The sequence below is a fragment of the Lissotriton vulgaris genome, chromosome 4_1, assembly GCF_964263255.1.
Source record: "Lissotriton vulgaris chromosome 4_1, aLisVul1.2, whole genome shotgun sequence".
Taxonomy (NCBI): domain Eukaryota; kingdom Metazoa; phylum Chordata; class Amphibia; order Caudata; family Salamandridae; genus Lissotriton; species Lissotriton vulgaris.
In genome coordinates, this window is record NC_141691.1 from 1,302,322,999 (window position 1) to 1,302,536,148 (window position 213,150).

The 213,150-nt window shown below is 35.7% G+C and overlaps 89 non-coding genes across 89 annotated transcripts; all 89 read right to left on the reverse strand.

The window, feature by feature from the left end:
- Window positions 1–2,507: 2,507 nt before the first annotated feature.
- TRNAI-AAU (transfer RNA isoleucine (anticodon AAU)) lies at window positions 2,508–2,581 on the reverse strand. The gene has a single exon. It is a non-coding gene; the product is annotated as a tRNA-Ile (tRNA).
- Window positions 2,582–4,233: 1,652 nt separating this feature from the next.
- On the reverse strand, window positions 4,234–4,307 carry TRNAI-AAU (transfer RNA isoleucine (anticodon AAU)). Its single transcript has one exon. It is a non-coding gene; the product is annotated as a tRNA-Ile (tRNA).
- A 3,847-nt stretch (window positions 4,308–8,154) lies between these two features.
- Window positions 8,155–8,228, reverse strand: TRNAI-AAU (transfer RNA isoleucine (anticodon AAU)). The gene has a single exon. It is a non-coding gene; the product is annotated as a tRNA-Ile (tRNA).
- Window positions 8,229–9,019: 791 nt separating this feature from the next.
- On the reverse strand, window positions 9,020–9,093 carry TRNAI-AAU (transfer RNA isoleucine (anticodon AAU)). Its single transcript has one exon. It is a non-coding gene; the product is annotated as a tRNA-Ile (tRNA).
- A 1,652-nt stretch (window positions 9,094–10,745) lies between these two features.
- TRNAI-AAU (transfer RNA isoleucine (anticodon AAU)) lies at window positions 10,746–10,819 on the reverse strand. Its single transcript has one exon. It is a non-coding gene; the product is annotated as a tRNA-Ile (tRNA).
- Window positions 10,820–12,471: 1,652 nt separating this feature from the next.
- On the reverse strand, window positions 12,472–12,545 carry TRNAI-AAU (transfer RNA isoleucine (anticodon AAU)). The gene has a single exon. It is a non-coding gene; the product is annotated as a tRNA-Ile (tRNA).
- Window positions 12,546–13,334: 789 nt separating this feature from the next.
- TRNAI-AAU (transfer RNA isoleucine (anticodon AAU)) lies at window positions 13,335–13,408 on the reverse strand. The gene has a single exon. It is a non-coding gene; the product is annotated as a tRNA-Ile (tRNA).
- A 1,652-nt stretch (window positions 13,409–15,060) lies between these two features.
- TRNAI-AAU (transfer RNA isoleucine (anticodon AAU)) lies at window positions 15,061–15,134 on the reverse strand. Its single transcript has one exon. It is a non-coding gene; the product is annotated as a tRNA-Ile (tRNA).
- Window positions 15,135–15,923: 789 nt separating this feature from the next.
- On the reverse strand, window positions 15,924–15,997 carry TRNAI-AAU (transfer RNA isoleucine (anticodon AAU)). The gene has a single exon. It is a non-coding gene; the product is annotated as a tRNA-Ile (tRNA).
- A 1,652-nt stretch (window positions 15,998–17,649) lies between these two features.
- Window positions 17,650–17,723, reverse strand: TRNAI-AAU (transfer RNA isoleucine (anticodon AAU)). The gene has a single exon. It is a non-coding gene; the product is annotated as a tRNA-Ile (tRNA).
- A 1,652-nt stretch (window positions 17,724–19,375) lies between these two features.
- Window positions 19,376–19,449, reverse strand: TRNAI-AAU (transfer RNA isoleucine (anticodon AAU)). The gene has a single exon. It is a non-coding gene; the product is annotated as a tRNA-Ile (tRNA).
- Window positions 19,450–20,238: 789 nt separating this feature from the next.
- On the reverse strand, window positions 20,239–20,312 carry TRNAI-AAU (transfer RNA isoleucine (anticodon AAU)). The gene has a single exon. It is a non-coding gene; the product is annotated as a tRNA-Ile (tRNA).
- A 1,652-nt stretch (window positions 20,313–21,964) lies between these two features.
- Window positions 21,965–22,038, reverse strand: TRNAI-AAU (transfer RNA isoleucine (anticodon AAU)). Its single transcript has one exon. It is a non-coding gene; the product is annotated as a tRNA-Ile (tRNA).
- A 3,378-nt stretch (window positions 22,039–25,416) lies between these two features.
- TRNAI-AAU (transfer RNA isoleucine (anticodon AAU)) lies at window positions 25,417–25,490 on the reverse strand. The gene has a single exon. It is a non-coding gene; the product is annotated as a tRNA-Ile (tRNA).
- Window positions 25,491–26,279: 789 nt separating this feature from the next.
- Window positions 26,280–26,353, reverse strand: TRNAI-AAU (transfer RNA isoleucine (anticodon AAU)). Its single transcript has one exon. It is a non-coding gene; the product is annotated as a tRNA-Ile (tRNA).
- Window positions 26,354–29,731: 3,378 nt separating this feature from the next.
- TRNAI-AAU (transfer RNA isoleucine (anticodon AAU)) lies at window positions 29,732–29,805 on the reverse strand. The gene has a single exon. It is a non-coding gene; the product is annotated as a tRNA-Ile (tRNA).
- Window positions 29,806–31,457: 1,652 nt separating this feature from the next.
- TRNAI-AAU (transfer RNA isoleucine (anticodon AAU)) lies at window positions 31,458–31,531 on the reverse strand. The gene has a single exon. It is a non-coding gene; the product is annotated as a tRNA-Ile (tRNA).
- A 3,378-nt stretch (window positions 31,532–34,909) lies between these two features.
- Window positions 34,910–34,983, reverse strand: TRNAI-AAU (transfer RNA isoleucine (anticodon AAU)). Its single transcript has one exon. It is a non-coding gene; the product is annotated as a tRNA-Ile (tRNA).
- A 1,652-nt stretch (window positions 34,984–36,635) lies between these two features.
- TRNAI-AAU (transfer RNA isoleucine (anticodon AAU)) lies at window positions 36,636–36,709 on the reverse strand. Its single transcript has one exon. It is a non-coding gene; the product is annotated as a tRNA-Ile (tRNA).
- An 11,623-nt stretch (window positions 36,710–48,332) lies between these two features.
- On the reverse strand, window positions 48,333–48,406 carry TRNAI-AAU (transfer RNA isoleucine (anticodon AAU)). The gene has a single exon. It is a non-coding gene; the product is annotated as a tRNA-Ile (tRNA).
- Window positions 48,407–58,541: 10,135 nt separating this feature from the next.
- On the reverse strand, window positions 58,542–58,615 carry TRNAI-AAU (transfer RNA isoleucine (anticodon AAU)). The gene has a single exon. It is a non-coding gene; the product is annotated as a tRNA-Ile (tRNA).
- Window positions 58,616–59,348: 733 nt separating this feature from the next.
- TRNAI-AAU (transfer RNA isoleucine (anticodon AAU)) lies at window positions 59,349–59,422 on the reverse strand. Its single transcript has one exon. It is a non-coding gene; the product is annotated as a tRNA-Ile (tRNA).
- A 1,042-nt stretch (window positions 59,423–60,464) lies between these two features.
- On the reverse strand, window positions 60,465–60,538 carry TRNAI-AAU (transfer RNA isoleucine (anticodon AAU)). The gene has a single exon. It is a non-coding gene; the product is annotated as a tRNA-Ile (tRNA).
- Window positions 60,539–63,859: 3,321 nt separating this feature from the next.
- On the reverse strand, window positions 63,860–63,933 carry TRNAI-AAU (transfer RNA isoleucine (anticodon AAU)). The gene has a single exon. It is a non-coding gene; the product is annotated as a tRNA-Ile (tRNA).
- A 3,207-nt stretch (window positions 63,934–67,140) lies between these two features.
- Window positions 67,141–67,214, reverse strand: TRNAI-AAU (transfer RNA isoleucine (anticodon AAU)). Its single transcript has one exon. It is a non-coding gene; the product is annotated as a tRNA-Ile (tRNA).
- Window positions 67,215–68,808: 1,594 nt separating this feature from the next.
- On the reverse strand, window positions 68,809–68,882 carry TRNAI-AAU (transfer RNA isoleucine (anticodon AAU)). Its single transcript has one exon. It is a non-coding gene; the product is annotated as a tRNA-Ile (tRNA).
- A 1,042-nt stretch (window positions 68,883–69,924) lies between these two features.
- Window positions 69,925–69,998, reverse strand: TRNAI-AAU (transfer RNA isoleucine (anticodon AAU)). The gene has a single exon. It is a non-coding gene; the product is annotated as a tRNA-Ile (tRNA).
- A 5,044-nt stretch (window positions 69,999–75,042) lies between these two features.
- Window positions 75,043–75,116, reverse strand: TRNAI-AAU (transfer RNA isoleucine (anticodon AAU)). Its single transcript has one exon. It is a non-coding gene; the product is annotated as a tRNA-Ile (tRNA).
- Window positions 75,117–75,905: 789 nt separating this feature from the next.
- On the reverse strand, window positions 75,906–75,979 carry TRNAI-AAU (transfer RNA isoleucine (anticodon AAU)). The gene has a single exon. It is a non-coding gene; the product is annotated as a tRNA-Ile (tRNA).
- A 789-nt stretch (window positions 75,980–76,768) lies between these two features.
- Window positions 76,769–76,842, reverse strand: TRNAI-AAU (transfer RNA isoleucine (anticodon AAU)). Its single transcript has one exon. It is a non-coding gene; the product is annotated as a tRNA-Ile (tRNA).
- Window positions 76,843–77,631: 789 nt separating this feature from the next.
- On the reverse strand, window positions 77,632–77,705 carry TRNAI-AAU (transfer RNA isoleucine (anticodon AAU)). Its single transcript has one exon. It is a non-coding gene; the product is annotated as a tRNA-Ile (tRNA).
- A 787-nt stretch (window positions 77,706–78,492) lies between these two features.
- Window positions 78,493–78,566, reverse strand: TRNAI-AAU (transfer RNA isoleucine (anticodon AAU)). Its single transcript has one exon. It is a non-coding gene; the product is annotated as a tRNA-Ile (tRNA).
- Window positions 78,567–79,355: 789 nt separating this feature from the next.
- On the reverse strand, window positions 79,356–79,429 carry TRNAI-AAU (transfer RNA isoleucine (anticodon AAU)). The gene has a single exon. It is a non-coding gene; the product is annotated as a tRNA-Ile (tRNA).
- Window positions 79,430–81,944: 2,515 nt separating this feature from the next.
- On the reverse strand, window positions 81,945–82,018 carry TRNAI-AAU (transfer RNA isoleucine (anticodon AAU)). Its single transcript has one exon. It is a non-coding gene; the product is annotated as a tRNA-Ile (tRNA).
- A 789-nt stretch (window positions 82,019–82,807) lies between these two features.
- On the reverse strand, window positions 82,808–82,881 carry TRNAI-AAU (transfer RNA isoleucine (anticodon AAU)). Its single transcript has one exon. It is a non-coding gene; the product is annotated as a tRNA-Ile (tRNA).
- Window positions 82,882–87,984: 5,103 nt separating this feature from the next.
- Window positions 87,985–88,058, reverse strand: TRNAI-AAU (transfer RNA isoleucine (anticodon AAU)). The gene has a single exon. It is a non-coding gene; the product is annotated as a tRNA-Ile (tRNA).
- Window positions 88,059–88,847: 789 nt separating this feature from the next.
- TRNAI-AAU (transfer RNA isoleucine (anticodon AAU)) lies at window positions 88,848–88,921 on the reverse strand. Its single transcript has one exon. It is a non-coding gene; the product is annotated as a tRNA-Ile (tRNA).
- A 1,041-nt stretch (window positions 88,922–89,962) lies between these two features.
- TRNAN-AUU (transfer RNA asparagine (anticodon AUU)) lies at window positions 89,963–90,036 on the reverse strand. Its single transcript has one exon. It is a non-coding gene; the product is annotated as a tRNA-Asn (tRNA).
- A 732-nt stretch (window positions 90,037–90,768) lies between these two features.
- TRNAI-AAU (transfer RNA isoleucine (anticodon AAU)) lies at window positions 90,769–90,842 on the reverse strand. The gene has a single exon. It is a non-coding gene; the product is annotated as a tRNA-Ile (tRNA).
- Window positions 90,843–93,357: 2,515 nt separating this feature from the next.
- TRNAI-AAU (transfer RNA isoleucine (anticodon AAU)) lies at window positions 93,358–93,431 on the reverse strand. Its single transcript has one exon. It is a non-coding gene; the product is annotated as a tRNA-Ile (tRNA).
- Window positions 93,432–94,220: 789 nt separating this feature from the next.
- TRNAI-AAU (transfer RNA isoleucine (anticodon AAU)) lies at window positions 94,221–94,294 on the reverse strand. The gene has a single exon. It is a non-coding gene; the product is annotated as a tRNA-Ile (tRNA).
- Window positions 94,295–96,807: 2,513 nt separating this feature from the next.
- On the reverse strand, window positions 96,808–96,881 carry TRNAI-AAU (transfer RNA isoleucine (anticodon AAU)). The gene has a single exon. It is a non-coding gene; the product is annotated as a tRNA-Ile (tRNA).
- A 2,514-nt stretch (window positions 96,882–99,395) lies between these two features.
- On the reverse strand, window positions 99,396–99,469 carry TRNAI-AAU (transfer RNA isoleucine (anticodon AAU)). Its single transcript has one exon. It is a non-coding gene; the product is annotated as a tRNA-Ile (tRNA).
- A 2,515-nt stretch (window positions 99,470–101,984) lies between these two features.
- TRNAI-AAU (transfer RNA isoleucine (anticodon AAU)) lies at window positions 101,985–102,058 on the reverse strand. The gene has a single exon. It is a non-coding gene; the product is annotated as a tRNA-Ile (tRNA).
- Window positions 102,059–102,847: 789 nt separating this feature from the next.
- Window positions 102,848–102,921, reverse strand: TRNAI-AAU (transfer RNA isoleucine (anticodon AAU)). Its single transcript has one exon. It is a non-coding gene; the product is annotated as a tRNA-Ile (tRNA).
- Window positions 102,922–103,710: 789 nt separating this feature from the next.
- TRNAI-AAU (transfer RNA isoleucine (anticodon AAU)) lies at window positions 103,711–103,784 on the reverse strand. Its single transcript has one exon. It is a non-coding gene; the product is annotated as a tRNA-Ile (tRNA).
- Window positions 103,785–106,299: 2,515 nt separating this feature from the next.
- Window positions 106,300–106,373, reverse strand: TRNAI-AAU (transfer RNA isoleucine (anticodon AAU)). Its single transcript has one exon. It is a non-coding gene; the product is annotated as a tRNA-Ile (tRNA).
- A 789-nt stretch (window positions 106,374–107,162) lies between these two features.
- On the reverse strand, window positions 107,163–107,236 carry TRNAI-AAU (transfer RNA isoleucine (anticodon AAU)). The gene has a single exon. It is a non-coding gene; the product is annotated as a tRNA-Ile (tRNA).
- Window positions 107,237–109,750: 2,514 nt separating this feature from the next.
- On the reverse strand, window positions 109,751–109,824 carry TRNAI-AAU (transfer RNA isoleucine (anticodon AAU)). Its single transcript has one exon. It is a non-coding gene; the product is annotated as a tRNA-Ile (tRNA).
- A 1,904-nt stretch (window positions 109,825–111,728) lies between these two features.
- TRNAI-AAU (transfer RNA isoleucine (anticodon AAU)) lies at window positions 111,729–111,802 on the reverse strand. Its single transcript has one exon. It is a non-coding gene; the product is annotated as a tRNA-Ile (tRNA).
- A 3,322-nt stretch (window positions 111,803–115,124) lies between these two features.
- Window positions 115,125–115,198, reverse strand: TRNAI-AAU (transfer RNA isoleucine (anticodon AAU)). Its single transcript has one exon. It is a non-coding gene; the product is annotated as a tRNA-Ile (tRNA).
- Window positions 115,199–115,987: 789 nt separating this feature from the next.
- TRNAI-AAU (transfer RNA isoleucine (anticodon AAU)) lies at window positions 115,988–116,061 on the reverse strand. Its single transcript has one exon. It is a non-coding gene; the product is annotated as a tRNA-Ile (tRNA).
- A 1,905-nt stretch (window positions 116,062–117,966) lies between these two features.
- TRNAF-AAA (transfer RNA phenylalanine (anticodon AAA)) lies at window positions 117,967–118,040 on the reverse strand. The gene has a single exon. It is a non-coding gene; the product is annotated as a tRNA-Phe (tRNA).
- Window positions 118,041–118,829: 789 nt separating this feature from the next.
- TRNAI-AAU (transfer RNA isoleucine (anticodon AAU)) lies at window positions 118,830–118,903 on the reverse strand. The gene has a single exon. It is a non-coding gene; the product is annotated as a tRNA-Ile (tRNA).
- Window positions 118,904–120,808: 1,905 nt separating this feature from the next.
- Window positions 120,809–120,882, reverse strand: TRNAI-AAU (transfer RNA isoleucine (anticodon AAU)). Its single transcript has one exon. It is a non-coding gene; the product is annotated as a tRNA-Ile (tRNA).
- Window positions 120,883–122,788: 1,906 nt separating this feature from the next.
- On the reverse strand, window positions 122,789–122,862 carry TRNAI-AAU (transfer RNA isoleucine (anticodon AAU)). Its single transcript has one exon. It is a non-coding gene; the product is annotated as a tRNA-Ile (tRNA).
- Window positions 122,863–124,458: 1,596 nt separating this feature from the next.
- Window positions 124,459–124,532, reverse strand: TRNAI-AAU (transfer RNA isoleucine (anticodon AAU)). Its single transcript has one exon. It is a non-coding gene; the product is annotated as a tRNA-Ile (tRNA).
- A 3,885-nt stretch (window positions 124,533–128,417) lies between these two features.
- On the reverse strand, window positions 128,418–128,491 carry TRNAI-AAU (transfer RNA isoleucine (anticodon AAU)). The gene has a single exon. It is a non-coding gene; the product is annotated as a tRNA-Ile (tRNA).
- Window positions 128,492–130,086: 1,595 nt separating this feature from the next.
- On the reverse strand, window positions 130,087–130,160 carry TRNAI-AAU (transfer RNA isoleucine (anticodon AAU)). Its single transcript has one exon. It is a non-coding gene; the product is annotated as a tRNA-Ile (tRNA).
- A 789-nt stretch (window positions 130,161–130,949) lies between these two features.
- On the reverse strand, window positions 130,950–131,023 carry TRNAI-AAU (transfer RNA isoleucine (anticodon AAU)). The gene has a single exon. It is a non-coding gene; the product is annotated as a tRNA-Ile (tRNA).
- A 1,043-nt stretch (window positions 131,024–132,066) lies between these two features.
- TRNAI-AAU (transfer RNA isoleucine (anticodon AAU)) lies at window positions 132,067–132,140 on the reverse strand. The gene has a single exon. It is a non-coding gene; the product is annotated as a tRNA-Ile (tRNA).
- A 1,595-nt stretch (window positions 132,141–133,735) lies between these two features.
- Window positions 133,736–133,809, reverse strand: TRNAI-AAU (transfer RNA isoleucine (anticodon AAU)). The gene has a single exon. It is a non-coding gene; the product is annotated as a tRNA-Ile (tRNA).
- A 789-nt stretch (window positions 133,810–134,598) lies between these two features.
- Window positions 134,599–134,672, reverse strand: TRNAI-AAU (transfer RNA isoleucine (anticodon AAU)). Its single transcript has one exon. It is a non-coding gene; the product is annotated as a tRNA-Ile (tRNA).
- Window positions 134,673–136,577: 1,905 nt separating this feature from the next.
- On the reverse strand, window positions 136,578–136,651 carry TRNAF-AAA (transfer RNA phenylalanine (anticodon AAA)). Its single transcript has one exon. It is a non-coding gene; the product is annotated as a tRNA-Phe (tRNA).
- Window positions 136,652–138,302: 1,651 nt separating this feature from the next.
- TRNAF-AAA (transfer RNA phenylalanine (anticodon AAA)) lies at window positions 138,303–138,376 on the reverse strand. The gene has a single exon. It is a non-coding gene; the product is annotated as a tRNA-Phe (tRNA).
- Window positions 138,377–139,165: 789 nt separating this feature from the next.
- On the reverse strand, window positions 139,166–139,239 carry TRNAI-AAU (transfer RNA isoleucine (anticodon AAU)). The gene has a single exon. It is a non-coding gene; the product is annotated as a tRNA-Ile (tRNA).
- A 1,905-nt stretch (window positions 139,240–141,144) lies between these two features.
- Window positions 141,145–141,218, reverse strand: TRNAI-AAU (transfer RNA isoleucine (anticodon AAU)). The gene has a single exon. It is a non-coding gene; the product is annotated as a tRNA-Ile (tRNA).
- Window positions 141,219–143,124: 1,906 nt separating this feature from the next.
- Window positions 143,125–143,198, reverse strand: TRNAI-AAU (transfer RNA isoleucine (anticodon AAU)). The gene has a single exon. It is a non-coding gene; the product is annotated as a tRNA-Ile (tRNA).
- A 733-nt stretch (window positions 143,199–143,931) lies between these two features.
- On the reverse strand, window positions 143,932–144,005 carry TRNAI-AAU (transfer RNA isoleucine (anticodon AAU)). The gene has a single exon. It is a non-coding gene; the product is annotated as a tRNA-Ile (tRNA).
- A 788-nt stretch (window positions 144,006–144,793) lies between these two features.
- On the reverse strand, window positions 144,794–144,867 carry TRNAI-AAU (transfer RNA isoleucine (anticodon AAU)). The gene has a single exon. It is a non-coding gene; the product is annotated as a tRNA-Ile (tRNA).
- A 789-nt stretch (window positions 144,868–145,656) lies between these two features.
- TRNAI-AAU (transfer RNA isoleucine (anticodon AAU)) lies at window positions 145,657–145,730 on the reverse strand. Its single transcript has one exon. It is a non-coding gene; the product is annotated as a tRNA-Ile (tRNA).
- Window positions 145,731–147,383: 1,653 nt separating this feature from the next.
- On the reverse strand, window positions 147,384–147,457 carry TRNAI-AAU (transfer RNA isoleucine (anticodon AAU)). Its single transcript has one exon. It is a non-coding gene; the product is annotated as a tRNA-Ile (tRNA).
- Window positions 147,458–159,903: 12,446 nt separating this feature from the next.
- TRNAI-AAU (transfer RNA isoleucine (anticodon AAU)) lies at window positions 159,904–159,977 on the reverse strand. Its single transcript has one exon. It is a non-coding gene; the product is annotated as a tRNA-Ile (tRNA).
- Window positions 159,978–160,767: 790 nt separating this feature from the next.
- Window positions 160,768–160,841, reverse strand: TRNAI-AAU (transfer RNA isoleucine (anticodon AAU)). Its single transcript has one exon. It is a non-coding gene; the product is annotated as a tRNA-Ile (tRNA).
- Window positions 160,842–161,630: 789 nt separating this feature from the next.
- Window positions 161,631–161,704, reverse strand: TRNAI-AAU (transfer RNA isoleucine (anticodon AAU)). Its single transcript has one exon. It is a non-coding gene; the product is annotated as a tRNA-Ile (tRNA).
- A 3,378-nt stretch (window positions 161,705–165,082) lies between these two features.
- On the reverse strand, window positions 165,083–165,156 carry TRNAI-AAU (transfer RNA isoleucine (anticodon AAU)). Its single transcript has one exon. It is a non-coding gene; the product is annotated as a tRNA-Ile (tRNA).
- Window positions 165,157–167,670: 2,514 nt separating this feature from the next.
- Window positions 167,671–167,744, reverse strand: TRNAI-AAU (transfer RNA isoleucine (anticodon AAU)). Its single transcript has one exon. It is a non-coding gene; the product is annotated as a tRNA-Ile (tRNA).
- Window positions 167,745–175,323: 7,579 nt separating this feature from the next.
- TRNAI-AAU (transfer RNA isoleucine (anticodon AAU)) lies at window positions 175,324–175,397 on the reverse strand. The gene has a single exon. It is a non-coding gene; the product is annotated as a tRNA-Ile (tRNA).
- A 3,379-nt stretch (window positions 175,398–178,776) lies between these two features.
- On the reverse strand, window positions 178,777–178,850 carry TRNAI-AAU (transfer RNA isoleucine (anticodon AAU)). Its single transcript has one exon. It is a non-coding gene; the product is annotated as a tRNA-Ile (tRNA).
- Window positions 178,851–183,954: 5,104 nt separating this feature from the next.
- On the reverse strand, window positions 183,955–184,028 carry TRNAI-AAU (transfer RNA isoleucine (anticodon AAU)). The gene has a single exon. It is a non-coding gene; the product is annotated as a tRNA-Ile (tRNA).
- Window positions 184,029–186,543: 2,515 nt separating this feature from the next.
- Window positions 186,544–186,617, reverse strand: TRNAI-AAU (transfer RNA isoleucine (anticodon AAU)). Its single transcript has one exon. It is a non-coding gene; the product is annotated as a tRNA-Ile (tRNA).
- Window positions 186,618–188,269: 1,652 nt separating this feature from the next.
- Window positions 188,270–188,343, reverse strand: TRNAI-AAU (transfer RNA isoleucine (anticodon AAU)). Its single transcript has one exon. It is a non-coding gene; the product is annotated as a tRNA-Ile (tRNA).
- A 1,652-nt stretch (window positions 188,344–189,995) lies between these two features.
- On the reverse strand, window positions 189,996–190,069 carry TRNAI-AAU (transfer RNA isoleucine (anticodon AAU)). Its single transcript has one exon. It is a non-coding gene; the product is annotated as a tRNA-Ile (tRNA).
- Window positions 190,070–192,585: 2,516 nt separating this feature from the next.
- Window positions 192,586–192,659, reverse strand: TRNAI-AAU (transfer RNA isoleucine (anticodon AAU)). Its single transcript has one exon. It is a non-coding gene; the product is annotated as a tRNA-Ile (tRNA).
- Window positions 192,660–195,175: 2,516 nt separating this feature from the next.
- On the reverse strand, window positions 195,176–195,249 carry TRNAI-AAU (transfer RNA isoleucine (anticodon AAU)). The gene has a single exon. It is a non-coding gene; the product is annotated as a tRNA-Ile (tRNA).
- Window positions 195,250–198,627: 3,378 nt separating this feature from the next.
- TRNAI-AAU (transfer RNA isoleucine (anticodon AAU)) lies at window positions 198,628–198,701 on the reverse strand. Its single transcript has one exon. It is a non-coding gene; the product is annotated as a tRNA-Ile (tRNA).
- A 1,651-nt stretch (window positions 198,702–200,352) lies between these two features.
- TRNAI-AAU (transfer RNA isoleucine (anticodon AAU)) lies at window positions 200,353–200,426 on the reverse strand. Its single transcript has one exon. It is a non-coding gene; the product is annotated as a tRNA-Ile (tRNA).
- Window positions 200,427–208,975: 8,549 nt separating this feature from the next.
- Window positions 208,976–209,049, reverse strand: TRNAI-AAU (transfer RNA isoleucine (anticodon AAU)). Its single transcript has one exon. It is a non-coding gene; the product is annotated as a tRNA-Ile (tRNA).
- Window positions 209,050–211,564: 2,515 nt separating this feature from the next.
- TRNAI-AAU (transfer RNA isoleucine (anticodon AAU)) lies at window positions 211,565–211,638 on the reverse strand. Its single transcript has one exon. It is a non-coding gene; the product is annotated as a tRNA-Ile (tRNA).
- Between the last annotated feature and the right edge of the window lie 1,512 nt (window positions 211,639–213,150).

Here is a 213,150-nt window from a genome sequence, read left to right on the forward strand (position 1 = left end):
GGCCAACGGCATTGCAAAGTACCCGGGAAGGGCTCCACGGGTCCCGGGCAGACCTCCCCCGGGCGTCCGGGGCACCCATCTCCAGGAGGCCAATGGCATTGCAAAGTACCCGGGAAGGGCTCCACGGGTCCCGGGCAGACCTCCCCCGGGCGTCCGGGGCACCCATCTCCAGGAGGCCAACGGCATTGCAAAGTACCCGGGAAGGGCTCCACGGGTCCCGGGCAGACCTCCCCCGGGCGTCCGGGACACCCATCTCCAGGAGGCCAACGGCATTGCAAAGTACCCGGGAAGGGCTCCACGGGTCCCAGGCAGACCTCCCCCGGGCGTCCGGGGCACCCATCTCCAGGAGGCCAACGGCATTGCAAAGTACCCGGGAAGGGCTCCACGGGTCCCGGGCAGACCTCCCCCGGGCGTCCGGGGCACCCATCTCCAGGAGGCCAACGGCATTGCAAAGTACCCGGGAAGGGCTCCACGGGTCCCGGGCAGACCTCCCCCGGGCGTCCGGGGCACCCATCTCCAGGAGGCCAACGGCATTGCAAAGTACCCGGGAAGGGCTCCACGGGTCCCGGGCAGACCTCCCCCGGGCGTCCGGGGCACCCATCTCCAGGACGCCAACGGCATTGCAAAGTACCCTGGAAGGGCTCCACGGGTCCCGGGCAGACCTCCCGCGGGCGTCCGGGGCACCCATCTCCAGGAGGCCAACGGCATTGCAAAGTACCCGGGAAGGGCTCCACGGGTCCCGGGCAGACCTCCCCCGGGCGTCCGGGGCACCCATCTCCAGGAGGCCAACGGCATTACAAAGTACCCGGGAAGGGCTCCACGGGTCCCGGGCAGACCTCCCCCGGGCGTCCGGGGCACCCATCTCCAGGAGGCCAACGGCATTGCAAAGTACCCGGGAAGGGCTCCACGGGTCCCGGGCAGACCTCCTCCGGGCGACCGGGGCACCCATCTCCAGGAGGCCAACGGCATTGCAAAGTACCCGGGAAGGGCTCCACGGGTCCCGGGCAGACCTCCCCCGGGCGTCCGGGGCACCCATCTCCAGGAGGCCAACGGCACTCCAAAGTACCCGGGAAGGGCTCCACGGGTCCCGGGCAGACCTCCCCCGGGCGTACGTGGTCGTCTGACAGATTCGGGCGGATGTGCTTTTACGAACCGGATCGGAATCGGGCCAAATAATAATAATAATAATAATAATAATAATCCAAATTTGTAAAGCGGACAATCACCCGTAAGGGTCGCTAGGGGCCGTCAGGAAGATTAAGCAAGCTATTGCCCAGAGTCACATGGTGCTGGGCTAATCTGCCGCCGGTGCCGGGGATCGATCCGTGATCTCCAGATTTCAGAGTCAGCCGCCCTAGCCGCGGCGTCAGCTATTCCTCAGAGTCACATGGTGCTGGGCTTTTCTGCCGCCGGCTCCGGGGATCGAACCGTGATCTCCAGATTTCCGAGTCATCCGCCCTAGCCGCGGCGTCAGCTATTCCTCAGAGTCACATGGTGCTGGGCTTTTCTGCTGCCGGCTCCGGGGATCGAACCGTGATCTCCAGATTTCCGAGTCAGCCGCCCTAGCCGCGGCGTCAGCTATTCCTCAGAGTCACATGGTGCTGGGCTTTTCTGCCGCCGGCGCCGGGGATCGAACCGTGATCTCCAGATTTCCGAGTCAGCCGCCCTAGCCGCGGCGTCAGCTATTTCTCAAAGTCACATGGTGCTGGGCTTTTCTGCCGCCGGGGATCGAACCGTGAGCTCCAGATTTCGGAGTCAGCCGCCCTAGCCGCGGCGTCAACTATTCCTCAGAGTCACATGGTGCTGGGCTTTTCTGCCGCCGGCGCCGGGGATCGAACCGTGATTCCCAGACATTCGGTCGGATGTGCTATGTACTGGATCGGAATCGGCCCCAATGTATTAGAACTTAGAACCATTAATGTTTTTTCCATGTGTTTTAGCAATAAATAACAATTCATCACCTATATGCAATTGATTCATCTAAACATTCTATCAGCTTCCCCTCAAAGGAAATATAGACATACACATTATACAGAAGAAAATACATCTATTTTCAACATTAAAGGAGCATCAAGTATTGGCTTGGAGACTGATTGAAAGTATGTCCTTAGCATTTTTAACTTTATGCTCTACAGACTAAACTAATAGGCTCAATAAATACATAGCATACTATTGAAGAAATAGCAGATGATGAAGTGCTACCGATTGTTAACCCGGGATAGTTGGAAAGCTTATATTCAGCTGTTTACATTCATACTATCTTTATATTTCATCAACAAGACAAAACAAAAATGACCTCAATAAATTGCAATAAATAAGAGATTTAGTTACTTGGCGTTAGAACTTAGAACCATTAATAGATATTTCAGGAGCTTTCAGAATAATAATTAATTCTACAACTATATCAAATGTATTCGTCCAATCCTTCAAGCAGCGTTTGATCCAAGGTGATAAACAGTCAAAAATGAGACACAAGAAACATTTATCTTTTTACAAACAATTAAACTTGGCCTGTACAGGGATCGAACCTGTGACCTTGGCGTTATTAGCACCACGCTCTAACCATCTGAGCTAACAGGCCATTTTGCACAAATTACTGGAAGTCCAGCATATGAAGAAGTGCTAATGATAGTTAACCCGGGAGATTTGGAAAGCTTAATTTCAGAGGTTTACCATGAAGTTATAAATATATAATATCAACATGAAGAAACTTATATGACTTTAAAAAAATTACAATACAAAAGAGATTTTCATACTTAGTGTTAGAACTTAGAACCATTAATGTTTTTTCCATGTGTTTTAGCAATAAATAACAATTCATCACCTATATGCAATTGATTCATTTAATCATTCTATCAGCTTCCCCTCAAAGGAAATATAGAGATACACATGATACAGAAGAAAATACATCTATTTTCAACATTAAAGGAGCATCAAGTATTGGCTTGGAGACGGATTGAAAGTATGTCCTTGGCATTTTTAACTTTATGCTCTAAAGACTAAACTAATAGGCTCACTAAATATATAGCATACTATTGAAGAAATAGCAGATGATGAAGTGCTACTGATTGTTAACCCGGGATAGTTGGAAATCTTATATTCAGCTGTTTACATTCATACTATTTTTATATTTCATCAACAAGACAAAACAAAAATGACCTCAATAAATTGCAATAAATAAGAGATTTAGTTACTTGGTGTTAGAACTTAGAACCATTAATAGATATTCCAGGAGCTTTCAGAATAATAATTAATTCTACAACTATATCAAATGTATTCATCCAATCCTTCAAGCATCGTTTGATCCAAGGTGATAAACAGTCAAAAATGAGACACAAGAAAAATTAATCTTTTTTCAAACAATTAAACTTGGCCTGTACAGGGATCGAACCTGTGACCTTGGCGTTATTAGCACAGCGCTCTAACCATCTGAGCTAACAGGCCGGTGTGCACAAATTCCTGGAAGTCCAGCATATGAAGAAGTGCTAATGATAGTTAACCCGGGAGATTTGGAAAGCTTAATTTCGGAGGTTTACCATGAAGTTATAAATATATAATATCAACATGAAGAAACTAATATGACTTTAGAAAAATTACAATACAAAAGAGATTTTCATACTTAGTGTTAGAACTTAGAGCCATTAATGTTTTTTCCATGTGTTTTAGCAATAAATAACAATTCATCACCTATATGCAATTGATTCATCTAATCATTGTGTCAGCTTCCCCTCAAAGGAAATATAGACATACAAATGATACTGAAGAAAATACATCTATTTTCAACATTAAAGGAGCATCAAGTATTGGCTTAGAGACTGATTGAAAGTATGTTCTTGGCATTGTTAACTTTATGCTCTAAAGACTAAACTAATAGGCTCAATAAATATATAGCATACTATTGAAGAAATAGCAGATGATGAAGTGCTACCGATTGTTAACCCGGGATAGTTGGAAAGCTTATATTCAGCTGTTTACATTCATACTATCTTTATATTTCATCAACACGACAAAACAAAAATGACCTCAATAAATTGCAATAAATAAGAGATTTAGTTACTTGGCGTTAGAACTTAGAACCATTAATAGATATTTCAGGAGCTTTCAGAATAATAATTAATTCTACAACTATATCAAATGTATTCATCCAATCCTTCAAGCAGCGTTTGATCCAAGGTGATAAACAGTCAAAAATGAGACACAAGAAACATTTATCTTTTTACAAACAATTAAACTTGGCCTGTACAGGGATCGAACCTGTGACCTTGGCGTTATTAGCACCACGCTCTAACCATCTGAGCTAACAGGCCATTTTGCACAAATTACTGGAAGTCCAGCATATGAAGAAGTGATAATGATAGTTAACCCGGGAGATTTGGAAAGCTTAATTTCAGAGGTTTACCATGAAGTTATAAATATATAATATCAACATGAAGAAACTTATATGACTTTAAAAAAATTACAATACAAAAGAGATTTTCATACTTAGTGTTAGAACTTAGAACCATTAATGTTTTTTCCATGTGTTTTAGCAATAAATAACAATTCATCACCTATGTTATGTTATGTTAAATTAACTTATTGAGCGCGCTAACACCATTAGGTTTCTTGGCGCTATACAGAGGGAGCAGGGAGGAGAGACAGAAGATAACATAACACAGAATGACGGCTAGTAATAAGCTACAGTGAAAAGGTGAGTTTTGAGGGAGGATCTGAATGTGGTGTAGGGGGAGGGCAACCTAAGAGAAAGAGGTAAGGTGTTCCAAAAAGACGGGGCTAAGAAAGAAAACCTGAGGCCACCGTGTTTCTTCCGCTTGAATCTGGGGACAGAAAGTAAGGCCAATTGAGATGACCGAAGAGTGCGGGAGGGAACATAAGGATGAAGCAAAGAAGAAATGAAGGAGGGACCATGACCAGTGAGGGATTTAAAAATGATGCAACCAAGCTTAAAGTTGCAGCGGCCAGAAACCGGAAGCCAGTGGAGACTTTTTAGGAGAGGTTGGACGTGCTGATCTCTAGGTTGATGATAGATCAAGCGGGCAGCTTGATTTTGGATCAGCTGGAGTCTCCTAAGTTGGTATGCAGGAATGCCTACGTAAAGTGCATTTGCGTAGTCAAGCCTAGACATGACTAACGCAAGCAGGGCCAAAGTGAGGGCATCGGTGGTAAGTAGGCGGGAGATTTTGCGTATTTTCCTGAGCTGGAAATGGCTGGAGGAGACTACAGCGCTGATCTGGGGTGTCATAGAAAGGTCGTTGCTTATGACAACTCCCAGACTTTTTGCTGAGTTGACAGGGCAAGGGGGGCTGCCCAGACTGGCAGGCCAAAAGGAAGAGTGCCAGGGATTAGAGGGCCCCCCGACAAGCACCAGCTCAGTCTTGTCGGGGTTAAGTTTCAGATGGTTTGTGCCCATCCAATCGCTGATGAAGCAGAGGGTGTTTTGGAAAGTGGAGATGGATTGGTCACTGGAGTCGATAGTGAAGACCAGTTGAATGTCATCGGCGTAGTTGAACGCGGAGACATTGAATTGGCGGAGGGAACGGATAAGCGGGGCTAGGTATAAATTAAAAAGGAGAGGGGATAAGGAGGATCCCTGCGGGACACCACAGGTCAGCTCGACTTGAGAGGCAGAAAACTGGGACAGTCTGACAGCTTGATGGCGGTGAGTCAGAAAAGAGCGCACCCAATCCAGGGCAGTGCCCTGGATGCCAGCCTCTCTGACACGGTCGACCAAAATATCGTGGTCGACCGTGTCAAAGGCGGCTGACAGGTCTAGAAGAACCAGGGCCTGACAGGTGTTAGAGTCAGCGCCCCTGCGTAGTTCGTCCATCACAGAGAGGATGACTGCTTCTGTGGAATGCGCAGGTCTGAACCCAGCCTGCTGGGGGTCCAAAACACAAGAGTCCTCAATAAAAGAAGTAAGGGTTTGAGTGACATGGGACTCCAGGACTTTGCTAAGGAAGGGAAGGAGGGAGATAGGGCGATAGTTGCTCATGGTGGACGGGTCAGCCGTGGGTTTTTTCAGGATGGCGACCACCTCTGCCTGTTTGAAGGAACCCGGGACCACCCCCGAGGTTAAAGAGTTGTTTAAGAGGGCTAAAGGGGGGTCCGGGCAGGAAGTAAAAGCTTCTCGCAGGGCAGAGGGGGGGCAACAGTCGCTAGGGGAGCCAGAAGAAACTTTGAGCAAAAGGGAGAGAAACATCTCTTTTGGAATGAGGGGGAGCTGGGATAGGGTGTGGGTGATGGGGTGAAAGGAAGTGCTGGGGGGGAAAGAAGTGGATGAAACGTGAGCAGAAATGCTGGTTTTGATTTTAACAATTTTGTCCACGAAGAACTGATTCAGGGAGTCACACAGAGGCTGGGAGGGAAGCGGGGCAATGGTGACTCTCGCCGGGTTAGATAATTCCTCAACAATAGAAAAAATGTCTTTAGATTTGTTAGTAGAGTTCAAAATCTTATTGGAGAAATAGCTGGATTTAGCCCGGGCTATAGCAGACTTGTATTCCCTCAGCTGAGAAGAGAAGACAGCTTTTGTCTCGGGAGTATATCCTCAACGCCAGCGTCTTTCGGCCTGGCGGAGACTAAGTTTCAGTGCCTTGAGTTCCTCGGTGAACCACCTATGGGCGTCGTGACTGCGCCGCATCTTAACAGGTTTTAGAGGTGCCACCGAGTCAGCGGCGGAGACAAGCCATTGGATAAGATTATCAGACTGAGAGTCAATGGAAGTCGGGGGTCCCGTAGTAGAAGGGGCTGATGAGCTCAGGAGGGAAGTGAATTTGTTGAGGTCGGCCTTGCTCCAATTACGTGCCAGGAAATTAGATTCTCGGGTAATATTGGTCGGGGGAGGCTTAGCAAGGGAGAAAGTGATAAGTAGATGATCTGACCAGGGGCACGGGAGGACAAGGGGAGTGGAGATGTCTAAAGAAGAAGTCCATACCTGGTCCAAAATATGACCTTTAGCATGTGTGGGTGTGTGTATGTGTTGAATACAATTGAGGCCAAGCATAAGGTCGGAAAAGGGGAGAGAACCCGGGGTTTCGTGAGGGTCCGATGGCCAATAATTGAAGTCGCCGAGAACCAAAACATTAGTGTTGTTGATAGTCAGCTGGGAGATGAGCTCCCCAAACTGAACTGAGAAGTTTGGCATGGGTTGAGGGGGACGGTAAACTAGGACACATACAAGAGAGGACCCAGGTTGCTCCAGCCTGAGAGCAAGACAGTCGGTCATAGGAATGCTGGGGATAGGTATAGGGGAAAACCTGATTGAGTGGCTAATGATGGCTGCGACCCCGCTGCCCACTTTGCCAGAGGGGCGATTGGCTTGCAGTATGTAATATCCTGGGGGGATGGCCGCCAGGATATCAGGGGAGGAATCATCTGTGAGCCAGGTCTCGGACAGGAACAAGATGTCAGGCTGTTCCGATCCTAAGAGATAGAAGATGTCAGTTTTATGGCTGACCAGAGACCGAGTGTTCAGGTACATCACAGATAGGGGGGAATTAGGGGCAGGTACCGAGGTAGAAGAGCGAGGTTTGCCTGCCAGGGCCGGGGGCCTGTGAATAGGGGGTGAAAGAATGAGCTCAGGAAAGGATTTCCTCGATACGGGCAAACCTATATGCAATTGATTCATTTAATCATTCTATCAGCTTCCTCTCAAAGGCAATATAGAGATACACATGATACAGAAGAAAATACATCTATTTTCAACATTAAAGGAGCATCAAGTATTGGCTTGGAGACGGATTGAAAGTATGTCCTTGGCATTTTTAACTTTATGCTCTGAAGACTAAACTAATAGGCTCACTAAATATATAGCATACTATTGAAGAAATAGCAGATGATGAAGTGCTACTGATTGTTAACCCGGGATAGTTGGAAAGCTTATATTCAGCTGTTTAGATTCATACTATTTTTATATTTCATCAACAAGACAAAACAAAAATGACCTCAATAAATTGCAATAAATAAGAGATTTAGTTACTTGGTGTTAGAACTTAGAACCATTAATAGATATTCCAGGAGCTTTCAGAATAATAATTAATTATACAACTATATCAAATGTATTCATCCAATCCTTCAAGCATCGTTTGATCCAAGGTGATAAACAGTCAAAAATGAGACACAAGAAAAATTAATCTTTTTTCAAACAATTAAACTTGGCCTGTACAGGGATCGAACCTGTGACCTTGGCGTTATTAGCACCACGCTCTAACCATCTGAGCTAACAGGCCGGTCTGCACAAATTTCTGGAAGTCCAGCATATGAAGAAGTGCTAATGATAGTTAACCCGGGAGATTTGGAAAGCTTAATTTCGGAGGTTTACCATGAAGTTATAAATATATAATATCAACATGAAGAAACTAATGTGACTTTAGAAAAATTACAATACAAAAGAGATTTTCATACTTAGTGTTAGAACTTAGAGCCATTAATGTTTTTTCCATGTGTTTTAGCAATAAATAACAATTCATCACCTATATGCAATTGATTCATCTAATCATTGTGTCAGCTTCCCCTCGAAGGAAATATAGACATACAAATGATACTGAAGAAAATACATCTATTTTCAACATTAAAGGAGCATCAAGTATTGGCTTAGAGACTGATTGAAAGTATGTTCTTGGCATTGTTAACTTTATGCTCTAAAGACTAAACTAATAGGCTCAATAAATATATAGCATACTATTGAAGAAATAGCAGATGATGAAGTGCTACCGATTGTTAACCCGGGATAGTTGGAAAGCTTATATTCAGCTGTTTACATTCATACTATCTTTATATTTCATCAACAAGACAAAACCAAAAAATGACCTCAATAAATTGCAATAAATAAGAGATTTAGTTACTTGGCGTTAGAACTTAGAACCATTAATAGATATTCCAGGAGCTTTCAGAATAATAATTAATTCTACAACTATATCAAATGCATTCATCCAATCCTTCAAGCAGCGTTTGATCCAAGGTGATAAACAGTCAAAAATGAGACACAAGAAAAATTAATCTTTTTTCAAACAATTAAACTTGGCCTGTACAGGGATCGAACCTGTGACCTTGGCGTTATTAGCACCACGCTCTAACCATCTGAGCTAACAGGCCATTTTGCACAAAGTCCTGGAAGTCCAGCATATGAAGAAGTGCTAATGATAGTTAACCCGGGAGATTTGGAAAGCTTAATTTCGGAGGTGTACCATGAAGTTATAAATATAAATTATCAACATGAAGAAACTAATATGACTTTAGAAAAATCACAATACAAAAGAGATTTTCATACTTAGTGTTAGAACTTAGAACCATTAATGTTTTTTCCATGTGTTTTAGCAATAAATAACAATTCATCACCTATATGCAATTGATTCATCTAATCATTCTATCAGCTTCCCCTCAAAGGAAATATAGACATACACATTATACAGAAGAAAATACATCTATTTTCAACATTAAAGGAGCATCACTTATTGGCTTGGAGACTGATTGAAAGTATGTCCTTGGCATTTTTAACTTTATGCTCTAAAGACTAAACTAATAGGCTCACTAAATATATAGCATACTATTGAAGAAATAGCAGATGATGAAGTGCTACTGATTGTTAACCCGGGATAGTTGGAAAGCTTATATTCAGCTGTTTACATTCATACTATCTTTATATTTCATCAACAAGACAAAACAAAAATGACCTCAATAAATTGCAATAAATAAGAGATTTAGTTACTTGGCGTTAGAACTTAGAACCAATTATAGATATTCCAGGAGCTTTCAGAATGATAATTAATTCTACAACTATATCAAATGTATTCATCCAATCCTTCAAGTAGCTTTTGATCCAAGGTGATAAACAGTCAAAAATGAGACACAAGAAAAATGTATCTTTTTACAAACAATTAAACTTGGCCGGTACAGGGATCGGACCTGTGACCTTGGCGTTATTAGCACCACGCTCTAACCATCTGAGCTAACAGGCCATTTTGCACAAATTCCTGGAAGTCCAGCATATGAAGAAGTGCTAATGATAGTTAACCCGGGAGATTTGGAAAGCTTAATTTCAGAGGTGTACCATGAAGTTATAAATATAAATTATCAACATGAAGAAACTAATATGACTTTAGAAAAATTACAATACAAAAGAGATTTTCATACTTAGTGTTAGAACTTAGAACCATTAATGTTTTTTCCATGTGTTTTAGCAATAAATAACAATTCATCACCTATATGCAATTGATTCATCTAAACATTCTATCAGCTTCCCCTCAAAGGAAATATAGACATACACATTATACAGAAGAAAATACATCTATTTTCAACATTAAAGGAGCATCAAGTATTGGCTTGGAGACTGATTGAAAGTATGTCCTTGGCATTTTTAACTTTATGCTCTACAGACTAAACTAATAGGCTCAATAAATACATAGCATACTATTGAAGAAATAGCAGATGATGAAGTGCTACCGATTGTTAACCCGGGATAGTTGGAAAGCTTATATTCAGCTGTTTACATTCATACTATCTTTATATTTCATCAACAAGACAAAACAAAAATGACCTCAATAAATTGCAATAAATAAGAGATTTAGTTACTTGGCGTTAGAACTTAGAACCATTAATAGATATTTCAGGAGCTTTCAGAATAATAATTAATTCTACAACTATATCAAATGTATTCATCCAATCCTTCAAGCAGCATTTGATCCAAGGTGATAAACAGTCAAAAATGAGACACAAGAAACATTTATCTTTTTACAAACAATTAAACTTGGCCTGTACAGGGATCGAACCTGTGACCTTGGCGTTATTAGCACCACGCTCTAACCATCTGAGCTAACAGGCCATTTTGCACAAATTACTGGAAGTCCAGCATATGAAGAAGTGCTAATGATAGTTAACCCGGGAGATTTGGAAAGCTTAACTTCAGAGGTTTACCATGAAGTTATAAATATATAATATCAACATGAAGAAACTTATATGACTTTAAAAAAATTACAATACAAAAAAGATTTTCATACTTAGTGTTGTAACTTAGAGCCATTAATGTTTTTTCCATGTGTTTTAGCAATAAATAACAATTCATCACCTATATGCAATTGATTCATCTAATCATTCTATCAGCTTCCCCTCAAAGGAAATATAGACATACACATTATACAGAAGAAAATACATCTATTTTCAACATTAAAGGAGCATCACTTATTGGCTTGGAGACTGATTGAAAGTATGTCCTTGGCATTTTTAACTTTATGCTCTAAAGACTAAACTAATAGGCTCACTAAATATATAGCATACTATTGAAGAAATAGCAGATGATGAAGTGCTACTGATTGTTAACCCGGGATAGTTGGAAAGCTTATATTCAGCTGTTTACATTCATACTATCTTTATATTTCATCAACAAGACAAAACAAAAATGACCTCAATAAATTGCAATAAATAAGAGATTTAGTTACTTGGCGTTAGAACTTAGAACCAATTATAGATATTCCAGGAGCTTTCAGAATGATAATTAATTCTACAACTATATCAAATGTATTCATCCAATCCTTCAAGTAGCTTTTGATCCAAGGTGATAAACAGTCAAAAATGAGACACAAGAAAAATGTATCTTTTTACAAACAATTAAACTTGGCCTGTACAGGGATCGGACCTGTGACCTTGGCATTATTAGCACCACGCTCTAACCATCTGAGCTAACAGGCCATTTTGCACAAATTCCTGGAAGTCCAGCATATGAAGAAGTGCTAATGATAGTTAACCCGGGAGATTTGGAAAGCTTAATTTCAGAGGTGTACCATGAAGTTATAAATATAAATTATCAACATGAAGAAACTAATATGACTTTAGAAAAATTACAATACAAAAGAGATTTTCATACTTAGTGTTAGAACTTAGAACCATTAATGTTTTTTCCATGTGTTTTAGCAATAAATAACAATTCATCACCTATATGCAATTGATTCATCTAAACATTCTATCAGCTTCCCCTCAAAGGAAATATAGACATACACATTATACAGAAGAAAATACATCTATTTTCAACATTAAAGGAGCATCAAGTATTGGCTTGGAGACTGATTGAAAGTATGTCCTTGGCATTTTTAACTTTATGCTCTACAGACTAAACTAATAGGCTCAATAAATACATAGCATACTATTGAAGAAATAGCAGATGATGAAGTGCTACCGATTGTTAACCCGGGATAGTTGGAAAGCTTATATTCAGCTGTTTACATTCATACTATCTTTATATTTCATCAACAAGACAAAACAAAAATGACCTCAATAAATTGCAATAAATAAGAGATTTAGTTACTTGGCGTTAGAACTTAGAACCATTAATAGATATTTCAGGAGCTTTCGGAATAATAATTAATTCTACAACTATATCAAATGTATTCATCCAATCCTTCAAGCAGCATTTGATCCAAGGTGATAAACAGTCAAAAATGAGACACAAGAAACATTTATCTTTTTACAAACAATTAAACTTGGCCTGTACAGGGATCGAACCTGTGACCTTGGCGTTATTAGCACCACGCTCTAACCATCTGAGCTAACAGGCCATTTTGCACAAATTACTGGAAGTCCAGCATATGAAGAAGTGCTAATGATAGTTAACCCGGGAGATTTGGAAAGCTTAACTTCAGAGGTTTACCATGAAGTTATAAATATATAATATCAACATGAAGAAACTTATATGACTTTAAAAAAATTACAATACAAAAGAGATTTTCATACTTAGTGTTAGAACTTAGAACCATTAATGTTTTTTCCATGTGTTTTAGCAATAAATAACAATTCATCACCTATATGCAATTGATTCATTTAATCATTCTATCAGCTTCCCCTCAAAGGAAATATAGAGATACACATGATACAGAAGAAAATACATCTATTTTCAACATTAAAGGAGCATCAAGTATTGGCTTGGAGATGGATCGAAAGTATGTACTTGGCATTTTTAACTTTATGCTCTGAAGACTAAACTAATAGGCTCACTAAATATATAGCATACTATTGAAGAAATAGCAGATGATGAAGTGCTACTGATTGTTAACCCGGGATAGTTGGAAAGCTTATATTCAGCTGTTTACATTCATACTATTTTTATATTTCATCAACAAGACAAAACAAAAATGACCTCAATAAATTGCAATAAATAAGAGATTTAGTTACTTGGTGTTAGAACTTAGAACCATTAATAGATATTCCAGGAGCTTTCAGAATAATAATTAATTCTACAACTATATCAAATGTATTCATCCAATCCTTCAAGCATCGTTTGATCCAAGGTGATAAACAGTCAAAAATGAGACACAAGAAATTTTTTTTTTTTTTCAAACAATTAAACTTGGCCTGTACAGGGATCGAACCTGTGACCTTGGCGTTATTAGCACCACGCTCTAACCATCTGAGCTAACAGGCCGGTCTGCACAAATTCCTGGAAGTCCAGCACATGAAGAAGTGCTAATGATAGTTAACCCGGGAGATTTGGAAAGCTTAATTTTGGAGGTTTACCATGAAGTTATAAATATATAATATCAACATGAAGAAACTAATATGACTTTAGAAAAATTACAATACAAACGAGATTTTCATACTTAGTGTTAGAACTTAGAGCCATTAATGTTTTTTCCATGTGTTTTAGCAATAAATAACAATTCATCACCTATATGCAATTGATTCATCTAATCATTGTGTCAGCTTCTCCTCGAAGGAAATATAGACATACAAATGATACTGAAGAAAATGCATCTATTTTCAACATTAAAGGAGCATCAAGTATTGGCTTAGAGACTGATTGAAAGTATGTTCTTGGCATTGTTAACTTTATGCTCTAAAGACTAAACTAATAGGCTCAATAAATATATAGCATACTATTGAAGAAATAGCAGATGATGAAGTGCTACCGATTGTTAACCCGGGATAGTTGGAAAGCTTATATTCAGCTGTTTACATTCATACTATCTTTATATTTCATCAACAAGACAAAACAAAAATGACCTCAATAAATTTCAATAAATAAGAGATTTAGTTACTTGGCGTTAGAACTTAGAACCATTAATAGATATTCCAGGAGCTTTCAGAATAATAATTAATTCTACAACTATATCAAATGCATTCATCCAATCATTCAAGCAGCTTTTGATCCAAGGTGATAAACAGTCAAAAATGAGATAAAAGAAAAATTATTCTTTTTTCAAACAATTAAACTTGGCCTTTACAGGGATCGAACCTGTGACTTTGGCGTTATTAGCACCACGCTCTAACCATCTGAGCTAACAGGCCATTTTGCACAAGTTCCTGGAAGTCCAGCATATGAAGAAGTGCTAATGATAGTTAACCCGGGAGATTTGGAAAGCTTAATTTCGGAGGTGTACCATGAAGTTATAAATATATAATATCAACATGAAGAAACTAATATGACTTTAGAAAAATTACAATACAAAAGAGATTTTCATACTTAGTGTTAGAACTTAGAGCCATTAATGTTTTTTCCATGTGTTTTAGCAATAAATAACAATTCATCACCTATATGCAATTGATTTATCTAATCATTGTGTCAGCTTCCCCTCGAAGGAAATATAGACATACAAATGATACTGAAGAAAATACATCTATTTTCAACATTAAAGGAGCATCAAGTATTGGCTTAGAGACTGATTGAAAGTATGTTCTTGGCATTGTTAACTTTATGCTCTAAAGACTAAACTAATAGGCTCAATAAATATATAGCATACTATTGAAGAAATAGCAGATGATGAAGTGCTACCGATTGTTAACCCGGGATAGTTGGAAAGCTTATATTCAGCTGTTTACATTCATACTATCTTTATATTTCATCAACAAGACAAAACAAAAATGACCTCAATAAATTGCAATAAATAAGAGATTTAGTTACTTGGCGTTAGAACTTAGAACCATTAATAGATATTTCAGGAGCTTTCAGAATAATAATTAATTCTACAACTATATCAAATGTATTCATCCAATCCTTCAAGCAGCATTTGATCCAAGGTGATAAACAGTCAAAAATGAGACACAAGAAACATTTATCTTTTTACAAACAATTAAACTTGGCCTGTACAGGGATCGAACCTGTGACCTTGGCGTTATTAGCACCACGCTCTAACCATCTGAGCTAACAGGCCATTTTGCACAAATTACTGGAAGTCCAGCATATGAAGAAGTGCTAATGATAGTTAACCCGGGAGATTTGGAAAGCTTAACTTTAGAGGTTTACCATGAAGTTATAAATATATAATATCAACATGAAGAAACTTATATGACTTAAAAAAAATTACAATACAAAAGAGATTTTCATACTTAGTGTTAGAACTTAGAACCATTAATGTTTTTTCCATGTGTTTTAGCAATAAATAACAATTCATCACCTATATGCAATTGATTCATTTAATCATTATATCAGCTTCCCCTCAAAGGAAATATAGAGATACACATGATACAGAAGAAAATACATCTATTTTCAACATTAAAGGAGCATCAAGTATTGGCTTGGAGACGGATTGAAAGTATGTCCTTGGCATTTTTAACTTTATGCTCTACAGACTAAACTAATAGGCTCAATAAATACATAGCATACTATTGAAGAAATAGCAGATGATGAAGTGCTACCGATTGTTTACCCGGGATAGTTGGAAAGCTTATATTCAGCTGTTTACATTCATACTATCTTTATATTTCATCAACAAGACAAAACAAAAATGACCTCAATAAATTGCAATAAATAAGAGATTTAGTTACTTGGCGTTAGAACTTAGAACCATTAATAGATATTTCAGGAGCTTTCAGAATAATAATTAATTCTACAACTATATCAAATGTATTCATCCAATCCTTCAAGCAGCATTTGATCCAAGGTGATAAACAGTCAAAAATGAGACACAAGAAACATTTATCTTTTTACAAACAATTAAACTTGGCCTGTACAGGGATCGAACCTGTGACCTTGGCGTTATTAGCACCACGCTCTAACCATCTGAGCTAACAGGCCATTTTGCACAAATTATTGGAAGTCCAGCATATGAAGAAGTGCTAATGATAGTTAACCCGGGAGATTTGGAAAGCTTAACTTCAGAGGTTTACCATGAAGTTATAAATATATAATATCAACATGAAGAAACTTATATGACTTTAAAAAAATTACAATACAAAAAAGATTTTCATACTTAGTGTTAGAACTTAGAGCCATTAATGTTTTTTCCATGTGTTTTAGCAATAAATAACAATTCATCACCTATATGCAATTGATTCATCTAATCATTCTATCAGCTTCCCATCAAAGGAAATATAGACATACACATTATACAAAAGAAAATACATCTATTTTCAACATTAAAGGAGCATCACTTATTGGCTTGGAGACTGATTGAAAGTATGTCCTTGGCATTTTTAACTTTATGCTCTAAAGACTAAACTAATAGGCTCACTAAATATATAGCATACTATTGAAGAAATAGCAGATGATGAAGTGCTACTGATTGTTAACCCGGGATAGTTGGAAAGCTTATATTCAGCTGTTTACATTCATACTATCTTTATATTTCATCAACAAGACAAAACAAAAATGACCTCAATAAATTGCAATAAATAAGAGATTTAGTTACTTGGCGTTAGAACTTAGAACCATTAATAGATATTTCAGGAGCTTTCAGAATAATAATTAATTCTACAACTATATCAAATGTATTCATCCAATCCTTCAAGCAGCATTTGATCCAAGGTGATAAACAGTCAAAAATGAGACACAAGAAACATTTATCTTTTTACAAACAATTAAACTAGGCCTGTACAGGGATCGAACCTGTGACCTTGGCGTTATTAGCACCACGCTCTAACCATCTGAGCTAACAGGCCATTTTGCACAACTTACTGGAAGTCCAGCATATGAAGAAGTGCTAATGATAGTTAACCCGGGAGATTTGGAAAGCTTAACTTCAGAGGATTACCATGAAGTTATAAATATATAATATCAACATGAAGAAACTTATATGACTTTAAAAAAATTACAATACAAAAGAGATTTTCATACTTAGTGTTAGAACTTAGAACCATTAATGTTTTTTCCATGTGTTTTAGCAATAAATAACAATTCATCACCTATATGCAATTGATTCATTTAATCATTCTATCAGCTTCCCCTCAAAGGAAATATAGAGATACACATGATACAGAAGAAAATACATCTATTTTCAACATTAAAGGAGCATCAAGTATTGGCTTGGAGACGGATTGAAAGTATGTACTTGGCATTTTTAACTTTATGCTCTGAAGACTAAACTAATAGGCTCACTAAATATATAGCATACTATTGAAGAAATAGCAGATGATGAAGTGCTACTGATTGTTAACCCGGGATAGTTGGAAAGCTTATATTCAGCTGTTTACATTCATACTATTTTTATATTTCATCAACAAGACAAAACAAAAATGACCTCAATAAATTGCAATAAATAAGAGATTTAGTTACTTGGTGTTAGAACTTAGAACCATTAATAGATATTCCAGGAGCTTTCAGAATAATAATTAATTCTACAACTATATCAAATGTATTCATCCAATCCTTCAAGCATCGATTGATCCAAGGTGATAAACAGTCAAAAATGAGACACAAGAAAAATTAATCTTTTTTCAAACAATTAAACTTGGCCTGTACAGGGATCGAACCTGTGACCTTGGCGTTATTAGCACCACGCTCTAACCATCTGAGCTAACAGGCCAGTCTGCACAAATTCCTGGAAGTCCAGCATATGAAGAAGTGCTAATGATAGTTAACCCGGGAGATTTGGAAAGCTTAATTTCGGAGGTTTACCATGAAGTTATAAATATATAATATCAACATGAAGAAACTAATATGACTTTAGAAAAATTACAATACAAAAAAGATTTTCATTCTTAGTGTTAGAACTTAGAGCCATTAATGTTTTTTCCATGTGTTTTAGCAATAAATAACAATTCATCACCTATATGCAATTGATTCATCTAATCATTGTGTCAGCTTCTCCTCGAAGGAAATATAATCATACAAATGATACTGAAGAAAATACATCTATTTTCAACATTAAAGGAGCATCAAGTATTGGCTTAGAGACTGATTGAAAGTATGTTCTTGGCATTGTTAACTTTATGCTCTAAAGACTAAACTAATAGGCTCAATAAATATATAGCATACTATTGAAGAAATAGCAGATGATGAAGTGATACCGATTGTTAACCCGGGATAGTTGGAAAGCTTATATTCAGCTGTTTACATTCATACTATCTTTATATTTCATCAACAAAACAAAACAAAAATGACCTCAATAAATTTCAATAAATAAGAGATTTAGTTACTTGGCGTTAGAACTTAGAACCATTATTAGATATTCCACGAGCTTTCAGAATAATAATTAATTCTACAACTATATCAAATGCATTCATCCAATCCTTCAATCAGCTTTTGATCCAAGGTGATAAACAGTCAAAAATGAGACACAAGAAAAATTAATCTTTTTTCAAACAATTAAACTTGGCCTTTACAGGGATCGAACCTGTGACTTTGGCGTTATTAGCACCACGCTCTAACCATCTGAGCTAACAGGCCATTTTGCACAAGTTCCTGGAAGTCCAGCATATGAAGAAGTGCTAATGATAGTTAACCCGGGAGATTTGGAAAGCTTAATTTCGGAGGTGTACCATGAAGTTATAAATATATAATATCAACATGAAGAAACTAATATGACTTTAGAAAAATTACAATACAAAAGAGATTTTCATACTTAGTGTTAGAACTTAGAGCTATTAATGTTTTTTCCATGTGTTTTAGCAATAAATAACAATTCATCACCTATATGCAATTGATTCATCTAATCATTGTGTCAGCTTCCCCTCAAAGGAAATATAGACATACAAATGATACTGAAGAAAATACATCTATTTTCAACATTAAAGGAGCATCAAGTATTGGCTTAGAGACTGATTGAAAGTATGTTCTTGGCATTGTTAACTTTATGCTCTAAAGACTAAACTAATAGGCTCAATAAATATATAGCATACTATTGAAGAAATAGCAGATGATGAAGTGCTACCGATTGTTAACCCGGGATAGTTGGAAAGCTTATATTCAGCTGTTTACATTCATACTATCTTTATATTTCATCAACAAGACAAAACAAAAATGACCTCAATAAATTGCAATCAATAAGAGATTTAGTTACTTGGTGTTAGAACTTAGAACCATTAATAGATATTTCAGGAGCTTTCAGAATAATAATTAATTCTACAACTATATCAAATGTATTCATCCAATCCTTCAAGCAGCATTTGATCCAAGGTGATAAACAGTCAAAAATGAGACACAAGAAACATTTATCTTTTTACAAACAATTAAACTTGGCCTGTACAGGGATCGAACCTGTGACCTTGGCGTTATTAGCACCACGCTCTAACCATCTGAGCTAACAGGCCATTTTGCACAAATTACTGGAAGTCCAGCATATGAAGAAGTGCTAATGATAGTTAACCCGGGAGATTTGGAAAGCTTAACTTCAGAGGTTTACCATGAAGTTATAAATATATAATATCAACATGAAGAAACTTATATGACTTTAAAAAAATTACAATACAAAAGAGATTTTCATACTTAGTGTTAGAACTTAGAACCATTAATGTTTTTTCCATGTGTTTTAGCAATAAATAACAATTCATCACCTATATGCAATTGATTCATTTAATCATTCTATCAGCTTCCCCTCAAAGGAAATATAGAGATACACATGATACAGAAGAAAATACATCTATTTTCAACATTAAAGGAGCATCAAGTATTGGCTTGGAGACGGATTGAAAGTATGTCCTTGGCATTTTTAACTTTATGCTCTACAGACTAAACTAATAGGCTCAATAAATACATAGCATACTATTGAAGAAATAGCAGATGATGAAGTGCTACCGATTGTTTACCCGGGATAGTTGGAAAGCTTATATTCAGCTGTTTACATTCATACTATCTTTATATTTCATCAACAAGACAAAACAAAAATGACCTCAATAAATTGCAATAAATAAGAGATTTAGTTACTTGGCGTTAGAACTTAGAACCATTAATAGATATTTCAGGAGCTTTCAGAATAATAATTAATTCTACAACTATATCAAATGTATTCATCCAATCCTTCAAGCAGCATTTGATCCAAGGTGATAAACAGTCAAAAATGAGACACAAGAAACATTTATCTTTTTACAAACAATTAAACTTGGCCTGTACAGGGATCGAACCTGTGACCTTGGCGTTATTAGCACCACGCTCTAACCATCTGAGCTAACAGGCCATTTAGCACAAATTATTGGAAGTCCAGCATATGAAGAAGTGCTAATGATAGTTAACCCGGGAGATTTGGAAAGCTTAACTTCAGAGGTTTACCATGAAGTTATAAATATATAATATCAACATGAAGAAACTTATATGACTTTAAAAAAATTACAATACAAAAAAGATTTTCATACTTAGTGTTAGAACTTAGAGCCATTAATGTTTTTTCCATGTGTTTTAGCAATAAATAACAATTCATCACCTATATGCAATTGATTCATCTAATCATTCTATCAGCTTCCCCTCAAAGGAAATATAGACATACACATTATACAGAAGAAAATACATCTATTTTCAACATTAAAGGAGCATCACTTATTGGCTTGGAGACTGATTGAAAGTATGTCCTTGGCATTTTTAACTTTATGCTCTAAAGACTAAACTAATAGGCTCACTAAATATATAGCATACTATTGAAGAAATAGCAGATGATGAAGTGCTACTGATTGTTAACCCGGGATAGTTGGAAAGCTTATATTCAGCTGTTTACATTCATACTATCTTTATATTTCATCAACAAGACAAAACAAAAATGACCTCAATAAATTGCAATAAATAAGAGATTTAGTTACTTGGCGTTAGAACTTAGAACCAATTATAGATATTCCAGGAGCTTTCAGAATGATAATTAATTCTACAACTATATCAAATGTATTCATCCAATCCTTCAAGTAGCTTTTGATCCAAGGTGATAAACAGTCAAAAATGAGACACAAGAAAAATGTATCTTTTTACAAACAATTAAACTTGGCCTGTACAGGGATCGGACCTGTGACCTTGGCGTTATTAGCACCACGCTCTAACCATCTGAGCTAACAGGCCATTTTGCACAACTTCCTGGAAGTCCAGCATATGAAGAAGTGCTAATGATAGTTAACCCGGGAGATTTGGAAAGCTTAATTTCAGAGGTGTACCATGAAGTTATAAATATAAATTATCAACATGAAGAAACTAATATGACTTTAGAAAAATTACAATACAAAAGAGATTTTCATACTTAGTGTTAGAACTTAGAACCATTAATGTTTTTTCCATGTGTTTTAGCAATAAATAACAATTCATCACCTATATGCAATTGATTCATCTAAACATTCTATCAGCTTCCCCTCAAAGGAAATATAGACATACACATTATACAGAAGAAAATACATCTATTTTCAACATTAAAGGAGCATCAAGTATTGGCTTGGAGACTGATTGAAAGTATGTCCTTGGCATTTTTAACTTTATGCTCTACAGACTAAACTAATAGGCTCAATAAATACATAGCATACTATTGAAGAAATAGCAGATGATGAAGTGCTACCGATTGTTAACCCGGGATAGTTGGAAAGCTTATATTCAGCTGTTTACATTCATACTATTTTTATATTTCATCAACAAGACAAAACAAAAATGACCTCAATAAATTGCAATAAATAAGAGATTTAGTTACTTGGTGTTAGAACTTAGAACCATTAATAGATATTCCAGGAGCTTTCAGAATAATAATTAATTCTACAACTATATCAAATGTATTCATCCAATCCTTCAAGCATCGATTGATCCAAGGTGATAAACAGTCAAAAATGAGACACAAGAAAAATTAATCTTTTTTCAAACAATTAAACTTGGCCTGTACAGGGATCGAACCTGTGACCTTGGCGTTATTAGCACCACGCTCTAACCATCTGAGCTAACAGGCCGGTCTGCACAAATTCCTGGAAGTCCAGCATATGAAGAAGTGCTAATGATAGTTAACCCGGGAGATTTGGAAAGCTTAATTTCGGAGGTTTACCATGAAGTTATAAATATATAATATCAACATGAAGAAACTAATATGACTTTAGAAAAATTACAATACAAAAAAGATTTTCATTCTTAGTGTTAGAACTTAGAGCCATTAATGTTTTTTCCATGTGTTTTAGCAATAAATAACAATTCATCACCTATATGCAATTGATTCATCTAATCATTGTGTCAGCTTCTCCTCGAAGGAAATATAATCATACAAATGATACTGAAGAAAATACATCTATTTCCAACATTAAAGGAGCATCAAGTATTGGCTTAGAGACTGATTGAAAGTATGTTCTTGGCATTGTTAACTTTATGCTCTAAAGACTAAACTAATAGGCTCAATAAATATATAGCATACTATTGAAGAAATAGCAGATGATGAAGTGATACCGATTGTTAACCCGGGATAGTTGGAAAGCTTATATTCAGCTGTTTACATTCATACTATCTTTATATTTCATCAACAAGACAAAACAAAAATGACCTCAATAAATTTCAATAAATAAGAGATTTAGTTACTTGCCGTTAGAACTTAGAACCATTAATAGATATTCCACGAGCTTTCAGAATAATAATTAATTCTACAACTATATCAAATGCATTCATCCAATCCTTCAATCAGCTTTTGATCCAAGGTGATAAACAGTCAAAAATGAGACACAAGAAAAATTAATCTTTTTTCAAACAATTAAACTTGGCCTTTACAGGGATCGAACCTGTGACTTTGGCGTTATTAGCACCACGCTCTAACCATCTGAGCTAACAGGCCATTTTGCACAAGTTTCTGGAAGTCCAGCATATGAAGAAGTGCTAATGATAGTTAACCCGGGAGATTTGGAAAGCTTAATTTCGGAGGTGTACCATGAAGTTATAAATATATAATATCAACATGAAGAAACTAATATGACTTTAGAAAAATTACAATACAAAAGAGATTTTCATACTTAGTGTTAGAACTTAGAGCCATTAATGTTTTTTCCATGTGTTTTAGCAATAAATAACAATTCATCACCTATATGCAATTGATTCATCTAATCATTGTGTCAGCTTCCCCTCGAAGGAAATATAGACATACAAATGATACTGAAGAAAATACATCTATTTTCAACATTAAAGGAGCATCAAGTATTGGCTTAGAGACTGATTGAAAGTATGTTCTTGGCATTGTTAACTTTATGCTCTAAAGACTAAACTAATAGGCTCAATAAATATATAGCATACTATTGAAGAAATAGCAGATGATGAAGTGCTACCGATTGTTAACCCGGGATAGTTGGAAAGCTTATATTCAGCTGTTTACATTCATACTATCTTTATATTTCATCAACAAGACAAAACAAAAATGACCTCAATAAATTGCAATAAATAAGAGATTTAGTTACTTGGCGTTAGAACTTAGAACCATTAATAGATATTTCAGGAGCTTTCAGAATAATAATTAATTCTACAACTATATCAAATGTATTCATCCAATCCTTCAAGCAGCATTTGATCCAAGGTGATAAACAGTCAAAAATGAGACACAAGAAACATTTATCTTTTTACAAACAATTAAACTTGGCCTGTACTGGGATCGAACCTGTGACCTTGGCGTTATTAGCACCACGCTCTAACCATCTGAGCTAACAGGCCATTTTGCACAAATTACTGGAAGTCCAGCATATGAAGAAGTGCTAATGATAGTTAACCCGGGAGATTTGGAAAGCTTAACTTCAGAGGTTTACCATGAAGTTATAAATATATAATATCAACATGAAGAAACTTATATGACTTTAAAAAAATTACAATACAAAAAAGATTTTCATACTTAGTGTTGTAACTTAGAGCCATTAATGTTTTTTCCATGTGTTTTAGCAATAAATAACAATTCATCACCTATATGCAATTGATTCATCTAATCATTCTATCAGCTTCCCCTCAAAGGAAATATAGACATACACATTATACAGAAGAAAATACATCTATTTTCAACATTAAAGGAGCATCACTTATTGGCTTGGAGACTGATTGAAAGTATGTCCTTGGCATTTTTAACTTTATGCTCTAAAGACTAAACTAATAGGCTCACTAAATATATAGCATACTATTGAAGAAATAGCAGATGATGAAGTGCTACTGATTGTTAACCCGGGATAGTTGGAAAGCTTATATTCAGCTGTTTACATTCATACTATCTTTATATTTCATCAACAAGACAAAACAAAAATGACCTCAATAAATTGCAATAAATAAGAGATTTAGTTACTTGGCGTTAGAACTTAGAACCAATTATAGATATTCCAGGAGCTTTCAGAATGATAATTAATTCTACAACTATATCAAATGTATTCATCCAATCCTTCAAGTAGCTTTTGATCCAAGGTGATAAACAGTCAAAAATGAGACACAAGAAAAATGTATCTTTTTACAAACAATTAAACTTGGCCTGTACAGGGATCGGACCTGTGACCTTGGCGTTATTAGCACCACGCTCTAACCATCTGAGCTAACAGGCCATTTTGCACAAATTCCTGGAAGTCCAGCATATGAAGAAGTGCTAATGATAGTTAACCCGGGAGATTTGGAAAGCTTAATTTCAGAGGTGTACCATGAAGTTATAAATATAAATTATCAACATGAAGAAACTAATATGACTTTAGAAAAATTACAATACAAAAGAGATTTTCATACTTAGTGTTAGAACTTAGAACCATTAATGTTTTTTCCATGTGTTTTAGCAATAAATAACAATTCATCACCTATATGCAATTGATTCATCTAAACATTCTATCAGCTTCCCCTCAAAGGAAATATAGACATACACATTATACAGAAGAAAATACATCTATTTTCAACATTAAAGGAGCATCAAGTATTGGCTTGGAGACTGATTGAAAGTATGTCCTTGGCATTTTTAACTTTATGCTCTACAGACTAAACTAATAGGCTCAATAAATACATAGCATACTATTGAAGAAATAGCAGATGATGAAGTGCTACCGATTGTTAACCCGGGATAGTTGGAAAGCTTATATTCAGCTGTTTACATTCATACTATCTTTATATTTCATCAACAAGACAAAACAAAAATGACCTCAATAAATTGCAATAAATAAGAGATTTAGTTACTTGGCGTTAGAACTTAGAACCATTAATAGATATTTCAGGAGCTTTCGGAATAATAATTAATTCTACAACTATATCAAATGTATTCATCCAATCCTTCAAGCAGCATTTGATCCAAGGTGATAAACAGTCAAAAATGAGACACAAGAAACATTTATCTTTTTACAAACAATTAAACTTGGCCTGTACAGGGATCGAACCTGTGACCTTGGCGTTATTAGCACCACGCTCTAACCATCTGAGCTAACAGGCCATTTTGCACAAATTACTGGAAGTCCAGCATATGAAGAAGTGCTAATGATAGTTAACCCGGGAGATTTGGAAAGCTTAACTTCAGAGGTTTACCATGAAGTTATAAATATATAATATCAACATGAAGAAACTTATATGACTTTAAAAAAATTACAATACAAAAGAGATTTTCATACTTAGTGTTAGAACTTAGAACCATTAATGTTTTTTCCATGTGTTTTAGCAATAAATAACAATTCATCACCTATATGCAATTGATTCATTTAATCATTCTATCAGCTTCCCCTCAAAGGAAATATAGAGATACACATGATACAGAAGAAAATACATCTATTTTCAACATTAAAGGAGCATCAAGTATTGGCTTGGAGATGGATCGAAAGTATGTACTTGGCATTTTTAACTTTATGCTCTGAAGACTAAACTAATAGGCTCACTAAATATATAGCATACTATTGAAGAAATAGCAGATGATGAAGTGCTACTGATTGTTAACCCGGGATAGTTGGAAAGCTTATATTCAGCTGTTTACATTCATACTATTTTTATATTTCATCAACAAGACAAAACAAAAATGACCTCAATAAATTGCAATAAATAAGAGATTTAGTTACTTGGTGTTAGAACTTAGAACCATTAATAGATATTCCAGGAGCTTTCAGAATAATAATTAATTCTACAACTATATCAAATGTATTCATCCAATCCTTCAAGCATCGTTTGATCCAAGGTGATAAACAGTCAAAAATGAGACACAAGAAAAATTTTTTTTTTTTCAAACAATTAAACTTGGCCTGTACAGGGATCGAACCTGTGACCTTGGCGTTATTAGCACCACGCTCTAACCATCTGAGCTAACAGGCCGGTCTGCACAAATTCCTGGAAGTCCAGCACATGAAGAAGTGCTAATGATAGTTAACCCGGGAGATTTGGAAAGCTTAATTTCGGAGGTTTACCATGAAGTTATAAATATATAATATCAACATGAAGAAACTAATATGACTTTAGAAAAATTACAATACAAACGAGATTTTCATACTTAGTGTTAGAACTTAGAGCCATTAATGTTTTTTCCATGTGTTTTAGCAATAAATAACAATTCATCACCTATATGCAATTGATTCATCTAATCATTGTGTCAGCTTCTCCTCGAAGGAAATATAGACATACAAATGATACTGAAGAAAATGCATCTATTTTCAACATTAAAGGAGCATCAAGTATTGGCTTAGAGACTGATTGAAAGTATGTTCTTGGCATTGTTAACTTTATGCTCTAAAGACTAAACTAATAGGCTCAATAAATATATAGCATACTATTGAAGAAATAGCAGATGATGAAGTGCTACCGATTGTTAACCCGGGATAGTTGGAAAGCTTATATTCAGCTGTTTACATTCATACTATCTTTATATTTCATCAACAAGACAAAACAAAAATGACCTCAATAAATTTCAATAAATAAGAGATTTAGTTACTTGGCGTTAGAACTTAGAACCATTAATAGATATTCCAGGAGCTTTCAGAATAATAATTAATTCTACAACTATATCAAATGCATTCATCCAATCATTCAAGCAGCTTTTGATCCAAGGTGATAAACAGTCAAAAATGAGATAAAAGAAAAATTAATCTTTTTTCAAACAATTAAACTTGGCCTTTACAGGGATCGAACCTGTGACTTTGGCGTTATTAGCACCACGCTCTAACCATCTGAGCTAACAGGCCGGTCTGCACAAATTCCTGGAAGTCCAGCATATGAAGAAGTGCTAATGATAGTTAACCCGGGAGATTTGGAAAGCTTAATTTCGGAGGTTTACCATGAAGTTATAAATATATAATATCAACATGAAGAAACTAATATGACTTTAGAAAAATTACAATACAAAAAAGATTTTCATTCTTAGTGTTAGAACTTAGAGCCATTAATGTTTTTTCCATGTGTTTTAGCAATAAATAACAATTCATCACCTATATGCAATTGATTCATCTAATCATTGTGTCAGCTTCTCCTCGAAGGAAATATAATCATACAAATGATACTGAAGAAAATACATCTATTTTCAACATTAAAGGAGCATCAAGTATTGGCTTAGAGACTGATTGAAAGTATGTTCTTGGCATTGTTAACTTTATGCTCTAAAGACTAAACTAATAGGCTCAATAAATATATAGCATACTATTGAAGAAATAGCAGATGATGAAGTGATACCGATTGTTAACCCGGGATAGTTGGAAAGCTTATATTCAGCTGTTTACATTCATACTATCTTTATATTTCATCAACAAGACAAAACAAAAATGACCTCAATAAATTTCAATAAATAAGAGATTTAGTTACTTGGCGTTAGAACTTAGAACCATTATTAGATATTCCACGAGCTTTCAGAATAATAATTAATTCTACAACTATATCAAATGCATTCATCCAATCCTTCAATCAGCTTTTGATCCAAGGTGATAAACAGTCAAAAATGAGACACAAGAAAAATTAATCTTTTTTCAAACAATTAAACTTGGCCTTTACAGGGATCGAACCTGTGACTTTGGCGTTATTAGCACCACGCTCTAACCATCTGAGCTAACAGGCCATTTTGCACAAGTTCCTGGAAGTCCAGCATATGAAGAAGTGCTAATGATAGTTAACCCGGGAGATTTGGAAAGCTTAATTTCGGAGGTGTACCATGAAGTTATAAATATATAATATCAACATGAAGAAACTAATATGACTTTAGAAAAATTACAATACAAAAGAGATTTTCATACTTAGTGTTAGAACTTAGAGCTATTAATGTTTTTTCCATGTGTTTTAGCAATAAATAACAATTCATCACCTATATGCAATTGATTCATCTAATCATTGTGTCAGCTTCCCCTCAAAGGAAATATAGACATACAAATGATACTGAAGAAAATACATCTATTTTCAACATTAAAGGAGCATCAAGTATTGGCTTAGAGACTGATTGAAAGTATGTTCTTGGCATTGTTAACTTTATGCTCTAAAGACTAAACTAATAGGCTCAATAAATATATAGCATACTATTGAAGAAATAGCAGATGATGAAGTGCTACCGATTGTTAACCCGGGATAGTTGGAAAGCTTATATTCAGCTGTTTACATTCATACTATCTTTATATTTCATTAACAAGACAAAACAAAAATGACCTCAATAAATTGCAATCAATAAGAGATTTAGTTACTTGGTGTTAGAACTTAGAACCATTAATAGATATTTCAGGAGCTTTCAGAATAATAATTAATTCTACAACTATATCAAATGTATTCATCCAATCCTTCAAGCAGCATTTGATCCAAGGTGATAAACAGTCAAAAATGAGACACAAGAAACATTTATCTTTTTACAAACAATTAAACTTGGCCTGTACAGGGATCGAACCTGTGACCTTGGCGTTATTAGCACCACACTCTAACCATCTGAGCTAACAGGCCATTTTGCACAAATTACTGGAAGTCCAGCATATGAAGAAGTGCTAATGATAGTTAACCCGGGAGATTTGGAAAGCTTAACTTCAGAGGTTTACCATGAAGTTATAAATATATAATATCAACATGAAGAAACTTATATGACTTTAAAAAAATTACAATACAAAAGAGATTTTCATACTTAGTGTTAGAACTTAGAACCATTAATGTTTTTTCCATGTGTTTTAGCAATAAATAACAATTCATCACCTATATGCAATTGATTCATTTAATCATTCTATCAGCTTCCCCTCAAAGGAAATATAGAGATACACATGATACAGAAGAAAATACATCTATTTTCAACATTAAAGGAGCATCAAGTATTGGCTTGGAGACGGATTGAAAGTATGTCCTTGGCATTTTTAACTTTATGCTCTACAGACTAAACTAATAGGCTCAATAAATACATAGCATACTATTGAAGAAATAGCAGATGATGAAGTGCTACCGATTGTTTACCCGGGATAGTTGGAAAGCTTATATTCAGCTGTTTACATTCATACTATCTTTATATTTCATCAACAAGACAAAACAAAAATGACCTCAATAAATTGCAATAAAGAAGAGATTTAGTTACTTGGCGTTAGAACTTAGAACCATTAATAGATATTTCAGGAGCTTTCAGAATAATAATTAATTCTACAACTATATCAAATGTATTCATCCAATCCTTCAAGCAGCATTTGATCCAAGGTGATAAACAGTCAAAAATGAGACACAAGAAACATTTATCTTTTTACAAACAATTAAACTTGGCCTGTACAGGGATCGAACCTGTGACCTTGGCGTTATTAGCACCACGCTCTAACCATCTGAGCTAACAGGCCATTTTGCACAAATTATTGGAAGTCCAGCATATGAAGAAGTGCTAATGATAGTTAACCCGGGAGATTTGGAAAGCTTAACTTCAGAGGTTTACCATGAAGTTATAAATATATAATATCAACATGAAGAAACTTATATGACTTTAAAAAAATTACAATACAAAAAAGATTTTCATACTTAGTGTTAGAACTTAGAGCCATTAATGTTTTTTCCATGTGTTTTAGCAATAAATAACAATTCATCACCTATATGCAATTGATTCATCTAATCATTCTATCAGCTTCCCCTCAAAGGAAATATAGACATACACATTATACAGAAGAAAATACATCTATTTTCAACATTAAAGGAGCATCACTTATTGGCTTGGAGACTGATTGAAAGTATGTCCTTGGCATTTTTAACTTTATGCTCTAAAGACTAAACTAATAGGCTCACTAAATATATAGCATACTATTGAAGAAATAGCAGATGATGAAGTGCTACTGATTGTTAACCCGGGATAGTTGGAAAGCTTATATTCAGCTGTTTACATTCATACTATCTTTATATTTCATCAACAAGACAAAACAAAAATGACCTCAATAAATTGCAATAAATAAGAGATTTAGTTACTTGGCGTTAGAACTTAGAACCAATTATAGATATTCCAGGAGCTTTCAGAATGATAATTAATTCTACAACTATATCAAATGTATTCATCCAATCCTTCAAGTAGCTTTTGATCCAAGGTGATAAACAGTCAAAAATGAGACACAAGAAAAATGTATCTTTTTACAAACAATTAAACTTGGCCTGTACAGGGATCGGACCTGTGACCTTGGCGTTATTAGCACCACGCTCTAACCATCTGAGCTAACAGGCCATTTTGCACAACTTCCTGGAAGTCCAGCATATGAAGAAGTGCTAATGATAGTTAACCCGGGAGATTTGGAAAGCTTAATTTCAGAGGTGTACCATGAAGTTATAAATATAAATTATCAACATGAAGAAACTAATATGACTTTAGAAAAATTACAATACAAAAGAGATTTTCATACTTAGTGTTAGAACTTAGAACCATTAATGTTTTTTCCATGTGTTTTAGCAATAAATAACAATTCATCACCTATATGCAATTGATTCTTCTAAACATTCTATCAGCTTCCCCTCAAAGGAAATATAGACATACACATTATACAGAAGAAAATACATCTATTTTCAACATTAAAGGAGCATCAAGTATTGGCTTGGAGACTGATTGAAAGTATGTCCTTGGCATTTTTAACTTTATGCTCTACAGACTAAACTAATAGGCTCAATAAATACATAGCATACTATTGAAGAAATAGCAGATGATGAAGTGCTACCGATTGTTAACCCGGGATAGTTGGAAAGCTTATATTCAGCTGTTTACATTCATACTATTTTTATATTTCATCAACAAGACAAAACAAAAATGACCTCAATAAATTGCAATAAATAAGAGATTTAGTTACTTGGTGTTAGAACTTAGAACCATTAATAGATATTCCAGGAGCTTTCAGAATAATAATTAATTCTACAACTATATCAAATGTATTCATCCAATCCTTCAAGCATCGATTGATCCAAGGTGATAAACAGTCAAAAATGAGACACAAGAAAAATTAATCTTTTTTCAAACAATTAAACTTGGCCTGTACAGGGATCGAACCTGTGACCTTGGCGTTATTAGCACCACGCTCTAACCATCTGAGCTAACAGGCCGGTCTGCACAAATTCCTGGAAGTCCAGCATATGAAGAAGTGCTAATGATAGTTAACCCGGGAGATTTGGAAAGCTTAATTTCGGAGGTTTACCATGAAGTTATAAATATATAATATCAACATGAAGAAACTAATATGACTTTAGAAAAATTACAATACAAAAAAGATTTTCATTCTTAGTGTTAGAACTTAGAGCCATTAATGTTTTTTCCATGTGTTTTAGCAATAAATAACAATTCATCACCTATATGCAATTGATTCATCTAATCATTGTGTCAGCTTCTCCTCGAAGGAAATATAATCATACAAATGATACTGAAGAAAATACATCTATTTCCAACATTAAAGGAGCATCAAGTATTGGCTTAGAGACTGATTGAAAGTATGTTCTTGGCATTGTTAACTTTATGCTCTAAAGACTAAACTAATAGGCTCAATAAATATATAGCATACTATTGAAGAAATAGCAGATGATGAAGTGATACCGATTGTTAACCCGGGATAGTTGGAAAGCTTATATTCAGCTGTTTACATTCATACTATCTTTATATTTCATCAACAAGACAAAACAAAAATGACCTCAATAAATTTCAATAAATAAGAGATTTAGTTACTTGCCGTTAGAACTTAGAACCATTAATAGATATTCCACGAGCTTTCAGAATAATAATTAATTCTACAACTATATCAAATGCATTCATCCAATCCTTCAATCAGCTTTTGATCCAAGGTGATAAACAGTCAAAAATGAGACACAAGAAAAATTAATCTTTTTTCAAACAATTAAACTTGGCCTTTACAGGGATCGAACCTGTGACTTTGGCGTTATTAGCACCACGCTCTAACCATCTGAGCTAACAGGCCATTTTGCACAAGTTTCTGGAAGTCCAGCATATGAAGAAGTGCTAATGATAGTTAACCCGGGAGATTTGGAAAGCTTAATTTCGGAGGTGTACCATGAAGTTATAAATATATAATATCAACATGAAGAAACTAATATGACTTTAGAAAAATTACAATACAAAAGAGATTTTCATACTTAGTGTTAGAACTTAGAGCCATTAATGTTTTTTCCATGTGTTTTAGCAATAAATAACAATTCATCACCTATATGCAATTGATTCATCTAATCATTGTGTCAGCTTCCCCTCGAAGGAAATATAGACATACAAATGATACTGAAGAAAATACATCTATTTTCAACATTAAAGGAGCATCAAGTATTGGCTTAGAGACTGATTGAAAGTATGTTCTTGGCATTGTTAACTTTATGCTCTAAAGACTAAACTAATAGGCTCAATAAATATATAGCATACTATTGAAGAAATAGCAGATGATGAAGTGCTACCGATTGTTAACCCGGGATAGTTGGAAAGCTTATATTCAGCTGTTTACATTCATACTATCTTTATATTTCATCAACAAGACAAAACAAAAATGACCTCAATAAATTGCAATAAATAAGAGATTTAGTTACTTGGCGTTAGAACTTAGAACCATTAATAGATATTTCAGGAGCTTTCAGAATAATAATTAATTCTACAACTATATCAAATGTATTCATCCAATCCTTCAAGCAGCATTTGATCCAAGGTGATAAACAGTCAAAAATGAGACACAAGAAACATTTATCTTTTTACAAACAATTAAACTTGGCCTGTACTGGGATCGAACCTGTGACCTTGGCGTTATTAGCACCACGCTCTAACCATCTGAGCTAACAGGCCATTTTGCACAAATTACTGGAAGTCCAGCATATGAAGAAGTGCTAATGATAGTTAACCCGGGAGATTTGGAAAGCTTAACTTCAGAGGTTTACCATGAAGTTATAAATATATAATATCAACATGAAGAAACTTATATGACTTTAAAAAAATTACAATACAAAAAAGATTTTCATACTTAGTGTTAGAACTTAAAACCATTAATGTTTTTTCCATGTGTTTTAGCAATAAATAACAATTCATCACCTATATGCAATTGATTCATCTAATCATTCTATCAGCTTCCCCTCAAAGGAAATATAGACATACACATTATACAGAAGAAAATACATCTATTTTCAACATTAAAGGAGCATCACTTATTGGCTTGGAGACTGATTGAAAGTATGTCCTTGGCATTTTTAACTTTATGCTCTAAAGACTAAACTAATAGGCTCACTAAATATATAGCATACTATTGAAGAAATAGCAGATGATGAAGTGCTACTGATTGTTAACCCGGGATAGTTGGAAAGCTTATATTCAGCTGTTTACATTCATACTATCTTTATATTTCATCAACAAGACAAAACAAAAATGACCTCAATAAATTGCAATAAATAAGAGATTTAGTTACTTGGCGTTAGAACTTAGAACCAATTATAGATATTCCAGGAGCTTTCAGAATGATAATTAATTCTACAACTATATCAAATGTATTCATCCAATCCTTCAAGTAGCTTTTGATCCAAGGTGATAAACAGTCAAAAATGAGACACAAGAAAAATGTATCTTTTTACAAACAATTAAACTTGGCCTGTACAGGGATCGGACCTGTGACCTTGGTGTTATTAGCACCACGCTCTAACCATCTGAGCTAACAGGCCATTTTGCACAAATTCCTGGAAGTCCAGCATATGAAGAAGTGCTAATGATAGTTAACCCGGGAGATTTGGAAAGCTTAATTTCAGAGGTGTACCATGAAGTTATAAATATAAATTATCAACATGAAGAAACTAATATGACTTTAGAAAAATTACAATACAAAAGATATTTTCATACTTAGTGTTAGAACTTAGAACCATTAATGTTTTTTCCATGTGTTTTAGCAATAAATAACAATTCATCACCTATATGCAATTGATTCATCTAAACATTCTATCAGCTTCCCCTCAAAGGAAATATAGACATACACATTATACAGAAGAAAATACATCTATTTTCAACATTAAAGGAGCATCAAGTATTGGCTTGGAGACTGATTGAAAGTATGTCCTTGGCATTTTTAACTTTATGCTCTACAGACTAAACTAATAGGCTCAATAAATACATAGCATACTATTGAAGAAATAGCAGATGATGAAGTGCTACCGATTGTTAACCCGGGATAGTTGGAAAGCTTATATTCAGCTGTTTACATTCATACTATCTTTATATTTCATCAACAAGACAAAACAAAAATGACCTCAATAAATTGCAATAAATAAGAGATTTAGTTACTTGGCGTTAGAACTTAGAACCATTAATAGATATTTCAGGAGCTTTCAGAATAATAATTAATTCTACAACTATATCAAATGTATTCATCCAATCCTTCAAGCAGCATTTGATCCAAGGTGATAAACAGTCAAAAATGAGACACAAGAAACATTTATCTTTTTACAAACAATTAAACTTGGCCTGTACAGGGATCGAACCTGTGACCTTGGCGTTATTAGCACCACGCTCTAACCATCTGAGCTAACAGGCCATTTTGCACAAATTACTGGAAGTCCAGCATATGAAGAAGTGCTAATGATAGTTTACCCGGGAGATTTGGAAAGCTTAACTTCAGAGGTTTACCATGAAGTTATAAATATATAATATCAACATGAAGAAACTTATATGACTTTAAAAAAATTACAATACAAAAGAGATTTTCATACTTAGTGTTAGAACTTAGAACCATTAATGTTTTTTCCATGTGTTTTAGCAATAAATAACAATTCATCACCTATATGCAATTGATTCATTTAATCATTCTATCAGCTTCCCCTCAAAGGAAATATAGAGATACACATGATACAGAAGAAAATACATCTATTTTCAACATTAAAGGAGCATCAAGTATTGGCTTGGAGACGGATTGAAAGTATGTACTTGGCATTTTTAACTTTATGCTCTGAAGACTAAACTAATAGGCTCACTAAATATATAGCATACTATTGAAGAAATAGCAGATGATGAAGTGCTACTGATTGTTAACCCGGGATAGTTGGAAAGCTTATATTCAGCTGTTTACATTCATACTATTTTTATATTTCATCAACAAGACAAAACAAAAATGACCTCAATAAATTGCAATAAATAAGAGATTTAGTTACTTGGTGTTAGAACTTAGAACCATTAATAGATATTCCAGGAGCTTTCAGAATAATAATTAATTCTACAACTATATCAAATGTATTCATCCAATCCTTCAAGCATCGTTTGATCCAAGGTGATAAACAGTCAAAAATGAGACACAAGAAAAATTAATCTTTTTTCAAACAATTAAACTTGGCCTGTGCAGGGATCGAACCTGTGACCTTGGTGTTATTAGCACCACGCTCTAACCATCTGAGCTAATAGGCCGGTCTGCACAAACTCCTGGAAGTCCAGCATATGAAGAAGTGCTAATGATAGTTAACCCGGGAGATTTGGAAAGCTTAATTTCGGAGGTTTACCATGAAGTTATAAATATATAATATCAACATGAAGAAACTAATATGACTTTAGAAAAATTACAATACAAACGAGATTTTCATACTTAGTGTTAGAACTTAGAGCCATTAATGTTTTTTCCATGTGTTTTAGCAATAAATAACAATTCATCACCTATATGCAATTGATTCATCTAATCATTGTGTCAGCTTCCCCTCGAAGGAAATATAGACATACAAATGATACTGAAGAAAATACATCTATTTTCAACATTAAAGGAGCATCAAGTATTGGCTTAGAGACTGATTGAAAGTATGTTCTTGGCATTGTTAACTTTATGCTCTAAAGACTAAACTAATAGGCTCAATAAATATATAGCATACTATTGAAGAAATAGCAGATGATGAAGTGCTACCGATTGTTAACCCGGGATAGTTGGAAAGCTTATATTCAGCTGTTTACATTCATACTATCTTTATATTTCATCAACAAGACAAAACAAAAATGACCTCAATAAATTGCAATAAATAAGAGATTTAGTTACTTGGCGTTAGAACTTAGAACCATTAATAGATATTTCAGGAGCTTTCAGAATAATAATTAATTCTACAACTATATCAAATGTATTCATCCAATCCTTCAAGCAGCATTTGATCCAAGGTGATAAACAGTCAAAAATGAGACACAAGAAACATTTATCTTTTTACAAACAATTAAACTTGGCCTGTACAGGGATCGAACCTGTGACCTTGGCGTTATTAGCACCACGCTCTAACCATCTGAGCTAACAGGCCATTTTGCACAAATTACTGGAAGTCCAGCATATGAAGAAGTGCTAATGATAGTTAACCCGGGAGATTTGGAAAGCTTAACTTCAGAGGTTTACCATGAAGTTATAAATATATAATATCAACATGAAGAAACTTATATGACTTTAAAAAAATTACAATACAAAAGAGATTTTCATACTTAGTGTTAGAACTTAGAACCATTAATGTTTTTTCCATGTGTTTTAGCAATAAATAACAATTCATCACTGTAGGAGAGTAGGGTCTGCTATCCTATGGTCACCCCAAATTTTTGCTTTTTGCTTCACTGGTTTCTGACTTAATGTGGCTGTGGGCCTGCTAATCAGACCCACAGCCTGCTGTTCTCTCTCTAAATTGATGCCAATGCACTCTAGGTGCATTACGAATTGGAACTGGTTCACCTTATGAGCCCCTGTAATAGTGCACCCTAGGTGCCCAGGGCATAGGTGTATCCAAGGCCTACCAGGGGCTGCAGCACGTATTGTGCCACCCCTGGCCTGGCCTCCATCTTTGACACAACTGGCTGAACACTCAGCTGGGGTAAGTCGGTGTAACCACCTCTTACTTAGGTACAGTATGCCTGTGCCTAACCCTAAACTGGACACATATGTTCCTATCAGCCACTCCTATGGAAGGCCTCATCAATCCTGGAGGCAGAGTGCTTGGAAATATGTGAGATGGTGCTCTAGCATGAGCTGAGCCTGTCTGCAGCTGTCGGGAACCACTCCCTAAGCTGTTCCGGGATATTGCCATACCATATACTCTTAAGTGCATTATAATCCTCGCGGTTAAATGCTATCTTTGGTTTGGCTTTATCAAAACATGTCGAGTAAGGTGTCATACGAATTGGAATACTATCCCCTCGCCAGTTCTGGCGACGGGGATAGCATTCCACCCTTCTAGAGGGACACGACATGTGTGTAGCCTTAACCCCGGTTAAAGTTAAACAGAGCCTCAGCTCCACAAAATGGACGCTGCCACCACAGACACAAGTCTGGCCTCCTGCTGCTGACCGAAACTCGGCAGATGGTGGCCTGGACAAAGGGTTTCCTGCCTTGGGAGGTGCGAGCACCACCCCAGACAGGATTTTGTGTATTAGGTAGGACAGGGCTGAAAAGAATCAGACATGCCCGGGGCACACAAGGTGTCCCCGTGCATAGGCCAGCCCAAACCGGTTCTGGGGCCTTCCAGCCCCAGTCCTGGCGCGGAGCTGGACAAAGGAAAGGGGGTGTAACCGCCCCCCTTCCTGGTTCCTCCCAGAGGAGGGACCTAGTAGGTGATCCACCCCCTAGATTGGAATAAGAGGGGGAGCAGTGCCATTGCACAGCAGATCATCCCGAAATCAACTTAAACTAAGAAGAAGACTGGACTTCGACATTCTGCTGCACAGAAGACTGAAGAAGAATCTCCCTTGTGGCCAAGGAGTGACCACCCTGTGAACACAGGTACCAACCAGCAACTCGACGTCTGCTTTGCCGCCGCCTCCCGCCGGAGCCCGAGCCCAGAGCCCGACAAGAACCAGATTCCCAGACCTCTCAGAGCCCGATCCACAGTCCCTGCAAAGAAGGGACCCGTGGAGGCACCGAGTGACGTGGGACCGGACCTCTTGGAAGACACTCGTAAAGCTGACTGCGCAGCTTCTGAGGCATCCTCGACGTTGTGCTTTGGGGATTGAGAACCCCCACCACCGAGCAGCCCTTGCACCGAAGATCAGCCCCCCAGCATCTCCACGATCTGCGTGGGGCCCTTTTGCACTGTGCCACTCGACGCGCCATCCCGGCCACTAGCCACGCGGCCAGCGGCCATCTTGGCGACGAACCCGAAGATTTAAACAGCAGGTCTGGTTGCTCCAGACCTACCCAAGCTCCTGTGAAAAGGAGCACCCGCTCTGACCTTGCTGGTCCGAGTGAACAGCATCTTTCAACTCCTGCGTGGCTTGCATTTGCCAAGGCCTGTTTGCTCCGATCAGGTCGCCGACACCGCCAACAGCGAGAGGCCTACGTGGGACAGCTCGTGACCGACTCCTGGACGTCCTCGACCCCGGGTATCCACGTGGCTGCAGAAAGAAGCTACCCGACAACGCCTGTTTGCACCCGACATCACCTGGTTCCACTCTGGTTCCACGGCAGTCACTGGCTAGTGACTTTGAACACTGTCCCCTCTGCTTTCAGGTCTTCACATCTACAGATCCACCCTTGGATCCACCGGAACTCTTCTCATCGAGCCGCCTGCAGCATCTCCAGCTCCAAGCACCATCGACCAGCGTGACGAAACCCGACACATCTTCGACCCTGTGCACCCGCTTCCTGTGGGTGAGGTAACTCAGCTCCGCCGGTGCTCCTGCACTGGTACACATCCCAAGGGCCTGTGTTTTAAGTTTCAGCTCCGTAGGTCACTCGGAAGGTTCCTAACTTTCTAACTTTGTGCTTTTTACGCACCATAGACTTTGTATTGAGAAGTGCGTGCACTTTGAACACTGCACCCGAGTCCCGTGGGCCTTTCCCGACTTAGTTAACTCCAGTCTCGAATAGCTCCAGCGATTCCCAAGGCCCTAGGCCTCTTCACTTTCCTCCTGGTATCTCTTATACCACTTATTTAGTATATGGTTTAAGTGGCCCCTAGGGCTCATCCATATTGTGCAACTTTTGTGTATTTTAAACTGTCTTGTGATTTTACGCTTGTGCTTCTGTGCTCATAAAGAGTCCAGGGGATTTTAATAGTTAATAAATCAACATATATTTTCAATATATATCTGTGTGGTGTCCCTTTCATTTGGTATTCAAGGGGGTTGTGTATGGTATAACAGCTGGCTTCACATGCCTTTCAGAGTTTAGCCTAAGACTGCTTTGTCCACGTTACCACTAGGATAACTGGTCTACAAGGTTGAATTACAACCATCATCATAAGGGTTGCTTGGCATGGTACAAAGTGATCACTAGAACTAGTGAGCATTATATACCAGGCCAACTTCTCACATTGGTGAGCAGCGGATTGGGATCTGAGCTTGCTGTTGTTTTACCATTGCAATCTTTGAGATTATCATCTGAAAGATCACACAGGTACCTGCTAGGTACATATAAAACAAGACTAGTATACTTAAGTTCTACTGAACTTAGTTGTTGTAGAGCAAAGGGAGTAGCACACCCTAGCTACAACTACTAGATAGGTTTAGTAGGTAAACACCAGTGTAGGTAGATTGCAACACATCCACCCACACTAGAGCAATGTCTGGAACAGAGGGGTCCAGTGGACTTACTCCTGTTGAGAGTGACCCTCCAAGGGCACCATCCCAGTTTGCTATTTTTCCTTTTAAGGAATTAAGACAGCTTTGTGTCTTAAGGGGTCTGAAGACAGGGCCTACCCCTACTACAGACCACCTAAGAGAGCTCTTGGATCAGTCTGAGGCTCTAAAGACCTCTAAAGCAAACCCCACAGGGAATGCTGAAGGAGGCCATCCTTCAGAGGATGACACTGTAGACACCCCTACCCCTATCATCCTAGTAGATGAGGAAGCCTCCACCACTGGAGCTCCTCAGGTAGATGAAGAGGAAGAAGAAGAAGAGGAGGAGGAGGTGGAAAGCAGTGAGTCAGATGATGACAGAGATAGTCAGGTGCTGGTCAGTAGACTGAACCAGGCTAACTTAAGTCAACTTGGGAATGAATCAGGTAACAACCCATTCAGACCCCCAGGTGGACTTAACCAGGGCCATAGGAGGAGAAGGCATCACTCAGGTGAATCCAACACCTCCCATGTCTCTAGAGGCTCTCATGGTCACTCCAGAAAGGAGATGACTAGCCCTCAGAGAAGGGAACATGAGGCCAAGATGAGAGAGGCTGAGCTTAGGATCCAGAGGCAAGAGTTAGAGGTTGCCCTGGCTAAGGAGAAACTTGCTAGAGCAAGACAGCCTAGAGAGAGTGGGGTAATAGAACCCACTGGTGGCAGCAATATCCACAAGGATAAAGACAGGTCTTTTGATAATAGAAACCTGAGTAAGATTGTGCCCCCCTACAAAGCTGGGGATGACATCCATAAATGGATTACTGCAATGGAGAGAGCCTGCAGAGTACAGCAGATCCCTCAGGAGCAGTGGGCAGCAATCTTGTGGCTCTCCTTTGAAGGTAGAGGCCGAGACAGACTCCTCACAGTTAGTGATGGGGATTCTAGAAACTACCTGGTCCTGAAGAGTGCTCTGATTGATGGGTTAGGCTTAACCACTGAACAGTACAGGTTAATGTTCAGAGATACCCAGAAGACACAGACTCAGGACTGGTCTGAATTTGTTGAGTGTGCCACTAAGGCTCTGGAGGGATGGTTGCTGGGAAGCAAGGTTACAGACTATGAAGGATTGTACAATTTGCTGATGAGAGAACAAATTTTAAATAATTGTCAGAACCAGCAGTTGCATCAACATTTGGTTGACTCAGATTTGACCTCTCCCCAAGAATTGGGAAAGAGGGCAGATAAATGGGTAAGAACCAGAGTTAAGCAAAAGAACCAGAACCAGAACCAGGGTGGTGACCAGAAGAAAACAGACCAGAAGGGTGGGGAGCAGAAAGCTAAAGACCAGAAGTCTTCAACAGGGCCCCAAACTGAGACAGAGGGTGGGTCCCAAACTTCCAAGAAGAAGAAGAAAGAAGGTCAGAAGAAACCCTGGTGTAAAACTTGTAAGAACACCTCTCACTGGACAAGTGAGTGTAAAAAGGGTGGAGCCCCCAACACTGCAGCCCCTAAGGCACCTGCACCCACTAGTACAGTTAGCAGTGTTGGTCCTCAAGCCAAGGGTTTAGTGGGAATCACTTTGGGAACTGAAGGAGATTCTGACCTAGTCAGAACCCTTACACAGGCTGTTCTGGTTTGTGAAGGGGACATAGATTTGACCCCTGACATAAGTCCCAGTAACCTGGGCAAATACAGACAGACACCTTTGATTAACAACAAAGTGGCTCAAGCTTACAGGGACACATGTGCCAGTGTCACTATGGTGACACCTAACTTTGTGGACCCTGGACAATACATGCCAGGCGATGATTACCTGGTGACCAATGCCAGCAATGTCACTACTACACATAGTGTGGCACTTGTTAACTTTTCCTGGGGAGGGGTAACTGGCCTAAAGAAAGTTGTGGTTAGTGCTGATCTCCCAGTAGAATGTTTGTTGGGCAATGACCTGGAGAACTCTCTATGGTCAGAAGTTGAGTACAGGACTCATGCAGAGATGTTAGGGATATCATCACATGTCCTTGCTGTGACCAGGTCACAGGCCAAAAAGTGCCTCTCTGAACCTCAGGTCTTGGATCCTGGAACAATGGACCAAGTACCTCCCAAGAAGAAGAACAGGAGGGTTAAGGCTGTGCCTTCCCAACTGCCTACAAGTGAGGATCAGGCTTCACAGGAAACTGATCTAGAGACCCCTGAAGGAACTGTCCCTGAAGAACTTGAACCTGATCAGGTTGAGTTTCTGGGGACAGGGGGACCTTCTAGGGCAGACTTGGGGCAGGCTCAGTTAACCTGTCCTTCTCTTGAACCCCTCAGACAGCAGGCTGCTGCTGAGGCTGCTGGGAATGCTCAAGGTGCCCATAAAGTATATTGGGACGATGGACTCCTTTATTCAGAGGCTAGAGACCCCAAGCCTGGTGCTACCAGGAGGTTGGTTATACCTCTGCAATTTAGGGGCTTCCTACTCACCTTGGCCCATGATATTCCTTTAGCAGGACACCTAGGCCAGAACAAGACTTGGGACAGGCTTGTCCCTCACTTTCACTGGCCTCACATGTCTGAAGACACCAAGGAGTTTTGTCGCTCCTGTGAAACCTGCCAAGCCAGTGGTAAAGCAGGTGGAACAACAAAGGCCCCCCTGATACCACTACCTGTGGTGGGGGTTCCCTTTGAGAGAGTGGGGATTGATATTGTTGGTCCAATGGATCCCCCTACAGCATCTGGGCACAGATTCATACTGGTGGTAGTGGATCATGCCACCAGGTACCCAGAGGCAATTCCCCTTAGGACCACAACAGCTCCTGTTGTGGCCAGGGCCTTACTTGGAGTTTTCTCCAGAGTGGGGTTTCCTAAGGAGGTAATATCAGATAGAGGTACCAACTTCATGTCTGGATATTTGACAGCTATGTGGAAGGAATGTGGTGTAAACTACAAGTTCACCACTCCTTATCACCCACAATGCAATGGGCTTGTTGAGAGATTTAACAAGACCCTAAAGGGCATGATTAAAGGATTACCTGAAAAGCTCAGGCGAAGATGGGACATCCTTCTGCCCTGCCTTTTGTTCGCTTACAGAGAGGTCCCTCAAAAGGGGGTTGGCTTCAGCCCCTTTGAATTGTTGTTTGGGCACCCTGTAAGAGGACCCCTGTGTCTTGTGAAGGAAGGATGGGAGTTACCTCTCAAAAAGCCTAAACAGGACATAGTGGACTATGTACTTGGTCTCCGCTCCAGGATGGCAGAGTACATGGAAAAGGCATCCAAAAACCTTGAGGCTAGCCAAGAATTACAAAAAGCTTGGCATGACCAAAAGGCTGTCCTTGTTGAATTTCAGCCTGGACAGAAGGTATGGGTGTTGGAGCCAGTGGCCCCAGCAGCACTCCAAGACAAATGGTCTGGACCCCATACAATTCTGGAAAAGAAGGGAGAGGTTACCTACTTGGTGGACCTAGGAACTCCCAGGAGCCCCCACAGGGTGCTCCATGTGAACAGATTGAAGGCATATGTCAGCAGGGCAGACATGGGCTTGCTCATGGCTACAGATGAGGGACAGGAGGAAGAGAGTGACCCTCTCCCAGACCTGCTCACTCAGAACCCTGAGGATGGCTCAGTTGATGGTGTGGCCTTAGGTGGCAGCCTCACTGAACATCAGCAACATGACTGCAGACAAGTTCTACAGGCATACAGGCATATGTTCTCATTGACACCCAGTCAGACTAACTGGTGTACACATGTGGTGGACACTGGTGACAGTCTTCCTGTAAAGAGCAAAATTTACAGGCAACCTGACCACGTCAGGGACTGTATAAAGACTGAGGTGCAAAAGATGCTGGAATTAGGTGTCATTGAGCCTTCAGAGAGCCCCTGGGCTAGCCCAGTGGTTCTGGTCCCCAAACCTCACACCAAAGATGGCAAGAGAGAGATGAGGTTCTGTGTGGATTACAGAGGACTCAATGCTGTCACCAGGACAGATGCACACCCTATTCCAAGGGCAGATGAGCTCATTGACAAGTTGGCTTCTGCCAAATATTTGAGCACATTTGACTTGACAGCTGGCTACTGGCAAATCAGGTTAGCTGAGGAGTCTAAAGCCAAGACAGCATTTTCTACCCCTAGTGGGCATTATCAGTTTGTGGTGATGCCCTTTGGTTTGAAAAATGCACCTGCCACCTTCCAAAGGTTGGTGAACCAAGTCCTCACTGGGTTGGATGACTTTTGTGCAGCTTATCTGGACGATATTGCTGTCTTTAGCTCCACCTGGGAGGATCACCTGATCCACCTGAAGGAAGTGCTTGAGGCTCTGCAGAAGGCAGGCCTCACTATCAAGGCAACAAAGTGCCAGATAGGGCAGAGCAAGGTTGTATACCTGGGCCACCTTGTAGGTGGAGGCCAAGTTCAACCACTGGAGAGTAAGATCCAGACCATCAAGGACTGGTCCCCTCCAACTACCCAGACTCAGGTCAGAGCTTTCTTGGGCCTGACTGGGTACTACAGGAAGTTTGTTAAGAACTATGGGTCCATTGTGACTCCTCTTAATGATCTGACATCCAAGAAGATGCCCAAAAAGGTTCAGTGGACAGAAATCTGTCAAAAGGCATTTGATGACCTGAAGAAGGCCATGTGCTCTGCACCTATCCTGAAGAGTCCTGACTACTCAAGAGAGTTCATTGTCCAAACAGATGCTTCTGAGTTGGGAGTGGGAGCAGTGCTTTCACAGCTTAATGTAGATGGCCAGGACCAGCCCATTGCTTTCATTAGCAGAAGGCTGACCCCCAGAGAGAAACGTTGGTCAGCTATAGAGAGGGAGGCCTTTGCTGTGGTGTGGGCCCTGAAGAAGTTGAGACCATACTTATTTGGCACTCACTTCAAGATTCAGACCGACCATAAGCCCCTCCTATGGCTTAATCAGATGAAGGGTGAAAACCCCAAACTACTCAGGTGGTCCATTTCCCTACAGGGGATGGACTTTACAGTGGAGCACCGCCCAGGGACTGACCATGGCAACGCAGATGGTCTCTCCAGGTACTTCCACTTAGAACATGAAGACACAACTGGTCAAGGTTAGTCTAATGTCCCTGCGTTTGGGGGGGGGTTATGTAGGAGAGTAGGGTCTGCTATCCTATGGTCACCCCAAATTTTTGCTTTTTGCTTCACTGGTTTCTGACTTAATGTGGCTGTGGGCCTGCTAATCAGACCCACAGCCTGCTGTTCTCTCTCTAAATTGATGCCAATGCACTCTAGGTGCATTACGAATTGGAACTGGTTCACCTTATGAGCCCCTGTAATAGTGCACCCTAGGTGCCCAGGGCATAGGTGTATCCAAGGCCTACCAGGGGCTGCAGCACGTATTGTGCCACCCCTGGCCTGGCCTCCATCTTTGACACAACTGGCTGAACACTCAGCTGGGGTAAGTCGGTGTAACCACCTCTTACTTAGGTACAGTATGCCTGTGCCTAACCCTAAACTGGACACATATGTTCCTATCAGCCACTCCTATGGAAGGCCTCATCAATCCTGGAGGCAGAGTGCTTGGAAATATGTGAGATGGTGCTCTAGCATGAGCTGAGCCTGTCTGCAGCTGTCGGGAACCACTCCCTAAGCTGTTCCGGGATATTGCCATACCATATACTCTTAAGTGCATTATAATCCTCGCGGTTAAATGCTATCTTTGGTTTGGCTTTATCAAAACATGTCGAGTAAGGTGTCATACGAATTGGAATACTATCCCCTCGCCAGTTCTGGCGACGGGGATAGCATTCCACCCTTCTAGAGGGACACGACATGTGTGTAGCCTTAACCCCGGTTAAAGTTAAACAGAGCCTCAGCTCCACAAAATGGACGCTGCCACCACAGACACAAGTCTGGCCTCCTGCTGCTGACCGAAACTCGGCAGATGGTGGCCTGGACAAAGGGTTTCCTGCCTTGGGAGGTGCGAGCACCACCCCAGACAGGATTTTGTGTATTAGGTAGGACAGGGCTGAAAAGAATCAGACATGCCCGGGGCACACAAGGTGTCCCCGTGCATAGGCCAGCCCAAACCGGTTCTGGGGCCTTCCAGCCCCAGTCCTGGCGCGGAGCTGGACAAAGGAAAGGGGGTGTAACCGCCCCCCTTCCTGGTTCCTCCCAGAGGAGGGACCTAGTAGGTGATCCACCCCCTAGATTGGAATAAGAGGGGGAGCAGTGCCATTGCACAGCAGATCATCCCGAAATCAACTTAAACTAAGAAGAAGACTGGACTTCGACATTCTGCTGCACAGAAGACTGAAGAAGAATCTCCCTTGTGGCCAAGGAGTGACCACCCTGTGAACACAGGTACCAACCAGCAACTCGACGTCTGCTTTGCCGCCGCCTCCCGCCGGAGCCCGAGCCCAGAGCCCGACAAGAACCAGATTCCCAGACCTCTCAGAGCCCGATCCACAGTCCCTGCAAAGAAGGGACCCGTGGAGGCACCGAGTGACGTGGGACCGGACCTCTTGGAAGACACTCGTAAAGCTGACTGCGCAGCTTCTGAGGCATCCTCGACGTTGTGCTTTGGGGATTGAGAACCCCCACCACCGAGCAGCCCTTGCACCGAAGATCAGCCCCCCAGCATCTCCACGATCTGCGTGGGGCCCTTTTGCACTGTGCCACTCGACGCGCCATCCCGGCCACTAGCCACGCGGCCAGCGGCCATCTTGGCGACGAACCCGAAGATTTAAACAGCAGGTCTGGTTGCTCCAGACCTACCCAAGCTCCTGTGAAAAGGAGCACCCGCTCTGACCTTGCTGGTCCGAGTGAACAGCATCTTTCAACTCCTGCGTGGCTTGCATTTGCCAAGGCCTGTTTGCTCCGATCAGGTCGCCGACACCGCCAACAGCGAGAGGCCTACGTGGGACAGCTCGTGACCGACTCCTGGACGTCCTCGACCCCGGGTATCCACGTGGCTGCAGAAAGAAGCTACCCGACAACGCCTGTTTGCACCCGACATCACCTGGTTCCACTCTGGTTCCACGGCAGTCACTGGCTAGTGACTTTGAACACTGTCCCCTCTGCTTTCAGGTCTTCACATCTACAGATCCACCCTTGGATCCACCGGAACTCTTCTCATCGAGCCGCCTGCAGCATCTCCAGCTCCAAGCACCATCGACCAGCGTGACGAAACCCGACACATCTTCGACCCTGTGCACCCGCTTCCTGTGGGTGAGGTAACTCAGCTCCGCCGGTGCTCCTGCACTGGTACACATCCCAAGGGCCTGTGTTTTAAGTTTCAGCTCCGTAGGTCACTCGGAAGGTTCCTAACTTTCTAACTTTGTGCTTTTTACGCACCATAGACTTTGTATTGAGAAGTGCGTGCACTTTGAACACTGCACCCGAGTCCCGTGGGCCTTTCCCGACTTAGTTAACTCCAGTCTCGAATAGCTCCAGCGATTCCCAAGGCCCTAGGCCTCTTCACTTTCCTCCTGGTATCTCTTATACCACTTATTTAGTATATGGTTTAAGTGGCCCCTAGGGCTCATCCATATTGTGCAACTTTTGTGTATTTTAAACTGTCTTGTGATTTTACGCTTGTGCTTCTGTGCTCATAAAGAGTCCAGGGGATTTTAATAGTTAATAAATCAACATATATTTTCAATATATATCTGTGTGGTGTCCCTTTCATTTGGTATTCAAGGGGGTTGTGTATGGTATAACAGCTGGCTTCACATGCCTTTCAGAGTTTAGCCTAAGACTGCTTTGTCCACGTTACCACTAGGATAACTGGTCTACAAGGTTGAATTACAACCATCATCATAAGGGTTGCTTGGCATGGTACAAAGTGATCACTAGAACTAGTGAGCATTATATACCAGGCCAACTTCTCACAATCACCTATATGCAATTGATTCATTTAATCATTCTATCAGCTTCCCCTCAAAGGAAATATAGAGATACACATGATACAGAAGAAAATACATCTATTTTCAACATTAAAGGAGCATCAAGTATTGGCTTGGAGACGGATTGAAAGTATGTCCTTGGCATTTTTAACTTTATGCTCTACAGACTAAACTAATAGGCTCAATAAATACATAGCATACTATTGAAGAAATAGCAGATGATGAAGTGCTACCAATTGTTTACCCGGGATAGTTGGAAAGCTTATATTCAGCTGTTTACATTCATACTATCTTTATATTTCATCAACAAGACAAAACAAAAATGACCTCAATAAATTGCAATAAATAAGAGATTTAGTTACCTGGCGTTAGAACTTAGAACCATTAATAGATATTTCAGGAGCTTTCAGAATAATAATTAATTCTACAACTATATCAAATGTATTCATCCAATCCTTCAAGCAGCATTTGATCCAAGGTGATAAACAGTCAAAAATGAGACACAAGAAACATTTATCTTTTTACAAACAATTAAACTTGGCCTGTACAGGGATCGAACCTGTGACCTTGGCGTTATTAGCACCACGCTCTAACCATCTGAGCTAACAGGCCATTTTGCATGGAAAGGGGCGACCACTCGGTCCCCCCGAACGTATGGCGGAGTACCACGATCCCCCCGGGAAGCCATCTTGGGCGGGAGGCGAGTCTCGGCTGGTATGCCCGAAGCGGCGTAGCCGGGGCGCGCCTTTTCCCGCCCTAGAGTGGGTTGGCCTAGACACTGACGCGGCTGGCCACGCCCTAGGGGCAGGCAGGGGCGGGTTTACGCCCGCCCTGAAGACGGATAAAAGGAGAAGCAAGATCCGAAGGCATCCTCTTGTTCCTGTGCTCTGAAGCTGCACCTCCTCGCTGCACGTGAGCTCGAGACGGAACGAAGAGCCAATTTTGAGCGTTGTAATCGTTCTTGTTTGTTTTTCAGATACTCTGTTGGAGAATGCCGAAGAAGGCGGGAAAGCGCATGACTACTGACCAGATGCTGCGCGTTCTCATGAAGGAGGTGACCGACCTAAAGAGGCGAATGGATAAAGACGAGGAAGGGGGGCCGAAACGTCCTTTGGCGGGAGCAGCCCCGGGAGGGAAAAACAAGAGGCCCAGGAGGGGAGCAGCTGGGGGAGACAACCCGGGTCCCAGTACCCCGCTCGAGGCACCAACTCCCGTGCCGGAGGAAGGGAATCCGATTCCCGTTGTGGTCACCCCCGTGTCCGGGGAAGATATGCCGCCCGAGCTGGCAGCACAATTAGCAGCGTGGTTGGGAAAAGGTAGCGAGGGCGCCACGGCTGTCGACGCACAGGAGCTAATGAAGCAACTGCGTGAGTCACGGGAAGCAGCGAAGGTGTCCACGCCGGCTGCCGCTGTAGAGAAGCCACAGGGGACGGGTGCAGTAGCAGAGGCAACGTCCGGTGCAGGTAAGCGGCCATTGCCGATTGCGAGGGATGAGTCAGCACCCTCTCGTAGGGAAAAGTTGGGTCAGCATGTTCCTTTGGCTATTAAAGAGAAGATATGGGCAGGGGAGTACGTAAACATCTTCTCGTTGCTTACTGATCACTATGAGATGGAGCATGTTAAGGGCCAGAAGGAGCTCATGCATCCGAGTGTTTGGCGCGCAAAAATGGCCGCCTTTAAGGTAAATGAAAACATTGGCAATTGGGGCCAAGCGTGGGGGGTTTTTACATCGATCTTGGGGGAACGAAGGCCCGATCTGTTACCCGAATTGCCGATTTATCAGTCACGAATCATGGGGTACTCGGTATCACACGAGGGTAATCATTGGTTCTGCTATGATAACCTGTTTAGAAAGGCTAAGGAACATGATAAAAACTTAACGTGGGATTGTTATGATTCTGTGTCATGGTCCAAAATGAAGGAGACTGGTATGTTAAAATTGCCATTAGTAGGGAGTATCGTTGGCGAATCCTCCCGCCAGTATGCGGGGACGCCCTTTCGGTCAGGTGCGGGTACCGACAATTACTCGAAGTCTGCCGGCAATACAGGAAAAAGGGGGGTTTGTTGGAACTTCAACAGGGGTAAATGTACTAGGCCCCAGGGATCGTGCAAATTTAGACACGAATGTAGTGGGTGTGGGCAATCATCCCATCCTGAGTCCACGTGCAGAGCCAAAACGGGTGATAACGGGGGTAGAGGAGGCGCCAAACAGGTCTAACATAGTCCGAGGGGCGCCTTTACCTACCCCGATTGATACCTTGGCAATGATTCCTTGGCTCAGTGAATACCCGGATCGTACTTCTGCTGGGGTGTTGCGGAACGGGTTTTCTTATGGTTTCCGCATCCCAGTGGGGGACTTTCAAGGTGCAGCGAAATGTAAAAATCAGCTATCGGTCTTTCAGCATACGACCGTGGTACAGGATAAGATCAGGAAGGAGGTTACTCGAGGTCGAGTCGCCGGTCCGTTTAGTGTACCACCGGTTCCTAACTTTGTTTGTTCCCCTTTAGGTGTGGTCCCAAAGAAGGACCCGGGTGAGTTTCGGCTGATACATAATTTATCAGCCCCACGTGGTCTTTCCGTAAACGAAGCGATAGACCCGGAAGTGTGTTCGGTGCGGTACGCTTCCTTCGATGAGGCCGTAGCCATTTTGAATCGCCTGGGGCCCGGGGCGCTGATGGCAAAATCTGATATCGAGTCAGCGTTCCGGTTGCTCCCGGTACATCCAGACGATCAGCGTCTCTTAGGTTTCATGTTTCAGGGTCATTATTACATGGATAGGTGTATGCCGATGGGGTGCTCTATATCTTGTGCCTATTTCGAAAAATTCAGTAGTTTTCTACAATGGGTCTTCACAAGGAAGACGGGTTTCCAAAATGTGATGCATTACCTTGATGATTTTTTGTTCCTGAGGGCAGCCGGGGATCCGGAATGTGGGCAGGCTTTGGCGCAGTTTTGTGTCTTGATGAATCAGTTTGGCGTGCCATTGGCACCAGGTAAGACTGTGGGGCCTTCCACTTGCCTCGAGTTTCTGGGGATCGAGTTAGACTCCGCAGAAGGTTGTTTTCGTTTACCAGCTGACAAAGTGTCAAAGTTCAGGACATCCCTGCAAATGTGTATAAGTGGACCTAAGGTTAAGCTGCATCAATTACAGCAGTTAGTTGGCCAGTTGAATTTTGCCCTGAGGGTTATACCAATGGCCCGCCCCTTTTCCCGTTCGATCGCTCAAGCCATGGTCGGCCTGAAGGAGTGCCATCATCGCACAAGGCTCTCGGCAGAGGTCCGCCAGGACATGCGCATTTGGTTGGCATTTCTGGCGGATTTCAATGGTCGAGTCGTCTGGAACAAACCAGCCGTGTCCTCTGAGGAGCTGGGGCTGTGGACAGATTCGGCAGGGAGCATAGGTTTCGGTGCCATCTTCGGCACAAGATGGTCTGCACAAAAGTGGCCGACATGGTGGCATGACAGTGGACTGACAGGTAACATTGCTTTCCTGGAACTTTTCCCCATTTTAGTGGCCCTGAGAACTTGGCCCGAAGGGTTCAAAGATCACTCTGTGGTATTTTGGTCTGACAATATGACCGTGGTCGAGTGTATCAATAGTCAGGCAGCACGATGCAAATGGATTTTGAGACTGCTCAAGGAAATTGTTTTACTGTATATGCAATTGAATGTGCTATTCAGAGCAAGACATGTCCCAGGGGTAATGAACCAGGCGGCTGATGCACTGTCTCGTTTTCGTATGCAGGCTTTCTGGGGTTTCCTTCCCACAGCGGACCCGGAGCCGGCACCCTTTCCCGAAGCTCTCTGGTCTCTCGGTGCCCCGAACTTCGTAACCTCGTGGGAGAGAGTTTAGCACCCAGGACGAGGAAGGCATATGAAGGGGCGTTCCGGTCCTATTTGGCCTTTTTGGGGACTGATAGAGAGGAGCTTTGGGGCCAGGAAGAGTGGGTGGTGAATTTTCTGATGTCCTTACATCGGGTCGGGAAATCGGTGGCCACGGCTCAGAGGCATCGGGCTGCCATTTCCTTTGTTGCTAGGGCTCACGGGATCCATGACCCGACAGCGTCTTTCGTTGTACAGAAAGCGCTACGGGGGTGGCAACGCCTTGAGGGTCGCAGAGGAGATGAGAGGCGCCCGATAGGTTTGGATAGGCTGGCCCAGTTATTATCCAGACTCCCTGCTACGTGTTCATCTCAGTTTGAGACAGTGTTATTCCGAGCCGCTTTTACGCTGGCATTCCATGGGGCTATGCGGGTAAGCGAACTAGTGGCGAGGAACAAGCAGGATGTGACAGGAGGATTGTGCCAGGAGCACGTCCAGATCAGAGGGGAGACGATGACGGTCTCATTTGTCAGGTCCAAGACCGATCAAAGTGGGATGGGTGACTGCGTAATCATACGCAGGATTCCCGGGTCCTCCATGTGCCCGGTAAGGTGTCTAGAAGATTATTTAGCACGAAGGGTGGCATCGTGGGGGGGGACCTTGTTGAAACACGCTGACGCCACCCCACTGACAAAGTTTCAGTTTCAGCGGGTGCTTGCGATGTCGATTGCCGCTGCGGGCTTGAACCCGGGCGAGTTTGGGACCCATTCCTTTCGGATAGGGGCTGCTACAGAAGCTACAGCCAGGGGTCTGGATGTTGAACAAGTTAAACGGGTGGGGCGTTGGTCCTCCAATTGTTATAAAAGGTATGTGCGGTTGCACATGTTGTGAAGCTGTAACAATGTACTCACGCTTCTTGTTTTTGTTTGGTTTTCAGTTGCGCAAGCCTACGAGGCGGGGCGGACTTTGCAGTCGACCCAACACCGGGCCAGCGGTCAGACATCACCGGCTGTGAAAAAGGAGGTGTGGGTTGTGGGCCACTCATACGTGAGACGTGCCGCAGACGTATTCAAGGCAGGTGATATGATTCACGTAGCTGGGGAATACGGGTACAGTGTGTCCTTCTACGGAAGAGGCGGTCTCTGTATTGACCAGTTTCAATCATATTTTGAGGGTTTGCTAGGGCGGACGAGGTCACCGCCGTCTGTAGTCATAGTACATCTTGGGGGTAATGATTTGGTCACCACTGGTAGACGACTTCTTCTTGAGGCGATGCTTTCCACTGTAAGTTGGTTAGCGAGGAGAGTTCCAGGGTGCACAATTGCGTGGTCCCATATGATCCCACGAAAAGTGTGGCGGGGGGCTATTTCGGTTCCTGCCTTAAATCATTCTGTTAGGAAGCTTAATAACAAAGTGAGTAGGTTGTTCCGTTCCAAGACACTGCATTCTATTTCACATGGGTGTATTAATGATGACAGTATGTATTTGGGGGATGGAGTGCATTTGTCTCGGGTGGGGAATGAGTTACTCATAGGAGACTTCTTAGCATGGCTAAAAACGTTACACCATGACCTTTAGGTAGGAGTGTTGTGGGGGGTCCGGATAGCCGGTCAACTATCCGGCCTGTGGCGGTAAGGTCATAATCGGTGAGCACTAATTGGAAGATCCCTATGAGTGGGCGTCACCCAGCACGGATGGGAGCGCTCGGGGGAGGTGGCCATTGGCCCCTCAACGGGGAGGCGGTCCCTTCTAAGGATGGGTCGCCGAAAGAAAAGGAAAGGCGGTCAAGGCCCCTTCCTGGGTAGGAGGGGTTACAGCCCCCTCCTGGGGAATTTCCCGGGGCCAGGACGTCTGCGACGGCAGATGTGGTAAGTTGTGTGGGGTTTGGGGGGGGGTCTACGCTACCTTCTAGATACCTCACACGAGTCCTCGTACGACCTCTAAGTGGCGTCAAGTTTTATTGGGGCCCCCGTCAAGTCAAGGGAAATTGGTAATTGCACTTGAGGTACGCCTCTGGGCCGCCCCTCACAAGTGAGGGCGATATTTCTGGGTTAGGGATCTTGACACCGGTTACGACCTTGCCGTTGGCCCTTAAACGTTAGGATGTACAATTTCAAAATTTCAAGTAAATGTTTTGTAGGATGTTAGTTCGGCTAGGAGAACCTTTGTATTAGAGAATCTGTTAAGGTTAGCCAAACATCGCAATGTGGTAATGAAATTGTACATAATATGAAACTGTTTATTTAATGTTTTAATTTTGTTTCATATTTTAATAAATATGGCCGGGAGGGTTACTCCCTCCCGTCTTCCAAAGACTTCAGAACTGTTTCCGGTTTCCCATCCTTGGGGATTGTGTTGAGAGGGGGTGGCGGGTATCTCAGCCATATGGAAAGGGGCGACCACTCGGTCCCCCCGAACGTATGGCGGAGTACCACGATCCCCCCGGGAAGCCATCTTGGGCGGGAGGCGAGTCTCGGCTGGTATGCCCGAAGCGGCGTAGCCGGGGCGCGCCTTTTCCCGCCCTAGAGTGGGTTGGCCTAGACACTGACGCGGCTGGCCACGCCCTAGGGGCAGGCAGGGGCGGGTTTACGCCCGCCCTGAAGACGGATAAAAGGAGAAGCAAGATCCGAAGGCATCCTCTTGTTCCTGTGCTCTGAAGCTGCACCTCCTCGCTGCACGTGAGCTCGAGACGGAACGAAGAGCCAATTTTGACCCACCCACCAGCCCCTGAGGACAGCAAGTAGTTTTTGAATAAAGTTGATGGATAACTCTGATTTTCGTTTACAGGTTGTGGTATTATCGTGATGATTTTGAGTATGTAATAAAGAATGGTCGATTTGTGTTACGTTTCGCAAATAAAGAAATTCTGCTTTAGTGTTCATTGGTAAGCATGCTTTTAATAAAAGTGTAGTTGCTACTGTCTTTTTAGTTTAGTCATTTAGTTAGCATTGTCGTATTTATTTTGGTCGGGCGGTAAGGTCATGATCGGTGAGCACTAATTGGAAGATCCCTATGAGTGGGCGTCACCCAGCACGGATGGGAGCGCTCGGGGGAGGTGGCCATTGGCCCCTCAACGGGGAGGCGGTCCCTTCTAAGGATGGGTCGCCGAAAGAAAAGGAAAGGCGGTCAAGGCCCCTTCCTGGGTAGGAGGGGTTACAGCCCCCTCCTGGGGAATTTCCCGGGGCCAGGACGTCTGCGACGGCAGATGTGGTAAGTTGTGTGGGGTTTGGGGGGGTCTACGCTACCTTCTAGATACCTCACACGAGTCCTCGTACGACCTCTAAGTGGCATCGAGTTTTATTGGGGCCCCCATCAAGTCAAGGGAAATTGGTAATTGCACTTGAGGTACGCCTCCGGGCCGCCCCTCACAAGTGAGGGCGATATTTCTGGGTTAGGGATCTTGACACCGGTTACGACCTTGCCGTTGGCCCTTAAACGTTAGGATGTACAATTTCAAAATTTCAAGTAAATGTTTTGTAGGATGTTAGTTCAGATAGGAGAACCTTTGTATTAGAGAATCTGTTAAGGTTAGCCAAACATCGCAATGTGGTAATGAAATTGTACATAATATAAAACTGTTTATTTAATGTTTTAATTTTGTTTCATATTTTAATAAATACGGCCGGGAGGGTTACTCCCTCCCGTCTTCCAAAGACTTCAGAACTGTTTCCGGTTTCCCATCCTTGGGGATTGTGTTGAGAGGGGGTGGCGGGTATCTCAGCCATACAAATTATTGGAAGTCCAGCATATGAAGAAGTGCTAATGATAGTTAACCCGGGAGATTTGGAAAGCTTAACTTCAGAGGTTTACCATGAAGTTATAAATATATAATATCAACATGAAGAAACTTATATGACTTTAAAAAAATTACAATACAAAAAAGATTTTCATACTTAGTGTTAGAACTTAGAGCCATTAATGTTTTTTCCATGTGTTTTAGCAATAAATAACAATTCATCACCTATATGCAATTGATTCATCTAATCATTCTATCAGCTTCCCCTCAAAGGAAATATAGACATACACATTATACAGAAGAAAATACATCTATTTTCAACATTAAAGGAGCATCACTTATTGGCTTGGAGACTGATTGAAAGTATGTCCTTGGCATTTTTAACTTTATGCTCTAAAGACTAAACTAATAGGCTCACTAAATATATAGCATACTATTGAAGAAATAGCAGATGATGAAGTGCTACTGATTGTTAACCCGGGATAGTTGGAAAGCTTATATTCAGCTGTTTACATTCATACTATCTTTATATTTCATCAACAAGACAAAACAAAAATGACCTCAATAAATTGCAATAAATAAGAGATTTAGTTACTTGGCGTTAGAACTTAGAACCAATTATAGATATTCCAGGAGCTTTCAGAATGATAATTAATTCTACAACTATATCAAATGTATTCATCCAATCCTTCAAGTAGCTTTTGATCCAAGGTGATAAACAGTCAAAAATGAGACACAAGAAAAATGTATCTTTTTACAAACAATTAAACTTGGCCTGTACAGGGATCGGACCTGTGACCTTGGCGTTATTAGCACCACGCTCTAACCATCTGAGCTAACAGGCCATTTTGCACAAATTCCTGGAAGTCCAGCATATGAAGAAGTGCTAATGATAGTTAACCCGGGAGATTTGGAAAGCTTAATTTCGGAGGTGTACCATGAAGTTATAAATATAAATTATCAACATGAAGAAACTAATATGACTTTAGAAAAATTACAATACAAAAGAGATTTTCATACTTAGTGTTAGAACTTAGAACCATTAATGTTTTTTCATGTGTTTTAGCAATAAATAACAATTCATCACCTATATGCAATTGATTCATTTAATCATTCTATCAGCTTCCCCTCAAAGGAAATATAGAGATACACATTATACAGAAGAAAATACATCTATTTTCAACATTAAAGGAGCATCACTTATTGGCTTGGAGACTGATTGAAAGTATGTCCTTGGCATTTTTAACTTTATGCTCTAAAGACTAAACTAATAGGCTCACTAAATATATAGCATACTATTGAAGAAATAGCAGATGATGAAGTGCTACTGATTGTTAACCCGGGATAGTTGGAAAGCTTATATTCAGCTGTTTACATTCATACTATCTTTATATTTCATCAACAAGACAAAACAAAAATGACCTCAATAAATTGCAATAAATAAGAGATTTAGTTACTTGGCGTTAGAACTTAGAACCATTAATAGATATTTCAGGAGCTTTCAGAATAATAATTAATTCTACAACTATATCAAATGTATTCATCCAATCCTTCAAGCAGCATTTGATCCAAGGTGATAAACAGTCAAAAATGAGACACAAGAAACATTTATCTTTTTACAAACAATTAAACTTGGCCTGTACAGGGATCGAACCTGTGACCTTGGCGTTATTAGCAACACGCTCTAACCATCTGAGCTAACAGGCCATTTTGCCCGAATTACTGGAAGTCCAGCATATGAAGAAGTGCTAATGATAGTTAACCCGGGAGATTTGGAAAGCTTAACTTCAGAGGTTTACCATGAAGTTATAAATATATAATATAAACATGAAGAAACTTATAAGACTTTAAAAAAATTACAATACAAAAGAGATTTTCATACTTAGTGTTAGAACTTAGAACCATTAATGTTTTTTCCATGTGTTTTAGCAATAAATAACAATTCATCACCTATATGCAATTGATTCATCTAATCATTGTGTCAGCTTCCCCTCGAAGGAAATATAGACATACAAATGATACTGAAGAAAATACATCTATTTTCAACATTAAAGGAGCATCAAGTATTGGCTTAGAGACTGATTGAAAGTATGTTCTTGGCATTGTTAACTTTATGCTCTAAAGACTAAACTAATAGGCTCGATAAATATATAGCATACTATTGAAGAAATAGCAGATGATGAAGTGCTACCGATTGTTAACCCGGGATAGTTGGAAAGCTTATATTCAGCTGTTTACATTCATACTATCTTTATATTTCATCAACAAGACAAAACAAAAATGACCTCAATAAATTTCAATAAATAAGAGATTTAGTTACTTGGCGTTAGAACTTAGAACCATTAATGTTTCTTCCATGTGTTTTAGCAATAAATAACAACCATCTGAGCTAACAGGCCATTTTGCACAAATACCTGGAAGTCGAGCATATGAAGAAGTGCTAATGATAGTTAACCTGGGAGATTTGGAAAGCTTAATTTCAGAGGTGTACCATGAAGTTATAAATATAAATTATCAACATGAAGAAACTAATATGACTTTAGAAAAATTACAATACAAAAGAGATTTTCATACTTAGTGTTAGAACTTAGAACCATTAATGTTTTTTCCATGTGTTTTAGCAATAAATAACAATTCATCACCTATATGCAATTGATTCATTTAATCATTCTATCAGCTTCCCCTCAAAGGAAATATAGAGATACACATGATACAGAAGAAAATACATCTATTTTCAACATTACAGGAGCATCAAGTATTGGCTTGGAGACTGATTGAAAGTATGTCCTTGGCATTTTTAACATTATGCTCTAAAGACTAAACTAATAGGCTCACTAAATATATAGCATACTATTGAAGAAATAGCAGATGATGAAGTGCTACTGATTGTTAACCCGGGATAGTTGGAAAGCTTATATTCAGCTGTTTACATTCATACTATCTTTATATTTCATCAACAAGACAAAACAGAAATGACCTCAATAAATTGCAATAAATAAGAGATTTAGTTACTTGGCGTTAGAACTTAGAACCAATTATAGATATTCCAGGAGCTTTTAGAATGATAATTAATTCTACAACTATATCAAATGTATTCATCCAATCCTTCAAGTAGCTTTTGATCCAAGGTGATAAACAGTCAAAAATGAGACAAAAGAAAAATGTATCTTTTTACAAACAATTAAACTTGGCCTGTACAGGGATCGAACCTGTGACCTTGGCGTTATTAGCACCACGCTCTAACCATCTGAGCTAACAGGCCGTTTTGCACAAAATCCTGGAAGTCCAGCATATGAATATGAAAGTTATAAATATATAATATCAACATGAAGAAACTAATATGACTTTAGAAAAATTACAATACAAAAGAGATTTTCATACTTAGTGTTAGAACTTAGAACCATTAATGTTTTTTCCATGTGTTTTAGCAATAAATAACAATTCATCACCTATATGCAATTGATTCATCTAAACATTCTATCAGCTTCCCCTCAAAGGAAATATAGACATACACAGTATACAGAAGAAAATACATCTATTTTCAACATTAAAGGAGCATCAAGTATTGGCTTAGAGACTGATTGAAAGTAGGTTCTTGGCATTGTTAACTTTATGCTCTAAAGACTAAACTAATAGGCTCAATAAATATATAGCATACTATTGAAGAAATAGCAGATGATGAAGTGCTACCGATTGTTAACCCGGGATAGTTGGAAAGCTTATATTCAGCTGTTTACATTCATACTATCTTTATATTTCATCAACAAGACAAAACAAAAATGACCTCAATAAATTGCAATAAATAAGAGATTTAGTTACTTGGCGTTAGAACTTAGAACCAATTATAGATATTCCAGGAGCTTTCAGAATAATAATTAATTCTACAACTATATCAAATGTATTCATCCAATCCTTCAAGTAGCTTTTGATCCATGGTGATAAACAGTCAAAAATGAGACACAAGAAAAATTAATCTTTTTACAAACAATTAAACTTGGCCTGTACAGGGATCGAACCTGTGACCTTGGCGTTATTAGCACCACGCTCTAACCATCTGAGCTAACAGGCCGTTTTGCACAAATTCCTGGAAGTCCAGCATATGAAGAAGTGCTAATGATAGTTAACCCGGGAGATTTGGAAAGCTTAATTTCAGAGGTTTACCATGAAGTTATACTTATATAATATCAACATGAAGAAACTAATATGACTTTAAAAAATTACAATACAAAAGAGATTTTCATACTTAGTGTTAGAACTTAGAACCATTAATGTTTCTTCCATGTGTTTTAGCAATAAATAACAACCATCTGACCTAACAGGCCATTTTGCACAAATACCTGGAAGTCGAGCATATGAAGAAGTGCTAATGATAGTTAACCCGGGAGATTTGGAAAGCTTAATTTCAGAGGTGTACCATGAAGTTATAAATATAAATTATCAACATGAAGAAACTAATATGACTTTAGAAAAATTACAATACAAAAGAGATTTTCAAACTTAGTGTTAGAACTTAGAACCATTAATGTTTTTTCCATGTGTTTTAGCAATAAATAACAATTCATCACCTATATGCAATTGATTCATTTAATCATTCTATCAGCTTCCCCTCAAAGGAAATATAGAGATACACATGATACAGAAGAAAATACATCTATTTTCAACATTACAGGAGCATCAAGTATTGGCTTGGAGACTGATTGAAAGTATGTCCTTGGCATTTTTAACTTTATGCTCTAAAGACTAAACTAATAGGCTCACTAAATATATAGCATACAATTGAAGAAATAGCAGATGATGAAGTGCTACTGATTGTTAACCCGGGATAGTTGGAAAGCTTATATTCAGCTGTTTACATTCATACTATCTTTATATTTCATCAACAAGACAAAACAAAAATGACCTCAATAAATTGCAATAAATAAGAGATTTAGTCACTTGGCGTTAGAACTTAGAACCAATTATAGATATTCCAGGAGTTTTTAGAATGATAATTAATTCTACAACTATATCAAATGTATTCATCCAATCCTTCAAGTAGCTTTTGATCCAAGGTGATAAACAGTCAAAAATGAGACACAAGAAAAATGTATCTTTTTACAAACAATTAAACTTGGCCTGTACAGGGATCGAACCTGTGACCTTGGCGTTATTAGCACCATGCTCTAACCATCTGAGCTAACAGGCCTTTTTGCACAAAATCCTGGAAGTCCAGCATATGAATATGAAAGTTATAAATATATAATATCAACATGAAGAAACTTATATGACTTTAAAAAAATTACAATACAAAAGAGATTTTCATACTTAGTGTTAGAACTTAGAACCATTAATGTTTTTTCCATGTGTTTTAGCAATAAATAACAATTCATCACCTATATGCAATTGATTCATTTAATCATTCTATCAGCTTCCCCTCAAAGGAAATATAGAGATACACATGATACAGAAGAAAATACATCTATTTTCAACATTAAAGGAGCATCAAGTATTGGCTTGGAGACGGATTGAAAGTATGTCCTTGGCATTTTTAACTTTATGCTCTGAAGACTAAACTAATAGGCTCACTAAATATATAGCATACTATTGAAGAAATAGCAGATGATGAAGTGCTACTGATTGTTAACCCGGGATAGTTGGAAAGCTTATATTCAGCTGTTTACATTCATACTATTTTTATATTTCATCAACAAGACAAAACAAAAATGACCTCAATAAATTGCAATAAATAAGAGATTTAGTTACTTGGCGTTAGAACTTAGAACCATTAATAGATATTTCAGGAGCTTTCAGAATAATAATTAATTCTACAACTATATCAAATGTATTCATCCAATCCTTCAAGCATCGTTTGATCCAAGGTGATAAACAGTCAAAGATGAGACACAAGAAAAATTAATCTTTTTTCAAACAATTAAACTTGGCCTGTACAGGGATCGAACCTGTGACCTGGGCGTTATTAGCACCACGCTTTAACCATCTGAGCTAACAGGCCTGTCTGCACAAATTCCTGGAAGTCCAGCATATGAAGAAGTGCTAATGACAGTTAACCCGGGAGATTTGGAAAGCTTGATTTCGGAGGTTTACCATGAAGTTATAAATATATAATATCAACATGAAGAAACTAATATGACTTTAGAAAAATTACAATACAAAAGAGATTTTCATACTTAGTGTTAGAACTTAGAGCCATTAATGTTTTTTCCATGTGTTTTAGCAATAAATAACAATTCATCACCTATATGCAATTGATTCATCTAATCATTGTGTCAGCTTCCCCTCGAAGGAAATATAGACATACAAATGATACTGAAGAAAATACATCTATTTTCAACATTAAAGGAGCATCAAGTATTGGCTTAGAGACTGATTGAAAGTATGTTCTTGGCATTGTTAACTTTATGCTCTAAAGACTAAACTAATAGGCTCAATAAATATATAGCATACTATTGAAGAAATAGCAGATGATGAAGTGCTACTGATTGTTAACCCGGGATAGTTGGAAAGCTTATATTCAGCTGTTTACATTCATACTATTTTAATATTTCATCAACAAGACAAAACAAAAATGACCTCAATAAATTGCAATAAATAAGAGATTTAGTTACTTGGTGTTAGAACTTAGAACCATTAATAGATATTCCAGGAGATTTCAGAATAATCATTAATTCTACAACTATATCAAATGTATTCATCCAATCCTTCAAGCATCGTTTGATCCAAGGTGATAAACAGTCAAAAATGAGACACAAGAAAAATTAATCTTTTTTCAAACAATTAACCTTGGCCTGTACAGGGATCGAACTTGTGACCTTGGCGTTATTAGCACCACGCTCTAACCATCTGAGCTAACAGGCCGGTCTGCACAAATTCCTGGAAGTCCAGCATATGAAGAAGTGCTAATGATAGTTAACCTGGGAGATTTGGAAAGCTTAATTTCGGAGGTTTACCATGAAGTTATAAATATATAATATCAACATGAAGAAACTAATATGACTTTAGAAAAATTACAATACAAAAGAGATTTTCATACTTAGTGTTAGAACTTAGAACCATTAATGTTTTTCCATGTGTTTTAGCAATAAATAACAATTCATCACCTATATGCAATTGATTCATCTAATCATTCTATCAGCTTCCCCTCAAAGGAAATATAGACATACACATTATACAGAAGAAAATACATCTATTTTCAACATTAAAGGAGCATCAAGTATTGGCTTGGAGACTGATTGAAAGTATGTCCTTGGCATTTTTAACTTTATGCTCTACAGACTAAACTAATAGGCTCAATAAATACATAGCATACTATTGAAGAAATAGCAGATGATGAAGTGCTGCCGATTGTTAACCCGGGATAGTTGGAAAGCTTATATTCAGCTGTTTACATTCATACTATCTTTATATTTCATCAACAAGACAAAACAAAAATGACCTCAATAAATTGCAATAAATAAGAGATTTAGTTACTTGGCGTTAGAACTTAGAGCCATTAATAGATATTTCAGGAGCTTTCAGAATAATAATTAATTCTACAACTATATCAAATGTATTCATCCAATCCTTCAAGCAGCGTTTGATCCAAGGTGATAAACAGTCAAAAATGAGACACAAGAAAAATTTATCTTTTTACAAACAATTAAACTTGGCCTGTACAGGGATTGAACCTGTGACCTTGGCGTTATTAGCACCATGCTCTAACCATCTGAGCTAACAGGCCATTTTGCACAAATTACTGGAAGTCCAGCATATGAAGAAGTGCTAATGATAGTTAACCCGGGAGATTTGGAAAGCTTAATTTCAGAGGTTTACCATGAAGTTATAAATATATAATATCAACATGAAGAAACTTATATGACTTTAAAAAAATTAGAATACAAAAGAGATTTTCATACTTAGTGTTAGAACTTAGAACCATTAATGTTTTTTCCATGTGTTTTAGCAATAAATAACAATTCATCACCTATATGCAATTGATTCATTTAATCATTCTATCAGCTTCCCCTCAAAGGAAATATAGAGATACACATGATACAGAAGAAAATACATCTATTTTCAACATTAAAGGAGCATCAAGTATTGGCTTGGAGACGGATTGAAAGTATGTCCTTGGCATTTTTAACTTTATGCTCTGAAGACTAAACTAATAGGCTCACTAAATATATAGCATACTATTGAAGAAATAGCAGATGATGAAGTGCTACTGATTGTTAACCCGGGATAGTTGGAAAGCTTATATTCAGCTGTTTACATTCATACTATTTTTATATTTCATCAACAATACAAAACAAAAATGACCTCAATAAATTGCAATAAATAAAAGATTTAGTTACTTGGCGTTAGAACTTAGAACCATTAATAGATATTCCAGGAGCTTTCAGAATAATAATTAATTCTACAACTATATCAAATGCATTCATCCAATCCTTCAAGCAGCGTTTGATCCAAGGTGATAAACAGTCAAAAATGAGACACAAGAAAAATTAATCTTTTTTCAAACAATTAAACTTGGCCTGTACAGGGATCGAACCTGTGACCTTGGCGTTATTAGCACCACGCTCTAACCATCTGAGCTAACAGGCCGTTTTGCACAAATTCCTGGAAGTCCAGCATATGAAGAAGTGCTAATGATAGTTAACCCGGGAGATTTGGAAAGCTTAATTTCGGAGGTGTACCATGAAGTTATAAATATAAATTATCAACATGAAGAAACTAATATGACTTTAGAAAAATTACAATACAAAAGAGATTTTCATACTTAGTGTTAGAACTTAGAACCATTAATGTTTTTTCCATGTGTTTTAGCAATAAATAACAATTCATCACCTATATGCAATTGATTCATCTAATCATTCTATCAGCTTCTCCTCAAAGGAAATATAGACATACACATTATACAGAAGAAAATACATCTATTTTCAACATTAAAGGAGCATCACTTATTGGCTTGGAGACTGATTGAAAGTATGTCCTTGGCATTTTTAACTTTATGCTCTAAAGACTAAACTAATAGGCTCACTAAATATATAGCATACTATTGAAGAAATAGCAGATGATGAAGTGCTACTGATTGTTAACCCGGGATAGTTGGAAAGCTTATATTCAGCTGTTTACATTCATACTATCTTTATATTTCATCAACAAGACAAAACAAAAATGACCTCAATAAATTGCAATAAATAAGAGATTTAGTTACTTGGCGTTAGAACTTAGAACCAATTATAGATATTCCAGGAGCTTTCAGAATGATAATTAATTCTACAACTATATCAAATGTATTCATCCAATCCTTCAAGTAGCTTTTGATCCAAGGTGATAAACAGTCAAAAATGAGACACAAGAAAAATGTATCTTTTTACAAACAATTAAACTTGGCCTGTACAGGGATCGGACCTGTGACCTTGGCGTTATTAGCACCACGCTCTAACCATCTGAGCTAACAGGCCATTTTGCACAAATTCCTGGAAGTCCAGCATATGAAGAAGTGCTAATGATTGTTAACCCGGGAGATTTGGAAAGCTTAATTTCAGAGGTGTACCATGAAGTTATAAATATAAATTATCAACATGAAGAAACTAATATGACTTTAGAAAAATTACAATACAAAAGAGATTTTCATACTTAGTGTTAGAACTTAGAACCATTAATGTTTTTTCCATGTGTTTTAGCAATAAATAACAATTCATCACCTATATGCAATTGATTCATCTAAACATTCTATCAGCTTCCCCTCAAAGGAAATATAGACATACACATTATACAGAAGAAAATACATCTATTTTCAACATTAAAGGAGCATCAAGTATTGGCTTGGAGACTGATTGAAAGTATGTCCTTGGCATTTTTAACTTTATGCTCTACAGACTAAACTAATAGGCTCAATAAATACATAGCATACTATTGAAGAAATAGCAGATGATGAAGTGCTACCGATTGTTAACCCGGGATAGTTGGAAAGCTTATATTCAGCTGTTTACATTCATACTATCTTTATATTTCATCAACAAGACAAAACAAAAATGACCTCAATAAATTGCAATAAATAAGAGATTTAGTTACTTGGCGTTAGAACTTAGAACCATTAATAGATATTTCAGGAGCTTTCAGAATAATAATTAATTCTACAACTATATCAAATGTATTCATCCAATCCTTCAAGCAGCATTTGATCCAAGGTGATAAACAGTCAAAAATGAGACACAAGAAACATTTATCTTTTTACAAACAATTAAACTTGGCCTGTACAGGGATCGAACCTGTGACCTTGGCGTTATTAGCAACACGCTCTAACCATCTGAGCTAACAGGCCATTTTGCCCGAATTACTGGAAGTCCAGCATATGAAGAAGTGCTAATGATAGTTAACCCGGGAGATTTGGAAAGCTTAACTTCAGAGGTTTACCATGAAGTTATAAATATATAATATAAACATGAAGAAACTTATAAGACTTTAAAAAAATTACAATACAAAAGAGATTTTCATACTTAGTGTTAGAACTTAGAACCATTAATGTTTTTTCCATGTGTTTTAGCAATAAATAACAATTCATCACCTATATGCAATTGATTCATCTAATCATTGTGTCAGCTTCCCCTCGAAGGAAATATAGACATACAAATGATACTGAAGAAAATACATCTATTTTCAACATTAAAGGAGCATCAAGTATTGGCTTAGAGACTGATTGAAAGTATGTTCTTGGCATTGTTAACTTTATGCTCTAAAGACTAAACTAATAGGCTCGATAAATATATAGCATACTATTGAAGAAATAGCAGATGATGAAGTGCTACCGATTGTTAACCCGGGATAGTTGGAAAGCTTATATTCAGCTGTTTACATTCATACTATCTTTATATTTCATCAACAAGACAAAACAAAAATGACCTCAATAAATTTCAATAAATAAGAGATTTAGTTACTTGGCGTTAGAACTTAGAACCATTAATGTTTCTTCCATGTGTTTTAGCAATAAATAACAACCATCTGAGCTAACAGGCCATTTTGCACAAATACCTGGAAGTCGAGCATATGAAGAAGTGCTAATGATAGTTAACCTGGGAGATTTGGAAAGCTTAATTTCAGAGGTGTACCATGAAGTTATAAATATAAATTATCAACATGAAGAAACTAATATGACTTTAGAAAAATTACAATACAAAAGAGATTTTCATACTTAGTGTTAGAACTTAGAACCATTAATGTTTTTTCCATGTGTTTTAGCAATAAATAACAATTCATCACCTATATGCAATTGATTCATTTAATCATTCTATCAGCTTCCCCTCAAAGGAAATATAGAGATACACATGATACAGAAGAAAATACATCTATTTTCAACATTACAGGAGCATCAAGTATTGGCTTGGAGACTGATTGAAAGTATGTCCTTGGCATTTTTAACATTATGCTCTAAAGACTAAACTAATAGGCTCACTAAATATATAGCATACTATTGAAGAAATAGCAGATGATGAAGTGCTACTGATTGTTAACCCGGGATAGTTGGAAAGCTTATATTCAGCTGTTTACATTCATACTATCTTTATATTTCATCAACAAGACAAAACAGAAATGACCTCAATAAATTGCAATAAATAAGAGATTTAGTTACTTGGCGTTAGAACTTAGAACCAATTATAGATATTCCAGGAGCTTTTAGAATGATAATTAATTCTACAACTATATCAAATGTATTCATCCAATCCTTCAAGTAGCTTTTGATCCAAGGTGATAAACAGTCAAAAATGAGACAAAAGAAAAATGTATCTTTTTACAAACAATTAAACTTGGCCTGTACAGGGATCGAACCTGTGACCTTGGCGTTATTAGCACCACGCTCTAACCATCTGAGCTAACAGGCCGTTTTGCACAAAATCCTGGAAGTCCAGCATATGAATATGAAAGTTATAAATATATAATATCAACATGAAGAAACTAATATGACTTTAGAAAAATTACAATACAAAAGAGATTTTCATACTTAGTGTTAGAACTTAGAACCATTAATGTTTTTTCCATGTGTTTTAGCAATAAATAACAATTCATCACCTATATGCAATTGATTGATCTAATCATTCTATCAGCTTCTCCTCAAAGGAAATATAGACATACACATTATACAGAAGAAAATACATCTATTTTCAACATTAAAGGAGCATCACTTATTGGCTTGGAGACTGATTGAAAGTATGTCCTTGGCATTTTTAACTTTATGCTCTAAAGACTAAACTAATAGGCTCACTAAATATATAGCATACTATTGAAGAAATAGCAGATGATGAAGTGCTACTGATTGTTAACCCGGGATAGTTGGAAAGCTTATATTCAGCTGTTTACATTCATACTATTTTTATATTTCATCAACAAGACAAAAAAAATGACCTCAATAAATTGCAATAAATAAGAGATTTAGTTACTTGGCGTTAGAACTTAGAACCAATTATAGATATTCCAGGAGCTTTCAGAATGATAATTAATTCTACAACTATATCAAATGTATTCATCCAATCCTTCAAGTAGCTTTTGATCCAAGGTGATAAACAGTCAAAAATGAGACACAAGAAAAATGTATCTTTTTACAAACAATTAAACTTGGCCTGTACAGGGATCGGACCTGTGACCTTGGCGTTATTAGCACCACGCTCTAACCATCTGAGCTAACAGGCCATTTTGCACAAATTCCTGGAAGTCCAGCATATGAAGAAGTGCTAATGATAGTTAACCCGGGAGATTTGGAAAGCTTAATTTCAGAGGTGTACCATGAAGTTATAAATATAAATTATCAACATGAAGAAACTAATATGACTTTAGAAAAATTACAATACAAAAGAGATTTTCATACTTAGTGTTAGAACTTAGAACCATTAATGTTTTTTCCATGTGTTTTAGCAATAAATAACAATTCATCACCTATATGCAATTGATTCATCTAAACATTCTATCAGCTTCCCCTCAAAGGAAATATAGACATACACAGTATACAGAAGAAAATACATCTATTTTCAACATTAAAGGAGCATCAAGTATTGGCTTAGAGACTGATTGAAAGTAGGTTCTTGGCATTGTTAACTTTATGCTCTAAAGACTAAACTAATAGGCTCAATAAATATATAGCATACTATTGAAGAAATAGCAGATGATGAAGTGCTACCGATTGTTAACCCGGGATAGTTGGAAAGCTTATATTCAGCTGTTTACATTCATACTATCTTTATATTTCATCAACAAGACAAAACAAAAATGACCTCAATAAATTGCAATAAATAAGAGATTTAGTTACTTGGCGTTAGAACTTAGAACCAATTATAGATATTCCAGGAGCTTTCAGAATAATAATTAATTCTACAACTATATCAAATGTATTCATCCAATCCTTCAAGTAGCTTTTGATCCATGGTGATAAACAGTCAAAAATGAGACACAAGAAAAATTAATCTTTTTACAAACAATTAAACTTGGCCTGTACAGGGATCGAACCTGTGACCTTGGCGTTATTAGCACCACGCTCTAACCATCTGAGCTAACAGGCCGTTTTGCACAAATTCCTGGAAGTCCAGCATATGAAGAAGTGCTAATGATAGTTAACCCGGGAGATTTGGAAAGCTTAATTTCAGAGGTTTACCATGAAGTTATACTTATATAATATCAACATGAAGAAACTAATATGACTTTAAAAAATTACAATACAAAAGAGATTTTCATACTTAGTGTTAGAACTTAGAACCATTAATGTTTCTTCCATGTGTTTTAGCAATAAATAACAACCATCTGACCTAACAGGCCATTTTGCACAAATACCTGGAAGTCGAGCATATGAAGAAGTGCTAATGATAGTTAACCCGGGAGATTTGGAAAGCTTAATTTCAGAGGTGTACCATGAAGTTATAAATATAAATTATCAACATGAAGAAACTAATATGACTTTAGAAAAATTACAATACAAAAGAGATTTTCAAACTTAGTGTTAGAACTTAGAACCATTAATGTTTTTTCCATGTGTTTTAGCAATAAATAACAATTCATCACCTATATGCAATTGATTCATTTAATCATTCTATCAGCTTCCCCTCAAAGGAAATATAGAGATACACATGATACAGAAGAAAATACATCTATTTTCAACATTACAGGAGCATCAAGTATTGGCTTGGAGACTGATTGAAAGTATGTCCTTGGCATTTTTAACTTTATGCTCTAAAGACTAAACTAATAGGCTCACTAAATATATAGCATACAATTGAAGAAATAGCAGATGATGAAGTGCTACTGATTGTTAACCCGGGATAGTTGGAAAGCTTATATTCAGCTGTTTACATTCATACTATCTTTATATTTCATCAACAAGACAAAACAAAAATGACCTCAATAAATTGCAATAAATAAGAGATTTAGTCACTTGGCGTTAGAACTTAGAACCAATTATAGATATTCCAGGAGTTTTTAGAATGATAATTAATTCTACAACTATATCAAATGTATTCATCCAATCCTTCAAGTAGCTTTTGATCCAAGGTGATAAACAGTCAAAAATGAGACACAAGAAAAATGTATCTTTTTACAAACAATTAAACTTGGCCTGTACAGGGATCGAACCTGTGACCTTGGCGTTATTAGCACCATGCTCTAACCATCTGAGCTAACAGGCCTTTTTGCACAAAATCCTGGAAGTCCAGCATATGAATATGAAAGTTATAAATATATAATATCAACATGAAGAAACTTATATGACTTTAAAAAAATTACAATACAAAAGAGATTTTCATACTTAGTGTTAGAACTTAGAACCATTAATGTTTTTTCCATGTGTTTTAGCAATAAATAACAATTCATCACCTATATGCAATTGATTCATTTAATCATTCTATCAGCTTCCCCTCAAAGGAAATATAGAGATACACATGATACAGAAGAAAATACATCTATTTTCAACATTAAAGGAGCATCAAGTATTGGCTTGGAGACGGATTGAAAGTATGTCCTTGGCATTTTTAACTTTATGCTCTGAAGACTAAACTAATAGGCTCACTAAATATATAGCATACTATTGAAGAAATAGCAGATGATGAAGTGCTACTGATTGTTAACCCGGGATAGTTGGAAAGCTTATATTCAGCTGTTTACATTCATACTATTTTTATATTTCATCAACAAGACAAAACAAAAATGACCTCAATAAATTGCAATAAATAAGAGATTTAGTTACTTGGCGTTAGAACTTAGAACCATTAATAGATATTTCAGGAGCTTTCAGAATAATAATTAATTCTACAACTATATCAAATGTATTCATCCAATCCTTCAAGCATCGTTTGATCCAAGGTGATAAACAGTCAAAGATGAGACACAAGAAAAATTAATCTTTTTTCAAACAATTAAACTTGGCCTGTACAGGGATCGAACCTGTGACCTGGGCGTTATTAGCACCACGCTTTAACCATCTGAGCTAACAGGCCTGTCTGCACAAATTCCTGGAAGTCCAGCATATGAAGAAGTGCTAATGACAGTGAACCCGGGAGATTTGGAAAGCTTGATTTCGGAGGTTTACCATGAAGTTATAAATATATAATATCAACATGAAGAAACTAATATGACTTTAGAAAAATTACAATACAAAAGAGATTTTCATACTTAGTGTTAGAACTTAGAGCCATTAATGTTTTTTCCATGTGTTTTAGCAATAAATAACAATTCATCACCTATATGCAATTGATTCATCTAATCATTGTGTCAGCTTCCCCTCGAAGGAAATATAGACATACAAATGATACTGAAGAAAATACATCTATTTTCAACATTAAAGGAGCATCAAGTATTGGCTTAGAGACTGATTGAAAGTATGTTCTTGGCATTGTTAACTTTATGCTCTAAAGACTAAACTAATAGGCTCAATAAATATATAGCATACTATTGAAGAAATAGCAGATGATGAAGTGCTACTGATTGTTAACCCGGGATAGTTGGAAAGCTTATATTCAGCTGTTTACATTCATACTATTTTAATATTTCATCAACAAGACAAAACAAAAATGACCTCAATAAATTGCAATAAATAAGAGATTTAGTTACTTGGTGTTAGAACTTAGAACCATTAATAGATATTCCAGGAGATTTCAGAATAATCATTAATTCTACAACTATATCAAATGTATTCATCCAATCCTTCAAGCATCGTTTGATCCAAGGTGATAAACAGTCAAAAATGAGACACAAGAAAAATTAATCTTTTTTCAAACAATTAACCTTGGCCTGTACAGGGATCGAACTTGTGACCTTGGCGTTATTAGCACCACGCTCTAACCATCTGAGCTAACAGGCCGGTCTGCACAAATTCCTGGAAGTCCAGCATATGAAGAAGTGCTAATGATAGTTAACCTGGGAGATTTGGAAAGCTTAATTTCGGAGGTTTACCATGAAGTTATAAATATATAATATCAACATGAAGAAACTAATATGACTTTAGAAAAATTACAATACAAAAGAGATTTTCATACTTAGTGTTAGAACTTAGAACCATTAATGTTTTTCCATGTGTTTTAGCAATAAATAACAATTCATCACCTATATGCAATTGATTCATCTAATCATTCTATCAGCTTCCCCTCAAAGGAAATATAGACATACACATTATACAGAAGAAAATACATCTATTTTCAACATTAAAGGAGCATCAAGTATTGGCTTGGAGACTGATTGAAAGTATGTCCTTGGCATTTTTAACTTTATGCTCTACAGACTAAACTAATAGGCTCAATAAATACATAGCATACTATTGAAGAAATAGCAGATGATGAAGTGCTGCCGATTGTTAACCCGGGATAGTTGGAAAGCTTATATTCAGCTGTTTACATTCATACTATCTTTATATTTCATCAACAAGACAAAACAAAAATGACCTCAATAAATTGCAATAAATAAGAGATTTAGTTACTTGGCGTTAGAACTTAGAGCCATTAATAGATATTTCAGGAGCTTTCAGAATAATAATTAATTCTACAACTATATCAAATGTATTCATCCAATCCTTCAAGCAGCGTTTGATCCAAGGTGATAAACAGTCAAAAATGAGACACAAGAAAAATTTATCTTTTTACAAACAATTAAACTTGGCCTGTACAGGGATTGAACCTGTGACCTTGGCGTTATTAGCACCATGCTCTAACCATCTGAGCTAACAGGCCATTTTGCACAAATTACTGGAAGTCCAGCATATGAAGAAGTGCTAATGATAGTTAACCCGGGAGATTTGGAAAGCTTAATTTCAGAGGTTTACCATGAAGTTATAAATATATAATATCAACATGAAGAAACTTATATGACTTTAAAAAAATTAGAATACAAAAGAGATTTTCATACTTAGTGTTAGAACTTAGAACCATTAATGTTTTTTCCATGTGTTTTAGCAATAAATAACAATTCATCACCTATATGCAATTGATTCATTTAATCATTCTATCAGCTTCCCCTCAAAGGAAATATAGAGATACACATGATACAGAAGAAAATACATCTATTTTCAACATTAAAGGAGCATCAAGTATTGGCTTGGAGACGGATTGAAAGTATGTCCTTGGCATTTTTAACTTTATGCTCTGAAGACTAAACTAATAGGCTCACTAAATATATAGCATACTATTGAAGAAATAGCAGATGATGAAGTGCTACTGATTGTTAACCCGGGATAGTTGGAAAGCTTATATTCAGCTGTTTACATTCATACTATTTTTATATTTCATCAACAAGACAAAACAAAAATTACCTCTATAAATTGCAATAAATAAGAGATTTAGTTACTTGGTGTTAGAACTTAGAACCATTAATAGATATTCCAGGAGCTTTCAGAATAATAATTAATTCTACAACTATATCAAATGTATTCATCCAATCCTTCAAGCAGCATTTGATCCAAGGTGATAAACAGTCAAAAATGAGACACAAGAAAAATTAATCTTTTTTCAAACAATTAAACTTGGCCTGTACAGGGATCGAACCTGTGACCTTGGCGTTATTAGCACCACGCTCTAAACATCTGAGCTAACAGGCCGGTCTGCACAAATTCCTGGAAGTCCAGCATATGAAGAAGTGCTAATGATAGTTAACCCGGGAGATTTGGAAAGCTTAATTTCGGAGGTTTACCATGAAGTTATAAATATATAATATCAACATGAAGAAACTAATATGACTTTAGAAAAATTACAATACAAAAGAGATTTTCATACTTAGTGTTAGAACTTAGAGCCATTAATGTTTTTTCCATGTGTTTTAGAAATAAATAACAATTCATCACCTATATGCAATTGATTCATCTAATCATTGTGTCAGCTTCCCCTCGAAGGAAATATAGACATACAAATGATACTGAAGAAAATACATCTATTTTCAACATTAAAGGAGCATCAAGTATTGGCTTAGAGACTGATTGAAAGTATGTTCTTGGCATTGTTAACTTTATGCTCTAAAGACTAAACTAATAGGCTCAATAAATATATAGCATACTATTGAAGAAATAGCAGATGATGAAGTGCTACCGATTGTTAACCCGGGATAGTTGGAAAGCTTATATTCAGCTGTTTACATTCATACTATCTTTATATTTCATCAACAAGACAAAACAAAAATGACCTCAATAAATTGCAATAAATAAGAGATTTAGTTACTTGGCGTTAGAACTTAGAACCATTAATAGATATTCCAGGAGCTTTCAGAATAATAATTAATTCTACATCTATATTAAATGCATTCATCCAATCCTTCAAGCAGCGTTTGATCCAAGGTGATAAACAGTCAAAAATGAGACACAAGAAAAATTAATCTTTTTTCAAACAATTAAACTTGGCCCGTACAGGGATCGAACCTGTGACCTTGGCGTTATTAGCACCACGCTCTAACCATCTGAGCTAACAGGCCATTTTGCACAAATTCCTGGAAGTCCAGCATATGAAGAAGTGCTAATGATAGTTAACCCGGGAGATTTGGAAAGCTTAATTTCGGAGGTGTACCATGAAGTTATAAATATAAATTATCAACATGAAGAAACTAATATGACTTTAGAAAATTACAATACAAGAGATTTTCATACTTAGTGTTAGAACTTAGAACCATTAATGTTTTTTCCATGTGTTTTAGCAATAAATAACAATTCATCACCTATATGCAATTGATTCATCTAATCATTCTATCAGCTTCCCCTCAAAGGAAATATAGACATACACATTATACAGAAGAAAATACATCTATTTTCAAAATTAAAGGAGCATCACTTATTGGCTTGGAGACTGATTGAAAGTATGTCCCTGGCATTTTTTACTTTATGCTCTAAAGACTAAACTAATAGGCTCACTAAATATATAGCATACTATTGAAGAAATAGCAGATGATGAAGTGCTACTGAGTGTTAACCCGGGATAGTTGGAAAGCTTATATTCAGCTGTTTACATTCATACTATCTTTATATTTCATCAACAAGACAAAACAAAAATGACCTCAATAAATTGCAATAAATAAGAGATTTAGTTACTTGGCGTACGAACTTAGAACCATTAATAGATATTTCAGGAGCTTTCAGAATAATAATTAATTCTACAACTATCTCAAATGTATTCATCCAATCCTTCAAGCAGCGTTTCATCCACGGTGATAAACAGTCAAAAATGAGACACAAGAAACATTTATCTTTTTACAATCAATTAAACTTGGCCTGTACAGGGATCGAACCTGTGACCTTGGCGTTATTAGCACCACGCTCTAACCATCTGAGCTAACAGGCCATTCTGCACAAATTACTGGCAGTCCAGCTTATGAAGAAGTGCTAATGATAGTTAACCCGGGAGATTTGGAAAGCTTAATTTCAGAGGTTTACCATGAAGTTATAAAAATATAATATCAACATGAAGAAACTTATATGACTTTAAAAAAATTACAATACAAAAGAGATTTTCATACTTAGTGTTAGAACTTAGAACCATTAATGTTTTTTCCATGTGTTTTAGCAATAAATAACAATTCATCACCTATATGCAATTGATTCATTTAATCATTCTATCAGCTTCCCCTCAAAGGAAATATAGAGATACACATGATACAGAAGAAAATACATCTATTTTCAACATTAAAGGAGCATCAAGTATTGGCTTGGAGACGGATTGAAAGTATGTCCTTGGCATTTTTAACTTTATGCTCTGAAGACTAAACTAATAGGCTCACTAAATATATAGCATACTATTGAAGAAATAGCAGATGATGAAGTGCTACTGATTGTTAACCCGGGATAGTTGGAAAGCTTATATTCAGCTGTTTACATTCATACTATTTTTATATTTCATCAACAAGACAAAACAAAAATGACCTCAATAAATTGCAATAAATAAGAGATTTAGTTACTTGGCGTTAGAACTTAGAACCATTAATAGATATTTCAGGAGCTTTCAGAATAATAATTAATTCTACAACTATATCAAATGTATTCATCCAATCCTTCAAGCATCGTTTGATCCAAGGTGATAAACAGTCAAAAATGAGACACAAGAAAAATTAATCTTTTTTCAAACAATTAAACTTGGCCTGTACAGGGATCGAACCTGTGACCTTGGCGTTATTAGCACCACGCTCTAACCATCTGAGCTAACAGGCCATTTTGCACAAATTCCTGGAAGTCCAGCATATGAAGAAGCGCTAATGATAGTTAACCCGGGAGATTTGGAAAGCTTAATTTCGGAGGTGTACCATGAAGTTATAAATATAAATTATCAACATGAAGAAACTAATATGACTTTAGAAAAATTACAATACAAAAGAGATTTTCATACTTAGTGTTAGAACTTAGAACCATTAATGTTTTTTCCATGTGTTTTAGCAATAAATAACAATTCATCACCTATATGCAATTGATTCATCTAATCATTCTATCAGCTTCCCCTCAAAGGAAATATAGACATACACATTATACAGAAGAAAATACATCTATTTTCAAAATTAAAGGAGCATCACTTATTGGCTTGGAGACTGATTGAAAGTATGTACCTGGCATTTTTAACTTTATGCTCTAAAGACTAAACTAATAGGCTCACTAAATATATAGCATACTATTGAAAAAATAGCAGATGATGAAGTGCTACTGATTGTTAACCCGGGATAGTTGGAAAGCTTATATTCAGCTGTTTACATTCATACTATCTTTATATTTCATCAACAAGAAAAAACAAAAATGACCTCAATAAATTGCAATAAATAAGAGATTTAGTTACTTGGCGTACGAACTTAGAACCATTAATAGATATTTCAGGAGCTTTCAGAATAATAATTAATTCTACAACTATATCAAATGTATTCATCCAATCCTTCAAGCAGCGTTTCATCCAAGGTGATAAACAGTCAAAAATGAGACACAAGAGACATTTATCTTTTTACAATCAATTAAACTTGGCCTGTACAGGGATCGAACCTGTGACCTTGGCGTTATTAGCACCACGCTCTAACCATCTGAGCTAACAGGCCATTCTGCACAAATTACTGGAAGTCCAGCATATGAAGAAGTGCTAATGATAGTTAACCCGGGAGATTTGGAAAGCTTAATTTCAGAGGTTTACCATGAAGTTATAAAAATATAATATCAACATGAAGAAACTTATATGACTTTAAAAAAATTACAATACAAAAGAGATTTTCATACTTAGTGTTAGAACTTAGAACCATTAATGTTTTTTCCATGTGTTTTAGCAATAAATAACAATTCATCACCTATATGCAATTGATTCATCTAATCATTGTGTCAGCTTCCCCTCGAAGGAAATATAGACATACAAATGATACTGAAGAAAATACATCTATTTTCAACATTAAAGGAGCATCGAGTATTGGCTTAGAGACTGATTGAAAGTATGTTCTTGGCATTGTTAACTTTATGCTCTAAAGACTAAACTAATAGGCTCAATAAATATATAGCATACTATTGAAGAAATAGCAGATGATGAAGTGCTACCGATTGTTAACCCGGGATAGTTGGAAAGCTTATATTCAGCTGTTTACATTCATACTATCTTTATATTTCATCAACAAGACAAAACAAAAATGACCTCAATAAATTGCAATAAATAAGAGATTTAGTTACTTGGTGTTAGAACTTAGAACCATTAATAGATATTCCAGGAGCTTTCAGAATAATAATTAATTCTACAACTATATCAAATGTATTCATCCAATCCTTCAAGCATCGTTTGATCCAAGGTGATAAACAGTCAAAAATGAGACACAAGAAACATTTATCTTTTTACAATCAATTAAACTTGGCCTGTACAGGGATCGAACCTGTGACCTTGGCGTTATTAGCACCACGCTCTAACCATCTGAGCTAACAGGCCATTCTGCACAAATTACTGGCAGTCCAGCTTATGAAGAAGTGCTAATGATAGTTAACCCGGGAGATTTGGAAAGCTTAATTTCAGAGGTTTACCATGAAGTTATAAAAATATAATATCAACATGAAGAAACTTATATGACTAAAAAAATTACAATACAAAAGAGATTTTCATACTTAGTGTTAGAACTTAGAACCATTAATGTTTTTTCCATGTGTTTTAGCAATAAATAACAATTCATCACCTATATGCAATTGATTCATTTAATCATTCTATCAGCTTCCCCTCAAAGGAAATATAGAGATACACATGATACAGAAGAAAATACATCTATTTTCAACATTAAAGGAGCATCAAGTATTGGCTTGGAGACGGATTGAAAGTATGTCCTTGGCATTTTTAACTTTATGCTCTGAAGACTAAACTAATAGGCTCACTAAATATATAGCATACTATTGAAGAAATAGCAGATGATGAAGTGCTACTGATTGTTAACCCGGGATAGTTGGAAAGCTTATATTCAGCTGTTTACATTCATACTATTTTTATATTTCATCAACAAGACAAAACAAAAATGACCTCAATAAATTGCAATAAATAAGAGATTTAGTTACTTGGCGTTAGAACTTAGAACCATTAATAGATATTTCAGGAGCTTTCAGAATAATAATTAATTCTACAACTATATCAAATGTATTCATCCAATCCTTCAAGCATCGTTTGATCCAAGGTGATAAACAGTCAAAAATGAGACACAAGAAAAATTAATCTTTTTTCAAACAATTAAACTTGGCCTGTACAGGGATCGAACCTGTGACCTTGGCGTTATTAGCACCACGCTCTAACCATCTGAGCTAACAGGCCTGTCTGCACAAATTCCTGGAAGTCCAGCATATGAAGAAGTGCTAATGACAGTTAACCCGGGAGATTTGGAAAGCTTGATTTCGGAGGTTTACCATGAAGTTATAAATATATAATATCAACATGAAGAAACTAATATGACTTTAGAAAAATTACAATACAAAAGAGATTTTCATACTTAGTGTTAGAACTTAGAGCCATTAATGTTTTTTCCATGTGTTTTAGCAATAAATAACAATTCATCACCTATATGCAATTGATTCATCTAATCATTGTGTCAGCTTCCCCTCGAAGGAAATATAGACATACAAATGATACTGAAGAAAATACATCTATTTTCAACATTAAAGGAGCATCAAGTATTGGCTTAGAGACTGATTGAAAGTATGTTCTTGGCATTGTTAACTTTATGCTCTAAAGACTAAACTAATAGGCTCAATAAATATATAGCATACTATTGAAGAAATAGCAGATGATGAAGTGCTACTGATTGTTAACCCGGGATAGTTGGAAAGCTTATATTCAGCTGTTTACATTCATACTATTTTAATATTTCATCAACAAGACAAAACAAAAATGACCTCAATAAATTGCAATAAATAAGAGATTTAGTTACTTGGTGTTAGAACTTAGAACCATTAATAGATATTCCAGGAGCTTTCAGAATAATAATTAATTCTACAACTATATCAAATGTATTCATCCAATCCTTCAAGCAGCGTTTGATCCAAGGTGATAAACAGTCAAAAATGAGACACAAGAAAAATTTATCTTTTTACAAACAATTAAACTTGGCCTGTACAGGGATCGAACCTGTGACCTTGGCGTTATTAGCACCATGCTCTAACCATCTGAGCTAACAGGCCATTTTGCACAAATTACTGGAAGTCCAGCATATGAAGAAGTGCTAATGATAGTTAACCCGGGAGATTTGGAAAGCTTAATTTCAGAGGTTTACCATGAAGTTATAAATATATAATATCAACATGAAGAAACTTATATGACTTTAAAAAAATTAGAATTCAAAAGAGATTTTCATACTTAGTGTTAGAACTTAGAACCATTAATGTTTTTTCCATGTGTTTTAGCAATAAATAACAATTCATCACCTATATGCAATTGATTCATTTAATCATTCTATCAGCTTCCCCTCAAAGGAAATATAGAGATACACATGATACAGAAGAAAATACATCTATTTTCAACATTAAAGGAGCATCAAGTATTGGCTTGGAGACGAATTGAAAGTATGTCCTTGGCATTTTTAACTTTATGCTCTGAAGACTAAACTAATAGGCTCACTAAATATATAGACTACTATTGAAGAAATAGCAGATGATGAAGTGCTACTGATTGTTAACCCGGGATAGTTGGAAAGCTTATATTCAGCTGTTTACATTCATACTATTTTTATATTTCATCAACAAGACAAAACAAAAATGACCTCAATAAATTGCAATAAATAAGAGATTTAGTTACTTGGCGTTAGAACTTTGAACCATTAATAGATATTCCAGGAGCTTTCAGAATAATAATTAATTCTACAACTATATCAAATGTATTCATCCAATCCTTCAAGCAGCATTTGATCCAAGGTGATAAACAGTCAAAAATGAGACACAAGAAAAATTAATCTTTTTTCAAACAATTAAACTTGGCCTGTACAGGGATCGAACCTGTGACCTTGGCGTTATTAGCACCACGCTCTAAACATCTGAGCTAACAGGCCGGTCTGCACAAATTCCTGGAAGTCCAGCATATGAAGAAGTGCTAATGATAGTTAACCCGGGAGATTTGGAAAGCTTAATTTCGGAGGTTTACCATGAAGTTATAAATATATAATATCAACATGAAGAAACTAATATGACTTTAGAAAAATTACAATACAAAAGAGATTTTCATACTTAGTGTTAGAACTTAGAGCCATTAATGTTTTTTCCATGTGTTTTAGCAATAAATAACAATTCATCACCTATATGCAATTGATTCATCTAATCATTGTGTCAGCTTCCCCTCGAAGGAAATATAGACATACAAATGATACTGAAGAAAATACATCTATTTTCAACATTAAAGGAGCATCAAGTATTGGCTTAGAGACTGATTGAAAGTATGTTCTTGGCATTGTTAACTTTATGCTCTAAAGACTAAACTAATAGGCTCAATAAATATATAGCATACTATTGAAGAAATAGCAGATGATGAAGTGCTACCGATTGTTAACCCGGGATAGTTGGAAAGCTTATATTCAGCTGTTTACATTCATACTATCTTTATATTTCATCAACAAGACTAAACAAAAATGACCTCAATAAATTGCAATAAATAAGAGATTTAGTTACTTGGCGTTAGAACTTAGAGCCATTAATAGATATTTCAGGAGCTTTCAGAATAATAATTGATTCTACAACTATATCAAATGTATTCATCCAATCCTTCAAGCAGCGTTTGATCCAAGGTGATAAACAGTCAAAAATGAGACACAAGAAAAATTAATCTTTTTTCAAACAATTAAACTTGGCCCGTACAGGGATCGAACCTGTGACCTTGGCGTTATTAGCACCACGCTCTAACCATCTGAGCTAACAGGCCATTTTGCACAAATTCCTGGAAGTCCAGCATATGAAGAAGCGCTAATGATAGTTAACCCGGGAGATTTGGAAAGCTTAATTTCGGAGGTGTACCATGAAGTTATAAATATAAATTATCAACATGAAGAAACTAATATGACTTTAGAAAAATTACAATACAAAAGAGATTTTCATACTTAGTGTTAGAACTTAGAACCATTAATGTTTTTTCCATGTGTTTTAGCAATAAATAACAATTCATCACCTATATGCAATTGATTCATCTAATCATTCTATCAGCTTCCCCTCAAAGGAAATATAGACATACACATTATACAGAAGAAAATACATCTATTTTCAAAATTAAAGGAGCATCACTTATTGGCTTGGAGACTGATTGAAAGTATGTACCTGGCATTTTTAACTTTATGCTCTAAAGACTAAACTAATAGGCTCACTAAATATATAGCATACTATTGAAAAAATAGCAGATGATGAAGTGCTACTGATTGTTAACCCGGGATAGTTGGAAAGCTTATATTCAGCTGTTTACATTCATACTATCTTTATATTTCATCAACAAGAAAAAACAAAAATGACCTCAATAAATTGCAATAAATAAGAGATTTAGTTACTTGGCGTACGAACTTAGAACCATTAATAGATATTTCAGGAGCTTTCAGAATAATAATTAATTCTACAACTATATCAAATGTATTCATCCAATCCTTCAAGCAGCGTTTCATCCAAGGTGATAAACAGTCAAAAATGAGACACAAGAGACATTTATCTTTTTACAATCAATTAAACTTGGCCTGTACAGGGATCGAACCTGTGACCTTGGCGTTATTAGCACCACGCTCTAACCATCTGAGCTAACAGGCCATTCTGCACAAATTACTGGAAGTCCAGCATATGAAGAAGTGCTAATGATAGTTAACCCGGGAGATTTGGAAAGCTTAATTTCAGAGGTTTACCATGAAGTTATAAAAATATAATATCAACATGAAGAAACTTATATGACTTTAAAAAAATTACAATACAAAAGGGATTTTCATACTTAGTGTTAGAACTTAGAACCATTAATGTTTTTTCCATGTGTTTTAGCAATAAATAACAATTCATCACCTATATGCAATTGATTCATCTAATCATTGTGTCAGCTTCCCCTCGAAGGAAATATAGACATACAAATGATACTAAAGAAAATACATCTATTTTCAACATTAAAGGAGCATCGAGTATTGGCTTAGAGACTGATTGAAAGTATGTTCTTGGCATTGTTAACTTTATGCTCTAAAGACTAAACTAATAGGCTCAATAAATATATAGCATACTATTGAAGAAATAGCAGATGATGAAGTGCTACCGATTGTTAACCCGGGATAGTTGGAAAGCTTATATTCAGCTGTTTACATTCATACTATCTTTATATTTCATCAACAAGACAAAACAAAAATGACCTCAATAAATTGCAATAAATAAGAGATTTAGTTACTTGGTGTTAGAACTTAGAACCATTAATAGATATTCCAGGAGCTTTCAGAATAATAATTAATTCTACAACTATATCAAATGTATTCATCCAATCCTTCAAGCATCGTTTGATCCAAGGTGATAAACAGTCAAAAATGAGACACAAGAAAAATTAATCTTTTTTCAAACAATTAAACTTGGCCTGTACAGGGATCGAACCTGTGACCTTGGCGTTATTAGCACCACGCTCTAACCATCTGAGCTAACAGGCCGGTCTGCACAAATTCCTGGAAGTCCAGCATATGAAGAAGTGCTAATGATAGTTAACCCGGGAGATTTGGAAAGCTTAATTTCGGAGGTTTACCATGAAGTTATAAATATATAATATCAACATGAAGAAACTAATATGACTTTAGAAAAATTACAATACAAAAGAGATTTTCATACTTAGTGTTAGAACTTAGAGCCATTAATGTTTTTTCCATGTGTTTTAGCAATAAATAACAATTCATCACCTATATGCAATTGATTCATCTAATCATTGTGTCAGCTTCCCCTCGAAGGAAATATAGACATACAAATGATACTGAAGAAAATACATCTATTTTCAACATTAAAGGAGCATCAAGTATTGGCTTAGAGACTGATTGAAAGTATGTTCTTGGCATTGGTAACTTTATGCTCTAAAGACTAAACTAATAGGCTCAATAAATATATAGCATACTATTGAAGAAATAGCAGATGATGAAGTGCTACCGATTGTTAACCCGGGATAGTTGGAAAGCTTATATTCAGCTGTTTACATTCATACTATCTTTATATTTCATCAACAAGACAAAACAAAAATGACCTCAATAAATTTCAATAATTAAGAGATTTAGTTACTTGGCGTTAGAACTTAGAACCATTAATAGATATTCCAGGAGCTTTCAGAATAATAATTAATTCTACAACTATATCAAATGCATTCATCCAATCCTTCAAGCAGCGTTTGATCCACGGTGATAAACAGTCAAAAATGAGACACAAGAAAAATTAATCTTTTTTCAAACAATTAAACTTGGCCTTTACAGGGATCGAACCTGTGACCTTGGCGTTATTAGCACCACGCTCTAACCATCTGAGCTAACAGGCCATTTTGCACAAATTCCTGGAAGTCCAGCATATGAAGAAGTGCTAATGATAGTTAACCCGGGAGATTTGGAAAGCTTAATTTCGGAGGTGTACCATGAAGTTATAAATATAAATTATCAACATGAAGAAACTAATATGACTTTAGAAAAATTACAATACAAAAGAGATTTTCATACTTAGTGTTAGAACTTAGAGCCATTAATGTTTTTTCCATGTGTTTTAGCAATAAATAACAATTCATCACCTATATGCAATTGATTCATCTAATCATTGTGTCAGCTTCCCCTCGAAGGAAATATAGACATACAAATGATACTGAAGAAAATACATCTATTTTCAACATTAAAGGAGCATCAAGTATTGGCTTAGAGACTGATTGAAAGTATGTTCTTGGCATTGTTAACTTTATGCTCTAAAGACTAAACTAATAGGCTCAATAAATATATAGCATACTATTGAAGAAATTGCAGATGATGAAGTGCTACCGATTGTTAACCCGGGATAGTTGGAAAGCTTATATTCAGCTGTTTACATTCATACTATCTTTATATTTCATCAACAAGACAAAACAAAAATGACCTCAATAAATTTCAATAAATAAGAGATTTAGTTACTTGGCGTTAGAACTTAGAACCATTAATAGATATTCCAGGAGCTTTCAGAATAATAATTAATTCTACAACTATATCAAATGCATTCATCCAATCCTTCAAGCAGCGTTTGATCCAAGGTGATAAACAGTCAAAAATGAGACACAAGAAAAATTAATCTTTTTTCAAACAATTAAACTTGGCCTTTACAGGGATCGAACCTGTGACCTTGGCGTTATTAGCACCACGCTCTAACCATCTGAGCTAACAGGCCATTTTGCACAAGTTCCTGGAAGTCCAGCATATGAAGAAGTGCTAATGATAGTTAACCCGGGAGATTTGGAAAGCTTAATTTCGGAGGTTTACCATGAAGTTATAAATATATAATATCAACATGAAGAAACTAATATGACTTTAGAAAAATTACAATACAAAAGAGATTTTCATACTTAGTGTTAGAACTTAGAGCCATTAATGTTTTTTCCATGTGTTTTAGCAATAAATAACAATTCATCACCTATATGCAATTGATTCATCTAATCATTGTGTCAGCTTCCCCTCGAAGGAAATATAGACATACAAATGATACTGAAGAAAATACATCTATTTTCAACATTAAAGGAGCATCAAGTATTGGCTTAGAGACTGATTGAAAGTATGTTCTTGGCATTGTTAACTTTATGCTCTAAAGACTAAACTAATAGGCTCAATAAATATATAGCATACTATTGAAGAAATAGCAGATGATGAAGTGCTACCGATTGTTAACCCGGGATAGTTGGAAAGCTTATATTCAGCTGTTTACATTCATACTATCTTTATATTTCATCAACAAGACAAAACAAAAATGACCTCAATAAATTTCAATAAATAAGAGATTTAGTTACTTGGCGTTAGAACTTAGAACCATTAATAGATATTCCAGGAGCTTTCAGAATAATAATTAATTCTACAACTATATCAAATGCATTCATCCAATCCTTCAAGCAGCGTTTGATCCAAGGTGATAAACAGTCAAAAATGAGACACAAGAAAAATTATTCTTTTTTCAAACAATTAAACTTGGCCTTTACAGGGATCGAACCTGTGACCTTGGCGTTATTAGCACCACGCTCTAACCATCTGAGCTAACAGGCCGGTCTGCACAAATTCCTGGAAGTCCAGCATATGAAGAAGTGCTAATGATAGTTAACCCGGGAGATTTGGAAAGCTTAATTTCGGAGGTTTACCATGAAGTTATAAATATATAATATCAACATGAAGAAACTAATATGACTTTAGAAAAATTACAATACAAAAGAGATTTTCATACTTAGTGTTAGAACTTAGAGCCATTAATGTTTTTTCCATGTGTTTTAGCAATAAATAACAATTCATCACCTATATGCAATTGATTCATCTAATCATTGTGTCAGCTTCCCCTCGAAGGAAATATAGACATACAAATGATACTGAAGAAAATACATCTATTTTCAACATTAAAGGAGCATCAAGTATTGGCTTAGAGACTGATTGAAAGTATGTTCTTGGCATTGTTAACTTTATGCTCTAAAGACTAAACTAATAGGCTCAATAAATATATAGCATACTATTGAAGAAATAGCAGATGATGAAGTGCTACCGATTGTTAACCCGGGATAGTTGGAAAGCTTATATTCAGCTGTTTACATTCATACTATCTTTATATTTCATCAACAAGACAAAACAAAAATGACCTCAATAAATTTCAATAATTAAGAGATTTAGTTACTTGGCGTTAGAACTTAGAACCATTAATAGATATTCCAGGAGCTTTCAGAATAATAATTAATTCTACAACTATATCAAATGCATTCATCCAATCCTTCAAGCAGCGTTTGATCCACGGTGATAAACAGTCAAAAATGAGACACAAGAAAAATTAATCTTTTTTCAAACAATTAAACTTGGCCTTTACAGGGATCGAACCTGTGACCTTGGCGTTATTAGCACCACGCTCTAACCATCTGAGCTAACAGGCCATTTTGCACAAATTCCTGGAAGTCCAGCATATGAAGAAGTGCTAATGATAGTTAACCCGGGAGATTTGGAAAGCTTAATTTCGGAGGTGTACCATGAAGTTATAAATATAAATTATCAACATGAAGAAACTAATATGACTTTAGAAAAATTACAATACAAAAGAGATTTTCATACTTAGTGTTAGAACTTAGAACCATTAATGTTTTTTCCATGTGTTTTAGCAATAAATAACAATTCATCACCTATATGCAATTGATTCATCTAATCATTCTATCAGCTTCCCCTCAAAGGAAATATAGACATACACATTATACAGAAGAAAATACATCTATTTTCAACATTAAAGGAGCATCACTTATTGGCTTGGAGACTGATTGAAAGTATGTCCTTGGCATTTTTAACTTTATGCTCTAAAGACTAAACTAATAGGCTCACTAAATATATAGCATACTATTGAAGAAATAGCAGATGATGAAGTGCTACTGATTGTTAACCCGGGATAGTTGGAAAGCTTATATTCAGCTGTTTACATTCATACTATCTTTATATTTCATCAACAAGACAAAACAAAAATGACCTCAATAAATTGCAATAAATAAGAGATTTAGTTACTTGGCGTTAGAACTTAGAACCAATTATAGATATTCCAGGAGCTTTCAGAATGATAATTAATTCTACAACTATATCAAATGTATTCATCCAATCCTTCAAGTAGCTTTTGATCCAAGGTGATAAACAGTCAAAAATGAGACACAAGAAAAATGTATCTTTTTACAAACAATTAAACTTGGCCTGTACAGGGATCGAACCTGTGACCTTGGCGTTATTAGGACCACGCTCTAACCATCTGAGCTAACAGGCCGGTCTTCACAAATTCCTGGAAGTCCAGCATATGAAGAAGTGCTAATGATAGTTAACCCGGGAGATTTGGAAAGCTTAATTTCGGAGGTTTACCATGAAGTTATAAATATATGATATCAACATAAAGAAACTAATATGACTTTAGAAAAATTACAATACAAAAGAGATTTTCATACTTAGTGTTAGAACTTAGAGCCATTAATGTTTTTCCATGTGTTTTAGCAATAAATAACAATTCATCACCTATATGCAATTGATTCATCTAATCATTGTGTCAGCTTCCCCTCGAAGGAAATATAGACATACAAATGATACTGAAGAAAATACATCTATTTTCAACATTAAAGGAGCATCAAGTATTGGCTTAGAGACTGACTGAAAGAATGTTCTTGGCATTGTTAACTTTATGCTCTAAAGACTAAACTAATAGGCTCAATAAATATATAGCATACTATTGAAGAAATAGCAGATGATGAAGTGCTACCGATTGTTAACCCGGGATAGTTGGAAAGCTTATATTCAGCTGTTTACATTCATACTATCTTTATATTTCATCAACAAGACAAAACAAAAATGACCTCAATAAATTGCAATAAATAAGAGATTTAGTTACTTGGCGTTAGAACTTAGAACCATTAATAGATATTCCAGGAGCTTTCAGAATAATAATTAATTCTACAACTATATCAAATGCATTCATCCAATCCTTCAAGCAGCGTTTGATCCAAGGTGATAAACAGTCAAAAATGAGACACAAGAAAAATTAATCTTTTTTCAAACAATTAAACTTGGCCTGTACAGGGATCGAACCTGTGACCTTGGCGTTATTAGCACCACGCTCTAACCATCTGAGCTAACAGGCCATTTTGCACAAATTCCTGGAAGTCCAGCATATGAAGAAGTGCTAATGATAGTTAACCCGGGAGATTTGGAAAGCTTAATTTCAGAGGTGTACCATGAAGTTATAAATATAAATTATCAACATGAAGAAACTAATATGACTTTAGAAAAATTACAATACAAAAGAGATTTTCATACTTAGTGTTAGAACTTAGAACCATTAATGTTTTTTCCATGTGTTTTAGCAATAAATAACAATTCATCACCTATATGCAATTGATTCATCTAAACATTCTATCAGCTTCCCCTCAAAGGAAATATAGACATACACATTATACAGAAGAAAAGACATCTATTTTCAACAATAAAGGAGCATCAAGTATTGGCTTGGAGACTGATTGAAAGTATGTCCTTGGCATTTTGAACTTTATGTTCTACAGACTAAACTAATAGGCTCAATAAATACATAGCATACTATTGAAGAAATAGCAGATGATGAAGTGCTACCGATTGTTAACCCGGGATAGTTGGAAAGCTTATATTCAGCTGTTTACATTCATACTATCTTTATATTTCATCAACAAGACAAAACAAAAATGACCTCAATAAATTGCAATAAATAAGAGATTTAGTTACTTGGCGTTAGAACTTAGAACCAATTATAGATATTCCAGGAGCTTTCAGAATAATAATTAATTCTACAACTATATCAAATGTATTCATCCAATCCTTCAAGTAGCTTTTGATCCATGGTGATAAACAGTCAAAAATGAGACACAAGAAAAATTAATCTTTTTACAAACAATTAAACTTGGCCTGTACAGGGATCGAACCTGTGACCTTGGCGTTATTAGCACCACGCTCTAACCATCTGAGCTAACAGGCCGTTTTGCACAAATTCCTGGAAGTCCAGCATATGAAGAAGTGCTAATGATAGTTAACCCGGGAGATTTGGAAAGCTTAATTTCAGAGGTTTACCATGAAGTTATACTTATATAATATCAACATGAAGAAACTAATATGACTTTAAAAAATTACAATACAAAAGAGATTTTCATACTTAGTGTTAGAACTTAGAACCATTAATGTTTCTTCCATGTGTTTTAGCAATAAATAACAACCATCTGAGCTAACAGGCCATTTTGCACAAATACCTGGAAGTCGAGCATATGAAGAAGTGCTAATGATAGTTAACCCGGGAGATTTGGAAAGCTTAATTTCAGAGGTGTACCATGAAGTTATAAATATAAATTATCAACATGAAGAAACTAATATGACTTTAGAAAAATTACAATACAAAAGAGATTTTCATACTTAGTGTTAGAACTTAGAACCATTAATGTTTTTCCATGTGTTTTAGCAATAAATAACAATTCATTACCTATATGCAATTGATTCATTTAATCATTCTATCAGCTTCCCCTCAAAGGAAATATAGAGATACACATGATACAGAAGAAAATACATCTATTTTCAACATTACAGGAGCATCAAGTATTGGCTTGGAGACTGATTGAAAGTATGTCCTTGGCATTTTTAACTTTATGCTCTAAAGACTAAACTAATAGGCTCACTAAATATATAGCATACTATTGAAGAAATAGCAGATGATGAAGTGCTACTGATTGTTAACCCGGGATAGTTGGAAAGCTTATATTCAGCTGTTTACATTCATACTATCTTTATATTTCATCAACAAGACAAAACAAAAATGACCTCAATAAATTGCAATAAATAAGAGATTTAGTTACTTGGCGTTAGAACTTAGAAACAATTATAGATATTCCAGGAGCTTTCAGAATGATAATTAATTCTACAACTATATCAAATGTATTCATCCAATCCTTCAAGTAGCTTTTGATCCAAGGTGATAAACAGTCAAAAATGAGACACAAGAAAAATGTATCTTTTTACAAACAATTAAACTTGGCCTGTACAGGGATCGAACCTGTGACCTTGGCGTTAATAGCACCACGCTCTAACCATCTGAGCTAACAGGCCGTTTTGCACATAATCCTGGAAGTCCAGCATATGAATATTAAAGTTATGAATATATAATATCAACATGAAGAAACTTATATGACTTTAAAAAATTACAATACAAAAGAGATTTTCATACTTAGTGTTAGAACTTAGAACCATTAATGTTTTTTCCATGTGTTTTAGCAATAAATACCAATTCATCACCTATATGCAATTGATTTATTTAATCATTCTATCAGCTTCCCCTCAAAGGAAATATAGAGATACACATGATACAGAAGAAAATACATCTATTTTCAACATTAAAGGAGCATCAAGTATTGGCTTGGAGACGGATTGAAAGTATGTCCTTGGCATTTTTAACTTTATGCTCTGAAGACTAAACTAATAGGCTCACTAAATATATAGCATACTATTGAAGAAATAGCAGATGATGAAGTGCTACTGATTGTTAACCCGGGATAGTTGGAAAGCTTATATTCAGCTGTTTACATTCATACTATTTTTATATTTCATCAACAAGACAAAACAAAAATGACCTCAATAAATTGCAATAAATAAGAGATTTAGTTACTTGGTGTAAGAATTTAGAACCATTAATAGATATTCCAGGAGCTTTCAGAATAATAATTAATTCTACAACTATATCAAATGTATTCATCCAATCCTTCAAGCATCGTTTGATCCAAGGTGATAAACAGTCAAAAATGAGACACAAGAAAAATTAATCTTTTTTCAAACAATTAAACTTGGCCTGTACAGGGATCGAACCTGTGACCTTGGCGTTATTAGCACCACGCTCTAACCATCTGAGCTAACAGGCCGGTCTGCACAAATTCCTGGAAGTCCAGCATATGAAGAAGTGCTAATGATAGTTAACCTGGGAGATTTGGAAAGCTTAATTTCGGAGGTTTAGCATGAAGTTATAAATATATAATATCAACATGAAGAAACTAATATGACTTTAGAAAAATTACAATACAAAAGAGATTTTCATACTTAGTGTTAGAACTTAGAGCCAATTAATGTTTTTTCCATGTGTTTTAGCAATAAATAACAATTCATCATCTATATGCAATTGATTCATCTAATCATTGTGTCAGCTTCCCCTCGAAGGAAATATAGACATACAAATGATACTGAAGAAAATACATCTATTTTCAACATTAAAGGAGCATCAAGTATTGGCTTAGAGACTGATTGAAAGTATGTTCTTGGCATTGTTAACTTTATGCTCTAAAGACTAAACTAATAGGCTGAATAAATATATAGCATACTATTGAAGAAATAGCAGATGATGAAGTGCTACCGATTGTTAACCCGGGATAGTTGGAAAGCTTATATTCAGCTGTTTACATTCATACTATCTTTATATTTCATCAACAAGACAAAACAAAAATGACCTCAATAAATTGCAATAAATAAGAGATTTAGTTACTTGGCGTTAGAACTTAGAACCATTAATAAATATTCCAGGAGCTTTCAGAATAATAATTAATTCTACAACTATATCAAATGTATTCATCCAATCCTTCAAGCAGCATTTGATCCAAGGTGATAAACAGTCAAATATGAGACACAAGAAAAATTAATCTATTTACAAACAATTAAACTTGGCCTGTACAGGGATCAAACCTGTGACCTTGGCGTTATTAGCACCACGCTCTAACCATCTGAGCTAACAGGCCGTTTTGCACAAACTCCTGGAAGTCCAGCATATGAAGAAGTGTTAATGATAGTTAACCCGGGAGATTTGGAAGGCTTAATTTCAGAGGTGTACCATGAAGTTATAAATATAAATTATCAACATGAAGAAACTAATATGACTTTAGAAAAATTACAATACAAAAGAGATTTTCATACTTAGTGTTAGAACTTAGAACCATTAATGTTTTTTCCATGTGTTTTAGCAATAAATAACAATTCATCACCTATATGCAATTGATTCATTTAATCATTCTATCAGCTTCCCCTCAAAGGAAATATAGAGATACACATGACACAGAAGAAAATACATCTATTTTCAACATTAAAGGAGCATCAAGTATTGGCTTGGAGACTGATTGAAAGTATGTCCCTGGCATTTTTAACTTTATGCTCTAAAGACTAAACTAATAGGCTCACTAAATATATAGCATACTATTGAAGAAATAGCAGATGATGAAGTGCTACTGATTGTTAACCCGGGATAGTTGGAAAGCTTATATTCAGCTGTTTACATTCATACTATCTTTATATTTCATCAACAAGACAAAACAAAAATGACCTCAATAAATTGCAATAAATAAGAGATTTAGTTACTTGGCGTTAGAACTTAGAACCAATTATAGATATTCCAGGAGCTTTCAGAATGATAATTAATTCTACAACTATATCAAATGTATTAATCCAATCCTTCAAGTAGCTTTTGATCCAAGGTGATAAACAGTCAAAAATGAGACACAAGAAAAATGTATCTTTTTACAAACAATTAAACTTGGCCTGTACAGGGATCGAACCTGTGACCTTGGCGTTATTAGCACCTCGCTCTAACCATCTGAGCTAACAGGCCGTTTTGCACATAATCCTGGAAGTCCAGCATATGAAGAAGTGCTAATGATAGTTAACCCGGGAGATTTGGAAAGCTTAATTTCAGAGGTTTACCATGAAGTTATAAATATACAATATCAACATGAAGAAACTAATATGACTTTAAAAAAATTACAATACAAAAGACATTTTCATACTTAGTGTTAGAACTTAGAACCATTAATGTTTTTCCATGTGTTTTAGCAATAAATAACAATTCATCACCTATATGCAATTGAATCATCTAATCATTCTATCAGCTTCCCCTCAAAGGAAATATAGACATACACATGATACAGAAGAAAATACATCTATTTTCAACATTAAAGGAGCATCAAGTATTGGCTTGGAGACTGTTTGAAAGTATGTCCTTGGCATTTTTAACATTATGCTCTAAAGACTAAACTAATAGGCTCAATAAATATATAGCATACTATTGAAGAAATAGCAGATGATGAAGTTCTACCGATTGTTAACCCGGGATAGTTGGAAAGCTTATATTCAGCTGTTTACATTCATACTATCTTTATATTTCATCAACAAGACAAAACAAAAATGACCTCAATGAATTGCAATAAATAAGAGATTTAGTTACTTGGCGTTAGAACTTAGAACCATTAATAGATATTTCAGGAGCTTTCAGAATAATAATTAATTCTACAACTATATCAAATGTATTCATCCAATCCTTCAAGAAGCGTTTGATCCAAGGTGATAAACAGTCAAAAATGAGACACAAGAAAAATGTATCTTTTTACAAATAATTAAACTTGGCCTGTACAGGGATCGAACCTGTGACCTTGGCGTTATTAGCACCATGCTCTAACCATCTGAGCTAACAGGCCATTTTGCACAATTTACTGGAAGTCCAGCATATGAAGAAGTGCTAATGATAGTTAACCCGGGAGATTTGGAAAGCTTAATTTCAGAGGTTTACCATGAAGTTATAAATATATAATATCAACATGAAGAAACTTATATGACTTTAAAAAAATTACAATACAAAAGAGATTTTCATACTTAGTGTTAGAACTTAGAACCATTAATGTTTTTTCCATGTGTTTTAGCAATAAATAACAATTCATCACCTATATGCAATTGATTCATTTAATCATTCTATCAGCTTCCCCTCAAAGGAAATATAGAGATACACATGATACAGAAGAAAATACATCTATTTTCAACATTAAAGGAGCATCAAGTATTGGCTTGGAGACGGATTGAAAGTATGTCCTTGGCATTTTTAACTTTATGCTCTGAAGACTAAACTAATAGGCTCACTAAATATATAGCATACTATTGAAGAAATAGCAGATGATGAAGTGCTACTGATTGTTAACCCGGGATAGTTGGAAAGCTTATATTCAGCTGTTTACATTCATACTATTTTAATATTTCATCAACAAGACAAAACAAAAATGACCTCAATAAATTGCAATAAATAAGAGATTTAGTTACTTGGTGTTAGAACTTAGAACCATTAATAGATATTCCAGGAGCTTTCAGAATAATAATTAATTCTACAACTATATCAAATGTATTCATCCAATCCTTCAAGCAGCGTTTGATCCAAGGTGATAAACAGTCAAAAATGAGACACAAGAAAAATTTATCTTTTTACAAACAATTAAACTTGGCCTGTACAGGGATCGAACCTGTGACCTTGGCGTTATTAGCACCATGCTCTAACCATCTGAGCTAACAGGCCATTTTGCACAAATTACTGGAAGTCCAGCATATGAAGAAGTGCTAATGATAGTTAACCCGGGAGATTTGGAAAGCTTAATTTCAGAGGTTTACCATGAAGTTATAAATATATAATATCAACATGAAGAAACTTATATGACTTTAAAAAAATTAGAATACAAAAGAGATTTTCATACTTAGTGTTAGAACTTAGAACCATTAATGTTTTTTCCATGTGTTTTAGCAATAAATAACAATTCATCACCTATATGCAATTGATTCATTTAATCATTCTATCAGCTTCCCCTCAAAGGAAATATAGAGATACACATGATACAGAAGAAAATACATCTATTTTCAACATTAAAGGAGCATCAAGTATTGGCTTGGAGACGAATTGAAAGTATGTCCTTGGCATTTTTAACTTTATGCTCTGAAGACTAAACTAATAGGCTCACTAAATATATAGAATACTATTGAAGAAATAGCAGATGATGAAGTGCTACTGATTGTTAACCCGGGATAGTTGGAAAGCTTATATTCAGCTGTTTACATTCATACTATTTTTATATTTCATCAACAAGACAAAACAAAAATGACCTCAATAAATTGCAATAAATAAGAGATTTAGTTACTTGGCGTTAGAACTTTGAACCATTAATAGATATTCCAGGAGCTTTCAGAATAATAATTAATTCTACAACTATATCAAATGTATTCATCCAATCCTTCAAGCAGCATTTGATCCAAGGTGATAAACAGTCAAAAATGAGACACAAGAAAAATTAATCTTTTTTCAAACAATTAAACTTGGCCTGTACAGGGATCGAACCTGTGACCTTGGCGTTATTAGCACCACGCTCTAAACATCTGAGCTAACAGGCCGGTCTGCACAAATTCCTGGAAGTCCAGCATATGAAGAAGTGCTAATGATAGTTAACCCGGGAGATTTGGAAAGCTTAATTTCGGAGGTTTACCATGAAGTTATAAATATATAATATCAACATGAAGAAACTAATATGACTTTAGAAAAATTACAATACAAAAGAGATTTTCATACTTAGTGTTAGAACTTAGAGCCATTAATGTTTTTTCCATGTGTTTTAGCAATAAATAACAATTCATCACCTATATGCAATTGATTCATCTAATCATTGTGTCAGCTTCCCCTCGAAGGAAATATAGACATACAAATGATACTGAAGAAAATACATCTATTTTCAACATTAAAGGAGCATCAAGTATTGGCTTAGAGACTGATTGAAAGTATGTTCTTGGCATTGTTAACTTTATGCTCTAAAGACTAAACTAATAGGCTCAATAAATATATAGCATACTATTGAAGAAATAGCAGATGATGAAGTGCTACCGATTGTTAACCCGGGATAGTTGGAAAGCTTATATTCAGCTGTTTACATTCATACTATCTTTATATTTCATCAACAAGACTAAACAAAAATGACCTCAATAAATTGCAATAAATAAGAGATTTAGTTACTTGGCGTTAGAACTTAGAGCCATTAATAGATATTTCAGGAGCTTTCAGAATAATAATTGATTCTACAACTATATCAAATGTATTCATCCAATCCTTCAAGCAGCGTTTGATCCAAGGTGATAAACAGTCAAAAATGAGACACAAGAAAAATTAATCTTTTTTCAAACAATTAAACTTGGCCCGTACAGGGATCGAACCTGTGACCTTGGCGTTATTAGCACCACGCTCTAACCATCTGAGCTAACAGGCCATTTTGCACAAATTCCTGGAAGTCCAGCATATGAAGAAGCGCTAATGATAGTTAACCCGAGAGATTTGGAAAGCTTAATTTCGGAGGTGTACCATGAAGTTATAAATATAAATTATCAACATGAAGAAACTAATATGACTTTAGAAAAATTACAATACAAAAGAGATTTTCATACTTAGTGTTAGAACTTAGAACCATTAATGTTTTTTCCATGTGTTTTAGCAATAAATAACAATTCATCACCTATATGCAATTGATTCATCTAATCATTCTATCAGCTTCCCCTCAAAGGAAATATAGACATACACATTATACAGAAGAAAATACATCTATTTTCAAAATTAAAGGAGCATCACTTATTGGCTTGGAGACTGATTGAAAGTATGTACCTGGCATTTTTAACTTTATGCTCTAAAGACTAAACTAATAGGCTCACTAAATATATAGCATACTATTGAAAATAGCAGATGATGAAGTGCTACTGATTGTTAACCCGGGATAGTTGGAAAGCTTATATTCAGCTGTTTACATTCATACTATCTTTATATTTCATCAACAAGAAAAAACAAAAATGACCTCAATAAATTGCAATAAATAAGAGATTTAGTTACTTGGCGTACGAACTTAGAACCATTAATAGATATTTCAGGAGCTTTCAGAATAATAATTAATTCTACAACTATATCAAATGTATTCATCCAATCCTTCAAGCAGCGTTTCATCCAAGGTGATAAACAGTCAAAAATGAGACACAAGAGACATTTATCTTTTTACAATCAATTAAACTTGGCCTGTACAGGGATCGAACCTGTGACCTTGGCGTTATTAGCACCACGCTCTAACCATCTGAGCTAACAGGCCATTCTGCACAAATTACTGGAAGTCCAGCATATGAAGAAGTGCTAATGATAGTTAACCCGGGAGATTTGGAAAGCTTAATTTCAGAGGTTTACCATGAAGTTATAAATATATAATATCAACATGAAGCAACTTATATGACTTTAAAAAAATTACAATACAAAAGGGATTTTCATACTTAGTGTTAGAACTTAGAACCATTAATGTTTTTTCCATGTGTTTTAGCAATAAATAACAATTCATCACCTATATGCAATTGATTCATCTAATCATTGTGTCAGCTTCCCCTCGAAGGAAATATAGACATACAAATGATACTGAAGAAAATACATCTATTTTCAACATTAAAGGAGCATCAAGTATTGGCTTAGAGACTGATTGAAAGTATGTTCTTGGCATTGTTAACTTTATGCTCTAAAGACTAAACTAATAGGCTCAATAAATATATAGCATACTATTGAAGAAATAGCAGATGATGAAGTGCTACCGATTGTTAACCCGGGATAGTTGGAAAGCTTATATTCAGCTGTTTACATTCATACTATCTTTATATTTCATCAACAAGACAAAACAAAAATGACCTCAATAAATTTCAATAATTAAGAGATTTAGTTACTTGGCGTTAGAACTTAGAACCATTAATAGATATTCCAGGAGCTTTCAGAATAATAATTAATTCTACAACTATATCAAATGCATTCATCCAATCTTTCAAGCAGCGTTTGATCCACGGTGATAAACAGTCAAAAATGAGACACAAGAAAAATTAATCTTTTTTCAAACAATTAAACTTGGCCTTTACAGGGATCGAACCTGTGACCTTGGCGTTATTAGCACCACGCTCTAACCATCTGAGCTAACAGGCCATTTTGCACAAATTCCTGGAAGTCCAGCATATGAAGAAGTGCTAATGATAGTTAACCCGGGAGATTTGGAAAGCTTAATTTCGGAGGTGTACCATGAAGTTATAAATATAAATTATCAACATGAAGAAACTAATATGACTTTAGAAAAATTACAATACAAAAGAGATTTTCATACTTAGTGTTAGAACTTAGAACCATTAATGTTTTTTCCATGTGTTTTAGCAATAAATAACAATTCATCACCTATATGCAATTGATTCATCTAATCATTCTATCAGCTTCCCCTCAAAGGAAATATAGACATACACATTATACAGAAGAAAATACATCTATTTTCAACATTAAAGGAGCATCACTTATTGGCTTGGAGACTGATTGAAAGTATGTCCTTGGCATTTTTAACTTTATGCTCTAAAGACTAAACTAATAGGCTCACTAAATATATAGCATACTATTGAAGAAATAGCAGATGATGAAGTGCTACTGATTGTTAACCCGGGATAGTTGGAAAGCTTATATTCAGCTGTTTACATTCATACTATCTTTATATTTCATCAACAAGACAAAACAAAAATGACCTCAATAAATTGCAATAAATAAGAGATTTAGTTACTTGGCGTTAGAACTTAGAACCAATTATAGATATTCCAGGAGCTTTCAGAATGATAATTAATTCTACAACTATATCAAATGTATTCATCCAATCCTTCAAGTAGCTTTTGATCCAAGGTGATAAACAGTCAAAAATGAGACACAAGAAAAATGTATCTTTTTACAAACAATTAAACTTGGCCTGTACAGGGATCGAACCTGTGACCTTGGCGTTATTAGGACCACGCTCTAACCATCTGAGCTAACAGGCCGGTCTTCACAAATTCCTGGAAGTCCAGCATATGAAGAAGTGCTAATGATAGTTAACCCGGGAGATTTGGAAAGCTTAATTTCGGAGGTTTACCATGAAGTTATAAATATATGATATCAACATGAAGAAACTAATATGACTTTAGAAAAATTACAATACAAAAGAGATTTTCATACTTAGTGTTAGAACTTAGAGCCATTAATGTTTTTCCATGTGTTTTAGCAATAAATAACAATTCATCACCTATATGCAATTGATTCATCTAATCATTGTGTCAGCTTCCCCTCGAAGGAAATATAGACATACAAATGATACTGAAGAAAATACATCTATTTTCAACATTAAAGGAGCATCAAGTATTGGCTTAGAGACTGACTGAAAGTATGTTCTTGGCATTGTTAACTTTATGCTCTAAAGACTAAACTAATAGGCTCAATAAATATATAGCATACTATTGAAGAAATAGCAGATGATGAAGTGCTACCGATTGTTAACCCGGGATAGTTGGAAAGCTTATATTCAGCTGTTTACATTCATACTATTTTTATATTTCATCAACAAGACAAAACAAAAATGACCTCAATAAATTGCAATAAATAAGAGATTTAGTTACTTGGTGTTAGAATTTAGAACCATTAATAGATATTCCAGGAGCTTTCAGAATAATAATTAATTCTACAACTATATCAAATGTATTCATCCAATCCTTCAAGCATCGTTTGATCCAAGGTGATAAACAGTCAAAAATGAGACACAAGAAAAATTAATCTTTTTTCAAACAATTAAACTTGGCCTGTACAGGGATCGAACCTGTGACCTTGGCGTTATTAGCACCACGCTCTAACCATCTGAGCTAACAGGCCGGTCTGCACAAATTCCTGGAAGTCCAGCATATGAAGAAGTGCTAATGATAGTTAACCTGGGAGATTTGGAAAGCTTAATTTCGGAGGTTTAGCATGAAGTTATAAATATATAATATCAACATGAAGAAACTAATATGACTTTAGAAAAATTACAATACAAAAGAGATTTTCATACTTAGTGTTAGAACTTAGAGCCAATTAATGTTTTTTCCATGTGTTTTAGCAATAAATAACAATTCATCATCTATATGCAATTGATTCATCTAATCATTGTGTCAGCTTCCCCTCGAAGGAAATATAGACATACAAATGATACTGAAGAAAATACATCTATTTTCAACATTAAAGGAGCATCAAGTATTGGCTTAGAGACTGATTGAAAGTATGTTCTTGGCATTGTTAACTTTATGCTCTAAAGACTAAACTAATAGGCTGAATAAATATATAGCATACTATTGAAGAAATAGCAGATGATGAAGTGCTACCGATTGTTAACCCGGGATAGTTGGAAAGCTTATATTCAGCTGTTTACATTCATACTATCTTTATATTTCATCAACAAGACAAAACAAAAATGACCTCAATAAATTGCAATAAATAAGAGATTTAGTTACTTGGCGTTAGAACTTAGAACCATTAATAAATATTCCAGGAGCTTTCAGAATAATAATTAATTCTACAACTATATCAAATGTATTCATCCAATCCTTCAAGCAGCATTTGATCCAAGGTGATAAACAGTCAAATATGAGACACAAGAAAAATTAATCTATTTACAAACAATTAAACTTGGCCTGTACAGGGATCAAACCTGTGACCTTGGCGTTATTAGCACCACGCTCTAACCATCTGAGCTAACAGGCCGTTTTGCACAAACTCCTGGAAGTCCAGCATATGAAGAAGTGTTAATGATAGTTAACCCGGGAGATTTGGAAAGCTTAATTTCAGAGGTGTACCATGAAGTTATAAATATAAATTATCAACATGAAGAAACTAATATGACTTTAGAAAAATTACAATACAAAAGAGATTTTCATACTTAGTGTTAGAACTTAGAACCATTAATGTTTTTTCCATGTGTTTTAGCAATAAATAACAATTCATCACCTATATGCAATTGATTCATTTAATCATTCTATCAGCTTCCCCTCAAAGGAAATATAGAGATACACATGACACAGAAGAAAATACATCTATTTTCAACATTAAAGGAGCATCAAGTATTGGCTTGGAGACTGATTGAAAGTATGTCCCTGGCATTTTTAACTTTATGCTCTAAAGACTAAACTAATAGGCTCACTAAATATATAGCATACTATTGAAGAAATAGCAGATGATGAAGTGCTACTGATTGTTAACCCGGGATAGTTGGAAAGCTTATATTCAGCTGTTTACATTCATACTATCTTTATATTTCATCAACAAGACAAAACAAAAATGACCTCAATAAATTGCAATAAATAAGAGATTTAGTTACTTGGCGTTAGAACTTAGAACCAATTATAGATATTCCAGGAGCTTTCAGAATGATAATTAATTCTACAACTATATCAAATGTATTAATCCAATCCTTCAAGTAGCTTTTGATCCAAGGTGATAAACAGTCAAAAATGAGACACAAGAAAAATGTATCTTTTTACAAACAATTAAACTTGGCCTGTACAGGGATCGAACCTGTGACCTTGGCGTTATTAGCACCTCGCTCTAACCATCTGAGCTAACAGGCCGTTTTGCACATAATCCTGGAAGTCCAGCATATGAAGAAGTGCTAATGATAGTTAACCCGGGAGATTTGGAATGCTTAATTTCAGAGGTTTACCATGAAGTTATAAATATACAATATCAACATGAAGAAACTAATATGACTTTAAAAAAATTACAATACAAAAGACATTTTCATACTTAGTGTTAGAACTTAGAACCATTAATGTTTTTCCATGTGTTTTAGCAATAAATAACAATTCATCACCTATATGCAATTGAATCATCTAATCATTCTATCAGCTTCCCCTCAAAGGAAATATAGACATACACATGATACAGAAGAAAATACATCTATTTTCAACATTAAAGGAGCATCAAGTATTGGCTTGGAGACTGATTGAAAGTATGTCCTTGGCATTTTTAACATTATGCTCTAAAGACTAAACTAATAGGCTCAATAAATATATAGCATACTATTGAAGAAATAGCAGATGATGAAGTTCTACCGATTGTTAACCCGGGATAGTTGGAAAGCTTATATTCAGCTGTTTACATTCATACTATCTTTATATTTCATCAACAAGACAAAACAAAAATGACCTCAATGAATTGCAATAAATAAGAGATTTAGTTACTTGGCGTTAGAACTTAGAACCATTAATAGATATTTCAGGAGCTTTCAGAATAATAATTAATTCTACAACTATATCAAATGTATTCATCCAATCCTTCAAGAAGCGTTTGATCCAAGGTGATAAACAGTCAAAAATGAGACACAAGAAAAATGTATCTTTTTACAAATAATTAAACTTGGCCTGTACAGGGATCGAACCTGTGACCTTGGCGTTATTAGCACCACGCTCTAACCATCTGAGCTAACAGGCCATTTTGCACAATTTACTGGAAGTCCAGCATATGAAGAAGTGCTAATGATAGTTAACCCGGGAGATTTGGAAAGCTTAATTTCAGAGGTTTACCATGAAGTTATAAATATATAATATCAACATGAAGAAACTTATATGACTTTAAAAAAATTACAATACAAAAGAGATTTTCATACTTAGTGTTAGAACTTAGAACCATTAATGTTTTTTCCATGTGTTTTAGCAATAAATAACAATTCATCACCTATATGCAATTGATTCATTTAATCATTCTATCAGCTTCCCCTCAAAGGAAATATAGAGATACACATGATACAGAAGAAAATACATCTATTTTCAACATTAAAGGAGCATCAAGTATTGGCTTGGAGACGGATTGAAAGTATGTCCTTGGCATTTTTAACTTTATGCTCTGAAGACTAAACTAATAGGCTCACTAAATATATAGCATACTATTGAAGAAATAGCAGATGATGAAGTGCTACTGATTGTTAACCCGGGATAGTTGGAAAGCTTATATTCAGCTGTTTACATTCATACTATTTTTATATTTCATCAACAAGACAAAACAAAAATGACCTCAATAAATTGCAATAAATAAGAGATTTAGTTACTTGGCGTTAGAACTTAGAACCATTAATAGATATTTCAGGAGCTTTCAGAATAATAATTAATTCTACAACTATATCAAATGTATTCATCCAATCCTTCAAGCATCGTTTGATCCAAGGTGATAAACAGTCAAAAATGAGACACAAGAAAAATTAATCTTTTTTCAAACAATTAAACTTGGCCTGTACAGGGATCGAACCTGTGACCTTGGCGTTATTAGCACCACGCTCTAACCATCTGAGCTAACAGGCCTGTCTGCACAAATTCCTGGAAGTCCAGCATATGAAGAAGTGCTAATGACAGTTAACCCGGGAGATTTGGAAAGCTTGATTTCGGAGGTTTACCATGAAGTTATAAATATATAATATCAACATGAAGAAACTAATATGACTTTAGAAAAATTACAATACAAAAGAGATTTTCATACTTAGTGTTAGAACTTAGAGCCATTAATGTTTTTTCCATGTGTTTTAGCAATAAATAACAATTCATCACCTATATGCAATTGATTCATCTAATCATTGTGTCAGCTTCCCCTCGAAGGAAATATAGACATACAAATGATACTGAAGAAAATACATCTATTTTCAACATTAAAGGAGCATCAAGTATTGGCTTAGAGACTGATTGAAAGTATGTTCTTGGCATTGTTAACTTTATGCTCTAAAGACTAAACTAATAGGCTCAATAAATATATAGCATACTATTGAAGAAATAGCAGATGATGAAGTGCTACTGATTGTTAACCCGGGATAGTTGGAAAGCTTATATTCAGCTGTTTACATTCATACTATTTTAATATTTCATCAACAAGACAAAACAAAAATGACCTCAATAAATTGCAATAAATAATAGATTTAGTTACTTGGTGTTAGAACTTAGAACCATTAATAGATATTCCAGGAGCTTTCAGAATAATAATTAATTCTACAACTATATCAAATGTATTCATCCAATCCTTCAAGCAGCGTTTGATCCAAGGTGATAAACAGTCAAAAATGAGACACAAGAAAAATTTATCTTTTTACAAACAATTAAACTTGGCCTGTACAGGGATCGAACCTGTGACCTTGGCGTTATTAGCACCATGCTCTAACCATCTGAGCTAACAGGCCATTTTGCACAAATTACTGGAAGTCCAGCATATGAAGAAGTGCTAATGATAGTTAACCCGGGAGATTTGGAAAGCTTAATTTCAGAGGTTTACCATGAAGTTATAAATATATAATATCAACATGAAGAAACTTATATGACTTTAAAAAAATTAGAATACAAAAGAGATTTTCATACTTAGTGTTAGAACTTAGAACCATTAATGTTTTTTCCATGTGTTTTAGCAATAAATAACAATTCATCACCTATATGCAATTGATTCATTTAATCATTCTATCAGCTTCCCCTCAAAGGAAATATAGAGATACACATGATACAGAAGAAAATACATCTATTTTCAACATTAAAGGAGCATCAAGTATTGGCTTGGAGACGAATTGAAAGTATGTCCTTGGCATTTTTAACTTTATGCTCTGAAGACTAAACTAATAGGCTCACTAAATATATAGAATACTATTGAAGAAATAGCAGATGATGAAGTGCTACTGATTGTTAACCCGGGATAGTTGGAAAGCTTATATTCAGCTGTTTACATTCATACTATTTTTATATTTCATCAACAAGACAAAACAAAAATGACCTCAATAAATTGCAATAAATAAGAGATTTAGTTACTTGGCGTTAGAACTTTGAACCATTAATAGATATTCCAGGAGCTTTCAGAATAATAATTAATTCTACAACTATATCAAATGTATTCATCCAATCCTTCAAGCAGCATTTGATCCAAGGTGATAAACAGTCAAAAATGAGACACAAGAAAAATTAATCTTTTTTCAAACAATTAAACTTGGCCTGTACAGGGATCGAACCTGTGACCTTGGCGTTATTAGCACCACGCTCTAAACATCTGAGCTAACAGGCCGGTCTGCACAAATTCCTGGAAGTCCAGCATATGAAGAAGTGCTAATGATAGTTAACCCGGGAGATTTGGAAAGCTTAATTTCGGAGGTTTACCATGAAGTTATAAATATATAATATCAACATGAAGAAACTAATATGACTTTAGAAAAATTACAATACAAAAGAGATTTTCATACTTAGTGTTAGAACTTAGAGCCATTAATGTTTTTTCCATGTGTTTTAGCAATAAATAACAATTCATCACCTATATGCAATTGATTCATCTAATCATTGTGTCAGCTTCCCCTCGAAGGAAATATAGACATACAAATGATACTGAAGAAAATACATCTATTTTCAACATTAAAGGAGCATCAAGTATTGGCTTAGAGACTGATTGAAAGTATGTTCTTGGCATTGTTAACTTTATGCTCTAAAGACTAAACTAATAGGCTCAATAAATATATAGCATACTATTGAAGAAATAGCAGATGATGAAGTGCTACCGATTGTTAACCCGGGATAGTTGGAAAGCTTATATTCAGCTGTTTACATTCATACTATCTTTATATTTCATCAACAAGACTAAACAAAAATGACCTCAATAAATTGCAATAAATAAGAGATTTAGTTACTTGGCGTTAGAACTTAGAGCCATTAATAGATATTTCAGGAGCTTTCAGAATAATAATTGATTCTACAACTATATCAAATGTATTCATCCAATCCTTCAAGCAGCGTTTGATCCAAGGTGATAAACAGTCAAAAATGAGACACAAGAAAAATTAATCTTTTTTCAAACAATTAAACTTGGCCCGTACAGGGATCGAACCTGTGACCTTGGCGTTATTAGCACCACGCTCTAACCATCTGAGCTAACAGGCCATTTTGCACAAATTCCTGGAAGTCCAGCATATGAAGAAGCGCTAATGATAGTTAACCCGGGAGATTTGGAAAGCTTAATTTCGGAGGTGTACCATGAAGTTATAAATATAAATTATCAACATGAAGAAACTAATATGACTTTAGAAAAATTACAATACAAAAGAGATTTTCATACTTAGTGTTAGAACTTAGAACCATTAATGTTTTTTCCATGTGTTTTAGCAATAAATAACAATTCATCACCTATATGCAATTGATTCATCTAATCATTCTATCAGCTTCCCCTCAAAGGAAATATAGACATACACATTATACAGAAGAAAATACATCTATTTTCAAAATTAAAGGAGCATCACTTATTGGCTTGGAGACTGATTGAAAGTATGTACCTGGCATTTTTAACTTTATGCTCTAAAGACTAAACTAATAGGCTCACTAAATATATAGCATACTATTGAAAAAATAGCAGATGATGAAGTGCTACTGATTGTTAACCCGGGATAGTTGGAAAGCTTATATTCAGCTGTTTACATTCATACTATCTTTATATTTCATCAACAAGAAAAAACAAAAATGACCTCAATAAATTGCAATAAATAAGAGATTTAGTTACTTGGCGTACGAACTTAGAACCATTAATAGATATTTCAGGAGCTTTCAGAATAATAATTAATTCTACAACTATATCAAATGTATTCATCCAATCCTTCAAGCAGCGTTTCATCCAAGGTGATAAACAGTCAAAAATGAGACACAAGAGACATTTATCTTTTTACAATCAATTAAACTTGGCCTGTACAGGGATCGAACCTGTGACCTTGGCGTTATTAGCACCACGCTCTAACCATCTGAGCTAACAGGCCATTCTGCACAAATTACTGGAAGTCCAGCATATGAAGAAGTGCTAATGATAGTTAACCCGGGAGATTTGGAAAGCTTAATTTCAGAGGTTTACCATGAAGTTATAAATATATAATATCAACATGAAGCAACTTATATGACTTTAAAAAAATTACAATACAAAAGGGATTTTCATACTTAGTGTTAGAACTTAGAACCATTAATGTTTTTTCCATGTGTTTTAGCAATAAATAACAATTCATCACCTATATGCAATTGATTCATCTAATCATTGTGTCAGCTTCCCCTCGAAGGAAATATAGACATACAAATGATACTGAAGAAAATACATCTATTTTCAACATTAAAGGAGCATCGAGTATTGGCTTAGAGACTGATTGAAAGTATGTTCTTGGCATTGTTAACTTTATGCTCTAAAGACTAAACTAATAGGCTCAATAAATATATAGCATACTATTGAAGAAATAGCAGATGATGAAGTGCTACCGATTGTTAACCCGGGATAGTTGGAAAGCTTATATTCAGCTGTTTACATTCATACTATCTTTATATTTCATCAACAAGACAAAACAAAAATGACCTCAATAAATTGCAATAAATAAGAGATTTAGTTACTTGGTGTTAGAACTTAGAACCATTAATAGATATTCCAGGAGCTTTCAGAATAATAATTAATTCTACAACTATATCAAATGTATTCATCCAATCCTTCAAGCATCGTTTGATCCAAGGTGATAAACAGTCAAAAATGAGACACAAGAAAAATTAATCTTTTTTCAAACAATTAAACTTGGCCTGTACAGGGATCGAACCTGTGACCTTGGCGTTATTAGCACCACGCTCTAACCATCTGAGCTAACAGGCCGGTCTGCACAAATTCCTGGAAGTCCAGCATATGAAGAAGTGCTAATGATAGTTAACCCGGGAGATTTGGAAAGCTTAATTTCGGAGGTTTACCATGAAGTTATAAATATATAATATCAACATGAAGAAACTAATATGACTTTAGAAAAATTACAATACAAAAGAGATTTTCATACTTAGTGTTAGAACTTAGAGCCATTAATGTTTTTTCCATGTGTTTTAGCAATAAATAACAATTCATCACCTATATGCAATTGATTCATCTAATCATTGTGTCAGCTTCCCCTCGAAGGAAATATAGACATACAAATGATACTGAAGAAAATACATCTATTTTCAACATTAAAGGAGCATCAAGTATTGGCTTAGAGACTGATTGAAAGTATGTTCTTGGCATTGTTAACTTTATGCTCTAAAGACTAAACTAATAGGCTCAATAAATATATAGCATACTATTGAAGAAATAGCAGATGATGAAGTGCTACCGATTGTTAACCCGGGATAGTTGGAAAGCTTATATTCAGCTGTTTACATTCATACTATCTTTATATTTCATCAACAAGACAAAACAAAAATGACCTCAATAAATTTCAATAATTAAGAGATTTAGTTACTTGGCGTTAGAACTTAGAACCATTAATAGATATTCCAGGAGCTTTCAGAATAATAATTAATTCTACAACTATATCAAATGCATTCATCCAATCCTTCAAGCAGCGTTTGATCCACGGTGATAAACAGTCAAAAATGAGACACAAGAAAAATTAATCTTTTTTCAAACAATTAAACTTGGCCTTTACAGGGATCGAACCTGTGACCTTGGCGTTATTAGCACCACGCTCTAACCATCTGAGCTAACAGGCCATTTTGCACAAATTCCTGGAAGTCCAGCATATGAAGAAGTGCTAATGATAGTTAACCCGGGAGATTTGGAAAGCTTAATTTCGGAGGTGTACCATGAAGTTATAAATATAAATTATCAACATGAAGAAACTAATATGACTTTAGAAAAATTACAATACAAAAGAGATTTTCATACTTAGTGTTAGAACTTAGAACCATTAATGTTTTTTCCATGTGTTTTAGCAATAAATAACAATTCATCACCTATATGCAATTGATTCATCTAATCATTCTATCAGCTTCCCCTCAAAGGAAATATAGACATACACATTATACAGAAGAAAATACATCTATTTTCAACATTAAAGGAGCATCACTTATTGGCTTGGAGACTGATTGAAAGTATGTCCTTGGCATTTTTAACTTTATGCTCTAAAGACTAAACTAATAGGCTCACTAAATATATAGCATACTATTGAAGAAATAGCAGATGATGAAGTGCTACTGATTGTTAACCCGGGATAGTTGGAAAGCTTATATTCAGCTGTTTACATTCATACTATCTTTATATTTCATCAACAAGACAAAACAAAAATGACCTCAATAAATTGCAATAAATAAGAGATTTAGTTACTTGGCGTTAGAACTTAGAACCAATTATAGATATTCCAGGAGCTTTCAGAATGATAATTAATTCTACAACTATATCAAATGTATTCATCCAATCCTTCAAGTAGCTTTTGATCCAAGGTGATAAACAGTCAAAAATGAGACACAAGAAAAATGTATCTTTTTACAAACAATTAAACTTGGCCTGTACAGGGATCGAACCTGTGACCTTGGCGTTATTAGGACCACGCTCTAACCATCTGAGCTAACAGGCCGGTCTTCACAAATTCCTGGAAGTCCAGCATATGAAGAAGTGCTAATGATAGTTAACCCGGGAGATTTGGAAAGCTTAATTTCGGAGGTTTACCATGAAGTTATAAATATATGATATCAACATGAAGAAACTAATATGACTTTAGAAAAATTACAATACAAAAGAGATTTTCATACTTAGTGTTAGAACTTAGAGCCATTAATGTTTTTCCATGTGTTTTAGCAATAAATAACAATTCATCACCTATATGCAATTGATTCATCTAATCATTGTGTCAGCTTCCCCTCGAAGGAAATATAGACATACAAATGATACTGAAGAAAATACATCTATTTTCAACATTAAAGGAGCATCAAGTGTTGGCTTAGAGACTGACTGAAAGTATGTTCTTGGCATTGTTAACTTTATGCTCTAAAGACTAAACTAATAGGCTCAATAAATATATAGCATACTATTGAAGAAATAGCAGATGATGAAGTGCTACCGATTGTTAACCCGGGATAGTTGGAAAGCTTATATTCAGCTGTTTACATTCATACTATCTTTATATTTCATCAACAAGACAAAACAAAAATGACCTCAATAAATTGCAATAAATAAGAGATTTAGTTACTTGGCGTTAGAACTTAGAACCATTAATAGATATTCCAGGAGCTTTCAGAATAATAATTAATTCTACAACTATATCAAATGCATTCATCCAATCCTTCAAGCAGCGTTTGATCCAAGGTGATAAACAGTCAAAAATGAGACACAAGAAAAATTAATCTTTTTTCAAACAATTAAACTTGGCCTGTACAGGGATCGAACCTGTGACCTTGGCGTTATTAGCACCACGCTCTAACCATCTGAGCTAACAGGCCATTTTGCACAAATTCCTGGAAGTCCAGCATATGAAGAAGTGCTAATGATAGTTAACCCGGGAGATTTGGAAAGCTTAATTTCGGAGGTGTACCATGAAGTTATAAATATAAATTATCAACATGAAGAAACTAATATGACTTTAGAAAAATTACAATACAAAAGAGATTTTCATACTTAGTGTTAGAACTTAGAACCATTAATGTTTTTTCCATGTGTTTTATCAATAAATAACAATTCATCACCTATATGCAATTGATTCATCTAAACATTCTATCAGCTTCCCCTCAAAGGAAATATAGACATACACATTATACAGAAGAAAAGACATCTATTTTCAACAATAAAGGAGCATCAAGTATTGGCTTGGAGACTGATTGAAAGTATGTCCTTGGCATTTTGAACTTTATGTTCTACAGACTAAACTAATAGGCTCAATAAATACATAGCATACTATTGAAGAAATAGCAGATGATGAAGTGCTACCGATTGTTAACCCGGGATAGTTGGAAAGCTTATATTCAGCTGTTTACATTCATACTATCTTTATATTTCATCAACAAGACAAAACAAAAATGACCTCAATAAATTGCAATAAATAAGAGATTTAGTTACTTGGCGTTAGAACTTAGAACCAATTATAGATATTCCAGGAGCTTTCAGAATAATAATTAATTCTACAACTATATCAAATGTATTCATCCAATCCTTCAAGTAGCTTTTGATCCATGGTGATAAACAGTCAAAAATGAGACACAAGAAAAATTAATCTTTTTACAAACAATTAAACTTGGCCTGTACAGGGATCGAACCTGTGACCTTGGCGTTATTAGCACCACGCTGTAACCATCTGAGCTAACAGGCCGTTTTGCACAAATTCCTGGAAGTCCAGCATATGAAGAAGTGCTAATGATAGTTAACCCGGGAGATTTGGAAAGCTTAATTTCAGAGGTTTACCATGAAGTTATACTTATATAATATCAACATGAAGAAACTAATATGACTTTAAAAAATTACAATACAAAAGAGATTTTCATACTTAGTGTTAGAACTTAGAACCATTAATGTTTCTTCCATGTGTTTTAGCAATAAATAACAACCATCTGAGCTAACAGGCCATTTTGCACAAATACCTGGAAGTCGAGCATATGAAGAAGTGCTAATGATAGTTAACCCGGGAGATTTGGAAAGCTTAATTTCAGAGGTGTACCATGAAGTTATAAATATAAATTATCAACATGAAGAAACTAATATGACTTTAGAAAAATTACAATACAAAAGAGATTTTCATACTTAGTGTTAGAACTTAGAACCATTAATGTTTTTCCATGTGTTTTAGCAATAAATAACAATTCATCACCTATATGCAATTGATTCATTTAATCATTCTATCAGCTTCCCCTCAAAGGAAATATAGAGATACACATGATACAGAAGAAAATACATCTATTTTCAACATTACAGGAGCATCAAGTATTGGCTTGGAGACTGATTGAAAGTATGTCCTTGGCATTTTTAACTTTATGCTCTAAAGACTAAACTAATAGGCTCACTAAATATATAGCATACTATTGAAGAAATAGCAGATGATGAAGTGCTACTGATTGTTAACCCGGGATAGTTGGAAAGCTTATATTCAGCTGTTTACATTCATACTATCTTTATATTTCATCAACAAGACAAAACAAAAATGACCTCAATAAATTGCAATAAATAAGAGATTTAGTTACTTGGCGTTAGAACTTAGAAACAATTATAGATATTCCAGGAGCTTTCAGAATGATAATTAATTCTACAACTATATCAAATGTATTCATCCAATCCTTCAAGTAGCTTTTGATCCAAGGTGATAAACAGTCAAAAATGAGACACAAGAAAAATGTATCTTTTTACAAACAATTAAACTTGGCCTGTACAGGGATCGAACCTGTGACCTTGGCGTTATTAGCACCACGCTCTAACCATCTGAGCTAACAGGCCGTTTTGCACATAATCCTGGAAGTCCAGCATATGAATATTAAAGTTATGAATATATAATATCAACATGAAGAAACTTATATGACTTTAAAAAAATTACAATACAAAAGAGATTTTCATACTTAGTGTTAGAACTTAGAACCATTAATGTTTTTTCCATGTGTTTTAGCAATAAATACCAATTCATCACCTATATGCAATTGATTTATTTAATCATTCTATCAGCTTCCCCTCAAAGGAAATATAGAGATACACATGATACAGAAGAAAATACATCTATTTTCAACATTAAAGGAGCATCAAGTATTGGCTTGGAGACGGATTGAAAGTATGTCCTTGGCATTTTTAACTTTATGCTCTGAAGACTAAACTAATAGGCTCACTAAATATATAGCATACTATTGAAGAAATAGCAGATGATGAAGTGCTACTGATTGTTAACCCGGGATAGTTGGAAAGCTTATATTCAGCTGTTTACATTCATACTATTTTTATATTTCATCAACAAGACAAAACAAAAATGACCTCAATAAATTGCAATAAATAAGAGATTTAGTTACTTGGTGTTAGAATTTAGAACCATTAATAGATATTCCAGGAGCTTTCAGAATAATAATTAATTCTACAACTATATCAAATGTATTCATCCAATCCTTCAAGCATCGTTTGATCCAAGGTGATAAACAGTCAAAAATGAGACACAAGAAAAATTAATCTTTTTTCAAACAATTAAACTTAGCCTGTACAGGGATCGAACCTGTGACCTTGGCGTTATTAGCACCACGCTCTAACCATCTGAGCTAACAGGCCGGTCTGCACAAATTCCTGGAAGTCCAGCATATGAAGAAGTGCTAATGATAGTTAACCTGGGAGATTTGGAAAGCTTAATTTCGGAGGTTTAGCATGAAGTTATAAATATATAATATCAACATGAAGAAACTAATATGACTTTAGAAAAATTACAATACAAAAGAGATTTTCATACTTAGTGTTAGAACTTAGAGCCAATTAATGTTTTTTCCATGTGTTTTAGCAATAAATAACAATTCATCATCTATATGCAATTGATTCATCTAATCATTGTGTCAGCTTCCCCTCGAAGGAAATATAGACATACAAATGATACTGAAGAAAATACATCTATTTTCAACATTAAAGGAGCATCAAGTATTGGCTTAGAGACTGATTGAAAGTATGTTCTTGGCATTGTTAACTTTATGCTCTAAAGACTAAACTAATAGGCTGAATAAATATATAGCATACTATTGAAGAAATAGCAGATGATGAAGTGCTACCGATTGTTAACCCGGGATAGTTGGAAAGCTTATATTCAGCTGTTTACATTCATACTATCTTTATATTTCATCAACAAGACAAAACAAAAATGACCTCAATAAATTGCAATAAATAAGAGATTTAGTTACTTGGCGTTAGAACTTAGAACAATTAATAAATATTCCAGGAGCTTTCAGAATAATAATTAATTCTACAACTATATCAAATGTATTCATCCAATCCTTCAAGCAGCATTTGATCCAAGGTGATAAACAGTCAAATATGAGACACAAGAAAAATTAATCTATTTACAAACAATTAAACTTGGCCTGTACAGGGATCAAACCTGTGACCTTGGCGTTATTAGCACCACGCTCTAACCATCTGAGCTAACAGGCCGTTTTGCACAAACTCCTGGAAGTCCAGCATATGAAGAAGTGTTAATGATAGTTAACCCGGGAGATTTGGAAAGCTTAATTTCAGAGGTGTACCATGAAGTTATAAATATAAATTATCAACATGAAGAAACTAATATGACTTTAGAAAAATTACAATACAAAAGAGATTTTCATACTTAGTGTTAGAACTTAGAACCATTAATGTTTTTTCCATGTGTTTTAGCAATAAATAACAATTCATCACCTATATGCAATTGATTCATTTAATCATTCTATCAGCTTCCCCTCAAAGGAAATATAGAGATACACATGACACAGAAGAAAATACATCTATTTTCAACATTAAAGGAGCATCAAGTATTGGCTTGGAGACTGATTGAAAGTATGTCCCTGGCATTTTTAACTTTATGCTCTAAAGACTAAACTAATAGGCTCACTAAATATATAGCATACTATTGAAGAAATAGCAGATGATGAAGTGCTACTGATTGTTAACCCGGGATAGTTGGAAAGCTTATATTCAGCTGTTTACATTCATACTATCTTTATATTTCATCAACAAGACAAAACAAAAATGACCTCAATAAATTGCAATAAATAAGAGATTTAGTTACTTGGCGTTAGAACTTAGAACCAATTATAGATATTCCAGGAGCTTTCAGAATGATAATTAATTCTACAACTATATCAAATGTATTAATCCAATCCTTCAAGTAGCTTTTGATCCAAGGTGATAAACAGTCAAAAATGAGACACAAGAAAAATGTATCTTTTTACAAACAATTAAACTTGGCCTGTACAGGGATCGAACCTGTGACCTTGGCGTTATTAGCACCTCGCTCTAACCATCTGAGCTAACAGGCCGTTTTGCACATAATCCTGGAAGTCCAGCATATGAAGAAGTGCTAATGATAGTTAACCCGGGAGATTTGGAAAGCTTAATTTCAGAGGTTTACCATGAAGTTATAAATATACAATATCAACATGAAGAAACTAATATGACTTTAAAAAAATTACAATACAAAAGACATTTTCATACTTAGTGTTAGAACTTAGAACCATTAATGTTTTTCCATGTGTTTTAGCAATAAATAACAATTCATCACCTATATGCAATTGAATCATCTAATCATTCTATCAGCTTCCCCTCAAAGGAAATATAGACATACACATGATACAGAAGAAAATACATCTATTTTCAACATTAAAGGAGCATCAAGTATTGGCTTGGAGACTGATTGAAAGTATGTCCTTGGCATTTTTAACATTATGCTCTAAAGACTAAACTAATAGGCTCAATAAATATATAGCATACTATTGAAGAAATAGCAGATGATGAAGTTCTACCGATTGTTAACCCGGGATAGTTGGAAAGCTTATATTCAGCTGTTTACATTCATACTATCTTTATATTTCATCAACAAGACAAAACAAAAATGACCTCAATGAATTGCAATAAATAAGAGATTTAGTTACTTGGCGTTAGAACTTAGAACCATTAATAGATATTTCAGGAGCTTTCAGAATAATAATTAATTCTACAACTATATCAAATGTATTCATCCAATCCTTCAAGAAGCGTTTGATCCAAGGTGATAAACAGTCAAAAATGAGACACAAGAAAAATGTATCTTTTTACAAATAATTAAACTTGGCCTGTACAGGGATCGAACCTGTGACCTTGGCGTTATTAGCACCACGCTCTAACCATCTGAGCTAACAGGCCATTTTGCACAATTTACTGGAAGTCCAGCATATGAAGAAGTGCTAATGATAGTTAACCCGGGAGATTTGGAAAGCTTAATTTCAGAGGTTTACCATGAAGTTATAAATATATAATATCAACATGAAGAAACTTATATGACTTTAAAAAAATTACAATACAAAAGAGATTTTCATACTTAGTGTTAGAACTTAGAACCATTAATGTTTTTTCCATGTGTTTTAGCAATAAATAACAATTCATCACCTATATGCAATTGATTCATTTAATCATTCTATCAGCTTCCCCTCAAAGGAAATATAGAGATACACATGATACAGAAGAAAATACATCTATTTTCAACATTAAAGGAGCATCAAGTATTGGCTTGGAGATTGATTGAAAGTATGTCCTTGGCATTTTTAACTTTATGCTCTACAGACTAAACTAATAGGCTCAATAAATACATAGCATACTATTGAAGAAATAGCAGATGATGAAGTGCTACCGATTGTTAACCCGGGATAGTTGGAAAGCTTATATTCAGCTGTTTACATTCATACTATCTTTATATTTCATCAACAAGACAAAACAAAAATGACCTCAATAAATTGCAATAAATAAGAGATTTAGTTACTTGGCGTTAGAACTTAGAGTCATTAATAGATATTTCAGGAGCTTTCAGAATAATAATTAATTCTACAACTATATCAAATGTATTCATCCAATCCTTCAAGCAGCGTTTGATCCAAGGTGATAAACAGTCAAAAATGAGACACAAGAAAAATTTATCTTTTTACAAACAATTAAACTTGGCCTGTACAGGGATCGAACCTGTGACCTTGGCGTTATTAGCACCACGCTCTAACCATCTGAGCTAACAGGCCGGTCTGCACAAGTTCCTGGAAGTCCAGCATATGAAGAAGTGCTAATGATAGTTAACCCGGGAGATTTGGAAAGCTTAATTTCGGAGGTTTACCATGAAGTTATAAATATATAATATCAACATGAAGAAACTAATATGACTTTAGAAAAATTACAATACAAAAGAGATTTTCATACTTAGTGTTAGAACTTAGAGCCATTAATGTTTTTTCCATGTGTTTTAGCAATAAATAACAACCATCTGAGCTAACAGGCCATTTTGCACAAATACCTGGAAGTCGAGCATATGAAGAAGTGCTAATGATAGTTAACCCGGGAGATTTGGAAAGCTTAATTTCAGAGGTGTACCATGAAGTTATAAATATAAATTATCAACATGAAGAAACTTATATGACTTTAGAAAAATTACAATACAAAAGAGATTTTCATACTTAGTGTTAGAACTTAGAACCATTAATGTTTTTTCCATGTGTTTTAGCAATAAATAACAATTCATCGCCTATATGCAATTGATTCATTTAATCATTCTATCAGCTTCCCCTCAAAGGAAATATAGAGATACACATGACACAGAAGAAAATACATCTATTTTCAACATTAAAGGAGCATCAAGTATTGGCTTGGAGACTGATTGAAAGTATGTCCCTGGCATTTTTAACTTTATGCTCTAAAGACTAAACTAATAGGCTCACTAAATATATAGCATACTATTGAAGAAATAGCAGATGATGAAGTGCTACTGATTGTTAACCCGGGATAGTTGGAAAGCTTATATTCAGCTGTTTACATTCATACTATCTTTATATTTCATCAACAAGACAAAACAAAAATGACCTCAATAAATTGCAATAAATAAGAGATTTAGTTACTTGGCGTTAGAACTTAGAACCAATTATAGATATTCCAGGAGCTTTCAGAATGATAATTAATTCTACAACTATATCAAATGTATTTATCCAATCCTTCAAGTAGCTTTTGATCCAAGGTGATAAACAGTCAAAAATGAGACACAAGAAAAATATATCTTTTTACAAACAATTAAACTTGGCCTGTACAGGGATCGAACCTGTGACCTTGGCGTTATTAGCACCTCGCTCTAACCATCTGAGCTAACAGGCCGTTTTGCACATAATCCTGGAAGTCCAGCATATGAAGAAGTGCTAATGATAGTTAACCCGGGAGATTTGGAAAGCTTAATTTCAGAGGTTTACCATGAAGTTATAAATATACAATATCAACATGAAGAAACTAATATGACTTTAAAAAAATTACAATACAAAAGACATTTTCATACTTAGTGTTAGAACTTAGAACCATTAATGTTTTTCCATGTGTTTTAGCAATAAATAACAATTCATCACCTATATGCAATTGAATCATCTAATCATTCTATCAGCTTCCCCTCAAAGGAAATATAGACATACACATGATACAGAAGAAAATACATCTATTTTCAACATTAAAGGAGCATCAAGTATTGGCTTGGAGACTGATTGAAAGTATGTCCTTGGCATTTTTAACATTATGCTCTAAAGACTAAACTAATAGGCTCAATAAATATATAGCATACTATTGAAGAAATAGCAGATGATGAAGTTCTACCGATTGTTAACCCGGGATAGTTGGAAAGCTTATATTCAGCTGTTTACATTCATACTATCTTTATATTTCATCAACAAGACAAAACAAAAATGACCTCAATGAATTGCAATAAATAAGAGATTTAGTTACTTGGCGTTAGAACTTAGAACCATTAATAGATATTTCAGGAGCTTTCAGAATAATAATTAATTCTACAACTATATCAAATGTATTCATCCAATCCTTCAAGCAGCTTTTGATCCAAGGTGATAAACAGTCAAAAATGAGACACAAGAAAAATGTATCTTTTTACAAATAATTAAACTTGGCCTGTACAGGGATCGAACCTGTGACCTTGGCGTTTTTAGCACCACGCTCTAACCATCTGAGCTAACAGGCCATTTTGCACAATTTACTGGAAGTCCAGCATATGAAGAAGTGCTAATGATAGTTAACCCGGGAGATTTGGAAAGCTTAATTTCAGAGGTTTACCATGAAGTTATAAATATATAATATCAACATGAAGAAACTTATATGACTTTAAAAAAATTACAATACAAAAGAGATTTTCATACTTAGTGTTAGAACTTAGAACCATTAATGTTTTTTCCATGTGTTTTAGCAATAAATAACAATTCATCACCTATATGCAATTGATTCATTTAATCATTCTATCAGCTTCCCCTCAAAGGAAATATAGAGATACACATGATACAGAAGAAAATACATCTATTTTCAACATTAAAGGAGCATCAAGTATTGGCTTGGAGACTGATTGAAAGTATGTCCTTGGCATTTTTAACTTTATGCTCTACAGACTAAACTAATAGGCTCAATAAATACATAGCATACTATTGAAGAAATAGCAGATGATGAAGTGCTACCGATTGTTAACCCGGGATAGTTGGAAAGCTTATATTCAGCTGTTTACATTCATACTATCTTTATATTTCATCAACAAGACAAAACAAAAATGACCTCAATAAATTGCAATAAATAAGAGATTTAGTTACTTGGCGTTAGAACTTAGAGTCATTAATAGATATTTCAGGAGCTTTCAGAATAATAATTAATTCTACAACTATATCAAATGTATTCATCCAATCCTTCAAGCAGCGTTTGATCCAAGGTGATAAACAGTCAAAAATGAGACACAAGAAAAATGTATCTTTTTACAAACAATTAAACTTGGCCTGTACAGGGATCGAACCTGTGCCCTTGGCGTTATTAGCACCACGCTCTAACCATCTGAGCTAACAGGCCGGTCTGCACAAATTCCTGGAAGTCCAGCATATGAAGAAGTGCTAATGATAGTTAACCCGGGAGATTTGGAAAGCTTAATTTCGGAGGTTTACCATGAAGTTATAAATATATAATATCAACATGAAGAAACTAATATGACTTTAGAAAAATTACAATACAAAAGAGATTTTCATACTTAGTGTTAGAACTTAGAGCCATTAATGTTTTTTCCATGTGTTTTAGCAATAAATAACAACCATCTGAGCTAACAGGCCATTTTGCACAAATACCTGGAAGTCGAGCATATGAAGAAGTGCTAATGATAGTTAACCCGGGAGATTTGGAAAGCTTAATTTCAGAGGTGTACCATGAAGTTATAAATATAAATTATCAACATGAAGAAACTTATATGACTTTAGAAAAATTACAATACAAAAGAGATTTTCATACTTAGTGTTAGAACTTAGAACCATTAATGTTTTTTCCATGTGTTTTAGCAATAAATAACAATTCATCACCTATATGCAATTGATTCATTTAATCATTCTATCAGCTTCCCCTCAAAGGAAATATAGAGATACACATGACACAGAAGAAAATACATCTATTTTCAACATTAAAGGAGCATCAAGTATTGGCTTGGAGACTGATTGAAAGTATGTCCCTGGCATTTTTAACTTTATGCTCTAAAGACTAAACTAATAGGCTCACTAAATATATAGCATACTATTGAAGAAATAGCAGATGATGAAGTGCTACTGATTGTTAACCCGGGATAGTTGGAAAGCTTATATTCAGCTGTTTACATTCATACTATCTTTATATTTCATCAACAAGACAAAACAAAAATGACCTCAATAAATTGCAATAAATAAGAGATTTAGTTACTTGGCGTTAGAACTTAGAACCAATTATAGATATTCCAGGAGCTTTCAGAATGATAATTAATTCTACAACTATATCAAATGTATTTATCCAATCCTTCAAGTAGCTTTTGATCCAAGGTGATAAACAGTCAAAAATGAGACACAAGAAAAATGTATCTTTTTACAAACAATTAAACTTGGCCTGTACAGGGATCGAACCTGTGACCTTGGCGTTATTAGCACCTCGCTCTAACCATCTGAGCTAACAGGCCGTTTTGCACATAATCCTGGAAGTCCAGCATATGAAGAAGTGCTAATGATAGTTAACCCGGGAGATTTGGAAAGCTTAATTTCAGAGGTTTACCATGAAGTTATAAATATACAATATCAACATGAAGAAACTAATATGACTTTAAAAAAATTACAATACAAAAGACATTTTCATACTTAGTGTTAGAACTTAGAACCATTAATGTTTTTCCATGTGTTTTAGCAATAAATAACAATTCATCACCTATATGCAATTGAATCATCTAATCATTCTATCAGCTTCCCCTCAAAGGAAATATAGACATACACATGATACAGAAGAAAATACATCTATTTTCAACATTAAAGGAGCATCAAGTATTGGCTTGGAGACTGATTGAAAGTATGTCCTTGGCATTTTTAACATTATGCTCTAAAGACTAAACTAATAGGCTCAATAAATATATAGCATACTATTGAAGAAATAGCAGATGATGAAGTTCTACCGATTGTTAACCCGGGATAGTTGGAAAGCTTATATTCAGCTGTTTACATTCATACTATCTTTATATTTCATCAACAAGACAAAACAAAAATTACCTCAATGAATTGCAATAAATAAGAGATTTAGTTACTTGGCGTTAGAACTTAGAACCATTAATAGATATTTCAGGAGCTTTCAGAATAATAATTAATTCTACAACTATATCAAATGTATTCATCCAATCCTTCAAGCAGCGTTTGATCCAAGGTGATAAACAGTCAAAAATGAGACACAAGAAAAATGTATCTTTTTACAAATAATTAAACTTGGCCTGTACAGGGATCGAACCTGTGACCTTGGCGTTATTAGCACCACGCTCTAACCATCTGAGCTAACAGGCCATTTTGCACAATTTACTGGAAGTCCAGCATATGAAGAAGTGCTAATGATAGTTAACCCGGGAGATTTGGAAAGCTTAATTTCAGAGGTTCACCATGAAGTTATAAATATATAATATCAACATGAAGAAACTTATATGACTTTAAAAAAATTACAATACAAAAGAGATTTTCATACTTAGTGTTAGAACTTAGAACCATTAATGTTTTTTCTATGTGTTTTAGCAATAAATAACAATTCATCACCTATATGCAATTGATTCATTTAATCATTCTATCAGCTTCCCCTCAAAGGAAATATAGAGATACACATGATACAGAAGAAAATACATCTATTTTCAACATTAAAGGAGCATCAAGTATTGGCTTGGAGACTGATTGAAAGTATGTCCTTGGCATTTTTAACTTTATGCTCTACAGACTAAACTAATAGGCTCAATAAATACATAGCATACTATTGAAGAAATAGCAGATGATGAAGTGCTACCGATTGTTAACCCGGGATAGTTGGAAAGCTTATATTCAGCTGTTTACATTCATACTATCTTTATATTTCATCAACAAGACAAAACAAAAATGACCTCAATAAATTGCAATAAATAAGAGATTTAGTTACTTGGTGTTAGAACTTAGAGTCATTAATAGATATTTCAGGAGCTTTCAGAATAATAATTAATTCTACAACTATATCAAATGTATTCATCCAATCCTTCAAGCAGCGTTTGATCCAAGGTGATAAACAGTCAAAAATGAGACACAAGAATAATTTATCTTTTTACAAACAATTAAACTTGGCCTGTACAGGGATCGCACCTGTGACCTTGGCGTTATTAGCACCACGCTCTAACCATCTGAGCTAACAGGCCGGTCTGCACAAATTCCTGGAAGTCCAGCATATGAAGAAGTGCTAATGATAGTTAACCCGGGAGATTTGGAAAGCTTAATTTCGGAGGTTTACCATGAAGTTATAAATATATAATATCAACATGAAGAAACTAATATGACTTTAGAAAAATTACAATACAAAAGAGATTTTCATACTTAGTGTTAGAACTTAGAGCCATTAATGTTTTTTCCATGTGTTTTAGCAATAAATAACAACCATCTGAGCTAACAGGCCATTTTGCACAAATATCTGGAAGTCGAGCATATGAAGAAGTGCTAATGATAGTTAACCCGGGAGATTTGGAAAGCTTAATTTCAGAGGTGTACCCTGAAGTTATAAATATAAATTATCAACATGAAGAAACTTATATGACTTTAGAAAAATTACAATACAAAAGAGATTTTCATACTTAGTGTTAGAACTTAGAACCATTAATGTTTTTTCCATGTGTTTTAGCAATAAATAACAATTCATCACCTATATGCAATTGATTCATTTAATCATTCTATCAGCTTCCCCTCAAAGGAAATATAGAGATACACATGATACAGAAGAAAATACATCTATTTTCAACATTACAGGAGCATCAAGTATTGGCTTGGAGACTAATTGAAAGTATGTCCTTGGCATTTTTAACTTTATGCTCTAAAGACTAAACTAATAGGCTCACTAAATATATAGCATACTATTGAAGAAATAGCAGATGATGAAGTGCTACTGATTGTTAACCCGGGATAGTTGGAAAGCTTATATTCAGCTGTTTACATTCATACTATCTTTATATTTCATCAACAAGACAAAACAAAAATGACCTCAATAAATTGCAATAAATAAGAGATTTAGTTACTTGGCGTTAGAACTTAGAACCAATTATAGATATTCCAGGAGCTTTCAGAATGATAATTAATTCTACAACTATATCAAATGTATTTATCCAATCCTTCAAGTAGCTTTTGATCCAAGGTGATAAACAGTCAAAAATGAGACACAAGAAAAATGTATCTTTTTACAAACAATTAAACTTGGCCTGTACAGGGATCGAACCTGTGACCTTGGCGTTATTAGCACCACGCTCTAACCATCTGAGCTAACAGGCCGTTTTGCACAAAATCCTGGAAGTCCAGCATATGAATATGAAAGTTATAAATATATAATATCAACATGAAGAAACTTATATGACTTTAAAAAAATTACTATACAAAAGAGATTTTCATACTTAGTGTTAGAACTTAGAACCATTAATGTTTTTTCCATGTGCTTTAGCAATAAATAACAATTCATCACCTATATGCAATTGATTCATTTAATCATTCTATCAGCTTCCCCTCAAAGGAAATATAGAGATACACATGATACAGAAGAAAATACATCTATTTTCAACATTAAAGGAGCATCAAGTATTGGCTTGGAGACTAATTGAAAGTATGTCCTTGGCATTTTTAACTTTATGCTCTAAAGACTAAACTAATAGGCTCACTAAATATATAGCATACTATTGAAGAAATAGCAGATGATGAAGTGCTACTGATTGTTAACCCGGGATAGTTGGAAAGCTTATATTCAGCTGTTTACATTCATACTATCTTTATATTTCATCAACAAGACAAAACAAAAATGACCTCAATAAATTGCAATAAATAAGAGATTTAGTTACTTGGCGTTAGAACTTAGAACCAATTATAGATATTACAGGAGCTTTCAGAATGATAATTAATTCTACAACTATACCAAATGTATTAATCCAATCCTTCAAGTAGCTTTTGATCCAAGGTGATAAACAGTCAAAAATGAGACACAAGAAAAATGTATCTTTTTACAAACAATTAAACTTGGCCTGTACAGGGATCGAACCTGTGACCTTGGCGTTATTAGCACCTCGCTCTAACCATCTGAGCTAACAGGCCGTTTTGCACATAATCCTGGAAGTCCAGCATATGAAGAAGTGCTAATGATAGTTAACCCGGGAGATTTGGAAAGCTTAATTTCAGAGGTTTACCATGAAGTTATAAATATATAATATCAACATGAAGAAACTTATATGACTTTAAAAAAATTACAATACAAAAGAGATTTTCATACTTAGTGTTAGAACTTAGAACCATTAATGTTTTTTCCATGTGTTTTAGCAATAAATAACAATTCATCACCTATATGCAATTGATTCATTTAATCATTCTATCAGCTTCCCCTCAAAGGAAATATAGAGATACACATGATACAGAAGAAAATACATCTATTTTCAACATTAAAGGAGCATCAAGTATTGGCTTGGAGACTGATTGAAAGTATGTCCTTGGCATTTTTAACTTTATGCTCTACAGACTAAACTAATAGGCTCAATAAATACATAGCATACTATTGAAGAAATAGCAGATGATGAAGTGCTACCGATTGTTAACCCGGGATAGTTGGAAAGCTTATATTCAGCTGTTTACATTCATACTATCTTTATATTTCATCAACAAGACAAAACAAAAATGACCTCAATAAATTGCAATAAATAAGAGATTTAGTTACTTGGCGTTAGAACTTAGAGTCATTAATAGATATTTCAGGAGCTTTCAGAATAATAATTAATTCTACAACTATATCAAATGTATTCATCCAATCCTTCAAGCAGCGTTTGATCCAAGGTGATAAACAGTCAAAAATGAGACACAAGAAAAATTTATCTTTTTACAAACAATTAAACTTGGCCTGTACAGGGATCGAACCTGTGCCCTTGGCGTTATTAGCACCACGCTCTAACCATCTGAGCTAACAGGCCGGTCTGCACAAATTCCTGGAAGTCCAGCATATGAAGAAGTGCTAATGATAGTTAACCCGGGAGATTTGGAAAGCTTAATTTCGGAGGTTTACCATGAAGTTATAAATATATAATATCAACATGAAGAAACTAATATGACTTTAGAAAAATTACAATACAAAAGAGATTTTCATACTTAGTGTTAGAACTTAGAGCCATTAATGTTTTTTCCATGTGTTTTAGCAATAAATAACAACCATCTGAGCTAACAGGCCATTTTGCACAAATACCTGGAAGTCGAGCATATGAAGAAGTGCTAATGATAGTTAACCCGGGAGATTTGGAAAGCTTAATTTCAGAGGTGTACCATGAAGTTATAAATATAAATTATCAACATGAAGAAACTTATATGACTTTAGAAAAATTACAATACAAAAGAGATTTTCATACTTAGTGTTAGAACTTAGAACCATTAATGTTTTTTCCATGTGTTTTAGCAATAAATAACAATTCATCACCTATATGCAATTGATTCATTTAATCATTCTATCAGCTTCCCCTCAAAGGAAATATAGAGATACACATGACACAGAAGAAAATACATCTATTTTCAACATTAAAGGAGCATCAAGTATTGGCTTGGAGACTGATTGAAAGTATGTCCCTGGCATTTTTAACTTTATGCTCTAAAGACTAAACTAATAGGCTCACTAAATATATAGCATACTATTGAAGAAATAGCAGATGATGAAGTGCTACTGATTGTTAACCCGGGATAGTTGGAAAGCTTATATTCAGCTGTTTACATTCATACTATCTTTATATTTCATCAACAAGACAAAACAAAAATGACCTCAATAAATTGCAATAAATAAGAGATTTAGTTACTTGGCGTTAGAACTTAGAACCAATTATAGATATTCCAGGAGCTTTCAGAATGATAATTAATTCTACAACTATATCAAATGTATTTATCCAATCCTTCAAGTAGCTTTTGATCCAAGGTGATAAACAGTCAAAAATGAGACACAAGAAAAATGTATCTTTTTACAAACAATTAAACTTGGCCTGTACAGGGATCGAACCTGTGACCTTGGCGTTATTAGCACCTCGCTCTAACCATCTGAGCTAACAGGCCGTTTTGCACATAATCCTGGAAGTCCAGCATATGAAGAAGTGCTAATGATAGTTAACCCGGGAGATTTGGAAAGCTTAATTTCAGAGGTTTACCATGAAGTTATAAATATACAATATCAACATGAAGAAACTAATATGACTTTAAAAAAATTACAATACAAAAGACATTTTCATACTTAGTGTTAGAACTTAGAACCATTAATGTTTTTCCATGTGTTTTAGCAATAAATAACAATTCATCACCTATATGCAATTGAATCATCTAATCATTCTATCAGCTTCCCCTCAAAGGAAATATAGACATACACATGATACAGAAGAAAATACATCTATTTTCAACATTAAAGGAGCATCAAGTATTGGCTTGGAGACTGATTGAAAGTATGTCCTTGGCATTTTTAACATTATGCTCTAAAGACTAAACTAATAGGCTCAATAAATATATAGCATACTATTGAAGAAATAGCAGATGATGAAGTTCTACCGATTGTTAACCCGGGATAGTTGGAAAGCTTATATTCAGCTGTTTACATTCATACTATCTTTATATTTCATCAACAAGACAAAACAAAAATTACCTCAATGAATTGCAATAAATAAGAGATTTAGTTACTTGGCGTTAGAACTTAGAACCATTAATAGATATTTCAGGAGCTTTCAGAATAATAATTAATTCTACAACTATATCAAATGTATTCATCCAATCCTTCAAGCAGCGTTTGATCCAAGGTGATAAACAGTCAAAAATGAGACACAAGAAAAATGTATCTTTTTACAAATAATTAAACTTGGCCTGTACAGGGATCGAACCTGTGACCTTGGCGTTATTAGCACCACGCTCTAACCATCTGACCTAACAGGCCATTTTGCACAATTTACTGGAAGTCCAGCATATGAAGAAGTGCTAATGATAGTTAACCCGGGAGATTTGGAAAGCTTAATTTCAGAGGTTCACCATGAAGTTATAAATATATAATATCAACATGAAGAAACTTATATGACTTTAAAAAAATTACAATACAAAAGAGATTTTCATACTTAGTGTTAGAACTTAGAACCATTAATGTTTTTTCTATGTGTTTTAGCAATAAATAACAATTCATCACCTATATGCAATTGATTCATTTAATCATTCTATCAGCTTCCCCTCAAAGGAAATATAGAGATACACATGATACAGAAGAAAATACATCTATTTTCAACATTAAAGGAGCATCAAGTATTGGCTTGGAGACTGATTGAAAGTATGTCCTTGGCATTTTTAACTTTATGCTCTACAGACTAAACTAATAGGCTCAATAAATACATAGCATACTATTGAAGAAATAGCAGATGATGAAGTGCTACCGATTGTTAACCCGGGATAGTTGGAAAGCTTATATTCAGCTGTTTACATTCATACTATCTTTATATTTCATCAACAAGACAAAACAAAAATGACCTCAATAAATTGCAATAAATAAGAGATTTAGTTACTTGGTGTTAGAACTTAGAGTCATTAATAGATATTTCAGGAGCTTTCAGAATAATAATTAATTCTACAACTATATCAAATGTATTCATCCAATCCTTCAAGCAGCGTTTGATCCAAGGTGATAAACAGTCAAAAATGAGACACAAGAATAATTTATCTTTTTACAAACAATTAAACTTGGCCTGTACAGGGATCGCACCTGTGACCTTGGCGTTATTAGCACCACGCTCTAACCATCTGAGCTAACAGGCCGGTCTGCACAAATTCCTGGAAGTCCAGCATATGAAGAAGTGCTAATGATAGTTAACCCGGGAGATTTGGAAAGCTTAATTTCGGAGGTTTACCATGAAGTTATAAATATATAATATCAACATGAAGAAACTAATATGACTTTAGAAAAATTACAATACAAAAGAGATTTTCATACTTAGTGTTAGAACTTAGAGCCATTAATGTTTTTTCCATGTGTTTTAGCAATAAATAACAACCATATGAGCTAACAGGCCATTTTGCACAAATATCTGGAAGTCGAGCATATGAAGAAGTGCTAATGATAGTTAACCCGGGAGATTTGGAAAGCTTAATTTCAGAGGTGTACCATGAAGTTATAAATATAAATTATCAACATGAAGAAACTTATATGACTTTAGAAAAATTACAATACAAAAGAGATTTTCATACTTAGTGTTAGAACTTAGAACCATTAATGTTTTTTCCATGTGTTTTAGCAATAAATAACAATTCATCACCTATATGCAATTGATTCATTTAATCATTCTATCAGCTTCCCCTCAAAGGAAATATAGAGATACACATGATACAGAAGAAAATACATCTATTTTCAACATTACAGGAGCATCAAGTATTGGCTTGGAGACTAATTGAAAGTATGTCCTTGGCATTTTTAACTTTATGCTCTAAAGACTAAACTAATAGGCTCACTAAATATATAGCATACTATTGAAGAAATAGCAGATGATGAAGTGCTACTGATTGTTAACCCGGGATAGTTGGAAAGCTTATATTCAGCTGTTTACATTCATACTATCTTTATATTTCATCAACAAGACAAAACAAAAATGACCTCAATAAATTGCAATAAATAAGAGATTTAGTTACTTGGCGTTAGAACTTAGAACCAATTATAGATATTCCAGGAGCTTTCAGAATGATAATTAATTCTACAACTATATCAAATGTATTTATCCAATCCTTCAAGTAGCTTTTGATCCAAGGTGATAAACAGTCAAAAATGAGACACAAGAAAAATGTATCTTTTTACAAACAATTAAACTTGGCCTGTACAGGGATCGAACCTGTGACCTTGGCGTTATTAGCACCACGCTCTAACCATCTGAGCTAACAGGCCGTTTTGCACAAAACCCTGGAAGTCCAGCATATGAATATGAAAGTTATAAATATATAATATCAACATGAAGAAACTTATATGACTTTAAAAAAATTACTATACAAAAGAGATTTTCATACTTAGTGTTAGAACTTAGAACCATTAATGTTTTTTCCATGTGCTTTAGCAATAAATAACAATTCATCACCTATATGCAATTGATTCATTTAATCATTCTATCAGCTTCCCCTCAAAGGAAATATAGAGATACACATGATACAGAAGAAAATACATCTATTTTCAACATTAAAGGAGCATCAAGTATTGGCTTGGAGACTAATTGAAAGTATGTCCTTGGCATTTTTAACTTTATGCTCTAAAGACTAAACTAATAGGCTCACTAAATATATAGCATACTATTGAAGAAATAGCAGATGATGAAGTGCTACTGATTGTTAACCCGGGATAGTTGGAAAGCTTATATTCAGCTGTTTACATTCATACTATCTTTATATTTCATCAACAAGACAAAACAAAAATGACCTCAATAAATTGCAATAAATAAGAGATTTAGTTACTTGGCGTTAGAACTTAGAACCAATTATAGATATTACAGGAGCTTTCAGAATGATAATTAATTCTACAACTATACCAAATGTATTAATCCAATCCTTCAAGTAGCTTTTGATCCAAGGTGATAAACAGTCAAAAATGAGACACAAGAAAAATGTATCTTTTTACAAACAATTAAACTTGGCCTGTACAGGGATCGAACCTGTGACCTTGGCGTTATTAGCACCTCGCTCTAACCATCTGAGCTAACAGGCCGTTTTGCACATAATCCTGGAAGTCCAGCATATGAAGAAGTGCTAATGATAGTTAACCCGGGAGATTTGGAAAGCTTAATTTCAGAGGTTTACCATGAAGTTATAAATATACAATATCAACATGAAGAAACTAATATGACTTTAAAAAAATTACAATACAAAAGACATTTTAATACTTAGTGTTAGAACTTAGAACCATTAATGTTTTTCCATGTGTTTTAGCAATAAATAACAATTCATCACCTATATGCAATTGAATCATCTAATCATTCTATCAGCTTCCCCTCAAAGGAAATATAGACATACACATGATACAGAAGAAAATACATCTATTTTCAACATTAAAGGAGCATCAAGTATTGGCTTGGAGACTGATTGAAAGTATGTCCTTGGCATTTTTAACATTATGCTCTAAAGACTAAACTAATAGGCTCAATAAATATATAGCATACTATTGAAGAAATAGCAGATGATGAAGTTCTACCGATTGTTAACCCGGGATAGTTGGAAAGCTTATATTCAGCTGTTTACATTCATACTATCTTTATATTTCATCAACAAGACAAAACAAAAATGACCTCAATGAATTGCAATAAATAAGAGATTTAGTTACTTGGCGTTAGAACTTAGAACCATTAATAGATATTTCAGGAGCTTTCAGAATAATAATTAATTCTACAACTATATCAAATGTATTCATCCAATCCTTCAAGCAGCGTTTGATCCAAGGTGATAAACAGTCAAAAATGAGACACAAGAAAAATGTATCTTTTTACAAATAATTAAACTTGGCCTGTACAGGGATCGAACCTGTGACCTTGGCGTTATTAGCACCACGCTCTAACCATCTGAGCTAACAGGCCATTTTGCACAATTTACTGGAAGTCCAGCATATGAAGAAGTGCTAATGATAGTTAACCCGGGAGATTTGGAAAGCTTAATTTCAGAGGTTTACCATGAAGTTATAAATATATAATATCAACATGAAGAAACTTATATGACTTTAAAAAAATTACAATACAAAAGAGATTTTCATACTTAGTGTTAGAACTTAGAACCATTAATGTTTTTTCCATGTGTTTTAGCAATAAATAACAATTCATCACCTATATGCAATTGATTCATTTAATCATTCTATCAGCTTCCCCTCAAAGGAAATATAGAGATACACATGATACAGAAGAAAATACATCTATTTTCAACATTAAAGGAGCATCAAGTATTGGCTTGGAGACTGATTGAAAGTATGTCCTTGGCATTTTTAACTTAATGCTCTACAGACTAAACTAATAGGCTCAATAAATACATAGCATACTATTGAAGAAATAGCAGATGATGAAGTGCTACCGATTGTTAACCCGGGATAGTTGGAAAGCTTATATTCAGCTGTTTACATTCATACTATCTTTATATTTCATCAACAAGACAAAACAAAAATGACCTCAATAAATTGCAATAAATAAGAGATTTAGTTACTTGGCGTTAGAACTTAGAGTCATTAATAGATATTTCAGGAGCTTTCAGAATAATAATTAATTCTACAACTATATCAAATGTATTCATCCAATCCTTCAAGCAGCGTTTGATCCAAGGTGATAAACAGTCAAAAATGAGACACAAGAAAAATTTATCTTTTTACAAACAATTAAACTTGGCCTGTACAGGGATCGAACCTGTGACCTTGGCGTTATTAGCACCACGCTCTAACCATCTGAGCTAACAGGCCGGTCTGCACAAATTCCTGGAAGTCCAGCATATGAAGAAGTGCTAATGATAGTTAACCCGGGAGATTTGGAAAGCTTAATTTCGGAGGTTTACCATGAAGTTATAAATATATAATATCAACATGAAGAAACTAATATGACTTTAGAAAAATTACAATACAAAAGAGATTTTCATACTTAGTGTTAGAACTTAGAGCCATTAATGTTTTTTCCATGTGTTTTAGCAATAAATAACAACCATCTGAGCTAACAGGCCATTTTGCACAAATACCTGGAAGTCGAGCATATGAAGAAGTGCTAATGATAGTTAACCCGGGAGATTTGGAAAGCTTAATTTCAGAGGTGTACCATGAAGTTATAAATATAAATTATCAACATGAAGAAACTTATATGACTTTAGAAAAATTACAATACAAAAGAGATTTTCATACTTAGTGTTAGAACTTAGAACCATTAATGTTTTTTCCATGTGTTTTAGCAATAAATAACAATTCATCACCTATATGCAATTGATTCATTTAATCATTCTATCAGCTTCCCCTCAAAGGAAATATAGAGATACACATGATACAGAAGAAAATACATCTATTTTCAACATTACAGGAGCATCAAGTATTGGCTTGGAGACTAATTGAAAGTATGTCCTTGGCATTTTTAACTTTATGCTCTAAAGACTAAACTAATAGGCTCACTAAATATATAGCATACTATTGAAGAAATAGCAGATGATGAAGTGCTACTGATTGTTAACCCGGGATAGTTGGAAAGCTTATATTCAGCTGTTTACATTCATACTATCTTTATATTTCATCAACAAGACAAAACAAAAATGACCTCAATAAATTGCAATAAATAAGAGATTTAGTTACTTGGCGTTAGAACTTAGAACCAATTATAGATATTCCAGGAGCTTTCAGAATGATAATTAATTCTACAACTATATCAAATGTATTTATCCAATCCTTCAAGTAGCTTTTGATCCAAGGTGATAAACAGTCAAAAATGAGACACAAGAAAAATGTATCTTTTTACAAACAATTAAACTTGGCCTGTACAGGGATCGAACCTGTGACCTTGGCGTTATTAGCACCACGCTCTAACCATCTGAGCTAACAGGCCGTTTTGCACAAAATCCTGGAAGTCCAGCATATGAATATGAAAGTTATAAATATATAATATCAACATGAAGAAACTTATATGACTTTAAAAAAATTACTATACAAAAGAGATTTTCATACTTAGTGTTAGAACTTAGAACCATTAATGTTTTTTCCATGTGCTTTAGCAATAAATAACAATTCATCACCTATATGCAATTGATTCATTTAATCATTCTATCAGCTTCCCCTCAAAGGAAATATAGAGATACACATGATACAGAAGAAAATACATCTATTTTCAACATTAAAGGAGCATCAAGTATTGGCTTGGAGACTAATTGAAAGTATGTCCTTGGCATTTTTAACTTTATGCTCTAAAGACTAAACTAATAGGCTCACTAAATATATAGCATACTATTGAAGAAATAGCAGATGATGAAGTGCTACTGATTGTTAACCCGGGATAGTTGGAAAGCTTATATTCAGCTGTTTACATTCATACTATCTTTATATTTCATCAACAAGACAAAACAAAAATGACCTCAATAAATTGCAATAAATAAGAGATTTAGTTACTTGGCGTTAGAACTTAGAACCAATTATAGATATTACAGGAGCTTTCAGAATGATAATTAATTCTACAACTATACCAAATGTATTAATCCAATCCTTCAAGTAGCTTTTGATCCAAGGTGATAAACAGTCAAAAATGAGACACAAGAAAAATGTATCTTTTTACAAACAATTAAACTTGGCCTGTACAGGGATCGAACCTGTGACCTTGGCGTTATTAGCACCTCGCTCTAACCATCTGAGCTAACAGGCCGTTTTGCACATAATCCTGGAAGTCCAGCATATGAAGAAGTGCTAATGATAGTTAACCCGGGAGATTTGGAAAGCTTAATTTCAGAGGTTTACCATGAAGTTATAAATATACAATATCAACATGAAGAAACTAATATGACTTTAAAAAAATTACAATACAAAAGACATTTTAATACTTAGTGTTAGAACTTAGAACCATTAATGTTTTTCCATGTGTTTTAGCAATAAATAACAATTCATCACCTATATGCAATTGAATCATCTAATCATTCTATCAGCTTCCCCTCAAAGGAAATATAGACATACACATGATACAGAAGAAAATACATCTATTTTCAACATTAAAGGAGCATCAAGTATTGGCTTGGAGACTGATTGAAAGTATGTCCTTGGCATTTTTAACATTATGCTCTAAAGACTAAACTAATAGGCTCAATAAATATATAGCATACTATTGAAGAAATAGCAGATGATGAAGTTCTACCGATTGTTAACCCGGGATAGTTGGAAAGCTTATATTCAGCTGTTTACATTCATACTATCTTTATATTTCATCAACAAGACAAAACAAAAATGACCTCAATGAATTGCAATAAATAAGAGATTTAGTTACTTGGCGTTAGAACTTAGAACCATTAATAGATATTTCAGGAGCTTTCAGAATAATAATTAATTCTACAACTATATCAAATGTATTCATCCAATCCTTCAAGCAGCGTTTGATCCAAGGTGATAAACAGTCAAAAATGAGACACAAGAAAAATGTATCTTTTTACAAATAATTAAACTTGGCCTGTACAGGGATCGAACCTGTGACCTTGGCGTTATTAGCACCACGCTCTAACCATCTGAGCTAACAGGCCATTTTGCACAATTTACTGGAAGTCCAGCATATGAAGAAGTGCTAATGATAGTTAACCCGGGAGATTTGGAAAGCTTAATTTCAGAGGTTTACCATGAAGTTATAAATATATAATATCAACATGAAGAAACTTATATGACTTTAAAAAAATTACAATACAAAAGAGATTTTCATACTTAGTGTTAGAACTTAGAACCATTAATGTTTTTTCCATGTGTTTTAGCAATAAATAACAATTCATCACCTATATGCAATTGATTCATTTAATCATTCTATCAGCTTCCCCTCAAAGGAAATATAGAGATACACATGATACAGAAGAAAATACATCTATTTTCAACATTAAAGGAGCATCAAGTATTGGCTTGGAGACTGATTGAAAGTATGTCCTTGGCATTTTTAACTTTATGCTCTACAGACTAAACTAATAGGCTCAATAAATACATAGCATACTATTGAAGAAATAGCAGATGATGAAGTGCTACCGATTGTTAACCCGGGATAGTTGGAAAGCTTATATTCAGCTGTTTACATTCATACTATCTTTATATTTCATCAACAAGACAAAACAAAAATGACCTCAATAAATTGCAATAAATAAGAGATTTAGTTACTTGGCGTTAGAACTTAGAGTCATTAATAGATATTTCAGGAGCTTTCAGAATAATAATTAATTCTACAACTATATCAAATGTATTCATCCAATCCTTCAAGCAGCGTTTGATCCAAGGTGATAAACAGTCAAAAATGAGACACAAGAAAAATTTATCTTTTTACAAACAATTAAACTTGGCCTGTACAGGGATCGAACCTGTGACCTTGGCGTTATTAGCACCACGCTCTAACCATCTGAGCTAACAGGCCGGTCTGCACAAATTCCTGGAAGTCCAGCATATGAAGAAGTGCTAATGATAGTTAACCCGGGAGATTTGGAAAGCTTAATTTCGGAGGTTTACCATGAAGTTATAAATATATAATATCAACATGAAGAAACTAATATGACTTTAGAAAAATTACAATACAAAAGAGATTTTCATACTTAGTGTTAGAACTTAGAGCCATTAATGTTTTTTCCATGTGTTTTAGCAATAAATAACAACCATCTGAGCTAACAGGCCATTTTGCACAAATACCTGGAAGTCGAGCATATGAAGAAGTGCTAATGATAGTTAACCCGGGAGATTTGGAAAGCTTAATTTCAGAGGTGTACCATGAAGTTATAAATATAAATTATCAACATGAAGAAACTTATATGACTTTAGAAAAATTACAATACAAAAGAGATTTTCATACTTAGTGTTAGAACTTAGAACCATTAATGTTTTTTCCATGTGTTTTAGCAATAAATAACAATTCATCGCCTATATGCAATTGATTCATTTAATCATTCTATCAGCTTCCCCTCAAAGGAAATATAGAGATACACATGACACAGAAGAAAATACATCTATTTTCAACATTAAAGGAGCATCAAGTATTGGCTTGGAGACTGATTGAAAGTATGTCCCTGGCATTTTTAACTTTATGCTCTAAAGACTAAACTAATAGGCTCACTAAATATATAGCATACTATTGAAGAAATAGCAGATGATGAAGTGCTACTGATTGTTAACCCGGGATAGTTGGAAAGCTTATATTCAGCTGTTTACATTCATACTATCTTTATATTTCATCAACAAGACAAAACAAAAATGACCTCAATAAATTGCAATAAATAAGAGATTTAGTTACTTGGCGTTAGAACTTAGAACCAATTATAGATATTCCAGGAGCTTTCAGAATGATAATTAATTCTACAACTATATCAAATGTATTTATTCAATCCTTCAAGTAGCTTTTGATCCAAGGTGATAAACAGTCAAAAATGAGACACAAGAAAAATGTATCTTTTTACAAACAATTAAACTTGGCCTGTACAGGGATCGAACCTGTGACCTTGGCGTTATTAGCACCTCGCTCTAGCCATCTGAGCTAACAGGCCGTTTTGCACATAATCCTGGAAGTCCAGCATATGAAGAAGTGCTAATGATAGTTAACCCGGGAGATTTGGAAAGCTTAATTTCAGAGGTTTACCATGAAGTTATAAATATACAATATCAACATGAAGAAACTAATATGACTTTAAAAAAATTACAATACAAAAGACATTTTCATACTTAGTGTTAGAACTTAGAACCATTAATGTTTTTCCATGTGTTTTAGCAATAAATAACAATTCATCACCTATATGCAATTGAATCATCTAATCATTCTATCAGCTTCCCCTCAAAGGAAATATAGACATACACATGATACAGAAGAAAATACATCTATTTTCAACATTAAAGGAGCATCAAGTATTGGCTTGGAGACTGATTGAAAGTATGTCCTTGGCATTTTTAACATTATGCTCTAAAGACTAAACTAATAGGCTCAATAAATATATAGCATACTATTGAAGAAATAGCAGATGATGAAGTTCTACCGATTGTTAACCCGGGATAGTTGGAAAGCTTATATTCAGCTGTTTACATTCATACTATCTTTATATTTCATCAACAAGACAAAACAAAAATGACCTCAATGAATTGCAATAAATAAGAGATTTAGTTACTTGGCGTTAGAACTTAGAACCATTAATAGATATTTCAGGAGCTTTCAGAATAATAATTAATTCTACAACTATATCAAATGTATTCATCCAATCCTTCAAGCAGCTTTTGATCCAAGGTGATAAACAGTCAAAAATGAGACACAAGAAAAATGTATCTTTTTACAAATAATTAAACTTGGCCTGTACAGGGATCGAACCTGTGACCTTGGCGTTTTTAGCACCACGCTCTAACCATCTGAGCTAACAGGCCATTTTGCTCAATTTACTGGAAGTCCAGCATATGAAGAAGTGCTAATGATAGTTAACCCGGGAGATTTGGAAAGCTTAATTTCAGAGGTTTACCATGAAGTTATAAATATATAATATCAACATGAAGAAACTTATATGACTTTAAAAAAATTACAATACAAAAGAGATTTTCATACTTAGTGTTAGAACTTAGAACCATTAATGTTTTTTCCATGTGTTTTAGCAATAAATAACAATTCATCACCTATATGCAATTGATTCATTTAATCATTCTATCAGCTTCCCCTCAAAGGAAATATAGAGATACACATGATACAGAAGAAAATACATCTATTTTCAACATTAAAGGAGTATCAAGTATTGGCTTGGAGACTGATTGAAAGTATGTCCTTGGCATTTTTAACTTTATGCTCTACAGACTAAACTAATAGGCTCAATAAATACATAGCATACTATTGAAGAAATAGCAGATGATGAAGTGCTACCGATTGTTAACCCGGGATAGTTGGAAAGCTTATATTCAGCTGTTTACATTCATACTATCTTTATATTTCATCAACAAGACAAAACAAAAATGACCTCAATAAATTGCAATAAATAAGAGATTTAGTTACTTGGCGTTAGAACTTAGAACCAATTATAGATATTCCAGGAGCTTTCAGAATGATAATTAATTCTACAACTATATCAAATGTATTTATCCAATCCTTCAAGTAGCTTTTGATCCAAGGTGATAAACAGTCAAAAATGAGACACAAGAAAAATGTATCTTTTTACAAACAATTAAACTTGGCCTGTACAGGGATCGAACCTGTGACCTTGGCGTTATTAGCACCTCGCTCTAACCATCTGAGCTAACAGGCCATTTTGCACATAATCCTGGAAGTCCAGCATATGAAGAAGTGCTAATGATAGTTAACCCGGGAGATTTGGAAAGCTTAATTTCAGAGGTTTACCATGAAGTTATAAATATACAATATCAACATGAAGAAACTAATATGACTTTAAAAAAATTACAATACAAAAGACATTTTCATACTTAGTGTTAGAACTTAGAACCATTAATGTTTTTCCATGTGTTTTAGCAAAAAATAACAATTCATCACCTATATGCAATTGAATCATCTAATCATTCTATCAGCTTCCCCTCAAAGGAAATATAGACATACACATGATACAGAAGAAAATACATCTATTTTCAACATTAAAGGAGCATCAAGTATTGGCTTGGAGACTGATTGAAAGTATGTCCTTGGCATTTTTAACATTATGCTCTAAAGACTAAACTAATAGGCTCAATAAATATATAGCATACTATTGAAGAAATAGCAGATGATAAAGTTCTACCGATTGTTAACCCGGGATAGTTGGAAAGCTTATATTCAGCTGTTTACATTCATACTATCTTTATATTTCATCAACAAGACAAAACAAAAATGACCTCAATGAATTGCAATAAATAAGAGATTTAGTTACTTGGCGTTAGAACTTAGAACCATTAATAGATATTTCAGGAGCTTTCAGAATAATAATTAATTCTACAACTATATCAAATGTATTCATCCAATCCTTCAAGCAGCTTTTGATCCAAGGTGATAAACAGTCAAAAATGAGACACAAGAAAAATGTATCTTTTTACAAATAATTAAACTTGGCCTGTACAGGGATCGAACCTGTGACCTTGGCGTTTTTAGCACCACGCTCTAACCATCTGAGCTAACAGGCCATTTTGCACAATTTACTGGAAGTCCAGCATATGAAGAAGTGCTAATGATAGTTAACCCGGGAGATTTGGAAAGCTTAATTTCAGAGGTTTACCATGAAGTTATAAATATATAATATCAACATGAAGAAACTTATATGACTTTAAAAAAATTACAATACAAAAGAGATTTTCATACTTAGTGTTAGAACTTAGAACCATTAATGTTTTTTCCATGTGTTTTAGCAATAAATAACAATTCATCACCTATATGCAATTGATTCATTTAATCATTCTATCAGCTTCCCCTCAAAGGAAATATAGAGATACACATGATACAGAAGAAAATACATCTATTTTCAACATTAAAGGAGCATCAAGTATTGGCTTGGAGACTGATTGAAAGTATGTCCTTGGCATTTTTAACTTTATGCTCTACAGACTAAACTAATAGGCTCAATAAATACATAGCATACTATTGAAGAAATAGCAGATGATGAAGTGCTACCGATTGTTAACCCGGGATAGTTGGAAAGCTTATATTCAGCTGTTTACATTCATACTATCTTTATATTTCATCAACAAGACAAAACAAAAATGACCTCAATAAATTGCAATAAATAAGAGATTTAGTTACTTGGCGTTAGAACTTAGAGTCATTAATAGATATTTCAGGAGCTTTCAGAATAATAATTAATTCTACAACTATATCAAATGTATTCATCCAATCCTTCAAGCAGCGTTTGATCCAAGGTGATAAACAGTCAAAAATGAGACACAAGAAAAATTTATCTTTTTACAAACAATTAAACTTGGCCTGTACAGGGATCGAACCTGTGACCTTGGCGTTATTAGCACCATGCTCTAACCATCTGAGCTAACAGGCCGGTCTGCACAAATTCCTGGAAGTCCAGCATATGAAGAAGTGCTAATGATAGTTAACCCGGGCGATTTGGAAAGCTTAATTTCGGAGGTTTACCATGAAGTTATAAATATATAATATCAACATGAAGAAACTAATATGACTTTAGAAAAATTACAATACAAAAGAGATTTTCATACTTAGTGTTAGAACTTAGAGCCATTAATGTTTTTTCCATGTGTTTTAGCAATAAATAACAACCATCTGAGCTAACAGGCCATTTTGCACAAATACCTGGAAGTCGAGCATATGAAGAAGTGCTAATGATAGTTAACCCGGGAGATTTGGAAAGCTTAATTTCAGAGGTGTACCATGAAGTTATAAATATAAATTATCAACATGAAGAAACTTATATGACTTTAGAAAAATTACAATACAAAAGAGATTTTCATACTTAGTGTTAGAACTTAGAACCATTAATGTTTTTTCCATGTGTTTTAGCAATAAATAACAATTCATCGCCTATATGCAATTGATTCATTTAATCATTCTATCAGCTTCCCCTCAAAGGAAATATAGAGATACACATGACACAGAAGAAAATACATCTATTTTCAACATTAAAGGAGCATCAAGTATTGGCTTGGAGACTGATTGAAAGTATGTCCCTGGCATTTTTAACTTTATGCTCTAAAGACTAAACTAATAGGCTCACTAAATATATAGCATACTATTGAAGAAATAGCAGATGATGAAGTGCTACTGATTGTTAACCCGGGATAGTTGGAAAGCTTATATTCAGCTGTTTACATTCATACTATCTTTATATTTCATCAACAAGACAAAACAAAAATGACCTCAATAAATTGCAATAAATAAGAGATTTAGTTACTTGGCGTTAGAACTTAGAACCAATTATAGATATTCCAGGAGCTTTCAGAATGATAATTAATTCTACAACTATATCAAATGTATTTATTCAATCCTTCAAGTAGCTTTTGATCCAAGGTGATAAACAGTCAAAAATGAGACACAAGAAAAATGTATCTTTTTACAAACAATTAAACTTGGCCTGTACAGGGATCGAACCTGTGACCTTGGCGTTATTAGCACCTCGCTCTAACCATCTGAGCTAACAGGCCGTTTTGCACATAATCCTGGAAGTCCAGCATATGAAGAAGTGCTAATGATAGTTAACCCGGGAGATTTGGAAAGCTTAATTTCAGAGGTTTACCATGAAGTTATAAATATACAATATCAACATGAAGAAACTAATATGACTTTAAAAAAATTACAATACAAAAGACATTTTCATACTTAGTGTTAGAACTTAGAACCATTAATGTTTTTCCATGTGTTTTAGCAATAAATAACAATTCATCACCTATATGCAATTGAATCATCTAATCATTCTATCAGCTTCCCCTCAAAGGAAATATAGACATACACATGATACAGAAGAAAATACATCTATTTTCAACATTAAAGGAGCATCAAGTATTGGCTTGGAGACTGATTGAAAGTATGTCCTTGGCATTTTTAACATTATGCTCTAAAGACTAAACTAATAGGCTCAATAAATATATAGCATACTATTGAAGAAATAGCAGATGATGAAGTTCTACCGATTGTTAACCCGGGATAGTTGGAAAGCTTATATTCAGCTGTTTACATTCATACTATCTTTATATTTCATCAACAAGACAAAACAAAAATGACCTCAATGAATTGCAATAAATAAGAGATTTAGTTACTTGGCGTTAGAACTTAGAACCATTAATAGATATTTCAGGAGCTTTCAGAATAATAATTAATTCTACAACTATATCAAATGTATTCATCCAATCCTTCAAGCAGCGTTTGATCCAAGGTGATAAACAGTCAAAAATGAGACACAAGAAAAATGTATCTTTTTACAAATAATTAAACTTGGCCTGTACAGGGATCGAACCTGTGACCTTGGCGTTATTAGCACCACGCTCTAACCATCTGAGCTAACAGGCCATATTGCACAATTTACTGGAAGTCCAGCATATGAAGAAGTGCTAATGATAGTTAACCCGGGAGATTTGGAAAGCTTAATTTCAGAGGTTCACCATGAAGTTATAAATATATAATATCAACATGAAGAAACTTATATGACTTTAAAAAAATTACAATACAAAAGAGATTTTCATACTTAGTGTTAGAACTTAGAACCATTAATGTTTTTTCCATGTGTTTTAGCAATAAATAACAATTCATCACCTATATGCAATTGATTCATTTAATCATTCTATCAGCTTCCCCTCAAAGGAAATATAGAGATACACATGATACAGAAGAAAATACATCTATTTTCAACATTAAAGGAGCATCAAGTATTGGCTTGGAGACTGATTGAAAGTATGTCCTTGGCATTTTTAACTTTATGCTCTACAGACTAAACTAATAGGCTCAATAAATACATAGCATACTATTGAAGAAATAGCAGATGATGAAGTGCTACCGATTGTTAACCCGGGATAGTTGGAAAGCTTATATTCAGCTGTTTACATTCATACTATCTTTATATTTCATCAACAAGACAAAACAAAAATGACCTCAATAAATTGCAATAAATAAGAGATTTAGTTACTTGGTGTTAGAACTTAGAGTCATTAATAGATATTTCAGGAGCTTTCAGAATAATAATTAATTCTACAACTATATCAAATGTATTCATCCAATCCTTCAAGCAGCGTTTGATCCAAGGTGATAAACAGTCAAAAATGAGACACAAGAAAAATTTATCTTTTTACAAACAATTAAACTTGGCCTGTACAGGGATCGCACCTGTGACCTTGGCGTTATTAGCACCACGCTCTAACCATCTGAGCTAACAGGCCGGTCTGCACAAATTCCTGGAAGTCCAGCATATGAAGAAGTGCTAATGATAGTTAACCCGGGAGATTTGGAAAGCTTAATTTCGGAGGTTTACCATGAAGTTATAAATATATAATATCAACATGAAGAAACTAATATGACTTTAGAAAAATTACAATACAAAAGAGATTTTCATACTTAGTGTTAGAACTTAGAGCCATTAATGTTTTTTCCATGTGTTTTAGCAATAAATAACAACCATCTGAGCTAACAGGCCATTTTGCACAAATACCTGGAAGTCGAGCATATGAAGAAGTGCTAATGATAGTTAACCCGGGAGATTTGGAAAGCTTAATTTCAGAGGTGTACCATGAAGTTATAAATATAAATTATCAACATGAAGAAACTTATATGACTTTAGAAAAATTACAATACAAAAGAGATTTTCATACTTAGTGTTAGAACTTAGAACCATTAATGTTTCTTCCATGTGTTTTAGCAATAAATAACAATTCATCACCTATATGCAATTGATTCATTTAATCATTCTATCAGCTTCCCCTCAAAGGAAATATAGAGATACACATGATACAGAAGAAAATACATCTATTTTCAACATTACAGGAGCATCAAGTATTGGCTTGGAGACTAATTGAAAGTATGTCCTTGGCATTTTTAACTTTATGCTCTAAAGACTAAACTAATAGGCTCACTAAATATATAGCATACTATTGAAGAAATAGCAGATGATGAAGTGCTACTGATTGTTAACCCGGGATAGTTGGAAAGCCTATATTCAGCTGTTTACATTCATACTATCTTTATATTTCATCAACAAGACAAAACAAAAATGACCTCAATAAATTGCAATAAATAAGAGATTTAGTTACTTGGCGTTAGAACTTAGAACCAATTATAGATATTCCAGGAGCTTTCAGAATGATAATTAATTCTACAACTATATCAAATGTATTTATCCAATCCTTCAAGTAGCTTTTGATCCAAGGTGATAAACAGTCAAAAATGAGACACAAGAAAAATGTATCTTTTTACAAACAATTAAACTTGGCCTGTACAGGGATCGAACCTGTGACCTTGGCGTTATTAGCACCACGCTCTAACCATCTGAGCTAACAGGCCGTTTTGCACAAAATCCTGGAAGTCCAGCATATGAATATGAAAGTTATAAATATATAATATCAACATGAAGAAACTTATATGACTTTAAAAAAATTACTATACAAAAGAGATTTTCATACTTAGTGTTAGAACTTAGAACCATTAATGTTTTTTCCATGTGCTTTAGCAATAAATAACAATTCATCACCTATATGCAATTGATTCATTTAATCATTCTATCAGCTTCCCCTCAAAGGAAATATAGAGATACACATGATACAGAAGAAAATACATCTATTTTCAACATTAAAGGAGCATCAAGTATTGGCTTGGAGACGGATTGAAAGTATGTCCTTGGCATTTTTAACTTTATGCTCTGAAGACTAAACTAATAGGCTCACTAAATATATAGCATACTATTGAAGAAATAGCAGATGATGAAGTGCTACTGATTGTTAACCCGGGATAGTTGGAAAGCTTATATTCAGCTGTTTACATTCATACTATTTTTATATTTCATCAACAAGACAAAACAAAAATGACCTCAATAAATTGCAATAAATAAGAGATTTAGTTACTTGGTGTTAGAACTTAGAACCATTAATAGATATTCCAGGAGCTTTCAGAATAATAATTAATTCTACAACTATATCAAATGTATTCATCCAATCCTTCAAGCATCGTTTGATCCAAGGTGATAAACAGTCAAAAATGAGACACAAGAAACATTTATCTTTTTTCAAACAATTAAACTTGGCCTGTACAGGGATCGAACCTGTGACCTTGGCGTTATTAGCACCACGCTCTAACCATCTGAGCTAACAGGCCGGTCTGCACAAATTCCTGGAAGTCCAGCATATGAAGAAGTGCTAATGATAGTTAACCTGGGAGATTTGGAAAGCTTAATTTCGGAGGTTTACCATGAAGTTATAAATATATAATATCAACATGAAGAAACTAATATGACTTTAGAAAAATTACAATACAAAAGAGATTTTCATACTTAGTGTTAGAACTTAGAGCCATTAATGTTTTTCCATGTGTTTTAGCAATAAATAACAATTCATCACCTATATGCAATTGATTCATCTAATCATTGTGTCAGCTTCCCCTCGAAGGAAATATAGACATACAAATGATACTGAAGAAAATACATCTATTTTCAACATTAAAGGAGCATCAAGTATTGGCTTAGAGACTGATTGAAAGTATGTTCTTGGCATTTTTAACTTTATGCTCTAAAGACTAAACTAATAGGCTCAATAAATATATAGCATACTATTGAAGAAATAGCAGATGATGAAGTGCTACCGATTGTTAACCCGGGATAGTTGGAAAGCCTATATTCAGCTGTTTACATTCATACTATCTTTATATTTCATCAACAAGACAAAACAAAAATGACCTCAATAAATTGCAATAAATAAGAGATTTAGTTACTTGGCGTTAGAACTTAGAACCATTAACAGACATTCCAGGAGCTTTCAGAATAATAATTAATTCTACAACTATATCAAATGTATTCATCCAATCCTTCAAGCAGCATTTGATCCAAGGTGATAAACAGTCAAAAATGAGACACAAGAAAAATTAATCTTTTTACAAACAATTAAACTTGGCCTGTACAGGGATCGAACCTGTGACCTTGGCGTTATTAGCACCATGCTCTAACCATCTGAGCTAACAGGCCATTTTGCACAAGCTCCTGGAAGTGCAGCATATGAAGAAGTGCTAATGATAGTTAACCCGGGAGATTTGGAAAGCTTAATTTCAGAGGTGTACCATGAAGTTATAAATATAAATTATCAACATGAAGAAACTAATATGACTTTAGAAAAATTACAATACAAAAGAGATTTTCATACTTAGTGTTAGAACTTAGAACCATTAATGTTTTTTCCATGTGTTTTAGCAATAAATAACAATTCATCACCTATATGCAATTGATTCATCTAATCATTCTATCAGCTTCCCCTCAAAGGAAATATAGACATACACATTATACAGAAGAAAATACATCTATTTTCAACATTAAAGGAGCATCAAGTATTGGCTTGGAGACTGATTGAAAGTATGTCCTTGGCATTTTTAACTTTATGCTCTACAGACTAAACTAATAGGCTCAATAAATACATAGCATACTATTGCAGAAATAGCATATGATGAAGTTCTACCGATTGTTAACCCAGGATAGTTGGAAAGCTTATATTCAGCTGTTTACATTCATACTATCTTTATATTTCATCAACAAGACAAAACAAAAATGACCTCAATAAATTGCAATAAATAAGAGATTTAGTTACTTGGCGTTAGAACTTAGAACCATTGATAGATATTTCAGGAGCTTTCAGAATAATAATTAATTCTACAACTATATCAAATGTATTCATCCAATCCTTCAAGCAGCGTTTGATCCAAGGTGATAAACAGTCAAAAATAAGACACAAGAAAAAATTATCTTTTTACTAACAATTAAACTTGGCCTGTACAGGGATCGAACCTGTGACCTTGGCGTTATTAGCACCACGCTCTAACCATCTGAGCTAACAGGCCATTTTGCACAAATTACTGGAAGTCCAGCATATGAAGAAGTGCTAATGATAGTTAACCCGGGAGATTTGGAAAGCTTAATTTCAGAGGTTTACCATGAAGTTATAAATATATAATATAAACATGAAGAAACTTATATGACTTTAAAAAAACTTACAATACAAAAGATATTTTCATACTTAGTGTTAGAACTTAGAACCATTAATGTTTTTTCCATGTGTTTTAGCAATAAATAACAATTCATCACCTATAAGCAATTGATTCATTTAATCATTCTATCAGCTTCCCCTCAAAGGAAATATAGAGATACACAAGATACAGAAGAAAATACATCTATTTTCAACATTAAAGGAGCATCAAGTATTGGCTTGGAGACGGATTGAAAGTATGTCCTTGTTTTTTTTAACTTTATGCTCTGAAGACTAAACTAATAGGCTCACTAAATATATGGCATACTATTGAAGAAATAGCAGATGATGAAGTGCTACTGATTGTTAACCCGGGATAGTTGGAAAGCTTATATTCAGCTGTTTACATTCATACTATTTTTATATTTCATCAACAAGACAAAACAAAAATGACCTCAATAAATTGCAATAAATAAGAGATTTAGTAACTTGGTGTTAGAACTTAGAACCATTAATAGATATTCCAGGAGCTTTCAGAATAATAATTAATTCTACAACTATATCAAATGTATTCATCCAATCCTTCAAGCATCGTTTGATCCAAGGTGATAAACAGTCAAAAAAGAGACACAAGAAAAATTAATCTTTTTTCAAACAATTAAACTTGGCCTGTACAGGGATCGAACCTGTGACCTTGGCATTATTAGCACCACACTCTAACCATCTGAGCTAACAGGCCGGTCTGCACAAATCCCTGGAAGTCCAGCATATGAAGAAGTGCTAATGATAGTTAACCCGGGAGATTTGAAAGCTTAATTTCGGAGGTTTACCATGAAGTTATAAATATATAATATCAACATGAAGAAACTAATATGACTTTAGAAAAATTACAATACAAAAGAGATTTTCATACTTAGTGTTAGAACTTAGAGCCATTAATGTTTTTTCCATGTGTTTTAGCAATAAATAACAATTCATCGCCTATATGCAATTGATTCATCTAATCATTGTGTCAGCTTCCCCCCCGAAGGAAATATAGACATACAAATGATACTGAAGAAAATACATCTATTTTCAACATTAAAGGAGCATCAAGTATTGGCTTAGAGACTGATTGAAAGTATGTTCTTGGCATTGTTAACTTTATGCTCTAAAGACTAAACTAATAGGCTCAATAAATATATAGCATACTATTGAAGAAATAGCAGATGATGAAGTGCTACCGATTGTTAACCCGGGATAGTTGGAAAGCTTATATTCAGCTGTTTACATTCATACTATATTTATATTTCATCAACAAGACAAAACAGAAATGACCTCAATAAATTGCAATAAATAAGAGATTTAGTTACTTGGCGTTAGAACTTAGAACCATTAATAGATATTTCAGGAGCTTTCAGAATAATAATTAATTCTACAACTATATCAAATGTATTCATCCAATCCTTCAAGCAGCGTTTGATCCAAGGTGATAAACAGTCAAAGATGAGACACAAGAAACATTTATCTTTTTTCAAACAATTAAACTTGGCCTGTACAGGGATCGAACCTGTGACCTTGGCGTTATTAGCACCATGCTCTAACCATCTGAGCTAACAGGCCATTTTGCACAAATTCCTAGAAGTCCAGCATATGAAGAAGTGCTAATGATAGTTAACCAGGAAGATTTGGAAAGCTTAACTTCAGAGGTTTACCATGAAGTTATAAATATATAATATCAACATGAAGAAACTTATATGACTTTAAAAAAATTACAATACAAAAGAGATTTTCATACTTAGTGTTAGAACTTAGAACCATTAATGTTTTTTCCATGTGTTTTAGCAATAAATAACAATTCATCACCTATATGCAATTGATTCATTTAATCATTCTATCAGCTTCCCCTCAAAGGAAATATAGAGATACACATGATACAGAAGAAAATACATCTATTTTCAACATTAAAGTAGCATCAAGTATTGGCTTGGAGACGGATTGAAAGTATGTCCTTGGCATTTTTAACTTTATGCTCTGAAGACTAAACTAATAGGCTCACTAAATATATAGCATACTATTGAAGAAATAGCAGATGATGAAGTGCTACTGATTGTTAACCCGGGATAGTTGGAAAGCTTATATTCAGCTGTTTACATTCATACTATTTTTATATTTCATCAACAAGACAAAACAAAAATGACCTCAATAAATTGCAATAAATAAGAGATTTAGTTACTTGGTATTAGAACTTAGAACCATTAATAGATATTCCAGGAGCTTTCAGAATAATAATTAATTCTACAACTATATCAAATGTATTCATCCAATCCTTCAAGCATCGTTTGATCCAAGGTGATAAACAGTCAAAAATGAGACACAAGAAAAATTAATCTTTTTTCAAACAATTAAACTTGGCCTGGACAGGGATCGAACCTGTGACCTTGGCGTTATTAGCACCACGCTCTAACCATCTGAGCTAACAGGCCAGTCTGCACAAATTCCTGGAAGTCCAGCATATGAAGAAGTGCTAATGATAGTTAACCCGGGAGATTTGGAAAGCTTAATTTCGGAGGTTTACCATGAAGTTATAAATATATAATATCAACATGAAGAAACTAATATGACTTTAGAAAAATTACAATACAAAAGAGATTTTCATACTTAGTGTTAGAACTTAGAGCCATTAATGTTTTTTCCATGTGTTTTAGCAATAAATAACAATTCATCACCTATATGCAATTGATTCATTTAATCATTCTATCAGCTTCCCCTCAAAGGAAATATAGAGATACACATGATACAGAAGAAAATACATCTATTTTCAACATTAAAGGAGCATCAAGTATTGGCTTAGAGACTGATGGAAAGGGGCGACCACTCGGTCCCCCCGCACGTATGGCAGAGTACCACGATCCCCCCGGGAAGCCATCTTGGGCGGGAGGCGTGTCTCGGCTGGTATGCCCGAAGCGGCGCAGCCGGGGCGCGCTTTCTCCCGCCCTAGAGTGGGCTGGCCTAGACACTGACGCGGCTGGCCACGCCCTCGGGGCAGGCAGGGGCGGGTTTACGCCCGCCCTGAAGACGGATAAAAGGGGACGCAAAACCGGAAGGCATCCTCTTGTTCCTGTGCTCTGAAGCAGCACCTCCTCGCTGCACGTGAGCTCGAGACGGAACGAAGAGCCAATTTTGAGCGTTGTAATCCTTCTTTTTGTCTTACAGATATTCTGTCGGAGAAATGCCCAAGAAAGGCGGAAAGAGAATGACGACTGAACAGATGCTTCGGGTCCTCATGAAGGAGATGACCGAGCTGAAGAAGCGGGTGGCGGAGAGAGAGGGGGAAGGGGGGCCGGAACGTCCTTCGGCGGGAGCAGCCCCAGGAGGGAGAGCCAAGAGGTCAAGGAGGGGGCCAGCTGGGGGAGACGTCCCGGTTCCCCGTACCCCGCTTGAAGCGCCAACCCCAGTACCCGTGGAGGGGAATCCGATTCCTGTGGTGGTCACCCCGGTGTCCAATGAGGATATGCCGCCCGAGCTGGCAGCACAACTTGCAGCGTGGTTGGGCGAAGGTATTGAGGGCGCCACGGCTGTCGACGCGCAGGCGTTGATGAAGCAACTGCGTGAGAAACGGGAGGCAGCCAAGGTGTCCGCGCCGGCTGCAGTAGTTGACGAGCCACAAGGGACGATTACGACCGCAGAGGCAGCGTCCGGTGCAGGTAAGCGGCCATTGCCGATTGTGAGGGATGAGTCAGCACCCTCTCGTAGAGAAAGGTTGGGTCAACATGTGCCTTTGGCAATTAAAGAGAAGATTTGGGCGGGGGAATATGTGAACATCTTCTCGTTGCTTGTTGATCATTATGAGGTGGAGCATGTTAAGGGCCAGAAAGACCTCATGCATCCGAGTGTTTGGCGCGCGAAAATGGCCGCCTTTAAAGTGAATGAGAATATTGGCAATTGGGGCAAAGCTTGGGGTATTTTTACGTCGATCTTAGGGGAACGTAGGCCCGAGTTACTTTCCGAGTTGCCGACCTATCAGTCGCGAATCATGGGGTACTCGACATCACACCAGGGTAACCATTGGTTCTGCTACGATAATCTTTTTAGAAAGGCTAAAGAGCATAATAAAAACTTAACCTGGGATTGTTACGATTCTTTGACATGGGATAAAATGAAGGAGACAGGTATGTTGAAAATGCCATTGGTAGGGGGTAATGTTGGCGAATCCTCCCGGCAATATGCGGGGACGCCCTTTCGATCAGGTACGGGTACCGACGATCACTCGAGACCTGCCAGCAATACAGGGAAAAGGGGGTTCTGCTGGAATTTCAACAGAGGTAAATGTACTAGGCCCCAGGGATCGTGTAAATTTAGACATGAATGTAGTGGGTGCGGGTCGTCCCATCCTGAGTCCACGTGCAGAGCCAAAACGGGTGATAACGGGGGTAGAGGAGGCGCCAAACAGGTCTAACATAGTCCGAGGGGCGCCTTTACCTACCCCGATTGATACCTTGGTGATGATTCCCTGGCTCAGTGAATACCCGGATCGTACTTCTGCTGGGGTGCTGCGGAACGGGTTCTCGTATGGTTTCCGCATCCCAGTAGGGGACTTTCAGGGTGTGGAGAAGTGTAAAAATCAACTTTCGGTCCTACAGCATACGACCGTGGTACAGGAGAAAATCCGGAAAGAGGTTACTCGAGGTCGGGTTGCCGGCCCGTTTAGTGTACCCCCGGTGCAGAGTTTGGTTTGTTCTCCTTTAGGGGTGGTCCCCAAGAAGGACCCGGGTGAGTTCCGACTGATTCATAATTTATCAGCTCCACGTGGTCTTTCTGTAAACGATGCAATAGACCCAGAATTGTGTTCGGTGCGGTACGCATCTTTCGATGAGGCCGTAGCCATTTTGAATCGCCTGGGGCCCGGGGCGCTGATGGCGAAGTCGGATATCGAGTCAGCGTTCCGGTTGCTCCCGGTACACCCAGACGATCAGCCTCTCCTAGGTTTCACGTTTCAGGGTCATTATTACATGGATAGGTGTATGCCGATGGGGTGCTCTATATCTTGTGCCTATTTCGAGAAATTCAGTAGTTTTCTACAATGGGTCTTCACAAAGAGGACGGGTTTCCAACATGTAATGCATTACCTTGATGACTTTTGAAGTGAAGAAGTCGAGATCCAGGAGTTGGTAAAGGTGAGTTTATTCAACAGGTAAAGCAGTACAAGTATTCACCATCCTGCCTCAGCAACCGCCAGGATCAGAATGGAGAATATGGAACCATAGAGGTAAGAGAGAACATGGAATACATGCTGGCATAACACTCCAAACAGAGATAACATTGAGATGATAGGCACAACATATCTCCTCCCCTTAAAGGAAACAAAAAACAAAAAACAAAAAAAAAAACAGTAAAATAAAAAGAGAAAAATTAATATCTGACAAATCCATCAAATTTCTTAGGAACTCGAAGAGTCCTTCCATGGGAGGTGCGACTCAAACTAGAGGACATTCCTTGTGCAGACTGAGGAGCAGAAAGAAACTCCTTGGAACAGGTGGGAGTAACAGGGAAAGAGTCTGGGACGTGACATGTGCCCTGAGAAGGACCTGAAACAACTTGGGAATCCTTGAGGAGAGGATCACCCTTCAAGGACACATCTCTGGAAGATTGCTCAACCACTTTCTCATCAGGAACCTGCTTCTTGGCATACAAGGCAATCCTGCGAAAATTCCAATTTTGCCCATTCTCTAGCACAACATGCCATTTGTGTACTTCCTTGACCCTCACGGGATCGGAAAACTTATTCATGCCAAACTCCCTACGCCCTAACTTGATTTTAACCAAGTCGCCCACTTCAACTCTACCCACCTTTCCAGGAACCACCTTAGAAGCAACATTACCTTCCCACAGCCACTGCGGAACCAGCTTAGTTCTGGGAGTCCTCCCACGCATGCACTCAAACGGAACCAAATCAGTCACTCCATGGGCTGTGGTATTGTAAGACCACACCATATCTTCTACCGCCCTGCGTACATCCTTCTGTCCTTGTACAGACAACTGTATGGTACCCTTAATCAAACGGTTCATTCGTTCCACCAATCCATTGCCCTGGGGGTTGTAAAGGGAAGTGCAAACGTGTTGAATGCCATGATTGATTAAGAAAGAATGCATAGAGGACGAAGTGAGTTGGGTGCCATTATCAGTAACGAGGATTTTCGGAAAGCTCTCCTTAAGGAAAAGGGATCTCAACTGTTTTATGACAGCATCTGTGGTGATATTCCTCATAAACTCTACACACAACCACCTAGAGGATACATCAACAAGAACTAAAGCAAACCTACAATCAGCAGGTAAGGAGTCCATGGGACCAATGAAATCCAAACATAACTTATCCCAAGGCAAAACGCAAGAGCTGACAATGGAACCCTGCGGAGGAGAGGAGATCTTCAATCTCTTTTCACTCTCCTTACACAGAAGACAAGATTCAACCCACCTACGCACATCATCGTCAACTCCAGGCCACCAAAAGTCTTTTTTAACCCTTTTAAGAGTCATGTTTTGCCCGAGATGTCCTTCATGCGCTAAACAAAAGATTTTCCTCCTAAGAGAGGATGGCGGGACAAACCTCTCACCACGTAACACCAGATCATCAGAAGCACCCAAACTCAGCTCTTCTTGTAGTTTGACAAATGAACGCAGAGAAGGTTTAACATTCCCTTCCCTTCTCCATCCAAAACGTATAGCATCAACCAACTCAGCAAAATCAGCATCTTCTAGGACAGCCTGATGCCACTCTTCTCTAGAGATAGAATGGAATTCAGAAGAGCAAGCATCCTCAAAGGCAGCAATTAAACAGACACTCTCATCCTCCAAATCCACACCAACATCCTCTGAAACAACAGGGAGACGTGACAAGCAATCCGCTTGTGTATTCCTCCAACCGGAAATATGCTCTAATCTGTAAGTGTAGTCTTGTAACTTGGCAGCAAACTTCATTAGGCGGGGAGAACCATTATTGGCTCCGCCCGGTGACAGGATTTTGAGAAGGGGTTTGTGGTCAGTTCTTAGACAAAATACCATACCCCATAGGTAGATACGAAAGTGCGAAACGCCCCAAACAGCAGCTAGGGCCTCACGCTCGATGACAGCGTAGTTGCGCTCAGAGGAATTGAGGCAGCGAGAAGCAAACGCCACAGTTTTCTCACTTCCTCCAGACCTCTGAGACAACACCGCGCCAATACCGTATGCACTTGCATCAACTGTAACGTAAGTATCCCTACCAGGTTCAAAGGTTGTCAAAATGCCAGCATTAATGATATCACTTTTAACCAGTTCAAAAGCTTGCGACTGTAAAGTTCCCCACTCGAAGTGCACACCTTTCCTAAGTAACATTCGTAACGGTTCAGTCTTATGTGAAAAACTAGGGACAAATTTGGAGTAGTACTCCACTAAACCAAGAAACGATTTGAGTTGGTCTTTGTCAGTGGGAATAGGAGCACATCTGATAGCTTTTAGGAGATCTTCCTTTGGCTTAATACCATTCTGAGAAATAGTGTACCCCAGATAGTCGATTTCAGTTAACAAACACTGACATTTGTCTTTTCTCAAAGTAAGACCAGCAGTAGAAAGAATTTGTAAAACTTTCGACAAATTAGCATTGTGCTCAAGCTCATCTATACCAGTAATTAAGATGTCATCTTGGAAGAAGTGGATATGCTTTAAGTCTTTGAAAAGAGAATGCATCATGCGTTGAAAAACGCTTGCCGCAGAGGCAAGGCCAAAAGGCAACCTTTTAAATTGAAACACCCCTTCAATGGTAACAAAGGCAGTAAACTTTTTGGAGTCAGGGTGTAATACAACTTGATGGTAGGCGGACCGTAGGTCCAGTTTACTAAAGAATTTAACCTTGTCCATTAGTAAGACCATTTCAGAAATGTTGGGCAAAGGAAATTTGTCGACAATAATGTTCTGGTTAAGAGAACGAAGGTCAACACAAAAGCGGAGCTTACCGTCCTTTTTCTGTGTGACTACAACTGGCGAAAGCCACTCAGAAGCTTCCACCGGTTCAATTATGTCCTGCTTTTGCATGTCGTCAAGCATTTCCTTTACCTCCTTCCTAACAGCAATGGGAATTCTTCTTAAAGCATGTCTAACAGGGGAAGCATTTTCCTTAACCTTGATTTCATGTAAGTAACCTTTCAATTTGCCCAATGTAGGACGGAAAACATCAGAGAATTTAGAAAGGACATTTTCAACATTGTAAAAATCATCAACAGCAAGTACCACATCATCAGACCTTGGGTCAAGAATAATATGTAAGTCGTACTGTTGTAACCACCCAAGAATTGCTGGGCCTTCTTCGGAAATGAAAACCTTGCCTGAAGCAGATCTGTCTTTAAATTGAAAAGAAGTATCCATGACTCCCTTCAATTTAATTACCTTCCCTGTATAACCTTTCGGCATGAAATCACTGTGTAGAAGTGGTACAGATGGCCAATGTTCCTTATACATACTAAAAGGTATAATGGAAAACATCGAGCCTGGATCAACCATAAGGGTAACAGAAACATCGTTGAGAATAAAAGAAGCTCTTGGCTTCTGCAAGACAAAATGAGCATTGTCAACATCAGTATCACCATCCACACATAAGAACAATTCTTGAGAAGAAGCATCATCTTCAACAAAACTAACTCTATTAAATGCAGGAGATTTGCACACTTTGCTGATGTGACCCCGCTTACCACATTTACGGCAATTTTTGTCTCGGGCAAAACAACCTTGAAAATCAGCAGCATGAGACATATCCCCACAACGAAAACATCCCACAAATTTCACCTTCCCACCAGGATTATTATAAACAGACCTAGATTTGGGAAGAAAAGTTTTAGGTTTAGTGTTAAATTTATCAACATTAGGTGGTTCTTTATCAGCTTTGGAGACAACGTTGACAGTCTCTTCCTTCTTTAACTCAAGAAGACGCATCTCGTCCATGCATTTGTCAGATTCCTCGACGACTTTTGCGATTGTGATGGCTTCCAGTAATGTAGGGTTTTTAGCTGCCCATAGTTTTTGCTGCATGCGCTTGTTTTTGCATTGTACTATAAGTTGATCACGAATCATCTGATCCGCCATAGCTCCAAAGTCACATTTCAGGGATAATTCTCGTAATCGAGCAACCATTTGATCAACCGTTTCTTTGCCCTTTTGCGGAACAGTATAGAATTTGTGCCTTTGCATGACGATATTAATTTGTTTTCCAAAGTATTTTTCTAATCTTAATTTTGCCTCATTGTAGGGGTTATCAATAGGCTCACCATCATCATTTAAGAGTTCTGGTAGAAATTTGAAGACATGTTGTCCTGCCTTGCCTAAGGAATTCAATAATATAGCTTTCTTCCTGGTCGCAGGAAATCTAAGGCCATCTATGGCCTCCAGATAATTTTCGAAGAATCCTAGCCATTCTTCCCATTCCGTGGTGGGAATCTCCCCTTCAATAAGAAAAGCCGGTGGTGGAGAAATTGTATGGTTGGCAGTGGTAGCCATGTAATTTGTATTTTTGCAAGTTTATAATTTTAAAATTTCGCGGATTAAAGCTGAGGCAGGTGAAGAGAAACGTAATGTAAAGTATCTTGCTTGTATTGGATTAGGCAAACTGTATTAAAGCAGTATTTGATAGAAAAAAATTGTTTTGCCGGTTGAAATTGAACGTGGTTGGCAAAACGGCAATGTAAATGAAGGGGTTTTATGCGTGGTTGGCAAAAGCTCTCAAAATGGCCGCCAGACGCAGTGCGCGATGACGTCAGCGCGCATGGAGCGTCAGACACAAGTAGCGTCTCCTGGCAACTGAGAGAAACAAAGGAGAGTTCTCGCGCTAGCACGGAGAAATGGCGCTTGGAACGTTGGAATCACTCGCGCTGTCTTGCGCTGTGTGCTCGAGCGCACAGGGACGCGGAGAACGGCCCAAACAACCCAAAAAGAAAGAGACAGTACCTCGGGTTGCCGCTTTTCAGGAGCACAGGAGCGGAAAGCGCCGTGAGGGAACAGCGCCAAGCGAGAGTCCACAGGAAGCGCCAACCTGAAGAGAGGAACGAAGTGTAGGAAAACAGCTCTCCAGGAACACCAGAGACTCCTCAAAGACGTGGTAGACCGGAGCGTCGCCAAAATGAAGTGAAGAAGTCGAGATCCAGGAGTTGGTAAAGGTGAGTTTATTCAACAGGTAAAGCAGTACAAGTATTCACCATCCTGCCTCAGCAACCGCCAGGATCAGAATGGAGAATATGGAACCATAGAGGTAAGAGAGAACATGGAATACATGCTGGCATAACACTCCAAACAGAGATAACATTGAGATGATAGGCACAACAACTTTCTGTTCCTTGGGGCAGCCGGGGATCTCGAATGTGGCCAGGCCTTGGCCGAATTTTGTGTATTAATGAAGCAGTTTGGTGTGCCATTGGCACCGGGTAAGACGGTGGGTCCTGCGACTTGCCTCGAGTTTCTGGGGATCGAGTTAGACTCCAGTGAGGGTTGTTTTCGTTTACCAGCTGACAAAGTGGGGAAGTTCAGGGCAGCCCTGCAAATGTGTATAAATGGATCTAAAGTTACGCTGCATCAGTTACAGCAGTTGGTGGGACAGTTGAACTTTGCCCTGAGGGTTATACCGATGGCCCGCCCCTTTTCCCGTTCAATTGCCCAAGCTATGGTCGGCCTAAAGGAGGGTCATCATCGCACGAGACTATCGGCTGAGGTCCGCCAGGACATGCGCATTTGGTTAGCATTCCTGGCGGATTTTAATGGTCGAGTAGTCTGGAACAAACCGGCCGTGTCCTCTGAAGAGCTGGGGCTATGGACAGATTCGGCAGGTAGCATAGGTTTTGGTGCTATCTTCGGCACAAAATGGTCGGCACAAAGATGGCCGGCATGGTGGCATGACAATGGACTGACAAGTAATATTGCTTTCTTGGAACTTTTCCCCATTTTGATGGCCCTAAGAACCTGGCCCGAAGGGTTCAAAGATCACTCTGTGGTATTTTGGTCTGACAATATGACCGTGGTCGAGTGCATCAATAGCCAGGCAGCACAATGTAAACTGATTTTAAGACTGCTCAAAGAAATTGTTTTACTGTGTATGCAACTGAATGTGCTATTCAGAGCTAAACATGTCCCGGGGGTACTGAATCAGGCAGCTGATGCACTGTCTCGTTTTCATATGCAGGCTTTCTCGGGTTTCCTTCCCACAGCGGACCCAGAGCCGGCACCCTTTCCCGAAGCTCTCTGGTCTCTCGGTGCCCCGAACTTCGTCACCTCGTGGGAGAGAGCCTAGCACCAAGGACAAGGAAGGCATATGAAGGGGCGTTTCGGTCCTATTTGGCCTTTTTGGGGACTGATGGAGAGGGGCTTTGGGGCCACGAGGAATGGGTAGTGAATTTTCTGATGTCCTTACGTAGGGCTGGGAAATCGGTGGCTACGGCCCAGAGGCATCGTGCTGCCATTTCCTTTGTTGCCAGGGCTCATGGTATCCAGGACCCGACAGCGTCTTTCGTTGTACAGAAAGCGCTGCGTGGGTGGCAACGCCTTGAGGGTCGCAGAGTAGATGAGAGGCGCCCGATAGGTTTGGATAGGTTGGCCCAATTGTTGGCCACACTCCCTGCCACATGTTCATCTCAGTTTGAGACGGTGTTGTTCCGAGCCGCTTTTACGCTGGCATTTCATGGAGCGATGCGGGTAGGCGAACTGGTGGCGAGGAACAAACGGGATGTGACAGGGGGTTTGTGCCGGGAACACGTTCAGGTCAGAGGAGAGACAATGACTGTCTCCTTTGTCAGGTCCAAGACCGATCAAGATGGGATGGGTGACTGCATAATCATACCCAGGATTCCCGGGTCCTCCATGTGTCCAGTAAAGTGTTTAGAGAACTACCTAGCACGAAGGGTGGCATCATGGGGGGGGACCTTGTTGAGACACGCGGACGCCACCCCACTGACGAGATTTCAGTTTCAGCGGGTGCTTGCGATGTCAATTGCCGCTGCGGGCTTGAACCCGGGCGAGTTTGGGACCCACTCCTTTCGGATAGGGGCTGCTACGGAAGCTACAGCCAGGGGTCTTAATGTTGAACAAGTGAAACGAGTGGGGCGTTGGTCCTCCAAGTGTTATAAGAGGTATGTGCGGTTGCACATGTTGTGAAGCTGTAATGATGTACTCACGCTTCTTGTCTTTGTTTGGTTTTCAGTTGCGCAAGCCTACGAGGCGGGGCGGACTATGCAATCGACCCAACACCGGGCCAGCGGTCAGACATCACCGGCTGTGAAGAAGGAGATGTGGGTCGTGGGCCACTCATACGTGAGGCGTGCCGCGGACGTATTCAAAGCAGGTGACATGATTCACGTAGCTGGGGAATACGGGTACAGGGTGTCCTTCTACGGAAGAGGCGGGCTCTGTATTGACCAGTTTCAAGCATTTTTCGAGGGTTTGTTAGGGCGGACGAGGTCACCGCCGTCTATAATCATAGTGCATCTAGGGGGCAACGATTTGGTCACCACCGGTAGACGACTTCTCCTGGAGGCAATGCTTTCCACTGTAAGTTGGTTGGCGAGGAGAGTTCCGGGGTGCACAATTGCGTGGTCGCATATGATCCCACGAAAGGTTTGGCGAGGGGCTATTTCTGTTCCTGCTTTGAATCACTCTGTGAGGAAGCTTAATAACAAAGTGAGTAGGTTGTTCCGTTCCAGGACATTGCATTCTATTTCGCATGGCTGTATTAATGATGACAGTATGTATTTGGGGGATGGTGTGCATTTGTCTCGGGTGGGGAATGAGTTACTCATAGGAGACTTCTTAGCATGGTTAAAAACGTTAAAACATGACCTTTAGGTAGGAGCTTTGTGGGGGGTCCGTATAGCCGGTCAACTATCCGGCCTGTGGCGGTAAGGTCATGATCGGTGAGCACTAATTGGAAGATCCCTATGAGTGGGCGTCACCCAACACGGATGGGAGCGCTCGGGAGAGGTGGCCATTGGCCCCTCAACGGGGAGGCGGTCCCTTCTAAGGATGGGTCGCCGAAAGAAAAGGAAAGGCGGTCAAGGCCCCTTCCTGTGTAGGAGGGGTTACAGCCCCCTCCTGGGGAATTTCCCGGGGCCAGTGACGTCTGCGACGGCAGATGTGGTAAGTTGTGCGGGGTTTGGGGGGGTCTACGCTACCTTCTAGATACCTCACACGAGTCCTCGAACGACCTTTAAGTGGCGTCGAGTTTTATTGGTGCCCCCGTCAAGTCAAAGGGAAATTGGTAGTTGCACTTGAGGTACGCCTCAGTGCTGTCGCCCCTCACAAGTGGGGGGGGGTATTTCTGGTTAGGGATCTTGACACCGGTTACGACCTTGCCGTTGGCCCTTAAACGTTAGGATGTACAATTTCATAATTTCAAGTAAATGTGTGTAGGATGTTAGTTCGGCTAGGAGAACCTCTGTATTAGAGAATCTGTTAAGGTTAGCCAAACATCGCAATGTGGTAATGAAATTGTACATAATATAAAATGTTGATTTAATGTTTTAATTTTGTTTTAATAAATACGGCCGGGAGGGTTACTCCCTCCCTCTTCCAAAAAACTTCAAGAACTGTTTCCGGTTTCCCTCCTTTGGGGATTGTGTTGAGAGGGGGTGGCGGGTATCTCAGCCATATTGAAAGTATGTTCTTGGCATTGTTAACTTTATGCTCTAAACACTAAACTAATAGGCTCAATAAATATATAGCATACTATTGAAGAAATAGCAGATGATGAAGTGCTACCGATTGTTAACCCGGGATAGTTGGAAAGCTTATATTCAGCGGTTTACATTCATACTATCTTTATATTTCATCAACAAGACAAAACAAAAATGACCTCAATAAATTGCAATAAATAAGAGATTTAGTTACTTGGCGTTAGAACTTAGAACCATTAATAGATATTCCAGGAGCTTTCAGAATAATAATTAATTCTACAACTATATCACATGCATTCATCCAATCCTTCAAGCAGTGTTTGATCCAAGGTGATAAACAGTCAAAAATGAGACACAAGAAAAATTAATCTTTTTTCAAACAATTAAACTTGGCCTGTACAGGGATCGAACCTGTGACCTTGGCGTTATTAGCACCACGCTCTAACCATCTGAGCTAACAGGCCATTTTGCACAAATTCCTGGAAGTCCAGCATATGAAGAAGTGCTAATGATAGTTAACCCGGGAGATTTGGAAAGCTTAATTTCGGAGGTGTACCATGAAGTTATAAATATAAATTATCAACATGAAGAAACTAATATGACTTTAGAAAAATTACAATACAAAAGAGATTTTCATACTTAGTGTTAGAACTTAGAACCATTAATGTTTTTTCCATGTGTTTTAGCAATAAATAACAATTCATCACCTATATGCAATTGATTCATCTAATCATTCTATCAGCTTCCCCTCAAAGGAAATATAGACATACACATTATACAGAAGAAAATACATCTATTTTCAACATTAAAGGAGCATCACTTATTGGCTTGGAGACTGATTGAAAGTATGTCCTTGGCATTTTTAACTTTATGCTCTAAAGACTAAACTAATAGGCTCACTAAATATATAGCATACTAGTGAAGAAATAGCAGATGATGAAGTGCTACTGATTGTTAACCCGGGATAGTTGGAAAGCTTATATTCAGCTGTTTAAATTCATACTATCTTTATATTTCATCAACAAGACAAAACAAAAAATGACCTCAATAAATTGCAATAAATAAGAGATTTAGTTACTTGGCGTTAGAACTTAGAACCAATTATAGATATTCCAGGAGCTTTCAGAATGATAATTAATTCTACAACTATATCAAATGTATTCATCCAATCCTTCAAGTAGCTTTTGATCCAAGGTGATAAACAGTCAAAAATGAGACACAAGAAAAATGTATCTTTTTTCAAACAATTAAACTTGGCCTGTACAGGGATCGAACCTGTGACCTTGGCGTTATTAGCACCACGCTCTAACCATCTGAGCTAACAGGCCGGTCTGTACAAATTCCTGGAAGTCCAGCATATGAAGAAGTGCTAATGATAGTTAACCTGGGAGATTTGGAAAGCTTAATTTCGGAGGTTTACCATGAAGTTATAAATATATAATATCAACATGAAGAAACTAATATGACTTTCGAAAAATTAAAATACAAAAGAGATTTTCATACTTAGTGTTAGAACTTAGAGCCATTAATGTTTTTTCCATGTGTTTTAGCAATAAATAACAATTCATCACCTATATGCAATTGATTCATCTAATCATTGTGTCAGCTTCCCCTCGAAGGAAATATAGACATACAAATGATACTGAAGAAAATACATCTATTTTCAACATTAAAGGAGCATCAAGTATTGGCTTAGAGACTGATTGAAAGTATGTTCTTGGCATTGTTAACTTTATGCTCTAAAGACTAAACTAATAGGCTCAATAAATATATAGCATACTATTGAAGAAATAGCAGAGGATGAAGTGCTACCGATTGTTAACCCGGGATAGTTGGAAAGCTTATATTCAGCTGTTTACATTCATACTATCTTTATATTTCATCAACAAGACAAAACAAAAATGACCTCAATAAATTGCAATAAATAAGAGATTTAGTTACTTGGCGTTAGAACTTAGAACCATTAATAGATATTCCAGGAGCTTTCAGAATAATAATTAATTCTACAACTATATCAAATGCATTCATCCAATCCTTCAAGCAGCATTTGATCCAAGGTGATAAACAGTCAAAAATGAGACACAAGAAAAATTAATCTTTTTACAAACAATTAAACTTGGCCTGTACAGGGATCGAACCTGTGACCTTGGCGTTATTAGCACCACGCTCTAACCATCTGAGCTAACAGGCCGTTTTGCGCACACTCCTGGAAGTCCAGCATATGAAGAAGTGCTAATGATAGTTAACCCGGGATATTTGGAAAGCTTAATTTCAGAGGTTTACCATGAAGTTATAAATATAAATTATCAACACGAAGAAACTAATATGACTTTAGAAAAATTACAATACAAAAGAGATTTTCATACTTAGTGTTAGAACTTAGAACCATTAATGTTTTTTCCATGTGTTTTAGCAATAAATAACAATTCATCACCTATATGCAATTGATTCATCTAATCATTCTATCAGCTTCCCCTCAAAGGAAATATAGACATACACATTATACAGAAGAAAATACATCTATTTTCAACATTAAAGGAGCATCAAGTATTGGCTTGGAGACTGATTGAAAGTATGTCCTTGGCATTTTTAACTTTATGCTCTACAGACTAAACTAATAGGCTCAATAAATACATAGCATACTATTGAAGAAATAGCATATGATGAAGTTCTACCGATTGTTAACCCAGGATAGTTGGAAAGCTTATATTCAGCTGTTTACATTCATACTATCTTTATATTTCATCAACAAGACAAAACAAAAATGACCTCAATAAATTGCAATAAATAAGAGATTTAGTTACTTGGCGTTAGAACTTAGAACCATTAATAGATATTTCAGGAGCTTTCAGAATAATAATTAATTCTACAACTATATCAAATGTATTCATCCAATCCTTCAAGCATCGTTTGATCCAAGGTGATAAACAGTCAAAAAAGAGACACAAGAAAAATTAATCTTTTTTCAAACAATTAAACTTGGCCTGTACAGGGATCGAACCTGTGACCCTGGCGTTATTAGCACCACGCTCTAACCATCTGAGCTAACAGGCCGGTCTGCACAAATCCCTGGAAGTCCAGCATATGAAGAAGTGCTAATGATAGTTAACCCGGGAGATTTGAAAGCTTAATTTCGAAGGTTTACCATGAAGGTATAAATATATAATATCAACATGAAGAAACTAATATGACTTTAGAAAAATTACAATACAAAAGAGATTTTCATACTTAGTGTTAGAACTTAGAGCCATTAATGTTTTTTCCATGTGTTTTAGCAATAAATAACAATTCATCACCTATATGCAATTGATTCATCTAATCATTGTGTCAGCTTCCCCCCCCGAAGGAAATATAGACATACAAATGATACTGAAGAAAATACATCTATTTTCAACATTAAAGGAGCATCAAGTATTGGCTTAGAGACTGATTGAAAGTATGTTCTTGGCATTGTTAACTTTATGCTCTAAAGACTAAACTAATAGGCTCAATAAATATATAGCATACTATTGAAGAAATAGCAGATGATGAAGTGCTACCGATTGTTAACCCGGGATAGTTGGAAAGCTTATATTCAGCTGTTTACATTCATACTATATTTATATTTCATCAACAAGACAAAACAAAAATGACCTCAATAAATTGCAATAAATAAGAGATTTAGTTACTTGGCGTTAGAACTTAGAACCATTAATAGATATTTCAGGAGCTTTCAGAATAATAATTAATTCTACAACTATATCAAATGTATTCATCCAATCCTTCAAGCATCGTTTGATCCAAGGTGATAAACAGTCAAAAAAGAGACACAAGAAAAATTAATCTTTTTTCAAACAATTAAACTTGGCCTGTACAGGGATCGAACCTGTGACCCTGGCGTTATTAGCACCACGCTCTAACCATCTGAGCTAACAGGCCGGTCTGCACAAATCCCTGGAAGTCCAGCATATGAAGAAGTGCTAATGATAGTTAACCCGGGAGATTTGGAAAGCTTAATTTCGGAGGTGTACCATGAAGTTATAAATATAAATTATCAACATGAAGAAACTAATATGACTTTAGAAAAATTACAATACAAAAGAGATTTTCATACTTAGTGTTAGAACTTAGAACCATTAATGTTTTTTCCATGTGTTTTAGCAATAAATAACAATTCATCACCTATATGCAATTGATTCATCTAATCATTCTATCAGCTTCCCCTCAAAGGAAATATAGACATACACATTATACAGAAGAAAATACATCTATTTTCAACATTAAAGGAGCATCACTTATTGGCTTGGAGACTGATTGAAAGTATGTCCTTGGCATTTTTAACTTTATGCTCTAAAGACTAAACTAATAGGCTCACTAAATATATAGCATAGTATTGAAGAAATAGCAGATGATGAAGTGCTACTGATTGTTAACCCGGGATAGTTGGAAAGCTTATATTCAGCTGTTTACATTCATACTATCTTTATATTTCATCAACAAGACAAAACAAAAATGACCTCAATAAATTGCAATAAATAAGAGATTTAGTTACTTGGCGTTAGAACTTAGAACCAATTATAGATATTCCAGGAGCTTTCAGAATGATAATTAATTCTACAACTATATCAAATGTATTCATCCAATCCTCAAGTAGCTTTTGATCCAAGGTGATAAACAGTCAAAAATGAGACACAAGAAAAATGTATCTTTTTACAAACAATTAAACTTGGCCTGTACAGGGATCGGACCTGTGACCTTGGCGTTATTAGCATCACGCTCTAACAATCTGAGCTAACAGGCCATTTTGCACAAACTCCTGGAAGTCCAGCATATGAAGAAGTGCTAATGATAGTTACCCCGGGAGATTTGGAAAGCTTAATTTCAGAGGTGTACCATGAAGTTATAAATATAAAGTATCAACATGAAGAAACTAATATGACTTTAGAAAAATTACAATACAAAAGAGATTTTCATACTTAGTGTTAGAACTTAGAACCATTAATGTTTTTTCCATGTGTTTTAGCAATAAATAACAATTCATCACCTATATGCAATTGATTCATCTAAACATTCTATCAGCTTCCCCTCAAATGAAATATAGACATACACATTATACAGAAGAAAATACATCTATTTTCAACATTAAAGGAGCATCAAGTATTGGCTTGGAGACTGATTGAAAGTATGTCCTTGGCATTTTTAACTTTATGCTCTATAGACTAAACTAATAGGCTCAATAAATACATAGCATACTATTGAAGAAATAGCAGATGATGAAGTGCTACCGATTGTTAACCCGGGATAGTTGGAAAGCCTATATTCAGCTGTTTACATTCATACTATCTTTATATTTCATCAACAAGACAAAACAAAAATGACCTCAATAAATTGCAATAAATAAGAGATTTAGTTACTTGGCGTTAGAACTTAGAACCAATTATAGATATTCCAGGAGCTTTCAGAATGATAATTAATTCTACAACTATATCAAATGTATTCATCCAATCCTTCAAGCAGCATTTGATCCAAGGTGATAAACAGTCAAAAATGAGACACAAGAAACATTTATCTTTTTACAAACAATTAAACTTGGCCTGTACAGGGATCGAACCTGTGACCTTGGCGTTATTAGCACCACGCTCTAACCATCTGAGCTAACAGGCCATTTTGCACAAACTACTGGAAGTCCAGCATATGAAGAAGTGCTAATGATAGTTAACCCGGGAGATTTGGAAAGCTTAACTTCAGAGGTTTACCATGAAGTTATAAATATATAATATCAACATGAAGAAACTTATATGACTTCAAAAAAATTACAATACAAAAGAGATTTTCATACTTAGTGTTAGAACTTAGAACCATTAATGTTTTTTCCATGTGTTTTAGCAATAAATAACAATTCATCACCTATATGCAATTGATTCATTTAATCATTCTATCAGCTTCCCCTCAAAGGAAATATAGAGATACACATGATACAGAAGAAAATACATCTATTTTCAACATTAAAGGAGCATCAAGTATTGGCTTGGAGACGGATTGAAAGTATGTCCTTGGCATTTTTAACTTTATGCTCTGAAGACAAAACTAATAGGCTCACTAAATATATAGCATACTATTGAAGAAATAGCAGATGATGAAGTGCTACTGATTGTTAACCCGGGATAGTTGGAAAGCTTATATTCAGCTGTTTACATTCATACTATTTTTATATTTCATCAACAAGACAAAACAAAAATGACCTCAATAAATTGCAATAAATAAGAGATTTAGTTACTTGGTGTTAGAACTTAGAACCATTAATAGATATTCCAGGAGCTTTCAGAATAATAATTAATTCTACAACTATATCAAATGTATTCATCCAATCCTTCAAGCATCGTTTGATCCAAGGTGATAAACAGTCAAAAATGAGACACAAGAAAAATTTATCTTTTTTCAAACAATTAAACTTGGCCTGTACAGGGATCGAACCTGTGACCTTGGCGTTATTAGCCCCACGCTCTAACCATCTGAGCTAACAGGCCAGTCTGCACAAATTCCTGGAAGTCCAGCATATGAAGAAGTGCTAATGATAGTTAACCCGGGAGATTTGGAAAGCTTAATTTCGGAGGTTTACCATGAAGTTATAAATATATAATATCAACATGAAGAAACTAATATGACTTTAGAAAAATTACAATACATAAGAGATTTTCATACTTAGTGTTAGAACTTAGAGCCATTAATGTTTTTTCCATGTGTTTTAGCAATAAATAACAATTCATCACCTATATGCAATTGATTCATCTAATCATTGTGTCAGCTTCCCCTCGAAGGAAATATAGACATACAAATGATACTGAAGAAAATACATCTATTTTCAACATTAAAGGAGCATCAAGTATTGGCTTAGAGACTGATTGAAAGTATGTTCTTGGCATTGTTAACTTTATGCTCTAAAGACTAAACTAATAGGCTCAATAAATATATAGCATACTATTGAAGAAATAGCAGATGATGAAGTGCTACCGATTGTTAACCCGGGATAGTTGGAAAGCTTATATTCAGCTGTTTACATTCATACTATCTTTATATTTCATCAACAAGACAAAACAAAAATGACCTCAATAAATTGCAATAAATAAGAGATTTAGTTACTTGGCGTTAGAACTTAGAACCATTAATAGATATTCCAGGAGCTTTCAGAATAATAATTAATTCTACAACTATATCAAATGCATTCATCCAATCCTTCAAGCAGCGTTTGATCCAAGGTGATAAACAGTCAAAAATGAGACACAAGAAAAATTAATCTTTTTTCAAACAATTAAACTTGGCCTGTACAGGGATCGAACCTGTGACCTTGGCGTTATTATTACCACGCTCTAACCATCTGAGCTAACAGGCCATTTTGCACAAATTCCTGGAAGTCCAGCATATGAAGAAGTGCTAATGATAGTTAACCCAGGAGATTTGGAAAGCTTAATTTCAGAGGTGTACCATTAAGTTATAAATATAAATTATCAACATGAAGAAACTAATATGACTTTAGAAAAATTACAATACAAAAGAGATTTTCATACTTAGTGTTAGAACTTAGAACCATTAATGTTTTTTCCATGTGTTTTAGCAATAAATAACAATTCATCACCTATATGCAATTGATTCATCTAATCATTCTATCAGCTTCCCCTCAAAGGAAATATAGACATACACATTATACAGAAGAAAATACATCTATTTTCAACATTAAAGGAGCATCACTTATTGGCTTGGAGACTGATTGAAAGTATGTCCTTGGCATTTTTAACTTTATGCTCTAAAGACTAAACTAATAGGCTCACTAAATATATAGCATACTATTGAAGAAATAGCAGATGATGAAGTGCTACTGATTGTTAACCCGGGATAGTTGGAAAGCTTATATTCAGCTGTTTACATTCATACTATCTTTATATTTCATCAACAAGACAAAAAAAAATGACCTCAATAAATTGCAATAAATAAGAGATTTAGTTACTTGGGGTTAGAACTTAGAACCATTAATAGATATTCCAGGAGCTTTCAGAATAATAAATAATTCTGCAACTATATCAAATGTATTCATCCAATCCTTCAAGCAGCGTTTGATCCAAGGGGATAAACAGTCAAAAATGAGACACAAGAAAAATTAATCTTTTTTCAAACAATTAAACTTGGCCTGTACAGGGATCGAACCTGTGACCTTGGCGTTATTAGCACCACGCTCTAACCATCTGAGCTAACAGGCCATTTTGCACAAATTCCTGGAAGTCCAGCATATGAAGAAGTGCTAATGATAGTTAACCCAGGAGATTTGGAAAGCTTAATTTCGGAGGTGTACCATGAAGTTATAAATATAAATTATCAACATGAAGAAACTAATATGACTTTAGAAAAATTACAATACAAAAGAGATTTTCATACTTAGTGTTAGAACTTAGAACCATTAATGTTTTTTCCATGTGTTTTAGCAATAAATAACAATTCATCACCTATATGCAATTGATTCATCTAATCATTCTATCAGCTTCCCCTCAAAGGAAATATAGACATACACATTATACAGAAGAAAATACATCTATTTTCAACATTAAAGGAGCATCACTTATTGGCTTGGAGACTGATTGAAAGTATGTCCTTGGCATTTTTAACTTTATGCTCTAAAGACTAAACTAATAGGCTCACTAAATATATAGCATACTATTGAAGAAATAGCAGATGATGAAGTGCTACTGATTGTTAACCCGGGATAGTTGGAAAGCTTATATTCAGCTGTTTACATTCATACTATCTTTATATTTCATCAACAAGACAAAACAAAAATGACCTCAATAAATTGCAATAAATAAGAGATTTAGTTACTTGGCGTTAGAACTTAGAACCATTAATAGATATTCCAGGAGCTTTCAGAATAATAATTAATTCTACAACTATATCAAATGCATTCATCCAATCCTTCAAGCAGCGTTTGATCCACGGTGATAAACAGTCAAAAATGAGACACAAGAAAAATTAATCTTTTTTCAAACAATTAAACTTGGCCTGTACAGGGATCGAACCTGTGACCTTGGCGTTATTATTACCACGCTCTAACCATCTGAGCTAACAGGCCATTTTGCACAAATTCCTGGAAGTCCAGCATATGAAGAAGTGCTAATGATAGTTAACCCAGGAGATTTGGAAAGCTTAATTTCGGAGGTGTACCATTAAGTTATAAATATAAATTATCAACATGAAGAAACTAATATGACTTTAGAAAAATTACAATACAAAAGAGATTTTCATACTTAGTGTTAGAACTTAGAACCATTAATGTTTTTTCCATGTGTTTTAGCAATAAATAACAATTCATCACCTATATGCAATTGATTCATCTAATCATTCTATCAGCTTCCCCTCAAAGGAAATATAGACATACACATTATACAGAAGAAAATACATCTATTTTCAACATTAAAGGAGCATCACTTATTGGCTTGGAGACTGATTGAAAGTATGTCCTTGGCATTTTTAACTTTATGCTCTAAAGACTAAACTAATAGGCTCACTAAATATATAGCATACTATTGAAGAAATAGCAGATGATGAAGTGCTACTGATTGTTAACCCGGGATAGTTGGAAAGCTTATATTCAGCTGTTTACATTCATACTATCTTTATATTTCATCAACAAGACAAAAAAAAATGACCTCAATAAATTGCAATAAATAAGAGATTTAGTTACTTGGGGTTAGAACTTAGAACCATTAATAGATATTCCAGGAGCTTTCAGAATAATAAATAATTCTGCAACTATATCAAATGTATTCATCCAATCCTTCAAGCAGCGTTTGATCCAAGGGGATAAACAGTCAAAAATGAGACACAAGAAAAATTAATCTTTTTTCAAACAATTAAACTTGGCCTGTACAGGGATCGAACCTGTGACCTTGGCGTTATTAGCACCACACTCTGACCATCTGAGCTAACAGGCCATTTTGCACAAATTCCTGGAAGTCTAGCATATGAAGAAGTGCTAATGATAGTTAACCCGGGAGGTTTGGAAAGCTTAATTTCAGAGGTTTACCATGAAGTTATAAATATATAATATCAACATGAAGAAACTAATATGACTTTAGAAAAATTACAATACAAAAGAGATTTTCATACTTAGTGTTAGAACTTAGAGCCATTAATGTTTTTCCATGTGTTTTAGCAATAAATAACAATTCATCACCTATATGCAATTGATTCATCTAATCATTGTGTCAGCTTCCCCTCGAAGGAAATATAGACATACAAATGATACTGAAGAAAATACATCTATTTTCAACATTAAAGGAGCATCACTTATTGGCTTGGAGACTGATTGAAAGTATGTCCTTGGCATTTTTAACTTTATGCTCTAAAGACTAAACTAATAGGCTCACTAAATATATAGCATACTATTGAAGAAATAGCAGATGATGAAGTGCTACTGATTGTTAACCCGGGATAGTTGGAAAGCTTATATTCAGCTGTTTACATTCATACTATCTTTATATTTCATCAACAAGACAAAACAAAAATGACCTCAATAAATTGCAATAAATAAGAGATTTAGTTACTTGGCGTTAGAACTTAGAACCAATTATAGATATTCCAGGAGCTTTCAGAATGATAATTAATTCTACAACTATATCAAATGTATTCATCCAATCCTTCAAGTAGCTTTTGATCCAAGGTGATAAACAGTCAAAAATGAGACACAAGAAAAATGTATCTTTTTACAAACAATTAATCTTGGCCTGTACAGGGATCGGACCTGTGACCTTGGCGTTATTAGCACCACGCTCTAACCATCTGAGCTAACAGGCCATTTTGCACAATTTCCTGGAAGTCCAGCATATGAAGAAGTGCTAATGATAGTTAACCAGGGAGATTTGGAAAGCTTCATTTCAGAGGTGTACCATGAAGTTATAAATATAAATTATCAACATGAAGAAACTAATATGACTTTAGAAAAATTACAATACAAAAGAGATTTTCATACTTAGTGTTAGAACTTAGAACCATTAATGTTTTTTCCATGTGTTTTAGCAATAAATAACAATTCATCACCTATATGCAATTGATTCATCTAAACATTCTATCAGCTTCCCCTCAAAGGAAATATAGACATACACATTATACAGAAGAAAATACATCTATTTTCAACATTAAAGGAGCATCAAGTATTGGCTTGGAGACTGATTGAAAGTATGTCCTTGGCATTTTTAACTTTATGCTCTACAGACTAAACTAATAGGCTCAATAAATACATAGCATACTATTGAAGAAATAGCAGATGATGAAGTGCTACCGATTGTTAACCCGGGATAGTTGGAAAGCTTATATTCAGCTGTTTACATTCATACTATCTTTATATTTCATCAACAAGACAAAACAAAAATGACCTCAATAAATTGCAATAAATAAGAGATTTAGTTACTTGGCGTTAGAACTTAGAACCATTAATAGATATTTCAGGAGCTTTCAGAATAATAATTAATTCTACAACTATATCAAATGTATTCATCCAATCCTTCAAGCAGCATTTGATCCAAGGTGATAAACAGTCAAAAATGAGACACAAGAAACATTTATCTATTTACAAACAATTAAACTTGGCCTGCACAGGGAAGAAACCTGTGACCTTGGCGTTATTAGCACCACGCTCTAACCATCTGAGCTAACAGGCTGGTCTGCACAAATTCCTGGAAGTCCAGCATATGAAGAAGTGCTAATGATAGTTAACCCGGGAGATTTGGAAAGCTTGACTTCAGAGGTTTACCATGAAGTTATAAATATATAATATCAACATGAAGAAACTAATATGACTTTAGAAAAATTACAATACAAAAGAGATTTTCATACTTAGTGTTAGAACTTAGAGCCATTAATGTTTTTTCCATGTGTTTTAGCAATAAATAACAATTCATCACCTATATGCAATTGATTCATCTAATCATTGTGTCAGCTTCCCCTCGAAGGAAATATAGACATACAAATGATACTGAAGAAAATACATCTATTTTCAACATTAAAGGAGCATCAAGTATTGGCTTAGAGACTGATTGAAAGTATGTTCTTGGCATTGTTAACTTTATGCTCTAAAGACTAAACTAATACGCTCAATAAATATATAGCATACTATTGAAGAAATAGCAGATGATGAAGTGCTACCGATTGTTAACCCGGGATAGTTGGAAAGCTTATATTCAGCTGTTTACATTCATACTATCTTTATATTTCATCAACAAGACAAAACAAAAATGACCTCAATAAATTGCAATAAATAAGAGATTTAGTTACTTGGCGTTAGAACTTAGAACCAATTATAGATATTCCAGGAGCTTTCATAATAATAATTAATTCTACAACTATATCAAATGTATTCATCCAATCCTTCAAGTAGCTTTTGATCCATGGTGATAAACAGTCAAAAATGAGACACAAGAAAAATTAATCTTTTTACAAACAATTAAACTTGGCCTGTACAGGGATCGAACCTGTGACCTTGGTGTTATTAGCACCACACTCTAACCATCTGAGCTAACAGGCCGTTTTGCACAAAAGCCTGGAAGTCCAGCATATGAATATGAAAGTTATAAATATATAATATCAACATGAAGAAACTTATATGACTTTAAAAAAATTACAATACAAAAGAGATTTTCATACTTAGTGTTAGAACTTAGAACCATTAATGTTTTTTCCATGTGTTTTAGCAATAAATAACAATTCATCACCTATATGCAATTGATTCATTTAATCATTCTATCAGCTTCCCCTCAAAGGAAATATAGAAATACACATGATACAGAAGAAAATACATCTATTTTCAACATTAAAGGAGCATCAAGTATTGGCTTAGAGACTGATTGAAAGTATGTTCTTGGCATTGTTAACTTTATGCTCTAAAGACTAAACTAATAGGCTCAATAAATATATAGCATACTATTGAAGAAATAGCAGATGATGAAGTGCTACCGATTGTTAACCCGGGATAGTTGGAAAGCTTATATTCAGCTGTTTACATTCATACTATCTTTATATTTCATCAACAAGACAAAACAAAAATGACCTCAATAAATTTCAATAAATAAGACATTTAGTTACTTGGCGTTAGAACTTAAAACCATTAATAGATATTCCAGGAGCTTTCAGAATAATAATTAATTCTACAACTATATCAAATGCATTCATCCAATCCTTAAAGCAGCGTTTGATCCAAGGTGATAAACAGTCAAAAATGAGACACGAGGAAAATTAATCTTTTTTCAAACAATTAAACTTGGCCTTTACAGGGATCGAACCTGTGACCTTGGCGTTATTAGCACCACGCTCTAACCATCTGAGCTAACAGGCCATTTTGCACAAGTTCCTGGAAGTCCAGCATATGAAGAAGTGCTAATGATAGTTAACCCGGGAGATTTGGAAAGCTTAATTTCGGAGGTTTACCATGAAGTTATAAATATATATTATCAACATGAAGAAACTAATATGACTTTAGAAAAATTACAATACAAAAGAGATTTTCATACTTAGTGTTAGAACTTAGATCCATTAATGTTTTTTCCATGTGTTTTAGCAATAAATAACAATTCATCACCTATATGCAATTGATTCATCTAATCATTCTATCAGCTTCCCCTCAAAGGAAATATAGAGATACACATGATACAGAAGAAAATACATCTATTTTCAACATTAAAGGAGCATCAAGTATTGGCTTGGAGACTGATTGAAAGTATGTCCCTGGCATTTTTAACTTTATGCTCTAAAGACTAAACTAATAGGCTCACTAAATATAAAGCATACTATTGAAGAAATAGCAGATGATGAAGTGCTACTGATTGTTAACCCGGGATAGTTGGAAAGCTTATATTCAGCTGTTTACATTCATACTATCTTTATATTTCATCAACAAGACAAAACAAAAATGACCTCAATAAATTGCAATAAATAAGAGATTTAGTTACTTGGCGTTAGAACTTAGAACCAATTATAGATATTCCAGGAGCTTTCATAATAATAATTAATTCTACAACTATATCAAATGTATTCATCCAATCCTTCAAGTAGCTTTTGATCCATGGTGATAAACAGTCAAAAATGAGACACAAGAAAAATTAATCTTTTTACAAACAATTAAACTTGGCCTGTACAGGGATCGAACCTGTGACCTTGGCGTTATTAGCACCACACTCTAACCATCTGAGCTAACAGGCCGTTTTGCACAAAAGCCTGGAAGTCCAGCATATGAATATGAAAGTTATAAATATATAATATCAACATGAAGAAACTTATATGACTTTAAAAAAATTACAATACAAAAGAGATTTTCATACTTAGTGTTAGAACTTAGAACCATTAATGTTTTTTCCATGTGTTTTAGCAATAAATAACAATTCATCACCTATATGCAATTGATTCATTTAATCATTCTATCAGCTTCCCCTCAAAGGAAATATAGAGATACACATGATACAGAAGAAAATACATCTATTTTCAACATTAAAGGAGCATCAAGTATTGGCTTGGAGACGGATTGAAAGTATGTCCTTGGCATTTTTTACTTTATGCTCTGAAGACTAAACTAATAGGCTCACTAAATATATAGCATACTATTGAAGAAATAGCAGATGATGAAGTGCTACTGATTGTTAACCCGGGATAGTTGGAAAGCTTATATTCAGCTGTTTACATTCATACTATTTTTATATTTCATCAACAAGACAAAACAAAAATGACCTCAATAAATTGCAATAAATAAGAGATTTAGTTACTTGGTGTTAGAACTTAGAACCATTAATAGATATTCCAGGAGCTTTCAGAATAATAATTAATTCTACAACTATATCAAATGTATTCATCCAATCCTTCAAGCATCGTTTGATCCAAGGTGATAAACAGTCAAAAATGAGACACAAGAAAAATTAATCTTTTTTCAAACAATTAAACTTGGCCTGTACAGGGATCGAACCTGTGACCTTGGCGTTATTAGCACCACGCTCTAACTATCTGAGCTAACAGGTGGTTTTGCACAAATTCCTGGAAGTCCAGCATATGAAGAAGTGCTAATGATAGTTAACCAGGGAGATTTGGAAAGCTTAATTTCAGAGGTGTACCCTGAAGTTATAAATATAAATTATCAACATGAAGAAACTAATATGACTTTAGAAAAATTACAATACAAAAGAGATTTTCATACTTAGTGTTAGAACTTAGAACCATTAATGTTTTTTCCATGTGTTTTAGCAATAAATAACAATTCATCACCTATATGCAATTGATTCATCTAAACATTCTATCAGCTTCCCCTCAAAGGAAATATAGACATACACATCATACAGAAGAAAATACATCTATTTTCAACATTAAAGGAGCATCAAGTATTGGCTTGGAGACTGATTGAAAGTATGTCCTTGGCATTTTTAACTTTATGCTCTACAGACTAAACTAATAGGCTCAATAAATACATAGCATACTATTGAAGAAATAGCAGATGATGAAGTGCTACCGATTGTTAACCCGGGATTGTTGGAAAGCTTATATTCAGCTGTTTACATTCATACTATCTTTATATTTCATCAACAAGACAAAACAAAAATGACCTCAATAAATTGCAATAAATAAGAGATTTAGTTACTTGGCGTTAGAACTTAGAACCATTAATAGATATTTCAGGAGCTTTCAGAATAATAATTAATTCTACAACTATATCAAATGTATTCATCCAATCCTTCAAGCAGCATTTGATCCAAGGTGATAAACAGTCAAAAATGAGACACAAGAAACATTTATCTTTTTACAAACAATTAAACTTGGCCTGTACAGGGATCGAACCTGTGACCTTGGCGTTATTAGCACCACGCTCTAACCATCTGAGCTAACAGGCCATTTTGCACAAATTACTGGAAGTCCAGCATATGAAGAAGTGCTAATGATTGTTAACCCGGGAGATTTGGAAAGCTTAACTTCAGAGGTTTACCATGAAGTTATAAATATATAATATCAACATGAAGAAACTTATATGACTTTAAAAAAATTACAATACAAAAGAGATTTTCATACTTAGTGTTAGAACTTAGAGCCATTAATGTTTTTTCCATGTGTTTTAGCAATAAATAACAATTCATCACCTATATGCAATTGATTCATCTAATAATTGTGTCAGCTTCCCCTCGAAGGAAATATCGACATACAAATGATACTGAAGAAAATACATCTATTTTCAACATTAAAGGAGCATCAAGTATTGGCTTAGAGACTGATTGAAAGTATGTTCTTGGCATTGTTAACTTTATGCTCTAAAGACTAAACTAATAGGCTCAATAAATATATAGCATACTATTGAAGAAATAGCAGATGATGAAGTGCTACCGATTGTTAACCCGGGATAGTTGGAAAGCTTATGTTCAGCTGTTTACATTCATACTATCTTTATATTTCATCAACAAGACAAAACAAAAATGACCTCAATAAATTGCAATAAAAAAGAGATTTAGTTACTTGGCGTTAGAACTTAGAACCATTAATAGATATTCCAGGAGCTTTCAGAGTAATAATTAATTCTACAACTATATCAAATGCATTCATCCAATCCTTCAAGCAGCGTTTGATCCAAGGTGATAAACAGTCAAAAATGAGACACAAGAAAAATTAATCTTTTTTCAAACAAATAAACTTGGCCTGTACAGGGATCGAACCTGTGACCTTGGCGTTATTAGCACCACACTCTAACCATCTGAGCTAACAGGCCATTTTGCACAAATTCCTGGAAGTCCAGCATATGAAGAAGTGCTAATGATAGTTAACCCGGGAGATTTGGAAAGCTTAATTTCGGAGGTGTACCATGAAGTTATAAATATAAATTATCAACATAAAGAAACTAATATGACTTTAGAAAAATTACAATACAAAAGAGATTTTCATACTTAGTGTTAGAACTTAGAACCATTAATGTTTTTTCCATGTGTTTTAGCAATAAATAACAATTCATCACCTATATGCAATTGATTCATCTAATCATTCTATCAGCTTGGCCTCAAAGGAAATATAGACATACACATTATACAGAAGAAAATACATCTATTTTCAACATTAAAGGAGCATCACTTATTGGCTTGGAGACTGATTGAAAGTATGTCCTTGGCATTTTTAACTTTATGCTCTAAAGACTAAACTAATAGGTTCACTAAATATATAGCATACTATTGAAGAAATAGCAGATGATGAAGTGCTACTGATTGTTAACCCGGGATAGTTGGAAAGCTTATATTCAGCTGTTTACATTCATACTATCTTTATATTTCATCAACAAGACAAAACATAAATTACCTCAATAAATTGCAATAAACAAGAGATTTAGTTACTTGGCGTTAGAACTTAGAGCCAATTATAGATATTCCAGGAGCTTTCAGAATGATAATTAATTCTACAACTATATCAAATGTATTCATCCAATCCTTCAAGTAGCTTTTGATCCAAGGTGATAAACAGTCAAAAATGAGACACAAGAAAAATGTATCTTTTTACAAACAATTAAACTTGGCCTGTACAGGGATCGGACCTGTGACCTTGGCGTTATTAGCACCAGGCTCTAACCATCTGAGCTAACAGGCCATTTTGCACAAATTCCTGGAAGTCCAGCATATGAAGAAGTGCTAATGATAGTTAACCCGGGAGATTTGGAAAGCTTCATTTCAGAGGTGTACCATGAAGTTATAAATATAAATTATCAACATGAAGAAACTAATATGACTTTAGAAAAATTACAATACAAAAGAGATTTTCATACTTAGTGTTAGAACTTAGAACCATTAATGTTTTTTACATGTGTTTTAGCAATAAATAACAATTCATCACCTAGATGCAATTGATTCATCTAAACATTCTATCAGCTTCCCCTCAAAGGAAATATAGACATACACATCATACAGAAGAAAATACATCTATTTTCAACATTAAAGGAGCATCAAGTATTGGCTTGGAGACTGATTGAAAGTATGTCCTTGGCATTTTTAACTTTATGCTCTACAGACTAAACTAATAGGCTCAATAAATACATAGCATACTATTGAAGAAATAGCAGATGATGAAGTGCTACCGATTGTTAACCCGGGATTGTTGGAAAGCTTATATTCAGCTGTTTACATTCATACTATCTTTATATTTCATCAACAAGACAAAACAAAAATGACCTCAATAAATTGCAATAAATAAGAGATTTAGTTACTTGGCGTTAGAACTTAGAACCATTAATAGATATTTCAGGAGCTTTCAGAATAATAATTAATTCTACAACTATATCAAATGTATTCATCCAATCCTTTAAGCAGCATTTGATCCAAGGTGATAAACAGTCAAAAATGAGACACAAGAAACATTTATCTTTTTACAAACAATTAAACTTTGCCTGTACAGGGATCGAACCTGTGACCTTGGCATTATTAGCACCACGCTCTAACCATCTGAGCTAACAGGCCATTTTGCACAAATTACTAGAAGTCCAGCATATGAAGAAGTGCTAATGATAGTTAACCCGGGAGATTTGGAAAGCTTAACTTCAGAGGTTTACCATGAAGTTATAAATATATAATATCAACATGAAGAAACTTATATGACTTTAAAAAAACTTACAATACAAAAGAGATTTTCATGCTTAGTGTTAGAACTTAGAACCATTAATGTTTTTTCCATGTGTTTTAGCAATAAATAACAATTCATCACCTATATGCAATTGATTCATCTAAACATTCTATCAGCTTCCCCTCAAAGGAAATATAGACATACACATTATACAGAAGAAAATACATCTATTTTCAACATTAAAGGAGCATCAAGTATTGGCTTGGAGACTGATTGAAAGTATGTCCTTGGCATTTTTAACTTTATGCTCTACAGACTAAACTAATAGGCTCAATAAATACATAGCATACTATTGAAGAAATAGCAGATGATGAAGTGCTACCGATTGTTAACCCGGGATAGTTGGAAAGCTTATATTCAGCTGTTTACATTCATACTATCTTTATATTTCATCAACAAGACAAAACAAAAATGACCTCAATAAATTGCAATAAATAAGAGATTTAGTTACTTGGCGTTAGAACTTAGAACCATTAATAGATATTCCAGGAGCTTTCAGAATAATAATTAATTCTACAACTATATCAAATGTATTCATCCAATCCTTCAAGCAGCGTTTGATCCAAGGTGATAAACAGTCAAAAATGAGACACAAGAAAAATGTATCTTTTTACAAACAATTAAACTTGGCCTGTACAGGGATCGAACCTGTGACCTTGGCGTTATTAGCACCACGCTCTAACCATCTGAGCTAACAGGCCATTTTGCACAAATTCCTGGAAGTCCAGCATATGAAGAAGTGCTAATGATAGTTAACCCGGGAGATTTGGAAAGCTTAATTTCGGAGGTGTACCATGAAGTTATAAATATAAATTATCAACATGAAGAAACTAATATGACTTTAGAAAAATTACAATACAAAAGAGATTTTCATACTTAGTGTTAGAACTTAGAACCATTAATGTTTTTTCCATGTGTTTTAGCAATAAATAACAATTCATCACCTATATGCAATTGATTCATCTAATCATTCTATCAGCTTCCCCTCAAAGGAAATATAGACATACACATTATACAGAAGAAAATACATCTATTTTCAACATTAAAGGAGCATCACTTATTGGCTTGGAGACTGGTTGAAAGTATGTCCTTGGCATTTTTAACTTTATGCTCTAAAGACTAAACTAATAGGCTCACTAAATATATAGCATACTATTGAAGAAATAGCAGATGATGAAGTGCTACTGATTGTTAACCCGGGATAGTTGGAAAGCTTATATTCAGCTGTTTACATTCATACTATCTTTATATTTCATCAACAAGACAAAACAAAAATGACCTCAATAAATTGCAATAAATAGGAGATTTAGTTACTTGGCGTTAGAACTTAGAACCAATTATAGATATTCCAGGAGCTTTCAGAATGATAATTAATTCTACAACTATATCAAATGTATTCATCCAATCCTTCAAGTAGCTTTTGATCCAAGGTGATAAACAGTCAAAAATGAGACACAAGAAAAATGTATCTTTTTACAAACAATTAAACTTGGCCTGTACAGGGATCGGACCTGTGACCTTGGCGTTATTAGCACCACGCTCTAACCATCTGAGCTAACAGGCCATATTGCACTAATTCCTGGAAGTCCAGCATATGAAGAAGTGCTAATGATAGTTAACCCGGGAGATTTGGAAAGCTTAATTTCAAAGGCGTACCATGAAGTTATAAATATAAATTATCAACATGAAGAAACTAATATGACTTTAGAAAAATTACAATACAAAAGAGATTTTCATACTTAGTGTTAGAACTTAGTACCATTAATGTTTTTTCCATGTGTTTTAGCAATAAATAACAATTCATCACCTATATGCAATTGATTTATCTAAACATTCTATCAGCTTCCCCTCAAAGGAAATATAGACATACACATTATACAGAAGAAAATACATCTATTTTCAACATTAAAGGAGCATCAAGTATTGGCTTGGAGACTGATTGAAAGTATGTCCTTGGCATTTTTAACTTTATGCTCTACAGACTAAACTAATAGGCTCAATAAATACATAGCATACTATTGAAGAAATAGCAGATGATGAAGTGCTACCGATTGTTAACCCGGGATAGTTGGAAAGCTTATATTCAGCTGTTTACATTCATACTATCTTTATATTTCATCAACAAGACAAAACAAAAATGACCTCAATAAATTGCAATAAATAAGAGATTTAGTTACTTGGCGTTAGAACTTAGAACCATTAATAGATGTTTCAGGAGCTTTCAGAATAATAATTAATTCTACAACTATATCAAATGTATTCATCCAATCCTTCAAGCAGCATTTGATCCAAGGTGATAAACAGTCAAAAATGAGACACAAGAAACATTTATCTTTTTACAAACAATTAAACGTTGCCTGTACAGGGATCGAACCTGTGACCTTGGCGTTATTAGCACCACGCTCTAACCATCTGAGCTAACAGGCCATTTTGCCCAAATTACTGGAAGTCCAGCACATGAAGAAGTGCTAATGATAGTTAACCCGGGAGATTTGGAAAGCTTAACTTCAGAGGTTTACCATGAAGTTATAAATATATAATATCAACATGAAGAAACTTATATGACTTTAATAAAATTACAATACAAAAGAGATTTTCATACTTAGTGTTAGAACTTAGAACCATTAATGTTTTTTCCATGTGTTTTAGCAATAAATAACAATTCATCACCTATATGCAATTGACTCATTTAATCATTCTATCAGCTTCCCCTCAAAGGAAATATAGAGATACACATGATACAGAAGAAAATACATCTATTTTCAACATTAAAGGAGAATCAAGTATCGGCTTGGAGACTGATTGAAAGTATGTCCCTGGCATTTTTAACGTTATGCTCTAAAGACTAAACTAATAGGCTCACTAAATATATAGCATACTATTGAAGAAATAGCAGATGATGAAGTGCTACTGATTGTTAACCCGGGATAGTTGGAAAGCTTATATTCAGCTGTTTACATTCATACTATCTTTATATTTCATCAACAAGACAAAACAAAAATGACCTCAATAAATTGCAATAAATAAGAGATTTAGTTACTTGGCGTTAGAACTTAGAACCATTAATAGATATTCCAGGAGCTTTCAGAATAATAATTAATTCTACAATTATATCACATGTATTCATCCAATCCTTCAAGCAGAATTTGATCCAAGGTGATAAACAATCAAAAATGAGACACAAGAAAAATTAATCTTTTTTCAAACAATTAAACTTGGCCTGTACAGGGATCGAACCTGTGACCTTGGCGTTATTAGCACCACACTCTAACCATCTGAGCTAACAGGCCATTTTGCACAAATTCCTGGAAGTCCAGCATATGAAGAAGTGCTAATGATAGTTAACCCGGGAGATTTGGAAAGCTTAATTTAGGAGGTGTACCATGAAGTTATAAATATAAATTATCAACATGAAGAAACTAATATGACTTTAGAAAAATTACAATACAAAAGAGATTTTCATACTTAGTGTTAGAACCTAGAACCATTAATGTTTTTTCCATGTGTTTTAGCAATAAATAACAATTCATCACCTATATGCAATTGATTCATCTAATCATTCTATCAGCTTCCCCTCAAAGGAAATATAGACATACACATTATACAGAAGAAAATACATCTATTTTCAACATTAAAGGAGCATCACTTATTGGCTTGGAGACTGATTGAAAGTATGTCCTTGGCATTTTTAACTTTATGCTCTAAAGACTAAACTAATAGGCTCACTAAATATATAGCATACTATTGAAGAAATAGCAGATGATGAAGTGCTACTGATTGTTAACCCGGGATAGTTGGAAAGCTTATATTCAGCTGTTTACATTCATACTATCTTTATATTTCATCAACAAGACAAAACAAAAATGACCTCAATAAATTGCAATAAATAAGAGATTTAGTTACTTGGCGTTAGAACTTAGAACCAATTATAGATATTCCAGGAGCTTTCAGAATGATAATTAATTCTACAACTATATCAAATGTATTCATCCAATCCTTCAAGTAGCTTTTGATCCAAGGTGATAAACAGTCAAAAATGAGACACAAGAAAAATGTATCTTTTTACAAACAATTAAACTTGGCCTGTACAGGGATCGGACCTGTGACCTTGGCGTTATTAGCACCACGCTCTAACCATCTGAGCTAACAGGCCATTTTGCACAAATTCCTGGAAGTCCAGCATATGAAGAAGTGCTAATGATAGTTAACCCGGGAGATTTGGAAAGCTAAATTTCAGAGGTGTACCATGAAGTTATAAATATAAATTATCAACATGAAGAAACTAATATGACTTTAGAAAAAATACAATACAAAAGAGATTTTCATACTTAGTGTTAGAACTTAGAACCATTAATGTTTTTTCCATGTGTTTTAGCAATAAATAACAATTCATTACCTATATGCAATTGATTCATCTAAACATTCTATCAGCTTCCCCTCAAAGGAAATATAGACATACACATTATACAGAAGAAAATACATCTATTTTCAACATTAAAGGAGCATCAAGTATTGGCTTGCAGACTGATTGAAAGTATGTCCTTGGCATTTTTAACTTTATGCTCTACAGACTAAACTAATAGGCTCAATAAATACATAGCATACTATTGAAGAAATAGCAGATGATGAAGTGCTACCGATTGTTAACCCGGGATAGTTGGAAAGCTTATATTCAGCTGTTTACATTCATACTATCTTTATATTTCATCAACAAGACAAAACAAAAATGACCTCAATAAATTGCAATAAATAAGAGATTTAGTTACTTGGCGTTAGAACTTAGAACCATTAATAGATATTTCAGGAGCTTTCAGAATAATAATTAATTCTACAACTATATCAAATGTATTCATCCAATCCTTCAAGCAGCATTTGATCCAAGGTGATAAACAGTCAAAAATGAGACACAAGAAACATTTATCTTTTTACAAACAATTAAACGTTGCCTTTACAGGGATCGAACCTGTGACCTTGGCGTTATTAGCACCACGCTCTAACCATCTGAGCTAACAGGCCATTTTGCACAAATCTCTGGAAGTCCAGCATATGAAGAAGTGCTAATGATAGTTAACCCGGGAGATTTGGAAAGCTTAACTTCAGAGGTTTACCATGAAGTTATAAATATATAATATCAACATGAAGAAACTTATATGACTTTAAAAAAATTACAATACAAAAGAGATTTTCATACTTAGTGTTAGAACTTAGAACCATTAATGTTTTTTCCATGTGTTTTAGCAATAAATAACAATTCATCACCTATATGCAATTGACTCATTTAATCATTCTATCAGCTTCCCCTCAAAGGAAATATAGAGATACACATGATACAGAAGAAAATACATCTATTTTCAACATTAAAGGAGAATCAAGTATCGGCTTGGAGACTGATTGAAAGTATGTCCCTGGCATTTTTAACGTTATGCTCTAAAGACTAAACTAATAGGCTCACTAAATATATAGCATACTATTGAAGAAATAGCAGATGATGAAGTGCTACTGATTGTTAACCCGGGATAGTTGGAAAGCTTATATTCAGCTGTTTACATTCATACTATCTTTATATTTCATCAACAAGACAAAACAAAAATGACCTCAATAAATTGCAATAAATAAGAGATTTAGTTACTTGGCGTTAGAACTTAGAACCATTAATAGATATTCCAGGAGCTTTCAGAATAATAATTAATTCTACAATTATATCACATGTATTCATCCAATCCTTCAAGCAGAATTTGATCCAAGGTGATAAACAGTCAAAAATGAGACACAAGAAAAATTAATCTTTTTTCAAACAATTAAACTTGGCCTGTACAGGGATCGAACCTGTGACCTTGGCGTTATTAGCACCACGCTCTAACCATCTGAGCTAACAGGCCATTTTGCACAAATTCCTGGAAGTCCAGCATATGAAGAAGTGCTAATGATAGTTAACCCGGGAGATTTGGAAAGCTTAATTTAGGAGGTGTACCATGAAGTTATAAATATAAATTATCAACATGAAGAAACTAATATGACTTTAGAAAAATTACAATACAAAAGAGATTTTCATACTTAGTGTTAGAACCTAGAACCATTAATGTTTTTTCCATGTGTTTTAGCAATAAATAACAATTCATCACCTATATGCAATTGATTCATCTAATCATTCTATCAGCTTCCCCTCAAAGGAAATATAGACATACACATTATACAGAAGAAAATACATCTATTTTCAACATTAAAGGATCATCACTTATTGGCTTGGAGACTGATTGAAAGTATGTCCTTGGCATTTTTAACTTTATGCTCTAAAGACTAAACTAATAGGCTCACTAAATATATAGCATACTATTGAAGAAATAGCAGATGATGAAGTGCTACTGATTGTTAACCCGGGATAGTTGGAAAGCTTATATTCAGCTGTTTACATTCATACTATCTTTATATTTCATCAACAAGACAAAACAAAAATGACCTCAATAAATTGCAATAAATAAGAGATTTAGTTACTTGGCGTTAGAACTTAGAACCAATTATAGATATTCCAGGAGCTTTCAGAATGATAATTAATTCTACAACTATATCAAATGTATTCATCCAATCCTTCAAGTAGCTTTTGATCCAAGGTGATAAACAGTCAAAAATGAGACACAAGAAAAATGTATCTTTTTACAAACAATTAAACTTGGCCTGTACAGGGATCGGACCTGTGACCTTGGCGTTATTAGCACCACGCTCTAACCATCTGAGCTAACAGGCCATTTTGCACAAATTCCTGGAAGTCCAGCATATGAAGAAGTGCTAATGATAGTTAACCCGGGAGATTTGGAAAGCTTCATTTCAGAGGTGTACCATGAAGTTATAAATATAAATTATCAACATGAAGAAACTAATATGACTTTAGAAAAAATACAATACAAAAGAGATTTTCATACTTAGTGTTAGAACTCAGAACCATTAATGTTTTTTCCATGTGTTTTAGCAATAAATAACAATTCATTACCTATATGCAATTGATTCATCTAAACATTCTATCAGCTTCCCCTCAAAGGAAATATAGACATACACATTATACAGAAGAAAATACATCTATTTTCAACATTAAAGGAGCATCAAGTATTGGCTTGCAGACTGATTGAAAGTATGTCCTTGGCATTTTTAACTTTATGCTCTACAGACTAAACTAATAGGCTCAATAAATACATAGCATACTATTGAAGAAATAGCATATGATGAAGTGCTACCGATTGTTAACCCGGGATAGTTGGAAAGCTTATATTCAGCTGTTTACATTCATACTATCTTTATATTTCATCAACAAGACAAAACAAAAATGACCTCAATAAATTGCAATAAATAAGAGATTTAGTTACTTGGCGTTAGAACTTAGAACCATTAATAGATATTTCAGGAGCTTTCAGAATAATAATTAATTCTACAACTATATCAAATGTATTCATCCAATCCTTCAAGCAGCATTTGATCCAAGGTGATAAACAGTAAAAAATGAGACACAAGAAACATTTATCTTTTTACAAACAATTAAACATTGCCTGTACAGGGATCGAACCTGTGACCTTGGCGTTATTAGCACCACGCTCTAACCATCTGAGCTAACAGGCCATTTTGCACAAATTACTGGAAGTCCAGCATATGAAGAAGTGCTAATGATAGTTAACCCGGGAGATTTGGAAAGCTTAACTTCAGAGGTTTACCATGAAGTTATAAATATATAATATCAACATGAAGAAACTTATATGACTTTAAAAAAATTACAATACAAAAGAGATTTTCATACTTAGTGTTAGAACTTAGAACCATTAATGTTTTTTCCATGTGTTTTAGCAATAAATAACAATTCATCACCTATATGCAATTGACTCATTTAATCATTCTATCAGCTTCCCCTCAAAGGAAATATAGAGATACACATGATACAGAAGAAAATACATCTATTTTCAACATTAAAGGAGAATCAAGTATCGGCTTGGAGACTGATTGAAAGTATGTCCCTGGCATTTTTAACGTTATGCTCTAAAGACTAAACTAATAGGCTCACTAAATATATAGCATACTATTGAAGAAATAGCAGATGATGAAGTGCTACTGATTGTTAACCCGGGATAGTTGGAAAGCTTATATTCAGCTGTTTACATTCATACTATCTTTATATTTCATCAACAAGACAAAACAAAAATGACCTCAATAAATTGCAATAAATAAGAGATTTAGTTACTTGGCGTTAGAACTTAGAACCATTAATAGATATTCCAGGAGCTTTCAGAATAATAATTAATTCTACAATTATATCACATGTATTCATCCAATCCTTCAAGCAGAATTTGATCCAAGGTGATAAACAGTCAAAAATGAGACACAAGAAAAATTAATCTTTTTTCAAACAATTAAACTTGGCCTGTACAGGGATCGAACCTGTGACCTTGGCGTTATTAGCACCACGCTCTAACCATCTGAGCTAACAGGCCATTTTGCACAAATTCCTGGAAGTCCAGCATATGAAGAAGTGCTAATGATAGTTAACCCGGGAGATTTGGAAAGCTTAATTTAGGAGGTGTACCATGAAGTTATAAATATAAATTATCAACATGAAGAAACTAATATGACTTTAGAAAAATTACAATACAAAAGAGATTTTCATACTTAGTGTTAGAACCTAGAACCATTAATGTTTTTTCCATGTGTTTTAGCAATAAATAACAATTCATCACCTATATGCAATTGATTCATCTAATCATTCTATCAGCTTCCCCTCAAAGGAAATATAGACATACACATTATACAGAAGAAAATACATCTATTTTCAACATTAAAGGAGCATCACTTATTGGCTTGGAGACTGATTGAAAGTATGTCCTTGGCATTTTTAACGTTATGCTCTAAAGACTAAACTAATAGGCTCACTAAATATATAGCATACTATTGAAGAAATAGCAGATGATGAAGTGCTACTGATTGTTAACCCGGGATAGTTGGAAAGCTTATATTCAGCTGTTTACATTCATACTATCTTTATATTTCATCAACAAGACAAAACAAAAATGACCTCAATAAATTGCAATAAATAAGAGATTTAGTTACTTGGCGTTAGAACTTAGAACCAATTATAGATATTCCAGGAGCTTTCAGAATGATAATTAATTCTACAACTATATCAAATGTATTCATCCAATCCTTCAAGTAGCTTTTGATCCAAGGTGATAAACAGTCAAAAATGAGACACAAGAAAAATGTATCTTTTTACAAACAATTAAACTTGGCCTGTACAGGGATCGGACCTGTGACCTTGGCGTTATTAGCACCACGCTCTAACCATCTGAGCTAACAGGCCATTTTGCACAAATTCCTGGAAGTCCAGCATATGAAGAAGTGCTAATGATAGTTAACCCGGGAGATTTGGAAAGCTTAATTTCGGAGGTGTACCATGAAGTTATAAATATAAATTATGAACATGAAGAAACTAATATGACTTTAGAAAAATTACAATACAAAAGAGATTTTCATACTTAGTGTTAGAACTTAGAACCATTAATGTTTTTTCCATGTGTTTTAGCAATAAATAACAATTCATCACCTATATGCAATTGATTCATCTAATCATTCTATCAGCTTCCCCTCAAAGGAAATATAGACATACACATTATACAGAAGAAAATACATCTATTTTCAACATTAAAGGAGCATCACTTATTGGCTTGGAGACTGATTGAAAGTATGTCCTTGGCATTTTTAACTTTATGCTCTAAAGACTTAACTAATAGGCTCACTAAATATATAGCATACTATTGAAGAAATAGCAGATGATGAAGTGCTACTGATTGTTAACCCGGGATAGTTGGAAAGCTTATATTCAGCTGTTTACATTCATCCTATCTTTATATTTCATCAACAAGACAAAACAAAAATGACCTCAATAAATTGCAATAAATAAGAGATTTAGTTACTTGGCGTTAGAACTTAGAACCATTAATAGATATTGCAGGAGCTTTCAGAATAATAATTAATTCTACAACTATATCAAATGCATTCATCCAATCCTTCAAGCAGCGTTTGATCCAAGGTGATAAACAGTCAAAAATGAGACACAAGAAAAATTAATCTTTTTTCAAACAATTAAACTTGGCCTGTACAGGGATCGAACCTGTGACCTTGGCGTTATTAGCACCACGCTCTAACCATCTGAGCTAACAGGCCATTTTGCACAAATTCCTGGAAGTCCAGCATATGAAGAAGTGCTAATGATAGTTAACCCGGGAGATTTGGAAAGCTTAATTTCGGAGGTGTACCATGAAGTTATAAATATAAATTATGAACATGAAGAAACTAATATGACTTTAGAAAAATTACAATACAAAAGAGATTTTCATACTTAGTGTTAGAACTTAGAACCATTAATGTTTTTTCCATGTGTTTTAGCAATAAATAACAATTCATCACCTATATGCAATTGATTCATCTAATCATTCTATCAGCTTCCCCTCAAAGGAAATATAGACATACACATTATACAGAAGAAAATACATCTATTTTCAACATTAAAGGAGCATCACTTATTGGCTTGGAGACTGATTGAAAGTATGTCCTTGGCATTTTTAACTTTATGCTCTAAAGACTTAACTAATAGGCTCACTAAATATATAGCATACTATTGAAGAAATAGCAGATGATGAAGTGCTACTGATTGTTAACCCGGGATAGTTGGAAAGCTTATATTCAGCTGTTTACATTCATACTATCTTTATATTTCATCAACAAGACAAAACAAAAATGACCTCAATAAATTGCAATAAATAGGAGATTTAGTTACTTGGCGTTAGAACTTAGAACCAATTATAGATATTCCAGGAGCTTTCAGAATGATAATTAATTCTACAACTATATCAAATGTATTCATACAATCCTTCAAGTAGCTTTTGATCCAAGGTGATAAACAGTCAAAAATGAGACACAAGAAAAATGTATCTTTTTACAAACAATTAAACTTGGCCTGTACAGGGATCGGACCTGTGACCTTGGCGTTATTAGCACCACGCTCTAACCATGTGAGCTAACAGGCCATTTTGCACAAATTCCTGGAAGTCCAGCATATGAAGAAGTGCTAATGATAGTTAACTCGGGAGATTTGGAAAGCTTCATTTCAGAGGTGTACCATGAAGTAATAAATATAAATTATCAACATGAAGAAACTAATATGACTTTAGAAAGATTACAATACAAAAGAGATTTTCATACTTAGTGTTAGAACTTAGAACCATTAATGTTTTTTCCATGTGTTTTAGCAATAAATAACAATTCATCACCTATATGCAATTGATTCATCTAAACATTCTATCAGCTTCCCCTCAAAGGAAATATAGACATACACATTATACAGAAGAAAATACATCTATTTTCAACATTAAAGGAGCATCAAGTATTGGCTTGGAGACTGATTGAAAGTATGTCCTTGGCATTTTTAACTTTATGCTCTACAGACTAAACTAATAGGCTCAATAAATACATAGCATACTATTGAAGAAATAGCAGATGATGAAGTGCTACCGATTGTTAACCCGGGATAGTTGGAAAGCTTATATTCAGCTGTTTACATTCATACTATCTTTATATTTCATCAACAAGACAAAACAAAAATGACCTCAATAAATTGCAATAAATAAGAGATTTAGTTACTTGGCGTTAGAACTTAGAACCATTAATAGATATTCCAGGAGCTTTCAGAATAATAATTAATTCTACAACTATATCAAATGCATTCATCCAATCCTTCAAGCAGCGTTTGATCCAAGGTGATAAACAGTCAAAAATGAGACACAAGAAAAATTAATCTTTTTTCAAACAATTAAACTTGGCCTGTACAGGGATCGAACCTGTGACCTTGGCGTTATTAGCACCACGCTCTAACCATCTGAGCTAACAGGCCATTTTGCACAAATTCCTGGAAGTCCAGCATATGAAGAAGTGCTAATGATAGTTAACCCGGGAGATTTGGAAAGCTTAATTTCGGAGGTGTACCATGAAGTTATAAATATAAATTATCAACATGAAGAAACTAATATGACTTTAGAAAAATTACAATACAAAAGAGATTTTCATACTTAGTGTTAGAACTTAGAACCATTAATGTTTTTTCCATGTGTTTTAGCAATAAATAACAATTCATCACCTATATGCAATTGATTTATCTAATCATTCTATCAGCTTCCCCTCAAAGGAAATATAGACATACACATTATACAGAAGAAAATACATCTATTTTCAACATTAAAGGAGCATCACTTATTGGCTTGGAGACTGATTGAAAGTATGTCCTTGGCATTTTTAACTTTATGCTCTAAAGACTAAACTAATAGGCTCACTAAATATATAGCATACTATTGAAGAAATAGCAGATGATGAAGTGCTACTGATTGTTAACCCGGGATAGTTGGAAAGCTTATTTTCAGCTGTTTACATTCATACTATCTTTATATTTCATCAACAAGACAAAACAAAAATGACCTCAATAAATTGCAATAAATAAGAGATTTAGTTACTTGGCGTTAGAACTTAGAACCAATTATAGATATTCCAGGAGCTTTCAGAATGAAAATTAATTCTACAACTATATCAAATGTATTCATCCAATCCTTCAAGTAGCTTTTGATCCAAGGTGATAAACAGTCAAAAATGAGACACAAGAAAAATGTATCTTTTTACAAACAATTAAACTTGGCCTGTACAGGGATCGGACCTGTGACCTTGGCGTTATTAGCACCACGCTCTAACCATCTGAGCTAACAGGCCATATTGCACAAATTCCTGGAAGTCCAGCATATGAAGAAGTGCTAATGATAGTTAACCCGGGAGATTTGGAAAGCTTAATTTCAGAGGCGTACCATGAAGTTATAAATATAAATTATCAACATGAAGAAACTAATATGACTTTAGAAAAATTACAATACAAAAGAGATTTTCATACTTAGTGTTAGAACTTAGAACCATTAATGTTTTTTCCATGTGTTTTAGCAATAAATAACAATTCATCACCTATATGCAATTGATTTATCTAAACATTCTATCAGCTTCCCCTCAAAGGAAATATAGACATACACATTATACAGAAGAAAATACATCTATTTTCAACATTAAAGGAGCATCAAGTATTGGCTTGGAGACTGATTGAAAGTATGTCCTTGGCATTTTTAACTTTATGCTCTACAGACTAAACTAATAGGCTCAATAAATACATAGCATACTATTGAAGAAATAGCAGATGATGAAGTGCTACCGATTGTTAACCCGGGATAGTTGGAAAGCTTATATTCAGCTGTTTACATTCATACTATCTTTATATTTCATCAACAAGACAAAACAAAAATGACCTCAATAAATTGCAATAAATAAGAGATTTAGTTGCTTGGCGTTAGAACTTAGAACCATTAATAGATGTTTCAGGAGCTTTCAGAATAATAATTAATTCTACAACTATATCAAATGTATTCATCCAATCCTTCAAGTAGCATTTGATCCAAGGTGATAAACAGTCAAAAAGGAGACACAAGAAACATTTATCTTTTTACAAACAATTAAACGTTGCCTGTACAGGGATCGAACCTGTGACCTTGGCGTCATTAGCACCACGCTCTAACCATCTGAGCTAACAGGCCATTTTGCACAAATTACTGGAAGTCCAGCATATGAAGAAGTGCTAATGATAGTTAACCCGGGAGATTTGGAAAGCTTAACTTCAGAGGTTTACCATGAAGTTATAAATATATAATATCAACATGAAGAAACTTATATGACTTTAAAAAAATTTACAATACAAAAGAGATTTTCATACTTAGTGTTAGAACTTAGAACCATTAATGTTTTTTCCATGTGTTTTAGCAATAAATAACAATTCATCACCTATATGCAATTGACTCATTTAATCATTCTATCAGCTTCCCCTCAAAGGAAATATAGAGATACACATGATACAGAAGAAAATACATCTATTTTCAACATTAAAGGAGAATCAAGTATCGGCTTGGAGACTGATTGAAAGTATGTCCCTGGCATTTTTAACTTTATGCTCTAAAGACTAAACTAATAGGCTCACTAAATATATAGCATACTATTGAAGAAATAGCAGATGATGAAGTGCTACTGATTGTTAACCCGGGATAGTTGGAAAGCTTATATTCAGCTGTTTACATTCATACTATCTTTATATTTCATCAACAAGACAAAACAAAAATGACCTCAATAAATTGCAATAAATAAGAGATTTAGTTACTTGGCGTTAGAACTTAGAATCATTAATAGATATTCCAGGAGCTTTCAGAATAATAATTAATTCTACAATTATATCACATGTATTCATCCAATCCTTCAAGCAGAATTTGATCCAAGGTGATAAACAGTCAAAAATGAGACACAAGAAAAATTAATCTTTTTTCAAACAATTAAACTTGGCCTGTACAGGGATCGAACCTGTGACCTTGGCGTTATTAGCACCACGCTCTAACCATCTGAGCTAACAGGCCATTTTGCACAAATTCCTGGAAGTCCAGCATATGAAGAAGTGCTAATGATAGTTAACCCGGGAGATTTGGAAAGCTTAATTTCGGAGGTGTACCATGAAGTTATAAATATAAATTATCAACATGAAGAAACTAATATGACTTTAGAAAAATTACAATACAAAAGAGATTTTCATACTTAGTGTTAGAACTTAGAACCATTAATGTTTTTTCCATGTGTTTTAGCAATAAATAACAATTCATCACCTATATGCAATTGATTTATCTAATCATTCTATCAGCTTCCCCTCAAAGGAAATATAGACATACACATTATACAGAAGAAAATACATCTATTTTCAACATTAAAGGAGCATCACTTATTGGCTTGGAGACTGATTGAAAGTATGTCCTTGGCATTTTTAACTTTATGCTCTAAAGACTAAACTAATAGGCTCACTAAATATATAGCATACTATTGAAGAAATAGCAGATGATGAAGTGCTACTGATTGTTAACCCGGGATAGTTGGAAAGCTTATTTTCAGCTGTTTACATTCATACTATCTTTATATTTCATCAACAAGACAAAACAAAAATGACCTCAATAAATTGCAATAAATAAGAGATTTAGTTACTTGGCGTTAGAACTTAGAACCAATTATAGATATTCCAGGAGCTTTCAGAATGAAAATTAATTCTACAACTATATCAAATGTATTCATCCAATCCTTCAAGTAGCTTTTGATCCAAGGTGATAAACAGTCAAAAATGAGACACAAGAAAAATGTATCTTTTTACAAACAATTAAACTTGGCCTGTACAGGGATCGGACCTGTGACCTTGGCGTTATTAGCACCACGCTCTAACCATCTGAGCTAACAGGCCATATTGCACAAATTCCTGGAAGTCCAGCATATGAAGAAGTGCTAATGATAGTTAACCCGGGAGATTTGGAAAGCTTAATTTCAGAGGCGTACCATGAAGTTATAAATATAAATTATCAACATGAAGAAACTAATATGACTTTAGAAAAATTACAATACAAAAGAGATTTTCATACTTAGTGTTAGAACTTAGAACCATTAATGTTTTTTCCATGTGTTTTAGCAATAAATAACAATTCATCACCTATATGCAATTGATTTATCTAAACATTCTATCAGCTTCCCCTCAAAGGAAATATAGACATACACATTATACAGAAGAAAATACATCTATTTTCAACATTAAAGGAGCATCAAGTATTGGCTTGGAGACTGATTGAAAGTATGTCCTTGGCATTTTTAACTTTATGCTCTACAGACTAAACTAATAGGCTCAATAAATACATAGCATACTATTGAAGAAATAGCAGATGATGAAGTGCTACCGATTGTTAACCCGGGATAGTTGGAAAGCTTATATTCAGCTGTTTACATTCATACTATCTTTATATTTCATCAACAAGACAAAACAAAAATGACCTCAATAAATTGCAATAAATAAGAGATTTAGTTGCTTGGCGTTAGAACTTAGAACCATTAATAGATGTTTCAGGAGCTTTCAGAATAATAATTAATTCTACAACTATATCAAATGTATTCATCCAATCCTTCAAGTAGCATTTGATCCAAGGTGATAAACAGTCAAAAAGGAGACACAAGAAACATTTATCTTTTTACAAACAATTAAACGTTGCCTGTACAGGGATCGAACCTGTGACCTTGGCGTCATTAGCACCACGCTCTAACCATCTGAGCTAACAGGCCATTTTGCACAAATTACTGGAAGTCCAGCATATGAAGAAGTGCTAATGATAGTTAACCCGGGAGATTTGGAAAGCTTAACTTCAGAGGTTTACCATGAAGTTATAAATATATAATATCAACATGAAGAAACTTATATGACTTTAAAAAAATTTACAATACAAAAGAGATTTTCATACTTAGTGTTAGAACTTAGAACCATTAATGTTTTTTCCATGTGTTTTAGCAATAAATAACAATTCATCACCTATATGCAATTGACTCATTTAATCATTCTATCAGCTTCCCCTCAAAGGAAATATAGAGATACACATGATACAGAAGAAAATACATCTATTTTCAACATTAAAGGAGAATCAAGTATCGGCTTGGAGACTGATTGAAAGTATGTCCCTGGCATTTTTAACTTTATGCTCTAAAGACTAAACTAATAGGCTCACTAAATATATAGCATACTATTGAAGAAATAGCAGATGATGAAGTGCTACTGATTGTTAACCCGGGATAGTTGGAAAGCTTATATTCAGCTGTTTACATTCATACTATCTTTATATTTCATCAACAAGACAAAACAAAAATGACCTCAATAAATTGCAATAAATAAGAGATTTAGTTACTTGGCGTTAGAACTTAGAATCATTAATAGATATTCCAGGAGCTTTCAGAATAATAATTAATTCTACAATTATATCACATGTATTCATCCAATCCTTCAAGCAGAATTTGATCCAAGGTGATAAACAGTCAAAAATGAGACACAAGAAAAATTAATCTTTTTTCAAACAATTAAACTTGGCCTGTACAGGGATCGAACCTGTGACCTTGGCGTTATTAGCACCACGCTCTAACCATCTGAGCTAACAGGCCATTTTGCACAAATTCCTGGAAGTCCAGCATATGAAGAAGTGCTAATGATAGTTAACCCGGGAGATTTGGAAAGCTTAATTTCGGAGGTGTACCATGAAGTTATAAATATAAATTATCAACATGAAGAAACTAATATGACTTTAGAACAATTACAATACAAAAGAGATTTTCATACTTAGTGTTAGAACTTAGAACCATTAATGTTTTTTCCATGTGTTTTAGCAATAAATAACAATTCATCACCTATATGCAATTGATTCATCTAATCATTCTATCAGCTTCCCCTCAAAGGAAATATAGACATACACATTATACAGAAGAAAATACATCTATTTTCAACATTAAAGGAGCATCACTTATTGGCTTGGAGACTGATTGAAAGTATGTCCTTGGCATTTTTAACTTTATGCTCTAAAGACTAAACGAATAGGCTCACTAAATATATAGCATACTATTGAAGAAATAGCAGATGATGAAGTGCTACTGATTGTTAACCCGGGATAGTTGGAAAGCTTATATTCAGCTGTTTACATTCATACTATCTTTATATTTTATCAACAAGACAAAACAAAAATGACCTCAATAAATTGCAATAAATAAGAGATTTAGTTACTTGGCGTTAGAACTTAGAACCAATTATAGATATTCCAGGAGCTTTCAGAATGATAATTAATTCTACAACTATATCAAATGTATTCATCCAATCCTTCAAGTAGCTTTTGATCCAAGGTGATAAACAGTCAAAAATGAGACACAAGAAAAATGTATCTTTTTACAAACAATTAAACTTGGCCTGTACAGGGATCGGACCTGTGAACTTGGCGTTATTAGCACCACGCTCTAACCATCTGAGCTAACAGGCCATTTTGCACAAATTCCTGGAAGTCCAGCATATGAAGAAGTGCTAATGATAGTTAACCCGGGAGATTTGGAAAGCTTCATTTCAGAGGTGTACCATGAAGTTATAAATATAAATTATCAACATGAAGAAACTAATATGACTTTAGAAAAATTACAATACAAAAGAGATTTTCATACTTAGTGTTAGAACTTAGAACCATTAATGTTTTTTCCATGTGTTTTAGCAATAAATAACAATTCATCACCTATATGCAATTGATTCATTTAATCATTCTATCAGCTTCCCCTCAAAGGAAATATAGAGATACACATGATACAGAAGAAAATACATCTATTTTCAACATTAAAGGAGCATCAAGTATTGGCTTGGAGACGGATTGAAAGTATGTCCTTGGCATTTTTAACTTTATGCTCTGAAGACTAAACTAATAGGCTCACTAAATATATAGCATACTATTGAAGAAATAGCAGATGATGAAGTGCTACTGATTGTTAACCCGGGATAGTTGGAAAGCTTATATTCAGCTGTTTACATTCATACTATTTTTATATTTCATCAACAAGACAAAACAAAAATGACCTCAATAAATTGCAATAAATAAGAGATTCAGTTACTTGGTGTTAGAACTTAGAACCATTAATAGATATTCCAGGAGCTTTCAGAATAATAATTAATTCTACAACTATATCAAATGTATTCATCCAATCCTTCAAGCATCGTTTGATCCAAGGTGATAAAAAGTCAAAAATGAGACACAAGAAAAATTAATCTTTTTTCAAACAATTAAACTTGGCCTGTACAGGGATCGAACCTGTGACCTTGGCGTTATTAGCACCACGCTCTAACCATCTGAGTTAACAGGCCGGTCTGCACAAATTCCTGGAAGTCCAGCATATGAAGAAGTGCTAATGATAGTTAACCCGGGAGATTTGAAAAGCTTAATTTCAGAGGTTTACCATGAAGTTATAAATATATAATATCAACATGAAGAAACTAATATGACTTTAGAAAAATTACAATACAAAAGAGATTTTCATACTTAGTGTTAGAACTTAGAGCCATTAATGTTTTTTCCATGAGTTTTAGCAATAAATAACAATTCATCACCTATATGCAATTGATTCATCTAATCATTGTGTCAGCTTCCCCTCGAAGGAAATATAGACATACAAATGATACTGAAGAAAATACATCTATTTTCAACATTAAAGGAGCATCAAGTATTGGCTTAGAGACTGATTGAAAGTATGTTCTTGGCATTGTTAACTTTATGCTCTAAAGACTAAACTAATAGGCTCAATAAATATATAGCATACTATTGAAGAAATAGCAGATGATGAAGTGCTACTGATTGTTAACCCGGGATAGTTGGAAAGCTTATATTCAGCTGTTTACATTCATACTATTTTTATATTTCATCAACAAGACAAAACAAAAATGACCTCAATAAATTGCAATAAATAAGAGATTTAGTTACTTGGTGTTAGACCTTAGAACCATTAATAGATATTCCAGGAGCTTTCAGAATAATAATTAATTCTACAACTATATCAAATGTATTCATCCAATCCTTCAAGCATCGTTTGATCCAAGGTGATAAACAGTCAAAAATGAGACACAAGAAAAATTAATCTTTTTTCAAACAATTAAACTTGGGCTGTACAGGGATCGAACCTGTGACCTTGGCGTTATTAGCACCACGCTCTAACCATCTGAGCTAACAGGCCGGTCTGCACAAATTCCTGGAAGTCCAGCATATGAAGAAGTGCTAATGATAGTTAACCTGGGAGATTTGGAAAGCTTAATTTCGGAGGTTTACCATGAAGTTATAAATATATAATATCAACATGAAGAAACTAATATGACTTTAGAAAAATTACAATACAAAAGAGATTTTCATACTTAGTGTTAGAACTTAGAGCCATTAATGTTTTTTCCATGTGTTTTAGCAATAAATAACAATTCATCACCTATATGCAATTGATTCATCTAATCATTGTGTCAGCTTCCCCTCGAAGGAAATATAGACATACAAATGATACTGAAGAAAATACATCTATTTTCAACATTAAAGGAGCATCAAGTATTGGCTTAGAGACTGATTGAAAGTATGTTCTTGGCATTGTTAACTTTATGCTCTAAAGACTAAACTAATAGGCTCAATAAATATATAGCATACTATTGAAGAAATAGCAGATGATGAAGTGCTACCGATTGTTAACCCGGGATAGTTGGAAAGCTTATATTCAGCTGTTTACATTCATACTATCTTTATATTTCATCAACAAGACAAAACAAAAATGACCTCAATAAATTGCAATAAATAAGAGATTTAGTTACTTGGCGTTAGAACTTAGAACCATTAATAGATATTCCAGGAGCTTTCAGAATAATAATTAATTCTACAACTATATCAAATGCATTCATCCAATCCTTCAAGCAGCGTTTGATCCAAGGTGATAAACAGTCAAAAATGAGACACAAGAAAAATTAATCTTTTTTCAAACAATTAAACTTGGCCTGTACAGGGATCGAACCTGTGACCTTGGCGTTATTAGCACCACGCTCTAACCATCTGAGCTAACAGGCCATTTTGCACAAATTCCTGGAAGTCCAGCATATGAAGAAGTGCTAATGATAGTTAACCCGGGAGATTTGGAAAGCTTAATTTCGGAGGTGTACCATGAAGTTATAAATATAAATTATCAACATGAAGAAACTAATATGACTTTAGAAAAATTACAATACAAAAGAGATTTTCATACTCAGTGTTAGAACTTAGAACCATTAATGTTTTTTCCATGTGTTTTAGCAATAAATAACAATTCATCACCTATATGCAATTGATTCATCTAATCATTCTATCAGCTTCCCCTCAAAGGAAATATAGACATACAGAATATAAAGAAGAAAATACATCTATTTTCAACATTAAAGGAGCATCACTTATTGGCTTGGAGACTGGATGAAAGTATGTCCTTGGCATTTTTAACTTTATGCTCTAAAGACTAAACTAATAGGCTCACTAAATATATAGCATACTATTGAAGAAATAGCAGATGATGAAGTGCTACTGATTGTTAACCCGGGATAGTTGGAAAGCTTATATTCAGCTGTTTACATTCATACTATCTTTATATTTCATCAACAAGACAAAACAAAAATGACCTCAATAAATTGCAATAAATAAGAGATTTAGTTACTTGGCGTTAGAACTTAGAACCAATTATAGATATTCCAGGAGCTTTCAGAATGATAATTAATTCTACAACTATATCAAATGTATTCATCCAATCCTTCAAGTAGCTTTTGATCCAAGGTGATAAATAGTCAAAAATGAGACACAAGAAAAATGTATCTTTTTACAAACAATTAAACTTGGCCTGTAAGGGATCGGACCTGTGACCTTGGCGTTATTAGCACCACGCTCTAACCATCTGAGCTAACAGGCCATTTTGCACAAATTCCTGGAAGTCCAGCATATGAAGAAGTGCTAATGATAGTTAACCCGGGAGATTTGGAAAGCTTCATTTCAGAGGTGTACCATGAAGTTATAAATATAAATTATCAACATGAAGAAACTAATATGACTTTAGAAAAATTACAATACAAAAGAGATTTTCATACTTAGTGTTAGAACTTAGAGCCATTAATGTTTTTTCCATGTGTTTTAGCAATAAATAACAATTCATCACCTATATGCAATTGATTCGTCTAATCTTTGTGTCAGCTTCCCCTCGAAGGAAATATAGACATACAAATGATACTGAAGAAAATACATCTATTTTCAACATTAAAGGAGCATCAAGTATTGGCTTAGAGACTGATTGAAAGTATGTTCTTGGCATTGTTAACTTTATGCTCTAAAGACTAAACTAATAGGCTCACTAAATATATAGCATACTATTGAAGAAATAGCAGATGATGAAGTGCTACCGATTGTTAACCCGGGATAGTTGGAAAGCTTATATTCAGCTGTTTACATTCATACTATCTTTATATTTCATCAACAAGACAAAACAAAAATGACCTCAATAAATTGCAATAAATAAGAGATTTAGTTACTTGGCGTTAGAACTTAGAACCATTAATAGATATTCCAGGAGCTTTCAGAATAATACTTAATTCTACAACTATATCAAATGCATTCATCCAATCCTTCAAGCAGCGTTTGATCCAAGGTGATAAACAGTCAAAAATGAGACACAAGAAAAATTAATCTTTTTTCAAACAATTAAACTTGGCCTGTACAGGGATCGAACCTGTGACCTTGGCGTTATTAGCACCACGCTCTAACCATCTGAGCTAACAGGCCATTTTGCACAAATTCCTGGAAGTCCAGCATATGAAGAAGTGCTAATGATAGTTAACCCGGGAGATTTGGAAAGCTTAATTTCGGAGGTGTACCATGAAGTTATAAATATAAATTATCAACATGAAGAAACTAATATGACTTTAGAAAAATTACAATACAAAAGAGATTTTCATACTTAGTGTTAGAACTTAGAACCATTAATGTTTTTTCCATGTGTTTTAGCAATAAATAACAATTCATCACCTATATGCAATTGATTCATCTAATCATTCTATCAGCTTCCCCTCAAAGGAAATATAGACATACACATTATACAGAAGAAAATACATCTATTTTCAACATTAAAGGAGCATCACTTATTGGCTTGGAGACTGATTGAAAGTATGTCCTTGGCATTTTTAACTTTATGCTCTAAAGACTTAACTAATAGGCTCACTAAATATATAGCATACTATTGAAGAAATAGCAGATGATGAAGTGCTACTGATTGTTAACCCGGGATAGTTGGAAAGCTTATATTCAGCTGTTTACATTCATACTATCTTTATATTTCATCAACAAGACAAAACAAAAATGACCTCAATAAATTGCAATAAATAGGAGATTTAGTTACTTGGTGTTAGAACTTAGAACCAATTATAGATATTCCAGGAGCTTTCAGAATGATAATTAATTCTACAACTATATCAAATGTATTCATCCAATCCTTCAAGTAGCTTTTGATCCAAGGTGATAAACATTCAAAAATGAGACACAAGAAAAATGTATCTTTTTACAAACAATTAAACTTGGCCTGTACAGGGATCGGACCTGTGACCTTGGCGTTATTAGCACCACGCTCTAACCATCTGAGCTAACAGGCCATTTTGCACAAACTCCTGGAAGTCCAGCATATGAAGAAGTGCTAATGATAGTTAACCCGGGAGATTTGGAAAGCTTCATTTCAGAGGTGTACCATGAAGTAATAAATATAAATTATCAACATGAAGAAACTAATATGACTTTAGAAAAATTACAATACAAAAGAGATTTTCATACTTAGTGTTAGAACTTAGAACCATTAATGTTTTTTCCATGTGTTTTAGCAATAAATAACAATTCATCACCTATATGCAATTGATTCATCTAAACATTCTATCAGCTTCCCCTCAAAGGAAATATAGACATACACATTATACAGAAGAAAATACATCTATTTTCAACATTAAAGGAGCATCAAGTATTGGCTTGGAGACTGATTGAAAGTATGTCCTTGGCATTTTTAACTTTATGCTCTACAGACTAAACTAATAGGCTCAATAAATACATAGCATACTATTGAAGAAATAGCAGATGATAAAGTGCTACCGATTGTTAACCCGGGATAGTTGGAAAGCTTATATTCAGCTGTTTACATTCATACTATCTTTATATGGCTGAGATACCCGCCACCCCCTCTCAACACAATCCCCAAAAGGAGGGAAACCGGAAACAGTTCTTAAAGTTTTTGGATGTGGGATGGAGTGACCATCCCGGCCGTATTTATTAAAACAAAAAATTAAAACATTAAACGTTTTCATGTTATGTACAATTTCATTATCACATTACGATGTTTGGCTAACCTTAACATAATCTCTAATACAGAGGTTCTCCTAGCCGAACTAGCATCCTACAAAAAACATTCTCTAAGAACACTGAAATTGTACATCCTAACGGTTAAGGGCCAACGGCAAGGTCATAACCGGTGTCAAGATCCCTAACCAGACTTACCCCTCCCACTTGGGAGGGGCGACAGCACAGAGGCTTACCTCAAGTGCAACTACTAACAATTTCCCTTGACTTGACGGGGGCACTTAAGACTCGACGCCATTTAAAGGTCGTTCGAACACTTGTGTATGGTATCTAGAAGGTATCGTTGACCTCTCCCCACCCCACACAACTTACCGCATCTGCCGTCGCAGATGACACTGGCCCCGGGAAATTCCCCAGGAGGGGGCTGTAACCCCTCCTACAAAGGAAGGGGCCTTGACCGCCTTTCCTTTACTTCCGGCGACCCGCCCTTAGACGGGACCGCCTCCCCATTGAGGGGCCAATGGCCACCTCTCCCGAGCGCTCCCATCCGTGTTGGGTGACGCCCACTCATAGGGATCTACCAATTAGTGCTCACCGATCATGACCTTACCGCCTACCAAAAATAAATACGACAATTCTTACTCAAACCTATGAAAACATTGGTCGCTACGACCGAAAGAACATGCTAAAATTGCAACACTACATCAAATCATTTTAATCGTAACAACCTAGACGATATTCACCATACTTTATTAAGATTAACAACAAACTGATACTGTCACAGCCTGTAGACGAAATGGAAAAAACAAACTTATAAATTCACTTTATTGCACAACAACTTGCTGTCCTCAGGGGCTGGTGGGTGGGTCAAAATTGGCTCTTCGTTCCGTCCCGAGCTCACGTGTAGCGAGGAGGTGCAGCTTCGGAGCACAAGAACAAGAGGACGTCTTCTGGTCTTGCGTCTCTTTTTATCCGTCTTCAGGGCGGGCGAAAACCCGCCCCTGCCCGCCCCGAGGGCGTGGCTGGCTGCGTCGGTGTCTAGGCCAGCCCACTCTAGGGCGGGAAAAAGCGCGCCCCGGCTACGCCGCTTCGGGCATACCAGCCGAGACGCGCCTCCCGCCCAAAAATGGCTTCCCGGGGGGATCGAGTCACTCCGCCATACGTTCGGGGGGACCGAGTGGTCGCCCCTTTCCATATGGCTGAGATACCCGCCACCCCCTCTCAACACAATCCCCAAAAGGAGGGAAACCGGAAACAGTTCTTAAAGTTTTTGGATGTGGGATGGAGTGACCATCCCGGCCGTATTTATTAAAACAAAAAATTAAAACATTAAACGTTTTCATGTTATGTACAATTTCATTATCACATTACGATGTTTGGCTAACCTTAACATAATCTCTAATACAGAGGTTCTCCTAGCCGAACTAGCATCCTACAAAAAACATTCTCTAAGAACACTGAAATTGTACATCCTAACGTTTAAGGGCCAACGGCAAGGTCATAACCGGTGTCAAGATCCCTAACCAGACTTACCCCTCCCACTTGGGAGGGGCGACAGCACAGAGGCTTACCTCAAGTGCAACTACTAACAATTTCCCTTGACTTGACGGGGGCACTTAAGACTCAACGCCATTTAAAGGTCGTTCGAACACTTGTGTGTGGTATCTAGAAGGTATCGTTGACCTCTCCCCACCCCACACAACTTACCGCATCTGCCGTCGCAGATGACACTGGCCCCGGGAAATTCCCCAGGAGGGGGCTGTAACCCCTCCTACAAAGGAAGGGGCCTTGACCGCCTTTCCTTTACTTCCGGCGACCCGCCCTTAGACGGGACCGCCTCCCCATTGAGGGGCCAATGGCCACCTCTCCCGAGCGCTCCCATCCGTGTTGGGTGACGCCCACTCATAGGGATCTACCAATTAGTGCTCACCGATCATGACCTTACCGCCACAGGTCCGGATAGTTGACCGGCTATCCGGACCCCCCACAAAAAACTCCTACCTAGAGGTCATGATTTAACGATTTTAACCAAGCTAAGAAGTCTCCTATGAGTAACTCATTCCCAACCCTCGACAAATGCACACCATCCCCCAAATACATACTGTCGTCATTAATACAACTATGCGAGATCGAATGCAATGTCTTGGAACGGAACAACCTACTCACTTTGTTATTCAATTTTTTAACGGAATGATTCAACGCAGGGATCGAGATAGCCCCCCGCCACACTTTTCGTGGGATCATATGAGACCACGCAATTGTACACCCCGGAACTCTCCTTGCTAACCAACTTACCGTGGAAAGCATAGCCTCCAGGAGAAGTCGTCTACCGGTGGTGGCCAAATCATTGCCCCCTAGATGCACTATGACTATGGACGGCGGTGACCTCATCCGCTCTAACAAACCCTCAAAGAATGCTTGAAACTGGTCAATACAGAGACCGCCTCTTCCGTAAAAGGACACTCTGTACCCGTATTCCCCAGGTACGTGAATCATGTCACCTGCTTTGAATACGTCTGCGGCCCGTCTCACGTATGAGTGGCCTACGACCCACACCTCCTTTCTCTCAGCCGGTGATGTGCGACCGCTGGCCTGGTGTTGGGTCGACTGCACAGTCCGCCCTGCCGCGTAGGCTTGCGCAACTGAAAACAAACAAAAGACAAGAAGCGTGAGTACATGATTACAGCTTCACAACATGTGCAATCGCACATACCTCTTATAACAATTGGAGGACCAGCGCCCCACACGTTTTACTTGTTCTATATTAAGACCCCTGGCTGTAGCTTCAGTGGCAGCCCCTATTCGAAAGGAATGGGTCCCAAATTCGCCCGGGTCCAAGCCCGCTGCGGCAATGGCCATTGCAAGCACCCGCTGAAACTGAAACCTCGTCAGCGGGGTGGCGTCTGCATGCCTCAACAATGTCCCCCCCCATGATGCCACCCTTCGTGCTAGGTAATCTTCTAAGCACTGTACCGGACACATGGATGACCCGGGGATCCTGCGAATGATCGTGCAGTCCCCCTTCCCATCTTGGTCGGTCTTGGACCTGAGAAAGGAGACAACCATCGCATCGCCCCTGATCTGAACATGTTCCCTGCACAAGCCCCCCGCCACATCCTGTTTGTTCCTTGCAACCAGCTCACTAACTCTCATAGCCCCGTGAAATGCTAGCGTAAATGCAGTCCGGAACAAACAGGTCTCGAAAGGGGACGAGCATGTGCTAGGGAGTGTGGCCAGTAACTGGGACAACCTGTCTAGACCTATCGGTCGTCTTACGTCTACTCTGCGACCCTCTAGGCGTTGCCAACCACGCGGCGCCTTTTGTACTGTAAAAGACGCTGTCGGGTCCTGGATGCCATGGGCCCTGGCAACAAAGGAAATGGCGGCACGATGCCTTTGGGCCGTAGCCACCGATTTCCCAGCCCTACGTAAGGACATCAGGAAAAGTACTACCCACTCTTCCTGACCCCAAAGACCCCCTCTCTCTGCCCCCAAAAAGGCTAAATAGGCCCGAAACGCCCCTTCATATGCCTTCCTTGTCCTGGGTGCTAGACTCTCTCCCACGAGGTGACGAAGTTCGGGGCACCGAGAGACAAGAGAGCTTCGGGGAAGGGTGCCGGCTCTGGGTCCGCTGAAGGAAGGAAACCCGAGAAAGCCTGCATGTGAAAACGAGACAGTGCATCAGCAGCCTGATTCATCACCCCTGGGACATGTTTTGCTCTGAATATCACGTTCAGTTGCATACACAGTAAGACAATTTCCTTAAGCAGCCTCAAAATCAATTTACAACGGGCTGCCTGACTATTGATGCATTCTACCACGGTCATATTGTCGGACCAGAACACGACAGAATGATCTCTGAACCCTTCAGGCCAGGTTCTCAGGGCCACCAGAATGGGAAATAGTTCAAGGAAAGCAATATTACTCGTCAGCCCTTTCTCGTGCCACCATAGGGGCCATTTTTGTGCAGACCATTTTGTGCCGAAGATGGCGCCAAAGCCTATGCTTCCTGCTGAATCTGTCCATAGCCCAAGCTCTTCGGAGGACACTGCTGGCTTGTTCCAGACGACTCGGCCATTGAAGTCCGCCAAAAAATGCTAACCAAATCCGCATGTCCTGGCGGACCTCGGCCGATAACCTCGTGCGATGATGACCATCTTTTAGGCCAACCATCGCCTGGGCAATTGAGCGGGAAAAGGGGCGAGCCATTGGGATCACCCTCAAGGCAAAATTCAACTTTCCAACTAATTGTTGCAACTGATGCAGTGTAACCTTAGATGCATTTAAACATACTTGGAGGGCTGCCCTAAATTTCAACACTTTGCTAGCTGGTAAACGGAAACACCCCTCCCTTGAGTCCAACTCGATCCCCAAAAACTCGAGGCAAGTCGTGGGACCCATAGTTTTACCTGGTGCCAATGGCACGCCAAAATGACCCATCAACACACAGAATTCAGCTAAGGCCTGGGCACATTCGGGATTTCCGGCGGGGCCAAGGAACAAAAAATCGTCAAGGTAATGCATTACATTTCGGAAACCCGTTTTCTTAGTGAATACCCATTGCAGGAAAGTACTGAATTGCTCAAAATAAGCACATGATATAGAGCATCCCATTGGCATACACCTATCCATGTAAAATGACCCCTGGAACCCGAATCCCAGAAGACGTTGATCGTCTGGGTGTACCGGGAGCAACCGGAACGCTGACTCGATATCTGACTTCGCCATCAACGTCCCGGGCCCCAGGCGATTCAAGATGGCTACTGCCTCATCAAACGATGCGTATCGCACCGAACAAACTTCTGGATCGATTGCTTCGTTCACCGAAAGACCATGCGGAGCAGACAGATTATGGATCAAGCGAAACTCACCTGGGTCCTTCTTGGGGACCACCCCTAACGGAGAACAAACAAAATCCGGCACCGGGGGTACACTAAACGGGCCCGCGACCCGTCCCCGGCTAACCTCTTTCTGAATTTTCTCTTGCACTACAGTTGTATGTTGTAAAACGGAAAGCTGATTTTTGCACATCCGTACACCCTGAAAGTCCCCCACCGGGATGCGGAAACCATGTGTAAAACCGTTCCGCAGCACCCCGGCAGAAGTACGATCCGGGTGTTCGCTGAGCCAGGGAATCATTGCCAAGGTATCAATCGGGGTTGGTAAAGGCGCCCCTCGGACTAGATTAGACCTGTTTGGCGCCTCCCTTACCCCCATTCTCACCCGTTCTGGCTCTGCACGATGACTCAGGATGGGACGACCCACACGTACTACACTCATGTTTGAATTTACACAATCCCGGAGGCCTGGTACATTTCCCTTTGTTGAAGTTAAAACAGAAACCCTTTCTTCCTGTATTGCCTGCGGGCCTCGACTGATCGTCGGTGCTCGTACTTGGTCGAAAGGGCGTCCCCCCATTTTGGCGGGCTCAACAACAGTGCTCCCAACCAATGGCATTCTTAACATCCCCGATTCTTTCATTTTATCCCATGTTACAGAATCGTAACAATCCCAAGTCAAACTCTTGTTATGCTCCTTTTCTTTCCTGAACAGATTGTCATAACAAAACCAATGGTTACCTTGATATGCTGTCGAGTAACCCATTATCCGTGATTGATAAATGGGAAACTCTGGAAGCAACTCGGGCCTACGTTCCCCCAAAATTGATGTAAAAATACCCCACGCATTGCCCCAGTTGCCAATATTCTCATTTACCTTAAAGGCGGCCATTTTTGCGCGCCAAACACTCGGATGCATTAGGTCCTTCTGACTTTTAACATGCTCCACCTCATAATGATCAACAAGCAAGGAGAAAATATTCACGTACTCCCCCGCCCAGATCTTTTCCTTTATAGCTAAAGGCACATGTTGTCCCAATCTCTCTCTACGAGAGGGTGCTGACTCGTCCCTTGCAATCGGCAATGGCCGCTTACCTGAACCGGACGCAGCATCTGCCGCTTGCGGCTTGTCTATTCCCGCCAACGGCGTAGTCACTTTAGCTGCATCTCTCTTCTCACGAAGCCCTTTTATCAGCGCCTGTGCCTCGGCAGCCGTGGCGCCATCACTACTATCCCCCAACCATGCTGCTAGCTGTGCTGCCAGCTCGGGGGGCATGTCTTCCTTGGAAGTCGGGGTGACGACAACGGGGATTGGTTCCCCCTCCATCGGTACTGGGGTCGGTGCCTCGAGCGGGGCAGAGGGAACCGGGACGTCTCCACCGGCTGGAACCCTTCTCGGCCTCTTAGGTCTCCCTCCAGCCGGCGCAGGGCCCGAACCCTCCTCCCCGTCTCGCTCCGCCAACCGTTTCTTTATGTCGGACACCTCTTTGCAAAGGGCCCGCACCATCTGGTCGGTCGTCATTCTCTTTGCGCCTTTCTTGGGCATATCTCCGAGGAAGTATCTGAAAGACAAAGAAAAGGATCAAAACGCTCAAAATTGGCTCTTCGTTCCGTCCCGAGCTCACGTGTAGCGAGGAGGTGCAGCTTCGGAGCACAAGAACAAGAGGACGTCTTCTGGTCTTGCGTCTCTTTTTATCCGTCTTCAGGGCGGGCGAAAACCCGCCCCTGCCCGCCCCGAGGGCGTGGCTGGCTGCGTCGGTGTCTAGGCCAGCCCACTCTAGGGCGGGAAAAAGCGCGCCCCGGCTACGCCGCTTCGGGCATACCAGCCGAGACGCGCCTCCCGCCCAAAAATGGCTTCCCGGGGGGATCGAGGCACTCCGCCATACGTTCGGGGGGACCGAGTGGTCGCCCCTTTCCATATTTCATCAACAAGACAAAACAAAAATGACCTCAATAAATTGCAATAAATAAGAGATTTAGTTACTTGGCGTTAGAACTTAGAACCATTAATAGATATTCCAGGAGCTTTCAGAATAATAATTAATTCTACAACTATATCAAATGCATTCATCCAATCCTTCAAGCAGCGTTTGATCCAAGGTGATAAACAGTCAAAAATGAGACACAAGAAAAATTAATCTTTTTTCAAACAATTAAACTTGGCCTGTACAGGGATCGAACCTGTGACCTTGGCGTTATTAGCACCACGCTCTAACCATCTGAGCTAACAGGCCATTTTGCACAAATTCCTGGAAGTCCAGCATATGAAGAAGTGCTAATGATAGTTAACCCGGGAGATTTGGAAAGCTTAATTTCGGAGGTGTACCATGAAGTTATAAATATAAATTATCAACATGAAGAAACTAATATGACTTTAGAAAAATTACAATACAAAAGAGATTTTCATACTTAGTGTTAGAACTTAGAACCATTAATGTTTTTTCCATGTGTTTTAGCAATAAATAACAATTCATCACCTATATGCAATTGATTTATCTAATCATTCTATCAGCTTCCCCTCAAAGGAAATATAGACATACACATTATACAGAAGAAAATACATCTATTTTCAACATTAAAGGAGCATCACTTATTGGCTTGGAGACTGATTGAAAGTATGTCCTTGGCATTTTTAACTTTATGCTCTAAAGACTAAACTAATAGGCTCACTAAATATATAGCATACTATTGAAGAAATAGCAGATGATGAAGTGCTACTGATTGTTAACCCGGGATAGTTGGAAAGCTTATATTCAGCTGTTTACATTCATACTATCTTTATATTTCATCAACAAGACAAAACAAAAATGACCTCAATAAATTGCAATAAATAAGAGATTTAGTTACTTGGCGTTAGAACTTAGAACCATTAATAGATATTCCAGGAGCTTTCAGAATGATAATTAATTCTACAACTATATCAAATGTATTCATCCAATCCTTCAAGTAGCTTTTGATCCAAGGTGATAAACAGTCAAAAATGAGACACAAGAAAAATGTATCTTTTTACAAACAATTAAACTTGGCCTGTACAGGGATCGGACCTGTGACCTTGGCGTTATTAGCACCACGCTCTAACCATCTGAGCTAACAGGCCATATTGCACAAATTCCTGGAAGTCCAGCATATGAAGAAGTGCTAATGATAGTTTACCCGGGAGATTTGGAAAGCTTAATTTCAGAGGCGTACCATGAAGTTATAAATATAAATTATCAACATGAAGAAACTAATATGACTTTAGAAAAATTACAATACAAAAGAGATTTTCATACTTAGTGTTAGAACTTAGAACCATTAATGTTTTTTCCATGTGTTTTAGCAATAAATAACAATTCATCACCTATATGCAATTGATTTATCTAAACATTCTATCAGCTTCCCCTCAAAGGAAATATAGACATACACATTATACAGAAGAAAATACATCTATTTTCAACATTAAAGGAGCATCAAGTATTGGCTTGGAGACTGATTGAAAGTATGTCCTTGGCATTTTTAACTTTATGCTCTACAGACTAAACTAATAGGCTCAATAAATACATAGCATACTATTGAAGAAATAGCAGATGATGAAGTGCTACCGATTGTTAACCCGGAATAGTTGGAAAGCTTATATTCAGCTGTTTACATTCATACTATCTTTATATTTCATCAACAAGACAAAACAAAAATGACCTCAATAAATTGCAATAAATAAGAGATTTAGTTACTTGGCGTTAGAACTTAGAACCATTAATAGATGTTTCAGGAGCTTTCAGAATAATAATTAATTCTACAACTATATCAAATGTATTCATCCAATCCTTCAAGCAGCATTTGATCCAAGGTGATAAACAGTCAAAAATGAGACACAATAAACATTTATCTTTTTACAAACAATTAAACTTTGCCTGTACAGGGATCGAACCTGTGACCTTGGCGTTATTAGCACCACGCTCTAACCATCTGAGCTAACAGGCCATTTTGCACAAATTACTGGAAGTCCAGCATATGAAGAAGTGCTAATGATAGTTAACCCGGGAGATTTGGAAAGCTTAACTTCAGAGGTTTACCATGAAGTTATAAATATATAATATCAACATGAAGAAACTTATATGACTTTAAAAAAATTACAATACAAAAGAGATTTTCATACTTAGTGTTAGAACTTAGAACCAATAATGTTTTTTCCATGTGTTTTAGCAATAAATAACAATTCATCACCTATATGCAATTGACTCATTTAATCATTCTATCAGCTTCCCCTCAAAGGAAATATAGAGATACACATGATACAGAAGAAAATACATCTATTTTCAACATTAAAGGAGAATCAAGTATCGGCTTGGAGACTGATTGAAAGTATGTCCTTGGCATTTTTAACTTTATGCTCTAAAGACTAAACTAATAGGCTCACTAAATATATAGCATACTATTGAAGAAATAGCAGATGATGAAGTGCTACTGATTGTTAACCCAGGATAGTTGGAAAGCTTATATTCAGCTGTTTACATTCATACTATCTTTATATTTCATCAACAAGACAAAACAAAAATTACCTCAATAAATTGCAATAAATAAGAGATTTAGTTACTTGGCGTTAGAATTTAGAACCATTAATAGATATTCCAGGAGCTTTCAGAATAGTAATTAATTCTACAATTATATCACATGTATTCATCCAATCCTTCAAGCAGAATTTGATCCAAGGTGATAAACAGTCAAAAATGAGGCACAAGAAAAATTAATCTTTTTTCAAACAATTAAACTTGGCCTGTACAGGGATCGAACCTGTGACCTTGGCGTTATTAGCACCACGCTCTAACCATCTGAGCTAACAGGCCATTTTGCACAAATTCCTGGAAGTCCAGCATATGAAGAAGTGCTAATGATAGTTAACCCGGGAGATTTGGAAAGCTTAATTTCGGAGGTGTACCATGAAGTTATAAATATAAATTATCAACATGAAGAAACTAATATGACTTTAGAACAATTACAATACAAAAGAGATTTTCATACTTAGTGTTAGAACTTAAAACCATTAATGTTTTTTCCATGTGTTTTAGCAATAAATAACAATTCATCACCTATATGCAATTGATTCATCTAATCATTCTATCAGCTTCCCCTCAAAAAAAATATAGACATACACATTATACAGAAGAAAATACATCTATTTTCAACATTAAAGGAGCATCACTTATTGGCTTGGAGACTGATTGAAAGTATGTCCTTGGCATTTTTAACTTTATGCTCTAAAGACTAAACGAATAGGCTCACTAAATATATAGCATACTATTGAAGAAATAGCAGATGATGAAGTGCTACTGATTGTTAACCCGGGATAGTTGGAAAGCTTATATTCAGCTGTTTACATTCATACTATCTTTATATTTCATCAACAAGACAAAACAAAAATGACCTCAATAAATTGCAATAAATAAGAGATTTAGTTACTTGGCGTTAGAACTTAGAACCAATTATAGATATTCCAGGAGCTTTCAGAATGATAATTAATTCTACAACTATATCAAATGTATTCATCCAATCCTTCAAGTAGCTTTTGATCCAAGGTGATAAACAGTCAAAAATGAGACACAAGAAAAATGTATCTTTTTACAAACAATTAAACTTGGCCTGTACAGGGATCGGACCTGTGACCTTGGCGTTATTAGCACCACGCTCTAACCATCTGAGCTAACAGGCCATTTTGCACAAATTCCTGGAAGTCCAGCATATGAAGAAGTGCTAATGATAGTTAACCCGGGAGATTTGGAAAGCTTCATTTCAGAGGTGTACCATGAAGTTATAAATATAAATTATCAACATGAAGAAACTAATATGACTTTAGAAAAATTACAATACAAAAGAGATTTTCATACTTAGTGTTAGAACTTAGAAACATTAATGTTTTTTCCATGTGTTTTATCAATAAATAACAATTCATCACCTATATGCAATTGATTCATCTAAACATTCTATCAGCTTCCCCTCAAAGGAAATATAGACATACACATTATACAGAAGAAAATACATCTATTTTCAACATTAAAGGAGCATCAAGTATTGGCTTGGAGACTGATTGAAAGTATGTCCTTGGCATTTTTAACTTTATGCTCTACAGACTAAACTAATAGGCTCAATAAATACATAGCATACTATTGAAGAAATAGCAGATGATGAAGTGCTACCGATTGTTAACCCGGGATAGTTGAAAAGCTTATATTCAGCTGTTTACATTCATACTATCTTTATATTTCATCAACAAGACAAAACAAAAATGACCTCAATAAATTGCAATAAATAAGAGATTTAGTTACTTGGCGTTAGAACTTAGAACCATTAATAGATATTTC